The 287196-nt window shown below is 45.0% G+C and overlaps 6 protein-coding genes and 1 long non-coding RNA gene across 17 annotated transcripts; 6 read left to right on the plus strand and 1 right to left on the minus strand.

Annotated features, from left to right (window-relative positions):
• The first annotated feature begins 17780 nt into the window (after nt 1–17780).
• LOC149306485 (proteasome assembly chaperone 3-like) lies at nt 17781–20104 on the plus strand. Of its 2 annotated transcripts, XM_089539549.1 has the most exons (3): nt 17781–17837; nt 18595–18819; nt 19645–20104. In XM_089539549.1, the coding sequence occupies exons 2-3, from the start codon at nt 18604–18606 to the stop codon at nt 19795–19797; spliced, it is 369 nt and encodes a 122-aa protein (XP_089395675.1). In that variant the 5' UTR covers nt 17781–17837; nt 18595–18603; the 3' UTR covers nt 19798–20104. The 2 variants fall into 2 exon arrangements, with proteins under 2 accessions (XP_089395675.1, XP_089395674.1); XM_089539548.1 differs by lacking the exon at nt 17781–17837 and having other exon boundaries at nt 17859–18819.
• Nucleotides 20105–23528: 3424 nt separating this feature from the next.
• On the plus strand, nt 23529–39089 carry LOC149306486 (transmembrane protein 184A-like). The gene is made up of 10 exons (XM_089539540.1): nt 23529–23612; nt 24841–24876; nt 32857–33120; nt 34090–34255; nt 34920–35010; nt 35197–35272; nt 35766–35857; nt 36305–36474; nt 36669–36866; nt 37694–39089. The coding sequence occupies exons 3-10, from the start codon at nt 32857–32859 to the stop codon at nt 37942–37944; spliced, it is 1308 nt and encodes a 435-aa protein (XP_089395666.1). The 5' UTR covers nt 23529–23612; nt 24841–24876; the 3' UTR covers nt 37945–39089.
• Nucleotides 39090–39552: 463 nt separating this feature from the next.
• LOC149306487 (transcription factor MafK) lies at nt 39553–51644 on the minus strand. Of its 6 annotated transcripts, XM_089539544.1 has the most exons (4): nt 51567–51644; nt 47656–47735; nt 45338–45815; nt 39553–39731 (listed from the first exon to the last, which is right to left on the minus strand). In XM_089539544.1, the coding sequence occupies exons 1-3, from the start codon at nt 51634–51636 to the stop codon at nt 45381–45383; spliced, it is 585 nt and encodes a 194-aa protein (XP_089395670.1). In that variant the 5' UTR covers nt 51637–51644; the 3' UTR covers nt 39553–39731; nt 45338–45380. The 6 variants fall into 6 exon arrangements, with proteins under 6 accessions (XP_089395670.1, XP_089395667.1, XP_089395672.1 ...); XM_089539541.1 differs by lacking the exon at nt 39553–39731 and having other exon boundaries at nt 39733–45815; XM_089539546.1 differs by lacking the exons at nt 39553–39731; nt 51567–51644 and adding an exon at nt 49847–50077 and having other exon boundaries at nt 39733–45815.
• Nucleotides 51645–51649: 5 nt separating this feature from the next.
• On the plus strand, nt 51650–53980 carry LOC149306488 (uncharacterized). The gene is made up of 2 exons (XR_016282434.1): nt 51650–51740; nt 53699–53980. It is a non-coding gene; the product is annotated as an uncharacterized LOC149306488 (long non-coding RNA).
• A 253-nt stretch (nt 53981–54233) lies between these two features.
• LOC149306489 (lysosomal alpha-glucosidase-like) lies at nt 54234–78051 on the plus strand. 3 transcript variants are annotated; one of them, XM_089539677.1, is made up of 20 exons: nt 54234–54304; nt 59496–60015; nt 61507–61652; nt 62516–62681; nt 63759–63855; nt 66552–66671; nt 66919–67037; nt 67144–67275; nt 67690–67800; nt 68174–68287; nt 68802–68886; nt 69263–69380; nt 70028–70161; nt 70272–70423; nt 70822–70970; nt 72446–72587; nt 73029–73127; nt 73698–73862; nt 74063–74209; nt 74979–78051. In XM_089539677.1, the coding sequence occupies exons 2-20, from the start codon at nt 59506–59508 to the stop codon at nt 75039–75041; spliced, it is 2769 nt and encodes a 922-aa protein (XP_089395803.1). In that variant the 5' UTR covers nt 54234–54304; nt 59496–59505; the 3' UTR covers nt 75042–78051. The 3 variants fall into 3 exon arrangements, with proteins under 3 accessions (XP_089395803.1, XP_089395804.1, XP_089395805.1); XM_089539678.1 differs by lacking the exon at nt 54234–54304 and adding an exon at nt 57725–57796; XM_089539679.1 differs by lacking the exon at nt 54234–54304 and adding an exon at nt 58073–58134.
• Nucleotides 78052–79265: 1214 nt separating this feature from the next.
• Nucleotides 79266–115575, plus strand: LOC149306490 (integrator complex subunit 1-like). 2 transcript variants are annotated; one of them, XM_089540049.1, is made up of 47 exons: nt 79266–79459; nt 87452–87742; nt 88051–88247; nt 88631–88768; nt 88992–89151; nt 89677–89782; nt 90311–90497; nt 91313–91458; nt 91664–91805; nt 92040–92216; nt 92902–93010; nt 93188–93308; nt 93773–93850; nt 94038–94195; nt 94465–94561; nt 94762–94853; nt 95271–95331; nt 95859–96056; nt 96286–96415; nt 96706–96885; nt 97163–97312; nt 97563–97739; nt 97891–97995; nt 99142–99309; nt 99503–99614; nt 101406–101567; nt 102476–102622; nt 102989–103087; nt 103474–103598; nt 104181–104435; nt 104711–104870; nt 105178–105318; nt 106148–106328; nt 106431–106554; nt 106715–106845; nt 107775–107862; nt 108177–108403; nt 108499–108628; nt 109042–109175; nt 109429–109621; nt 110244–110371; nt 110810–110922; nt 111797–111910; nt 112125–112195; nt 112289–112380; nt 112742–112851; nt 114830–115575. In XM_089540049.1, the coding sequence occupies exons 1-47, from the start codon at nt 79402–79404 to the stop codon at nt 114943–114945; spliced, it is 6579 nt and encodes a 2192-aa protein (XP_089396175.1). In that variant the 5' UTR covers nt 79266–79401; the 3' UTR covers nt 114946–115575. The 2 variants fall into 2 exon arrangements, with proteins under 2 accessions (XP_089396175.1, XP_089396176.1); XM_089540050.1 differs by having other exon boundaries at nt 99142–99297.
• Nucleotides 115576–125558: 9983 nt separating this feature from the next.
• On the plus strand, nt 125559–144301 carry MICALL2 (MICAL like 2). 2 transcript variants are annotated; one of them, XM_089540599.1, is made up of 18 exons: nt 125559–126058; nt 126359–126546; nt 130892–130940; nt 132669–132810; nt 134234–134412; nt 134724–134848; nt 135438–136157; nt 136770–137035; nt 137228–137300; nt 137565–137695; nt 138366–138518; nt 139424–139488; nt 140014–140137; nt 142190–142280; nt 142788–142861; nt 143267–143381; nt 143507–143553; nt 143852–144301. In XM_089540599.1, the coding sequence occupies exons 2-18, from the start codon at nt 126404–126406 to the stop codon at nt 143929–143931; spliced, it is 2577 nt and encodes an 858-aa protein (XP_089396725.1). In that variant the 5' UTR covers nt 125559–126058; nt 126359–126403; the 3' UTR covers nt 143932–144301. The 2 variants fall into 2 exon arrangements, with proteins under 2 accessions (XP_089396725.1, XP_089396727.1); XM_089540601.1 differs by lacking the exons at nt 125559–126058; nt 126359–126546 and adding an exon at nt 128459–128494.
• The last annotated feature ends 142895 nt before the right edge of the window (nt 144302–287196 follow it).

Raw genomic sequence — 287196 nt, forward strand, 5'->3', positions numbered from 1 at the left:
GTAAAACCTAGCTTGGAATTGCTGTCCCACTGACATCAGTATTACCAAACACCACAAGGAACCACTCCAGCATCTGGGATTTGTGACTTTTTCAGAGGAAAACACCCTATTTTTCAGCTGCAATGGCTCACCACACATTTCATGCATGCAAAAAGTTGTGAATTCCTCAATAACAGACACAATGACCCCAAGCACAGCCTTGTAATAGCCGGAGACCCACCTCTAAAGCATTGTTTAAGGACATTCAAAGAGGAAGCGTGCTGGTCCAAAGCCTTCCCTGGTGGCAACTCTGAATTAATTTCATCTCCATCCTACTGTCTTCCCAAAGTCTCTGAGCGGATTACTCTAAATATTAAAATTTTTGCATTTTGAAATTAAGAAGAAACAAAGGGAGACATTGTCTCTCCCCTGCTGGCATTCTTCCTGGGTGGGAAGGGGTGCCATTTTGCCAGACGATTTTCTTCCTCAAGGGAAAGCTGAACACTCTTCTCTTTGCCTTTGAAGGAGGAGGGCAAGGAACAACAGCAGGAAAGGTTTCATTCTGGAAGTAGAGCTTGGTGAAAAGTTCCTTTTGGGGGGAGTAATATGCCCAGCATCCCCAGAATCTGAGGGATTCTGGGAGTGGCATGGCCAGAAAAAAGGTACTTATTGGTCTCATTTGGTTCAAGTGTCTCTGCAGAGGTCACCAGGGCTGGATGGAGATCCTAAACTCAGGATGGAGAAACTCAGATCTTGGGACCCCAACCCAGCCCTCCCAAAATCCCAATCTGGTTCTACAGAGTTCCTCGAAATGATTTCCCAGTTTATGCATTTCCTTCCACTCTGGAGACCAGGGTTCAAATCCCAGCTCAGCCATGGAAACCTACTGGGCAACCTTGGGCAAGTCGCACTCTCTCAGCCTCAGGGGAAGGCAATGCCAAACCCCCTTCTGATCAAACCTTGCCAAGAAAACCCCATGATAGGGTCGCCGTAGGGTCCCCATAAGTCGGAAAGGACTTGAGGCCCTCAGTAACAACCCGAACCAAAGAGAAGACTCAAAGGCAATTTCAACTTGAAGGCTAATGAATTTTCAATCAAATTTTCAACTTGAAGGTTAATAAATTTGCAAACCTCCATTGACATTTCCATTGCTACCACCCACCCTAATAATGTACTTTTGTCACCCCCAACAAGCGAAGGCCCTTAAATTATTATTTCACTGCAGTTTATGGGCACCTCTCACCATCGCCCCAATCCCTTGCTGATCTGACTATTAAACTCTGCTTTTTCAATCTTATTTAAATTGATTTCCCCCCTCCTTTTTATTCTAGGCCCATTATCTCTAGCCTTATCAGTTCCTAATTAAGGAGAACAATTTCTCCCTCTCCTCATTTGCACATTCTTTTATGAGCTTTTATCTCCGGATTGTATCCCCTTTAGCCTTCTCCTCCTCCTCTTCGTCGTCTTCTTTTTTCTTCCTACTAGCAAGTATTCGGATTCTCATAATCTTCCCTTTAGTAATTCTTCTTGGCTCCCTACCTCTGTTCCCTTCTTCTCCCTTACATCCCTTGCAAACTGCTTTGAGCAATCAGCAAAAGATGCAATCTCCTGGGTTTCAGATGTGCGTCAAAATAATTGTACGTCTCTCCAATTGTGCTCCATGTTGACTCAACGGTTCCTTTCCTGAACATGTTCAGCTCATTCATTGCCTTCGTCATCTTCCTCATTTATTACATTATTGTGCTGAATAGATGGAGTATTAGAGGGTTGATTGCAAAGGGAGAATAGGAAATGGTTGTCTGGATCATAGGAGCTTTGGAGAGTCATTTTTGGATGACAGCTCCCAAAATCCTCCCAGCCTGCATGGCTAAAGGATAGATTGACTCGGGACACATCTACACAAGTGATTCCCAAACTTTGGTCCTCCAAATGTTTTAGGTTTCAACTCCTAGAAGCCCCAACCAGCTTGACCAATCCTCAGGACATCTGGAGCTGAAGCCCAAAACATCTGGAGAACCAAAGTTTGGGAGCCACTGATAGAAATAGTGCAGTTGGACACCATTTTAAGTGCTGGATGCCATCCTACGGACCTGTAGTTCTAAAGGTCTTCAGCCTTCTCTTCCAAAGAGAGCTGGGGCCTCACAAAACTCCAGAACTCAGGATTCTGGGTTAAAGCAGTGTCAAACTACATTATTTATATGGTGTAGATGCACCCTAGGAGACTCTGACACCACTTTAATTGCTATGGATCCATGCCATGGAATTCTGGGGTTTGTTGTTTTGCGAAGCATTTTGCCTTCCCTGTCAGAGCGCTTCGACCAAACCACAGATTCTAGGATGCCATAGCCATGAGCCTTCGAAGTTAAAGTGGGATCAAAATAGATTATTTCTGCAGCGTGGCAGCAGACTGTGCTTGTGTCCCTTTTCTTTGGATGCCTGAACTAAATGCTAGCAACTAAATTTACTAAAGGTTCTACATAGGTTTTACGTTTCTCCACTGCTAGACATTTGGAGGCTGGAGGAAAATGCCATTGGGGAGGCAGAATTTTTATTTTGGGGAGGGTGAATGTTATCATGTCCTTATAGTTACTCCAAGGAAGGAAGGAAGGAAGGAAGGAAGGAAGGCTGGCACTCAGACAAGTTTGCTATTGGGGTGAATAATGTACCATGGCATTCTTGTGACCTTTATTTAGCTCTTTGATTCTTCAAAAGGAAAAGGAAAAAAAGAGGCTTATCTCTTCCCAAGTCACAAAGCCGGGGTCTAAAAGGATGAAGTGTGGAAAAGAGATGAAGGCGGCACGCTCTGTGTTCAAACTTCCCACCCAGCCACCTACCCTCAAAAGCACCCCACCCAGATTGGCGAAGCGCACCTTTCAACGGCGAAGCACATTTATCACCCCGTGCCCAGGACAGCTTAACGCTATTAATTAGGTTTTCCAAAAGAAAGGATCCTTTTCGCTTGGGCTAGGTGGACACAGCTAAGCCGGCCTGGGAAAGATGGATAAGCCTCATTAGAGAGAGTCTGGCAGTGAGGCTGATAAGCCAAGGCCTGCTTTTCGGAGGACGAAAGATCCGGGAAGAATGGGGGCCCAAGAGAAAAGTGGATTTCTTCGCAGGCGGAACATAACTCTGTGTCCCCACCATGGAGGTGACTTGCTTCACATCCAGTGTATTTCACTGCTGTCAACATTTGCTAAGCCAGCCCCACTGTGTTTTAGGCCAGAGTTTGGGAAGTTTAGTTTGGGGAACTACAGAACCCAGAACTCTCCATCTAGCCAAGTTAAATGAGCATCAAGGCCTCCCAGAGCCTGGAAAGTTGCCGATGTTTTGTAGTTGAAAGCATGTGGCCAAACAACAATGGAGTGTGGTCAGGATGGGAACAGTTATGAATAAGGAACCCACAAAGTAGGAGTCGATGCAGCAGTTTGCTTTTGCCTGAGCCTCCTGGGATAAGCAGGATTTGCCTCATCTTCCTTCCCACTGAGAAATCAACTGAATGCAAACTACTTTTGCCTTCTGAATTCAGTTTACAGGGATGGAAGAATATAGCCCACCCTGGTTAGAGATTCTTTAAGCTCACTGCAAGAAGATGGAGGCCATCAATGGGCTTCTCAGTGCCCATTGCTACCATTCAAATCCAGCCCCTGCAGAAGTGGAGAGAAGGATCATTAAAGTCCCCATGCCCCCCCCCCCGACACCTTTGAGAAAGAGAAAGAGAGAAAAGGAAAAGAAAGAGAAAGAGAAAAGGAAATCGATTGGGAAAGTTTAGACTCAAATCCCTTACTGATGAGTTTAAATCCGCAGCACATTCCAATTCTCTTGCCGTCAATAACCGGGTCAAGAAATCACATCCATCACTCATGTTTGATTCTGCCGACTCGGACACCTTCCCAACTACGTGGCCATTCTTCATCACTTACCGGCCACCGCGGGGCTGTTTATCATCCACTTCTGATTCTCAAGAGGAATATTCTTGATGGGGGTCTGCAGTTTAACTAGGGCAAGTCTACGGTTGCATTTATAAAACATGGAGCATATGACACAAGACATTCAACCAGAGAGAAAGAACACTTTTTAAGAGACATTGGGTGCCCATTAGGTTGACAGAGTGAAAACTGGACTTTAAGGACTTTTTCACATGGAGGAATGTATCACCGTCCCAAAAAAAGAAGAAATGGGGAGGGGGGCAATCCAAAAATGCAAGAAATTACGTTGTAGCTTATCACACGCACAGAAGAACATAGTGTCCATCCGAAAAAGAAAGCAGGGCACATGTGAATGAACATATCACATGAGAATGTACCCACTGGCTTCTTGATTTCGAATTAGCGTGTTTGCGTATGCGCAAGGAGGACAGGAACCCATGGCCAACAGTAATCCCATGGCCGAATTGGAGATGCATTTCATACTAATGCAAATGCGAATTCACAGTGGGAAAGGATTTATAAATTCAATATTTTTCTGAATTCAGCTATTCCTGGGATGTCTCACGATTGTGTTTGGATTGCCTTCCGTTTGCGTGTGATGTCGTTTTAACATCTTTTGTGAAATTACCTGAAATACCTTGGATGACCCCGGATTACCCTTTGGTTAACCTTTCAATTTTCCCCATGTGATAAAGTACTATGATTTCATGATTCTAATCCATTAAGGTCATTTTGAATTCCGATCCTGTCCTCTGGGGTATTAGCTACCCTTCTTATTTTAGTGTCATCTGCAAATTTGATAAGCATGCCCTCTATTCCTTCACTCAAGTCATTGATAAAGATGTGGAATAACACTGGGCCCAGAACAGAATCCTGTCGCATCCCATTGGTCACTTCTCTCCAAGATGAAGAGGAGCCATTGCCCCTTTGGGTTTGGTCAGTCACCAGTTGCACATCCACCTAACATTCACATTATCTACCCTACATTTTACTAGCTTTTTTGCAAGGATATCATGGGGGTTGGAGAGCTTCAGTGTGCCCTTTGGTCTTATTCATTTCAAGACTAAATTTCCAAGTCTATGACACAGGTATGCACCATGGTTTCAGGTGTCCTAAATTGCCCTAAAGCATCCAAAAGCTGGCCATTGTGAGAGGTGGGAGGGCCGGATTCGATCGGCAATTTGTCTGAGCCAGCAGAGCTTTTCCGATGGAGAGGGGACTCTTTTAATAACCTGGACAAGTCACTCATAGATTCAGCTCACCGTTTCTTAAGAAATCCCTGGATCTCCAAAGTGCAAATGTATTACAACATAATCTGAAATCAGAATGGGGCTTGTTCCATCCTTGGGCACAGTGGCGATTAAGAAATAATCATGCTACGAATGTATATGAAGAGTGGGTCTTTTGTGCAACTAACCAAGGCTCCCCCTAATATCCACAATTGCTTGGAGACCCCCGAACAAGCCTCCATTCAATTGCCTGGTTTGCATACTCTATATATTGATATTGCACCATATTGTGATTCATCTACCAAGTGTTGTAGATGAATCTAATGATCTGGGGCTTAGCTTTGGGAAACAGGACAATGTAACTTTCGTCAACTTGACCATATTGGGATGTTGCTTGGCCACACATGTCCCAAGCTGCATCCACATTGCAGAAGTAATCGACTTTGACACCACTTTAATTCCCATGGTTCCATCCTCTGGAATCCTGGGGTTTGTAGTTTTGTTGTGGCACCAGAGCTGTCTGAGAGAAAAGGCTAAATCTCTCACCAATCCACAAATCCCAAAACTCCATAGCTTGGAGCCACGGTAGTTAAAGCATTGTCAAACTGGATTATTTCTGCCGTGCGGATCCAGCCCTCATGTGTGTAATGTTGACAAGTATTGGGATTTTGAGAAATGCAAGGAAAAATTAGACTGATTGCCTTTCACATCCCTAATCTCTCCCTTGTTTCGCATAGTTCTCCCTGCATACCACCAATTCTCCTTTCCCTCTCTGGTCTGTATTGAGCTAAACAGCACCGGCTTCATTTCCTCCGCCTCCACCTTTCCTTCTCTTTCCATATTAAAAATAGGTTGATGTCATTTTTATTTAATCAAAGTGTTCATTAAAAGAGAATCAAAGTACGAGGGGGGGGGGAAGGAAGGAAAGGAGTCTCTGGGGATACAGAGTACAAAGTCAATCTGAGAAAATAACCCATTGGAGAGAGATGCTCACTGTTTCCCAATAAAAAAGTGTAGGTTTCTCCATGGAAATGTTAGGTGAATATCTCCTTCTCCTATCTCATCCTCTCTGGAGTTGCATGGCACATAACAGAGGCAAACTCCAAACCCATTTAATGTGCTTCGGTGTTGTGTTTTCCCTCTCCTTGCCCACTAAACTGCAATAATTTCACTTCCCAACACGCCAACGGATGCATTTGGCATCTCCTTTCTCTATCAGCTGGAAGGAAGATAGAGAATTTTAATATTCTTTTGGTGTTGCTATTGAGATCCCCGAGTCCCAAATCACTTCCCTCTTGTGATGGAAGCTGGCAAGTTTCTACAATCCTGCAGCTCTCCCTTCAACCCGTCTAATGGCTTTCTTCCCACCGTTGAAAGGCAGGCATCAACTTTCTAGTCCTCAGTGTACGAAAGAGAGGACAGGGGAGAACAGAAGGGAACGTGCCCTTGGAGGTAAATTATAATCTCATTTACAATCTTTTCTGAGTGATACCCAAAGCCTGAGCAGGTACAGAACTTTAGGACTTCCCTTTTTGGGGGGACTTCAAGTCGCAGAGTTCAGTGTGGCATTGGTTGTGCCACTGCGAGCAAAGGATGGTAGGCAAATTAGGCATATTAATTACATTATACATTTGCCATGGGTTGCATTATGGCAAACCATAAGTGAAAAGGAAGGGATTCCCTGTAGTTAGAAAAAGGCTCTTTGTTGTTGCTGTGTGCCTTCAAGTCATTTCCAACTTATAGCATCTGGGGAAGTGAAAACAGGGATGTCACTAGGGGTGTGCATTGATGCGGACCTCACCGGGCGACATCTCAAGGGGGTTGAACACCAAGTGGGGTGGTCGCTCACTGTCTGTCCCCCCAAAAACCCAACTGCCCCCCTCTGCCAGGCAAGGTAGCCCAGGAGAAACAACATGAGTTGGGGTGCCACCAACCTTGGTGATGCCACTGAGCCCAAAGGAACAGGATTGGCCCCCAGACTAAGACTAAGACATGGTTGTATGTATATTTTCTCCCAAAAATGGGTGCATGGGTTTGGATGCATGGACTAGCCTCTCAGTGGCCTCCCATCAACTGCCCCTCAATTGCCCCTGCTTAGTTTGTAATAAAAATGCATTTTTATTGTGGATGGGAGGGTTTATGGGTTGTGATGTTTTACTGTATTTTAATGTCGTTTTACTATTGTTAGCTGCTTTGATCTGCTTTGCAGATTTGCAACTGGTTGACAGACCAAACCCAGAGGGGCAATGGCTCCTCTTCATCTTGGAGAGAAGTGACCAATGGGATGCAACAGGTTTCTGTTCTGGACTCAGTGTTATTCCACATCTTTATCAATGCCTTGAATGAAGAAATAGGAAAGGGAGCTAATATCCCAGAGGACAGGTGGGATATAAATAAATTATTATTATTATTATTATTATTATTATTATTATTCTCACCCAAATCTATCCCAAGCCTTAGAAATGTCTTGGAAAGAGGCCTTTTTCCCCCCTCTTACCAGCTTTGGAAGGTGCAAAATGGTTTGCTTCCCTAGGGCAATGAGAACCAGGCAGATTTCTTTCTCTCTGCCTTTGCCACTCTCTCTCTCCCATCTTTGTTGCTGTTGTCGTTTTTCACTTCAGAGGTTTCTCCGAGCGCCGCTTGGTTCCCAGTGTGCCGGGTGAGGCATCTCTATCTCAGCCACCACCGCGAAGATCAGGGGAGGCTGCTCTGACAGCCTGATAAGCATATTATGAGCCAACAGTCAATGGCTCGACAGCGCTTTAATCTTGCCTCGCCTCCCCTCCTTCGATGTGTCCACATCTGTGAGATTTCCAGAGACTTCAAATGCCATGATGGATGGTCCCTTTTTCTTTTCTTTTCTTCTTCTTGGTACCAAATAAACATGTCTCTCATACTAAGTAGCTCCTCAATGAGCAAAGCATGCAAAGGAAAAGCTCAGACCTCCTCGGAAGAATGTAATGAAGGGCTTTCGCTTGTAATGTAATGTAATAAAGGGCTATCGTGTCAGGACCCAGTCGAGCCATCAAAACACTTTCCTTCCCACCACTGGACCAAACAGCACTCAAATTAGGATCTGTAGTTTTTGGCCATGCGCCAAGTTCTCCAAGCTCCCTGCTCAGATTTTGAAATGGCAGTTTTCAAGTTTGCATTTTTCACTTCAGATGAATCCTAGAATCCTAGAGTTGGAAGGGGCCTCCTAGATCCAAACTGTTCGTCCAGTTGTTTTGGACTTCAACTCCCAGAAGCCTCATGCAGCTTGGCCAACAGTTAGGAATTCTGGGAGCTAAAGCCCAAAACTATCTGGAGGACCAAAATTTGGGAACCCATTCCTTAGGCTATTGAAACCAGTCTCCCACTCAGTGCAAGGTCTTCTTCTAAAGCTGGCAAGTGTCCTTTTAAAAATAGCCAGAGAAAGAGTCACCTCACTCTAGGGGTACATCTACACTGTATAAATAATGCAGTTTGACACCACTTTAACTGCTGCAGCTCCATTCTACAGAATCTTGGCATTTGTAGTTTGCGTCAGGCATCATCACTCTTTGGCAGAGAAGGCTAAAGACCTTGCAAAACTAAAAATCCCAGCTGCTCCCAGCAGGAACAATAAACCCATTCTAGCATTTTCTTCTCCAGTTTTCTTTGGAGTCTTGGTCCAAAAATGGAACTTTCTCAGGAACTAAACCGGACTAGCAAATCCATTCCCAGAATCCAAAATGGTGCACTAGTTTGTTAACACTTTTTTGGTAATGTCACCCCTGATTTTCATGCCAGGTAACTGATTACTTCCAAGGAGGCAACCAGGAGGGAAATGTTCACGGCCCATTTCTGCAAAGAAGGATTGTTTGCGGTGCAACATGAACTGTGACGACGAAAAGCCTTGTGGCATCCTTCACAGAGAATCAGCGACATGCCTGAAAAGAAGACAACTTAATTAATGAATCTGCCTCTTGATGCCACAGGTTATGAGCTGGATTTCCTCCTGTTCCAGTGACACCTGGAGGTGGTCTGTGTCGGAGGTGGAAAAATAGCATTTCCAGGTCGGTTGGGAATACTAGTAAAGGCAAAAATCCTTGCTTTCAAAGAGAGCTCAGCAAAGGTTTCTTGTTTTGCAATGATAGCTCCCAGAATCCCACAAGTTACATGGCCCTGCTGGCTGTGGGGCCCTGGAAATTGTAACCTGAAAAAGGAACTTTGCCAAGCACATTTTAAAACCTAAACATTTTGGTGGGTCAAGAAAAAAGGATCGTAAGGAAGAGCGTTTTCTGGTTCCAGAAAATTGGTCCAGATGTTGTAAGTCCAAGGCCAGATTTTCTTAGGAAGGAGAATTTTTTTAGACTTGGGTTCCATCTCCAAGATATCTCACTATGTATTTGCAAATATTCCAAAATCTGAATCGCTATGAAATCTAAAATGGATGGCCTCTAGCAGAGGAGTTCTTTGTTGTTGTTGTTGTGTGCCTTCAAGTTGTTTCCGACTTACGGAGACCCTAAGGTGCTTTCAAGTCATTTTCGATTTATGGTGATCCTAAGGCAAAGCCATCATGAGGTTTTCTTGGCAAGGTTTGTTCAGAGAAGGCTTGCCATCGACTTCTCTTGAGGCTGAGAGCATGTGACTTGCCCAAAGTCACCCAGTGGGATTCATGGCCACACTGGGAATTGAAACCTGGTCTCAAGAGTCATAGTCCAATGCTCAAACCATTAGGCCACACTGGCTCCTCTAGGTCCCTCACTAAGCCACAAATCCAAGGATTTCCTCTTAGATGAAGCCATGATAACCGAAGAGGCATGACTCCCTTCTACTTGTATAGTGGAGAAACCCCTTTATTGTTGTAGCCCCCCAAAAAAGAAATCTTTCCAACCTCTTCATCTGTGTCCATCAACTGTTTTCACTGGTTCTCCCTCCAAGAGGGTGCATGTGTGAATGCAATTTTGCTAGCATTGAACGTGCAAACGCTTGCTTTGTCGAGCCAGAATGAGACGTGGGTTTGGCCAAGAATCAGAAAATCCATTCCATTCCTCTTGTTTGCAAACCGGTGGCTTGGCTCAACCAGAGCAGAGTGGAAAGGTCTACTGGCACCTGGAAGGAAGCACCCATGTGGCGAGGAAAAGCATATTTCACGGTGTGCAACCGTGACAATGTTGCTCAGTTGATCTGTGTGTTTGTGTGCATGTGTGTGTATGTGTATTTGTGTTTTATTCCCTGAAGGAGATCAAGATGTGCGAGGGACCATTCCTCACGCCTTGAAAAGTTAATGACTGATCCTCGGCCCCGGTTTACAATTTAATTGAAAAATAGCAGGCAGGAACAGGTACGATGATGAATGCCATCATTAATCATCGAGACGCGGCGCGGTAGCACCACCCGGGGTCTGTGATAATGCTCAGCGGTGCCATCGAACCAGCCAATAAACCCAGATGCGGTGTGGATTTATAAGGAAGGGAGGCAGGGAAGGGCCAGATTTCCGGGAGGGAAGGCAGAGAGGATCAAGATGCAGAGCGGTTGCGCTCTTCCAATGACAATTCCACCTGGAATGACTTTTAATTGCTTCCTTGAAGCCACTGGGAATAATGATTATGTGTGTAGGGGTTTCTGACTCATGGCAGTCCTTATCCCCTATCATGGGGTTTTCTTGGCATGATTTGTTCAGAGGAGGTTTGCCATTGCCTTGACCTGAGGCTGAGAGAGTGGGATTGGCCCAAGGTGGATTTTAGCTGGGAATCGAACCCTGGTCTCCAGAGTGGTAGCCCACCATTCAAACCACTACGTCATACTGGTTCCACACAGTTATACTGCAATGGGGAGAGGCTCTGAATCCTCTGTTAGGGAGCTCTAGTCTGCTATAGCACTCAGGTTCTCTAGCCAAGAACTGAAAAGCCTGGCTCACAGGCCTCCACATCTGCATCATCTAATGGGTCACTTTGGACTGTTACAAACTGCCAAAATAAAGCTGCTTCGGGTCTCTTTGGAGATATGCTATTTAAATGATGCATGGGTCCGGAGGTCGAGCCAAAGCCACACTCCATTCCTAAGCACTGGAGTGCAGCTTTGGTGCAGCTTCCGGATTCTTAGGATGCATGCATCATTTAAACAGCATACCTCCAAAGAGACCTGAAGCAGCTTTATTTTGGCAGTCTGTAACAGGCCTTTGTTTCTCTTAGCAAGAACAAACCAGAGCTTCACACATTACTTTGTATGGACTATGTCTCCCAAAAATCCTCAACCAACATGCCACTGAATATATTGCTTCTTATAATCCAAACAAGTAACCTTCCCAAGCTTTATAACTATTCACAAATCACCTTTCCCCAAACTGGTGGCATTCAGAATATAATCCCTATCAACCCCGGTGGTCAGGGATAATAGATGCCATAGGTCCAAACACACACTGCAGAAATAATCCAATTTGAAACTGCTTTAACTGCCCTGGCTCAGTGCTAGGGAATCCTGGGAATTGTAGTTTATTGTGGCACCAGAGCTCTCTGACAGAGAAGGCTAAATATCTCATAAGACTACATTTCCCAGAATTACTTAGCATTAAGCCAGTGGTATCAAACTGGATTACTTCTGCAGTGTGTTTTGGGCTATAGTCATGGTTGAAAGCATGGGTTCTGGGATTTGTAGTTTAAAAGGGATCCCCCCACAAACTCTGGAATTAAGCCTCCCCCTTTCATTCACAAACCAGTCTCCCCCAATGTAGTATGATATGGACTACAACCTCTATCATCCTCACACCAGCACAGCCAACGGTCAATGATGACGGAATTTAGTAATCCAAAATATCTGGAGGGTGCTAGGTAGGGAAAACCGCAAAGCACATGGATGGGTTGTAATATGCTTCCCCAAAAGAACAGCAACGCAGAGGTGGAAAGGTGATGCGCCGAGGGGCGGAGGGTGGGAGAGACAATCTGGATGAAGTCTGCATCAGGCTAATGAAGCCGTCTCATATAACTTGTAACAAGAACCTCTCATATCTGTGGTGACACTTAGCAAAACCGGGCATGAATAAATAACCCGAGCCCAATTGAATTAACCTCTGGCGGAGCGATGGAACTCGGCAAATTATCTCCAGCTCTGAACAAGATTAGAAAAGGCCTGGAAGGAGAAGGAACTTAATTTAGCTGGTCTCATGTGAACCTAAATCCAGAAGTGCAGCTAACATTTTTAATAATAATTATAACAACAACAACAACACAGTCAGCCCTCTATATCTGCAGCTTTGGCTTTTGCGGATTTGATTATTCGTGGATTTGAGTAACACGTTCTCTCTAGGAATCGCTAGGTCCTCCAGTGCAACTCCACCAGAGGTTGACCATAGAGTTGTGATGAGGGAGTTAGAGATTCCTAGAGAAAACACTTCTCTAGGTATTTATAGGTCCTCCAACGCAATTCTATGGTCAACGTCCGGTGAGTGTCAACCATAGAGTTGCACTGGAGGACCTAGAGCAGCGATTCCCAAACTTTGGTGCTCCTGGTGTTTTGGAGTTCACCTCCCAGAAGCCCAGCCAACTTGACCAACAATCAGGAATTCTGGGAGCTGAGGTTCAAAACATCTGGAGGACCAAAATTTGGGAGCCACTGACCTACAGATTGCTAGACAGGTGTTTTTTCAGGTTAAAAAAATCAGTTTGCAGTTTTCCCATTTTCATGGAGGTCCTGTGCCCCTAACCTCAGCATTTGTGGAGGGCCCATTATAACACCACAATCAATGTTGCCGTAACACCAGATGATGTTGCAATTGCTTCATTAGTATTACGTATTAGACTAACTCAAGTTCAGCTGTGCTGAAGTTACAGTGTTGGACTAGGACTTGGGAATGTCATGTCCTACCTGGAGCAGGCCTCCTTGGATGAAGTAGGGGAAGAGGAGAGTCAGGATGATAGGTCCCAGTTGGAGATGGAGAACTTGGGAGCTGAAGGAGTCCTGGTCCATCCCAGACAACAGCTGTGGATCAAAAGGAGGTATGATGTAAGTTAAAGAGCAAAAGATCAGGCAACGCTCTGCTCGAAGTTAGCTCTATTGCTGCAGAACAAGTTACCAAAACCTCCATGCAATCCTGTCCAAGCTTTTCTGGCCTCCTGGCTCTCTGACCTTTGGGATATACTTTTGGGCGACTCTTTCCAGCATCTGAGATGGCTCCTTCCTGACTCCATCTTGTGAGAGATGGGATTGGAGACAGAAAAGAGCCATCTCAAGCATTTTGGAGGAAAGGTATGCCCTGATGATCGGTGACCCCAATGTCAGCGGGGCAGTCAATCCTCTCCAGGCTTTATTCCAAGTGCCAAAGCAGCTATCCAAGATAATGTGACTATCTGGGGGGAAATAGGATCAATCCCCATGGGGAACACCTTTAAATGTCATATTAAAATCCAAAGTGGATTTCCAGCCTTCATCTACTATTGATAAACAAATCATCATCACCAGAAGCAGCAACAAAAGTGCTCAATCAAAAAAGTTGGCTTCCCAGCCAAGTCCAAGCTACTAGTTTCCAAGACCTCTTGTAAAGAGGATCTGCAAAACAAAACCAGTTACAGCCTGGATGATGGCTATTATGAGTCATATTCCAGCTGCTTGGAACAGTCTGTTTCCTATTAATGCTCATTGTCCCCCGTCAATGACGAGATCCAAACCCAAAGCTTAACAGGCAAGAGGCCTTTCCATCCCAGAACAGCATGACTCACAACAAAACAGTGTTGTTGTTTTCCCTCCTCCCTTCTGGATTTCCTCTTTGGAGTAAGTATAGCAACCTTACTTCTCTCCCTTTAATTACCATCACTCCATCCCACTCCTTAGTAAGCCAAGATTAAAACTTTTCTGAGGCACAAGTTGCTTTCTGCTTGGGCAATCTTTCACCATCATCCACATTTCTTCCTCCTAGGCTTGAGCCCTTGGGGGCAGAAGGCCAGAGACCTGCTATAAATCAATGTGTGTGTGTGTGTGTGTGTGTGTGTATTTCTACTGCCAACAAAAGCAACAGTGGAAACGATAAAACACGGTGCATGGAAGTAATAACCTGTAAACTAATAAACTGACCGGCTGCATTGATAGCACAATTCTCCCACAAGCACCAATTGTTAATGGCCATTCAGAAGCCTGAAGCATAGGGTTTTCTACAGGAGGAGGAAATATTTCCACCGCACAAGAGATCCCCGGAGGTGCACTTGATTTGGCTCCTTGCAAAACCACAGCCGGAATCGATCACTGGAAATGACCTCCACCTTCCCTTCAAGCTCATCCAGCTCCCATGGAACCAGCCTGGGATGTTACAGTGCCTTTTCTTTCTTAAAGAAGAAGGAACATCAATGTGTGGGTGGCAGATGCAAATCATCCCCAACAGATAATGGAGGAAGGTTCCTCGGTGGAAGTGTGCCAGTCATCGCACAGCATGGCATCCCCATGCGCACTCCTCCGACCGGAAGATGTTTATGAGGAGCAATGGAGGAGCTTCAGGTCTGCAAGGTTTTATTCGTTATAAAAACAAGATCACAAAAGGAAAACCAGACAAGGAGGAAAGAAGAAGCCGAGGAGCAGAGAAAGCAAAAACTCCACCACTGGTTCTTGGAACCCAATGCATCTGAGGAAGTAGGCTGAAGTCTACAAAAGCTCATGCTACCAACTGATTTCTTTCTAATAGTTGTAGAGAGATCTTGTAGCAGCTTTGAGACCAAATGAAAGAAATAAATCGTCAGCATGAGCTTTCACAGACTAAAGTCTACTTCCAAACGCATCTGAGCAAGTAGATTTGAGTCTGGGAAAGCTCATGTTGCCAACTTCTTTCTTTCAGTCAGTCTCAAAGGTGCTACAAGATCTCTCTACAACTGATTCTACAGACTGACATGGCTATATCTTTGATAGTTTCAGAGGAGCCACAAGTTCTCTTTACGTACTGGTTCTTGAAGTTACGGCTCTTCCGATTCACCCGTTGGGATGCCAACATCCCAAGGAGAATCTCAGAATAGTAGAGCATGCCCTCTAACAGTCCCAATGCGGCAGGGACAATCCGGATTCATTCTATGTCATCCCACTTTCTCACATGGTTTTAAAATGTCCTAGTTTCTCCTCCCAGTTTTGTCCTTTATCCTCATCTTACTTCGACTGCAGCAAACTGAGTTCCAAGTGCGAAAGGAGTTTGCACTCAGTGAATTCAGAGATGGGAGAGGAGAGGGAGAAGTGGAATCTTGCCCTTCCAAGGAGGCTCAGGCCAAGCAAACTGCTGACACCTCTCCTAGTCGGTGTGCTTTTCCTCAGTGATAGCAATTATCATCTTGTGTGAAGTCAAAGGCTTTCATGGCTGGCATCCATAGTTTTTTGTGGGTTTTTCAGGCTATGTGGCCATGTTCTGGAAGAGTTTATTCCTGATGTTTCACCAGCATCTGTGGCTGGCAACTTCAGAGAAGATGCTTGCGAAATGTCAGGAAGAAACTCTTCTAGAACATGGCCACATAGCCCCAAAAACCCACAAAGAACTAATTATGATCTTGACCACACTCTGATGTTCTTGACCACATGCATCCCAACTTTCATCTATAAAATGTTGGAGCATATTGTATAACCAGAAGCTACTTGATGGCTATCCATCCATCTCCCTCAATCATAGGCTTCACTTTCTAGACCTTTTAGCACCCTCTTCTGGAGACATTCCAGTTTGCAGACAAGCTTCTTAAATGGTGGTGTCCATAAAGCCAGTGTGGCCTAGTGGTTTGAGTGCTGGACTCTGGAGTCCAGGGTTTGATTCCCAGCTCAGCCATAGTAACCTCACCTGGTGACTTTGGGCAAGGCACACTGTCTCAGCCTAAGAAGAAGGCAATGGCAAGCCTCCTCTGAACAAACCTTGCCAAGAAAACTGCACGACAGCCCACTCTCTTCCATGCCAGCGTTCTCTGAAGATGCCACTGCCACAGATGCTGGGGAAATGTCAGGAATAAACTCTTCTAGAACATGGCCACATAGCCCCAAAAACCCACAAAAAAAATATGGATGCCGGCCTTAAAAGCCTTCGACTTCGCATTGCATTGAAAGCAGTTTGTTCCTCCATCTCTCCTGCTGCTCCCCTCCCCTCTCCTTAGGGATCTGAGTTTTCATATATATACATATATACATACACACACACACACACGCCAAACTGACACCCCTTGTTTGTCATCCACACATCCTATAAAATCCTGAAGGTTAGCAATGATGTGAACGGACACAGCCAGGCCCTTTCTGGGCTGGAGAATAAAATGATCTTTAGAGGAGGCCAGTGCTTGGTCCTTTATTGCTCTCTCTATATATGTATATGTGTGTGGTTGTTAAGTTCACAAGGGAGCTGTTTATTGACAGTTGCTGCCATTAGCTATGATGAGCATTTAAATCTCTGGGAAGCATAAGCAGAGATGGAAAGGCAAAGGCAGCCTGTGTGTTTGCCATGTTCTTTGGCAGCAGGAAAGAGAGTGATAAGGAACCAAGCTTTCTATCATTCATTCCTTTAGAGAGAAAGGAATACAGTTATTCAGGGAGCATTTTTTCAGTGGAACTCTGCTGCCCTCTGGTGGAAGTGAAGGGCATGGCTTTCTTCTTCCAGGACCATAGAGACATGGATCATAGAGTTGGAAGGGACCCCAAGGGCCATCCAGTCCAACCCCATGCAGCCATGCACCCAAGGTGCCGCAACCAACTACACTTCCCAAAAATGCATAGCACTGAGCCGTGGCAGTTAAAGTGGTGTCAAACCAGATTGTTTCTGTTGTGTGGATGCAGCTCCATTGGGTACTGAGCGGTGGCAGTTCAAGCGGTGTCAAACTGGATTTTTTTCTGACTGTGTACACACACTATAATGTGTGTGTCTGTGTGCATATATATATATAGTAGCCTTAAGGCTGCAATTCAACAGGCAGAGTTCAGACCCCCCCCCCTTAAAGATGTGTAGGCTAGGGAGATATATGTACAATATCACGCAATATATAGATAGATATAATATGTGTGTGTGTGTGTGTGTGTATATATATATATTGTGTGTGTGTGTGTGTGTACGTACATATGGACACATATACAATGTACAATATAGATAGATACGACATTGTGTGGGTATATAGTTTATATTGCACATATAAATATACAATATACATACATTATAAGCAAATATATATGTATATATACACAATATATATAGATACAGTATTATGTGGTTTATATTGTGTGTATATACACACACACACAAACAATATACATATAATATAAGCAAATATATATATATATATACATACAGTATAAACGAAATATAAAATAGATATATAGATATATACACACAACACACACATATATACACACAATACATGTTTGTGTGTATATGTATACACACACACACACACACATATATATATATATACTGTATAGATACAATATACAATTAAACAAAGTATGTATATAGTAAGACACTAGTAAATAAAATAATAAAACAGCAAGAATGGTAGTTACATAAAAGTGAAATCAAGTGGAAGTATGCCATGACAAACCCTCTTTCCCACCTTACGATAAGTTTTGGTTCACTGAGGTAAAAGAGTGGCTGAGGAGGCATTCTGCACATGCTCAGAGGGCTCCTCCTCGCCCCTCCCCCCCTCCCAGGGTCCCTCCCCCTCCCAGGCTGTAGCTCCGCCCAGGCGAAGGTCACGTGACGCAAAGCGGATGCAAAAGCGGATGCACAAGGGGGCAAAGCCGGAGCCTGGAGGTGAGTCAGGGATGAGGATGATGGCCTTTGCATTGCATTGCCTCGCCTCCCGGGGCCCCTCCTTGCAAAGTGGGGCTTGCAACTTAGAGCCTTTGCACCAGGCCGCCCTCCATTCCTGGGGGACCTTTTCCAATTCTACCCCCTTTTCCCCCTTTCCAACATTTGCACCCCCATTGCACCCCCCCATTTTGCCTGCAACGACTTCAAAGCAGACCCCCCCCTTTTTCTTTGCAAGGAATTGCAATTGCCATTTTGCAAAAATGGCAATGCCTTGCAGAACCTCCGCAAAGCGAGGTCTGGCTGGAAAGGAGGAGGAGGAGGAGGAGGGGAAACCTCTGCCATCTTTGCTGCTTCCGTTTTGCAAGGAAGCCGGGTCTTTAAAGGGACAGGCTGCAATTCAACAGGCAGAGTGCAGACACACGCCCCTTAAAGATCTGTAGGCTTGGGAGAAATAAAGTCCAGTGCACTGCAAAGTTGCTTGATTTGGATGCTTTCTGCTCAAAACAGAAGCTGCAAACACTATGTTCCACCTCACTATAAGTTTTGGTTCACTGAGAAAAATAATGGATGGGGAGGCTTTCTGTACATGCTCAGAGGGCTCCTCACCCCTCCAAGGTTGGAGCTCCATCCAGGCGAAGGACACATGACGCAAAGCAGAAGACTCAATACTGTGGCATTCTGGGAACTGTAATTTGGGGAGTGGGCATTTTGCCTTCTGGGGGGACTTCTCTCTTGCATGTTAATGTTCTTTTTAAAGCTCTCTGCCATGGCTGCCAAGCCCCTCCTGGCTTCGAAGCAGGCTGAAGAGGTGATCCGGGGCGTCCCGACGCAGGTGGTGTGCACCGATTTTGGGAACACGGTCCTGGTGGTGGTGACCCAGTACGGCAAGATGGGGACCTTCGTCTCCGTCGAGCCCAACGTGGTGGCAGACAACGTCAGCAGCCCTTTGCTCACCACCAAAGTCCTCCTTGGCAAAGATGAGGTACTGCTCCCCTGACTCATTCACACTACCTTTTAAACCGGATCGCAATTTGGTTTGAACTGGTTCAAATGGCCCTGGTTGCCATTTAAATTGAATTTGGCAAGGAGGGCCATGCGCTAGACCCATTTAACCCACGCCTTTTTGACGCTTATGTTTCCCTCGTCTTTTTGGATAAATCGATTCTGCGCAAGTGTGAACCAGATGCGGATCAGAATCGATTTAAATTTGCCCTTTGGCCGGCTGGAGCGGGTCCATTTTGAATCGATTCATTCATGAATGTGAACCACAAGTGGGTTATTTTACGGGGGGGGGGGGGGGGGGGGGAATGCGATCCGGGAAAATGTAGTGGCATCCACACTCCGCTGTCAATTTGATCCATTGATTCGGATCACACACTGCATTTTTTGCAAGTGGGAATGAGGCCCAGGGAGAATCTGGGTTAAATCTTTGTCATTCACATGCATTTCGAACGCATCCGATTAAACTGCCAAAACCCCCACTTAACCTGGAATAACCGATCTCCGGATTTTTCCCTGGGTTTTTCCAAAAAAGATTCGGATTCTCAGCTGGGCGAATACCTGATGCGAATAGACCCAGGATAAAACTCTGCATGCCTTGAATGCCTTTCAAAAACCTTTGCGTAGTTGACTCCATCTTTATTTGAGCGCTGGCATATGCATGAGCAACTGAACTCGCAGAGATGCAGCTCTGTATTGGGAGCAGCAACCCCAGAAAGTGTGGGGGCTAAGTTGTAGGGAAGATTGCCCCCATTGCTTTGTTGTAGGGATACCTCTCCCTAAAGCAAACTCTCTGTTTGCCTTTCAGCCTCTCATCCACATTTGTGCCAAACATCTCGTGACCTCGGTGTCTCAAGAAGCCGGGAATAAGCCCGTTCTCTTAGCCATGGCTTTGAAGGATAAAAGCATGGAGGGGGTCCGAATGCTCCAGGAGATGATCCGCCAATGTCGAGTGTGGTGAGGCTCTTAAGCCTCCATAGAAGACTTGATCCCTCCTGGATTAGACCTGTCTGGAGCAGGCATTGGCCTTGTCAGCCGGCCCCAGCGCTTGGACTTATCTTTGCCACGGAGGCAGATTTTTCTTTTTTGCTTTCCCCTTGTATTATTATTATTATTATTATTATTATTATTATTGATTTTTTTTTTAAATGAGATGTTAGCACTTGAAAACATCTGGGTAAAATTTGGATATCACAGGTTTTGACTTCCTAATAATGTCAATCCATTATTGGCAGACCGTGATGCAATAAACCACTTTGCAAAATCTCCATTCCAAACCTCAAGAGTTGTCATTGTTTCTGATTAAAACATGGAAGCTGGGTATTTATTTTTTATGCCATTAATTTGTATCTCACCTTTTCTCCTTGTACAGGATCCTGAAGAAAGGAGCTCAGCCGAGAATCAGCGTTGCAATGCCATGGCTGTTGCATTTTATTTCAGACTCGTGGGTAAAATGCTATTCCATTCTATGGATTCTTGGGATTTGTAGTTTTGCCACGTCTTTAATCCTTCTCTGCCAGAGTGAGCTGGTGCCTCCCATAACTACAAATCCCTGGATTCTGTAGGACGGAGCCATGGCGGTTAAAGTGGTATTGGACTGCATTATTTCAATGGTGTAGATGCACCCTCATACTCCAAAAGACAGTGACCAGAATCCAGTCTCACAGTCTACGTTACACAGCTCTACATTAGTATACTTAGAGAGTCAGTGTGATGTAGTGGTTTGAGTGTCAGCCAGTGACTCTGGAGACCAGGGTTCGATTTCCCGCTCAGCCATCAAACCCTTGGACAAGTCACACTCTCTCAGGGGAAGGCCACGGCAAACCTCTGAACACATCTTGCCCAGAAAAACCCATGATAGGTTTGCCATAAGTTGGAAGGAACACAACAACAACAACAAATACTTCATTGAAGGCTGTTTGTTCCCATCTGTTTCTCTTGTTGCATCAGCTCCTATACATTTCTCGGGTATCTTCTCCGAAATTGGAAGAGTACTCATAAAGCAGCCAATAAACCCATTCTACTACACTTCAAAATTTAATTTTTTAAAATATAAACACTATTCTGCAAAAATCAATAACAACATATTTTCCCCGTTTATCTTTTCCTCTCGCCAGCTTAACAGCGAATGTTAAAATCCATCAAGTGGTACACTGCATTGATGTGGTATTTAATATCCCAATCCTGGCAATGTATCATTGTTTCATTTAATACTATTATATTGTGCATTTGTGGTATTACCCCCCCCCCCTCTTTTTTACCTCTTTATTTCCCAATATGGGTGGAAATATATCAAATGCTATTAATGGTTCCATCTCTCTGGTTAGCCCTAAAATGAAAAATATATGTTAATTCAAAATTTCTAATAACAGCCCAGCCTTTTATTTCCTTAACATTTCAAAGAAGGGAATTGTCTCCCTGTTTGTTTCTTTGTTGCTTTCTGCCACTTATGACCTACCCTCCCTCCTAGGAACTTAAAGGTTTCCCCTCTTCCTTTTATTACCTTCACAACAACCCTGCAAGGTAGGTTAAAATACCATTGCTGCGTTTTAAGGCTAAGAGATGGTAGCTTGCATAAGTTCACTCTGGGGGTGTCCAGGACTAAGTGGAGATTTGAACTTGATCCACAACACCATGTTGGATCCAAAAAGTATTATTTTTCTTGGCAAGGTTTATTCTGAGGAGCCTTTTCTCTGAGTATGACTTGCCCAAGGTCCCTTCCACAGTAGGTTTCCATAGCTAAGTGGGGATTCGAACTGTGGTCTCGCAGATTCATAATGCAATACTCAAACCACTGCTTTGGATTTCAACTTATAGCAACCCTATCCTAGGTTTTTCTTGACTATTCTTTCAGAGGAGGCTTACAATGGCTTTGTTCTAATAAATGAGTACAGTAACATCCAAAATCCACAAAACAGTGATACCTTTAGTGGGCCACCCAAAATGCACAAAGTACCCAATGCAAGCTTTCGAAGCTCCACTGGCTTCTCCATTAGGAAAAGGTGTTGAGAAATCAAACAAGAAAAAAATCAATAAAAATGAATGTGACTTACACAAAGACACCAATGGCTTTCCATGTCTGAGCAGGGATTTGAACCTTGGTCTCCTGGAGTCCCAGTCCAACACTCAAACCACTACTATGCCATGCTTGGTCTTACCTGTCCGCGACTTGGATTGAACCCAGTTGGGTTTCCATCTTTGCGTCTGGCAGTTTCGGAATTAGTTTTCTCTAGCTAAGATTAAAGTTTATCGTTTGCTTGGGAAATCTATCAGTCATCCTTTATGGTGTCAGATATGTCTCCTTGGCCACCGCCTCCTAAGATGGCAGAGGGACCAAAAAATTTGGCAGCTCCTTTTAGGCAGCTGCTGCCTCCAGATGCAGTCAATTAAAGCGGTGTTTTATAGCACCTTTGTAAGTTACAAATTGGACAAGTGATTGCCAGGGAGAAATTATTGGGTACCTAAGTGCCCATCACGGCTCCTGGCTGCCTCATAATTTACAGGGAGACGGGCGTGAGACATAAAGCGGGAACATCGATCTGACAGTTGCTGCAAAACAATCTATCACCTGCTTGGGTCTTTGGATGGGAAGAATGGTAATGAACCTCAAAGGCGGAGAAGAAACACTGAACTCATCAAACAATCGGGCACAAAGGAGGCGGGGGACTCCTGTGTCCAGAAAGAAGCAACCAAGGGGATATAAAGGTCTGGAAACCAAGCTTTATGAGGAACGACTCTGCATCTGCACTGCAAAAGTAATCCAGGTTGACCCCACTTTAACTGCCATGGTTCAGTGCTATGGAATGCTGGGAACTGGAGTTTATTGTGGTAATGGTAAGGCTGACGGAGAAGGCTAAATGTCTCCCAAAACTACAGTTCCATAGCATTGAGCCATGGCAGCTAAAGCAGTGTCAACCTGGATTGTTTCTGCAGTGTGGAAAGAGTAAAGTGACATGATAGCTATTTTTAAATACCTGAAGGAATGTCATGTAAAGGATGATCCAAAAAAAATATCAGAAATCCAAAACACATCTGGTCCTAAGCAATTTGGAGAAGGGAGACTCAACCTGTACAGCGGTCCCTTGGTATTTGCTGGAGTTTGGTTCCAGGACCCCCTGTAGATGACAAAATCCGTGGAGATTTAAATCCTACTAAATCCCATGGCCCAGTAAAATGGTGCCTCTTGTATAAAGGGGCAAAATCAGGGTTCGCTGTTTTGGGAATTTATCTATTTTTAAAAATATTTTGAAGCCATGCCTGCTGGAATCTACGGATAAAAAAATCCATGTAGACCTGAGGCCCATTCACTCCCAAGGCCCAGTAAAATGGTTTCCCTTGTGCCAAAGGGCAAAATCAAGGTTTGCTTTTTGGGAATGCATCTATTTGGGATGCATCTATCTTTACAATATTTTCAAAGCATACTGTGGATTACAAACAACCCATAGAAATGAAGGGCTTGGCTGTAGCCTGGCTTTCATGGACATCCATGAAAAGGGTGCCACCTTTTGCTGTTTGGAGACCTTTGCCAAGGGTGCCCCCAGGCCTTTGGGCAGCAGGGCTTTGGAAAGAGGGTACCTGCTCTTTCCCTGGGCATGGGGCACCCAAGGCAAGAAAGCCAGCCCAGGAGGAGGAGGAGGCGAAGGAGGAGTCTCTGGAGGAAAGGAGGCCAGGTGGAGGTGCGGCCGAGGGAGGGCTCTCTTGGGCCAGGAAGGAGCCTTTCCTCCTCCATTGCGCCCTTGGAGCCCCTGCCTCTCCATCCCTGCGCTCCGGCTCCAGGTGAGTCTTGAAGGTTTAGGGCCATCGGTGGACACGATCCGAGGGCAGGGGAGCCAGGGCTGATGCCAAACAAGAGTTCTGCCAGCTGGCCAGGGAGAGAAAGCAGGAAAAGAGGACAGGGAAGGCTCAATAGCTCACAAAGTCTCCTGCTTTGGTGCGCAAACTTTGCGCTTTTACGCACAGAGTGGAGCATCATTCTTTCCTTGGCAAGCTTTCCAAACCAACAGGTCCCTTTCCCAGGGTTTGGGTTTTTTTGTTTTTTTTTTGGGGGGGGGGTAGTAATCAAAAGTTTCTAGCATGGCACCCAGGATCCAAGGGCATGGGTGGAAAGGTTGGAAATTGAAAAGCAGGGAAAGGATGGAAGGGTCCACACTTTGAGATCCCGGCCCCCCCAGCTTTCCCTAATCCAAAAATATACTAAAACAAATGACAGTACTTGCCCATAGGGAAACCATACTTGCCCATAGGAGATCTTGACCATAGGGAATAATTGGAGAATATTTGCCCACAGAGGAAAGCATACTGGCCCATAGGAAACCATGGGGAATACTTGCCCATAGAGAAACCATACTTGCCCATTGGAAATCATTGGAGAATACTTGTCCATAGGAAATCACCAGGGAATGCTTGCTATGGGCAACTATTCCCAAAGATTTCCTATGGGCATGTATTCTCCAATGATTCCATCATCATCATCATCATCATCATCATCATCATCATCATCATCATCATCATCATCATCATCTTTATATTATTATTATTATTATTATTATTATTATTATTATTATTATTATTCCCTATGGGCAAGTATGGTTTCCCTATAGGCAAGTACTGTAATTTCTTTTAGTACATCCCCAAATCTTTATGGCTTCAACTGAAATGCACAAAATAGAGTACATGTGACAAGCTTTCTTCTTTCCTTCCTTCATTTCTCCCCCGCCCCCAGATTTTGTTTAATTCAAGACCCCCATTTCCAGAATAGAAGATAAGACTAGCAGTTTGGGTTGCTAGATACACAGAGCAAGCCCAGTTGTTCTGTTTAACTTCTCCTAATGTATATACTCCCCAGAAGAAATGAACTTTTCAATGTCTCAGTTTTGGAAGAGTTTGAGTGTGTGTTTTAGTGTGTGTTTTATTTAAACCATTGCATAAGTACCTGTTACTTGTAATCTATTTTTGGGTGCATGGTGAAAACAAAATATAAAAGCTACTCTTACTCCCTTTTCAGTGTCGTAATGTGAGCAGAACCTGGAAATCAGGAAAGGTAAACACCTTACTTTTTATCTTATAAGTGTTGCACTTCTGGTGGTTTAATGAGTTTAGCATGTTTACTTCATATTGTTAACCCTTCTGGGTTGCTTGCAAGAAGAGCAAGTCTGTTCCTGTCAAGAACCAGCTTTTTAAAACACCAAAACAAACACACTATGGTTGGGATTCCTTTGGTTAGCCCTCACTAGAGCAGACCCATTGAATCAGTTGTTGAGTCAACACATGGGTAAACCCCACTGACACAATGCTTCTACTCTAGTCAATACCATCAGTAGGATTTAGGCCACAATTTCCTCATCACATTGTTGTTTGTCTGCCTTTGAACTGGTTTTGATGTATGGTGAACCTATCATGCGGTTTTCTTGGCAAGATTTGGCTTTGCCATTGCCTTCCTCTGAGGCTGAGACTATGTGATTTGTGATCATTTGTTGAAGACCAACCAATGAGTTTCCATGGCTGAGCAGGGATTCGAACCCTGGTCTCCAGAGTCGTAGTCCAATGCTCAATGATTTAAATAAACCATCTGTTTTATGTAGATCTCCCTGATCTACAATCAGCAAATGTGGCTCAGGTAGGCAAGGAGCTCATTTAGACTGTGCTCAATGCTTTTTTTAAAGTGCCAGTTTTAATAATATCTTTTGCGCACAGAAGCTACGCTGAAGTAGAAGGGAAACTCATTAAATAAATATATGTTAACCACCCTACTTGTAACTGATTAATTCGCAGATGGTTTAAAAATGAGGAATATGTTCTCAAGAAGCAGGTGCTATTTTGAGATGCGCGCCAATAAAAGATAAAGATTCTTCCGAATTAGAAAAGGCAGGCAAATTCCGTTTATTCCCTGGAGAAGAAATTCAACATTGTCTGAATCAGGAGAGATATGGAAGATGCTCTGAGGATCACCGGAGAGTGTTTCCGGGCTGAATCGAAAAAGAAAATTACATGCGCCTCAGGCCATAATTCGAAATGTGCTTACCTGAAAGTAAGGCCCATGGGAAATGGTAGGATTTCCTTCTGAGTAAACATGCTTGGGATCTTGCTGTTAAGTCTTATTGCTGGAGTGAGACTTGAATCAAAATGCATATGACTGAGGTTTAATTTTCCATGGCTTTCGTGGCACTCGAGTCCAAAGGCAATAGTACTGCAATGCTAAGTAAGCATACTTTTGACAAAGCTGTATTGATTTTACATAGACTTCTTTATGAAAATCTGCTAGGAGCTCTGAAACATGGGTTTGATTCCTACAGATTGATACCTGACATTGTGCAATCAGCCCTCCATATCCACGGATTTATCATCCACAGATTCAGGCATCCATGGCTTGAAAATATTTTTAAAATATATAGATTCCACAAACCAAAGCTTGATTTTGCCATTTTATACAAGGAAGACCATTTTCCTATGCCATTGTTTTTAGTTGGACTTGAGCATCCATGGATTTTGATATCTATGGAGGGTCCTGAAATGAAACCACAGTGTTACCAAGGGCCCAATATAGTCTAATTGTAACGTAGAAAGGGATCACTTTACTCTCTTGGCACGCTATGGCTCTCTATTATACACAGAGTTGCCATAAATCAAATCAACATCACTGCAAGGGATCAGACCTGTTTGGGGAGGTCCATTAAAGTTCATAGTGAAACCCAGAGCAGATCCATCTTTCCAAGCAACTACTGATGGAGATCCAACCCAAAGGTGCTATCTCGAATCAGAGCACTTATTTTCCAGCTGGGTTCTTGCTACCCATTGATAGTGTCACTCTTCAGTGACACCATCTCCTTTCACCTACATATTCACGGGATCTCTTGTAAATAAGTAAAGCATGCATGCCGACCGGAGACACTCCCTAAACTCTTGTTTGCTTTGAGCTAAGGCAGAATAAGTGGCAGAGAACTTACAGCTTCTCCAGCTTAGATAGATTGGCTCATACTACTAACCCTTTCCTCTCTTTCTTGTTTTGTAAGAGCCAGAATGGTCCAGTGGTTTGAGTGTTGGAGTATGACTCTGGAGATCAGGGTTCGAACCCCCGCTCAGCCATGGGAACCCACTGGGTGACATAGGGCAAGTCATACTCTCTCAGCCTCAGAGGATGGCAGTGACAAACCTCCCCTGAAGAATTGTGCCAAGGAAACCCCATGATTTGTTCACCTTAGTATCACTGTAAGTCAAAAACGACTTGAAGGTACACAACAATAACAACACACAAAGGACTGCTTTAAGCTGAAGCAGACTTGTGTTTTTAAGGGTTTTACAAACCCACTGGGGTTTCAGAGGTTTACAAACCTTGGGCAATTCACACATTCTCAGCCGCAGAGGATGGCAAGTTGCGACCCCCCCCCCCCGAAGAAACTTGCCAAGAAAACCCTATGATAGGTTTGCCTTAGGGCCACCATGTGTCAGAAACAACTTCAGGGCACACAACAACAACAAAGTTGCTTTAAGTTGAAACAGACTTGTGTTTTTAAGAGGTTTACAAACCCACTGGGTGATCTTGGGCAAGTCACACTCTCTCAGCCTCATGGGAAGGCAATGGAGTCGACTCGAGGGCAGTTAAAAACAACAATAAGAGGGATATAACCTAGGTTTCGCACTGAAAAGCCTGGATGTTGGCTAGACTATTTGCCCCAGATTCAGATTGGGCCCTGCATTGTCCAGATTCCTTGTCAAGAAGACAAGGGTGGCTGGTTTATTTGGCCCATGCAAACAGGTCCTAAGCTGCTGTTTGCAACACAGTAGGTTTACACACAACAATGCAGGTCTTAGGGGATAAGGTGATCCGTAGTCCTAGATTACTGCAGTAGCAGAGGCAGAACACTAAGGAACATCTTCCTGCTTGGCCAGTTTTTGCACCTTGGAATGTAGAAGAAGTTTCATTTTTCACCTTTGGGAGTTGCAACAGTACATAATTATAAAACCGCAGGCTGTCGTGTTTCCGTCATGTGTTTGGAAAGCAATGCAAAAAGTGACAAGTCATAAGCCTAGAGAGTAAACTCACTTTTGTGGAGCCCACATAGGCTGCTGCCACATTGCAGAATTAATGACACTGCTTTAACGGTCCCAGCTCCATCGTATGGATAGAAACCAAAGGGATATAAACTAGGCGTACACATTTCCGGCATCCTCCCTATTTTCTTTTCGACAATAAGGAAAGACTTTTCTATTTCAACAGGCATTTGATGTGTGATTGTATGAGGTCCGTCTCTCCTAAACAACATGCTGAATCTTGCCAATGGTTGTGCAGGTGTATGTGCATTTGCATGCATGGGTGTGTTTAATAGTGCGTGCTTTAATCTGGTTTTAAATTTGTTGATGGTTCGATCTTTATTTAACTTCTGTATTTTGTACATTTTTAACTATGTGCTTTTTAATTTGTTGTATGCCACTTTGAGTCCTGAATTGGGGAGGGGGGACCAGGATAGAAATTAATATAAATACATGCATACCTACGTACCAAGGCACAAGTCGCAATAAGTTGGAAACGACTTGAAGACACAACAAACCACAAAGAAATAAAGAGCGGCATTCAACCATGTGCAAAAAGTGGTACAGCCGGCTCCAAAGCCGGTTTGACCCACTTTGCCTGCTATTTGGATGATAAGCCCTTGGTATTCAACATCAACCTGGAACTTAACAACAATATACATTGTACCTATTATGTGGATGCAGTACCTATTTTCTCCTTGCCAGTAGCCATTAATGGCCCATAGCGCCTCCTTTCTGGAGCTCTTTTTGCCAATATCCCCCGTAATGTGTTCCTTTTAATCCCCCTTTTCCTTATCATGGGGTTTTCTTGGGAAGATTTGTTCAGAGGAGGTTTGCATTGCCTGAGGCTGAGAGGATGCGACTTGCCCAAGGGTCACCCAATGGGTCTCAAAGTCGAGCAAGGGATCTAACCCTGGTCTCCTAGCTTGGCTGTTTTTCTGCATTGATAATTTTTGCCACCTTGACCACATGCTGTTTTTGCTTGGCCGCATGTGTCCTGGTTTTAATCGGTGAAATGTTGGGGAGCGGTATGCTGTTGGGCTTCCCACAGGCAACTGATTGACCATTATGAAAACAGACTGCTGGACTTTGGTCGAATCCAACAGGGCTCTTCTTATAATCTTAGAAGAATATTTATTTCCCCAATAGGCTCAGGCAAAAGCAAACTGCTGCAGCCTCTCTTAGCTTGCGTCTTCTTCCACATTCATAACCTTGGCCACACTTCGATGTCGCTTGGCCAAACATGGCCCGGTTTTCCTCTGGGAGACCTTGGAGGGCATGCGACCACTACATGCTCCCTCCGAAAGCCGAGGCAGGGTGCCTCTCCCACATCGCTCCGAGGCACAGTCACAAAGCAAACAAGGAAGGGAACAGCCAAGGCTAGCAAAGGCACCATTGTCCTGTCTCGTTTCCTTTCCCATGGTGCCACTGCCGACCCGGTGAGATCTTTGCAGGCTGGTTAATATTTACATGATGCTGTGGGTCGTGCCTTGGTGTACCAGGTTGGTGCCAAGGGCTGTTTCCTTTGCCAGCTCCCTGTTGGCTACAGATGAGCTTGTGTTGACTAATTTGGGCGCAGAATTGTCCAGGGAACCTGGTGGTCAGCTGCTGCCTTGGTTCTCTTGGCTTCTTCTCTATCTGATGTGTCTCTTCCCTACATGTACATGTTGAGGGGCTGCTTTTCAATGGGACCCCCCCCCCCCCCGCCCAGCTCTCCAGCAGCCATGGGTCTCCCTTTCTGAGTTGTGAACTTCTTTCTGTACACTGTGCTTCCCTCGCTCTGGGCAAAGAGAGGAGTATTTTTAGATCCTGGTGTATTCCTTAGCTTCACGCTTCTGACACGCTCTTTCTGCAAAGCTGAACCCTTTGGGGTGAGTACCGTATGTATAAGCTGATCTTGTGTATAAGTCGAGGGCAGGTTTTGGGGCAAACATTATGGATTTTGAAATGTCCCACTGGATAAGTCGAGGGTAAAACCTAGGGGCATATTCCAGAGACCATAACGTTTTGGGTTCACCCTAAAAGTTGGATGGATGAGAGAGTAGAGGAGGGTCAGTGCTTTCTATGTGTGTTTGCCATGGAGAAAGGGGAAAAGGCTCCTCTGAGGACCAGAGAGGAATGGGGAAAATTAGATCCTTTTGGTAGAAATAGTGTGCTAGCAAATGTCTCTTGCTTAACCTTGCAACTGGTAAGTGGCTGTTTTAAATACTCCATCCCTGGAAGGATTTTGGACTCCCAAATTCAAAGAAAAGCAACCAAATTATATTTTTTCCAAGTTCTGGGGACGACAGAAATCTTCCTGTTATGGCTGCGGGCTTTGATCAATTTAACTGGGGAATTAATAACCCAATAGGTTCATTGACATAAGAAGTGAAATTTAAATTAATAGGGCAAAAGGTTAAAAGGTGTTCATTTGGGTTAGAGCTATATATTAACCAAGGGGTGTCCAATAGTGTTAAAAATAGCGTTTCTTCTTCTTCTGAGAACAAGCAGGAGCTTTTGTTGATCAAGTGATTTCTTCTATCATCAAAAAGGCACCTAAATTGAGGGTATAGTAATGAGCAAATTTGACTAAGTATCAGCCTTGATTAAATCAATTAAGGGTTGCAAGGAGGCCTATGCAATCAGCTAATGAATGGATGAGATACTTTAATGATTCTGTAAATCCTTTAAAGGCTGGATGCTTTCATTATTATCAGGGCTGACACCTTGACGCAATTAATTGGCTGAACGAGTTGCTTTTTATTAAAAGACATTATCATCAGGCAACTTTTTTCATCTTTCCAGAGTTGCCCAGTTACATCTGTAAAGTGAAAAGTTACTTCTGGGGCATTCAAGCATCCTCGGATGAGAGGATCCTATCCCACCGCAAGCGTTGAAGTGTGGAGGTTGCGTTGCTTCACGTTGTTTCCGACTTAATGGCAACCCTAAATTGTGGGGTTTTCTTGACAAGAGGTGGTTTGCCATTGTCTTCTTCTGAGGCAGAGACTTGAACCCTGCTCTTCCAGAGCCCTAGTATAACACTAAAACTAGTACACCGCACTTGCTCTTGAAATATGGCTAAATTGCCAATGTGAAGGCCAAAGGCTTTCGTGGCTGGCATCCGTGGTTTTTTGTGGGGTTTGCAGACTATGTGTCCATGTTCTAGAAGAGTTTGTTCCTGATGTTTCGCTGGCATCTGTGGCTTTGGCATCTGAAGAACGTCAGGAATAAATTCTTCTAGAACATGGACACATAGCCTGACAAACCCCCAAAACTATAACTTGCCAATGTAAGGACTGTGATAGATTTAGTGCCAATAAACACCCTAAAAGGCACCAGATCCCATTTGATTTCTAAGAAGAGAAGGGTGGTAGTAGTGTAAAAGTTACCCTTAGGGATTACAGCTCCCAGAATCCCCAGCCAGCAGCAGTTTACAGAGAGGCTGCTAAAGAGGGAACTCCTTGTAATAGCTGCCTTTATTGGGAAATCCAGTGATTTCTTTTTTTCGTCCAAAAACAAACCAAGGTCCCAGAATAGATTGAATATATGTAAGGAATGAACATCTAAAGATGGAAAGCTTCAGAGGCCTCGGGGCATGTGCTCACCCTAAAAATATGAGTATATTATTAGGTTGAAGCTGAGAAGAAGATATTCAGAATATGCTGGCCTTGCCTGGCTGTTTCTGCTCTTGACAATCCTCTCTGGAGAATATGGGTTTATTTTATAACCTTTCTACCATTGGGGGACTCAAGACAACCTTTTATTGCACTGTTTGGGTAACTAGTGTGGATTTAGCAAAGGGATAGCTACACAAGTGATGGGAGAAAATACACATTGAAAGCTAATACTGCATCTGCATCTTTATGCCTTTTCAACTTATGCAACTTAAAGGCTATTTTATTTGGTGCTTGGTCTGTAGAATGCTCCTTCTGTTGAGAATAGCAAGGTGCCAGAAACCAAGATATGGAAGTGCTAACCTTTGCATGCTTTCAAGCATATATATATATATATTGATGCCACTATGAGGGCTAGAAACTGTTTTATTTATTGCATTTATATCCAGCCTTTCTCCCAAAATGGGGTGCAAGGCGGCAAGAAATGTGCTTGGGATTCAAGGTGACTTTTCCACTCAGTGCCCCATTCCACCTTACCAGAAGAGTAGAAATACAACCAGTGTTGTTTGGTTGTTAGGATTGGCTGTGTGACACATTCTGGTGTGAAGCTGAGTGTGTGAACCTTGGGCTAGGCTTCCTCACACAGGAGTTTACCTTGCAGAGATGTTCGTAAGGATAAAACCCTATCGGATCCTCTGACCTTGGGGTGAGAAGGATGCAATAAACATGGGACAAAGAAGACCGAGAAAAACCTACCATGCCCTGTTGTCATCATCCTGGATCATCACCATCACCATTCATTTATATGGTGCCATCAGGGTACATGATAAAGGACCAGCTTGGTGCAGTGGTTTGAGCGCTGGAGTAGGACACCGGGAGAACAGGGTTCGAATCCCAGCTCAGCCATAAAATCCATTGGATGACATTGTGCAAGTCACACTCTCTCAGCCTCAGGGGGAAGCAGTGGCAAACCTCTTTGGAAGAAACTTGCCAAGAAAACTGAGTGATAGAGTTCCTGTACGTTGGAAACGTCTTGCAGGCATGCAACAACCACAACAAAAACAACAGGGTACATGGTGCTTAAAAGAGTAAAAGAGCAAGAAAAAACAGCTTACTTATCCATGAAACCCACTTTGGACAAGTCACACTCTCTCAGTTTCAGGGGAAGGCAGTGGCAAACCTCCGAGCAAATCTTGCCAAGAAAACCCCAGGATAGGTTTAGGGTCGCCATAATTTGGAAACATCTTGAAGGCACAGAACAACAATTGAACCATATCAGTGTATTTCCTGATTCTTCCTGCCTGGCTCTTGTACCATTTCCTAAGCAGGTCTTTTATCTCTGCTTGTTGTACTTTGACTCCTCTCTTGCTGAGATATTCCCCTTTGCTCCTCTGCAGATGAACGATACGAACTACGTCAACCAGTCCTCTCCTCCCGTGGGAGAGACAGCGATCACCAGCATGGCTCCTAGTACCACCTTGGGGTTAGGCGTCCTTCCGCTGTTGGTGAACACTGGACACTTAGTTGTGAGTGACGGCTCCCAAATCCAGACCGAACAGAATGCCTCTCAGGATAACCAGCACCTTTTTTTGACCACGTCGACAGCCAGAGTTATCTCAGGTCTCTTTGTCTGGGCTGCGCTCTTTATCACCTTCCACCAGGTAAGTGGTGAGGGAGAATGAGGAGACAACGTCTCATGGAGCTGGGAGGAAAATGACCATTACTTAAATAACTTTGAGTATTCTGGGTTGTAGGTTAGGAATTGTATGGCCCTCCAGATTGTGCAGGGCTGCTACACACAACAACTCCAGCCCGTGTAGCTAATACAGTTAGCATCTTCCTTCTCTCGCAGACATTGTGGTGCCAGGGCTCACCCTCGGCTCTGCTAGGCTCCTGGCTAGGTTAAATGTTCTTTTCTCATAAGGAAGAATTCCCTCACTTCACCTTGATATGGGAACAATTGTGGTTAGTACTTAATACCTCACAATTAATGTGTGACTTGCCCAAGTCAGTTTCATGGCCGAGCAGGGAATCGAACCCTGGTCTCCATTGCCTGTTCTCCAGTTTGAAGCAGTGGGGGGAAACTGTAAGCCAGACTCATCCAAGCCAGTATGTTGATGACAAGTCCCATCATCCTCAGACAGCATGGCCAGTGGGACTTGTACACATCTGGAAGGCCACTGGGGAAGCCTGCTATACAACCTAAACAGGAATTTAGTTACAGAGGGGCAGGTTTATTTTTAGCCAAATCCCAGTATCACGAGACGCCTTCTTTGCTCTTGTGTTTTTTCAAAATCTGGAAGAGATGGAGTCAAAAAAGGGAACTTTTCTATAGACTATTTGCATTGCTGTTGATCTCTCTCCAATGGCAAGAGCTTATCAGGGTGGACTTTGTCCTTCCGTGTTTCCCTTGTTGGCCATTGTCTAGGTGCATGTGCTCACAGTGTTTCCTGCAAAGTAAAATGCCTTTCCCAAATCTGGGGGGTCCTGCTGCTGAGTTCATAGTTCCCATATAGATGATGTGTCTACTAGCATATCATCATTCATTACAATAAAAGCCTGACCTTTGCTGGCTTGTTTCTGTTTTTCTCATGTGTTGTCATCTCCCTTTCCCCGCCTGCTCTTGCCAGATATTCTTGCACCTGAAAAACTACACCGTCCCCAATGAGCAGCGGTACATCATCCGCATCCTCTTCATCGTCCCTATCTATGCCTTTGACTCTTGGCTCAGCCTTTTGCTGATTGGAAGCCACCAGTACTACGTTTATTTCGATTCAGTCCGCGACTGCTATGAAGGTGAGCCAGATCTTGTGCTTTGGCTTTGGGAGATAAACGGAGCATCTGCACTGTAGAAATAATGCAGTTTTGACACCACTTTGGCTGCATGCACACTGCAGAAATAATCCAGGTTGACACCGCTTTTGTTGTCATGGCTCAATGCTCTGGGATCCTGGGATTTGTAGTTTGGTGAGACATTTAGCCTTCTCTGTTATTATAGTGTAGATGCACCCCACATTTCTCAGGCTGACCTGAGAATACAGTGGAAGGTGAGAGAACGGCCATGTATACCATTTTGTGAGATGGTTAGAGGACACAAGAGACATAAATATATATTTTTAACCAAGCAACAGCCTGATGACTACTAGATCAGTATCTGCAGATAAAAATGGAGTGTAAGGAAGGGACAGGATGGAGAGGGCACACCAGGCAGGTGAGCCAGGATTTAGCTTAAAAGGATGCATGACTGCCATGCCAACTAAACTGGGAGGTTGCTATGACTTCTCCAAATACCCTTCTTGGTCTTCCTTCTCCTGCCTTTGGAGCTGCCACAGTAGAGGCTACATATTCTTGTTATTTTTGCAACACATGAGTGTCCTCCGTGGATTCCACAATTTTCAGTCGAGAGGAAAATGGTGAATTTTCCTTGTGGCCCTGAGTGATGGTTTTCTCTCTCCTGCAGCTTTTGTGATCTACAGTTTCTTGAGCCTTTGCTTCGAGTATCTTGGAGGCGAGAGCACCATCATGGCAGAGATCCGAGGGAAGCCGATTGTGTGAGTTGACCGAAATTGGTTATTGTGGCTTCACAGTCTCCATTCCCAGTCCTCCCTGTGGGCCACGCATGGCCAAGGGAACCACATGGATAATCTGGCCTTGCCCACCTCTGCTTTAGGGTTCCCCAACACAACATTTCTGGCTCTAGGTTGGCACTGATAGCTGGTAGTTTTGTTTCGTTGCAGATCTAGTTGCGTCTACGGCACATGCTGTTTGCAAGGGATGTCCTATTCTATCGGGTTCCTCAGATTTTGCAAGCAGGTGAGTAGCACTGGAGGGTAATTCTGCACATGCACATAGCAGAAAGATGCAGAACTGTAGCTGCAACTTGAGTCAAACCCCGCACCAATTGCTACAGTTGGGACTGGCAGCTGGCACAGTGGTAAAGCAGGGGATCTGGTCTGGGTTTTTCTCTAGACTTTAAAGGAGTGAGAAAAAGTGAAGCTATTTTGGGGCAGATAAACTGTGCAGCACCCTGGGCAGCTCCATTAGATTGGGAAGAGGAGGCTGCAGGAGTGGGAATCGGAGAGAAAGGTCCGCATTCATCCCTTGTACTTATTCCGCAAAGGGGAATTTCACATCAAGAAGAGTCCCACCACTTCTTCCTGACTGAGAGGCTTTGGGACACCCTGCGGCTGCTCAGTGTCACCCCTTTTAATGGGGTCACCCAGTGCGATCCGCACTCCCCCATGACGCTACTTGTCTCACTTTCCTTTACAGTGTTTCTCTTTGTTCTTGTTCAATCCCCTTCCAGGCAACACTGCAGTTCTGCATTGTGAAACCTCTCATGGCCCTCATCACCATCATCCTGCAAGCTTTTGGGAAATATAACGACGGAGATTTCAAGTGAGAAACCTACCTGCACAAAGATGCTAACAGTTTGCATTCAGCAGCTCCTCAAGGAGTATATGGCAGGGGAGGAAAACCTCTCGCCTTTGGGTCCTTGTTCTGTCCATGAGTTGTTCCTGCTCTTATTTCTAGTCAGGAAACAGGAACTATTTAAGAAGCTGTTTAAAACCCAAGGAGGCTTTGCAGTGAAAGAAACTCTTAACTGGCACCTCTGGAAGGTTTTGCGTGCCAGAAAAGAGCTCAGGTTTGCAGACTGGCAAGGTTTTGCAATGCACAGAAGGTCTCATTCGGAGATCCACACATTTTTGCACAGCATAAGAGGTTTCCATTTGCAGACCCACAAGGTTTTGCATGGTGGATGTGTTCTAATCTTTTAAATAATGGTTTATTACAAACACATTTATTTGCTTCCTGACTATGTTTTGTTTTGTCTTGTCTTCCCAGTGTCCACAGTGGCTATCTCTACATCACCATCATCTACAACTTCTCTGTCAGCCTGGCCCTCTATGCCCTCTTCCTTTTCTACTTTGCCACCATGGACTTCTTGCGTCCCTTTGAGCCCGTCCTCAAGTTCCTCACTATCAAAGCTGTGATCTTCCTCTCTTTCTGGCAAGGTGGGCTTCCTTGATTTTGATTTTGGTTTTCTTAAAAGTGGCTTCATCTCCTTTTGTCTTCCATCCAAAGACCCTTTGAACCTGGGATGCTTCAGTTCTGTGAACTGACATAAAGTCTGTGCGTGTAGATACAACCTGGGAAGATGCCACACACACCCATGGGTGATACTCTGTTATCTTTCTTCAAAAAACAGGGATGCTGTTGGCGATCCTGGAAAAATGTGGGGTGATCCCAGAGGTTCAGATCATTGATGGCAAGGCTGTGGGAGCCGGCACAGTCGCTGCTGGATACCAGAACTTTATCATATGCATCGAGATGCTCTTTGCTTCCATAGCCCTCCGGTATGCTTTCACCTGCCAGGTGTACAGGGAGAAAAAGGAAAGCGCAACAGGTAACAAAGTTTTCTGAAACTAAGGGTGGGGAAACTTTCTTGGCTTGAGGGCTGAGTTCAATTTCAGGCAGTTTGGAGAATAGGATTCATCATTCTGGATAACTCTTTTAAGTTATCCAGAACAGATTCCCAGCTCCACTGAAATGGAAGCCACATGTTGCCATTGGATGAATCATTTTGAGGACCCAGTGGTCCAAAAAATAAAGTGGGGGGGGAATAAACCAAGGCGGGGGCTACTGCAACCCTCTAGGTATTGTTGGACTGCAACTGACACCATCCTTCCCCACTGGCCATTCTTGCTAGGGCTGATGGGAGCTGCACTCTAGCAACATCTATAGGGATGTGTGTGCAGAGAAGAGAGACTACAATGATCAAACTGTGTAAAAAGAGTTGTAGCATAAGCTTTTGTAAACGTTCATAGACTGTCATACTTCCTGGGCACCAGTTCCCTCATGCATCTGAGGAAGTAGGCCAAGTCTACAAAAACCTACACTACAACATCTTTTCTTAGTCTGAAAGGTACTACGAGGTGCCTTTGCTTACTGATATTCCAGACTAACACAGCTATGACTCTGAATTCTACCCACAAGATGATCAAGAGGTAAGGAAACCAAACCTTATGGCCATCTCACAGCTTTAGTTGTCTATTCTTGCATGGCAAGGGGTTGGATTGGATAGCCCTTGTGGTCCTTTCCAGCTCAAAGACTGTATGACACACATTGTCTCTGGAATTATATGAACGCCTAACCTGTTGTTTTAAGGTCTGCTCCTTCCTTAGAAGGTCTGAGTGACGTGATTGTTCCCTTCTCATCCTTTCCTCCTCCCAGCCGCTCTTGCCCCAATGCAGAGTATCTCCAGTGGACTGAAGGAGACCATGAGTCCTCAGGATATAGTCCAAGATGCCATACATAATTTCTCCCCGGCGTACCAGCAATATACCCAGCAGTCCATGCAGGAGGCAGGGGCAAGGGGACGCGGGCAGAACGGGCACGTGGAACCCCAGGCGAATGTCCCACACGGCAGGAAGAGCAAAAACATTGAGAAAAGGGTGTTGATCTTGTCTGACGATGAGCTATAAGATGCACTTGGTGGAGGAGAACTTGGGTCTTCTAGGAAAACCTCCCTACCGCCTTCATCTTGGCAGCTGAGAGCATTGGACCAGGCTGGATGGACCCATTTGATGGAGAAGCTGTGGCATCCCTCATGGATTGAGACAGTAGGCAGCAGCCTCAAGGAGGACTGGAAACTTGAATGCCGGTTTCTCAAACACGTACAGGCCTTGCAGTTTTTTGTTCTTCACGTTAGATCTGATGCTTCTCAAGTCGCTTTATCCTGCTTTGGGAATGAGCAAATGAGGACAAACATGGTTGTTTCTTCCACTAAGGTCTCTAGGAGGTCCTATGAATTGGCTTAAAACACCTCTGTCCTCCTGCCTCATGGAGGCATTTCTTAATAGCAGTCACCTCTGAAATTGAAGATCTAAACTGGCATTTGGAATAAAGTTACTTGTAGAATAATTATGTTTAACAAGTAACTTTAAAAAAAATCAGGGCATAATGAAATTGTATTTCCAAAGTAAAGCAACAAGCGGGATAAATTCATTAATAGGAAAAATTTTCTAGTTACTTTTAAAATGTTGTCTTGAGGCCGTTTGTAGAAGAATTTTGGCAGATTTCAAGCTCTATGATAGTCACTTACCAATTCTATCCCAGTAGGTTCCTCTGAAGGATAGCCCTGGAACAAACATAATTCTAAAATTAGCACTAAACTACAAATCCCAGGATTCCATAGGCTCAGGAGCCACAGCAGTTAAAGTGGGACCAAACTGCTTAAAGATGTAGTGGAGATACACTTGAAGATCCTCACTCTCATCTGCCCAAGAGAGTGGATGGGGTCAGGATGAAAACCAATCTTTGTGAGAGGGTAATGTATTTGCCTCCATGGGTGCAAAAGGAAAGACTTTGGGCTTTTTAGAAGGTGGGTGTTGCATTCAATACCACATATGCCTGCTGAAGCTGATCTGTTATGGATCAGGAATCTTGATGCTTTAGCTAGGATGGATGATGGGAGTCGTACTGCAATAATAAGCTTTCCCAATACTAACTCAACTCTCAGGAATCTTTAGTGCTCCAGATGTTTTCAACTTGGGTACCTAGCGTCCCTTCGTTCACTGGCTAGAAAAGCTCAAAGTATTTGGAGAGGCTAAGTCAGCACCTTTATTAGGATCACTAAACTATTACAAAAGTGGAGTTTAAGTGAATTTTCCAGAACTCTTCATTAGATAAGGTTAAGCTTAAAATAAAGAGAGAGGGAAGAAGCTCAAGTCCAGAAATCTGGCCTGTTATATTGGTCATTGTGTATCTTTGCTCTAGCCTTTGCAAGTCTAGAGATCCATTGTAATGAATGGATTAAACAGCAAGCAGCCAGCTGTGCTAAAAGAGGCAAGGCTTTTTACACATGTAAATTGCACCAGAGAGTTTCAGTTTTTGCCAGAAATTTACTGAAGCATCTCTTTCTCAAGGAAGGTTTGTTTTCTTCTTTGCCCTGGACAGTGCAACTCCTCCGAAGCATGATAAATGTTCATAATGCTCTCTGCTTTGGATGCTCCCTCTTCTGTCAAGAGGAAGTGACTGCTGGGAGTCTAAGTGTAAACTTGTACATTTTGAATTATTTATAAATGCTTTTTCTAATAAAATAAAAAACCCACTGCTGTCTTGGGACTGTCAAGTTATTTTTGGAGTAGTTCCTGTAGGGAACTCATTTGATTCTAGGGCTTCCATCTTATTTCCTGAACAGATGATGCTACGGAAAGAGCATTGCGAAGGACCCGAGCTCCGAACGCACAGATCACAGACCAGGTCAGATCTGAAACCAGAAAAACGCTTTATTGGAAAGGTACAAAAAAAAGGTCATTGCAGCTTAAAATCTACAGCAATAAATTAACATTGTGTTGTTGGGGTTTTTTTTGTCAAAGGAAGGGGGAAAGGAGGTTGGACACGCACACAGTGTATACGCCTTACGGAAACAGGCACTCACATTACTTGATATATCAATAATTTATTTCGTAATAAAAAAAAGCAGCACAAAAATAAATACTGAAATGAACTGAAATTGAGTAAACCACAGAGGATAGAATGGACAAGTGATTAAAAGGAACACAAACACCAGCAAACTTCCGTTTCTTTTTAAACAGAGGGAGGGAAGCATTCAGATCTATCGCCAGCGGAAAACCCTCCAAGTCAGTGAAGCATTTGGGGAGAGGGTTGTCCTTTTCTGAGCTCTGGACATATCGTGAATCTGGCTTTCCTTTGCATTTTCTCTACTAAATAAGCCCATCCTGACTGCTTTGGGTGTTTTTCAGCATCTTCACCAGACATCCTGCACAGCAAGCCTATACGATCCAGCCTAGTTAGCTGTCAAATGTCCGCTGGCTATCCAGGACTGTTTCTAATTTGCCAGATCATCTGCCCCTTTTTGACATATTAGGAAGGAAAGCAGATACAAAAGACAGAAAGCTCAATGCCACTGAAAAGATAAAACCATGATAACCCAACCGGCAAGCCGTGTGAACTGTGTGTGCAACACAGAGCGCATTAGGGTAAAAGCATGTGCCCTCCCATAAACTACTGGATTCTAAACCTCTATTTAAAAAATTGGAATGGGGAAAGCAACATTACAGTCCACAAAAAGTGCAAAGATGAGTTTGTTGTGAGACTGACCTGACCCACAGGATACAATCCAGATGGGCTGTTCTGTTGGAAAATTAGCTAAAATGAACTGGAGTTAGGTGCAAGTTCTGCCTCGTGAAGGTCAAAGCGCATGGATCTTCTTTGCAGATAAAGCAAAATTCAGGATCCCCAGACGGGGAAACAAACCTCAAGGGCAGGGTGAGACCTGGGGAACAAGGTGGCAGCAAAATGTAGAAAGGGGCATTGTGCAGCCTGGGACCCTCATGTTACAAATGTACACTTGGTCTGGGGTGGGGTAGGAAAGAGGTGCTGCATGAACATGCACCTCAAATCCTGCACATGACAGAGGTGGTGGTTTACACACATGGGGTGCATGTGATTTCCCCTACACCAATGCTTTCTGTGTACAGTTTGAGCAAGGTTCCCTACAGCAGAAGGTACAAGTGCAAGGAAGAAAGGCGAGAAGAAGACACATTCCTTACTCAGCTTATTTCAGATTGTTTTATGGCACAGACAACTTGGCTCTTTGGGAAGTCCCCTTCTTGGGAGGACAGTACTTCAAGTGGATGCCACTGGCTTCTTCCCCCTGGCGTCAAAACATACCATCCTTCCACCAACAGCTATGTGGCCCTTTGATTCCTCTGGGGTGGCCAGAGAAAACAAAACAACTCTTCTGCTTCCCACTCCTCCCACATTTCTTGCCAGAGAAGGGTGTTTGGTGTGATTTTAAAAAAATAAGAACATTAACAATACCTCTCTCTCTCTCTCTCTCTCTCTCTCTCACGCACACACACACACACACACACCATGTAACTTACAAAAAATCTGTACGATAAAACGTATATAATTATGCATTTATTTTATATATTTTGTATCTATATATATCTATATATATCTGTATCTATAAGTGTGTCTCAAATATTTCCACATGGTCCTTAAAACTGATATCCAATATGGATTACCTACCATGACTATGGTATCAACAGCTTTAATTATGTTTTAGGCCTCTTGCTTCTGATCAAATTGCAAAGGCACACATTCCCATTTCTTTGCTGTGGAGGGAAGAGGGGACTATCCTTTACCCAACAGAAGCTACTCTCGGTTCTCAAGTTAACTGCAGAGACTAGATCTAGTTCACTCTCAAGGATGGTTCTAACCCTCATTCATCCTACCACAGCATTGGCCAAATTGTGGCACAAACCTACCCCTACACCTTTCTGCCCCAAGCAGCCTTACTAGCAATGGCAACTTCCATTGATCTCTACGTCTTCTTACCACATCCATCCAGATATGTATGGCAGTGTAAAGGAACATGGAGGCTGCACCATTGACAGCCACTGGGAAAGAAGGTAAGTGTGGTAAGGGAAAGAAGGCAGAGAGCCTCAGAAGTTGGCTTTGAACAACTACCCAGCAGTAAAGACAGCACGATACAGCTGCCAAAAGGTAAAACAGGATCTGTGTATACAAACTCCAGGGGTGAAACTCAATCTCTAACAGCCAGAAGCAGCAATTTAATGCAATTACAGTTGTCAGAGTGTCTCCCATCTGCTTTGCTTTTAAATTACTTAGCCTCACCTCTGGTCCACATATTACAAATGATGGAGGATAAAACTGCTTTAAAAATGCTGTAATTCTGCAAGGAAGTGCCCCTCAAAAATGCTATCTTTCTTTTCTCATTTCAACAGAAAGTGTCACAGAACTAACACAATAGACAAGAAAACTCTTGACTTGCACATCAATGTGACTTCAGGGTGACAAGCTAGACACTAACTGGATACAGGCTTTGGAAAACAACTCACTGCTGGGCACATGTGGAAGAGGGCCCCATAATGTCTGGACTGAGTGGGAAGACCAGTTCTTTCTTCCCTAGATGTCTCTGCTTTCATAGTCATTTCCATTCTAGCCTTCCCCAACTGAGACCCCTCCAAATGTGTGATACTGTTACTCCCATCACATGTGATGGGAATGGCAGTTTCACACATCTGGATGACTTCATGTTGACATGGCTGTTCCAGCCTTTTCTTGTCAACATGATGAAACCAACAACAATTCTACCCTATTTTGCTTTCAGGGTTTGGTGGAGACTGGTTTCTGCTTGAGAAAGAGTCATGGGGCACCAGCTGGAAGGAAGGGAAGAGATATACATTAATATCCAGACATCCTTAAACCCACACTGGCCATTCCTATGGTTTTATTATTTTTTTTGAAGCTCCAACAGTGCAAGGGTTGTAACCCCTTTTCTCTCAAGAAGCTTGCAGAGGTCCCAGGATTTCCCCAAATACATCTAAGAGCTAATATTAATAATATATAGTATCTTCCCCCATCCCTTTTCTTCCTCAGCTTTTGCTGAGGGAGTCAAAAGCAGCATAGGTAAACAGAGAACATTAAGTTGCGTTTCAGAAATTATACAAGGCCAGGGGAGAAAGGCAATACCTCTCTAAAATTGTGACTTGGTGATAAACCATCAAACAATACCCTGGGATGAATAAGCAAGAGATGCACAGGTAGCTACGCTGGTAGAAGTTGTACTGTGTACAACCATCCAACCATCACAACTTTTGAGACCTTCAGTGCTTCCCTCTTCCCAAATGCAATTTATATTGGTCCAGTTGTTCTTTCAAATTATCAAGACTAGAATACTTGTGGAAGAGAGCCACACCATTATATGCTGCAAGTTGGGAGCTGGGTATCTGAATGCTCTGTCACATAAAATACTCCTCACCTTCTAAGTTGGCCTTTTTTCTAACATGCTTATTCAAAACGTGTGTGGAAGAAGGGGCACAGTGTCCTATGTGAGGAAGCATTCAAAATATTCTCAATCCAACCCCTCAGAAGGGGTGTCCCTCAGTGCTTTGTCTGACTGGTTTTTACTCCAAGTCACAGAGTTCTCCTCTTTTATCTGCGAACCTCAAGGATTATACCTTAGACAATACAGTGCTGAAGAATAAAGATTACAAAAGAGTAAAACATGAAAAAAAATTACTCACTGAGATTACAGTAGCCACACTGGTGGGGGGATTCTGGGAAACATAATCCAAAAAGTAACTTTTCTAAGAGCTGAGAAACAAAATCCTTCTTTTGCCTCACAGGCAGATCCATCCTAAATCAACTCACACAACATCCTCCTTTTCCATTATCTGTTCTCTATTTAATCAAATTAAACCTTTGTTTTTTCCTCCTTCCTCCACTTATTGGAACAGATCTCCTGTCAGGAACTTCGACCGACAAACTCTCTTTGGCCACTTCTCTCCATCCCCAATATGGCCCCTGCCCCCCCCCAAAAAAAATTTGCTTTCTCTCTCCTCCACAAAAACACCCTTATCTGGCCCAGGCAAACTCAAGACCCATGGCCACCCATCCTTTCTCCAGCATGTAGATTCACACAGGGACATAGCCAAGGGCGGGGTTCTTGGGGTCCGGACCCCCCCCCTTCTGTTAGATAAAATGAATGGTGCGTGCTGCTGCGCCGCAACACCCAAGCCCCATTATAATGGTGGCACTTAGTCTGGACCCCCCCCCCCCTTCCCAAAATCCTGGCTACGTCCCTGATTCACAGCCTAGTCTATCCAACCTGTCCTCCAAATGCCACCTTTTCCCATGCTGCTGATCAGCTCCGATTCATTTTCTCAGAACCACAAAACACATTTGCAACCCAACTTGTACTGTCTCGAGAAATGCCAGCTTTTTACTAGGAGTATCTCCTAGAACTCACTTCCCCACTTCTGAGGCCCAGACACCACATCTGTTGAATGAGAATGCTTTCTGTTTCACTGCTCATTCAACTTCACCATCTATTGTGTTGAAGAGTGAGCTATCATGGAGCCAGAAAGATTACAAACAAGGCTATGAGTCAAACTCTCATTTGTATTTGTAGCTCACTTTCAGCATGTCTACGATTTGCACGATCTTTAGCATGCTTTGTTAGAAAATACCTTCTCACAGCACTGATGTCGACTATGACAATTCCTCTCCTATTACTTCTCCTCCTACTCAGGCCCATTAACCACTTCCCATACGCTTCTTAATCGTTTCCCATTTTAACTTCTCTGCAGCATTGTAGAACCTGGATTTTAAAAGGTGCTGTTATGGGAGTATATTGTTGGAAGAAACAAGACTACATTAAGAATAGATACCCAATTCACAAGTACAACACAGTGAAGCAACTAATGGATGATGTTTGCATTGTAGATGTTCCACTTTGCTAGGCCAGATGGCAAAGGTGGTCAGAGAGAGAGAACAATCCCATCGGCTTGTAACCCTTGTCACCCACAAGGGCTTTTCATAACTGGAGAACCAGGCCTCTAACTTTGAACATTCGGATGAACCCTCAATACAAGCTGCTTCAGAAACAAACCTTTGATCACCCACCCTGTGGTAGTTACAATGACAGCCATGATGCGACAATACTCAATTATTTTCCTGGAGGGAGGAGGATGCTGTTTTTCATCCATCCACCCATTCACTGCACCTGATGATTCTGCCAAGTTATCTATTTCTGGGTGGCCCTGTTTCATTCCAAAGCATTCCAGAGGGCATCCTGGTGTCTTCTCTCAACTGGGGAGCTGCCTAGGAGGCTCTGAGGAGTAGCTGAGCAAGACCCTTCCTGCAACCTGTCATACTTGGTATGCAATTCCTATTTCAGCCGCAAGAGGCTCACAAAACTTGAGGTGAACAGCAGAGCAGCCAGTTTAGTTTTCCCTTTGAAAAGTCCACTTTGTGGCTCTAGAAAAGACTGGCTGCTAATCTGGAAGGCAGGCTATGAAGTGGCAGGCAGGATCTCACCCTCTCTTTCCCAAAGGCTTGCAAGTTCTCCCCACCCTGGACACTAGGACGCTGCTGAAAATGGCACCGAACTGGAAGAGATTTCTGCCGACTTCACAATGGTGATGACGCTGGTGGTGGCAACTTTGGTTGGGGTGATAGGCCCCCGGGCAACCGTGCGGGCAAAGGTCTGCAGTGCTTCATACTTGGAGCGGAGGGCATCGAGCTCTAGCTTCATGCTGCTGTTCTCCCGGGCGAGTTTCTCCACCTCCTGTTGCAGCTCAACCCGTTGCCTCTCCAGCTCTTCCTTCTGAGTCACGCGCTTGATACGACAGCTGGCGGCGTAGCCCCGGTTCTTGAGCGTGCGCCGTCGCTGCTTCAGGCGGATGACCTCCTCTTTCGTCAGACCCCTCAAGTGCTGGTTCAACTCCCGCACAGACATGGACACGAGTTCATCGTCGCTGAGCACGGGGGCGTTCTCTCCTGACTCCTCCTTGACCTATGGACACCAGTGTCACAAAAGGTATTATGAGAGGTGTAAACTGCGATGTGATAGTCTTGCCATCCTATTTCGCTCTCCTTCATACGTTGGTAACTTTCAGGTACCTAGTCTACTGGGCTTTGCCTGATGAAGAGCTGCTCTTGAATACTCTCTAGCAATTCCCATTAATCACTTGTTTTGGCGCTTGCTTTTTAATCAAGACCAGCCGAGAACCAGTTTTTTGACCAGTCGTTTCACTGTAGTTTCACTGTGAAAAGTTACAGTGATTCAAAAATTGCCTAATTTATTCATAATTATTCATAATTAGCACAAGTAGCAAAAAAGCTTATGATGAATATCTCTTCCTCTCCCTGCTTTCTATGTTTGTTTGTTGTTGTTTTTAAATTACTTGACCATGATGCTGGAGTATTTGAACAATATTTCACTGGCGATTCCAAACTAACCTTTTTTTGACTGGTGAAGAGCCAGTCCTAATCCTACTGCAAGTTTACATTGGCCTGATCACACTGGAAGTAATGTCATGCTTTCATAGGTCTATTACTTGGCCATTTTACTTTCCAAAGCAGTGTTAGGCCACCTGAGGGATCGGAAATAGTGGAGTGGTCTGTTCCTTCCTCTCCAGAAGTTACATCAAACTCAGGATGTTATACCGAAGGGACCTCCCATGTCTTTTTTCCCCAAGCAAAGGAAAGGGAAATGCTTCAAATGATTATGCAGGGAAATTTTGACCGTATCAGGACATTCAGGAAATCTGTTATCAGACCTGAACTATGAAACCGTTTTACATAGAATCAGACTGTAAGTCCACAAAGACAGAGCTGATTGCTTCAATTGTCACTTCTCATGTATATGAGTCAGAGGAACATCCACACTACAACCTCAAATACTTTTAATTAAAGATGCAGGGGTTTAACCTGGGAGTTTCTGCATGCCAGAAATGTTCTCTATCCATCACACTATGAATCTTGTTCAGTGAAGGTAATACAAATTTTCCTACAAGATTGAATATACTTTATAAAACTGTAGCTTAGTTGAAGTCTCCAGATAGAATGCTTTCCCAATCTATCTTCAAGTCATAAATGTTTTAGTGTAATTTAATTTATTTGGTTTAAATGATTTTTGAAAGTGCCAAACTATTTTCTGAAGACAAAGAGCAGCAAAACACACCAGTTCCTCCATACAAGATGTTAGAAGAATGCCAAAGAAGGGGATATGTCAGAAAAACTACTGCTATGAGAACAGAGCGTTTTAACAGAGAGCATTTTTTAAAAAGGCAGTTCATACATCACCTCCAAGTCTGTCTAATCCAGCCTTGTATTTAAGAATGAGTCCAGTAGCTGGAAGTAACCAGGAAACCCATGGAGGTAAATGATTGGACAGGTTGGCAGGTGAGTGGCTATTCACTCCTCCAGCGGAGTAGGAGTAAGATTTTCCTCTTCTTCACCAGCCACTGCTAGATGCTACTGCTTTTTCACCAGCCTGAGAAGTCATCCTCCATTCATTTGCCTAATCCTTTACTCTATTTATGGTACTTGTGCAGCCAAAGCACCGCCACCCGCAGAGCAGAGAAAGATTATCAGTATACTGCTGATGTTTGCAGAAGTACAACCCTTCCCCATAACCAAATCTAAAGGTAGTAGTGGAAGTAGGATAAGGACTGCTTGTGCTTGGTGGGTATAGGATGCTAACTGACTGACTGATTGTGGGACAGAGAATCTAAATGAAAGGAAAATGAAATGCAGTGGCTGGCGTCCTGAACAGGAGTCCTCCACAATACAGCATTTTGTTGCAGGGTTCACTTGTTGCTCCTCAAGACATTCTAGCATTACCACCTTACCTTTAATGCTTTGTTCGGCTTTGGATTAGTCGTCATAACCTGGGCACCGTCTCCTGGACAGAACTGCTCAGAAATTGCAACTGCAGGGGGAAAGATGAAATGAGAGGCAACAAGTTAAGCCTATCACACAGATTTAGAAAAACAGTCCAGCAAAGACATTAAAATAGTACATTCTCCCAATCTGCATACTCCATTTACACTCAAAGATCATCACTTATCCTTTCTACTTAAAGCCATTTAACTTCATCCATCCTTTTCTTTTTCTTTCCCTCAATTCTTTCCCCATCCTTTTAAATGTGCATTCATTGCTGGGATCTCATAATTGCCAACCACTCAGTCCAAAAATGAGTAAGCAGAGATTCCAGCATAGTTTAGGACACGGTGACCTCAAGATATGTTGGATTACAACTTCCCCCACCTCCAGCCTGCAGAACAGTATGTGGAGCCTGTTGCTCACAGGCCAATGATTTTATCCTGGGTCCTTACCCAGGCATTCCTTGTCCTTGGTCATTTGTTCAGCTGTCCCAGACATGCCTGTTTTGGACACATTTGCCATAAACTGGAAGCAGGTATTTCAGACTGTTACTACAACAACTACTACTACCTCCTCTCCTTCATCAAAGCAAGCAGGGACAAGTAGGTCCAAGAATTTGCATGCAGATATTCATTTTCCCTTCGTCCAACTGAGCAAAAAGGTGTGTTCCATTTCTTTGTTTGCACTGGGTTGCAAATCACAGCAAATGACTGCATCTGCAAAATCCCAAATCATCTTAAGTAGTAGCAGGGCCAGTTGCTATACTCAGTGCAGAAGAAAGAAACCAGATTATACATATGAATGAATGCCTGACAAAGCTACCTCATGTTGATTCAGGCCTCTGGTTTGTCTAGCTCAGTACAGTTCATATTAAATGGCAGATTCTCTCTAAGCCTTTTAGGCAATGGTCTTGCCTCATTCCTACTACCAGTTTGTTTTAAGGAGAGCTGCCAGGGATGGAGCCCAAGTACTTACATCTGCAAAGCACATCCTCTGAACTACTGGCCTTCCCACTGAAATAACTGACCTCAAAGGAAATCTGCATGATTTTTCAGTGGTTAAGCACAGCAAATTCAGAGCGCACAAGAGGACCAGAAGCAAAACTGGTTTAACCCATACCTAGTAAAATATCAGAGGGGGAAAGAGAGAATGTAAGAAGGAGAGAAACAGTAAAAGTTGAATGTTGTTTTTTTCACATTTTCCCATATTAATACAAAGTTGCTTGGCAAGAGTCGCATCTATCAACCCTACCACCAGGGTCTTGTAAGGCAACATCATTCTACCCTATTTTACCAGTCATCCAGGCAAGCTCATTGTTCCTGGGTTTGAAAATGTCTTGAGGACAACCTCATCCCTCCACACAGACACTGATCCCAGCCCTGCTTTAACAGACAGGATCCCAATTGAGTTCCTTTCGTCAAAATATTCTGTAAACCCTGACATTCCTATCTCCCGGTATCAGCAGATGTATCTAGCTGCCTCTTTTTTCTTTTAGCTCTTGACTGTCCCCCCCCCCCCCCAAGATACATACAAGCATGATCTCAACCACTTGTACCAATTTATATAAACACCAGAAATCTGGAAATGGGGTTCTGATAAAGGCCGCCAAACAAAATTGAAGGGCAATAGCCCCCCTATTTCTTCAGCGACCCAGACAATGGTTCAAACTCTTCGGGGGGGAAAGTGAATGGATCTTGACTGTTCCGAAGCCCACCTGTAACCCACCCGTTTCAAGCAGCAATTCCTTTTACAGAAGGCCGACCGACATCACATAAATCACAAGACGAGAATGAAGGGAAAGGGGAAGAGAGGAGGGAGGATGAACAGGTTGCAAAGAAGGATGAAAGACTTTCTCACTTGGCAGGGTTTTCTCACAGCCTAAGAGACGCTCTCTTCCCTTCTGCCCAGCAATGTAGAGATGTGGCACAACAACAGTGCCTCCCCCTGTCCCCAAATCTCTCTGCTGAGGACAGCTGCCCTTCCCTCTCACCTCAGGTCCTCTTTCCCTAAAAAAATAAAGCCTACTCCCTTTCCACCGGCACAAAAGAGACAGTCTGCCTGTCTAGACTTCAGTGGAGAGCCTTCGCACCTACATCACGCACGGCGATGAGTGCGCATCACGCACTTGGAGGGGCTGTCAGAGAGCCGCGTACCTACCACCAAAGAAGAGGGCAATGCAGCTGTGACATCACAGCGCCTTCTTTCCCCTTGCCAGCCAGCCAACCAGCCAGCCAGCCTGGGCCGCACCAGAGGGCTGTCTAATGCCCAAGAAGCGTGGGATCCTAGGGCAGGCTGCGGCTCTGGACCGATGCGACGGTCAGGACTGTCTGGCTGGAGATTCTCCTCCACGTCTCTCCCTTAAGACTTCGACCATGAAGAAAGCAATATATTTATACATTTATATATCTATGTCTCCATCGTGTCACACATTCTAATCATTCATAAAAAAGGGGAGGGGGGAGGAGATACCCAGCCAAAGCATCCCAAGCATGATTCCCTTCTGATAGTTGCCATGGTGACCTTGGGAAAGTAGCCAACCCTGAGACGGTAGCCATGGAAACAAGAGAAGCCCAAAAGCAAATGACTCCCGGGGTCATTGCTGTGCAAAGACGTTGGGAGGACGGACGGAGAGTCAACAAACTCATTCATTTCAAGGCGCTCCTTTGGAGGAGGGAAGAGAAGGGGGCAAAGGGGGAGAGAGCATCGTCTGCAACGGAAGAGTGTCCTTGTCTGGGTTTCTTCTCCTTTGACTGGTGTAAAATCAACGTGAGATGAGAGAGTCAGGAGGCGGTGATGCTGGTTTTGCTTTGGAAGTCGGGGACACAAATCTCTGGTAGCCACTGGCCTCCTGGGGCCCATGGAGGTCCATCTTCACCTCCACAGGTTACTCCTCCATTGTGGCCATGCCCCTTCTTTAAAGCAACAGGCAAAAAGAACGAAGCAAAAGAAAGGCACCTCTGAAGGCATGTGGAGTTCATTCCACTTCCCAAATAAGCAGCGCCTGGGGGAGTTACTTTTTTGGGTTGCAAACTCTCGGAATCTGAATTCTGGGAGTTTGTAGTCTTATAAAACATAATTCGTCCCAAGCCCTGCTGCCAAGCGGTTACAGCTTCTGCCCAGATGTGAAGAAACAGGAGAGCTTCCTCTGAGAGTCTGGCTGACATCTCTCCTTTTTTTAAACAACTGAGGACAGAGTTGCCTATTTCTGCTTAATATTTAAAGCTTGCAGATGTGTTAAGAACGTCTTTCACGCACATGGATACTACACTTGACTGTGTCTGCTGGCTTCTATGAAAACTAGAGCAAAGAAGTGGGACAGAGAGAGCTCTCTGGAAAAACGACAGCCAAGGTGTAAAGAAAAGCAAATATATCTATATCTAGATAGATAGATATATAGCTCAATGTAATGGGACTAAGGTTGGAAGTTGATCTATATGTTCCACACAGGGCAAGTAGGAGAATTATTATTTAACTCTGCAGCACCCTCGGTTTAACTCAGCAGTTCTCTCTATGCGTGGAGGGGAGACAGAAATGGCAAGAGAAGTTTGTGAGCAAACGCAGCATCCATTTCATGTCAGGAAGCGGGCCAAGAGGGTTAAGCCAAGGGCAATATGGCAAAGAAGGGTCTGAAGAAGGAGAAGAGCCAGGCAGCACTGTGTAGATATGCCAGGAGGGAGTCTCAGGCCTCAGGACTTGCCAAGGCGGAGCCGATCTGGAAAGCAGGCAGCTTTGTGGGGCAGCTCCGGTGGTGCAAAGTCAAGCCAGAGGCGTCAAGTCAGGCGCTCAAGTCACAAGCAAGCTGCACAGCGGAGAAATAAGATAAGGCAGGGTGGGGCCCTGAAGCACTTAAGCCAGCAGCGATGGGCGGCAGCATTACCTTGGATTTGCAGAGCCCTTCCGAGGAGGCCCTCGCTCATGCCTTTCAAGCTCTCCTCTCCCACCCGCATGACTGGACTTTGGCCGGACACCTTGGACGCCTCCACGCCAGCAGCTCCCCTGCAGAAGGCAGAAATGTGAGGCCACCGGAGGAGAAGAGAAAGGAGGGGGAAAGGTGATGTGGGCCTCTCTTTCTCCAGGAACCTTTCTGGTAGTGGGAAAAGAGTCAAGGAAGCAGAGAGGAATGTGGCCTGAAGGAAGCAGGTTGCAGTTCCCCTTGTGTGTGTACACACACATACAGGGAGACAGCGAGAGCATGCCTTAGGCCATGCATCCCTTCAGTGCCATAGCTATGTAATGAGTCACCAGCTGTTTACAGAGCTGGAGAAAGCTCACATTCCCACAGAACCAGAAACACATCCACCTCCTCCTCCTCCTCCTCCTCCTCTGTCTTCTCCGCCTTCCCTCCTACCCCTTTCCAGCCCAATCCCTACAAGGCGAGGGACACACTGGAGTCTCCCCGTTCTTGGCAGAGTTGGGCCAGAAAAGGGAAGTCAAAGAAATAAAAAACCAACACCGCCAGGGAGTGGAGGGGAAAAGGCTGGCCACATCCCACCGCCAGACACAAAAAGCCTTTGATCCCGGACCAGGAAATCTTCAAAGCACTAAACCTTCCCCACCCACCGACTGATGGAAAGGCTGACTGAGCATCCTCCGAGGTGGAAGGTGCAAGATCCAGAAACAGCAAGTGCTGACATTGGAATTCTAGGGATTGTACCTTTGTGGGACACTCAGTCTTCTCTGTCAGAGAGCTCTGGTGCCCCGACTACAAATCCCAGAATTCCATAGCACTGCGCCATGGCAGTTAAGGTGGTGTCAGACTGGGTTATTTCTGCAGTGTGGATGCAGTCAAAGTTTCATTTCCCCTTAGGCAAAAGTGCACTGGAAATAGATGGGACTTCCTTGCACCCAAAACTACTCACCCACAGGTCTCCCTCTTTGCAGCTCCAAAATTTAGACCTTCAATGGCCACACTGCACATCTCCAAAAATTGCCATTCTCATTCTGTCCCTTCACGCAATGAGAATCCTGGTTGAATCAAACAGGACATGTGCAAAGGGAGGAAGCAGGCACAACAGTCCAATTGTTCCTGCTTCCCACTTCCTGAAAACTAGCCAGGATTCAGCACTCAGTCATATTTACCAACCTGGACATAGCAAGAAGCTGTGCTCGAGGACTGAATCTTGGCTTGTTTGGCTGCTCACATGAAGGGAGCTGTGAAGGGGCTATATGGAGACGCTCACCACTCAAGCCAGGTCTGCCATCTCAGCATGGCAGGCCAACACAAGCACAGCAAAATGGGTCAGCCTATTTACCTGGGGTACTCTTCTCCCTCAAAGTGTTGAAGCAAAGTTTGGTGGCCTGGCAGATGGTAGGCTGGCACACTTAGCAATTAAATGTGCATCGTTCTTTAGAAGCCCTTTTCTGGCATATATAATCTGGCACTGCGTTGAGTACCTATAAATCTGTTTGGCCATCCAGACCTCTCTCCCACGCTTGGGTCAACGTGTCAATCCACATGTGTGCTCTGATCGCAAGTGCTGGCGCTACAAACGCCAACCGTCCTCATCTCTGCTGCAACGATTGCCTCATCCTGCTTGGGAAATGGATTCAAAATTTGCCAAGGCACACTCCCTTGTCCGTGAAGAAGATAGAAAACTTCTTCAGTCTGCCCACTAGCTGCTCATACAGCATTCTGCATCTCATCTTGCAGAACTTCCTTTAGAAATAAAAACGTAGGACTTAAAAGAAGAGCTTGGAAAAGTTACATTTTGGGACCACAACTCCAAGAATACCCAAAGTTCAACCAGGGCTGTGAACTCCAAACCCAAAACCTGGATGGGGGCCAGGGACACATCGGGGGAGGAACCTGGCAAACTCTAAGTAGACTGTTTAGGTGCACAGAGTACTATACATCAGTTGGCATAACCTACAGACATATGGCATGTAAAGACTGGATAAACTAAGTCTGGCAAATTATGAAGCTCATAAAGCAAGCTCGCAATATATTTCATGCTGCCCTCGTCAACATTTCTTGCTAACTAATTTCCTTTCTTCTCTCTCCTTAAGCAGTAGCTGGGCACGGATCTACCCTCTCCATTCATATCTCTTCCTGCTCTTTATTATTTGCAAAACTCATCTCTAAAAGGCCGAGACGCCAGAGCTTTATTCAATGCATGGGACTCCTGTAGCTGTTGCCAAAAACCGAACATTTTCAAGCCCTGTCCTACTTGCCTGAAAACTTAAAAAGCAAAGAAGAGAATAGCTGGAACTGCTGACCTTACAGATTACTGCTGCTTTTGAGACTTTTTCCTTACTTCATTATTCCAGCCCATTAAATCTTTCTACAAAGCCTCTCTGAGATTAGCACATTTGTCTTGGTTGATTCAATCTGTTCCAAAAGCCTCTGTAAATAGCAAAGTCCAGGTTAAAGGAAAGGAAGAAACCTGTTTCGTCCCTTCATCCTGTGTCTCTGTAAGTACAAAACAGGGTTAACTATTCCTTGCTTGCAGCCCTGCTGAGCTTGCGTGCTGCCATTGGGCAACGCAGGCGTCGGTCACGTTTAGGAAGTGACAACGAGGGGGAAGGCTTCTCCGCAATACATCTTCATACGCGGAAGGAAGAAAACACAGCAAGCAGGCCAGCAAGCGGCACTTTTCACCAGGCAGAAGCTGCAAGGTAAATGCCTTAAATATTAAACCACAGCAGGCTGTCAGGGCTAGGCATCTGAGCAGGGCAGGGCACCTTCAAACCCAGACAGGATGCACAACTTTGGATGCTCAGAGGCTGGCAAACTCTATTTTCTGCTTCTTTACCTTTCCATGAAGCCCATCTAAAAACAATAGGCTTTGAATGGGATTCCCCCTTCCCTCAAGCTGGCAATGAAGAGAAGTCATCTGAACTCTCCTTTAACTTAAGGTTTTATTTTTGCTTGTTTGCTAATCTCAGGCCCAAAACACACTGCAAAAAATAACCCAGTTTGAGACCACTTTAATTGCCCAGGCCCAGTGCTAGGGATCCCTGGGAATTGTAGTTTATTGTGGCACTAGAGTTCTCTTGACAATGAAGCCTAAATATCTATCTAAACTACAGTTCCCAGAATTCCCTAGCAGTTAAAGCGGTCTCAAACTGGATTATTTGTGTGATGTGTTCTGGACCTCAGATTCACATGGGCCTTTCTTTTAACCAGGTCATTTTAAAAACAACAACAGCAACAACCACCACCCTCTCCCCATGCGCACTCCCTCTTAGGCCCCTTATTTTCTTTTGGGGGGAAAAAGAGGAACGCTTTTGGATAACAACAGGAAGGAACAGCTTGAAATCAAAACTGAAATGACCTTGTTTGCAGCAGGATTCCAGTTCTGCAAACTGGGAAGAGAGGGTTCCTCTAGCTGGCGATCTCTAATGTCTAGCATAGTTAGATCAGCGATTCCCAAACTTTGGTCCTTCAGCTGTTTTGGACTTCGGCTCCCAGAAGCCCCAGTCAGCTTGGCCAACAGTCAAGAATCCTGGGACTTGAAGTCCAAAACATCTGGAGGACCAAAGTTTGGGAACCACTGATATATAGCATCCTTTTTTGCAGCACTGAAATGGCACGTCTTGCGCGTGTTCGGCGCCTGCATGCGTCGGCTCAGACATATTTTAGAGGATGACTATCAGTCAATGGCTATATGTCCCTAATGGCTATCTCTTTAGGTCAGAAGCACCATGCCTTTGGGAAGAAGCAGCAAGAGAAGGCATGTTGCCTTCAAGCCTTGCTTGTAAATTTCAACATGCAGTTGATCAAACACCATGGAAAACTCAATGGATGTTGCTTGGGGATGATAAGAGCTGTAGTCCCAAGTATCTGGAAGTTGAGGAGAGCTGCCTTGTGCAATCTCTGAGAGCCCCACAGCTACGCAAGAGCCGATATTCAAGGGATAACATCCTCATTTGGGATTTCAACACTGTGCTATCAACATAGGAAGGCATCAGCAGCTAGTTGGAAGATTAGAGATTAAAACAATCTGGGGAAAGGGAGACTCCCTCTTGTTTTGCAACAGATGCCCAAAGTACTGCAACTGCCCTCCACAGATACCTGTCCTGAATCATATCTGCCTGCGATGCATGCTGCTGGGACGCATGGGGATTAGACAGATGCGCAGAGGGGCATGTGCATGTTGCAATCAAGGGTTCGAAGCGCATAAATGACTCACGAACACCTCATATCTGGAATACCTAGAAAGAGCGACTCTGCCAACTCAGTTAGTAGGGAGCAAAATACCCGCGTGGGCGAAACTCCTCGAACTCAAGGCCTACCTTTCCTAACCAGTGCCTTTCTCTGCTGCTCATTCTAGTAATAAAGAGTGAAATTTCACAGTACACTTGTCTCTCCATATTCGCTAGGATTAGGGGCACAAGACCCCCGTGAATATGGAAAAACCACAAGTAATAAAAACACCATGTTTTTACCTGAGAGGACACCTCTCTAGGGATCTCTAGGTCCTCCGGTGCAACTCTGTGATCAACGTCCGACAGACACTGACCATAGAACTGCGCTGGAGGAGCTACAAAGGCCTAGGAGAGTATCCTCTCTAGGAATCTCTAGGTCTTTTAGCGCAACTTTTAGTTTAAACTTGACCATAGAGTTGCACTGGAGGACCTAGATATTCCTAGAGAGAACATATTAATCAAATCCATGAATGGTCAAATCCACAAATATCAAAGCTGCAAATATGGAGGGATGCGTGTATATATATATATATATATATATACCCCACACAACTCCATGCTACCATTCTCTGAAGATGCCAGCCACAGTTGCAGGCGAAACATCAGGAACACCCGCATATACTCAACTATAAGTTGAACTCATGTATAAGTTGAGGGCAGGTTTAGGGGCCAAAATGAGAAGATTTTGATCTGACCCATGGATAAGTCAAGAGTAAGACTTAGGGTCATGTAAGAAAGGATCTAAAGGCTGAAGCGAGGAAAGCGATGCCAAAGAACTTACAAAACTGCAGGAGGCATAATAACTCTTTGTGTTCACACTGAAGGAAAGAGAGATGAGAGAATAGAGGAAGGATAGCGCTTCCAGGACAGATTACGCTCTTGCCTTTCACCAGGAGATGGCCTCTGTTTTTATGAGTATACACACACACACACACACACACACCTTCAGAAAGGGCTGGCATGGAAGAGAGCGGGGTGTAGATACACACACACATACACACTGTTGGTTGTGAGGTGATTTGCATGTCAATTTGTGCATTGTTCTTAGAATGAGCCAACAACTATCAGGTCGTGTGTGTATATATATAAATGTGTATGTGTGTGTATATATATATATATATATATATAAATGTGTGTGTATATGTGTGTGTATATATGTGTGTATGTATATATATATATGTGTGTGTGTGGGTGTATATATATATATATACACACACATGTCTGTGTATACATATATATGTGTGTATATATATATGTCTGTGTATACATATATATGTGTGTATATATATATGTCTGTGTATACATATATATGTGTGTATATATATATGTCTGTGTATACATATATATGTGTGTATATATATATATATGTCTGTGTATACATATATGTGTGTGTGTACATATATGTGTCTGCGTATATATATGTGTGTCTGTGTGTGTGTATGCACAAATATATACCCCCCTTTTCCATGCCAGCATTCTCTCTGGATGCCATCCACAGCTGCTGGCAAAAGGTCAGGAACAAACTCTTCTAGAACATGGCCACATAGAGCCCCCCCCCCCAAAAAAAAACTATGGAACCCTTCCAACTTCACAACATTATAGTCACGTGACCGTGACTCAGCAAACCCTTCTGGCCCCGCCCCTTGAGGACCGTGACTCAGCAAAACCCGCCACCTCCCTCCCTGGCCCCGCCCCTAGCCCCGCCCAACTAAGCCCCTCCCCTTAGCCTTCGCCTTAGTTTCCCCGACCCTTCTGCGCACGCGCAAAGAGGCTAAAGCGGCCCAAGAGAAGCCCTCCTTCCCTCAGTCCCCTGAGAGGGGTCCGGCCGTAATTCCCCTCAGTTCCCTTCGCCTCCAAACCCTCTGTTCTTACCTCAGCTCACACACACACATATATATATATATATATTTATATATATATAGTAATAGGGTCCCCGCTGCCTCCGCGGCGCTTCCTGAGGTAAAAAAGTTGAGGCGACGAAGCCGCCCAACGGCAAAGCTGAAGGGCGGTTGGGCTCGCGCATGCGCACCGCTGCCGCCGCGCGTGTCGCTGGCCAGCGACTGACTGAGAGAGAAAGTCAAGTTCTTCCTTCCCCCTCTTTTCTTTCCTTTTTTTTTTAAACCAAACAGCAACAAGCGCGAGGCGAGCTCCTCCCCCTTCTCTCCTCGGTCCACGCCCCTTTCCCCTTAACTCCGCCCCCTCTGTCCAATCAGAAATCGAAGCTGTTTCCGGGATGGGAAGAAAGGCCTCGCCTCCACTGGCCGACGTCATCAAGAGGGGGAGGGGGAGAAGGGAAAGTAAGCCACGCCCCTCCTCCTCTTCGTCGAACGTCCTCCTCCTCCGGCTCCTCCTTTGGCCACGCCCACTAAGGAGGCGGAGACTTTTCATTCATAAGGAAAAGAAAGCGCGGGAAAAAAGGCGAATGGCGGGAAAAGGGAAAAGAGAGTGTAAAACTAAAAAACAGCTGGGAAACGTCAACTTTAGGGGCTCTTTTTATCCTCAATTCATTAATAATAATAATAATAATAATAATAACCTCTTTCTTTCAGTCAGTCTCAAAGGGTGCTATGAGACCTATCTACATAATGAGCCAACAGTGCGATGCAGCAGCAAACAAGGCCAATGCGATTCTAGGCTGCATCAATGGAAGTATAGTGTCTAGATCAAGGAAAGTCATAGTGCCGCTCTATTCTGCTTTGGTCAGGCCTCGCTTGGAATAATGCTGTTGTCCAGTTCTGGGTACCATAATTCAAAAAGGATGTAGAGAAGCTGGAGCCATATGTCCAAAGGAGAGTGACCAAAATGGTGAAGGGTCTGGAAACCATGAAGCCCTATGAGGAGAGACTCAGGGAGATGGGGATGTTCAGCCTGGAGAAGAGAAGGTTAAGGAGTGATATGATAGCCCTGTTTAAGTATTTGAAGGGATTTCATATTGAGGAGGGAGCAAGCTTGTTTTCTGCTGCTCCAGAGAATAGGAGACAATGGAGCAATGGATGCAAACTGCAGAAAAAGAGGTTCCACTTCAAGATTAGGAGGAACTTCTAGACATTAAGTGCTGTTTGGCAGCATAAGACACTGCTTTGGAGACTGATGGAGTCTCCTTCTTTGGAGGCCTTTAAGCAGATAGCCATCTGTCAATGGGGATGCTTTGACTGAGAGTTCCTGCATGGCAGAATGGGGTTGGACTGGATAGTCTCTTCCAACTCTTCTATGATCCTATGCCTCTACTTTAGTTCATACAGTAAATATGATTAAGTTGCTCCCTTTTGTAATTCAGTTCAGTTCATTTTTATTACGTCCGTAGTAGACCAGCAGAGTTAAAAAGCAGACAAGGAATGAAAGAAAGGAAAAGCAAGGTAGCTGTGACTTTAGTTATTCCGAGACCATTGGTTTTATCCCATCCTGCCCTTAGGAAAGTGTCTTACAGTAAAACTAATGGAGGTAGTCTTGGTATTATTATTATTATTATTATTATTATTATTATATGTATTTGTATCCCGCTCTTTTCCCAGGACTGGGACTCACCAGTTTTTTGGGGTAACTTACCCAAAGTAACTTGGTGGTCACTAATGTCCAGATAAGATGGTTTAATCTCTTCCTAGGGTTGTGAATCCAATAACCGTTGCTCCATCGGCGTTTCTTTTCCTTCCGCATCCAGGGCACAGAAAATGAAATCCTACCAGAAGCTGACCACAGACGCCCTACAGATCCCAGACGCCGGAGAGGAGGCCGCAGACGGGAGACCCTTGTGCCACCAAAAGCTGTCCGCTTGGTGGCTGGGCGGGGGTCTCCTGATGGTGGCTGCTCTGCTCAGCGGAGTGACCGTTTGGGTCCTTGGGCAGATCTGGTGGAGCCAGCATGGGACGCCCCCCCTGGCCAAGTGCGTCTCCGTCCCGGAAGAGCGCCGTTTTGACTGCTACCCGGAGAGGGACACGGTGGTGACGCGAGAACTTTGCGAGGGCCGGGGATGCTGCTTCATTGAGAGCGACCAATCCTCAGGGGTGCCTTGGTGCTTCTACCCGCCAGACTTCCCCAGCTACGCCTTGGGGAGCATGAACCAGACAGAACTGGGGTTGGTCAGCTTTCTGACCAGGAAAGAAAAGACCTACTACCCAAAAGACATCGAGAAGCTGCGGCTCAGTGTGGATTTTGAAACGGATACCCGATTACACGTCAAGGTGAGCCAGTATCTATAAGGAGGCGAGGAATGTACGGACTGCGTCTGGCCCTCTTCGGCCGCATTCCCACTTACAAATAAATCAGTTTGCGATCTGAATCGATAATGGATTGGTTCGGCAGCGGAGTGTGGTTCGCACTACATTTGCCCCGATTGCATTTTATTGCCGCAAAATAAAATAAAATGACCCACTTGTGGTTCACATTCACGAATGGATCGATTCAAAAGTGGACCAGCTCCAGCCAACCGAAGGGCAAATTTAAATCGATTCCGATCCGCATCTGGTTCACACTTGCGCAGAATAGATTTATCCAGAAAGGCATGGAAAAAAAACAGTGTCAAAAAGACACAGGTTAAATGGATCTAGCGCATGGCCCCCGCTCTCCAAATCGCTTCAGTGATTCGGTTCAAGTGCGAACCATGGTTACTTAAACAGGTTCAAACTGATTTGCGATCTGGTTTAAAAGGTAGTGGGAATGTGAGAGACCCCTGCTCCTTAAAAATAATGTACACACATATGTAATGGAGACTCACAATCCTGGAATGCTCACGAGAATTTGAGCCCTGACACCTTGGAGATGTATTGCTTATTGCGCATCCAGCCTAGCAGCATCCTGGTGTCCAGGACTACAGTCTCCATCCTCCCCTCTGCCCCCATCCAGTTGGGCATTGTGATGTTCTGATGGGAGCTGTAGTGCCAAACACCAGGAGGCTACTGGCTTGAATAAGACTGGTATGGACAATGCAGAATGAGGTGGACCAGCAACCAACTCTGACCTGTCAAGCGACCCTTCCTTGCATTCCTAAAGTTTATAACTCCGCAGGTTGGATGCCCAAACTCAGTTCTTGGCAAGTTGTTCTTTTAAAACGTTATTTCCTGAACTGAAACCAGAAACCAGCAGTAGTTTCGCAGGAAGTTATGGCTCTGTCTGTTCCCCACTCCCACACTAATGCTTGGAAACCACCTTTTCCTCATTTTGGAAAATGTAAAGCCCACTATTAATGTAAGAAATGAGCCATCGCCCATCATGGGTTTTTTCTCCTCCCAGTAGTCTTATGTGCAACCTGAAGTGAGAGGTATATGTACCTCTTCCTTTATTAAATCAACCCTTTCCTCTTTCCTGTTTTCGTCCCCTCCGCGCACGCAAACGCATGCATTCTGCGAGATCTTTGGGCAGCCAAGACAAATGGAGATCTCAAAAACTTGCTCACAGATTGGGCTTTTCCTTGTAAAAATTATACCTGGCAGTATAATGTTGGGAATTGTTGTGATGAGCCACAAGTTGGGTTGCCAGATCTCAGGGCCTAGGTCTGAGACTCCACTTTTCATGGGTCATTTCCAGGCACAAGGACTTGACCACAAGGATACCTTATTACATGCTTTTCATTTGTTGCCATCCACGAAACCTTTTGAATGGCAGAACTCACAGCTTCTTTCCTCTCTGTTTTACTTACCCCTCTCTGTGGCTTTCCTATCAAATGCTTCTTGCAGATCACCGATGCCACAATTCCTCGGTATGAAGTTCCCCTGGAAGTGCCTCCGGTGACAAAGAGAGCGGAGCATCCCTTATACGCTGTGGAGTTCTCCAAGGAGCCCTTTGGGTTGATAGTGAAGCGGAAATCTTCAGGGACGGTGCTGTAAGGACCTCTCTTCTCCATTTATTCATTGATTTCTTTCATAAACAGCCCACTTTTCTGCACATGGAGGACCCCATGTGGCTTATGACATGAACGAAGTCATGTAAGCCATGCTTTGTTTACTGCCTCTTTGGGTGTGGGCAGGTTTTGTTTAGTTTATCTCAGACAGCACTTGGAAGGGGGCTGCATGCGCTTTGACCAAGACACTGTGCTCCTTAAATGCTAATAAAAAAGGAGGTTAGGATGACCGAGCGAACAAACACAGGGCATGTTGGCCTAAAACTAACAAATATGTTTAACTGATCGCATAGCCTCCAACATTTCATAAATGAAAACGTGTGGCCATTCAATATCATACAGTCAAGATGGCCACACATGTCCCAGTTTTCATCTGTGAAATGTTGGAGGGTATGCGATCAGTTAAACATATTTGTTAGTTTTTGTTAGCAAAAAGTTATTGATATGGAAGAACACACAAGTTAGGAGAGGCTGTACCAGTTTGCTTTTGCCTTAGCTTACTGGGAATGACAAGATTCTGTCTTTTCCTCCTGCTGAGTTGATTCAGTGCAAATTGCTTTTGTACTCAGTTTGCAGCAACTAAAGTAAGCCAAGGACAAAGGGAGGAAAGTGAGAAGAGGAGAGAAAAACTGGGACATTTTACAAGCATCTGAAAAAGTGGGATGACAGAGGATTAGTTGGGGTTGTCCTTGCCAAATTGGGACCTGTTTTTGTTTTCCCAAATGTTTTCTCATTTTTCTGCCTTCCTGTAATAAAACAATGCTTTTAGTCTATGAGGACTAAAAAACAGGCAAATAACTTGGTCTTGTCATCTAAGGCTCTTATTATCTGTTCTTCTTCTCTAGGCTGAACACGACCGTGGCTCCTTTGTTCTTTGCAGATCAGTTTCTCCAGGTTTCTACGCTCCTTCCATCTTCATACCTTTATGGTCTGGGAGAGCATCGAACCAACTTTCTACATAGCCTGCAGTGGAATACCCTGACTTTCTGGGCCAGAGATGTTCCTCCCACGGTATCTTTTTGACTATTTTCAGTCTTGCTGTGGTTTATGTTTATCCATCCATATCTGTTTTCTCCTTCTTTTCTGGTTGGAATCAAATTACACATGACTGGGGGACTCCATAAAGAGAACTACCAATGGCTTGAACCAGACTTCCCCAGCCTGGGGCCTTCCAAATGTATTGGGGACTTCAGCTTCCATAGCTGTAGGATTATAGAAGGTGAAACCCAGCACATCTAGAGGTCTCAGACTGGGTTGGAAAAATGCTAATAGAAGCAGTGGGACTGTCCAGTTCAGATCAGGACCACAGTCCTGGAAGAGGGATGTTAACCCTTTTCCACCATCGTACAGCTTCAAAATTGGAAATTCTCCCCTCCCCAAAAGTTGCTGTTTGACCAAAGTTGTTGTTATGTGCCTTCAAGTTGACTCTGACTTATGCTGACCCTAATTTAGGATTTTCTTAGCCAGAATTCTTCAGAGGAGATTTGAGATTACCTTCCTCTTAGGATGGATGTGACGTTCCCATGATCATTTAGGGCCCGTACAGACAGGTCAAAATAAAGCTGCTTCGGGTCACTTTGGAGGTATGCTGTTTAAATGCTGCATGCGTCCTAAGAGCCCGGAAGCTGCGCCAAAGCCACGCTCCAGTCCTAAGACAGGCGTGGCTTCCAGGCTCTTAGGACGCATGCATCATTTAAACAGCATACTTCCAAAGTCACCCGAAGCAGCTTTATTTTGGCCTGTCTGTACGGGGCCTTAGTGAATTTCCATAGCTGACCAGAGATTCAAATCCTGGCCTCCTAGAATCCTAGTCTTAACACTCAAAGCCCTACATTATGCAGTAATGTGTGTCATTGTTTGGCACTAAAAGAATGCTTGGAGAGGCCTGAAACTATACCTAGTTCTGGAGCAGGACATCTGGCCTTTGATATGATCCAGCAAGGCTGTCTTGCGCTTTTGCACACCAGTTTTGAATGGCTGTGGTTAACTAAATGGTGCTGACATCCATAGAGTTGGGAGATCAGTCCGAACCTATGACTGATGAGTTCATTCAGAAGCTGTCTCCTCCCCACCCCTTTTATCTTTCAGGAGACCTTCAATCTCTATGGCGTTCATCCGTTTTATCTTGTGATGGAGAAGGGGGGAGCTGCCCATGGGGTTTTCCTCTTGAACAGCAACGCAATGGGTGTGTATCTCTTCTGAGCCTTTTGCGGGTGGAGGGTTCTGAATCAGTAAAAGAATTCAGGTTAGCCTTCTCCAGTCTGGTGCCTTCCAGATGTGTTGCGACAGGTCCAGGAAAGCTCTTGTACACATTTACCTGAAAGTAAGTCGCATTGAATTCCGTGGTGCTCATTTTTGAACTGATGCATCAGATTGCGCTGTTAGTATATCATATGAAAAATGGCAAATGACCCAAGTGTTTTGACTTCAGCTTTACTCGGTAACAAAGCTGAGATTTCCACTAAAGATTTGGAAATCTAGGTAACAGTTCTAGGAACACTGAGGATGGAAAAAATAATGACACTAAATTTCCATGCAGAATTTATGTCGGCCCCCCCAAAAAAACAAACCCAAACTCTTTATATTTATTTATGTTGGTCGTAGCCCACCTTTCTTAAGTGAGCTCAAGGTGGCATATATACCTCTCCTCTTTTCCACTTTATCTTCAGAACGATTCTGTGCGGCATTTCGATTGAGATACTGACTTGGTCCAAGATCATTCTGTGAGTTTCAGGGCTCTGTGAAGCCTTCGGTTTAGATCTTCCAGGTCCTATTCCAGACCTCTAAAGGCTGCACCATGTCCTCAGTTTTCATTAAAAACTGCCTTGCCTCTCAGTGTTCATTCAGAGTCCTCACTGTGTTACTGAGGAAGCCCAAAGCCCAAGTATGAAAGTGCGCTCTCTCCCTCCTCCTCTGCCTCCCTTTCTTTCTCTCTGGGCGTTTGCTCATTTTCATAATATGCATGGTGTATAAACACTGTGGTCTCTTCACCCGTCTTTGTCAAAACTTGACTTCCTTTCTAACATCTTGCCAAGGAGGTCAAATGCAGCTTCACCTCTGTGATTTTTTTCCCTCTCCAAAAAACAGAATTCCCATGGGCATGGCTCGCCTTCTCTTCAGATAAATGTAGAGAGTTAAGATATACGCCGTCTTGATAGAGTCAATACTTCAGGAACTTGGGGTCAAGTTGTAACCGGGGAGAGCGGAGGGGAGAGATGTGGTTGCAAGGGGATCTTAATGGAGCAGAGACATCTGTTTCCTGGCACACGATAGGCTCTGTAGCAACCGCTGAGCGGTTTAACCGCACATTGCAGCTGCTGGCTCTTTGCCTCCAGGGACCAGTGGCTTTGCACCTCCAGGCTGTCTGCCTTTCCTGACCTTCCCTCTGAGGCCTGTGGCCTTTTGGCTTTGCTGAGACTGCGGAAGCGGGAGACAGAGAAGGAGGAATAGGTTGAATTCTCTGAGTCTGCTGGCAGGCAGACATCCTTCCAATTTGGCCTAAAGTCAACAAGGTTTCCACTAAGCTGATGGGGACAGGGAGGTCTTGTCCAGCGAGGGATGCAGGGACCTTAATGTGTCCTTTGGGGCTCTGAAGGGCGCTGGGTTTGCAAGCTAGGGAGGCTGCCAAATCATCTCCCTTCAGTGCCCTACTTCTTTCTTTCTCCCCCTTGCAGGGGTTACTGTGTCTCATTATCCCCAGGATCATCCAATATCAAACCGCTTGTCAAGAACTAGGAACAGGCAGCCAGTTATCTCCCAATTACTCAAGGCTCTTCTCTTGAGAAATCCTCCCAGCTCTTTCTTGGCTGGCCATGGCTAATGAATCAGCAGGGCTCTCTTAGTAGCTGAAGCTGAAATCTTTTCGGTGTATGAACGGAGGCAGTGGGCTGTGTGCTTTCCAAGTGGCATTATAAGGGTTATGTAAGAGCCCTAGTAGCTCAGTGCTTAAATGTCTCCCACTCACAATTTTGTGAGTTCAGTCCCATCCAGAGGCTCAGGCTCGACTCAGCTTTGCATCCTTCTGGGTTGCTGAAATGAGTACTCAGCTTGTTGGGGGCAATTAGCTTACACATTGTAAACTATTTAGAGAGTGCTTAAGTGCACTGATAAAGTGGTATAGAAATGTACTCATTCCTATTGCTACAAGGGTTACCAGTGTTTTGGCGCTTTTTCAAAACTCTCTCTCTCTCTCTCTCTCATGCCTTTTAAGACCAGCCATCCAGAAACGGAGCAGGCGCAGGTCGTTTTCTTTATTTCGGTGTGCTATGTGCTTTTGTGGAATTAAAACAGTGGGAAAAGTTTGACTTGGTGAATGTTTGTGTTCACTGGTTGCCATTCTGATGGCGTAGGAGCCAAGCTGCAGGGAAATGCTGGTAGCCATTGTCCAGCCTACAGGTCAGCCTCTGACCCTGAGCATTTGGAGCATTCTAGCCCAATGCTACTGAAAGTGGTGGTCCATGGTTTGGTGTCATTTGCTGACAGTCCCTGGGTAAGTGTCCAAGAAAGAAAGAAATGTTGATAGCCAGTGGGCACAAACATGTCACTGGTTCCCAACACCTAAAAAGAAAAAGATTACTGGGCTTCCACATTAGAGCTTGGGAAACACTGATCTGGTGCACTCTTAAGTTGGGCCAGATCATTAACTGGGACTGGCTATAGGGAGCATATAATTCCTTCTTGCAGCAACATCACTGGCTGCCATCTGATACTTATTGCCACCTTTCCAAGAAGACTTAGAGAAGAAAATGCTGGCAACTTTGAAAGGTACTCAGGTTTTACTGAGCCAAGGGCAGAGAAGCCCATCTTTGTGGGTAAGCCGAAAGAGTGTCATCAGAATGACTGCATTTTAACTCTTCTTTCTCCTCCTTGTTCTTTGCCCAGAGGTGGCCCTTCAGCCAGCACCTGCTCTCACCTGGAGGACCATTGGAGGAGTCCTGGATTTCTACATCTTTCTAGGACCAGACCCCAACTTGGTGGTCCAGCAATATCAGCAGGTGATTGGTGAGTATCTAAACTTCTCCAGCAACAGGCATTTCTAACAAACCATTTTTCAGAAGAACTGAGCAAGATATGAAATGGTTGGGTGTTGGGATGACTGCTCTGAAATGACTTCTTAGGGCTACAACTTTGCAAATCCCTCAGTCTGATGGGAAAAAATTCCTGATGTGAGTTTTGGGGAACTGCAGTCCAAAACCATTAGTGAGGCTAAGAAGTCCCCTGCACACAACACACTTTATTTTTGTTTCAGGCTTCCCATCCATGCCTCCTTATTGGGGTCTGGGCTTTCACCTCTGCCGCTGGGGCTACGAGACCAGCAACGCAACCTGGGAGACCGTAAAAGCCATGAGGAATTTTCAGATCCCCCAGGTAATAACAAATGTACCATTAAAAATCACTATCTATGGACTACGTGGCTCTTAGGGTCCCTTATAACTCGATGATTCTTCTCCCCCTCCTTTTTTCTTTTTTGCAGGATGCCCAGTGGAATGACATTGACTACATGGATGGCTACCGGGACTTCACCATAGACTCCCAGAAGTTTGGTGCCCTCCCACAGCTGGTGGAAGACCTTCACAAACATGGGCAATATTATGTGATGATTCTGGTAGCCTGCTTTTTATGCTCTCTCAAACTAACCTTACATTTGAGCACCGGCTTGGTGACTTCAGGATACAAAGAACCGCAGACAAGGGTGGAAAGGCATTCTGTGGAATGAGTGGGTTGAGAGGAAAGCAGAGCTTGGGGAAAATGGTTGAACTCTCATAGTACCCCCCCCAACCAGCCTGGTTAGGGATTCTGGGAATTGTGGTCCATAAAAGGAATGTTTCCAAACCCCTCTACTAATTGTTTTCCTTTGTAGGCTGCTAACTTTAATTTATTTGCAAGATTTACTTACTTACTTACTTATTTAAGCATCTGACTAAAGTACAGTGAGACAAAAAGAGCTCTGTTTCTGAATTCTTTAGATCCTGTTGAAGTCTAGAATACTGGTTTTGATCACCTCTTTGATTTCTTTCAGGACCCCGGGATCAGTAGCACTCAGCCTCCAGGCTCTTACTGGCCTTATGACGAAGGTTTGAAGCGTGGCATATTCATCAACAACACCCGAGGGGAACCTCTGATAGGGAAGGTGAGAGGACAAAAGGAGAAGTGTCTCTAAAATTTCATAAAACAGTTACACACACACACACACTGTTGAAAAATAGAGTTGAAAAACAGAAAAAGACTTAATATAAATATTAAGATGAATATTGAACACAATCATATAAATTTTGGTATAGCTAATACCTTGTCCCTTACATCAGCCTGTCCCCATCCTGTGGCTTTTCAAATGTTTTGTACTGCAACTTTCATCGTCCCCATTCACAGTAGTTGAATTCTAGCCAGTGAATTTGGATGCAACTTCTTGTGAATTTTATCCAACAGATTTGCAACACTTTTAAAAATGTTATCAGTCACATTCATTGGTTGTTGTTGTTGTTGTTTAAATCCTCTTCTACTAGGTCTGGCCTGGTCTCACCGCTTACCCTGATTTCTCTAACCCAAACACCCATCAGTGGTGGCTGGAGAATCTGGATCGTTTCCACTCCCTTGTTCCTTTTGATGGCATTTGGATCGTGAGTCTTTTACCTTTTGCTGCTTCTGAAACACAAATTGATATGAACAGAATATATTTAAAATAAGAAATAATTTGTATTACTTTAAGGCCAGCCTTTCTGACTGGTGCCCTCTAGGTAGACTGGAACCCACATTATCTGTAACCGGCATCTATTGTAATAACCACCCACCTGCGGCTTAAGGTTACAGTTCCTTGCCAGAGATGAAAGAAGTATTGAATGGGAGAGATATACAAGCAGGGGGAAAAGGGCAAAGAATATACATTATTTCGGCTGTGCATGCTTCAGTTAGGAACAAGGTGTCCAACAGGAATTGTCATGGCAGGTTTCTGGGATTTGTAGTTTGACAAGGCACCAACTACAAGACAGAATACCAGTGCTGCACACTGTTGGCTACAGAAAAGGCTTGCTATGAGTGACCAGAAGTTTGAACTGGTCTGTTTTAATCCACTGGGCCATTTTAATCTGATGTCTTTAAAACTGGCCTGTTTCAATTTGATATTTTTTACTTTAGGACATGAATGAACCGTCTGATTTCATGGATGGCTCATCAGAAGGCTGTTCTCAAGGAGAACTAGATAACCCACCGTATGTGCCTGGTAAGTAAAAAGCGTACATTAGATTTCCTGGGTTTTGAAGTGTTGGACTAGGAAAGCCTTCAACTTCACTGTTCGACTAGGACTCTGGAGACCAAAGTTGGAATTCCCATTCAGCCATGAAAGGCCTTGGGGAAGTCACACTCTCTCGGCTTCAGATGAGGTAGTGGCAAGGTCTTTCTCTGCCAAGAAAACCCTTTGATGTATTTGTCCTAGGGTCACCATAAGTCAGGGATGTCTTGAAGGCACCCAGCAACAACAAACCAGGACTAAAACTGTCTGTACTTGATTTGTAACCCCACTGACATGGAGCCAACAACAGCCACTCTACAACCATCCACCCTCCTCTTCTAACCAGCCTTTCTCTCTCTCCTATCAGCTGTATTGGGAGGCTTCCTTTCTGCCAAGACCATCTGCACCTCAGCCAGGCAAAGCATGTCTATGCACTACAACCTCCACAACCTGTATGGGCTGATGGAAGCCAAAGCCACGGCTAGGTAATTCTGTCTCCCTCCCCAATTCCTTGTGCAAGGAGACATTTGTCTGGGGTTGATCAACAGACTTCCAGAAGCAGTTTCACAAGTATAGCACGTTGATTCTGTTTTAATTCCCATGGTTGCATCCTATGGAATCTTGTGATCCTTTGGGGAGACACTAGTGCTCCTGTGGCTTAGAATTCTCTGGATTAGCATTTGAAATGTGTTCACATGCCTCCAAGTCGCCTGTCGAATTATGGCAACCCCATGCATTTTTCATAGGGTTTTCCGAGGCAAGATGGTTATGCTAAGCCCTTTCTCTGAAATAAAGCTTACAGCACCAGGTCTTCATTGGTGGTCTCTCGTCCAAGTACTAACCAGGGTTGACCCTGGTTAGCTTCCAAGATCTGACAGGATCTGGCTCATTTAGACTATTTTGGCCCCTAGAATTCTTTATACTCCTTCCTAAACTGCAAACCTAAGGAGTCCATAGAATGGAGCCATGGGAGTTAAAATAGTATCACAACTGCTGTAATTGTCTAGTGTGTTTGGGGCGGAAATTGTGTGATGGGCTTGGAGGTGCCAAAAATGGCTCTGAGTCCCACAGTGAATGTCTACCTGCTGTCTACATGTTTTTAAAAGCTGTCTCCTTTTTGTTGCTCTTCCAGCGCTCTGATCAAAATCCGAGGGAAGCGGCCCTTCATCATCTCCCGCTCAACTTTTCCAAGCCAGGGCAAATATTCAGGACATTGGCTAGGTGACAACAGGAGCAATTGGAAGGATATGGTCTGGTCCATCCCTGGTACGTACCTTGGATATCTTGCAGGAATCCATTCAAGAAGTCACCTGAGCATGAGCATCAGTTGACTGGTTTCTCTAACTTTCTTTCTCTTCTACTTAAAAACCCTTCAGGGATGCTGAGCTTCAGTCTCTTTGGGATCCCTTTGGTTGGGGCAGACATCTGTGGCTTCTCAGGCTCTACCTCTGAGGAGCTATGCACTCGCTGGACGCAGCTGGGGGCCTTCTACCCCTTTTCCCGAAACCACAACACCCAAAATGAGAAGGTAAAGCAACTGTAGAGAATGGGGAAGGACTTTTCCTTTTTCATTTCTGTATGTGTAAAGGTTTTTCACAAACATCAGAGCTCACTCCCATCTTTCCCAGGTTAGAATTTATAGGAAGATGCAGAAAGGATGCTATCTAGTTTTAAGTTTTTTAAAAAATCTGCTTTATACTCATATGATGTTTTAATATGTTTTTAGCTCATTTAAATTATCATTCTGTTTAACTTGTTGTTTCAGTGTTATTGGTAAGCCCCCCTGAGATCATTGTGGTGTGGAGCGGGTTCTAAATATCTTAACAAAGAAAGACATAGTCCAACACTTTCAGTGTATGTTGGGTGCTTAGGAAAGGTGGTCCAGGTCCTTGCCTTCTCTCAAGCTGGTCTTGTCCTCTTTGCCAGGCTCAGGATCCCCCAGCGTTTAGCCCTGCGGCACGGACCGCCATGAAGGCAGCCTTGGAAGTCCGCTACAGCCTTCTGCCATATCTCTATTCCCTTTTTCATCGGGCTCATTTGCAAGGGGACACTGTCGCTCGGCCTCTGTTTTTTGAGTAAGTAATCGGATGCACATTTGTGGCAGCTCACAGGCAAAAGTGGTGTTGTCTTAGATCCCCTCCATACAAAGAGGAGGGATCTCTGAAAGCCCTATGTTTTATTTCTGTGCAAATCAATTTCCTTTTCAAGATCCACATAACATTTTCTTCATCCTGAAGTACTTCCTGGGAACTCCTGGCATTCCCAAGGGATTTTCATTCCTACTTCCCAGGTCAATTTAAATTAACCAGCTACTTTCCGAAATGAAATGTATCTCTACTTGGCTGTCTGTTTCATTTAGCTAAAATGACCATGCCAGTAAACACAGCTATCCTTTCCAGGGATTAGTTTTGTTTCCAAACTCAAAAGCTTGACAAGTAGAAATGATTCAGTTCTCCTAAGCCTTCTACCCAGGGCTCATCCAGATGGCCTAAAAGTTCCGGTAAATGTGACAAATGCTATTCTGTTTCTGGATTTAGCATCTTGTAACGGTTCTTCCCATTGCTGCATCTAGTCATGCACAAAATAGGACTGCTGGGTAGCATCTATACTTTTTTTTCCCCCTGTCCTTCTTGCGGTTTGGGTAACTGGTGTGGTTGGAGTTTCTTCCTTCCCCATCGTCTTTTCCGTGAACTCAACACCTCCCCCTCCCATACTCCTCCCCTAATATCCATGTTCCCTGTCTCTCACATTTAATTAAAAGAAGGTTTTTGTTCCAGACCTGTTGCTAAATCACTTTCAGCTTTAGCACTATAATGGTAAACAAAAAGGGCGGAGAGGAATAGAAATGTTAAATTTAGTTAACAAAAAAGGAGGGCAAGAAGGAAAGCATCCTTGCAAAAGTCACTCCCATTCAATGTATGGGACCAGCCAGAAATATAGGAGGAAGCCGAACACAATTCAGATTGCTAGTGATGACCTATAAAGCCTTATACAGGCTATTTGAAGGACCGTATTTCTCTGTATGACCCCATTAGAGCATTAAGATCTTCTGGAAATAATAATAAAATAATAAATAAAAATTTTATTTGTATACCGCCCTTCCAACGATCAGGGCGGTGAACAACATGTTAATAACACAGTACAATTACATCATAAAACACAATAGAAATACAACACAGCATATTAAAATCAAATTAAAACCCTGTCAGCCAGCTACCACTGCCGTCGAAGGGGGAAGACTAGTTGGAGCTTGCTTCGGGGAAAGGCCCTTCTCTCTGTCCCACCACTTTCTCAGGCTTGTTTGTTGGGAACAAAGGAGAGAAAAATGTCACTAGATTTAATAAAGAATGGAACATGAGTTCATGTTAACACTGGCCCCGTGCTAAAGCTTGTTTAACATAATGTTTAATCCAGCCCTACATCCTTCTTAATGGTTTCACATGGGCCTATGACCTGTTGTCAGAGTGGGGACTTTGGTTCAGGGAGGGCATGTTCCATCTGTCAGTTTGACCTAAAGCTCTTGAGATTGTGGTACTCCTCCTCCTCCTAGGTTCCCAAATGATGTGACCACCTACTCCATAGACAAACAGTTTCTCTGGGGGCGAGGCCTGCTGGTGACGCCGGTGCTGGACCCTGGTGTGGACTGGGTGGTCGGCTACTTCCCCAAAGGCGTGTGGTATGACTACTACACGGTAAGGCTGCAATGGTCTGGCTTTTCTGCGTTATCCTATTGGTTGTCCAAACTGTGGAGACGTGATCACTTAGGACACCTATTGCTTGTTTGTGGCCCTAACATGGCTGCTAGTAACCCAAACCTTTAGATGTGTTGTGAGTAGGAAGAACATGGCTGGACTCAGAGCTTAGAACAGGATTATAATTCCCAGGATCCTCCAACAGATATACAAACTGTTGGAGTCACCAATTTCTAGTTGGGTTATGAATAGGAGGAACAGGTGGGATCAGAGTGTGGAAAAGTTACTTTGTGAGTACATCTCCCTGGGGGATGCTGGAAGCTGATAGTCCCAAAAAGTTAACTTTTCCAACCTTTGTCTATGGTACAGTGACCCATTGTTCTGAGGCTCTAAGTTCTTTGGTTAAGTTTTGATTGTTTGGCTTCTGGCTGCCTCCTGCAGGGCTCTTTGGTAAACAGCAGCGGGGAGAACCTGAAGATGGCGGCCCCTCTGGACCACATCAATGTACATGTGCGTGAAGGGACTATTCTCCCAACCCAGGTGAGACCTGTGAGCTTTATCCTCTTTGGCTCTTAAAATTATTCACACACAACTTGTGGTGGATCAGGTCCTGGGGACCCTTCTGCCACCTCTGCGGGGGAATGGAAAGGTGTCATGGAAAATGTAGGGTCTTTGGTGGTCCATAGTAAGAGTCTCCAGTGGGCAACCTCCCAAATTTTGGGACTGTAACTCCCATCAACCCTAGTCAGTATGGGCACAGATTGGGAAGCAGAAGACCTTTCGAGGACACAGTTGCTAATCCTGGAAACTCTTTCCCCTCTCGCATCACAGTCCAGTGCCATTGGTTACGTTCTCGTTTAGAAATTAAAACAAATCAGTATTGAAAACAACTTTAGTTCATTTTATTATTTGTCGTCAAGTCCTGCTTATGGTAACACTCTCCTAAGGTTTTCTTTGCAAGATTTATTTAGAGAGTTTGCCTTATTAAACTCCAGCTGATAGGCGACTTTGTTTCATGTGCTGCTCTTTGTGCTTTCTCCTTTCCTCCATGAGAATGGGGCTACCTTTGGTTGAGCCCCAAATGCACACGCTTGTCACTTTGCCTTCCAGAAACCAGGGTGCTGCACTTTAGTGAGTCGTGGGAATCCCCTGCGCCTGATTGCCGCCTTGTCACAGAATGCCAACGCCTGGGGAGATCTTTACTGGGATGATGGCGAAAGCTTGGATGCTTTCGCAAAGGGCGACTATTCGTACTTGGTGTTCAACGTCACACAGGTAGGAAGAAGAGTCATTTAGCTCTATTCCACTGGTGTATGGAGAACAGCACAGTCAGTGGCCACTGGGCGCGATGGCGACATGTTAGCTGTGACATCCGAGGGCCAATTCATACGACAGAATTATAGCAGTATTATTCCACTTTAACTGCCATGATTCTGCCTCTCCTGTTTGTGTGACTCTGCCACCCTTTTTCCTAGAACACCTTCACTTCCGCTGTGCTGCATTCCAATGTGGAAGCCACCTACATCACTGTGGACACACTGACCGTCTATGGAGTCAGAGAAGAGCCAAAGACTGTCACGGTTAACGGGAAGGAGTGGCCATTCAGCTATCTGACAAATCAGGTAACCAGATGGCAACTCAAAAGAGTGTGCCAAGTAGGTTGAAGGGACAGGGTCTTTTCTGTGCTGTCACCTAATGTGGAATGACTTCTCCCAGCCACACCAGGGAAGATTAGCAGGCCATAGTATCCAGCTTTATTGAAAGAAGGAAACACATTACTGTCTCCTACCCCTACAGACTAGAATCTGAACAAAATGAGAGCCATGAGCCACGAGCTCAAACACTCTGACAAGGTTGCCAGGTCACTACACCATTCTGGCTTTCTGTTAATTACTTTTCATTATTACAACAGGAACGTGGGGATTTCAGAAGCTGAAGTGCAAATAATGGCTGAGATCCTACATCACAGTCTGTGTTTCATAACTTTACTAATCTGTAGCTCTGTTGCAGAAATGCAACAAAACCCTGTTAGTGAATTGTGAAGATGTTTATCTGGGCAGTGGCAAGAGAGCTCCAGTGGATAATTGGGCACCTCTGACGCACATTGGGCACTTGTGTTGTGCTCCAGCATTGGGGAGCCCTTTGATGCACATCGGTGCCCGCTGTACACTGGGCCGCGTTTCACCAGTCACTCCACTGGGCATCCTTCTGTAACAGAAGCCCTTATGTTGCAATGCTACAACATTCCCTAGGTGAATATGGAAGTTGCAAAACTACTTAGTTCAGTTTTGCGCACCCATAAGACCTAAGTCCCAAGGAGAATGCCAACCAACGAAATGAAATTGTGGCCCTTCCCAGTTCCTGACTCCTCTTTTCAACTCCTTTTCATAGGTTCTCACAGTGAGCAACCTACAGCTCAACCTCAGCCAGGGATTCTCCGTTCGATGGGTGTGAGCTGGGCAGTTTCCTCCAGCCCCAGCGCGATGGTTGTACATCATGCACAGGTCAGGCTTTTGGCCTGCGCAAAACCTCTGGATGGGGTCACCGCACTCTGTGAGTCTTTGCGGCTCCATCTCTTGGCCTCAGCCTCCTCGTCTCCTCTTTGCATCTGCTTGGGAAGAGGACTTGTAGTTCTCACCTTTGCCGCTTCAGTTCTTAACACTTCCCTGCCAAGAATTTCCCACCTCGCCTCTGTGAGAGCTCTTTGCACATCGCTAGACATCCCATGCTCCACCCTGCGTGTGTTTTGTGGTTTCGTCAGGAAGGGAGCTGGTGGAAGTGTAAGATTTCTTTTTCTGGACAGGAGCCCTGCCTTGCTCTTTACTGCCGCTTCCTGTACCAAGGTTGCCTCCTTTGCTGCATGAGAAGGGGACCCTAAGCTTGCATGCCAACCCTCTCCAGTCCAGGCATTGGCATTTCCACTTTTCAAGGATCAAGGTACGACAAAGGCGGGGCAGGGAGACTCTTAGCCTAAGACCCTGGAGGGGAATTTGCCAAACAAGAGCTTGGAAAAGTTCTCCTTTTTGGATTACAACTCCCAAAATCTTGAATTAGAATGGGTTGGGACCCAGTGGTTGATACTGGCTGTGGGATTTTGGGTGTTGTAGTCCTAGAAAGTTAACTTTTCCAAACCCTGCTGCCAAAATGAATGTATAGGTATGCTGCTCTCCTACATCCTTGTCTGAGTTCTAAAGCAGAATGAGGATGACCAAAGCCAGTGATATGTCAGTCTTTTGAATAGGACTGGAACTAGCAGAGAATATAGTACTTTTGCTATAGCATTTATACCAATCCTGGGAGGCTTCATGCTGCGTGCCAATAAGTAGGGCCGACATTACACAGCGTAGCTCCCCTCCGTGCCTTTAGAGGTGTCTGACAGTCCCTGGTTACTCACTAGATCTAAGCTTCAAACCTAGTAATTTCTTGATTCTTAACAGTTCCATTCAATGCGTAAAGCAACACCTTATAAAGTACATTGAATATCAGATGACGCATTTCTCATAACCAATGGTCACACCTGCAAAATGCAATGTGATTGTGCTCAGTTAATAATGTCCATATCAGTCATGTGCCAAGGCACTGTCCAGCGCTGACCGGACCGACCGGCTGGGCTCCCACAGTGATGAAGCTTCGACCTGTGGCAACTGGTGACTTGTTTCACAGAGCATTTAAGTGATAGATGCCACTCTTAGGCGACTGAATGCACAACCTTCCCCTTGGTGTTTTGCTGTCCCAAGGGACTGCCTTGCATGAGCAGAGTCCTGCTTCAGGATCCCTCTTGATGCCACAGATGGTGGTCAGGCGTACTTTTTGTAAAGGATCTTGGAGCATGAATCTCTACTCAGACACTGCCTCATTGGGAACCCTACTTGGGCTGCCCCAGGGCATTTTGAGCCAGCCCTGAACTCACCCTCAGTCTGAATGTCTGTAGCCTACTACAGTAAGACAAATGTCAGTTGCACTATTTCCCCGCCAAACAGAACCAACCTTCCCCATAGCTGTGAGTAAAAGTTCCACTATCTTGATGCTTCTTCTCAGCAGAGTGAAGCAGGACTCCTTCTTGCTTCTAAACCCTTAGAAAAGCCATTCATATTTGGAGTAGCTCACCAGTTAAATGATTTCTTGTTTTGTTGAGTTTGCAGTTCTCTTGGTCTAAGCATCATTGAATTCAGTGGCACTTTCTTTGGAGTGGGCATCCATAAGATTCTGCTGCTTGTGTGCAAGATGGCACTCCTCCTTGGTGGATCATATGCTAGCCGGCTTGCACTTAAATAGCAAATAGTTAGCATATGATAAAAATCAATTGGACTAATTCATTGACCAAATAGCCAAGCGAAATTGGTTAAAATGAACACTCACTTTGAAATGCCCCTCTCCAAACGCCAAAACCCAGGATCCCATAAGATTTTGCTGTGGCAGTTAAAGTGGAACCATAGCGCTATCATTGCACAGTGCGAACGGTCCCAAGTTTCCTAGATCTTAGGGCCTGGCCCCTTTTCTGTTCCTAAGGGAAGAATCTCAGGGTAAGGGCATTGCTTTGGACATAAGGCTGCAACCCTAAGAGCATTTACCTGGGAGTATGTCCCATAGAACTCAGCGAGACTTAATTTTGAGTAAACAGGAAGCCAACTGAGATATATAGTTTGTGTTGACTGACTGGTTGCTATACAATCCTATTCTTGCCAGGTTCATACAGGTTTCTTTCCAAGGTATTCTTGTAGTTTAACGCAGGGCAGAGGAACCTTTGGTTCTCCATAGGTTTTGGATCACAGCTCAAACAGTCCCTTGCCATTGACTATGTTGGCTGGCGCTTCTTTGGGAGCTGAAATCCCAAAAAACTAGGGAACCCTCCTCTCGGTCTTTTAAAGCTCGCCTCCCTTGGTTTTAAGAAGCTTTTATTAAAACATGCCATATAGTACAGTGGTTCCCAAACTCTCTGGGTTTTTGGACTTCAGACTCCCAGAAGCCTTAATAGGTTTGGACAACAGTCAGGAATACTGGGATCTGAAGTCCAAAACATCCAGAGGACCAAAGTCTGGGAACTGCTGCACTAATGTCTACTAAGAAAAGAGGCAGCTGCTGAAAGCTGGAACAGTATTGTTTCTTCTCACTTGTGTACCACTTGAGATTGTGATGAAACAATAGCCAGTGTGTGTACATACCGTCCGGGAGTTTCTCTTACCTCTGACAACCCTACTTCTTTCTCCCCACGGCCGCCGACCATCCCAAGCTGCTTTGCCCATTTGCAAGAGATTACTATCGTTCTTGTGGTCACAGCTCCACAGAATATAGTAGCGGATGAGTACATACAACCTGCTGGCGCTTTTGGGCTTCTGGGGTGGCACCCTTTGGGAGAAGACGGGGAAACGGGGATCTTTGGGTTGTTTTAATGTTTTAATGCTTGATTCCGTTCCTTAATGTTTCTGTGCCAAACCAAAAAATAAAGTACAAAAGTTGAAGACGATGATGCGATGTGTCAATCAGTTACTCATTTTGTTGTTTGCCTTCAGGTCGTTTCTACAATAATAATAATGAAAATAATAATAATTTCTTTTAAATTTGTTTTAACTCGGATATAGTTTAATTGTGTTTTAAGGGGGTTGGGAACAGATGGTCGTGGGAATGTATAATTTTAATGCCGTAAGCTGCCCCGATTGCGTTTCGTAGAGGGGTGGGATATATTTTATTGATTATGATTTACAGTGACGCTAAGGCGAATGTGTCATGGGGTTTTCACAGTCAGATTTGTTCAAAGGAGGTTTGCCATTGCTGTCTTCTGAGGCTGAGAGAGTGTGACTTGTCCATGGCAAGTTTCAAGGAGGAACTGGGATTCGAACCCTGGTCTCCAGTTGTAGTCCAACACTTAAACCGCTATAGCATCCCTGAAGTTGTAGCGCTTTATAAACCTGACACAAAAGGGGAAATGGCGGGGAGAAGAAAACAAACATATTGAGTCGTTCATTCCACTGCCCATACCCCATACTTCAATTAAAATGCTCCTATCTGCTTTCTTCACATGCATAGTGATGGGCAACGCAATGCCTTGGATGATTGTAACTTCAAGTATTCGGCCGTGTATCTTTACACTTGTTTAGGATCTTGTCTGGTTCTTCCATGGCTGTTCTTCTTCTGATACATTGACCACAAGTCTCCATTCTGATCAATGTTCAATAGATAATGAGGAATCTTTATCTCAATTTCCTCATTATCTAGGTTGAAAATGTTGGACTTTACAATATAAAAGCTTCCTTAGCCATGCTCCAAATGGAGGGCATTTTTTAATTCCTCCTGGACAGGAGGTTGAAATGGAGGACATGTCCTGGAAAAAGGGGTCTGGTCACTCTGGATGGAGGACATTTTGTGAAAAGTAGGACATGCTGTGTCAAACCGCTTTATTTCTGCAGTGTGGAAGAGCTGCATCTGGCAAAGGACCCTTTTGCATCGCAGAGGCTGCGATCCCAAACCTGACCGTTAGGTGTCGCCGCAGCAACACAAAAAGCTCAGCATAATAGAATAGGCGCCTCCAACTTTCCGAAGCGGAAAGAAGCTGCAGTTCCCTCTCCGAGACTGCAGGTGGCGCCCAAGAGTCACACACCAGTCAAGTGTTTTTCTTCCGGGTGAAAAGGTGTGCACAAGGAGGGCAACTTCCGGTTCCGCTTTTTTTCACTGTGGAAAGAAACCAGCGAGGGCTCGGGCTAAGAGCTGAGGGACCGAAGCGGAGGGAAGCCGCAGAGAGGAGCTTCGGAAGGACTCGCTTCCCGTTCAACTCGGCGCCCCGCCCACTCATCCGGGAGCCACGCCCCCTCCCGGCAGGATGAACCGCCCGAAGGCCGCGGCCGCGCGCCGTCCTAGCGCCGCCGCTAAACCCTCCGGTGAGCGAGTGCGCATGCGCGAGTTTCCACTAGCTGTCATTTAGCAACAGCAAGCCCCCGATGGCTGCTGTTTCTGCACTGTAGGAATAACGCAGTTTGACACCGCTTTATCCGCCATCATCACTGGGACCTACTAAAACAAACGACGGTACTTGCCCATATAGAAACCATATTTGCCCATAGAGAATCACTGAGGAACACTTGCCCATAGGGAATCATTGGAAAATGCTTGCCCATAGCAAGTATTCCCCAATGATTTCCTATGGGCAAGTATTCTGCAGTGATTCTCTATGGACAAGTAATCCCCAATGTTTCCCTATGGGCAAGTATTCCCAATGTTTCCCTATGGGCAAGTATGGTTTCCCTATGGGCAAGTATTCGCAATACTTCCCTATGGGCAAGTATGGTTTCCCTATGGGCAAGTATTCCCAATATTTCCCTATGGTCAAGTATGGTTTCCCTATGGGCAAGTGTTCCCCAATGAATCTCTATGGGCAAGCAATCCCCAATGTTTCCCTATGGGCACGTATGGTTTCCCTATGGGCAAGTATTCCCCAATGAATCTCTATGGGCAAGCAATCCCCAATGAATCTCTATGGGCAAGCAATCCCCAATGTTTCCCTATGGGCAAGTATGGTTTCCCTATGGGCAAGTATGGTTTCCCTATGGGCAAGTATTCCCAAGGTTTCCCTATGGGCAAGTATGGTTTCCCTATGGGCAAGTATTCTCCAATGAATCTCTATGGGCATGTATTCTCCATTGTTTCCCTATGGGCACGTATTCCCCAATGATTCCCTATGGGCAAGTATGGTTTCCCTATGGGCAAGCAATCCCCAATGTTTCCCTATGGGCAAGTATGGTTTCCCTATGGGCAAGTATTCCCAATGTTTCCCTATGGGCAAGTATGGTTTCCCTATGGGCAAGTATTCCCAATATTTCCCTATGGGCAAGTATGGTTTCCCTATGGGCAAGTATTCCCCAATGAATCTCTATGGGCAAGCAATCCCCAATGTTTCCCTATGGTCAAGTATGGTTTCCCTATGGGCAAGTGTTCCCCAATGAATCTCTATGGGCAAGCAATCCCCAATGTTTCCCTATGGTCAAGTATGGTTTCCCTATGGGCAAGTATTCCCCAATGAATCTCTATGGGCAAGCAATCCCCAATGTATCCCCATGGGCACGTATGGTTTCCCTATGGGCAAGTATTCCCAATGTTTCCCTATGGGCAAGTATTCCCCAATGAATCTCTATGGGCAAGCAATCCCCAATGTTTCCCTATGGGCAAGTATGGTTTCCCTATGGGCAAGTATGGTTTCCCTATGGGCAAGTATTCCCAAGGTTTCCCTATGGGCAAGTATGGTTTCCCTATGGGCAAGTATTCTCCAATGAATCTCTATGGGCATGTATTCTCCATTGTTTCCCTATGGGCACGTATTCCCCAATGATTCCCTATGGGCAAGGATGGTTTCCCTATGGGCAAGCAATCCCCAATGTTTCCCTATGGGCAAGTATGGTTTCCCTATGGGCAAGTATTCCCAATGTTTCCCTATGGGCAAGTATGGTTTCCCTATGGGCAAGTATTCCCAATATTTCCCTATGGGCAAGTATGGTTTCCCTATGGGCAAGTATTCCCCAATGAATCTCTATGGGCAAGCAATCCCCAATGTTTCCCTATGGTCAAGTATGGTTTCCCTATGGGCAAGTGTTCCCCAATGAATCTCTATGGGCAAGCAATCCCCAATGTTTCCCTATGGTCAAGTATGGTTTCCCTATGGGCAAGTATTCCCCAATGAATCTCTATGGGCAAGCAATCCCCAATGTATCCCCATGGGCACGTATGGTTTCCCTATGGGCAAGTATTCCCCAATGAATCTCTATGGGCAAGCAATCCCCAATGTTTCCCTATGGTCAAGTATGGTTTCCCTATGGGCAAGTGTTCCCCAATGAATCTCTATGGGCAAGCAATCCCCAATGTTTCCCTATGGGCAAGTATGGTTTCCCTATGGGCAAGTATTCCCCAATGAATCTCTATGGGCAAGCAATCCCCAATGTTTCCCTATGGGCACGTATGGTTTCCCTATGGGCAAGTATTCCCCAATGAATCTCTATGGGCAAGCAATCCCCAATGTTTCCCTATGGGCACGTATGGTTTCCCTATGGGCAAGTATTCCCAATGTTTCCCTATGGGCAAGTATTCTCCAATGTTTCCCTATGGGCAAGTATGGTTTCCCTATGGGCAAGTATTCTCCAATGTTTCCCTATGGGCAATTATGGTTTCCCTATGGGCAAGTATTCCCCAATGAATCTCTATGGGCAGGCAATCCCCAATGTTTCCCTATGGGCATGTATGGTTTCCCTATGGGCAAGTATTCCCAATGTTTCCCTATGGGCAAGTATTCCCCAATGAATGTCTATGGGCAAGCAATCCCCAATGTTTCCCTATGGGCAGGTATGGTTTCCCTATGGGCAAGTATTCCCAATATTTCCCTATGGGCAAGTATTGTTTCCCTATGGGCAAGTATTCCCAATGTTTCCCTATGGGCAAGTATGGTTTCCCTATGGGCAGGTATTCCCAATATTTCCCTATGGGCAAGTATGGTTTCCCTATGGGCAAGTATTCCCCGATGAATCTCTATGAGCAAGCAATCCCCAATGTTTCCCTATGGGCAAGTATGGTTTCCCTATGGGCAAGTATTCCCCAATGAATCTCTATGGGCAAGCAATCCCCAATGTTTCCCTATGGGCAAGTATTCTTCAATGTTTCCCTATGGGCAAGTATAGTTTCCCTATGGGCAAGTATTCTCCAATGTTTCCCTATGGGCAAGTATGGTTTCCCTATGGGCAAGTATTCCCAATATTTCCCTATGGGCAAGTATGGTTTCCCTATGGGCAAGTATTCCCAATGTTTCCCTATGGGCAAGTATGGTTTCCCTATGGGCAAGTATTCCCAATATTTCCCTATGGGCAAGTATGGTTTCCCTATGGGCAAGTATTCCCCGATGAATCTCTATGGGCAAGCAATCCCCAATGTTTCCCTATGGGCAAGTATGGTTTCCCTATGGGCAAGTATTCCCCAATGAATCTCTATGGGCAAGCAATCCCCAATGTTTCCCTATGGGCAAGTATGGTTTCCCTATGGGCAAGTATTCCCCAATGAATCTTTATGGGCAAGCAATCCCCAATGTTTCCCTATGGGCAAGTATGGTTTCCCTATGGGCAAGTATTCTCCAATGTTTCCCTATGGGCAAGTATTCTCCAATGTTTCCCTATGGGCAAGTATTCTCCAATGTTTCCCTATGGGCAAGTATGGTTTCCCTATGGGCAAGTATTCCCCAATGAATCTCTATGGGCAAGCAATCCCCAATGTTTCCCTATGGGCACGTATGGTTTCCCTATGGGCAAGTATTCCCAATGTTTCCCTATGGGCAAGTATTCCCCAATGAATCTCTATGGGCAAGCAATCCCCAATGTTTCCCTATGGGCAGGTATGGTTTCCCTATGGGCAAGTATTCCCAATATTTCCCTATGGGCAAGTATGGTTTCCCTATGGGCAAGTATTCCCAATGTTTCCCTATGGGCAAGTATGGTTTCCCTATGGGCAAGTATTCCCAATATTTCCCTATGGGCAAGTATGGTTTCCCTATGGGCAAGTATTCCCCGATGAATCTCTATGGGCAAGCAATCCCCAATGTTTCCCTATGGGCAAGTATGGTTTCCCTATGGGCAAGTATTCCCCAATGAATCTCTATGGGCAAGCAATCCCCAATGTTTCCCTATGGGCAAGTATTCTTCAATGTTTCCCTATGGGCAAGTATGGTTTCCCTATGGGCAAGTATTCTCCAATGTTTCCCTATGGGCAAGTATGGTTTCCCTATGGGCAAGTATTCTCCAATGTTTCCCTATGGGCAAGTATGGTTTCCCTATGGGCAAGTATTCCCCGATGAATCTCTATGGGCAAGCAATCCCCAATGTTTCCCTATGGGCAAGTATGGTTTCCCTATGGGCAAGTATTCCCCAATGAATCTCTATGGGCAAGCAATCCCCAATGTTTCCCTATGGGCAAGTATTCTCCAATGTTTCCCTATGGGCAAGTATGGTTTCCCTATGGGCAAGTATTCTCCAATGTTTCCCTATGGGCAAGTATGGTTTCTCTATGGGCAAGTGTTCCCCAATGAATCTCTATGGGCAAGCAATCCCCAATGTTTCCCTATGGGCAAGTATGGTTTCCCTATGGGCAAGTATTCCCCAATGAATCTCTATGGGCAAGCAATCCCCAATGTTTCCCTATGGGCACGTATGGTTTCCCTATGGGCAAGTATTCTCCAATTAATCTCTATGGGCATGTATTCTCCATTGTTTCCCTATGGGCAAGTATTCCCCAATGATTCCCTATGGGCAAGTATGGTTTCCCTATGGGCAAGCAATCCCCAATGTTTTCCTATAGGCATGTATTCTCCAATGTTTCCCTATGGGCAAGTATGGTTTCCCTATGGGCAAGTATTCTCCAATGTTAATAATAATAATAATAATACATTTTATTTATAGACCGCTATTCCGCAATGATCATAGCGGTCTACAGTAAAAAATTGCAATACAATGTGACAGTTAAAGGAGGGAGAAGTCTTGTCCTTCAGGCAGTCCCTGATGTTGTTGGATCTGCCTGATCGCTCCCTCTGAGGCCATGTTTCCCTATGGGCAAGTATAGTTTCCCTATGGGCACGTATTCCCCAATGATTCCCTATGGGCAAGTATGGTTTCCCTATGGGCAAGCAATCCCCAATGTTTCCCTATAGGCATGTATTCTTCAATGTTTCCCTATGGGCATGTATTCTTCAATGTTTCCCTATGGGCAAGTATTCCCCAATGAATCTCTATGGGCAAGTATGGTTTCCCTATGGGCAAGTATTCCCAATGTTTCCCTATGGGCAAGTATGGTTTCCCTATGGGCAAGTATTCCCAATATTTCCCTATGGGCAAGTATGGTTTCCCTATGGGCAAGTATTCCCAATATTTCCCTATGGGCAAGTATGGTTTCCCTATGGGCAAGTATTCTCCAATGAATCTCTATGGGCATGTATTCTCCATTGTTTCCCTATGGGCACGTATTCCCCAATGATTCCCTATGGGCAAGTATGGTTTCCCTATGGGCAAGCAATCCCCAATGTTTCCCTATAGGCATGTATTCTTCAATGTTTCCCTATGGGCAAGTATTCCCCAATGAATCTCTATGGGCAAGCAATCCCCAATGTTTCCCTATGGGCAAGTATGGTTTCCCTATGGGCAAGTATTCCCAATGTTTCCCTATGGGCAAGTATGGTTTCCCTATGGGCAAGTATTCCCAATATTTCCCTATGGGCAAGTATGGTTTCCCTATGGGCAAGTATTCTCCAATGAATCTTTATGGGCAAGCAATCCCCAATGTTTCCCTATGGGCAAGTATGGTTTCCCTATGGGCAAGTATTCTCCAATGTTTCCCTATGGGCAAGTATTCTCCAATGTTTCCCTATGGGCAAGTATTCTCCAATGTTTCCCTATGGGCAAGTATGGTTTCCCTATGGGCAAGTATTCCCCAATGAATCTCTATGGGCAAGCAATCCCCAATGTTTCCCTATGGGCACGTATGGTTTCCCTATGGGCAAGTATTCCCAATGTTTCCCTATGGGCAAGTATTCCCCAATGAATCTCTATGGGCAAGCAATCCCCAATGTTTCCCTATGGGCAGGTATGGTTTCCCTATGGGCAAGTATTCCCAATATTTCCCTATGGGCAAGTATGGTTTCCCTATGGGCAAGTATTCCCAATGTTTCCCTATGGGCAAGTATGGTTTCCCTATGGGCAAGTATTCCCAATATTTCCCTATGGGCAAGTATGGTTTCCCTATGGGCAAGTATTCCCCGATGAATCTCTATGGGCAAGCAATCCCCAATGTTTCCCTATGGGCAAGTATGGTTTCCCTATGGGCAAGTATTCCCCAATGAATCTCTATGGGCAAGCAATCCCCAATGTTTCCCTATGGGCAAGTATTCTTCAATGTTTCCCTATGGGCAAGTATGGTTTCCCTATGGGCAAGTATTCTCCAATGTTTCCCTATGGGCAAGTATGGTTTCCCTATGGGCAAGTATTCTCCAATGTTTCCCTATGGGCAAGTATGGTTTCCCTATGGGCAAGTATTCCCCGATGAATCTCTATGGGCAAGCAATCCCCAATGTTTCCCTATGGGCAAGTATGGTTTCCCTATGGGCAAGTATTCCCCAATGAATCTCTATGGGCAAGCAATCCCCAATGTTTCCCTATGGGCAAGTATTCTCCAATGTTTCCCTATGGGCAAGTATGGTTTCCCTATGGGCAAGTATTCTCCAATGTTTCCCTATGGGCAAGTATGGTTTCTCTATGGGCAAGTGTTCCCCAATGAATCTCTATGGGCAAGCAATCCCCAATGTTTCCCTATGGGCAAGTATGGTTTCCCTATGGGCAAGTATTCCCCAATGAATCTCTATGGGCAAGCAATCCCCAATGTTTCCCTATGGGCACGTATGGTTTCCCTATGGGCAAGTATTCTCCAATTAATCTCTATGGGCATGTATTCTCCATTGTTTCCCTATGGGCAAGTATTCCCCAATGATTCCCTATGGGCAAGTATGGTTTCCCTATGGGCAAGCAATCCCCAATGTTTTCCTATAGGCATGTATTCTCCAATGTTTCCCTATGGGCAAGTATGGTTTCCCTATGGGCAAGTATTCTCCAATGTTAATAATAATAATAATAATACATTTTATTTATAGACCGCTATTCCGCAATGATCATAGCGGTCTACAGTAAAAAATTGCAATACAATGTGACAGTTAAAGGAGGGAGAAGTCTTGTCCTTCAGGCAGTCCCTGATGTTGTTGGATCTGCCTGATCGCTCCCTCTGAGGCCATGTTTCCCTATGGGCAAGTATAGTTTCCCTATGGGCACGTATTCCCCAATGATTCCCTATGGGCAAGTATGGTTTCCCTATGGGCAAGCAATCCCCAATGTTTCCCTATAGGCATGTATTCTTCAATGTTTCCCTATGGGCATGTATTCTTCAATGTTTCCCTATGGGCAAGTATTCCCCAATGAATCTCTATGGGCAAGTATGGTTTCCCTATGGGCAAGTATTCCCAATGTTTCCCTATGGGCAAGTATGGTTTCCCTATGGGCAAGTATTCCCAATATTTCCCTATGGGCAAGTATGGTTTCCCTATGGGCAAGTATTCCCAATATTTCCCTATGGGCAAGTATGGTTTCCCTATGGGCAAGTATTCTCCAATGAATCTCTATGGGCATGTATTCTCCATTGTTTCCCTATGGGCACGTATTCCCCAATGATTCCCTATGGGCAAGTATGGTTTCCCTATGGGCAAGCAATCCCCAATGTTTCCCTATAGGCATGTATTCTTCAATGTTTCCCTATGGGCAAGTATTCCCCAATGAATCTCTATGGGCAAGCAATCCCCAATGTTTCCCTATGGGCAAGTATGGTTTCCCTATGGGCAAGTATTCCCAATGTTTCCCTATGGGCAAGTATGGTTTCCCTATGGGCAAGTATTCCCAATATTTCCCTATGGGCAAGTATGGTTTCCCTATGGGCAAGTATTCTCCAATGAATCTCTATGGGCATGTATTCTCCATTGTTTCCCTATGGGCACGTATTCCCCAATGATTCCCTATGGGCAAGTATGGTTTCCCTATGGGCAAGCAATCCCCAATGTTTCCCTATAGGCATGTATTCTTCAATGTTTCCCTATGGGCAAGTATTCCCCAATGAATCTCTATGGGCAAGCAATCCCCAATGTTTCCCTATGGGCAGGTATGGTTTCCCTATGGGCAAGTATTCCCAATATTTCCCTATGGGCAAGTATGGTTTCCCTATGGGCAAGTATTCCCAATGTTTCCCTATGGGCAAGTATGGTTTCCCTATGTTTTTTTATTCCCATTTACTGATACTCACTTTGCTTCTCCTCCCAGGTCACCCGCCTCCAGGAGATTTCATCGCCTTGGGTTCGAAAGGCCAGGCCAATGAATCCAAAACGACGGCTGCACTGCTGAAGCCAGCTTCGGCGGGTTTGCCTTCTGAGCGGAAGCGGGATGCCTCGGCTTCTCTGTCAGGGGCTTCTGGGCTCACAGGGCTTTCCAAGCGCCCCAAACTCGCCGCGACGCCCCCCCTGAGTGCTTTGGGACGGCTGGCCGAGGCTGCCGTGGCCGAGAAGAGGGCCATCTCTCCTTCCATCAAGGAACCCTCGGTGATTCCCATTGAAGGTAAAGAGCGAGGAGGACTTACCCGTACATGCTCAACTAGAAGCCGAGGGCAGGTTTTGGGGCCAAAATTATGGATTTTGATATTAGAAGTAGAAATATTGGTCTTTGGTCTACCCACCCTGTCAGAGGTGGGTAGGAGTAGATCAGATCTGTTGGCAGGACTTAATGATTCAAAGCCTAGAATCGCCCAGCCAGTGAAGAATTCTGGGAATATCAGCTCCCAAAAGTAGCCCTTCCAAGCTCTAGTTCAAAGCACAGCTTTTTACCTGTTAGGAGCACCAACTGACCTGCTTTGCCTCTGCTCACAGTGGCCGCAACCATCCTGGTGGATGAAATTGAGTCTGCGGAAGCTGAAGGCAATGACGACCGCATCGAAGGGGTGTTATGTGGAGCTGTGAAGCAGCTGAAAATGAATAGAGCCAAGCCTGACACCACCCTGTACTTGAGCCTGATGTACCTGGCAAAAATGAAGCCGAACATATTTGCCACAGAAGGGGTGATTGAGGTGAGAATAGAGCTCACACAGCAGCAAGGCCCAGGTTCAATTGCTGGCGTTACCATGGAAAGTAGGAGTATTGTAAGAAGCAGAAAGGATCGGTTTCTATTTTGGAGACAGTGTCAGTCTGCTGTCAGTCAAAGCAGAGAGTATTGAGCTAAATGGATACATAGTCCGGCCTCATATAGAGAAACGATTCTTATGTTGCTAAGATTCCTGAAAGTGCTTAGCGTTCAATCCAAAAAAACTTTTTTTTTGGCTGCCAACCCCAAAAGTTCCAAAATTTGCATGAAATGGTTCTGGTTCTTAGCTTTTTGCCAGCGCTGGGTTTGATAGACAGGTTTCAGATTTCTCTGCTTGCTCTCACAGCCCTGGTGTCTTTGATTCTGCAGGCGCTCTGCAGTCTTCTCCGTCGAGACGCCTCTATCAACTTTAAAGCCAAAGGGAATAGCCTCGTCTCTGTCTTGGCTTGTAACCTTCTGATGGCAGCATACGAGGAAGACGAGAACTGGCCAGAGATTTTTGTCAAGGTATGTTGACTTGGGGAAGTAACAGACATGATGGATGATGTCAAGCCAAAGAGATGTACACTCTAAAAGGCACAACATAACAGAGAAAAAGAGCAAGGAGGGATGAGGAAAGCAAACAGTCTTTTTAGAGTTACACAGTTCCGCATCTTGTGTGGAAACAGTCCAGGGAGTGAGAGCTGCCCAATGGAGCTCTTTGCCTTGTTTGCCTTTTGCTCCCTGACAGGTGTACATAGAAGATTCTCTAGGAGAAAGGATTTGGGTGGACAGCCCACATTGCAAGACCTTTGTGGAAAACATTCAGACGGCATTCAGCACCAAGATGCCCCCGAAAAGTATTCTGTTACATGGGGAGGTTGGACGTGGCGGAGGAGACCTCAGTGCTGGTAAGGTGGTTCCTCCATGAAGCTGATGAAAGCAGAGTATTTTTTAGCATGGCAGGGGAGGGCAGGCATGCAGGCAGTCTATCGTGACTTTTCACATTTGGGGTAATAGTGATTTTGAACATCTTGTAAGATGGCTGCTCTGAGCAGCCCAGGAAATGGAAACAAAATCAGGAGGCATAATTTTATTGCAATGATTTTTAAAAATATCATATTTGATGTTTTATTTGTCTTTTAACAAATGGGTGGGTGGCGTTTAAATAAATATACCAATGTATTGATAAGCTGGAATGTGTCCAGAAGAGGATGACCAATAAGATCAAAGATCTGGAAACCAAGCCTTATGCAACAAAGACTTAGGGAACTGGGTTATTGAGCTTGGAGGACAGAGGACTGAGAGGTGACATGATAACCAGCTTTAAATATCTGAGAGGTTGTCATATAGAAGATGGAACCATGGTTTATTTTGCTGTCTGAACTCAGCCAGTGGTTTTGTGTCTTCAGTGCGTATTCTTACCCTGTATTCAGGGAACAGCCCACATCCCTCTGTGCCAGATGAGGAAGACAGCCAGAGCGAGTTGTTGATCGCTGAGGACAAGATGAGCCCTGAGCAGGAGGGACAGTTGATGCCCAGGTACAAAGGCCCTTTCTATCATTATTTGTGAGTGTACACTTACTTGTCTGGCACACTGTCACAACAGTGAGGTTCACTGCCTAGCAGATTGGTCCAATTTTACAATGCAACATGAGCAAGGAGTAGGGGGGGAAACAAAGGTTTATTTCTGCAGCAGAAATGGGTACTCGCTTTCAAAGGACAAATTTTGAAATGAGACAAAGTTTAGAGCCCACCTTATATACCCATTTTACAGGTTGCCTCTCATGTAATTATTCAGGAGGACATTAACAGCTAGTTCAAAGCACATCCTCTATGTCTGCATTCTATAAACATTCCCAAGCTGTTCCAGACATGATTCTTTGTTCAGCATGCAGATAATACATAACAGTTGTACTGTGTGAAAATTTAATCAACCGAGACTTCAGGTTTAAAGGAGTGTCCCTTTAAACAAGGAATGCAATTTATCATTGTAAATTAATGTATGTGTTAAATCCCACCTTGAAGTAAGCAGTATGCACTTACAAAAATGGCACTTCTCTGCTCTAGGTATGATGACCTGGCCGAGAGCGTGGAGGAGTATGTCCTGGACATGCTGCGGGACCAGCTCAACAGGCGCCAGCCAATGGACAATGTCTCTCGCAATCTCCTGCGTCTCCTGACCGCCACGTGTGGCTACAAGGAGATCCGCCAAATGGCAGTGCAAAGGCTTGAGATGTGGCTGCAGAACCCCAAGGTAAGGACAGAATGGCTCCTCTTGAACTTAAAAATAGGATGGATTCTACTCTCATCCAAATCCAGGACTGAAACTAGATGGGTCAGACAGGATCCCAGGAAAAATCCAGAACTTGCTGCCTTCTGATAGATTCCAGGTCTACTCAAGCACTACTCAGAGTGCAAAGCCCATTCCTGATCCTGATATCCATTATGAGCTCCTGATGAAACCAAGTGCATCCTTGCTGTTTTAAAGTCACACTGAAAGTTCTCTGATCCATTATCATTCCCATCAAAAGTCAGTTCTTCAAGCTTTAGGGGCTTACCTATAGCTTCTGTAGCAATGTATGCAGGGCCTCCCAAGTTTGACCCTGGCATTTCCATCTCAAAAAAAATCAGGTAGCTGGTGATGGAGAAGATTTCAGTGTCCCCTAGAAAACTCTGTGATAACTTTGCTGTAAGTCAAGTAAGTTACTTGAAGGCGTAAAACAACAAAAGAACATAGAAAACAGCCATCAGCCAAGGGAGCTGGCTTCAGACCAGATAGTCTGTAGTGCACTTATTTAGAGTATTTCTGTATCATGTCTCAGCACACCAGGGCAGGTCTTTCCACAGGCAGGGTGTTGCTACAGAGAAAGCCCTGCCAATGTGCACACCCAACCTAAGTTTTTTGGGGTGTTGGGATCACAACAGGGACTCTGTTGAGGATCTTGGCAGGTTCATGAGTTAGATTAATAGTCTGTTCAGAACTAAAGCAACGTCCTCTGTTTGCTTTGTCAAGAACAGCATTTGTGATTGTAGCCTTCCCTCACCCCTTCAAACGCTTTCTATCCACAGCTCACCCGGCCGGCCCAGGACCTCCTTATGTCAGTCTGCATGAACTGCAACACCCACAGCTCTGAGGATGTGGAAGTGGTCTCCAACCTGATTAAAATCCGCTTGAAGCCCAAAGTCCTTCTCAATCACTACATGTTGTGTGTCAGGTAAGTGAGCAGAAACTTGCCTGACTCTTTGAATAAGGACAGAGGCAGACAGGTTTGGCTTGCAGAAGAGACAGAGCAGAAGAAAGGAGCCACCTCTTATGGGTCTGAGGTTAGGAAAAAGCTAAATATGTATTTTTTGGACCAGACAAGCAGGAGACGTCTAGAGCTGATGCAGGTTATGATCCCAGATTTCTAACTCTTCCAGGGAACTACTGAATGCCCACCGGGACAACTTGGGTACAGTGGTCAAATCGGTGATCTTCAATGAGCTTTCAAATGCTAGAAACCCCAACAACATGCAGATTCTCTACACAGTCCTCCAGCATAGCCCAGAGCTTGCTCCCAAGGTGAGTCCATGGTTGATCCTGTGGACCAGCAATGGAAGCCAGAAAGACAAGGCTCTGCCACTGAAATTACTTCACTGGCGCATCTTGTGTGTGATCTTGGGGATCCATGCTTGTTTGAAACCTGCATTGTTCTCTCCCCAGATTTGTTACTCCTAGAATCATGACCCACCTCTTTGTTTTAAGGTTCAGTTCTGTAGAGCTTCCTCTCTTGTTCTTTTCCTCTCCACTCCCCAGTTCCTGGCAATGGTGTTCCAGGATCTGCTGACCAACAAAGATGATTACCTACGGGCGTCACGGGCCTTGCTACGGGAGATCATCAAGCAGACCAAACATGAGATCAACTTCCAGGCCTTCTGTCTCGGCCTCATGCAGGAACGGAAGGAGTCCCAGTATGTTGAGATGGAGCTCAAGGTGAGGGGATGTCTTGGTTTCTAACAGACCTTGGAGAAGTTAGCTTTTTTGGAATCCAGCTCTCACAGAATCCACCTGCCAGTTGGGTTGCTGGAGTGGATACTGGAATCTGTAGTTCAAAAGGTTTACATTTCCAAACTCTGATTCTACCTCCTACTTTGGACTGCTGGTAGGGAATATTTAGTTAAAATATCTTGCAAAGGCCTGGGTTGTTTCTTTTTGTTTTGTGTTGCTGTTGGAGAACAGGGTTCAAATTTGTGCTCAGCCACAGAAGCCATTGGGTGAACTTGGGTAAATTGTACTCTCTCAACCTCAGAGGAGGGCAAAGGCAAACTCACTCTGAAAAATCTTGCCAAGAAAAACCTGTACTACATAGGTTCACCTTAGGGTTGCCATGAGTTAGAAATGACTTGAAGGCACACAGCAACAACTGTGCAAATGCTTTTTGTCTGTCCCAGTCTTGCCTCATTCAAAACAAAAATGTTCACAGTTTTGCCACAGTCTTCACTAAAGACTTGAAGCCATCTTCTTTTATGCCTTTCTTAGACTTACACTGCCTTCCCAGCTAATGTTAATCTACAAACAGTTTAATATTAATTTCCTGTTTCTCAATATTTATTGAATATTGTAATTTCAGAGACTCTGCTAGGACACCAGTGAATGTATTACCTTCTTATTCCTCTAGGACCGGTTTGTCATCCATATAACAGACCTGCTGGCTGTCTCCATGATGCTCAGCATCACTGTCCAGGTGAAGGAAGCAGGGATTGCATGGGACAAAGGAGAGAAAAAGAGTAAGTGTTTGTGAATTCTGGGTTTCCACTGAAAATAAGTCGAGGAAGAGGGGGAAGCGTTCCACTGTATTAATTAAATTTTGCTTTTATCATAATTAATCCAAAGAAATCCTGTTTGATGAATTTGCACTGCTGGCAGTTTGTCCTTTTAATTATGATTCTTCTTCTTTTGCTCAGATCTGGAAGTACTGCGGGCCTTCCAGAACCAGATTGCTGCAATTCAACGGGATGCTGTCTGGTGGCTGCACACTGTGGTTCCCTCTATCACTAAACTGGCTCCCAAGGACTATGTCCATTGGTAGGAAATGGTGGGGTTGGTAAGGGGGTGGGAAGGTGGAGATGCCACTCTCCCCCAACCTTGCGGGTGATTTGTAGGTCAACCTGAGCCCATGCCCATGGAATGCTGAAGCTTTTGGGTTCAATCCTGGTGAGCCACTGGCAGCAACAGTGAAAATGTAGAGGGCACATTAGCCCCTAGGAGACCTTGGAGAGCTGCTCCCTCTCCCCATGGACCTGCTCCCACAAAATTAAATATTTTGCCATTTTTAGTTTTGTTTTAGTGTTTTTGGTATCTTGAGCAGTCCATGCAGCCACTGGAGAAAATTGTTCCCCCAAACCCTGCATATTTACCTCTGTGTGCTCCAGGCTCTGTGCGTATGTGATGCTGAGCTTTTCAAAGCCAAGGCCTTTGTGACTGGTGGCTCAGTTTATCTCCCACAGTACCTTCTGAGATTTCACATTCTTTCTCTTTTTTCCCAACAGCCTCCACAAAGTGCTCTTCACAGAGCAGCCGGAGACCTACTACAAATGGGACAACTGGCCGCCCGAAAGCGACCGCAAGTAAGCCCAAACCCAACTTGGACCCAGAGCCCTTTTGTCACAAAGAGAAAATCTTTAGCAGTTGGAAAGTTACCAGCCGGATTGCTAACTTGTTCATTCTCATGCGGCTTCTATTGGAAGCTTTTACAGCCTTCACCATCCCTACTGTTGTAACTCCTTCTTTCCCTGTTCTCCTCTTCTTCCCCAGCTTCTTCCTTCGCCTATGCTCTGAAGTGCCCATCCTCGAAGACACACTCATGCGCATCCTTGTGATCGGCCTGTCCCGTGATCTCCCTCTTGGCCCTGCCGATGCCATGGAGCTGGCTGACCATTTGGTGAAACGGGCGGCAGCTGTGCAGGCAGACGGTAAGCTTTGGAGTAGAAGGGGAAGTTGGCAACAGTGGTTTCATTCAGCTCATTCACACTGGTTTGTTTGGTTGTTAAACAGCTGCTATCTCCAGCATCCTCTTTCCTCTCCTCATGGCCACCCAACCGTAGTTTTGTGGCTGGACCAGATTTAGTGCTCCATAGGGGGCAGATGAAGTCTCCTGTGGAGCTAAGGAGCCTTGCTTGAATCTGCACTGTTTTCAAAAAAGAATATTTGATACATTGAGATGTCTTATGTTTTCCTTTAGACCTGGAAGTCTTGAGAGTGGAGAGGATTCAGCTGATTGATGCTGTCTTGAACCTGTGCACTTACCACCATCCGGAGAATATCCAGCTGCCTCCGGGGTAAGGTTTTCATGCCTGCAACTCTTGGCTGGAGAGAATGACAACTTTCATTTTTAATACAGAATGCTCAGAAAAACAGATATTCTGTGTCTTTCTTTTAAAGGGAGGCGTATATACAGAGTTGCAAAGTTCAGCCTGTAATTTGGTTGGAAAAATGGTTGCTGTGTCTGTTGGTATGTGATCTTCTGTTTGCTTTGAAGGTACCAGCCTCCAAACCTGGCCATCTCTACACTTTACTGGAAAGCTTGGCCCCTGTTGCTTGTCGTTGCTGCATTCAATCCTGAGAACATCGGTAAGTGTCACAACAGGGGGCATTTTTCTGTCTGCTGGTGGGAGCTGCTGAAAGTTCAATGCTGGACACCTTGGTGCAAAGTGAACTCTTGGTATCTCTGTTTTGAGGGGATTAGACTCACTTTCCAGCATCAGGCACACTCTGGGATATTTGTAAGAACAGCCTGTCTGTGTTGTTGCCCCAAATGGTGCATTAAGAAGTGGACTGTTGTGTTGCAACTCCCATCACTGATGATAGATGAAGATTGACATGCATCATGTCTTGAGAGCACCAGATTCAGGAAGGTTGTTCTAACTTCCAGGGGAGAAACAGAGCTCCTTGTAGGCCCACTTGTGCAAACTGCTGACACTTGTGCTCAATGTCTTCTCATTTTTTTCCTGTCATCCACCCCCCCCCCACCCCCCAATTGTGTCTTAGGTCTTACCGCCTGGGAGGAATACCCCACACTCAAGATGCTCATGGAAATGGTCATGACCAAGTGAGTATTCCAGTCATTCCCAGCCAAAGGAGGAGGGGCCTCGTCTACAAATGTAGAGGACAGCCAATGGATAGTATCATTTCAGGCTGTAGAGTGCAGCTATGTTCTCTGGGGTTGCATGTACACTGCAGAATTAATGCAGTTCAATACTGCTTTAACTGCTGTGGCTCAATAGAATAGCACTATAGTTTTGTGAGGTATTTAACCTTTTTGGTCAGAGAGCTATGGTGCCATAACTATAATCCCAGGATTCCATACGGTGGAGCCACGGCAATTAAAGTTGGATCAAACTACATTTGTTCTTCAGAATTAATAAATTCTGCAACAGCCTGGGTAACAGTCCCTTTAGTACCTTTGATTTCCATTGGACTGCTCCTAAGATGAGAAATGTATGGCCCTCCAGATTGTATTGAACTGGTTCCAAGTCTGTTTCCCATGTTTTTCAAGGAGCTGCTTTGTCTCAGAATCTGTCTAGTGGGAAATGAAGTTTGAACATTTAAAGCCCCCTTTCCCCCTTTTCTTCTCAGCAATTACTCCTATCCTCCCTGCACATTGACAGACGAAGAGACCCGCACGGAAATGATCAACCGTGAACTCCAGATCTCGCAGCGGGAGAAGCAAGAAATCCTGGCTTTTGAAGGCCACCTGGCAGCTGCATCCACCAAGCAGACCATCACAGAGAGCAGCAGCCTCTTGCTGTCTCAGCTCACCAGCCTGGAGCCCCAGTGAGTGGCTTCTCTCGTTGTAGAATAGAGTAGCCCAAATTCTGACAATGAGACTTGAGGCTAGGGAAATAAGACCAGAATTTTCAAAATGGGTGTGATAGAAATTGCAGGGTGGATGCTGGTCCTTTAAACTCAAGTCTCACCAGAAGGGGATAGTTAGCTATTTTAATTGCTTTGTAATGTTATTCTGATTCAAAGAGAAACAAAGCTGCTTCTTTTCCTTTGCCAGGGGCCCTCCCCGGAGGCCACCTCAGCCAGTCCTGGATCAAGTGAAAAGCCTCAACCAGTCGCTCCGCTTAGGTCACCTCTTGTGTCGCAGCAGACACCCCGACTTTCTACTCAACATCATCCAGAGACAGGTGGGCACTCCAAAGAAATGGAAGGTGCTACGGAGATGGGTATGGGAAATTTAAGAAGGCCAGACAGTTGTGTTGCTTTGCTTAATGACATCGAATAAGGTTCACTTTAAAAAAATGTGAGATTGCCAAAGGGTCCAGAGATGATTTACACACTGAAAGAACTTTGGAAATAAAAGTTATGAAATCTGATAGAGGCAAATAAGGCAGTATGAGTCCCAGTGGAGATTGAAAAAGGTTGGAGATGGTACGTAGCTTTCCCTAACCAGTTCTCCTGTCATTATCTTCCTTAGGCTTCTTCCCAGTCAATGCCATGGCTGGCAGATCTGGTTCAGTCTAGTGAAGGCTCCTTGGATGTCCTTCCAGTGCAGTGCCTCTGTGAATTCCTTCTGCATGATGCCGCTGATGAATCTGCTTCTGGTGAGGAAGAAGAAGAGGGAGAGAGTAAAGAGCAGCGGGCTAAGAAACGGCAGGTTGGTGTTCTTGGGTGTCCATTTACTCCTACCTGACCCCCAAAAGCACCCCAGAATCCCATACAAACTCCAAAATATCTGTTTGCTTCTACAGTCCTTCTCAAAATGGCGACTGAAGGTTTTACAACATCACCTAGTCATCATTTTGAGAGGTACTGCAGAAGGAAACTGAAACCAGGTATCTTGGCTTGCTGGAAGGCAGGGAAGAATTGACCCCTGGCCCTGTACAGTTGTTCACTGCTCTGCTAGAAGGACCGACAGGGTCTTGTCTCCACAGAGGCAGCAGAAGCAAAGGCAGTTGCTGGGACGCCTCCAGGATCTCCTCTTAGGACCCAAGGCTGATGAACAGACCACGTGCGAAGTGCTCGACTATTTCCTGAGGCGTCTTAGTTCCTCACAAGTCGCCTCCCGGGTGCTGGCCATGAAGGTAAGAAAGGCACCACAAAGACTGGACAGTGAACTTTCTGGAGAGCAAGGCCTATTTTAGAGGAAGATGTATTTTTCTTTATTTTGCTGCATCTGTTGTACTCACTTCGAGAAGATGCACGGACCAGGAGCAGGTCCATATGAAACCTCAATTAAAAGCTTAGGGTTTCCCCCCCTCCTTTTTTGAAGAGCAGATATTTTTTGGGGTGATGCTCAACATCCTCAGTTGTTGTTGCATTTTCTCCCCACAGGGGCTGTCCTTGGTGCTTTCGGAAGGGGGAATCCGTGACAGAGAGAAGGAGCCTCCTATGGAGGAAGACTCCGGCGACTCGGAGCTGCTGCAGGGCTACCAGTGGCTTCTGCGGGACCTCCCCAAGCTGCCCTTGTTTGACAGTGTCAGGACCACCACAGCTGTTGCTTTGCAGCAGGTAAGGAATAACCCCCTGTCCCACAAATTTGGGCTGACAGAGATAATGCAACACAAGAGTCGTCTAACCTAACCCCTTGCCAGGCTAAAATACACAACTCAGTCGCTTTCTGACATGGTTTGCTACTTAGCCTCCTGCTCTCGTATTTCAGGCCATCCACATGGAGACTGACCCACAGACCATCAGCGCTTATCTGGTGTACCTTTCCCAGCATGCGCCGATGGAGGATCAAGGGCAACACAACGACCTGGCTCTGGTGAGAAAGATGGCACATCAGGCATTGGCGGGTGTTCCTCTGGGAGTGGGGGTGTCTTTCTGCTTTTCTCACAGTCTTTCTCTGCTTCATCCTCCAGTTTTCTGTACTGAAATAAATCCACTCTTCCTCCCTGGAGGTTTTAAATCCAGAGGGATGTCTGTTAAGGTGGTGTGTTCTTCTGTCCTATAATCTGTCTTTCTGAAGATGAGAGATTTCCTACCTGGGGTTAGGGAAACCAGACAAAGCGTTTTAGAATACTCTGCTAATTATAAATCCAGTCCTGAAGTGTAAAGGCATTACATTAAACGGACATGCGACAAGCGGAGTTTTGAGATCGGTCACATCCATTTATTCCTGCAGCTCTTTTTCTTACAGCAACTGATATGTCTGTGGGAGAGAATGTTGCTATTTATTTATTTATTTATTTATTTATTTAAAGGCTGTTTATGCATTTATTTTTACATAGAGTATTTCATGTAGGATAAGGCTAGCCTCTGTTTCTGGCCCAAAAGTCTTGAGGCTCAGTGAAAGACTGTGCCTATTTATTGAGGTTCCTTTTTTTCCATTGTCATGGCTAATACTGATTTACAAACGGGAGCTGCAATAAAATTGCAGAAATAAAGCTATTTGGCACCACTTTTAACATTCATGGCTCCGTATTATGGAATTCTGAGATTTGTAGTTTGTTGTGTTACCAGAGCTCTCTGAAAGGGAAGACTATGTATCTCCTAGAACTACAAATCCCAGAATTCCATAGCATTGAGCCATGGCAATTAAACCAATATTAAACTGTTTTATTTCTGCCATCTGGCAGCAACCCTAGCCTCTGACAGTAGCCCAGCCTTGTGCTATAATATGTGATTCTAATTTTATGGTTCCTTTTTCTTCCTCTGTTCCATGTTGCTATCCCCAGAGGTATAAGGATTAGCCAGTGTGGTATAAGGTTTGGAGTGTAGAATTGGGACATGGTAGATCCAAGTTCTAGTCCATTTCTAAGCCTGGCCTTCCTCACCTTCTTGTTTTGAGGATAAAGAGGAGAGGAGCAGAGTCACACAGACCTCTTCAAAAAGTCTTTCCCCATATTGTTCCTACTCCCTGTGTCATTCATGCAGGTATAACTAGCATCTTCTTTCTCTCTCTCCTCAGGATGTGGCTCGGCTGATCGTGGAACGCTCCACCATCATGTCCCACCTCTTCTCGAAGCTCTCCTACTGTTCGGAGTCAGATGCTGTGCTGGTGGCACTACTTTCCATCTTCTCACGCTACATCAGGCGCATGCGCCTAAGCAAAGAAGGCGAGGAGGTCTACAGCTGGGTGGGAACTGCCTCTTCTTTGCCTCCCAGTATAGTTGCCCCCCTCTCCATTCACTGATTTCCCTTTTGCGGATATGATTATTTGTAAATTTGATTAATATGTTCTTCCTAGGATTCTCTGGGTCCTTAAGCATGACTTTGTGATCAGCTCTTCCATTTGTTCATTATTCCATTTTTTTCTCCCCTGTCCCTAGTCAGAGTCTCAAGATCAGGTTTTCCTCCGCTGGATAACTGGTGAAACGGCTACAATCCACATACTAGTAGTCCACGCCATGGTGATTCTGCTGACGCTTGGTCCACCTCAGGGTAAGCAGTGTTCTGCTTTTCTAATGAGCCATCAAGGCAACCGTTTTGCACAGAACTTGGAAGCTTTACAGGTTTTTACAGCTTTACAGGACACGGGGCGCGGTGTTATCAGTACGCTGATGACACTCAAATATGTTTCTCTGTGTCTCCGACTGATGCAGTGACCAGGGATGGCATCTCTCCTCTAGATGCCTGTCTGGACTCGGTAATGGGCTGGATGAGGGAAAACAGACTCAGTTTGAATCCAGAGAAAACGGAAGTGCTTGTAATAGGCTCCCCCGGCCTGGGATTGGATGTTTGTCCACCTGTCCTGAATGGGGTCACGCTCCCCTTGAAGGACACCGTTTGCAGTTTGGGGGTCCTTCTGGACTTGTCACTCCACCTTACATCTCAGGTGGATGCGACGGTCAGGAGCACCCATTATCAACTTCGGCTGATACACCAGCTGCGACCCTTCCTGGGCCGGGGGGACCTTGAAACAGTGGTAAATGCTCTGGTAACCTCTCGTTTGGATTTCTGTAATGCGCTCTACATGGGGCAACCCTTGTACCAAACTCGGAAGCTGCAACTGGTCCAGAATATGGCAGCTAGACTGGTCACTGGAGCTTCCAGGGCCAGCCATATAACACCGGTATTTAAGATCTACACTGGCTGCCTATTCGCTTCCGGGCGCAATACAAGGTGTTGGTTATTACCTATAAAGCCCTAAATGACTTGGGCCCAGGGTTCTTGGAGCGCCGTCTCTCTCCATATAATCCGCCCCGCGCTCTCAGATCGGCCGGGAAGCAACTCTTGAGAGTTCCAGACTCAAAATATGCCATGACAACGCAGAGGGCCTTCTCTATCTCAGCCCCAAAGCTCTGGAACTCGCTTCCCGGTGAGCTCCGCTCGGCCACCTCTCTTGACCAGTTCAAGAAGGAGTTAAAAACTTACCTGTTGCAACAGGCTTTTCCCTAGCTCTCCCCGATGTAGCCCTCCCCTCTCTTACTGTTTTTGTTGTAGTATTTCGAGCTAGCTAGATTTTGTAATTTGTAATTGCTACTGCAGTTTTTAATGTAGTCGGCCCTTCTTATACACGGATTTTTTATACACGGATTCAAGCATACACGGTTTAAAAATGTTCCAAAAAAGTATAAAGTTACCTTGATTTTCCATTTTTTATAAGGGACACCATTTTGCTGTGCCATTACATTTAATGGGACTTGAGCATACACGGATTTTGTTATACACGGGGGATCTTGGAACCAAACCCCAGCGTATAACAAGGGTCCACTGTAAAGTTTTTTCTGTTTTTATTGTGTCTTATATTGTATTGGTATGCTGTACTGGCATGTGTATGTAATCCGCCTTGATCATTGGAAAGGCGGGCTAGAAATAAATATTTTATTTTTATTTATTATTATTATTTTTGACTATGAGTCTCAGAATCCTCCAGCCAATAGGGCCAGTGATCCCAGGATTTTGGGTCTTATGCTCAAGAGCCAACATGACACAAAAGGAAAAGGGGATGGAAGCTGGGAGGGAATTAAGTCCAGAAGACACTGCATCCCAGTAGCCTCCCAGTATTTCCCAGGGCAGCGGCAGCTAAGATGGAAGGAGGGCCTTTCATCTATAAGTTCATATAAATCCCTATAAATCCCACCTTCCTCGCCTCAAATGAGCAATGGTGCTGGTTAAGGACAATGGGAGATGTCGTACAAAACATCTCGAGGGCACTAGGTTGAAGGCAATTTTGAATGCTGGAAATACATACAAGGCAACAGCTTAGTTTTTCTAAATGTTCTTTTAAAGCCGGGGATGGCAACTTTTACACATTACTGGACATCTGGTTTCCGGAAAAGAAGCCCCTTCCCACAGCTTTCTTGGTGGACACGTCAGAGGAGGCTCTGCTTCTCCCCGACTGGCTGAAGCTGCGCATGATCCGCTCGGAGGTGCCTCGGTTGGTGGATGCTGGTAGGTAGCTCAGCATAGTGTGGTTATGCATGTGGAACTACTACAGTATGCTAAGCCATGTAGGATTGTGGAAAGATACCCCAGTCTATGAAGTCAAAGAGATGGCAGCTGGTCCAAAGTCATGCAGAAGAAGTCTTGTGGTGTGATGACTTGAACCTGTGCCACCTCAGTCCTCTTCTGAGGAATATATGGAAACAAAGAGATTCAGATACAGTGGGCCATTCCCTCGATAGTGGCCCCATACAGACAAGCCAAAATAAAGCTGCTTCGGGTCACTTTGGAGGTATGCTGTTTAAATGATGCATGCATCCTAAGAGTCCGAAAGCTGCACCAAAGCCACAATCCAGTCCTAAGGACTGGAGCACATCTTTGGCGCAGCTCCCAGTCTCCTAGTACGCACGCATCATTTAAACAGGATACCTCCAAAGTGACCTGAAGCAGCCTTATTTTGGCCTGTCTGTATGGGGCCAGTGTTAGGCTTTTGCAGTTCTGTGCAAAGAGAGAACTGTTCTGCCACCTGGAAGTAGGGCCCCTTGGTTGTGCAAGAGGAGCATTGTATCTATGTGGTCATCCCCTCCAGGATGGCATTTTGGTATTTTATGGTCTAGCTGGTTGTGCCTAAAACCCTATTAGTTACATTTCTGAAGGCAGAGTACATGGCTATCCAGCTTTCAACACTTCATCTTCACAACACCCCTGTGAGGTAGAGCAGGGTGAGAATGTGTGACTGGCCCAAGATCACCCAGTAAGTTTCATGACTCAGGGGGATTATGCATCTCCCAAATTCCTGGTCCAGTATCCTATCCACTGCACCATGCTGTTTCAGAAAACTTAACACAAATGTTTGTTAATGGGGTGAGATGAACCAGAAGCCGGCTGGTTGTGACTCTGGGAGTGTTTTGTTCCAGCACTGCAGGACCTTGAGCCCCAGCAACTGCTCCTCTTTGTCCAGTCCTTCGGCATTCCCGTTTCCAGCATGAGTAAACTTCTGCAGTATCTGGATCAGGCCGTGTCACACGACCCTCAGACATTGGAGCAGAACATCATGGACAAGAGTAAGGATGCTCAACTTGGGAAGGATGCCTTCCGTCTCTAATGCTAGGCAAAACCTTGCAGCCACCGAGAGGCCTCTCTATTTTGTGTATTTCGATTCTGCTACATCAGAGAAGCAAAGTAAGCAGACAATGTGCTGGCTGCACCTTTTAAGGTTAACAGGGAAAAATAAATTTCTAACATAAGGCTTTGGGGGCTCCAGTTCTCTTCATCAAATGCAGCAAGTTTCAGAGATTCTGCAGGATTCCTTTATATCTTCTGGAATTCTGGAAGTTACTGTTCAAATCAAAAAGCTATGGATTCCAAGCTATGGATTCAGTATATGAACATACTTGCTGTCTCTTGCTCATGTTCATGTTCTCTTTCAGATTATATGGCTCACCTTGTGGAGGTGCAGCATGAAAGAGGAGCTACTGGTGGGCAGACTTTCCATTCCCTTCTCACCACCTCCCTGCCATCTCGCAGAGGTAAGTAAACTGGACCTTCACTCGAGGGTAGCTAACATCCAACAAACAGGAACCTACTTTTCCATGGTGGGTAAGGCAAAAGGACCCAAAATGACAGTATATTTCAGGTTGAAGTTTTTTCTGCCCTTGACTAAGGCTGAAGAAGGACGTTTCAGATTTTAGGATGGGGAAAAACTCAGAAACATTACACCAAAGCATTACATCATAGGGAAGCCCTACGTACAGCATTAGGATCCCAGGAAAGCTAACTTTAGCCCCAGGACTTGAGACTCACCACCTTGCTCGATATGTTACCTTACGGGTATGTTTCTGTGTGTGAGAAACTTTATGAGCTCCAGTGTCTTGAAGCAGGCCCCATTTACATGTCACCTCTGATTTCTCAACAGACAGTGATGATGCTCCGCGAGCCAAAAGCAGCCTTGATACTCCGCTGGGGCAGGGCAGGATCCGAGCTTTGGCCCAGATCCGAGTTCTTGGCCCAGAGGATGACTTTCCAGGCATCCTTCTCCAGGTAAAGCATTTTTATAATCTGAGAGCAGAGCAATCATAGTTTAATGGTTTAAGTGTTGCACTAGGACTCTGGGAGACCAGGATTTGACTCCACACTCCTCCATGGAAAACCAGTGGGTGACCTTAGGCAAGTCACACTCTCTCAGCCTCAGAGTTTGCAATGGCAAGCTCTCTCTTAACAAATCTTGCCAAGAAAATACTGTGATACGTTTGCTTTAGGGTTTCCATAAATCAGAAATGACTTGAAGGGACATAACAACAACAACAACAACAACTGTTATTTTTATTCCCATTTCCAGCCTTCCTGTTGGGCCTTGAGCTTTTGTCTCCATAAAATTTGCTTATTTCCTTTTTTTCTCCCCACAAATGCCAACTAACTATTCTGAAGATTGTGGAAAGCCAAGTTTGATGTTTGGGAATAAGCAAATCTAATTTCTGATCCATTGAATTCTGTGTGTATATGTCTGTGTTTGACATAGAAATTTGGTAGGTTCTTTTTGCACCAAACTGCACCTAGTCGATAGGAAATGTGATTCTTTTATTTTGCATTCTCTTTGACACTTTCTGGTCTTTCCTTGGACAGTTGTTTCAATTGACTCCAGATCCCCGGTGGCAAAATTCAAATCCGCGCCCCCTCGCCTTGGCTCTGCAGCAGGCGCTGGGACAGGAGCTGGCACAGATCCGCCAGGGAAACCCTCCAGTGCCAGGAACCGCTGTGAAGCTTTTCCAGGCAATGGCCGCTCTGCTGAACTCTCCCCATGGCGGGACACTGGTGATGGCGATGCACCGAAACCATGTCGTGTCTTGTCCGCTCATGCGCTTGCTGTGCCAGTATCAGGTGAGAACATTGGCAGCTGGTCATTGGGAGGAATCTGCTGTTTTCAAGGATGGCAAATGGAATCAAAGTAGAAACTTTCTGGGTCCCTGAAATGTGGATCCCAGATACTAATGGCCAGCATTAGGTCAGCAGATCCTTATGCCGACCATAAGGATATAGAAAAATCAACCTGTCCTCATTTCATTAAGGATCTGTGTTGCACTTTGTGTTGCACTTTCTGGCTTGTTGACCCCTCTATACATTCTGTCTGTAATCTCTGCTCCTCCCCTCTTCAGCACTGCATCCCCCAAGATGCGACCTTCTCTACACTGTTCTTCAAAGTCCTCATGCAGATGTTGCAGTGGCTTGAGAATCCAGCTGTGGAGGAGGGACCTCTTCGGACTCAGCTCAAGTCCTTTGCCGTTCAATATTCTTCCAGGCATCGGATCAATGATGGTAAGAGAGGCTCTGGACACTCAAAAACAGAAACAGAAATTTCAAAATTGGACAGGGGCTTTTCTCTGGTGATAGCAGTGGTAATGAAAATATTTCTTTCCTATTTAAGCTCAGAATGTATTTATCCATATAGCTCAATATTGTTTGCTCTGACTGGCAGTAGTTTTCTGGCAAAGGATTATCTTTTCCTATCCCTGATCTGCTTGCCCTGTGCTTCCATTCTGACTGGCCTGAGGCCTTCAACTGGGCATCTTCCGTCATGCAAAGCATATACTTAAACATTCATTTCCTCTCCTTTACATGGCAGTGCGGGGTGGCTTCTTGCACCTAGCTGAAGCTCTGGCGTTCCGTCGCGACACTGATGTGATTGGCTCCACTGTGTGTGCCATTGTCACCACCTTGAAGAGTGGCGAGAAATATAACGTGGAGCCTGAGCTGGTCAGCAAAGGTAGGCCTGTTTGCCCCTTGATGCTCCCCTAAAGCCAGTCTACATGCAGGAAACTTGTATAGAAGGGAGGAACCGTCAGACAAGGGCATCATGAGTCAGGAATATTAAAGGACACAGCTGCATCAGCCTGTTTCAATATTAGAAGACAAAAACACTAAAGCTACTTTATTTAAAACATATTTCATTCCAACAGACATTTAGAATGGTAAGTTTTCAAGGAATCCTACAGCAGCAGCAGATCTGAGATTCATTGAGAAGAAAAATGACTTGCATAAGCTTTCCTGGATACCAGTTCTATCTGATGACGTTAACAGAAATCCACGGAAGCTTATGCTACAAATGTATTTTTCTCAGTGTGTCGCAAAGGTGCCAGAAGATTCCTTTCTGTCTTTCTGAATGAAAGGAAATGTAGCTGCCTGGAGAATTCCAGAAGACCAGATGGAGACTATCAGTAGCAGATGGCTTCTGTATCTAGGCTGCAGTGAATCCACTCTGGATTTTTTCCAAGGTTTTGAAAGTGCTGGACTTTGTCTTACAAATAGATTCAACACCTTGAACAGTTCCATTAATATCAGGAATAAAATTCACATTGGATTCATCACTCCTCTGACATAGAAGCCACCTGCCAATGCTGGTTTGGAAATTCTGGCTTCTCATCATCATGCTCTTAAGAGGCTGGAGCTGTTACTTTCTTGGAAAGTTTATTTTTGTCATACCATCCAACATTTGTCATACCCTCAACACTAGTTGAGGGAGGTTCTGGTTTCTAGATCTCAACACAACCTGTTGCCTAACTCTTTTTGTCCCTCTTGCCCCCATCCCACCCTAGTCCTCAGAGGCCTGACGGAAACGCACTCGCCCTACCTGGAGGAGCTCTTGGCAGCCCTCTTCTCAGTCACCATGGAGACTTCATCCCGCTTTCCCACCACTGGGCCCATTTCTGTGGTGAGCTCCTTGCTGCTCCAGGACAAGGAAGAGCCCATTGTGAAGAAAGAAGTCGAGAGCGGCAGGTGAGCTGGGAATGGGTCTGTGGTCTCTTAGTCTCTCTCTCTCAGCAGCCCAGCTGAATGTCGTTTTTACCAACTGAACTCTGGCTTTTTTTAACCTTTTAGTATTGAAACTGCCTGTCTGGGACCTCCATCCGGCCTTTTCATTGACTGGCTGGAAATGCTGGACCCTGAAGTGATCAGCAATTGCCCAGATCTCCAACAGAAGCTGCTGTTCTCCTGGAAGAAGGTCAGAATCTGATGTTATCAGTTATGACCAATAAACCCTATACTGCTGAGGTCCAGGCCAAGGCTGGTATAAATGCGTGGAGCCCAAATATCCATCTGCATTACCTCTTCCCCATTTCTCACTCTGCCCTCCATTGTAAGCTTTCCCTTTTTCTCTCCAGGATGAAAGCTCTTCCGAGTCGGAGCTGCCCTCTTTCCGCCCATACCTTTTGGCTCTCCTGACGCACCAGTCCAGCTGGACTACCCTGCACCACTGCATTAAGATCCTGCTCTGCAAGAACCGAGAGCACCGGTGAGTTTTCCCAGACATGAGCCGTACCTTACAAATTGGGTAGTAATTGCCAATTTTGAGAAAGTGCATGTGTGTGTTGTTTCACACAGTGCATGCAAGCTCTTATTACACTTGCATTTAAATTGGCCTGTGTTCAAAGCAGGCTTGCATCAAGACATTATTTGCATGTTTCAGGGAGTGAGACAGGTAGGCATGGGAAAAGGGACTCACAATGGCGAGATCCTCATTTAGAGTCTCCTTTCCTGTCACCTGCTATTTATTTATTTAAAACATTTATATGTTGTGGTTGTGAGCTTTCAAGTTGTTTCCAACATATGGTGACTCTAGCATGGGGTTTTCTTGGCCAGATTTGTTCTGGCTTTGCCATTGCCTTCCTCTGAGAATGAGAAAGTCTGACCTGCCCATGGTCACCCACAATTTTTAACAAAATAAACAAAAGATTCATACACTCCACTCTTTACCTAAAATGGTTCTCACTGTTTATAACAAAGACAAGAATAATGGAGCTCTCACATGTGCTACTGCAAAGCCCACCACACATAGTCAGCACAGCCTGTGGTGGGATTTGCAGTCCAACAACACTGAAAGTACCATACAAATCCTATCCCTAGCTTATGCATAGCAAGGCTGTGCCTGACAATCTATACTGAAGCCATGACGTCTGTAAAAATGAAAAAGGGATGGTGAGGGAGGGAAGACACCCTTTCAGCATTTTTTCCTGCCTGGTTCCAAGAAGCAAAATAGAGCGTTAGAAGGGAGTGGGGAAAGGAGTTCAGAGAATCTGATCATTGTGAGATGGAGGCAGTCTTGACAGTTATTTTTCTGTCATCAAGTGATGAATGGCGTCCCTGGAGGAGCTGGAGGAAACCAGGAATCCCTTTCCCAATCCCTTTGGAACTGACACTCTGGCTTTCTTTGTCTTTTGACAGATTTGACCCAACGGCCTCCTTGGATTTCCTGTGGGCCTGCATTCATATCCCTCGGATTTGGCAAGGAAGGGATCAGAGGATGCCGCAGGTAACGTATTCGTCTTCCATTGTGGAATTCAAGGGAGAGGCAGGTTTAAAGGGGTGCACTTGATCTCTGGATTATTAGTTATGTCAAGGCATCTTCCAAATCCAATACAGGAGACCTAACATTGTGTCATAGAGATTAAGGGACTTTGGATGGCGGTTAGTTCTTGCCCTTTCCCCCCACTATCTGTAGATCCAGAGGTAGTGTGTCACTAAAAACACAGGTAGATAGTCTCTCTCTTCCCACACCTATTAATATCCAGAGGAGAAGCAGGACAGTTCTTCATTCTGGTTCTGCCCAACTTTGAATCATTGCAGAAGCGGCAAGAAGAGTTTGTCCTCAGGCTGAAGGCTCCAGAACTAATCAGCTTGGTGGAACTGATCCTGGCAGAGTCAGAGACTCGGAGCAAGAATCCCGAAGAAGCCTCCTGCTCCGTCACCCAGTCCCGGCTGCCGCTCTTGCTCAGTTGCTGCCATGGAGATGTAGAGAGCATTAAAAAAGTCACTGAATACCTGACAGCCTGCATCCAGCAGCGTGGGAGTAGGTGAGAGTCTCTTACTTCGAAAAAAACTTAACCACCCCCCTCCATTTTCAGGTTCTTAGAATACCCATCTCATATCATCCACCTTTTCTTTTCAGTTCTAGCTCAGTGGGAAAACATTGCCAAGACCTCCTCCTGCAAATGTACCTTCAGCTGCCAGAGCTCTTGGTCCCAGTGCCAGAAACCCTGTTGTCCAGTGAAGGGGCCACAGCCAGCAGCACTTGCAAAGTAAGAATTGGGAGGGAAAAGAATTGCAATAGCACTGTTTGTACACACACTCTGGGAATGTGTTGGGTCCTGCTATTCCTGATCTGTAGATCAAAGCACCTGTTGAGGGGCAGGTGACTCAAAGGTACAAAAGTAGAAATTGGTATCCTGGTGCCCCCCATTCTGGCTACTACCTACTATCCTTGTGAACACACGCCTCTACCACAAAATCCTTTCTTCCATAAAAAATGAGAACATAACATGCATGCTGAGTTTACTGGAGCCATAATTTCTATATTCCTTGTTCTTTCCTCTTCCTCCTTCTACAGCAAGTACTAGAAGGATGGAAGAGGTGTCCTCCAGTGTCCCTGATAAACTGGCAGCCCAGAACTCTAGCCTTCTTCTCTCACATGCTTTTATGGTTTTCTCCACAGCTCGATGGCCTGGTCCACCGGTTCATCACTCTCCTCGCCGACTCCAGCGATTCGAAGAGCAGCGGGAACCGGCTGTGGGATGCCAACATGGCATGTCGGAAGTTAGCCGTGGCTCATCCCATCCTCCTGCTCAGGTTTCTGCCCAGCTTGTTTCATTTGGGGGACTTTTCAGCTTTGAAAGCTTAGAACCACCAGAAGTGGGTGGATGGATGGATGGACAGAGAGGGATAATCCAGGATTCTCATAGAAAAGTAGAGTACATATCTTTACCCTTCTTTTCTTATACTCCTAGTATCACCACTCTGGTACTACTAGTTCTCCTGTATTTACCTGCTACAAAAGAGTCCAAGATTTACCACTGTCCTCTCCTTCTTTCTTTATTCCCAGGCACTTACCAATGATGGCGGCCTTGCTGCACGGCCGGGTCCATCTCAACTTCCAAGAGTTCCGCCAGCAGAACCATCTCACCTTCTTCATCCATGTCTTAGGCATCCTGGAACTGCTTCAGCCGCAGGTCTTCCAGAGCGAGCACCAGGGGGCACTGTGGGATTGTCTCCTCTCCTTCATTGGCTTGCTTCAGGTAAGAGACCCTTTTCAGACAGAGAACAAAATTGGGGGTTTAGGGAACTGGATGTCATGGAATCTCTGGGCTTCTGTGGCTTCACCCATACATGTAGGGCATGAGAATATGGAAAAGTTGTTGTTGTTGTGTGTCTTTAAGTCATTTCCGACTTATGACGACCCTAAGGCCATGGGGTTTTCTTGGCAAGTTTTGTTTAGAAGGGTTTTTGCTATTGCCATCCACTGAAGCTATGTGACTTGGCCAGGGTCACCCAGTGGGTTTACATGGCTGAGCTGGGATTCAAACCCGGGTCTTCAGAGTTATAGTCCAAGGCTCAAACCACTACATTACGCAGGCTCTCAAGTTACTTGTTTGGAAAACTACTTCCAAATCCTGGGAGTTGTTATCCAAAGAAGTAGCTTCGCCATCCTCTTAACCAACTCTCCTCCAATCCAGAAGCTTAATAAGGTTGATGGGCACTGAAGTCCAACACATCTGAAGGATTCTCTAACCTAGGAACCTTCAGATGTATTGGATTACAGAACCCATCATCCCTAATAAGCTTTTGGGGTTCTGGGAGGATGAGGGCACCGAGTTTGCTTCTGAAATTCCACCTGCATTTGCATTTGTTTGGCTTTAGAGCTACCGGAAATCTTCTCGCCACCTTGCCACCTTCATTTCCAAGTTTGTCCAGTTCATCCACAAGTACATCACCTCCAATGCCCAGGCAGCCATCTCATTCTTGCAAAAGCATTCAGATCCTCTCCAGTAAGTTTGTTCTCTTTTTCTTATTCTGATCCCACATGGAGGAAGGGGGGCAAGGGACAGATCTGACTATATAGAAGGGTATTGAACAGGAATCCAGGGAACAGATAACACATGATTCCCATGTTCAATAGCTTTATTAGCTACTGGCCCATTTCCAGGCACAATTCAAAGGTTATGACCGTTAAAGCCCTACATGGCTTTGGTCAAGGCTATCTGAAAAACTTTATCTCCCTCTATGAGCTTGCCTAACTTTTAAAATCTTCAGGTGCGTGTTTTCAATAGAATTGTTTATTTAACAGTTGTTAAACCTTTGGATCAAATAGGTTTTAGCTGTACTTGGTTTTAATTTCTTGTAAGCTGCCTTTCCTGTACCTGGAAAAATGGGTTGTAAATTAAACAAATAAACAAGCCTAAAATGGCTTTTCCTCTTCTCCACAGTGACCTTTCATCAGACAACAGCGACCTGGCCATGCTGAAATCTCTCCTGGCTGGTCTGAGCTTGCCCAGCAAAAATGGCATGTCAGACAGAGGGGCCGAGGATGACAAGGAGGGTGAGTTGGGTGCTTTACCCCCCAGATAAGAACAAGAACCAGTAGTTTTGCCTCTGCCCATGCCCTTTGGAAATTTGGACTGACTGTTGGATGACATGGGACTTAAGACTAGTTTTCTCTAGTGACACCATCTATGGGATTGTGGTTTTGGAAGGGGTTTGGGGCTGCATTCTTCAAAATCCATACACAAAATATTATTATTATTATCATTATCATCATTATCATTATTATTATTATTATTATTGATATTGATATTATTAAAACAAATCCATATTTTTCCCCAAAGAAGAAAGACTAACTCCTTGAGCCTTGAAGATAAGCCTTGAAGATAATCAGAATGTTCTTGGTCACCTGGAGCCAACAGGAAACGTTAGATCCACCTTTGATTTTGGATGTGTTTTGGCACACACACACCCCAAATGCTCTGGACCAGCCTTTTCCAATTTGGCATCCTTTGGATGTGTTGAACTACAATGCCCACAATCTCCTAACAAACTGAATGGGGTGGTTTGGAGAAAGGCAGAATTCCAGCTATGTTTGTATTTGCTTGTCCACAGAAATTCCTTGGGTTGGTGTGAAAGGTCTCCACACAATATAGATTTCTTTTTGTCACTACTCAGAGACAGACAGGAAGCCACATGATACCAGACTAAACATGATAGATGCTCAGGATGCCTCTGCTCAGCCTTTTCTTACCTCCACCTTACTCAATGGTCGCAGGATTCCTGCTGCAGTGTGGCAGCAGTATGGAGCAGGACAACAGCTTACTGCTTTGGCAAGTTACAGCCATAGTGGAGTTAGGAGCAAAGAGCTCAGATTCTACTTGGAGACAGACCTCCTAAGGAAAGCCTCTCTCTTTCTTTCTGGTCTTCAGATGAAACAGGAGCCGGTTCTTTGCCTCTCGTCAACATCTCCCTTTTCACTCCGCTCACCCCAGCGGAAATGTCCCCATACATGAAGAGGCTCGCCAGAGGTCAAACCGTAGAGGGTGAGTACAGATGGCTGCCATGCCACTTCTTTGGTGGGACCCCCACTACCCCCCCACCAAGATCCTATGAGTGTGTTACACACACAGCAACTCAATAATGCAAGCAAAATACTATGGAGATGTTTGTTATTTTTCAGCTACAGAGTGGGCTGAGATTTCTTTAAGGATTTGTCAACTTTTTTCTTCTGTTCCTTTATTGTCTCCCATTCCCCAGACATCTTGGAAGTGCTGAGCGACATTGATGAGATGTCCCGGCGGAGGCCGGAAATCCTGGCATTCTTTTCCGTAAGTTGGGCAGCCTCTTTTTTTGCTAGATTGCTCTTGGACTCTTAAACAGTTTTCCATTCAAGCGCCATTGTTATTTTTCTCTCCCTTCAGACTCACCTCCAAAGGCTGATGAGTTCCCCTGAAGAAACCTGCCGGAATCTGGCCTTCAGCCTTGCTCTGCGCTCTATCCAGAATAACCCCAGGTGGGAGAGGCTGAACTTTTGGGGTGGTAGAGGCAGGAGAGTTGAACCAAGGGCCTCTGATATGGCCTGGTATGGTTGGACTGCATCCTCCATCCTCGCCATGGCCGGTTAGGGCTGATGGAAGCTGCAGTCTGACAGCAGTGGGAGGGCAGTGTATTTCCGCAGGCCTACTCTAGGCACTGAGGATTCTTGTGCTCTGGCTGAAAAATAGGAAGCACTGAGGATTCATGTCTTGCTTTTGGGATTATCTGTGGGGTGTCCCGGTGAGGAAATGGGTTGATCCAATCCTGCTGGGCCCTTTTTACAACCTCAGCTCATTGGGATGCTTTCTGTTTTCCCTCTTGGTTTTGAAATCATCCAGCATTGCAGCCGATTTTCTCCCCACATTCATGTACTGCCTTGGCAGCCGTGACTTTGAGGTCGTTCAAACAGCCCTGAGGAACCTGCCTGAATATACACTCCTGTGCCAAGGTAAGGACGGAGCACTTTCCCAAAACAAATAGAACCACAGAGCCAGAATGGATCTGGTATTGGGTCCATGTAGCCTAACTCATTGTTGACACAGATAATGTGATCCCTGCCATGCAGGGCTGTTGTGAGGTAATCTTCTCCCAACCTGAGGTCCTCTAGATATATTGGGCTATGATCCCTGGGGAGTTGTAGTCCAATGCATCTAGAAGCCACCAGGCTGGGGAAGGGTGTTGTAAGCACTGCAGCACTTGGGTGAATAAAGGGTTTTGACGTGAGAAAAGGCCATTTAAATGCCAACTTCTGTACTGAATTGTTAATGCCCACTAGAGCAAATCAATGGAATCAATGGGTACTTTGTAAATCAAAACTCTTGTAAACTCCCATTGATTTCCCGGGTTGCTTAGTTTGATTTAGGTCCAAGTCTTTTAGAACAGGGGTGGACAAAGTGTGGCCCTTGTGCTGTATGTGGCCCCTGAAACCCCAGGCATGGCCCCAAGTTCAGCCCCTGAAGCCCCAGACTAAAATTTGAAAGAAAAAAAGGCCTATTTTCAAGTGATTTTATGTGCAGTAGCCCATCCCTGTTTTAGAACATACCAGCAGCAATTAAATATTCCTTAAGAGCTTGAGTGGCATATGCATTTAATTGAATAAACAAACATAAAGAATGCATTAGGTTCTACATACAGGTAGAACTAGATGCTCTGGTTTAATACAGAAGCACTGTCTCAGATGGGATAGTGCAACACGTGAACCTGTTGTTTGAAATAAATATGACCAGCATTGCCTAAGCAGGGAATTAGGAATGGTGTAGCCCTTTGGCCGAGTGGGCAAACCATATATTAAAGAAATAATAATAAGTTGCAGGCTAAATTATTGAAAAAGCTTTGCAAGACAGTGCGACTTTTGAATTCTGTCAATAGTTCAGGGCAGCCCGTTGAATGAATGGATTTTATATAAGTGTTGATTCACTGTTCTTTGGTTTATTTCAGTAGATTTGCTCTAGTTGGGACTCCCAACAGGATCAGACCACTATTTCCGGCAGTTCTCCTGTGTTGTTTCTAAAGCTGCTCTTGGTGCTAAACAAGTCCCCCCCCCCCAACCAATTTCAAAAGGACTGTCTTTATAGCTTCTCCTTCTGCTTGACTCCCCCTACCCACTCCCTGCCACCTTCCTTAGTAAAACCAGCTTTTCTGGCTCACCATATAGCATTTGGCTCTGAAAACAGGAGTGGCATTTGGTGTGCAAGTCCCAGAGCCCAGATGTCACTTTCCTTTCAAATACTTGAGGTCAGGTTTGGGATCCTTAGCCTCTGCATTCCTTCTAACAAATACTTGCTGAGCATAAGGCTGGCATGACAGACTTTGTGTGTCTGTGTTGTTCTGGTCAAATGTCAGTTGACAACCTTTTCTTTGATATCTGACAAATATTGGCTGAGATTCCCATTAGGCTGAGATGATTCTGATCTGAGTAGCAGGAGCAGCATGCCATTTTCTGGCCTCCCTGATCAGATTTCAGGGGCAAGCTGTGAATCAGCCTGCAGCGGCCACCTGGGTTCATTTTCCTTCAGTTTTGGAAAGGGGGAGAGCTTGCAGGTGTGCAGTCCAGAAACAAAACCAGATTCTCAAATAGGGAAGCAACAGAGTTCAGAAAGCTAGAGGTATCTGCATGACTCAGATGTCTGACCAGATAATGAACCCCTGAGAATACAAGCAGTCTTGTCCTCTGTGATGTTGTTTTCTGGTGGGAAGAAGAGAATGTGGGCGATGTTGCATTTTCCCTGGGGACCCAACTCTCCTCCATATGAGAAGCCAGCAAGCAACATTAGAAGTTTTATCTTGCCCAAAGATAGCAGCGGGGGGAGAGAGAGGATTCAGGATCTCTCCAGGACATACACAACAACTTTGCAGTGACTGTTCTGTGCCCATTTCTGGCTTAGACAAATTGACCTAATATTATCCTTCCTCCCACCTTTGAACAGAACATGCAGCCGTACTATTACAGAGGGCCTTCTTGGTCGGGATGTACGGACAGGTAGACACCAGTTCCCAGATTTCGGAAGCCTTGAAGATTCTGCATATGGAAGCAATGCTCTGAACAGGGCAAAGACCCATGATGCTTGATGGGACCACAGTGACTCCAAACCTGCAAGGCAGGGTATCCGAAGATACATATTCCTTTTGGAGTAGGGAAGCCTATGCTAGACATCTTCCCACTGAAGGAAGAGAAAGACATTTCGGGATAGTGTGAGTTTATCCCACACAAGGTTGTCCAATTTAGGTGAAAAGCGAAAGGTATGACAGTCCTGTTGCTGAGCATGGAACAGGATGGCTAACAGAGAACACTTCTGATTCAGGTACAGGGGTGCGGGGAGGAGACATATACATTTGGCCCTCTGTATTGGCACAGGTGCAGTGCAGATAACAGAAAACACAGGATCGCAAGTCCTATTCGTGTCAGTAGATGCCAGCGTGCGTGTGGTTGCATCAGCCTGGCTGTGTACACACACTGCTATTGACAGTAATGGGGTGGGGCCATCTGAGGATGCTCCAATCTCCAGATGGCTAGCCTGCATATATGGAGGGCCAACTGTATTTTGGTGACTTCCGAGGAGTGTGGTTTTGCTAGAGCACCCTGGTGGGACATGGGAGGGCATGTCACCCTCTCAATAGTAATGACCTAATAATTACGTTTATTACTCTTAAAAAATTAAAATCTTTTATTTCAGTTGTGCTTCCCTAATTTTATTTGATTTTCTTAATTTCCCCTTTGATTTTGATTTTATGGACTCTAGGAAGAATAACTGATGGGCTGGAGGGGGGAGAGAGATACTCATAATACAAAGATAAGTATATAGATCTCTCTCTCTCTTTCTCTCTCTGGGTCTTTATATATTTCTCTGGAAACAGAGTTGTGTGACTCATCAGTTGTTGCTGGACCGCACTTCCCATCATTCCTCACCACCAGCAATGCTGGTTAGGACTGATGGAAGATAAGGTCCAGCCATATTTGGAGGACCACATAGTTCACACTCCCTGAGCTACATTGGCACACCTTCTTACACTGTTACTCTATTAATGGCATCCCCTAGTAAACACACTTTTAAAAATACGTTCAAATACATACTTGGCAGTGTGCATGAAGAGTTCCCATATTTGGTTTTCTGTGCCCTGTATCATTGTCTAGTTGAACCTCACGCTGTCCTTTCCGTTTCCCATGATATTTGCACTTTGGAAGATATCATGTGCGTCTCTCATTTGCTACCTCTGGCTTGCAGCCTCTCTCTTCACCTTACCTTTTCAGCCTCAGGCTTCTGTCTATCATCATTATCCCAGGCTCTGGGAGTAAAGCCCCATTCAAATAAAAATAACATTTCCAATGAGGAGTTTATGCAGCTGCACCAATTGGAAATGACTTTAGGCACATAACAATAATGCGAACAGTCTATGGGCTCTCCTGTACTCAGAGCATTTTCTCTACCACTGCCATGATGTGCCAAAGCAGAATACAGTGGTATTATTACTTCCCTCGGTTTCGGAGACTATACCTTTACTGATGCAGTCTAAAATGGTATTGACTTTTTGGGGCGGGTGGCACATCGTTCTGTTGACCCACACTTTGCTTGTGGTCTGCTAAGATCCTTTTCACAGATGTTATTATTGGACTGGGCATGTTCAGGAGGGCATGGTGTTGCAGACCAAGTCCTGTCTGCTCCGGAGGGACCTGAAGTAAGAAGATGTAGCAAAGGGCGAGATACAGATGAAGTGATGGCCTGGTAGGACAAAAAAAAAAAAAAGTTTGGAAAGTCAATTAATGAAAGGTCTCCAGGAGATATTCGGTGACAATGGAATTGATGGTCCTTTGAAGAACTCACTGAGGAGACAAGAAAAATGGGAAGCCTCTCTTTTCCTCTACTTTAGATACTTCATCACAGGGTTGAGCTCTTCCTTGAGTGTGGAGAGATGCAGGGTAGAAATGGATGCTGAGCCCAAGGGCTCCTTTTATTTATGCTTCTATTTAACTTCCCTTGTTTAAAACTGGGGCTTGGCATGCAGGAAGGAAGGAAGGCACAGTTGGGATAGATGGCATGTCTGAAGGAAGGAACAGCAGTTTGGGGAGCAAATTGGTTTGAGTTTTGCTCCCCTCCAAAAGAACAGAGGAAAAGCCAATTTGATCCCGCTTTGAGAAGGGGGTTATAGTTTTCTTTGGGGTTACCATAGAAAATCTTCCACTTCTGGTGATCTTTAGCTAGTCTAAGGTGCAGGCCAAATACAAAGCAGATGCATGGGTAGAATTGGGTGGGAGCCAGCTGCATATTCTCCAACTCTCCCGATTTGGCAAGGAGAGTCCTGAATAATCCTCAGATGTTCTACTTTCCAGATGATTTTAAAATGTCCCAGTTTCTTTCGCCTCTTTCCACCTTCCTCCTTTGGTCCTCAGGATATTTCACTTGCTGCACACTGGAGTCAAGATGCAGAAGTAGTTTGCACTCGCAAATAGTGCTCTTCCCAGGAGGCTCAGGCAAAAGCAAACTGCTGCATCCTTTCCCTGTGGTGCATGTTCTTCATTATTAACTTTTGGCATTCTGACCACGCTGATGCCCAGAAGTATCCCAGCTTTCATCTGTGAAATATTGGAAGATGTGTAGCTATTGTTTGCACACACATCCACAGCTTAAAAGTAGCTTGTGGCTTGTTGTTTTTTTGTATTAACCACAATTGTGGCCCATCTTAATACACTCGCACCAGTGATTGCAGGGAAGGAGAGTGGACTTAATGCAAAATTATTGACAGGGGAAGATCTTGGAAAGGCAGAGAGTGATGGTTGTGGAGGTTTTGCTGCAGATATAGGTGGCAGGTGAGAAATTTGACCTCTTGCACTTGGAAAGCAAAATCCGACATGCTGTAAAAAGGCTAGGGCTCTGTGCATGTGTGTACTTGTGTTATTTTAGCGCTGACAACCTCCCGTCTTGTCATCACTGCTGGTTTATTACTGTATTTCATCCCTGTGCAACTCAGCCTGTTCTCTACTTTTGGATCACCCCAGCTGCACAAATCTGACAGCTTTTTCTGTTTGCAGGCCTTATAAATGCAGTTTTGCTTGGAATGGGGTGGCAGGTTGCAGCAGTCAAGAAGACGCTGAAAGCCAGCTTTTAAAGCCAAAGTAGAGCTTGGGAGTGAGAGGTGTATTTTCTAAAAAGGACTACTCTTCCCATAATGCCCCTGTCAGCATGCTGGTGGGGGATTTGGGGTTTTGTAGTCTTTAAAAAATTAACATTTCCAAGCTGTGGCTAAATGTAGGTTAGCATATATAGCAAGGTTCCATAGGAATATGGGGGATACAGAAACATGTTATAAAGGCGTTGTTGTTGTTGTGTGCCTTCAAGACTTTTCTGACCTATGGCAAAATTAAAAACTCCTGTCATGGGGTTTTCTGGAGCTGAAAGTGTGTGACTTGCCCAAGAAATAGGTTTTTTTGACCGAGTGGAGAATCGAACCTTGGTCTCCAGAGTTGTAATCCAATGCTCAAACCATTACACTACACTGGCTCTCAAGGTTATCTTTGGCAAAGAATATTCAGACGTTGTTTGCCATTGCCTTTCTCTGAAATATAGACCACATAACCTGGGGGTATCCCCTCCAAGTTCTAATCATGTTTGACCTCACTTAGCTTCCAAGATCAGGCAGGATCTGATGTTTTCAAGTCATCGAGACCAGAGTGTTCAGGCATCTCTCCAAAAACAGACAAGGATGTGGGATGAGATGGTGTTAGAGGTGTTCATTTACAATTACAGCGGTGACCCTTGCATTCTGGGTCCAAATCCAGCCGAAGGCCATACCTTCTTCCCCATGACACCAGATTTGTTGCTTTCCTGGAATTGCTTTCAAAAGTCTGAGCAGAGATTTCTTCAGCCCAGTGGAAAACAAGGAGAACAAACTGTTGGTTTTCAACCTTGCAAGTTTTAGCGGATGGCTTTAGTGGCCACGGTGGGCCCAGAATGAAATCCGAGGCTAATCACAGTGGCATTTCCCATAGCAGTTTAAGGATGATGAATCTCACACTTCTGCAATTGGGTAGCTTTAACTCCTGGCTGAACCAGCGACTGGCCAAACGCCGTTTCAGAGAAATGTTGCTATGGCTGTCCTAAGTGACTTGGGTTTGGAGGGGGGGGGGGGTTGTGCCCTGATGGAAACCAAAGATGCATCTACACTGTAGAAATAATGCAATTTGGCACCATTTTAAGTGCCATGGCTCCATCCTACAGAATCCTAGGATTTGTAGTTTGGTGAGGCACTAGCACTCTTTGGCAAAGAAGGCTTAAGACCATGTAGAACTACAAATCCTAGGATTTGATAGGATGGAGCTACAGCGTTCAAAGCGGGTGTCAAACTGCCTTGTTTCTACAGTGTAGATGAATGTTTACACATGAAGCATTGGTGAGGCTAAAAGAAAGAGCAAGGAGGTGCAACTTACTTAGAAGAGAAGCATGCACACTTTTAGAGAAGAAATCTCTAAAATATTTTCTAATAAAAAAATCTCTCGGGAGACTATAAAAGCATCCCAGGAGGTGTTGGATTTGCACACACATACACACACCAACCCCATAGAAAGAGTCACGAAGACAGCACATAATTTGGCCCCATAAAGACCTGCCCCCAAATGCATTAGTCAGCCCCAGCAACCCATTTCCAAGAAGGGCCGCATCTTCCCCCCTTAACAGCATTCGCTGGAGCTTCATTTGCGGCTGGTCATCATGAGTAATTCCCAATAAACTCCAGAGAGTAAAAGGCAGCCATTCCTGCAATCTGCAATCTCTTTATTAGTGTAAAAATAAAAAGTCATTTTATTGCTATTACGGCCTGTTTGCCATTATTTGCATAATTGTCAAATGCTAATAAGACAATTAGCAATTATAGCTTAATAATTACGCCGCAGCCATAACTGTCCTATTGTATCATAATGAAATTCTTAATTGTTGCTAGAATGGTTTTTTTTTAAAAAAACCCGGTCTCTGGTTCCAGTGTTTAGAAGCCGCAGCGGAGAAGGAAAGAAATTGGATGGCTTAGCAGACAGAAAAGTCAGGATGGAAAGGGCAGAGAGTGGCAGAATGCTGTCTGACTGTCTCTGTCTGTCTATCTATCTATCCATCCATCCATCCCAGAAGGGATATCAATTTTGGGTGGCAAAGTTATTTGGAGGTGATGTAGGGGAAAATTCAGATTGGACATACAGATTGACTCCGTAATGCAGTTGTCTGATTTTCCTACTGCCTTCCACCTGACCAAGCAATATTGTCTTTTCTAATGAGTCCTGTCTTCTCTAGATGCACCCAAAGTACGACAGCCTCAGTTTCATCATCTCGCCTTCTAGAAAGAGTTCAGGTTTGGTTTGTCTTGCAAACTGCCGTCAAATCGGCTTCGACTTATATCAACGCTGTGAATGGGAGACCGCCAAGGCACCTTGTCAAGTCTTGCAAACGCAGGTCTGTTGTGGGTTCCTTGGTGGACTCTATGCACATGCAATGCCTTCTTCTGCTTCTGCGGCCGTCTACTTTGCCAAGCATCATTCTCTTTTCTAGTGTCTTCTCCAGATCTGTCCAAAGTACGACAGTCTCACTTTAGTCATCTCAGCTTCTAGGGAGAGTTCTGGCTTGATTTGCTCTAGGACCCATTGATTTGTCTTTTTCACGATGTATATGAAACCCTTCTCCAGCACCATATTTTGGATGAATTTCTTTTCTTCCTATCCACTTCCTTCACTTTTGCAACCATACGTAGAAACTGGAAATATGATAGCACAGACCATCCTGATTTTGGTATTCGTTCCTCTACTCCAAAGGGATTAAGCGATGACAGGGATTTTCCAAGGAAAAATCCTTTAAAAAGTGGAATCAGCCTGTTAATCCCCAAAGTGCCTAAGAGTATGGGCCACTACGTAATATCCCCATTCCCATTTTCAGACCTTCGTAGCGGCTAGTTACCCATCAAGCCCCACATGACCACAGACGTCCGTGCTGAAATTAGCCTTTAAATGGGCTCCTTCCTTCACCCCTGGGGCTTCTGCAGGATGAAATTGTAAAACATCAGCCGGCCTTCCTCTCATAATATTAATTTACATCCCTCCTCGGGGCAGGAGAGGTTAATTGGTTAATATTTGCAGGGTGATTTCAAGCTACAGAGCCACTAAATACCTATTATTGTTTATTGCTAATTTGCCGTCTTCAGCTCATTGCTACAGCTTTGGTTGCTTCAGAATCCAAGAAGGAGTTCAAAGAATGGGCATTCTCGGGAAGGAAGGCAGGAATGTGTTATTGCTTTTCCTATTTGTTATTGCTGTGTATTTATTATGGGCAGAGATTCTATAACACGCTCAATGATGCGTAGCTTTAATTATCTATGAGAGCCAGCATGGTGCAGTGGTTGGAGCATTGGACCATGACTCTGGAGACCAGGGTTCGAATCCCCACTCAGCCATCGAAACCCATTGAGTGACCTTAGGCAAGTCACACTCTTTCAGCCTCAGGGGAAGCCTTCCTCTGGACAAATCTTGCCAAGAAAACTCAGTGACAGGTCCACATTTATAAATAAATAGTATATTCTTATTACATTGGAGGGATATTCCCAATTAATCCTCTGCCATCCTACTTTTTCAGCTGCTTTTAAAATGTGCCAGGTTCTCTCTCTTCTTCCCGCTTTTCCCTTTTGCTCTCATCTTACTCCAGTTGCTGCAAACTGAGTGCAGAAAGTAGTTTGCATTCAGCTAACTCAGCAAAGGAGAGGAACTTCCCAGTTGGCTCAAGCCAAAGCAATCCGCTACAACATCTCCACACTCTTACGTTCTTCCTTATTAATACTTTTTAGCATATTGACCACACTCTGATGTCACTTGGCTACAAGCTTCCCAGTTTCAATCTGTGAAATGCTGGAGAGTGTGCATATGTATGCAGGGATGGATACATAGATTCATAACCTGCCCTTCCAGTGCTTACACATTACATAAGGTGACTTACACAGAGATTAAGAGCAACGATAAAGGGTAATAACATCCCAAAAAAATAGCCAACGGATAACACAATAACAAGTTCAGCAGGTAGCAAAGACTTTGGACGAGACCAAATGAACTAACTCGAGTGGGTATGTGTGAACCTTTTACCTTTCAGATGTCTTGGACTATAGTTTCCATAATCCCTTGACATTAACCTGTGGCTTGTGGGATATAAAGTAGCGGGGACTGGTGATGCCCAAGGTACTGAATTGGGTTGCATGGTACTGCTTTATTTATACCTTTGGATATATCTTTTGGGGTTTGTCATTGCCTTTCTGAGAGAGTGTGACTTGCAGAAGACAGGATCACGCAGTGGGTTTCCATAGCTGAAGCAGGATTCGAATCCTGGTCCATTGCTCCAAACCATTTCACCACACTGGTTGTTGGAGACTGCATACTCCAAGCTAAGTCTGGCAATGGGTAAGATTTGTGGGAAGCAAATAGTGATATGACCCTGCCAGACAAAATGGCGACACTAGAAACTGCTAGAAGGCTGTTGGATGCAGAGAATTTTGTTGGCCAGACTTCTTTGGATCCCAGCTAGTGTCTTTCCTTCACTACTGAATAGTCTTTTGTTAAAAATCCATCTGGGGCCCTTCCCAACTCTGTGTCTTCGGAGCGGCCTCCAACGCGCCAATTAATTCCTAGTGTAACCTAAGTACAAACAGATGTCTATCCTGCCCTATTTCTCTCCGCTGTGTTGAGCCAATGAGGGAGAAAAGCAAAGTTTCTCCGGTGTAATATATTTCCCATCAGCGTTTGACGTCCTATTTATTATCCCGGTTGTAGAGCAACATATGCTAAACCCTTATTACAAGAGATCCCTATAAACGGCGCAAAAAGGATTAATAATGCATTTATAACACAACTTGGCTTTAGTCGTGAAATGATCTATAAATGCGTAATAAATGTTTTATCATGTTTTTGTAGCCTGTTATAAATGATGAATGGGGAGGCGGTAGATGCGGCATCAAATATTAATGCCGCATTGTTTGTGCCCTTGCGCCACTACTGTTCGGGAAGACATTAATAATCGAGTGAACGGGGACCGTTACGAGAGAGGAGGGGGGAAGTTGCGGACACAACAGAGTTGCGGCACCGCCATTTATAACGCCATCCATAATCCTTATCATAAAGTAAATACATTGTCCGGTGACCACCAATGAGACGGTGAGGAAAGCGGTGAATTATTTGTAAGAGTGGTTATATATTAATGTATATGATCCATATCGCGCCCATAGAACTGCCATCAATATATTACATGGTATGTATTATTAATCTTTCCCACCCAATTTATGGGCAGAAGCCCTGTGAAGAAAGGGAAAAGCCTTACTTCGCCTCCTTGGCTTTGCCATTGCCAGCATGTGTAAATTCCTCATGAGTCCATTGGGGTCATGCTTGATGATTCTCACCCAAATCTGTGCACTGTTGCTAAAAGCTGAGCATGTGATGTGGGAATTCCTTTGAGGGTGATTTGATCATTCATTCACACATGAGAATCATGGTCTCTTGATACCAATAAGTCAGACAGCAGTGAGCAAACGCCTGTGACTCACCTGTCCATTGATGAGATAACCTGGTAAATCTCACCCTCATGGAATGGGCTCTTCAATGGCTTTGAGCTGCACATGGGATCCACCACTGGGGACTGCACTCAAACAACCATTGGAGAGTCACAGCCCTGCTCAGTCCTGCTTTCATTTGTTTTTGTAACGCTCATTAACAGCCCTGAATGCTATTTTTTGGTGCCAATGTTCCACAAAGTGAGTGCCACCACACTATGGTCCCTGTGGGTTGGATCTCAAGAGGCATGGCACCAAATGAACTTCTCACGGAGACCTCTGGTTCTGAACAGATCACATAAGGAGAAGACAAGTCGCTTGGGTAACAAGGGTTCTTCAGCGAGATTTATTTTTAAACTAACAAAAAACCCATAAATTGTTTTGGACCAGATGTACTGAACATTTTTCATCTTTCAGGAGGTCTTGACCTGAGATTTGAATTGCCTCTGCTGACATTTAAGCACAGCTTTACTTAGCTGAGCCAAGAACAGATGCTTATATTTTGGGGAGGGGGCGGAAACAGGGAGCGTTGTTATCTGTAAAACAAGAGAACATTTCCAATGAATACGGAAGCTGAAAACAAACACGCAACCGTTATTCAGCTGCCAACAACAGCTGAAGCGGCCACATCCCCAAAAACCTTGATAATGGAATGGTTCTTTCCGCCACCCGTGTCCATTTATTTATTCATTAGATGTATAACCTCCCTTTGCTCACCTGGAATTTCATTAAAATCAAGCTCACCAAGAGGCATCTTTTTTGCAGCAAAGGAAAGCAAACAATCTTTTAAACTTCTGACATGGTTGCATTTGCTTTTAGATTTAACCGATATGTTATTGGCTAACTGATATGTTATTGTTTTAAATTTTAAATGGTTCGAGATCGATTTTATTGCACAGGCCGACCTCAGTGAACAAAGCCTCTGACAAAGGAGCTGCTTTTTACAAAGTCTTTTTTACACCTCCATTTTCCTCCTCATCCTCGGTCTAACTGGACTTTGGAAAGCATTGGCATTGGGAGAATGGCGAAGGAGGGTTGAATAGCAGCAGTGTATCTGCTGTAAACAATGCAGAAATGGTTGAGCTGAGAAAGAATGGGATTTTACTGTAGGCAATCCTACTGTATGAATGTGTGCCTGCCTACTACAGGCAGTGTAAACAGCAGCTGCCTCCAAAATCTCTGAGTATTTGCAGACTGGAAAAAAGAACAAGGAAAAGTGGATAAGCCCAAACCATCACCTCTCCTTTAAAAAAGCATCCCTCTCTCTATTTGTTGATGTTATGTGCCCTCAAGTCATTTCTGACTTATGACAACCCCAAGGTGAACCTATCATGGGATTTTCTTGGCAAGTTTCTTCAGTGGGGGTTTTGCCATGGCCATCCTCTGAGGCTTCCACTAAAACAGACTTGTGATGTTGCAATGAAGCAGGATGTCTGCAGTAAACCATGCGGAAAAGTTTGAGCTTGGAATGAATGGCAAAGGTGCGACAAGATCCCTTAGCATGAGCTTCGTGCTCCCAACTCTTTTCTTTCAGCTAGTCTCCAAGGTGCTCCAATATCCCTTTGCATGAGCAAAGGTGCTCCAAGAGCCCTTAGATTGAGCTCATGCTCCCAACTGCTTTCTTTCAGCTAGTCTGCAAGGTGTTACAGCCAGGATCCCTTTGCATGAGCAAAGGTGCCCCAAGATCCCTTAGATTGAGCTCATGCTCCCAACTGCTTTCTTTCAGCTAGTCTGCAAGGTGTTACAGCCAGGATCCCTTTGCATGAGCCTCCTGCTCCCACCTTCCTTCGTTGAGTGAGTCCCAAAGGTGCTCCAAGATCCCTTTGCTCTTCTCTCTTTCAGTTAGCCTCCAAGATGCTCCAAGATCCTTTAGCTTGAGCTCATGATGCTCCCTGCTTCTCTCTCGGAGTGGGTCCCCCAAGTGCTCCAAAAGATGCCTTTGCCCTTCTCCGTCCGGACTAGCGCTCTGGGCATCCTTCCCGCTTTCCATCGGAGGCGGAGGGCTGACTGGGACGGCCCTTTCTCCGCCCCGCTTGGGCTCCGGATCCCGGCCATTGGCTTCGCCTTGCCTCCGCCTGGGAGTTTTCCTCCTCCTTCCTCCAGATCCCTTCCGAAGCTGGGAAGAGGCGCCGGGGCCGAGGAGGGCTTCCTTGGGGGGAGGGAAGCCTGGTTGCCTCTTTGGAGAGGTCCCTTTGCGCCTTTACGCACAGAGGGGCTCCAACTTTGCGCACAGTTTTGGCCGCCTTTTTCTGGTTGATCTGAAGGCCCCCTTGGCCCGGATGGCCTCCTGGGGGGAAGGTCTCCCTCTCCTGCCCCCGAGCCCCTCTTGACCCTGGAGCTCCATCCTCGGAGAGAGAGGGAAATGGGCAGACCCCAAAGCCCCCCTCCTCCTCCTTAGCCGCCCTCCTGGGGCTCGGATGGAGTTTGCGCCTTCTGGGTCCTCCTCCTTGGAAGCCAGAAACTTGGAGCACTTGGGAAGAGGCTTGGGAAGAGAAGGACAACTTGGCCTCTGTGGACAACGGTGGACTGCGAGGACCAGCCAGCCTTTTGGGGAGACCCCCAGCTTCTTCCCTCCTGCCTTTTCCAGCAGCTCAGAGGCTTAGGTGAGAGTCTCTGTTTCTCCATATATATACTTATCCATCAGCTTCCTCACTTAACTCCTTCCAGCAGCTCAGAGGTTTGGGTGAGGGGCTTTCATTTTTCCATGCATACTCTCTCTTTCTGGTTCCCCTTCCTGATCCTCTACCTACAAACATCTCTCCATCTTCTCACTAGTGTTATTCATCAGCTTCCTCCCCTATCCCTTTCCAGAGTCCAGAGCCTGGGATGAGGGTCTTTCTCTCTCCCTGCTGTAATTCATTTTTCTTCACTGCCCTCCATCATTGTCTCCTGTTGTTATCCAGCCCCCCTCTTTGGTCGACTTCCCATTCCTCCCAAGACAAGACAAGATGTCAGCCACCAAAGCCCTCCAGCTGTGGTGTAAGCAACAGTGTGAAGGCTACAAAGACGTCAGCATCACCAACATGACCACCTCCTTCCGGGACGGCTTGGCCTTCTGTGCCATCCTTCATCGCCACAGGCCGGATCTCATGTGAGTGCCAGGTGTGACAGGGTGTACTTAGGGACTCTGGGCATGAAGAGGTTGACCAAAAGTTGTGGTGATAGCTACTACACTGGTGGGATATTGTGGTGATGACCACTGTTGTTGTTGTTGTTGTCATGTGTCTTCCAAGTCGTTTCCAACTTTCGGTGACTCTGTTATGGAGTTTCCTTGACAAGACTGGTTCAGAGGAGGTTTGCCTGAGGCTGAGAGCATGTAACTCGCCCAAGGTCAGCCTTGGTTTCATGGCTGAGCTGGGAATCGAACCATGGTTCTTAGAGTCATAGCCCAACACACAAACCTCTACATCACACTGAATTAGGACTAATTCCTGGAGGACTGAACTGTTGGTGAGAAGTAAAGCGGGGATCTCCATGTTCTAGAGCAGTATAACTTTGAAGGCTGGGTACTTCAGACATGGGGTTGTTTTAGCTGGAGATCCTGCACTGAGCAGAGGGTTGGAACTGATGGCCTCTGGGGACCCTTCCAACTCTATGATTTTCTGATTTTGATATTGCGAGGCATACAGATATATCTCAAATAAATTATCTCACAACAGCCTTGCCAGGTATGCCAGTATTGGTGGTGGCTGACACATCCCCTGAAGTTGGGGTGAAGTTGGAGCAAGAAGTGTTCAAACACCTACTATATACCCTACTGCCTTTCCCCCGATTCAATCAACCTTTCTCACTGCCATGTTCAGTTGCAGTATACCTCTGAATAGCAGGTACTGGAGGAAAACTATAGCGTTTATCACAAGGAGGAAAATTGAAAGTTTAAACGGGATTTAGCCCGTGAAAATCATGCAATTACTATTAAACTGCAATTAAGATTTTCATACACAGCAGTCATTATCCCAGGAATAACAAAGCAATAAACAGCAACAAATCATTCACGGGAATGATTTGTTGCTGTTTATTGTCTGGTTATTCCTGGGTTAATGGTGCTTTAATCTCTTTTGATTGTGACATCGTGCGAAAAACTTTATTGCAATTGCACAATTTTCGCAGGATATTCCCAAAATAATGGTACTTTAATCACAATGTTGTGTGAAAATCTTAATCGTGAATGCACAATTTTCACAGGTTAAACCCCATTTACACTTCCAGTTGTCCTCGTGTGATAAACTCCTATGTTATTCTTTTGGCTCCAAGTGAAAATGGTCTTGTTTGGCCAGGAAACGTTCTTGTTTGCCCAGGCCTTTTATGTGGTTGTCAAGTAGGTTTGTGTGTGTGCGCGTGCACACGCATGCGCCTTCAAGTTGCTTGTCAGGTTATGATGACTCCATGAATTTCCTGGGGTTTTCTTAGACATGGGTTTCCATGGCTGAGCCAGGATTCAAATCTTGCCAAGAAAACCCCATGATAGGGTTGCCATAAGTCGGAAAGGACTTGAAGGCATGCAACCACAATGCTTATATTAAAAAAAGGCCTGATTCCTTTGGAAGTGGCGAACTGTGTCAGTTCACAGGGTTTTTTTTGTACAACTTGATATGATCGAATGGACCTCCCTCCAATAAAGAAGTAAATCCCTGCTTATAGAAAGGTAGCATTTCAGGGAGAAGATAAACTTTTTCCATGACACTCAGTATCTAGCTGCAAAGTCTTGTAAGGAAGATTGAGTCTGTTGAGCTATGATGAGGTTAAGAAATGCTGGAGCCCCAACAAAGTTTCTCCACCTTTATCAGCACTAAGCCAAAGGCCTGATGCTGGTGGCCGAAGGCGGAAGGGAATGATAAGGCAGGGCTGGAAGAAAGCCGCACTGTTTGCAAATGTTCAGGCTCCTGGGCTGTTGATCCTTCCCACTCCCTGCTGCTTGCTTCATTGAAAACCGGTCACATGGAAGGAAGTGACAAGGGGACATTATGTCATGCGAGAAAAGTCTGTTGCACAGAACATCTGAGACAGTTCAACATATGCATGCATTGTGCACGCAACAGGTATCGCGTCACGACAGAGAAGTCTGGTGTGCAAAGGGAGCGATGAAGGAGTTCTTTGTTTCTGTCCTCATTTCAGAGATGGTGTGAGTGTGTTATTAGGGGACACACTGCAAGCCTGGAGGGGGGGGAATCTTTTCTAGTTTTAGACACTAAGTGAACAATACAGCATTCACTTCCTTTTGCAACTTTCAGGTGTGCTTTGGTTCTATGCTCTTGAATAGCAGGGACATACAACGGCCCTTGGATGTATATATAGATGGCCCTTGGGAGCAATTCCAATTCTACGATTGTATACATAAATTATTTTCAGTGCTGCTGCTGTTATTTCCTCCTTGTATGTTTTCCTTTTGACTTCCATTAAGCCATGGCAGTTAGAAGCGGTGTTAAACTGCTTTATCTTTGCAGTCTGGCAGCAGTCTGAGTTCAAAGTGCAAAAAAAGTTTGCACTCAGTGAAGTCATCAGGAAGAAGAAAAGTGGACAGAATATGTCCCTTCCCAGTAGGCTCAGGCAAAAGCAACCTGCTGCAGCTTTCCTTGGTTTGTCTGTTGTTCCTCTTTCATAACTTTTGCTATCTCAGGTGTTGCTTGGCTGTGCGTTTCCCAGTTAGGTTTCAGTTTGCACAGACAAGGTTGCTGTTGACGTGAAAGGCCATCCCCAGTCATAAAGGTGGCAAGGCTTAGGATAAGAAAATGAAAAGGAAAGCAAGAGCCAGGCTCCTAAATGACTTTCGGGAGGATTATTTTATGCATCTGCTGCTGACAATTTGCTTTCAAGTCTTGTTCTGGGGAAGTCCAGAGCAAAGGTCAGATGGTTTCTTGGCTCCTAGGTAGCAGCGTCTCCCTTTTGCCCATTGGAGACGTCTTGGAGAAAACATGTCCCAGCAATGCCTTACTCATTCACAGCTGACTCACACTTCCCTCAAGCCTTAGTGGAAAATGCCTCTGAGCTCATTGGGTCCAGTGCTTTCCAATGTGGACCCTCCACCCCCTCCATGGACTGTCATAGAGCATGGGACACATTACTGTTTACATTACATTACCATGTGGGTGTGTATGTGCCTTCAAGTTGCCTGTCGACTTATAGCAACTCTATGAACATCATGGGGTTTTCTTAGACAAGGAATACTCAGAGATAGTTTTGCCAGTTCCTTCCTCTGAAATATAGCCTACTGCACCCAGGATTCATTGGCGGTTTCCTGTGCAAGTCCTAACCAAGGCTGACCCTGTACGTAAAGAGATCTTGTAGCAGCCTTGAGACTAACTGAAAGGTGCTACAAGATCTCTCTATGTACCAGTTCCACAGACTAATATGGCTATATCTTTGAATTCCAGGGCTGACCCTGCTTAGCTTCCAAGATCAAATAGGATCTGGTGCCTTTAGAGCAGCGGTTTTCAACCTGTGGGTCGTGATCCCTTTGGGGGTCACTTAAGACCATCGGAAAACACATATTTCCAATGGTCTTACGAACTGAGACACTGCAATTTTATGGTTGGGGTCACCACAACATGAGGTGTCATGGCATTAGGAAGATTGAGAAGCACTGCTTTAGAGGATTGTTGTTGTTGTCGTCAACGGCCCTTGAGTCAGTCCCAACTCATGGCCATCCCATGGATAAGACATCTATTAGACCTGCTATCCTCCACTGCTCTGCTTAGGTCCTGTAAATTCATATCTTACCATAGTCTATCCATCTGGCATGTGGTCCTCCTCTCTTTCTATTACCTTCTACTTTTCCTAGCATTATTGCCTTTTCCAGCAATCCATGCCTTCTTATGATGTGGCCAAAGTACAACAGCGTCAGTCTGATCAACTTGGATTACAAGGAGAATTCAGGCTTGATCTGTTCTGGTGCCCATTTGTTTGACTGTTTGGCTGTCCATGGTATCCTCAGAACCCTTCTCCAGCATCACATATCAAATGAGTATTCTTCTTATCCTTTTGAGGATACTCTCAAACATTTCACAGATGAAAAATGGGACCTGCGTGGCCACGAACCTAGCATGGCAGAAGTGTATCTGCCCTAGAGGCTCTCAGAGCGGCTTACAATTATTATTGTTTTAATTAGACAATCTTGGTATGCAACATTTTAGGACGACTCTTGGAGAATACGATGCGTATAACTCTGTTTCCCAACTTCTTATTTGGTTCACCAGCCACACTGGTGCCTTTGAAAGGACGCCTCCACAAAGTGTTAATCCAGGAGCAGGGGCATTATGGGAGTTTTTCCAAGGAGAGGGGCATTATGGGGATTTTAATAATAGCAGCTAACAGCAGCATTAATTTCATCCTTATGGGTTTAAAGTGGAGAGAGGGAGTGAGAAAGTCTAGCGAATGAGTGACGTTGCCTGGTCCATTTCGATTGGCACAAACCCCCTTCTCTTTTTCTTCTCATTCAGAAACTTCAGCGCTCTTCACAAAGAAAATGTCTATGAAAACAACCAACTGGTAAGTAAGCTTTTTCCCCGCTTGTACTTCCTGCTCTGATATCATCGGATGCCGTATGCCTCCAGGGTGTCTCCCTGCCTGTCCCTTCCTCTGAACACACTTTGGCCCCAGATAGATTAGACCGGAACTAACAGACCGTAAATATAAACAGCGAGCGGCTGTAAAGGCAACAGACTTAATCCTTGTTAAGAATTCTGTGTGATCAGCTGTACTGGAAGGTTGCTTTTTTAAAGTCTCTTGTCTGCATTTGCCTCTGGCTGCACCCGTTTTATAGATGGGATAGCCGTTTGGTGCCATTGGGTGAACGCTTGCTCTCCATGGGCCTCCAGCCGAACTGGAGGCTGCAGCTCCCCTGACCTGCTGTTGCATAAAATAAAGGCTTGGATCAAAAATTGGTTCCCTTTTTTGGAGACATGACTGTGAAAGTGTGCTTACTGCGCTCAGTGCAGAAATAACCTTTTGCTGTCTGAGGCTGGATTCTGGAAAAACAGGTTCTGGGAGAGTTTCAGCATGGTCAATTTGAATAGAGGGAAAGCTATTGGTAAGCCATGTCTATTCCTCAGTGTTAGTGATATCAGCATTGCCTATTCACAGTACCAATGAATATGGTAGTGGTACAAAATTATCAAGGCTGAGCAATCTGGCATAAGGCCTTCATTGCAGCTTTTTTGTACTCTTTTATCCCCACAACAACCCTGTGAGGTGGGTTTTGAAGAACATTAGCAACACAGCAACATAGGAGGAGATGGACCGTTTGGACCATCTGCAAGTAGGATTTTGGCCCCTTGCAACATATGGGTGCATTGCATTCCTGGTTCTCTTCTTTTTTGTTTTGGAAACTGGATCTCACTGCCCAGTTTGCTCTTCATGTTGACTGGATTTTGGAGTGTGCGATCCCCTGGATGCTTTTGAAAGGGCTTCACTGTGCAGATGTGAGAGTGTGCGGCAGATGTTTCCAAAAGGGAACGGCATTCGGACCACCCATCGGCTCTGTGCTGACTCCAGGAAGCCAAGCGTGGGATGCGTGCCTGGAACGTGGAATAGCCCAGCCTTCCTTCCGTTGCAAAAAAGATGGCCTGCAGAATGCAGAGATTGCCTTTGCTTTGGCTGCTGAAGATTCCCTGATTGCATTCTCGTCTTGCCTTCTTCAAAGAACATTCCTGGGAGAATGTTTTGGAAAAGTAACTTTTTCAAACCCTTCCAGTCCTGCAGGAGGAAGGAGCTGCAGATGCTGAACACTTTACTTTCTAAGCATGTATAGCTTACTAAAGGGGTATGAAAATGGTTGTTTGCTTCCAACTTTGAGCACGTAGGTACATGAACCAGGAATGGGGTTAGCTTTCTGTGATACCTAAAGCTAGGATTGTGGTTACATGTGCCAAAAAAAGCCAGGATTCATACACTAGCTTTAAACCAGGTTATTTGCTTACAAATCTTGGCTTGTTGGGGTGCATTTAACCGTAGCCTCTGGTTTTGATGATATATAAAATGGTCCCCTTTTTGGTGTGTTTACCTACCTGCATGAAATGAAGAATGAATGCTTATGTTCCTTGTTCACATTTAGCCTTATTAAGCCAAGATTCCTGGCTTAACGTGACATGCAAAAGGCAAACATTGTAACACACCATTTTTTCAAACCATAGCTTTGGCTTTACATGCCAGCCATCTTATCATCTTAGTTTAAGGAAAACATACCCGATGTCATCTTATCTCCTCTGCATCCTATAGGCTTTTAAAGTAGCGGAGAGAGAGCTGGGGATCCCAGCCTTGCTGGACGCTGAAGATATGGTGGCTCTCAAAGTACCAGACAGACTGAGCATCCTTACTTACGTGTCCCAGTATTATAACTATTTCCATGGCAGGTCCCCAAGTGAGTATGGTTTTGTTTTGTTTTGTAAAAGAATCTTTGTAGTTTTGTGGCACACCAGCCAGCACTTTTTGGCAGAGAAGGCTAAAGTCCTTGTAAAACTACAAATCCCAAGATTCCAGGGATGGAGCTACAGCAGTTAAAGTGGTGTCAAACTGCATTAATTCTACAATGTCAATGCACCCCAGAAAAGGCTGATATGGTCCGCAGCTGGTCCAGAGTGTTGGAAGTTTGGAAGTTGCCTGACTATGTGATCTTGTTTTGATTCTTTCATAAGGACAAAAAGCAAATGATGTTGTTCCATGAATAGGGAATCTCATAGGGCCTCAAATGCTAGAGTCATCCGTGCTGCTTCATGTTTGAGCTCACCTGTGCCAAGGTGACTATATGGCCTGTTGCAATAATGTCCTCTTATACTAAGAATGAGGAATATAAATGGGGATTTGAGACCCCAGCATTTGCAGCAGGAGCAAAGTGGACGATTCATGCACCCGCACATGTTCTCTGTCCTGCAAAGTTTGGATCACTTGTTGAACATTTTAAGCTGTTTCTGGGACTGTTGGTATGCAACCCGCTCTGTTGCTGTTCTCCCCACTCTGGCTTTTAAAATGTTGCTCCAAAGAGCAGAATATCCAGTCTTGTGAAACTTTCTCTCTGCTCTTTGCCCTTGCATTCTTTGTTCCATCTCTCAAAAGCTGTCTCCAGAAATGCCCAAACAAAGACAAATGGGCTAGCGTTTCCTCTGAAAAAAGTTGGGATCTTTGCCAGTTTGGGTGTCTTTCCTTCGATTCCCAAGGGAACCGTTTCACCACATTGTTTAATGAAACAAACAAAGAAAGAAAGAGTCTGCAGCTAAAGACAACAGCAAAGCCCTCCTGGTTTTAATGCCCTCTGGGGTCTTCCAGAGGGATTGGGTTGCAGTTGTAACTATGGCTTGAGTATGTCTTTTTTCCAGAACCGCAGCGTGCAAAGAATGCGCCCTCTGAACTCTTGTCAATGGTGACCTCTCAGTTTTAGGACTTCACTTACAACATGTTGCTGTAAATGTCACTTTTCATGCATTGTAGACTGCTGCTGAGGGTTTTGTGGAGGGAAAGGCACCAAGATTTATGAAACAAGGAGTTAGCAATTTGACTTTGGAGACTAGCGTTCAAATCCATGTTTGGGCATGGAAACCCTCTGAGTCACACTCAATGCTATGAAATTCTGGCATTTGTAGTCTTGTGAGATATTTAGCCTTCTCTGTCAGAGAGCTCTGGTGTTACAACAAACTACAAATCCCAAAATTCCATATCATTTTACCATGGCAGTTAAAGTGTTGTCAAGCTGCGCTGATTCTGCAGTGCGGATGCAGCTCAAAGTCAGCCACACTGATCCACCTCTTTGGTTACTTCTTGCAAATGTGTATGCATTTCTTCCTCCACAGTTGGAGGGATGGCTGGGGTCAAACGCTCTCCTTCCATCTCCAGCGAGGAGCCTGCGGGGAAGAAGGTTGTTCCTGAGCCAGTATCTCCATCCCCTCCCAAGCCATCCCCAGTTCATGTGCCGTCTGAGCCGAAGACAAACCCGGCCCTGAAAGGGAAGGAAAACGCTCCAGTGGAGGCAGTAAGGAGTCGTCTTTTTTTGTTTGGTTGGGTTTTGGCCTTGCAAGTTGAAGTTAAATGTGGAAGTGGGAGGATGTCTATTGCCATTGACTCAAAATGGCAATCATTTTGAAGAATGATGGGCCAATTACACTTTTAGACCTTTAGAGGAAAGGAAGAAATCCAGCTGAGAAAAACCCCAAATGCAGAAGAGTTGATGGCCAACCAGAGAAGTCCAGCTAGTCCAGCTCTTTCATTGGGTAGACCTTCTAATAGATGCAGCAGTTTGGCTCTTACTTTCAGTACTCTTACATTGTTTCTGTTTTCCCCCAGAAAAGACGCGTCTTAGCCGAAAATGCAAACCTGCGAAGCAGCAGCTGCGCAATCTGTGGAGACCATGTCCACCTGGTCCAGCGTCTCTTGATGGATGGGAAACTTTATCACCGAAATTGCTTCAGGTATAGACCTCCAGAGAAAGACCTGGGGCATAGCCACACTGCAGAAATAAAGTGGTTTGGCACCATTTAAATTCAATGGCTCAGTGCTATGGGATTCTGGGATCAGTTGTTTTAGGAGATATTTAGCCTTCCCTTGTCAGAGTGCTCTGGTGCCCCACTGAACTACAGATCCCAGAAGTCCATAGTATTGAGCCATGGAAGTTAAAGTGATGTCAAACTGCTTGGGAAACCAAAATTTCCATAGGAGAATCCAAGAATTCCATAAGTTAGAGAATTGTTTGCTGTTGTTAACTGCCCTTGTGTTGATCTGGACTCATGGTAATCCCATGGATCTCATTTCTATGACTCTGGAGACCAGGGTTCGATTCCCTGCTCAGCCATGAAACCTACTACTAGGTGATCTTGGGCAAGTCACATACTCTCAGCCTCAGGCGAAAGCAATGGCAAACCTCCTCTGAACATATCTTGACAAGAAAACCCCATGATAAGTTGGTATTAGGGTGGCCACAAATCAGCTTGAAGGCGCACAACAACATCAGTGTGTTGAGAGGGTTAAGTTTTAATTCTTTTGTCTGCAATTTTGCCTCAGGTGCAAACAGTGCTCCAATACCCTCAAGTCTGGAAACTACAAAGTTGGGAATGATCCAGGGACTTTCATCTGTAACCAGCATGAAGAACCGACACATCTCCAGAATTCCTTGCATGTCAACACAAGGAACGTCCTTGGAGAAAATAAACCAGCCCGTCCCCCATCTACTCCATGGTTGAAAGAGGTTGAATCTAAGAAGCCAGAGCAGGAATCTCGAAAACCAAGCCAGGCTCCTCAGAGCAACGATGCTGTGAAAGCACCCGTTCAGGAACGCTCCAATTTTGAGCATCATAAATCCGTCTCAGTAGCTGCAAACCCAGGTTCGCGTTGGTCAGAAATGAATAAAGGGAATAAATCGGGTCGCTGTGAAAATACAACCGCCTCTCCTTTCTCTTCCAATTGGACACCGTCATCAGCCAAAACGCAACAAGCCCGGGAGAAGTTTTTCCAGGCCTCTCCTCTAACTGTGGATAAAACAGAACCCATTAAAAGTCGAGGCACTCCTTTAAATCCTTCTCCTCTAACTGTGGATAAAACAGAACCAATGAAAAGTCAAAGCACTCCTTTCAATCCATCTCAGGTAACTGGGAGAACATCGTTCTCTGGACCGGGGAGCAATGCAAACAGCAATGAGAAAGACCAAGCACGAAATATTCTTTTGAATGCATTACCGACACCACAGCCATCTACCAACAAACCTGCAAGTTTGGGCACCGCCAGGTAAGTACTTCATATTTCTGTTTCACCATGTTTGAACATGTGCACAGGTCTCAAACGTCTGTGCTAATAAATAAATCTGTGCCTGGATCTGTGTGCACTTTTTCTTTGCCGCAATGCATCGCAGGCCTCACAGGTGGTGGCTTGTGACTTCCAGGTCAGTAGGAGCAGTAAATCAACTCTGGGTATTAGCCCAAACTTTATAAAGGAGAACTCTGCTAGGCTTATTTTAGGGATAGATTTGGGCACCTTTGGACCAGCTCTTGTAACATTCAAACTAAAACCTGGAGCAGAGGCAATAACCCAAATATTAGATTTTCGTGGGTTTTTGGGGCTATGTGGCCATGTTCTAGAAGAGTTTATTCCTGACATTTCACCAGCATCTGTGGCTGGCATCTCTTAAGATGAACATCAGGAATAAACTCTTCTAGAACATGGCCACATACCCCGAAAAACTCACAAAAAACTATGGATGCCGACCATGAAAACTTTCGACTTCATGACCCAGATATTGCCACTGGTGTGTGGATTTTTGAACCAGGGACGTACTTGGTTGAGATACACCAAGTACTTGACACATGGCTGAGGCACTAACATCCCTTTCCCTGTCTACAGTGGCAAACCAACTCCTGCCCCTTCTGGCTTGCAGCATCTTGAGACCAAGAACCTCCCGACGGGTGAGATCTCAAGGCCTGCAGGAGTGCTCTCTGCCACGGAAAAACCACGGAGGGATCCACTGGGAACTCCACGTGGGGTTGAATCTTTGGTCCAAGATCCAGGTAACAGACCAGGAATCAGGACAGCCACCCAGATCCAAGTCAAGGTGGCCAATGGCCAAAGTGCCAACACCGGACATAAAGTGGACATTAAGGTTACTAAAGGTAAGAAGCAGCCATGGCTCTGTTGGTTGATCAAGGGTGGTCAGTTGGGGATATTTGGACCAGTTGGAGCAGGGGAGTTGGGGGCTGCACTAGACCCCTAGAGAACCTTTGAGGCCACATCCCTTGAAAAGAAATGAATTTGTTTTTTGGCCCAAAACTTTTATCCTTATTAAAAATATCTCTTGCATCTAGGTGTAAGTGCTACAGAAGAGAAATCAGAAAATCCCGCAGACTGGAGGTCGAGATTGAAACCAGTGGCCAACAAGTGAGTCTAGCTGCAGATTAGTTTTATTCAGCAAGACAGATTGAGCATCCCTGATATGAAAATCCAAAATCTGCAATGCTCCAAAATCCGAAACTTTTTGAGTGCTGACTTGATGCCACAAGTTCAGTGGCTCGGCGTCCACAAACTGCTAAAATCACCCTTTCCTTCCATTGAGGGGAAAAGCAGAAAACATTTACAGCCTTGCTGCTCCATTCTGCTTTTCTCGTCATGCAACGTTGATGAAATGTCTCCTTCTTTCTGCAGATTTTCCAGCCAAGGTGAGGCCAAGATTGCTCCGAAACCTACCGAAGTCCACAAGACAGTGATCAACATAGCCCTGAAACCTACCCAGGATGATAGAAAGCCAGTGCCCTCCCCAGCTGTTCAGGACATTGGTACGGACAGCTTGCTGAAAAGCAATTATGAACAATAAATAGCAGGAATGATAATTTTATTGTTCTTGTTGTGCGCCTTCCCGACTTATGGCAACCCTAAGGTGATGGGGCTTTCTTGGCAAGTTTCTTCAGAAGTAGAGTTATCCTTACCATCCTCTGAGGCTCAGACAGTGTGCCTTGGCTAAGGTCACCCAGTGGGTTTCATATATTGGGCTTTCCCCCTTTCAAATGTTATTACACTAGAGATTTTAGTAGGTATGTATATCCATGCAGGCATAGTGGTTTGAATGTTGGATGATGACTGGAGATCAGGTTTCAAATCCCGGCTCGGCCATGTAAAACCCAATGGGTGACCTTAGCCAAGTCACTTTCTCAGCCTCAGCGGATGTCAATGGCAAACCCCTTGTGAACAAATCTTGCCAAGAAAACCCTGTGATAGGGTTGCCATAAGTCGGAAATGACTGGAAGGCACACAACAGCAACACCCAACAAATATCCATGCATGTCTCTTTAACTTGTTTTAGCTGTTTGCTTTTATCTAGGATTGACACTGGTGGCATATCACCATATACCATTCTGTTCTCTCCAAAACGGTGTCACTCTTTGATGGCAATAAACTTTTCTTTCATAGTGTATCACACTGTTCGTTTCCATTGCTTTTCCGTTGCAGTGCCGCCATCCGATCCGACCCCAAAGAAAAAGCTTCTGGTGGCTCGTGTGGATGTTTCCAGCGGATGGCAGAAAGCCAAGCAGCAATGGGAAGATCCTTCAGCGAAGCAGACGTTGGAGGTGCCAAGCATTCCTAAAAGAGCTGTTGCACCAGGTATTCTGCATATTTTAATATTAATGTACATACCAAAAAAAAGTTTAGGAGCCACAAAATCTACAAATACAATAAGAAAGAGAAGCAATCTAATGCAAGAGTAGGGGACCTTTTGCAGATTTGGGGTCCCCATTAGACCCCAGAGGACCTTGGAGAGAGATATACCTGTCTCCATCCCCCAGTTTTGTTGGATTTCCCCCCAAAACAACAGCAAGGAATTTAAAAAAGTGCAGATCTTCACATACCTAAAGAGAGAAAATAGTTCACTCTCCATGATGGAAAGTCACCTGCATCCATTGCATAGGGATGTGCGTTTAGTCAGACTTCGACACTCCCAGATACCCCAGCTATCCTGGGCAAACCATTTTGGGGGATACTGGGAGTTGTAATCCAAAAAGAATTTTCCCCAAGGTTTGGGAAGGAGGGAATTTCACAAGCATGATGGACAATAGGAAAAAGGCCTTGCTGTTTTCCCCCCCTCTCTCTGGCCGCATCTGCACTGTAGAAATAATGCAGTTTGACACTGCTTTAGCTGCCATGGCTCAAGGGTGTGGAATCCTGGGGTTTGTAGTTTGTGGCACAAGAGCTCTCTGACTTATTATTATTATTATTATTATTTGTATTCCCCCTCTCCAAGCAGAGTGAGGCGGCTAACAATAATAATAATTATTGAGAAGGCTACAAATCTCACAAAAGTACAGATTGACAGAATTCCACAGTATTGAGCCATGGCAGTTAAAGTGGTGTCAAAATGCATTCTTTCTGCAGTGCAGATGCAGCCTCTCTCCAGTTCTTGATGACAGACTGGTTTTAATTCCAAAACAGGTCTGTATAAGAAGAACAAGAACATTGCTGGAATCAATAGTCTTAAATGATTTCTCTATTCCACTCTCTCTTCTTCCTAGTGAGACCATCCTCTCCGAGAACCTTTCAGAAGCATCCAAGCAAACCGGTGGTGTCTCCATCAAAGGTACGGCTGTGAGTAAAGTGGGATGCGTAAAGTGGGGTGGAAGGACTTGGCTGCATCTTTTGACTGGTTCAAATTGCTTGGGGCCAAAGGTAGCCCCAGATGGGGTTGGCCCTCCCTACCATATGATAGACTGAGGCACCCATCCAAGGTTGCAGGGTTGTCGTGAGTGTAAAAGGGGTAAAGGAAAAACCACCTGCTATACCCTGAAAGTAGTATTAGTATTACCAGTAGCATTAATACTACCTGTATTGCTAGTAAAACTGGTAATAATATTACTAGCAGCATTAGCACTATTTGCTCCGTTGGTACAACAGACAATTATAGTTTTACAAGACCACAGCTTTGAACGCACTTTTCTCTCTACAAAGGAAACTATGTGCAAAGGTATCTGGTAGCAACTTTGTAGTCTTACTTGTAGTATTGGTAGTACTGTCAGCATCCATATGGCTGGCAATGTTACTGCGTGCCCTGCTAATGTTAGTATTAGGTGCAATGGCCATAACATAACTTTTCGTTCATCCTTAGCTCCATCCGGACTACATCCCGGAGGAAGAGATCCAGAGAGAGGTCCGGCGGATTGAGAAAGACCTGGACAGGCTGGAGCTCAAAGGAGTAGACTTGGAGAAGCAACTTCGGGGCTGCGAAGGAGGTAAGGAGGACCATGAGGATGCGTTGGGGTCCCATTTTTCTCATTTCCTATACCTTGGATCAAACATTGATCAGAACAGAGACCACAGTCAAGAAATCAGGAATGGGGAGGGCAGCTATGAAGGATCTAGACAAGATCCTGAAGAGTAAAGCTATACAACTCAGCATTAAAATCAGAAGCATCCAAGCCATTGTTTTCCCTATGTACATATGCGAGCGCATATGTTCCAAAAAGCACACCTTGATTCTGTCATTTTATACAGAGGTCCAGTCCACACTGCAGAAATAATCCAATCTGAGACCGCTTTAACTGTCTTAGCTCAGTGCTAGGGAATCCTGGGCATTGTAGTTTATTGTAGCACTAGAGGTCTCTCGACAGCGAAGTCTAAATGCCTCACAAAACTACAGTTCCCAGAATTTCCTAGCACTGAGCCGGGAGAGTTAAAGCGGTCTCAATCTGAATTATTTCCGCAGTGTGGATGGGACCTGTGCTAGTGCTAGTTTTTCTAGTTGTGAACATGTGCTACACGCGTGAAAATCAGATTTAAAAATGAGCTGAAATTGATTTTTAAAGACACTGTTATTGAATTCCTTCAAACTCCCCCGTCACTATTAACAAATTAAAACCTCCCAATTAGCATTGATGAATTTATTCTTAAGTTTACACGTATGATCCGTTGATGCAGCTTAAAGGTACTTACAATTACTTTAATTAACACGATATCGGCTATTGATACGTAACTAGAAGGAGCGAATTGATTATGGACCTTTTGCATGGGAAGTAGTTTTCTGCCAAATTTGGACAGCAAACCTCTAGAGTGATTCCTTAAAGTTAAAAAATTGAAGGGAGGAGGAAAGTAATAAGCTGCAATTCCTCCCAGGTCCTTAATGCAAAACGTCTTTAGTGGTCTTCCCCTAAAACTACAGGTCTTTGCAATGCTGAGATGCCTAAGTACAGTGAGTACTCCACATTCGTTGGGTTTCGGGGCTCCAGACCCCATGAAAGTGGGAAAACCGCAAATAAGAAACCAGTAGGTTTTACAACCAAGAGAACACTTTCCTAGGAATCTTTGGTGCAACTCTTATGGGAATTTGACCATAGAACTGTGCTGGAGGACCTACAAATGCCTAAAGAAGTGGTTTCTCTAGGAATCCCTAGGTCCTCCAGCATTACTCTATGGTCAAATTCCAGAAGAGCTGCATTGGAGGACTTAGAGATTCCTAGAGAGAACTCCGTGAATAATCAAATCCGCCAAAGTCAAAGCCACAAATGTGGAGGGATGACTGCACTGGCATTTGCCCAACCTCCCATGGGTCATACCTTCCCCTGACGGTGTTGCCAAAGACTTCTCTCTTCACCACAATTCTTCTCAAAATGGCAGCTGGAAATGTTCCTTTTGGCTGCCATTTTGAGAAGGACTCAGAGGGAAAACACGGACATTTCAGGGTGCCAGGGAGAGGTTTACTCCTGGTTACATTTCTGCATGCTTTGGGGGACTTTGGCTGCATGCGCATGGCAGCAATAATCTGGTTCGACACCACTTTTAACTGTCCATGGCTCAATGCAATACACAACACAAATGCAAGGTACCCAATACAATTCTGGAAATAGTAATTTTAAACTGTTTTAATTATTTTAACTATGTTAACCATCATTTGATTGTCATTATTATGTTGATAGTGGAGGATTGGGGGATTGTGCAATGTTGATGTTAATTGTATTGTGTGTTTTTATGTTTTACTGTAACCCGCCTCGATCCATAGGGAGAGGCAGGATAATAATAATAATAATAATAATAATAATAATAATAATTGTTGTTGTTATTATTATTATTTGTGGCACCAGAACATAGCTACAAGAGGTCCATGGGGTTTCTGGAACCAAACCCCAATGGACACCAAGGGCCCACTGTATAACAATTTGCTTTGTGTTCAGAGGCTTTTAGGGGGGGACATTTGAGAGCCACTGGAGTGGGATTTGGGGGCCACTTATGGTCTGTGTACCCCACTTTCCCCACCCGTTCTTTAGGTTTTCTTTGGTCTTGTCTTCCAGATGATACGGAGGATGCCTTGATGGTGGAGTGGTTCAAGCTGATCCATGAAAAACAGCTCTTACTGCGGCGAGAGTCGGAGCTGATGCACAAGTGAGCAAAGCCGGAAGTCTTTCTCCCATTATCCTGGGCTTGGAAACGTTGCTGGTCGATTGGATCCGGCCACATTTTTCTGGTGGAGCCGCTATTTAGATCGTAACATGTCCGCCATACTAACAAGCCGAGCAACGATTAGCATTTCATGTTATTTTAATTCATTGCTGGGAGGGGGAATGTCAGTTGGGGGGTAGGGACAGCCATCTTTTCCAGTCATTTGGGTCGATTTTAATTTAAAACGAATGCGTTGTTTACACAGCATTAACAACAAATGTCATGAATGAGTTTTATATTATTTTGCTGGAACGGCGGATGCTTAACAAATTGATTTCCGAATTAGCGCCAATGGATTAGCTCAAATGGTTCCAAGCTGAGGCTGTAGGAAGCAATGCGACTCCCTCTAGTGGTCAGTCGTTGTACTGCATGAAAGTTGTCATGGGAGCTCTGTGTGCGAATCTCTACCCTCATTGACCTACTCTGTTTCTTCTCTTTGGAAACAACCAGGATGAATCAACAGAAGCTGGAGGAGAAGCAGTGGGCCATCGAGACGGAGCTGCGGACCCTCATGAGCAAATCCGGTGGGTCTCCCGCCTTGTCTATGGGGTGCCTTGAGGATTCTGGTTTTCTCATCATCAGTTGAGACATTTTTCAGGGAAGCAATGGCAAGACAAGGCATGTGCCCTGGCTCTTAAGCCCATTACCTTGAAGGAAAAACTGAGTCTCCACTTTAGAGCAGGCCTCCTGTTCCTGCAGACTTAACCACCGACATCTGTGTAGCAATAATAAGATGCATATGATCTTGTGCAATTTATTGTAGCCTTGTTGGAAGTAGTGGGAGCAAGTGGGATAGTAACCATGCTCAGGTTTCCACCTTGGGCTAGTCCTTCTCTGCTGTTTGAAAATCCCCCCAACCGCCAGCACCTGTTTCGAGAGAGCCTTTCCCAGAAATGACGTCTATGGTCGGCATTTCCACTCTTGTGCAGATTCTCTGAAGACGCCCAGGGAGAAAACCCGCGAAGAAGAGCTGCTCAAGCTGTACCTGGAGACCGTCGAAGACCGGAACAAAATCGTGGAAGACCTGGATGAAGACCGACTCAGGTAGGACTTTGCGGGAGGGGAAACCAAAAAGTGGTACCTAGGATCTCTTTCCCACTAGATATTATGCAAAGGGATCTTGTAGCACCTCTAAGGATCCCACTTTTTGACCCTCTTTCTTTCCTTAGGGAGCGGGAGGAAGATGAGGTATTGGCGACCATGATCCAGAAGCTTGGTAATTAATGACCCAATTAATTGCATGTGAAGATTTTAGTCTATCTTGGTAAAAAGATAATTTCAAATACAATACACACACACATAAAATAGTCTCTTATATTAACCTTCAAAACCAATAATCGACATTGCTCCCCACATGTTACAGTACTTAGATATTTTACTAGTTCGCAGTTATTTACATATTTCCCCAAACTTTCATTTTTCGTGAGACATGTCAATCTGATGATGACAATTTATTTTAAAAATTACACTTTTAAAATGATTTATCTCCCTCCTTTTTTCGTTTTCCTCCGAAGACGGTCCCCGCAGCACTCCGGAAAGTGAAAAGAAGAAAACCAAGTTTGGCTTGTTCAGAATCCTGAAAACCAAGACTTAAACCAAGAAAAAGGGACCGGATCTCAGCCCTTGCATTCCTAGAGGCTTAATGATTCATGGACAACTGGAATCGCCCTGGGGTTGGTTTGTTTAAGGAAATCACAACTCTTGTGGAGCACACAGTGGCAACACAACTTTCGGCCCACAAGGTGGCAGCTGAGCTCTCAAGAAATCTCTTTCACCCAAAGCATTGGCTGTTTCTTTTTGCAACTCAGGAAGTGTGTTGAAACCAGAACATAGTTAGTATCATGGGGTGGGAGTGTATGTCTCCGTTTTAATGACAGCAACAAAGTGTGTAAATGTGTGTATACAGTGAGCCTTGATGGACTTTTATTTTTGCACTTCTTTCTATTAAATCGAGAATGATTTAATTGGCGACTGGTTTTTAAAAATGGCTTTGTAAAAGTGGCAGGGATGAGATGGTGTTTGCTCCGCTTTTTTTGAGTTTGACCCACTTTGCTTTGGAAATGGAAGGGAGAAAGAAGCCTATTCTTGCATGGTGTGGGGTTGGAAAAGTTGATCCCTGAGGTACCCATGAATTTCATGATTGTAGATGTGGGTGAGGTGTTGTTTTGTGGCCATATGGGTCCTCTAAGCACTTTTTTGTGGCCCTCAGAATCTCCGGACTTTCCTTTCCCCAAAAGCTTGCAACTCATCTTATGTAGGCTGCAGTATTTAACATCCAAAACCACATCCTTTTAAAATGCCAGGACAACTTGAGAGTCCCTCTGCTGCTCCAGCTTCCAGTTTCTCAAGTTCAGGAAGGAAGCCAGAAACGTCTTCAAATAAAACGTCTCTTATCAGAGTCCTCAGTTTCTCTAGGTGACATTGCCCCCAGAGCTCCAGGACTAGAAAATAGGCCCTCGCTCCATCGCAGTTGGCCTCCCCTGCTTTGGATAGGCAACAACATCAATAATATATATATATGGTGTGTGTCTGTGTATATTATATGCCTTGTTCTGAAGGTTAGGCAGTTGTGGGTCTGATCCAGTCTTTAAGGGTTTTGTAGGGTGACACCACAGCTTGGAACTATGACCATTTGGGACTGTTGTGTGGCTTCAAGTCACTTCCGATTTACGGCAACCCTAAAGTGAACCAATCATGACGTTTTCTTGGCAAGATTTGTTCAGAGGGAGGTTGCTATTGCCTTCCTCTGTAGCTGATGTTATTGCTGTTTTTGAAGAAACCCCTAAAGGAATGATGTACCATTAAAGGCAGAGGAACCCTCTCCAGCTTTTGGACCAGCAACCTGCATTGGCACCTCCATCTTGTATGGTTCTCCAAGCATGTTTCTCCACTCTTGCCCAGTCTCGGCCATCATCTGGTCCTCACACCAAACAACCTTCAGCCTTGTCTTGTGCTCAAGGAAGAGACAGCCCTGTGTTATACCTCTGCAATACTTATTTGGAACCGAGGGGAGGATTATAGCTTGGGTCGGTCCGTCGGGGACTCCGGGGATCAAATCATGAAGTGAGGAGAGACCACAAAGCACGGCCTCAGAAGCTTCCATTTTGAGGGACACACCAAGGGAGACGTGTGCTAGTGTCTTCTCTGTGGTCAGCAGGCTGTGTGTCCAAGCTTCCCGCCTGGCCGGACCTGGTGTAAATATTAAGAGCTTGGCCATCTGCCCATAGTTGGTCAATGGGCTGGAACCTTCCGCAGCCTGCTCTGTCTCAGCCTCCAGCCACCCAGCTCAAGCTGTGGCTCCCCTCTGCGATGGTGGTCTGGAGGATACACAATGCAGCCATGGAGTCCGGTACGGCTATCTCTGGCTTGGCACAGGCCGCCTGGCATCTTCCTATTGGGGAACACTGAGAAGACGAGACGTAAACGGAGAAGCGTAAGCCAAGGAATCATTCCTAAACAAAGAAAGATGTGGGCACGAGGGGTTCCTGGGTGTTTGTGTGTTTTGCGTACGCAGGAAGGGGGGAAACACTTGTGGTAGTATTTTCCTAGAGTGACCTATTTTAAACATGTTTGGATTTCTGTCCATGGTCTGCCCCTGATGACGGCATTGCTGGTTTTCTGAAACGTGTTGGGCATTTTTATTAATATGTAAAGGCACTTTGAGAACATGGTTTTCTCTCCTGGCTTTGTGTCCATGATGGAAATCATGCAGTTAGTCCTCCAGATATTGTCGGACTGCATCTCCCAGCATTCTTCACCATTGGCCATGCTAGCAAGGACGGATGAGCAGGCTGCATGATTTGCAACCTGGTTTATGTATAAACATACGTGTTTGCGAGTACGTCCCATACTCACAGTGGTTTCAATCCTATTATTACCCTGACTAGTGTAGAACCATAGACTAACCATTGCCTTTCAGTTGTTTCCAACGTACGGTGACCGTAAGGTAAACCTATCATTGGTTTTTTGGGGGCTGAGAGTGTGTGACCCTCCCACTGAGGTTTGGAGAGTGTGATTTGCTTAACTTGGTGGATTTCCATGGCCAAGCAGGGATTCGAAGCCTGATCTCTTGAAATATAGTCCAATGCTCAAACCACTATGCCATGCTGGTTTGCTGGCAAATAACCAAAAATATAGGAACTGTGCTGGGATTGGAGTAAGACTTCACTTCTTGCAATATTTAGTTTCTGTTCTTCACAACCAAAAGGTCTCAGGGTCATTTTCTGGCATCTTCAGATAGGATTGGTGCAGTCTTTTGTCTGAAACCCCAGGGAAAGAGTTCTGCAAATCATTGTTGGCAACACTGAATTAGACCAATGGTTCCCAAACTTTGGTCCCCCAGATGTTTTGGAAGCTCCAGCAAGATTGGCCAAGAAGCGAGGGATTCTGGGAGTTAAAGCCCAAAACATCTGGAGGACCAAAGTTTGGGAACCACTGAGATAGACCAAGTGTTTGATTCAGCATAAGGTTCTGTTTTAATCAGACTTTGATTCGGAGTCGTATCTAACTTTATATGGAGGAGAAGGAAAGGCTGCAGATGACATCTCCAGATAGCAATGAACAGCTGCCAGTCCCAAACCCTGGAAAATTTTCCTGCTGCTACGGATAGAAATGCTATTACCGATTATTTGTTTTCCAGGTTGAAAAATGGGTTTCCTGACAGTCAGGAACCCCTTGTTGGGATGAATAACAGAGCAAGGAGACTTTGGTGCAATTTTCTTCCAATGTTCAATGTTCAAACTAGTTTCAGGGTAGTAACTCTCTGGGAAATGTACATATTTTTTGTATGCAGTACCCCACTTCCTGCAAACCTTTGTATTTCTGCATGAGAAATTGTTTTCTGTGCAGAATTATATTTTTCTGTGCAACCCCGCCATGTATTTCTGTGCAGAATAATCCCTCCAGAATACTTGGAGATGTTCAAATACTGTGAGAATACTACGCAGAACTAGGCTTTTTCCAGCACCAGTCGTGTGAAAAGTTATTCATCTTTGCATGTGTGGCCAAAATGTATTATTCATCTTTGCATGTGTGGACAAAACAGTGAAGGATTTATGACCCTAGTGTTGATCCTTTTGGCCTAGAAGAACCAATGATCTCTGACTCAGTATAAGGCCGCTTTGTACGTTCTGCGTCTTTCGCTATGATGTGTAGTTTGGCTCTAAGGCACAACACTGTGTGACTATGTATGTGTATATATTTGGCACTATGCGGTCTGTGTATTGCAAGTCAAGAAAGCATTGTGTCAGCGTCGGAAAAGCAAAAGAAGATCTCTGGGTAGACAGAAAGTCAATACTGGAAATCTATTTCTTCTCCAAACCCTGGAAAAGGTTCCTTTTTGGGACTGTGTTTGTGTGTATATGTGTCTTCAAGTTGCTTGTTGGCTTATGGTGACCCTATGAATTTCATAGGTTTTTGTATAGCCTAGGAATATCTCAGAGGTGGCGTTGCTAGTTGCTTCCTCTGAAATGTATTACAGCTCCCCAAATTGCCCCAGCGAATACTGACTTAGATGGTCTGTTTCATACAATGCAATTTATAGAATTTCAATACCACTTTTAACAGCCATGGCTGCAGTCTTGGGATCTGTAGTTTGCAAAGTCCTAGAACTGTGGTTCCCAGAATCCTCCAGATATTTCGGACTTCAGCTCCCAGAATTCCTAACTGTTGACCAAATCGGATGGTGATTCTGGGAACTGAAGTTCAAAACATCCGGAGAACTAAAGTTTGGCAACTCCTGCCCTAAATGTCTCTGGCAGAGAATTCTCAGCATCTCATGAAACTACAAATCCCTGGATGTCATAGAATGGAGTCACGACCATTAAAGTGGTATCAACATGCCAAAATTGTGTCATACGAAAGAGATGATCAAGCTGTAGACTATAAAAGTAACTTTTCCTAAACTCAAAGATGGGGTTATACCAGGAATAGCCTTGGTCTGCGATGGCAACATTTGCAGAAGCTCTAAATGAGAGAGCTGCTGATGGCAAAAGAGGCAAAACTGAGATGGCTGAGCTGGGCATCTTGTCTTGAGAAAAACCCACATCTTTTCTGAGCGGAGGACGGGGGAAGCGTCCTGGATGCATATCAAAGCCTTCACGCAAATTGTGGAAGCGCGATGGAGGTCCAGAGTGAAGAAACGATAAGACCCATATCGGGGGAATAACTTAATTAACTGGTCTTGATCAAAGAACGGCATGAATTCAATAGCCCAGTTTCGAGGGCTGAATGAGGACATTTTAAAGGAACTGCACTTGAGTGCATTATCAATTTTCCTAGCCAAGGAGCTTTGAAGTAGAATTAAGCAGGGACAAGACACTGTCCCTCCCTCCCTTTGACTGCTCAGTTGCTCGATTTCCTTTGCTGCCCCCATTTTAAAGAGATACTTGAGATCATCAGAGACCCTCTTCACTTGGAAGAGCAAACAGAACCGCAACAGCCTTTGCCTGCCTTCCCAGGGAAAGGCCACAAAAGGAAAGAGTCTCCAAAATGGTTGGTTGCTCCAACGTTCATTGCCAAAGAGGACCGTAGTCTTCCTTACAAACCTGTCCATGTTTTGAAATCTACTGGGGAGGCCCTTCTCTTGGTTCAAGGTACATCTGAGAGACAGGACCTTCTCAATGGTTGCCCCTAAACCCTGGGATTCCCTGCCCAGAAAAATTAGACTGGCACCCTTCTTACCTTCTTTCCAAAATCAAGTCAGGACATTTCTGCTTTGGCAGACCTTGGAAAATAAGAGTCCATACAAAGACACTGAGCGGTTGTTCAGACGCCTCTTTTTTAGTGTAACTATGCAAATCATTTCACTCATGTATTCGGGTTTGTTATTCACACTGTGGAACTGCATCAATGTGCATCTCTGCAAGTTCGGTTTCTCAGACATGCAAGCATTTGAATAAAGATGGAGTCAACGACGCAACTGCATTTGGAACACGTTCAAGGCATGCAGCATTTTGCCCTGGGTCTATTTGCTTTGGTTATTCACACTACCGACATGCAGATCTTTTTTTAAAACTTGAAGGGAAACCCGATATCGATAATTCTGGATGAAGTGGGTTCTTTGGCAGCCCCCCAAAAGTTCTTAATCAGGTGCATTCGGGACGCATGTGAACAATGGGGATTCAACCTGTATTCATCCTGCGTTATTTTGATAGTGTGAATAACCCCTTAGTATGCAGAGCATCCCAAGCACTCCAAACCTTGGCTTCAGTTTCAAAAACATCTAGACTGACCCCTCCGGTCCGTTCCTCTTGCAACTGTTGGCGGCACAATTTCTGAGGCCATTTTGGAGAGCAAAGGGGTAAGGGGCACCCTCCTCCCCGTCCTCCATGCCACACCATCCCCCCAGTTTTTCCTGCTACCATTCTGGAGGTGATAATATAATTCACGTCTGAAGAGTTAGTGGGTTGAAAATGAATTGGTAGAATCAATCCAGAGGGTATAAATGAATTAGCATGTAAATGAGGACACTTGCTCTACATAGTTTCATATCGCCTCCAGCTGTAAATAATTCTGGGGAAGGAATCAAATGCTACAAACAACTTCATTTTGATGCTCAGTTCCCTCCCACCCCAACCCTTCCACCCGCTTCTCCCATTTAGGAGCACCTGCAGCGACAGCGAGAGGATCCACCCTTCATTGGGTCGCAAGTTTGGCAGAGATGGCACATCTGGGGTTGAAAAAAGGAGAACCCATTCTCCCTTCCCCTCCTTCTGTGCACCTCAGTACATCCCTGATGATGCATTATTTACAGAGCCTTCCTCCTCCTCTTGCATTCCTCTTTGGCACATGTATATAATATAAACAGTGGGGGGGGGGGGAACTGATCTTTCAATACTGGGGTGATGGTTTTCTTCCAGCTTGTGAGCCAATGGAGAGAAGACTGAAAGAATGTTGCTGTTGCTGTTGCTGTTTTTGTTGTGTGCCTTCAAGTCTTTTCTGACTTAATGCAACCCCAAGACAAATCTTTGTTAGGGTCCTCATAAGTCAGAAAAATGTTGAAGGCATTTATATCAGTTGGTGAGGGATGCAATTGGTAGCCAAGTGGAGAATCTCTTTGGCCAATATAAGAAGAGAAAGCTGGGCTAGAGAGGCCTTTGGTCCATCTAATCTAAATATGGCTCTTCTTGTGTTCCCATGCTAATTGTCTCCCCGTCAGATACAACTTTCAGTAAGTTGTGAATGGGACAAAGGACAATAATCAGCATTGATCAGATCAGGGATCAAATTTTTAAGGTGGCTGTGGAGTTTCACCTGACCTCCCATGCCCACCCTGCAAGTGATCAACCAAATCACCAGCCAGTAATCTGCCCCACAAAGAAATGATGGCCAGAAATCCAGTGGTGTCTTGTGCTAGCCTAAGTTCCCCTGCGGAAGCTCTTGGACATTACTTTTGTCCAATCCACAGTACCCACATTCAGCTCAAAGTTATAGAAGTAGAGTTGGATGATGTGAAGTGCAATTGCACAGGCTGGTGCGCAGTCTCCACTGGTGTATTTGATCGCACATCTAGTTAGACATTTATGCTGTGCACCCATAAATAAATAAAATGTATGCATCTATTCAATTATGTAGTTGTGGATGGGGCTGTATATTCAGTTGTGCATTTGGTTGTGCATTCAGTGATGCATTTGGCTGTGCATTTACTTAGGCATTTAGTTGTGCATTGGGCTGTGCATTCACTTGTGCATTTAATGGTATGCAGGGCTGTATATTCAGTTGCGTGTTTGGCTCTACATTCAGTGATACATTTGGCTGTGCATTCACTTGTGCACTATGCTGTATATTCAGCTGTGCATTCACTTATGCATTCAGCTGCTCATTCAGCTTTGCATTCACCTGTGCATTCCCATATACATTCAGCTGTGCAACTGGCTGTGCAGTGTTGCCATTCAACACAGCATTCATGTAACCCAACCACAGTTAACAACCCGTGCAACCCTAGTGTGGGATCCCCACCCAAACCTGGGCAAGGCACATACTAAGCCCTGTGTGGGGCAAACCTTCTTGAATGGAGGCGCTCTGATCCTGCTAAAACTCCAGGGACACGTGAGTCCTGCTCCTCACTGGTGCTTTGAGTTCTTACTTCCCAAATCTTCACTGCCTTGCACCCTCCCTTGCCTGCAACTCTCGATTCTGACACTGATGGATGGTTGTCTCCCCTCTTTCATCAAGGCTGGAGTTTTGGGTTCCACGCAAACAAGATCTCCCAGGTGGACCGGGAGCACTGATTAAGACAGATTGAGTCCAAGCGAGTCCATTAAATTGTTAATAAAGGATATTACACCCCCTACCCTTAATCGGCAGCCACGCCAACACCTTATAAGAGTACATTAGAGCCTAATCCAATTGCGAGGCCGGCATCCGAGGCATCTCCTCCCCATCCCAAATTGAAATCATCATATCATATTCCTCCTTTCTTAAATTAAAAAGCTGGAACCTTTTAGTTTGCTCTTGTACGCTTGTGTAAAACTTAATCAGTGGCTTTAACAACCATATATATATATATATATATATATATATATATATATGAGATTGGGAGAGAATGAGACCCTTTCGGCTCTCATTTATTTACAAGGCAGAACTTCCTGGTAGGGACGATGATTCAATTTGCAGGCGGATACATCAAGCACTTAAGGATTTTGCTCAGGATTGATTGATTATTTATCGTGTTATCTTGCCTGAAGACGTCCGATATAGCTTTGCTCTTGCTATCTCTCTTTCCACCTAATGCTCTTCCTTTTAGTATCTTTCTCGCTGCCAAGTGCTCTAAGGCCTTTTTTTTTCTTGTATGCCTGTCACAAGAGGAAGGAGGAGGAGGAGGAGGGAGAGATGTCAGGGAGTCTACTCTTTTCTGTATGCAGGAATGGGCACATATTGCAAAGTCAAAGCTACAATGGCTGAAGGAAGGGAAGGAAGGCACTTCTTCCTGACTCCTTAGAAGCTGTTTAAGTACTGAAATGCAGAGTATTGGTGTGGCAATCTAAGAAAGTGTTTCCAGAACAAAACAATGCCATCATGTGCTAGAGTGCCAGGATCATTGATAAACCCGCCATGCTCTGACCACAGAACAAAGTGATACCAAGGCTTCCAAGTTTTGCGGTGGCTTTGCATAGAGAAGGTTGGGCAGCTTCCATGGAAGGACCAACATTTTGGGGCTGTTCCCAAAATGCAGTTATTTATTTGATTGATTGATTGATTGATTGATTGACTGATTGAATTTATATTGCAACTTTCTCCCAGGATGGGATCCAAGGTGGCTTTGTTGTTGTGTGCCTTCAAGTCATTTCCTACATATGGTGACCCTAAGGAGACCTTATCATGGTTTTTTGGGGGCAAGTTTCTCCAGAGGGGGTTTGCCATTGCCATCCTCTGAGGCTGAGAGAGTGTGACTTGCCCAGGTAGCTTGGGTTAGATATACCCACCCCATTCCTCATCTCTTTGCAGCTTCATGAGAAGGACTCTTCACTTGCCCAATGCTTGTAGGGTTTTTTATTTTTTGAGAATAGGGTAAAGAGAAGCCCCACCGCTATTTTCTACTCCAAGCAGCATTAAAGTGGAGAATTATATCCCTCGGAGGCTTCTTAAGCCAAAAACATGGCACTTGGGGTCCAATTCCTTTTCAGCGACAGAGCACTTGGGAGGATTCATTGGTCTCCTAGGCTGCATAATCTTCAGCCTTGGCTTGAGATCTGCTCCGGGAAACCTCCTTAGCGTTGACTCAAATGGGAAGAGACTCATGGGGTTGCAAGGAATCTCATGGGGACATCCAATCCAGTCCTGTGCCAAGGCAAGGCAAGTCATGTTTATTGGATAAAATTATAGGATCTTAGAGTTAGAAGAGGCTATAAGGGCAATCTAGTCTAACTCCACGACATTCAGGAATACCCAACGAAAGCACTGCAGAAAGATACCCATTCAATATCTATTTGGAGACCTCCAAAGATGGAAAATCCACCACCTTTCAAGGCAGTCTATTCTTAATTTTCTTTTTATAATGAAAAACAGTCTTCCTAATTTTAGCTGGATCTCTTTTCTTGCAATTTGAAGCTGTTGGTTCATGTTCTAGTCTCTAGATCACCAAAAACCGAGCTTCTTTCATCTTCAACATGACGTTCTTTCAGATATTTAAAGATGCCACCTCTCAGTCTTCTCTTCTCCAAGCTAAGCATTCCCAGCTGTCTAAGTCTAAGTTTCTTGTATGGCTTTGTTTCCAGACCTTTGATCATCTCCTTTCTCTGGACAAGTCCCAACATATCAATACTCTTCTTGAACTCCGGTGGCCAGAAATGGACAAAGTATTCCATTTGAGGTCTGACCAAAGCAGGAGAGAGTGGCACTACTACTTCTCTTGATCTGGACACTATGCTCCAGTTAATGCAGACTATGATTTGTATTGGCTTTTTGGGCTGTTGCGTCACATTGTTGGCTCATGCTTAGCTTGCGGCCTACTAAGACCCTGGGGTCCTTTTCCCATAGACTGTTTTCTTAGTGGCCAAGCTGTCTGGGGGGATTCTGGCAGCTGTCATTCTAAAAAGTAACTTGCTCACACTCTGAGCAGGGCTAGAATCAATGGGTGGTTATCGCAGAAAAGCAGATTTTTGAATACCATGATGAAGGGTTTCCAAATATGAATGACTTTGGTGGTGGAATAGGCTATTTCTGAAGATGCTGGACTTCCTTTTTGTTGGGTGGCATTTCGTCAGAGATTTTCAAGGATGCCGACTCTGAAAGATTCCCAAGTTTGAGTCGAGGGTTGGACTAGTTGACCTCCAAATTCCCTCCCAACTCTGAAATTGTATTATTTCATGGCACAACAGTGGCTTATCTCTGCTCCCAGTGCTTTTTGAGGACAAGATCGCTGTGCCCCTTTCCTTTCTGAAAGACCAAAAAATAAAAATGCAAAATGAAATCATCAATATTTATTAATTTGCTATAAGATAGGAAGGCGAGCAAAAAAGATCAATTATTCTCTAATTTCTGATTTGTTGACAGCCGCTAAAGCCCTAATCGCCAGAAACACACAGTGTTAAAAATACCTTCTGCAAAAAAAGAGTGGATTACGAGGCTTTAAGATGCTGCTCATGTGTCAGAACTGACAAAATTTGGGGAGTTAAAGAGGCGCAAGACAAAAGGCGGAAAAAATTGTTAATATGAGGCAACCATTTACGAAGTCTCGGAAGCTCATGTTTGATACCAATACTTAACAGGGGCATACATATTTATAATGGGGTTTTCAGTCCTCTAATTCCGGCTCAAGTCCATTTTCGGTTTTTACTTGCGACTGTCACGGAAAGCAGAGTTGGCAACTGTAAGGAAAACCTGTGATGGTTGTCTCTCTTTTACATATAACACAATTTTGAAAAACTGCCAGATCCCTTTGAGGCCGAGAGAGTGTGACTTGCTAAAGGTCATCTAATGGGTTTCCATAGCTGAGTGGAGATTTGAAGTGTCCCAAAGTCTTAGTCAGACCACATGGACTAGGAATATTTTGGATACGTTAAGATGTAAAGTCTCTTTCCCACCTACCCTGGTTACTCTGGCTCTGTTTTTCTTCTCTGTGATACTTTGCGAAGGTTGGCAGGGTGTGTGTATGTGTGTGTTTGTATGCGGGTGTGTTGCAAACCATATGCCCGAGCAGCGAAATGGGCAACTGACAAGCGAGCCACAAGGGTGTCGAGTGGGTGGGAAGGGAAAACTGTTCCCAAGCAAAGCTGTGGAACCAAACTGGGGGAAGTGAGACGAGGGGGAAAGACATGCCCAAGGAGAGATGCCAGTTGGTATTTTGATTTTGTACCAAAGCAATATTGTGACGGTTCTGCTCACACTTCCATCAGAGACGCTCGGAGGGTTAATGACATTGTGGGGGATCTGTACAATCTGGGAAGGAAATTTGGGTGCTGGGTGGCAGGAGAGAGAATTTGGCACAGAAGCCAAAGCAGAGATGGCTGAAGAGGAGACGGATCGCGATGGGGAAAGTGTGGCCCGTGGGGTACATGTGGTCCTTCACCCCTATTTTTGTGTTCTACCAGTCTGACAAAGTCCTGAATTCCTTGCACAAATTGCTATTTATGCCCCTATATCATGCAACAACAATTTTTCATTATGGTCCAACCAGCTCAAATGGATGACAAATAAAATAAAGGTCCCAATGATCATTAGGGAACATGGCCCATAGTCCCAATGACCATTGGGAAGCACAGCCCATAGTCCCAATGACCATTATTCCCAATGACCGTTAGAGAACACAGCCCATAGTCTCCATGACCATTAGGGAATACAAGCCCCAATGACCTTTAGGGAACACAACTCAGTCCCAATGACCATTAGGGAACACAGGTCCCAATGACCGTTAGGGAACACAGGTCCCAATGACCTTTAGGGAACACAACTCATAGTCCCAATGACCATTAGGGAACACAGGTCCCAATGACCGTTAGGGAACACAGGTTCCAATGACCTTTAGGGAACACAACTCATAGTCCCAATGACCATTAGGGAACACAGGTCCCAATGACCTTTAGGGAACACAACTCATAGTCCCAATGACCATTAGGGAACACAGGTCCCAGTGACCATTAGGGAGCACAGCCCATGAGAGAGTCAAGCCATGCAAGCAATATTGACTGCAAGTATCTGTTTCTGATATAGACATCTGCCATTCTCTGATATTGACAGCTTTGGACAAAAACCTGGCAATGATCAAGGGTTATGCTGGAGAACTTTATTCTTCCAACGTTTCTTGAACAATTGTACTAAAAATGTCCCCCTGGTTCCACATTTCAACATATTTTGTTGGGGTTGATGGGAATTGTAATCCAACAACACCAGACTGGAAAAGGCTGGTGGACAGGCTCTGGTTTTAGGGCCACAAGATGTCCAGGAGCCAATGGGGGGCATGAGGAGGGATTTTGGACCATTTTCTCCAAATTTTGTGGGGCCTTAGAGGACCCTGAGGTCTCCAAATGGGGCCATGCACAAACTAAAGTCTGCATTTTCCCCACCTCTGCTTTAATCTCAACCCAAACCCAACACCTCTCAGACCCATCCCTTTGCGATGCAGGGTGTGGATGACAGGCGATAACGATGACCCACTCACCAAAACTATGTTTACGATGGCGGTCCTCTCCTTCCAAACGACTGATGCTGCTGCTGAGCCCAGAAAGGACACTTTGCCCTCCAAACAGCAACAGCAACTTAGCCGGTATTCCCTGTCTTGGTTTCTTTGGTCTTGTCTCTTGTGTCCTGGGTCTTGTTTTCACCTTCGGTATATCTTGTAATTATGTCTTTATCTGTGTTTCATACAAAATTGGTTCGTGTCCAATTATATATCTCCTCCCCCCAAAAACAGATGCATCCTCAAATGCCTGTGTAAGCCAAATCAAAGCAGAAGGCAGAAGCATTTGGAATCCAAGTCGCTGTTGCAACAGTCCAGACTCCATCACCAAAAAGAAGTTAGGTGTTGCTGGGGATTGTGGTTATTGTTGTTGTTGATGATGTTGTTATCTCCCATCTTCTCATCCTCAGTGCAAGACTCCTGGAGACTTACAGAAGATTAAAAGAAAACACTGTTAAAAATTGGTTAAGTTAAAAAGTGATTGAAGGATCCAGCAAATTAATACATGTGAGAAACATAAACTGTGAAAAGCACAACAGCACAATAACAACACAACAGCAGCACTAATAGCAGCAGCAGCAACAATAACATTAGACGGTCTAGCAAGTCGTACAAGGCCCATCCTAACATCTCTGAGGATTCCTTGCCTAGGAAAACCCTATGAAATTCACGGGGTTGACATAAGCCGACAGGCACACAAACACATCTATAAAATATGAGCCTAAGATCTGAGATGAGAGCTAGCGTGATGCAGTTGTTTGAGCATTGGGCCATGAGTCTGCAGACCAGGGTTCGAATCCCAGCTCAGCCATGGAAACCCACTTGGTGACCTTGGGCAAATCACACTATCGCAGCTTCAGAGGATGGCAATGGCAAGCTTCCTATGAAGATGAAACCTGCCAAGAAAACCCCATGATAGGGTGGCCATAAGTCAGAAATGACTTGAAGGCACAACAACAACAACAACAACAACAAAGCTCTGAGATCCGAAGCAAAGACCTTTCTTTCAGTCCCATCATCTTCTCAAATATGGTGGCTGCTCCTAGACTTTGGAATCTCCCTTTCTAGAGATGATGGCTCCATCCTTGCTCCCTTTCTGCCAACACTTTACTTTTCCAACTGACTTTCAGAAATTGAATGCAATTGAATGTAATGATTTTTAATGGTTTCAATTCTACGGATTGCTTAATTGCTATGTATTATTAACGACAGTTAGCGACAACACCAAATATACATGTGTGTATACACACATGCATACACGCACACACACTTACATATATACATATACACACACACATATATATGTCTATGCATATAGATATAGATACAGATATAAATGTTTCTCTCTGTGTTTCTTTGTTTTTCATATCTGTTCTGGTTTTACGATTGCATGAAACTACAAACAATTGTCGGAGCTGTGGTCCTCCAAAAGAACATTCCCAAGCCACACGTCCAAAGCTCACGCCATGTTCCTCCCTGGCCAGAGATAAAGAATGTGCGCCTCGTGCGCACCGAAGGTGGCAATGCCTCAATGGTGTGCTCTGAAAGAAAGAAAGGAAAAGGGGAAAAAGCCTCCTCCATGTGCCACCTCGACGGGGAAATCCTAAGGCCGGCCGTGTGAATATTCATAAGCCATCTGTACACAGAAGTTGCGGAGCGGCTGGCTCAGCTGTTCACGCTCGGACGGGCATGCGTGGCGCACCGGCCGTTGGCTCCCGTCCAGCTCGAGGGGGGCAGAGAGGCCTGACATCTCTTCCTCCTCCTCTTCTTCTTCTTCCTCCTCTTCTTCCTCTTCCTCCTCCTCTCTTTACACTTTGGGCCTGGAGGAACCAGTTAGCAAAGGTCCCCCTTGGTGCGCCCCCTGCGTCCCCATTTGGAGACGCCACGTGGCCACGTGCGCCCACCCTCCGTCCCCCGTCAGCTGACAAAAAATAATAATAAAATAAATAAAAATATAAAATAAAAATAGGATGACTCAGCCAGCAGCTGTCGGGCAGCCTCGAATAATGACAAAAACAATTAGCAGTCCGAGCAGTAGCCTCTCCTTAATTATCTCCTCCGAGTTTAATTAACTAGCTAAATTATCAGCAGTAATGTAGGCATTAATTATGTCAAATTACAGTGTAAAAATCACTAAGTGTGGAAAATGTCAATTCAGCTACGCTCACCTGCAGGGATGAGCCAAACGGGTGTGACAGGGGTGCTGCGGAGAGACTGGCGGGGGTGAGAAAAGGAGGGAGCCTCCGTCCGTCTCCTCCTTTGCTTTTTTCACCAGTGCAGAGTGCGAATGCTACCATGGCTCTATCCAGAGGTCATAGGTCAGGAAGGGGAGGTGGGTTTGGGGGGGGTGTTTGCAACCAATGTTGGAAATGGGGAACCCCTTTCTCTCTTTTTTGGTTTCACTACCACTGAAGCATCCCCAGTGGCATGTTGTGGTCTCAAACAAGGAAAGAGGAGGGGAAAAAGACAGACAGAAAGAAAGAGAGAGAGAGAGAGAGAGAGAGAGAATGCGTGCAAGTGATGAAATATTTTTGGCTGGAGCAGAGGGAGGGAACCGAGGCGGCTCCCCGAACCAGATGGCTTGGCTGCCGAATTATTAAATTATGAATATTAATACAAATCAGACACGGAAGAGGTAATAATTTTGCTGCCCTACAGAAATAATTAACATAATTTTGATAAATTACACGATAAGAGAATCTCAAAATTGAGGTAGATTTATCTTAATTAACATCTTGGACCTGCTCCGAAAGGTAAATTGTGCTTTGGGGGATTAAGGAAGGACAAGGAAGAGGGTCCCCCCCCAACCTTGCCTCCAGGAGCTGGGACACTGAGAAGGCTTTCCCCCGAAATCTCTTAAAGCCAACGGGGAAAAAATTCAACCCAATCTACAGATTGTTTCGAGTGTCATTGAGGCCCAGGGCCAAAGCCATGGCTGCGGCTTGGGGGGTTTTTTGCCACTAGCTTGGCCAGCATCTGGTGAAATGGTAGATGGTCATTGGTGCCAAAATTTGCGGAGTTGCAGCTTGCAAAGTGAATGTACTCTCTGATGGAATGAATATTCATTATGATTTGATCCTAGGTTGAAAAAATGTACGCAAGAGTCCAGGAAGCTCCATGGGGAAGAACCATAGTTAATGGAACCATAGTTTCCAAATCAAGGGGAGTTATAGTCCCATTATATTCTGTGCTGGTCAAGGCCTCATCTGGAGCACTGCTATCCATTCTGGGTGTCTCATTTTAAGAAGAATATAGAGAGGTTGGTGCAGGTTCAGAGAAGAGCAACAACATAAAAAGAGGTATAGAGAACAAAACATACAGGGAAAGCATATCTAGGGGTAGCCATGTGGGCCATATAGTAAAGGACAATGGTGTTGCCACAGCGCAGCATTCACAGGCTTGATGCCATGACTCTGCCTTCATCGCGTCATGATGCCGTGCGCCAGGGACGTAGCCAAGGGGTGGGGGTTTCTTGGGTTCAGGACCCCTCCCCTTCCATTAGAAAAATGAATGGTGTGTGCTGCTGCACTGCCGCACCCAAGCCCCATTATAATGGTGGCACTCAGTCTGGACCCCCCCTTCCTAAAATCCTAGCTACATCCCTGCATGCGCCCTTCTAGATGGCACACAGCATCATGGTGCAACCCTGGCACTGCATCTAGATGATGCAGTGCTGAAAGGATGTCACAAAGCCGCGCCGAAAGGGTGTCACAAATGATGCCTTTTAAAGGGTGCAAAATGGAGCTGCTTTTTGCGGCTCTTTTTTGCACTCTGTGTAGGTCAGATCGGTGCTGCGGCATGCGGTTGCTGTGGCACCAATCCGGCCACTAAAGGGGTGTCTAGATGCCGCCCATCTATACAACCCCAGTTATCATCCCAGATCCCACAAAATACATGTAGCAAGCTTTCAGAGCTCCACTGGCTTCTTCATAGGCAAAGATGCTAAGGAGAGCAAAAGAAAAGGACCATGTTAATCCTAGGCCTGCATTTGGTCATGATGTTGTGGTTGTTGTCCTCAGTTCACATGGTATGGAAGGGCATTCCTCCTTCTGCCCATGTGCATACTGGGAGACTTTCTTAAAGTCCAGAAAATAAACCTTAAATTCCATTAGCCAGATTTATTTGCATGATTTATTTGTATAAAAACTTGTTTCCTACAAGAAAACAAGCCCCCAAACCATCCTGTTTTGTATGCAGAAAACACTGTTTTCTGCACAGGAAATGTGTTTCTACACAACATACACACACACACAAACCCAAACCCTATATGCTTTTCTACTCAGAATAATTCTTCCATAACATTTTGGGGCCATTTAAATAGACAGAGTATATACTGTGGAGGAATATTTGCTTTTTCCCCACAGCAGGGAGAAAACGACTGCCATTATTTCTCCCTGCATGCAAGGATGAAATAGTCAAGGATTTACATCCCAATCTCTCTGTCCTTTGAGTCATGCGTTTCCTTTTGAGGCTGCAATGCATCCAACAAAAAAAGATGCATGATTGCGCATTCCCACAAACAGTTGCTGGGTAAAAGTTATGGGCAATCTACACAACGGGGCTGTGATCCACAACTGGAAGTTACAGGAGTGCTCCAAGATGCTGAATCTTGGATCTTAGCAAGGACGCACCGTAATTCATGGTTTTGAATTGACTGGGTTGCAAGCCACTCTGGGATCTTCAGTTATAGGGCCGGATACACACATTTTAGTAAACAGCTAATAAATAAAGATGGAAGTAAAGGAACCAAGGCCTTTTTCGCCTCCTTGGGCCACGGTTCTGACTGTGAGACACTAAGGCGCAAAGGTTTTTGGCTTGTCCACACTTCCAACAGTCTGGAAACAGGCTCCATTGTGCGCAGAAGATCAGGTGGCAAAGCAGAACGCCATGAAGTGACATGTCTGGATGGCGCTGAAAGTAATGTTAAAACAAGGGGAACCCCACTGAGGAATAATTAACGTGGCTTCATTCCACCAGCTTTCCCCAGCTGGGCTCTGCCGGGGCTTGTCCTGGTTCATGCACCTCAAAAGTAGCCTACGAATGCCAGCTGCGAGGAGCCGGTTGACGTGCGGACGACGCGCAAGGTGCCCACGCGATGGAAGAAAGGAGAGATGGGGGAGAAGAAGGGAGATTATGCCCACCCACCATCATGAGTGGTGTCGCCATTACGCATTGCAAAAACCAGGATGAAGCAGTCTTTTCCAATCTGGTGCCCTCTAGATCAGTGGCCATGCTGGCTGAGATGATGGGAGTTGTAGCCCATCGTGTTTGCACAGCAGCAGGCTGGTGGTGGTTGTTGTGTGCCTTCATCGCTTCTGATTTATGGTGAGCCTAACAACCCTAGAAGTCAGGGTTCAATGCCCCACTTGTGCATAAAAACCCACTGGATAAGTTTAGGCAAGTCACACTCTCTCAGCCTCAGAGGATGGCAATGGCAAACCCCCCTATGAAGAAACATGTCAAGAAAACCTTGTGATAGGTTTGACTTAGGGTTGCCATGAATCCAAAATGACTCGGAGGCACACAGCAACAGAAAGCCGAAGAGGTGTCTGGGCAAGATTTGTCCAGAGATTTGCCATGGCCTTCCCCTGAGGCTGAGCGCATGTGACTTGCCCCAAATTAACTAAGGGCCATAGCTAGGACTCAGATTCTGGCCTAGAAATATAGGGATTGGGATGATTCTGAGCTGGCAATCCTATTTGCAATGTGTATGACTTGCAAAGCAAGCCTTCTGGGTCACAGTTTAGGAGGACTTTTGGACTGTCTGATTCCCACTCTATTGAAGATAGTGGCTGGGGGATTCTGGGAGTTGTAGTCTGAGCTATTCAGGATTCCCTTTGTCTTGCAAATGGGATTGCTGCTTCATTCAGAGGCTACTCCTGGGACGGCTGACACCTTTATCCCCAACCCAGTGTTGGTTGCTTTCACAGCATGTTTGTCGCACGCACACACACCTTTCCTTCCTCCTGTCTCTTCTTCCAGACTCATGGGTTCTCTGGTCCCCTCGTAATGCTCTAATTACTTCACAACATGCCGCACAAAGAGTTCGGGAGATGCTGCCTGGGCTGGTGCAACAAGGAATTAAAAAAAAAAACACAAAAAACCCACCACCACCGAACATTAATTTTTGGAGTTCTTTTTAATTAATTCATCAGGAATCACGCTGTGCGGGATGATTACGTTAAAGTGTTTAATTACAAATTTATATGTAATGATGCACTTTAATTACTTTGGACGGGGACATTATTATTGGGCCCTTTTCCCAAGTTTCCTGGCACCGGTGACGCGCTTCAAAACAAGAAGCGACACCAGCCACGCTGCCGCGGCTAAATTATTCACGTGGCCCTGGAAAGGATCCAGTCGTCGGTGCGACTGATGCGGGGGAAACGGTGCTTTCCGAAGTCTTCTGCCTTGGGAACGACAGCGTTGGGAGAAGCCTGCCTCAAACGTTACCAGGCACCGATAAAGTCACAATTAAAAAAACATTCGAGGATCTGGGTTTGGGGAGTCCAATGGCCCAGCAAAGCTGCATGCCATTGGAATCTCCATAAAAGATTTAAGAGACAATCGATGAAACTTTGTGCATGCCCATGCTCGCATATATATATATATATATATATATATATACAGTATTTGCTGATAAGCAGCCTTGTTCTACATCTTGGAGATGATGACTTGAAGGCACCCATTTTTACCCAGCTCTGGATTTAGGGAAGGCAGCCATCAATGTGGATAATAAATTAAAAGCATCACATGCCATTCTCCGATGTGTTGTATCTACTCCAATCTCCTTTGAATATCTGGATGGAGTCAAGGTTTGGCTGATTTGTACATCCCTATGTAAGGTATGGTTAAGGCCAGTGGTTCCCAAATTTGGACTGAATTATATGTACAAACTACAATCCACTAGCAGAGATATGAACAAAGGCCATGGCTTCATGGTGCCCTACAGATATTAATACAAAAGTCTTTGCTACTGTATACGTAATAAAGTGAATCTTTGCAGAGTTTTGAACACAAAGAAACTGATTATTGGTGAGCAAAAGAGGGTTCGGAGGGGGATTTGCCGTGGCCTTTTGTGTGGCTTTTCGCACATCCAGACAAGCTGACCCCTGTAAAGATCAGAAAGGCCTATATCGTCTTACACAACCCTTTGAAAATTTAGGACAAGGAACATTGATTTGCATCTTTCTGGATCCTATTACATGCTACCCCACTCCCGCCACTCTATAAATATACTTTATACTTGAGGCGTTAATATGTATTTCAACTGCAGAAGTGGGCTTACTGTATATACTCGAGTATAAGTCGACCTCTTGTATAAGTCGAGGGTAGGTTTTGGGGCCAAGATTATGGATCTTGATATGACCCTTGCATAAACCGAGGGTAAAACTTAGGGGCATGTAACAAGGGATGTAAAGGTTGATGCAAAGGAAAATGATGCCAAAGAACTTTCTGGCGGGCATAACTGTTTGTGCCCATCCTGAAGGCTAGATGGATGAGAGAGTAGAGGGGATCCATGCGCCTAAAATTTCTAGACTTATACATGAGTATATAGAGTATATCCAATGAAAGCTCATGTTAAACTAAAAACCAATTAGTCTTCAAGGTGCTGCCACATACTTTTCTTGTGGTGCTGCTATGTCCCTTTTATTTATCTCCCCGTCCTTTCCTCCTTTTTAAGTTACAGTAAAACCTGGCTGGCTGGGTGGGAGAGCGTAGTTGTATATAGTAATAAAGACAGGCATCTGTCGGCTTGCCTGATCGATCCCAGTAATAGCAAAACCAATGCCAGGCCTGCCGGTGCCAGATGGTGTCTGCGCACGCTGCCAGGTCCCAGCTGAACACAGCCCTGGGAGACCCTTGGAGAAGTACCCTCCACTGCAAACCCTCGCCAGGCGCAGCGGCATATGGTCGGTTTTGCCCCTACACCTGTTGGTGGGGAGGATTCACACACGACTTTGTTAAGAGAGAGAAGAGGAAGGAAAGCTTCTTGATGCCCATCTGCGGGGGGAAAGGGCCAAAAAAAGCAGCGGAGAAGAAGTTGTTCAGATGCCAAGAAGAAGGATGGCAGCGGATCGGAAGAGAAAACTGTGGACCTGAGAGAGAATGATACATAATGGCACATCTTTGAAATGGGACCCATGTCTAAACATGGGATTCATTTATATTTCATATCCAGTCGCCCTTCTTTTTTTGTGGAGGATCCGTTCCAGACCCCCTTGCAAAAATGGAATTTCACCTATATTCAAGCCCCATTGGCTTGAATATAGGCACGGGCACAAACAGGCGCATGCCTCGGGCACATGCCCCATTCATTCTCCCTCCGTTCATCCCTCGCGCATAAGCGAGGGATGTGGGTCCGAAGGCCGCGAGAACGGAGAGAGGACTGTATACCTTACACACATAGCCTCTGTATTTTGTAAGATATACAAATATCAGAGGCTAGGTGCTGATATGAGCCATGCTGGTTGGTGGATTCTGGGAACTGTTGTCCTCTCCCAAGTAACTTTTCCGAAGTTTGCTGGAATTTTCTAGCGCTGCTCTGTGTGTGTTTCTTCCTTCTGAGATGCGCATACATGCGCCTTAAGGAGGATTTGGTGAATCTGTTGGTTTCATTTTGTCCTGTCTTTGTAATGTGTGTGAATTGTAGGAGATTCTTCACAAAATTCAAAATTTTCAACCATCGTCACTGACTGAATTCCGCTTTCTCATTATGGAAAGGACCCCGGCGTACTGGCTTGTCATAGATGTATTGATTTTAATTTTTCAAAGGACCTTCTGGAAATGATAGTCTGCATATCTGGATGAATAAACTCAAAGCAGCCAACAGAGAAAGGGAAGGAAACAAGTGAACATCGTATCCCCCTCCTTCCAACTATTAAACCAAACGAAGAAGAGCAAACTCCGAAAAGACATTAAGCAGGAGGGAAACAGAAAAACCGCAGGTCAGCAAGAACCAGCCATTCTTTGCGTCTGCACACAAAAGAGAAAAATGCAATTCTCTTTTCCGTGATGCGTTTTTAAGTTTACTTTAAGTCAAATGTAAGTGTGTGTTGGTTTAATTTATGGAAATGAAATAGCCCGGCAAACAGATCTATCTTATATGACTAATTTCCCCCATCGCATTGTAATCTGCCAGCGTGAGACAGTGGGCTTCGTTTTCATGAAATATTATTCCTGGGTCCAGCTCAGTAGCAGAGACTTCTACATTTTCCTCCATTGCCACCATTGCAAAGAATTTTTGGGGTGGTGGCGGCGGAGGGAGTCTTTGGATTTGGGGATTTCACATCGTGAAGCCATAAACAACAACACCAGGAACAATAATTCACTTATGATTTTATGATAACACTTTACCAACTGTTGTGAAGTCCCAGTGTTATGGACTGATTTTCAGTGGCTCCCAGTATAAGCCAATGGCTGCCTACTAAGCTATAAGGCTCACCATAATCATGGCATCATAGACTCTTAAAGTTGGCAGGGACCACAAAGGCCATATAGTCCAATATCTTGCCATGTAGGAAGATACAACTAAAGCACTCCTGAAAGATGCCCAACCAAGCTCTGCTTAAAGATCTCCAAAGATGGAGAGTCCACCACCCTCTGAATAAATCTATTCCATTAGTAAACAGTTCTATATATTTGGAATCTCTTTTCTTGTCGTTTGAATGTATTGTTTTGTGTATTCGTTTTTGGAGCAGCGGAAAACAAGCCGGCTCCCTCTTCTGCATGACCTCCCTTCAGATAGTTAAAGATACTCCCAGGTTGAGTTTCCCTTATCTGGAATTCCAAAATCTGAACTACGGACTCCAAAATCCAAAAGTGTCCACATGGCTGGCTGAGAAAGTGACACCTTTGCTTTCCGATGGTTCACCGTACACAAACTTTGTTTCATGCAAAAAATTGTTAAAAAATATATGATGTATATGATTATTAATCTGGTCTGAGGTGTTCCAATGTGCAGTTTTGGTCATTCGCCACTAGGACACACTGCGGGAGTTGAGCACTTAGGTCAGCGCCTTTGAAATCCAGTTGGAAAACCCGGAGTGGACTCCACTGCCCCACTGACATGGAAACACTCCACTTCCCCGGCCTGTAATTTCTATCATCCTCAGCCAACAGAGCCAGTGGCCAGGCCAGCTAAGAACAATGGGAGTTTTAGTCCAGAGCAACTAGAAAACATGATGTTGGGGAAGGGGGCATTATGCGCTAGCTGTTGTTCTCAAATGGAAGTCAGGCTCTTTATGGAGGAGCATGAAGAGGCAGATGCACCAGCAGGGAGTCTCAGTTATGCAGGGTTTCAAGAACCTTCTTAGCTCCCAGCCGCAGGAAAGTAAATTTAGCTGGTACCTTCTCCCTCGCTTTCCTCCCGCATCCACGCACCCGCCCACCCACACCCCCCATTTAGCTTTCAATTAATTTTAATTCACTGAGTGTGGCTACTCTAAGGGGTAATTGCTTCTCTCCTTGGAAACTCATAAGCCCCCACCGCCCTCCTCTTAACACGCTTTAAAGAAAGAGGCCCTCGTTTGAACTCCAGGCCTGCCTCATTTCATTCCTTTCCTTTGTTGTTAATAATAATATTTAGCGTTGAAAAGAGCACTTTACATCTTCAAAGCACGTTGGCAGGCATTAAATAATGGGAAACGGTGCAGCCCCATTTTGCAGCATTGTTGGACTGGGGGGGAAGGAAGGCAGAAACAGGGAGAGGAAAGGGACAATGGAGCCAAGCTTGGCATTTGCAGGGATTTCCCAAGAGAGAGAGGAAGGAGAGTGGGTCAGAGGAGGAACTTTAGGATCTGAATTCCTGAGCAGATGCAAGTCCATGCTGAGGGATAACCTTTGCGGCCAGTCAGGGTCAGAGATTGGAAAAGTTACTTTGGTGAGTATCAAGATCATTGATTGCATACATTAAAATTGCATTCCATCCAACTGAGGAAGTAACATAGATCCAGGCTGCGGCCACATTGGAGAAATAAAGCCATTTGGTGCCATGGTGGGCCCTTGGTATCCATTGAGGTTTGGTTCCAGGACCCCGCCATGGATACCAAAATCCGTTGATGCTCAAGTCCCATTCAACACAATGCCACAGTAAAATGGCGCCCCTTATATAAAAGGACAAATTAAAGGTTTGCCTATGGAAATCTGTATATTTTTAAAGTATTTTAAAGCTATGGATGCTTGAATCTATGGATAAAGAGGACTTGCTGTACTTGAGCTTTCCATGGCTCAGTGCTATGAAACCCTGGAATTTGGAGTTTGGGAAGAACCAAAGCTCTCTGATAAGGCAGACTAAATGCCCTCTGTTAAGCTTCAGCTTACAAATGCTCTTCTCTTCTCCTTCCTATGTCCCAGTCTGGAGCAAACACAATGAAATAAATCTAAAACCGACGAAATGGTGTGAACAAATCTTGCCAGGAAGACCTCAGGATAAATTTGTGATCATAAATCACAAATGACCTGAAGGCACACGACAAGCAACAAATGCACCAAAACGTAGGGGGCATTTCATTTTTTGGACTGCAAGCTGCAAAATCCCCAACCAACCAAGCTGATAGAAAAACTGGGGAGCCGCGGTCCAAAAAATGTGAATGTCTCAAACTCTGCAAAGAGATGGCTTTGACATGGGTTTAAAGGTGGGAATCCAGGGTGGAAAATTCCAAGGCTTCCCTCCAGTGGTTAAAGATGGAATTGAACTCCCCAAAAAGAGAGAAGAAGGCATGCAAAAAGTGGGCAAATGGAGCTGGTGCAGGCATTACCTTTATGCCTTTGGACCCTCCAGAGGCTGTATGAATTACCAAGAAAGAAAGAAAGAAAGACAGGAAGGAAGGAAGGAAGGAAGGAAGGAAGGAAGGAAGGAAGGTACTTTTTATAACTGCAGGTCCCAAAATCCTTAAGCCGACGGGTCCACTTTTGTGAGTCTGAAAGTGACGCTCAAAAATTCTAATTTCTCCTAGCGCATGGAAAACCATTGGGTAATCTTGGGTAAGTCAACACACTCTCAGCCTCAGAGGAAGGTAGTGGCAGGTTCCTTCTGAACAAATCTTGCCCAAAAAGTGAAGTCAAAGGCTTTCACGGCCAGCATCCATAGTTGTTTGTGGGTTTTTCAGACTACAAGGCCGTGCTCTAGAAGAGTTTATTCCTGACGTTTCGCCAGCAGCTGTGGCTGGCACCTTCAGGAGATGCCAGCCACAGCTGCTGGTGAAACTTCAAGAATAAACTCTTCTGGAACATGGCCTCATAGCCCGAAAAACCCACAAAAAACTTGCCAAGAAAGCCCAGTGACAGGTTTGCCTTAGGGTCGCCATAAGTCGGAAAGGACTTGAAGGCACACAGCAACAACGACAACAAATTGTCCGTGCCCAAATGTCTTGCACTGAGCTGCTCTGTGTCTTTTTTCAATAACCGTTTCTTTGCAACCAACCGATTCGTCATTACAGCCAAGTGCCGGTTGGGAGGATGCATTGAGTCAATTCCTCGCCCAGTTTTCATTTTTGCACATGTCAGGCTAATAGCGATGTCTTAAAAAAGCGCAGTGACTAGGGAAGAAAGGAAGAAAGAAAAAAGGGAAAGGAAAACCTGCCTAATTAAAACCCATCCTCTGATGACAAATCAACAGGAGAGTTTCTGTAGTTTCAGATGAGAATGGCAAGAGCGCGCACCGCAGCATCTGCATTTGTGAAATTTACTAGCGTTAACTTCTCTCCTACAGGTCAATAGCTCATATTGTCAGCTCTGCAAAATTGTTCAAACATATATAATATGCTCTCAAAACATTGCTTAATTAAATTCTGGGGAACGTTGACACACAAACAACAAAAAAGGGAGAGAGAGATTAATATCAGGGATTCCTGCATCCGCTGCCGTTTACATAGATCAGAGAACTCTGGTCAGGTGTTGGGTTGGATATATATATTTTTTTTTCCCCTGGTGCAGAGAGGTTATGAGCAAGAATGGTTTGTTAATCCAGAAGTTAAATATGTGATTGAAGGGACATGGCATGTGAAGGCTGAGCATGAGGAAGAAGCACAAATGTTGCAGGGGTGAGGTGCACCGTGTTTGCAAAACATCAAAAGTAACATTTGCGGCAGGAATGGAAGTAAAAGAAGACTCATGACAAGCAACACTGAGCTTACTGGACATAGTTGTTGCCATTTTTGCCTTGCTCCAGTTAAATTCCAAGCTGAGGCTCCATCTGCACTGCAGAAATAATGCAGTTTGGCACCGCTTTAACTGCCATGGCTCCATGCTGTGAAATTATAAGATTTGGAAATGAGTTATTTAACCTTATCTGTCAGAGAGCTCTGGTGCCATGACTAAGCGCTATTATGGTGCTATACAAACATAATAATAACTAATGACAAATCCCAGGATTCCATAGCACTGAGCAATGACAGTTAAAGCGGTGCCAAACTGCATTATTTCTGCAGTGCAGATGCAGCTTTACAAATTGGCCAGTCTTAACTGGATGTCTTCAACCAGTTTGTTACCCATCAGGGAGACATTTTGTACGCTCTTTGGTCCTTTATGCCCTTGTGGCAATTGCTCTTCCATTCCAACGCCAATGAATTTGTGACTTGACGGAAAATATAATTAACCAGCGCTGGTGCGTTATTGTCTTCCCCGGCTTTTAATTGGACCAGGAATGGAGAAGTGTGAAGGCATAATCCAATTATGAAGATGAGACTTCAGGCTTTACAGGGAGGCAGGGCTGGTAGCGTTCTCTCTCTTTCTCACTTGCTGTTATTTCGGGTTGACACCTGAGTGAGAATACAACTTCTCTGGTGCTGCGCAAGATCAGGCGCAGTCTAGAGATGCTATGAATGGGGCCAGTTTGTATTGGTAGCGCAAATAGATTTGCGCAAGTAACAATGTGGCAGCAGGGGGCAGTAGAGGTAGGGACAGGTAGGTAGAGTTCTGTGAAGTGTCTTTCCCTTTTGTGTTGCGCAGCCTATTCCTTCCTTGAAGGTCAAACTAGATGAAATGTTTAGCACATACGTAGAAGCGCTGTTTCCTGAAATGCTGAAAGGTTTCTCCTTTTCCTGCTGAAAGACTTCTGTTTTTCCTGCAACGTGCTTTCTCTCACCTCCGTATCTTGCATTTTGTTGTGCTTTCTTTTCCGTTTGGTCCCTGGACAGGCTGAATTTATAAATGTGATTGCTGGGAACTACATCTGTAAGGGAAATGTGTTTTGAGAGGGAGAAACATGCTAACATCATCATATTTCTTTTTCTCGAGTACGATTTTTAACACCTTTGCCTTATGGAGCTTCGAAAGCTTGCAACGTGTATTTGGGGCATTTTGGTTGCTCAAATATAGGTATCACTTTTTTGTGGATTTTGGATGTTATTGCACTTTGCCAACACAGCTAGCCCTGAATATAGTTACTGCTGAATATAGACATGGTCACTGGCTATGCCGGTTGGGGGATTCTGGAAGCTGTGGTCCAAAACAAAGAATATTCCCAAACCCTGGTGGTCTTTGACGTTGATTTCAAGAAACTAGCTACCACAGAAAGCCAATGTTTAGGACTTGGCAAAATGGTTTCCAAACAGAGGCATTTTTGGATGTGTAAAAGAGAGCCATAGCGGTTTGAATATTTCACTATGACTTTGGCGACCAGGGTTCAATTCCCAGCCTTGGTGTCCAGAGTTGTAGTCCAATATTCAAACTACTAAACCATGCTGGCTCTCAGGGAAACCCCTACATCTTTATCAAAAGGTGAATTACCAGTCCTGGAAACCTTAAGGAACAACAATTCACTCTTTCACATTTTAGCTGGTGTTGGAAGTGGTCGAGGGCCACAGAAATGGCCTTGCAAGGCCACTCATTGCCCCAAGACCACCATTTGCCTATGCCTGAGCCTTCTTTAGTTGTCTCCATGTCTGAAGATTTTATATGCCTGTTTTTCACAGACCTTAACAGGAACGATGTTCACGAATCCCGGCATCTCGGGGACGTAGGTATGTCGCACGAAGCCAGCTCGCCGCGAGAGTACAATTATCCCTCTATATTACTGGAATGTATTAGCCACCGTTTCAGAGAGTGCTTTGTCTATATTACCACGATATATCATCGGGCCCTGCCAAAGCACTGTAAATAATTCACAAATATGCAGACAAATGGAAGGACAGTGTTCGAAAAATGCAGCTAATTTGGAGGATTATTTAAGCAGGGGCCTTTCTTCGCCTCACGCCACTCGGCGGGATCCTTTTTCCGACCGCTGCAAATTTAGGAAGGCACTTCAGAAGAGTCAAAAAGGAGGGAATGCATCACACATGTGCCAGAAGAAGAGCATGAGTAGAGAGCAAAAAGGGGGATATGTTTAACCAACGCTGACAGGTTAACAGTTTGGAAACTAGTCTCCAAGTTCTGGAGAACATTCTGCAAACCCGGATGGCTCCAAGGAGGTTTGCAACGGCACCAAAATGCCACAGAAGACTCCAAGCAACTCAAGAATGATGGAAACATGCACCCATCCAAGAAGCAAAGATAGGAAAATGGAGTCCTTCCATCTTGTTATTTTCCAAGATGCATTAGAAAGCTCCACAGCTTGGATTCCCCCCCCCCTAATCCCCCATCCCACCCCTCCTATGCAATACCCAGTCGTGTTTTTATGGGTTCCCTATCCAATGTTTCCATCTTTGCTTTATGGGTCCCGGATGCGATGGTTGCCAAGGGAGTGCCTCACCGTTACTGCGCAAGATGCATGGATCAATTAACTCAGTTGCCGGGTTTCGCTTCTGAATCAATTAAGTGGAACTGAAATTAACTAAAAATATCCTTTGCTTATTAACAGACTGAACTAATTGCAATAAAGGGCGGAGGAGGAGAGAAGGGAGCAGAGTGGGGGAGACGCCATTTAATCGCCGTCAATCTTATCGTTATCTCCAATCTTCCTCGCTTGCTAAACAAACTGGTAATTCTACAACCATCAAATCATTACGGCCGTCTTTTGATGAATTGGGCACGAAGGGTGGGCTTGGGGACTGGCCCTCTTGTCAACTCGCTTGTCCAGAAATATGGAGATCGTTTTTGTCACAAAGCAATACTTGGGTCCTGTAGGGGATAAGAGTCTGAAAGATGGTCTATGTATTGTGAATGGATGCCATAAGTCCAGTCGACCCACATGCTTCTGCATCACCTAGTTTTCCTAAGGCTGCATCCGCACTGCAGAAATAATCTGGTTTGACACCACTTTAACAAACATGGCTCAATGCTATGGAATCCTGGGCCAAGCTCTGGTGCCACAACAAACTGCCATTCCAGGAACGCCATAGCATTGAGCCTTGGCTCTTAAAGGGGTGTCCAACCTGATATTTTCTGCATTAATGGCAACTTCCATCACTCCTACCTCTGTCAACACAATTGTGATTCCTAACACTTTTAACACAATTGGGAGCCTTGGGAAATCATGGCCGCTCACCTCACTCGATGGTATAGGATCCTGGGATTTGTAGTTTCATGGGACATTCAGCCTTCTCAGGAGCCAAGACAAACTGCAGATCCCAGGATTCCATACCATGGTGCCATGGCAGTGAAAACAATGTCCAGATGCATTAATGCTGCAGTGTGGCAGCAGCCGAAGTAATGAGGAAAATACACATAGATGCACACTTAGAAAAGCAGTGCTCTTGCCCTGAGATTCCTCCTTCTCCTTCTCCTTCTCCATTTCACCTTGAGGATCACAGAAGAAGAGCTAGGCCCTGAGATCTGGGGACCCTTGTTGAACTGAAGAAAGGTTGCAAGTTGTAGACCTTGAGGAGAGGTGGGCTGGATGGAGATAGATGCTCCCTAGAGCCTTCTTCTCTACCCCATGGATTCTCTTCTTTGTTGTTGTCGTTGTGTGCCTTCAAGTTGTTTCCAACTTACGGCAACCCCAAAGAGACCCTATCATAGGGTTTTTCTTTGCCCAGCATGGCCTAGTGGTTTGAGAATTGGACCACAACGCTTGATTGCCTATGGCAGTTAAAGCCATGGCAGTTAAAGCAGTGTCAAACTGCATTAAATCTGCAGTGCAGCTTATACCATAGCAGCCGTTAAAGCAGAGCGCCAGTGTGGCATAGTGGCTGGAGCACTGGACTCTGGAGACTAGGGTTCGATCCCCAGCTTGGCCATGATGGTTGATGCTGGGCCCATCACATGCTTTCAGCCTTGGAAGAAGGCAATGACGAACCTCCTCTGAACAAAACTTGCCAAGAAGACCCCAAGACAGGTTCCCCATAGGGTCGCCATAAGTCAGAAATGACACAAAGACACACAATAGACATGCTTTTCAGAGCCCTTGCCCTCCTCTGAGGCTGAGAGAGAGTGATTTGCCCAAGGTCACCCAGTGGGTTTGCAACACAGCCGAGCTGGGATTCGAACCCTACTCTCTGGAATCATAGTCCCATGTTCAAACCGTTATCTCCTATTCATCACCGTTTTTTGGGAACGTGGCTGGAAAGGCAGGTCGAGATTGTTGCAATCCCTTTTGGAGGTGTCTCCATCTTGGCTCTGCCAACGCCGCCGACTCGCTTCCCCGCTGCTGGTTCTGATGCGCTGTGCGTGTGTGTGTGTGTGTTTTGTAATTAAGCAGTTAATTGCGCTGGAGTTCTTGATTAGCTTTGGGGGATGGTGATGTTCGAGCCGGCAGAGATGTTGTGTACAGTTCAGAATCATTTACAGAAATTGGAGCTAATTTTGCTGTCTGTGCTTATTACTGCATTAATTTAATTTGGGTTGCTTTTAGCTCATTAACACATCTAATTAATTCGTTGACATCACTATTAAGATGTCTCTTTGAAATTGGCGTCTCCAGATAATCAGGATGGAAGAGGCTGACAGATCAGGCGCGAAGCTGACTGGGAAAATGCGGAGGATGGAAGAGGGGGGAGAAGGCATATTTTACTTTATTGAAGGGGAGGAGGAGGAGGAAAGAAGGAAAAATACGGAAAGAAAGAAAGAAAAGACGCCGGCTAATGAATTTTCCATCAGGATTGCATGGTTTGTCAGAGCCGGCACAAGGCGGGGAGAGAGGGAGTTTGCAGAAGCAAGGAGACCACGCCGCAAAGGGGGCCTTTAGTGATTTAAAAATGTTATTTGTTATGAAAGGAGGCAGACTGGCACAAGGCCGATAAATATTCTTTTAGTGGATGGGCATCAATGGCACATTCCAGACTTCGTTTTTTAAATAATTGCTTCTACGGTCCCAGTTTTAGGCTGCGTGGGTGGCAGTTTTGGAAACGAATGGGGAAGGACAGCTTTGTGGCACTCTGGTTTTTCTGGAGGCAGTGGTATCTAGTGGTTAGTGGTTCCTCTGTCAATGGAGCATTGACTCAGGGCATGCTTTTAAGCCTGAAATTTAAAGGAGCTTTCCGAGGTACTTGAACTATTTAAGAGGTGACTCAGTACTTTGGAGAGGTCCTTTAAAGGCTGGATTTTAACCTATAACAGATACTCTCTGCCCTCACAGGGGATGCATCTGCACTGTAGAAATAATCCAGTTTGACACTGCTTTAATTGCCACAGCTCCATCCTATAGAATCCCGGGTTTTGTAGCTTTGGCAGTGAAGGCTAAAGACTTTGTATAGCTACTGATCCCAGGATTCCATAGGATGGAGCTACAGCACTTAAAGTGGCGTCAAATGAGCAAAATGATCCCTTGGTATGTTGCAATCATAAGGCAATATGGTTATGTCTTTTTACAGCAAAAACAAGTTGATTATTCAACTTTCATGTTATTGGTTTGATTTGATTAAACAATTATTTATTAGCATGGTGTAACGGCTTGGAGAGCCAGCATGGCATCACGATTTGAGTGTTGTACTACTACTCTGGAGATCAGGGTTCGATTCCCAGCTCATCCATAAAACCCATTGGGTGACCTTAGGCAAGTCACACTGTCTCAGCCTCAGGGGAAGGCAATGGCAAGCTTGCTCTGAAGAAATCTTGCCAAGAAAACCCCAGGATAGGTTTCCCTAAGGGTTGCCATAAATCGAAAGTGAAGGCACACAGCAACAGCAATGGCTTGAGCATTGGACTAGGATTCTGAGAGACTAGGGTTCAAATTCCTGCTTAGCCATGGGTGACATTGGGCAAGCCACACTCTCTCAGCTTCAGAGGAAAGCAATGGCAGGCCTCATTGCATCAAATTTTGCCTAGAAAACCCTGTAATAGCTTTGCTTCATTGTAAATTGGAAATGACTTAAAGGCACACAACAACAACAGCAATAACCATCCTTGGATGTTACCATGTCCCCTGTTTTCAATGTCACCTTGCAATCCTAGATGGAATAGGAGGCCTTTGTTCACAATCTCCTTTCTCCTGTTTCAGCAGTCAACACTTGCATTTTGTCAGATTGATATGCTTAAGGGCTAGAAACTTGGTGATCTTGTTTCCAAAGCAAAGAAGCCAAACTCCACACACGCTTGAGCAGAACGCGGCATTCGTTCTCTGCTCTTGGAGGCTCTCTGCCTTTGCCGAACATCATCCGGAGCTCAGGGGAAGAAAATGCATATGATTTGTCAAATAAATCCTCCTTCATGTGGATAAACTATCCACAAAGAGAAAGCAAAGCTCCTTCTTCCATCCATCACTGTTGTCTTTAGGAACTCATTGGGGATTCGATGCTTAAGATCACTCCGAAATGTCCATCACCAGGAAAAAAGAAGAAGAAGTTTGTCCCTTCTTCTTTTTTATTTAATTTCCTTCAATATTAGGAACTCCGTTCCTTCGTGCTTCATTAAACACTTTAGTTTAATAACAGATCCCCCCAAGAGATTCGAATCCAGGACTGCGTGAGCTGAGAGTAAACAGCTGCATCAATTAACCCCATCATCTCTTGGGTGTTATTAGAAGGTGAGATGCCCTCCGAAAGTGCATATGGATGCAATTAGGCTTAAAATACTTCGGTGTCAATAGTTTTCAGTTATTTGTGTTCTCGCCAATCGATCTCGCGTATGTTTTCCACATTAAGCAGCTCTTCTTACTTCGTCAATAACTTAAGTCCTGCCTTAGATTTATTAACTTTTTATTTCATTATCGGGCTCTGTAAAACTGCGAACCCTTTCCATGGACTCTTGGGGCCGAACAAGCGTCTGATTCTGCCAGGGTCCCCAAATCAAAAAGCATCTTCCATTCAGCCAAAGCCTAGGATATTGTGGAGGGGTGGGCAAACAATCACCTTTCAGATGTTATGGAACTGCACCTCCCAGCACTCTTCACCGTTGGTTATGCTGGTTAGCATGGATGAGAGTTGGAGGTCAACAATATCTGGAGAGCTGCACTTTATCCAGCCCTGATCTTTTCCAAGGTCCTCTTACAGACATGGTCAAGAGGTTGCCTCCATGATGTTGACAAGCAGGACTTAAAGGGATTTTGTTGTTGTTGTGTGCCTTCAAGTTGTTTCCCTCCATTCCTGGAACCACTCCACACCTGTTTTCTTCACAGTAGTTGTTTACACGTTTCCCTGTGGATGTTGCTGTGGTTCATCATGGATGTTGCTGGTCCATCACTGATGTTGTTGTGGTCCATCATGGATGTTGCTTTGGTCCATCATGGATGTTGCTGTGGTCCATCATGGATGTTGCTGTGGTCCATCATGGATGTTGCTTTGGTCCATCATGGATGTTGCTGTGGTCCATCATGGATGTTGCTGTGGTCCATCATGGATGTTGCTTTGGTCCATCATGGATGTTGCTGTGGTCCATCATGGATGTTGCTTTGGTCCATCATGGATGTTGCTGTGGTCCATCATGGATGTTGCTGTGGTCCATCATGGATGTTGCTGTGGTCCATCATGGATGTTGCTGTGGTCCATCATGGATGTTGCTGTGGTCCATCATGGATGTTGCTTTGGTCCATCATAGATGTTGCTGTGGTCCATCATGGATGTTGCTTTGGTCCATCATAGATGTTGCTGTGGTCCATCATGGATGTTGCTTTGGTCCATCATGGATGTTGCTGTGGTCCATCATGGATGTTGCTTTGGTCCATCATGGATGTTGCTGTGGTCCATCATGGATGTTGCTGTGGTCCATCATGGATGTTGCTGTGGTCCATCATGGATGTTGCTGTGGTCCATCATGGATGTTGCTGTGGTCCATCATGGATGTTGCTTTGGTCCATCATAGATGTTGCTGTGGTCCATCATGGATGTTGCTTTGGTCCATAATAGATGTTGCTGTGGTCCATCATGGATGTTGCTTTGGTCCATCATGGATGTTGCTGTGGTCCATCATAGATGTTGCTGTGGTCCATCATGGATGTTGCTGTGGTCCATCATGGATGTTGCTTTGGTCCATCATGGATGTTGCTTTGGTCCACCATGGATGTTGCTTTGCTGCTCCATGAATGTTGCTGTGATCCATCACCCCAGCATTTCCTCCATCAGCTCTCAGGCCAGGACAGATCATTTCCCAAGATTTACCAATCTCTGGGCCAGTTCCTCACCAGGAATGATGCTTACAGAAAGGGTTTTCCTGCTTGCAAGGCAACCGGTGCCTTGTTCTAACTTCAGGGCATGCCACCAGCAGTGGCACCAAGGAGAGAAAAACCTTTGTAACCATCATTCTGGGTGCAGAACTGGCCTGGACTTTGATAAATGGCACACCTTACCAGGTAGTGATCTGTCCTGCCTCCCTCTCACCCAAATTCAGGAGGGATCCATTGTTTACACTCTAGAAACACTGTTGTTCCTGGAAACGTTGGAGGAAAATGTGAGTTTTTAAAATTCGGTTTAAGGCGTCATACTCTGATAGGGTCGAGCATCATGTGTCCTGATCACAACAGATTTGGAGAGAAATGTTGTGCTTTGTGGGCCTTGATTGTGCCAGATTCAGAGGAGTGTTGGGGGTGTTCTGCTCTACAGCCATCGCCTCTCTAGTTGTCCCCATCCTCCTTCGCCAAGCCTAGAATTCCCGACCAAATTGAATTTACAATTTGCTTTTGGGCAATGTGTAAATTGGCACTTCATTGATTATTAATGAAGTGCTAATTGCTCACTGCAACCAATTTTTATGCAAATGCTCCGAGTGCTGTTTGCACAATCTTGCCATTGACAGTTTTTTCTGAACATTCGGGACACCTTGGCGTAAGGTTGGAAAATAAGAAAGTAGGCAGATAAGGGCTGGCAAGGGAGGGAAGAACTGAAGAGCAATGCCTCCTTGTTTTGCAGTTAGTGGCATCCCACAAATCCAGCTTTTTTTTAATATTCTGTTGCCAATTTGGCTTTTGGTGGCCCCGTTCGGAAACTAAAGGCACCCCAAAGCATAAAAAGACCAGAGTTGCTGCAGAGATTTTCTATATCATGGCTGTATTTTGCAAGGCGGAGCTGCATTACAAATGCAGGAAAGTGGGCTGATCCATGAAGACTTCAAGTTGTTTTGGACTTATGGACACCATAAGACAAAGCCATTACAGAGTTTTCTTGGCAGGATTTGTTCCGAGGGGGTTCGCCTTTGCCTTTGCCTTTCTCTGAAGCGGAGAAAGTGTGGCCATTAGGTTTCCATGGCCAAGCGGGGATTCAAATTCTGGTTTCCAGAGTTGTAGTCCAACATTCAAGCCACTCCATCACACTGGCTCCATCAGCTGATCTCTTGAAGGTTGAAAATGTTTATTATTATTATTATTATTATTATTATTATTATTATTATTATGCAAGGTTCACATGATCTTAGAGCAGACTTAGAGAACCATGCCAAGTCTATGGCTCCATTTGCACTGCAAAGATAATGCAGTTTGACATCACTTTGCCGTGGCTCCATGCTATGGCATCTTGGGAGCTGTAGTTTGTTGTGGCACCAACAACAGTGAAGGCTAAATATCTCCCAAAATGACAAATCTCGGAATTTCATAGCATTGACCAGTTAAAATGGAGTCAAACTGCTTTCTTTCTGCAAGGCAGACAAGGCCTGAATCGCAAGCCAATAGTTCTTCCAAGAGCAAAGAAAGACTACTTTGCAAGTTTCATGCCTGCAGTGGAGGAGGACATTTTGCATGAAAAAAGGAAGGTCTGGGGGTGTTAGGAATATGATCCAGAGATCATTTGCCATCTAAAGTGGATGTTATTAGTTGGTGTAATGAGATCCCCATCCTGGGAGAAGGAGGACGCCTCGGTTTTCACTCAGAACTATCCCGGCTGCCTCCTTCCCGCCTGCTCCATCCACCTTTTTGCCAAGAGATTGAATTTACCATGGGCTCGAACACATTTAAATCCATTTATTGCAAAATTACTTTTCGATAATTACATCACTTGTGCCGACTATGTTGTATAATGAAATTAGCAGGAGAGATATTAGAAGGAATATAAAATTATAGGAAATATTGAAATACCTCGGGTTTTTTGCCCCCGCCAACTCTCCTTAGCAGAGCCCATAGCTTACCAGGAAAATGATCTAGGCTTCTGGAAGGGACTGGAGAATGCACTGGGTATCGTTTCATAATGCTTTCCCTCTCCTATAAATTAATTATAACGGTTATTGCGGCCTCCCATTATTAAATTGGAATTTCCTTCCTTTTCTTCTGGCATGTTAAAAAGAAAGTTGCTACTTCTTTGGCTGGCTGGGCCTTCATGGAAGTTCCCATGACAGCAGGCCACCATACTTCTCCATTGTATTCTTTGGACAATTGCAGTGCAGCTGACTTAATGCTGTCATTGAAAATAGCTTGGAAACAGCTTGTTGCAGTTATTGTTATTTGCTATCAAATAGACTTTGTGACTCTATGAGTGAGAGACTTCCAATATCGGTGCTGCTTGAACTCCCATGACTCAATGCTATCTAATTCTGGGATTTTCACTTTTGCAAGATACTTAGCTTTCTCTCTCAGAGAGTTCTGGCACCACAACAAACTACGAATCCCAAGATTCCTTAGGAAGGAACTCCCCTTCCTCAAACAGATGTGAATTTTTGCAGAAAAGTGAAGATTGTTTAACCGGCGACGCAAATGTGCGAAAATCCACAGCAATTTGCCTAATACAATTACATCTGGACTAATCCTAAATCCGTCCATTGTGGTAGCTGGTGGCTCCCATGCCCTTTTAATGCACTCCGATTCAAACTTTACAAGGAGCTATCCAAAATGCTGGATCTTTGGGGGGTTAAGGATCCAGCACATTCAAGTTTGGGCTGGATGGATTCCCTGCCCCATAGTTATGGGAGGCACTGACCTCCATGGTTCCTAATTCCAGGCCAAAGGAAGGAAGAGGACAAAGGGAGAGGACATACATGAGTCCTTGCTCTATACCAGCAACTGCTTTCCAGAAACAACTTCAACACTAAGTCCCCTGCTAGCTCTCCTGATGTTCCGATGCTTCCTCCTGTTGTGTTGCCAAGGTGTCTATTCTGCAGGGATTTTCCAACACTCCTCTGTGTTCTTTCCTCAGCGTCTTTTGTTTATCAAAACATGTTGTAATTCAAATGTACCCCTTGGCTCCTCCTGAAGCCATGGGGGTTCCTCAACCTGTAGAGTGAGCCCTGAAGATAAACATCTGCATACCATAGGGACACCATCTCTCCCATGTTAAGGATGCTTTGCTGTAGCCATGCTGAAAGTTGCCTGATGTTAGGTTAGGCCTGGAATCCTGCTGCTTAGATAGGCATAAGTTCCCCCATGGAAATAACTGGACATATTAATCTGATGTGGAAGGTATGTTTTCAGTCCAAGGTTGTGGAAGTGGAGCTGCGCACAGGGAGGCATGGTGCATGTGGATTGCACATTGCCCAGGCAGATGCACACTGGAAATTGCACAGTACTCAGGATGCAGCTTGATGGCAAGACCATGGATAACTCCTAAAGGACTGTGAAGTTGCTCCATCAAAGTACTCCCAGAGACAGAAGGTGTTATCCCTGTTTCTGATGTTGAGCTCTTCCTTGATCACTTTATGGTGTATAATAGCCCCCTATTGAGTCAAACCCACTGGCCAGATAAGTTGGCAGTCTTGAAGTGAAGTGGCTTGGGAACGATGTAGTTGTGCGACCAGAGATAGGAACATTCAGTTCTGTGCATGACTCTGGTGAGATACCAGGGATGTCATCTGGAGCATCTTCTTGAGTCGTGAAGTAGAGCAGGGAGATGGTTAGTTGCCAAGAAAGGCTGCTAGTGGCCAGGTGAAGTCCTTTTAGCATTACTAGGGATCTCTTCACTGGTTAAGGAGACATATTCATTTTAGCCCAGGGGAGTCGCAACAGCAGTTGTACTCACACAACTGTGGGAAGATGGTCCTTACTTGTAACGTACCTCTCCATACATTCAGAGCTTAGCAAAGTTCAATTATGGCACTAAATCTTGCCGAATTCCACAACCAGAACCCCACAACCTTCAGTGGCCATGCCGGCTGGGGGGATGAGTTACTTTTCAAAAAGTAACTTATTTACATTTATTTTATATCCTGCCTTTCTCCCACAATGGGACCCATCTAAGATCTCATGCATCCAGTCTCCCTCAGCCCAGTATCCCCTGAATATTTTGAACATCAGCTCAAGGATCCTTCACTGTTGGCCATGTTAGCTGGGGCTGCTGGGAACTGGAGTGCCATACTTCTAGAAGCCTTGTAGTCACTTTGGTTTCTCTTGTAGTTTAAAAGCAATCCCATCGCTGATGGTGGGCTGGCTGGAAAGGCAACGAAAGACAAATGTACTCCCAATTCCTTCAAATTTGAGGATGATCTTCTCCCCCCCCTTTTTTTTTTTTTGGTTATATATAACACCGTACAAAATGCGATGAATGTTTCATCTTATTTTTATTAAATACCAAATTGATGACGCCTGGCACTTTATTAAAGTGTCAAAGCGAGTGTTCCGACATTCTAATTACCAATTTGAACAAGGAGGAGAGTTCTTCGGGAGATGCGCATGGCAGCGTGTGCGCGCCTGCATCTGTGTGGGTGAGTGGGGCACCGCCGTTAAGTAACACCTCTTAAACTATCATTTGCACCTAAAGGCATCTCATTAATACCCTGACCGGCCAGACAGCCTAGCTTCCACCTTCCTAACCCGGGGCGTTGACTGAAGAAACGTCTCCGGGAGGTCATCCTTTTGCTCTGGTTTCTCTTCGACGCAGTGCCTATAAAATTAATAATGACTATTCAACTTAATTGAATCCTTGATTAATGAAGATTCCTCCTGGCCCCATTTTGGCAGCTGTGCTTTGCAAAGAGCTGTTAGAGGAATGGGCTGTAGCCCTGTGCCGAACCAAAGAGCTCCTTTAACTCTTATCCTACTCCACAGGATCCACTATTAACATTATCATTTCAATTTCTGGCATCCTGTTAGCAACATTCACAGGTGTAGGTTACGCTACACATGTGCGGTGATTTTTCTGGACAATTGCAATGGTCATACCCAGTGGATGGGAGCACAAATGGAATTACTCATCTGCAACTGTTACATATTTGGTGGTGCATTAAAATGCACAGAGTAGCATGTGAACATGCATTGCTTTTGAGCATTGCATATTGGGGTTGGCAGCCATACTGTTGATCCACATACACCACACTCTGTTGGTATTTGGCATAAAAGTTCCCTATCACAACTCCACCACTGGATACTTATGCTACACTGAAGCCATGGAAGATTTTGGCCAAAGGATGGCCTCCTAGGAGTAGCATACTCATGTGTAAGTCATCCTAGGCATGCAGGGTCATCTCACAGCAGATGCCTTCAGCGAAGAACAGCAAAAGTGGAGTTGCACATATAGCGGTGTTGCATGTTGTTAGCAACATTCACAGGTGTAGGTTACGCTACACATGTGCGGTGATTTTTCTGGACAGTTGCAATGGTCATACCCAGTGGATGGGAGCATAAATGGAATTACTCATCTGCGACTGTTACATATTTGGTGGTTGACAACCTGTAGCTGGGCATTACGCATGACCATTGCACATTGTACTTGCATAATGGCACCTGGTCAATGGCCTGTGTTATGCGACCCTGCTACCCTGCATGGGTGTTGTGTAGTGCTGATGGAGCTTATCTTTGTATGCAAACATTTATGCTACAATGACCAGTGATGTTGGTTTTCAAGCTTGGTGCATCTACCCAGGACTAACCTCCATTTCATGCTACTGGATTAGTGTCTGGGTGCATAAAAATGGCAACCTGAATACATATACATACCCAATACTCACTGATACACATCCACATTCTGCAGTCATGTGTAATAGTACAATTCCATAGCACTGAGCCACGGCAGTTAAAGTGGGGTCAACCTGCATTATTTCTGCAGTGCGGATTCATATACTTGCCAAAGTGACTGTTTTAAAGCTATGTTTTAAAGCACGAGAAGAATGGCCACCCTTATGTCTCGTGGCAGAAAATTCCTTTTAAATTACTTATTGGTTGGCAAATTACTACCACGAGTGACGAAAACTCTGTGGCATAAACCTCGACTGTCAAAACCACCCACATCTTTGGGAAGAGCCATAGATTCTCTTTGTCTCTGGAGGCCCAGCGGATCACTAGAACATTTCCAAAGACATCCGAAAAGGTCTTCCAAAGAGTTTGTGGCTCACGAGATGTTTTGCTGAATTGCGGTTAGCATTATATTTGATATTAGCTCTTCCGCAGCTTGTGTTGATTCTTTATTTATTTGATTGGATTTACCACTTACCTTTGCAATTTAAAAACCCTGGCAGGGAGGGGTGGCTTTGCCCGCTCCCAATGCATGTCTATCTGGCGCTCCGCTTAAGAAACTTTGCATTTTTCATTCCGTGTAAGAAAAAAACAAACTATGCTTAATATTTAAAGCAAACTCCCCATTCCGCGCAAGCGACTTAAAAATAAACACATGTATAATGAGAAAACAATAACGGAATAGCAAATGATGAGGTTTTAATATTCTTGCAAGTGGAAGGTGGGTTTTTCTTCTCTTTTCTTCATCCACTCCTCCGCCTCCTTTTTTGGGGGATGAAAGGTGAATTCCAAGCAGCATACAAGGGATAATTCAATGAAGGAGCATTTTTATTTTCAGGTTTTAGCGACAATACAAAAAGGCGGTGTGTCAAGAAAGTTCTTAATGCCAAGGACTCTAAACAGTGTTGGTCTTTACCATTTCGTTGTGTCCTTTTCTTTCCCTTTACATCTTTATCCCCTTATATCTTTACAAAAGGATCAGCACTTTGATGTCTCTTGTTCAGCTCCAAAGTCAATATATCTGTAATTGTATCTCCATTACAATGGATTTCTCCAAAGCTTCAAACTGGTGTTGTTGCGCATGCGCCGTGGGGATGATTCTTATGAAAACACAAAATGGCTGAGAACCTACATGGATCCTATAGCTGTGATGTCATAACTATGTTTCATTTCCCAATTGTTGTTGTTGTTGTTATTGTGTGCTTTCAAGTTGTTTCCGACTCATGGTGACTCTATGGTGACCCTATCATTGGGTTTTGTGGCAATATTTGTTCAGAGGAAGTTTGGCATGGCCTTCCTCTGAAGCTGAGAGAGTGTGACTTGCCTAAGGTTACCCAATGGGTTTTATGGCTGAACAGGGGTCGAACCATGATCTCCAAAGCCCAACACTAAAACTACTATGCCACACTGATCAGACCTTCTAAAACCCATCTTAATCTGGAAGTTGTAGTCCAAGGAAGGCCACTTTTCCAAGATCTCAGGGTTGGCATTGTTACTAGACAGGAGAAAAAGATAGATAGAGCGAGAGAGACTTGGCAAACTGCTCATCGAATCATTTATTGTGATATTATTTCCCCTCTTTATCTTCCGTACCACGTTCTTGGTTTATTTATACCCCGCCGCCAATGAACCTGCCTCCCGCCTCCCCTTCCCCACCCCTGAACAACTTAAGTGTTGACAACCAGGCCTTTTCCACTCGGTTTTAATTGATATTTAATTGTGTTATTTGTTGGTTGGTTTTAATTGCTTTTGCTGTATATCTCTTCTATGTTGCTTTGTTTTAATTTGCACTTTAAGCGCTCTGGGATAAATAGGATGGAGGAAGGCCAAAACACGCCTTCCGATGCGCAAACAAGCCGACAGACAAGAGGCGTTTGGAGACAGGACTGGTTATTTTGGCTCTTTGGTCTTGCTTACTTCTCCTGTTTTCACATTGCACCCTTTTGACCATTGAGACCTCTTTAACTGCCTTGGGTCTGGCTGCATCTGCACTGGAGAATTAATCCAGTTTGACACTGCGTTAACTGCCATGGCTCAATGCTATGGAAATGTGGAGAAGCCTTGCTTCTCCTCCAGGCCTTCTCTCAACCTTTTCCCAGCACCATCTAGAAGGTTGCCCCTTCTCCCGAACATCTCCTCTCCTTGGAAAACAGTTGTCATCTCACCGCTAGCGATGGAAACTCTACTCACAGTGTAACAGTGCCTCCTCTCACATTAGTATCCCTTTTTTATCCAGAGAGAAGGCTTTGATAAATGGAGGGACTCCCATTGAAAAGACAGCCCTGTTTAAATACTTGAAGGGATGTCGAGCTGAGGAAGGGCCAAGCTTGTTTTCTGCTGCTCCAGAGATGCATGGAAAAAATGGATGCAAACTACAGGAAAAAGAGATTCCACCTCGACATTATAGGGCCTCGTTCCCACTACCTTTTAAATCGGAACATGAATCGGTTTGAACCGGTTCAAAAATCCTGGTTCTAACTTAATCCGAATCGCGGAATCCATGCTCTAGACCTATTTAACCTATGTCTTTTTGATGCTGTTTTTTCCCCGCTTCTTTTCCAATAAATCAATTCCGCGCATGTGTGAACCACAAGCGGGTTGGAATAGAATCAAATTTCCCCTTCGGCCGGCTGGAACCGAATCATTTTGAACTGATTCATTGGTGAATGGGAACCACAAGTGGGTTATTTTGGAGGAAAAAAAAAATGTGATCGGGGCAAATGTAGAGAATGCTGGCTCTTTTCCATGCCAGCATTCTCTGAAGATGCCAGCCACAGATGCTGGCAAAACATCCGGAATAAACTCTTCTGGAACATGGCCACATAGCCCGAAAAACCTACAAGAAACAATGGATGCCGGCCATGAAAACCTTCGACTTAATGGAGGGGACTATCTTTCCTGCCCCACCAGCAAAGTTGGAGATGCAGAATTTCAGCAATTGTTCCTGCCATCTGCAGCAGCCTTTCTGAGTCTGATGGATGCTGGGGTGAGGGCACATGTGTCCACAGAGAGGGCTCTGAGTGCCACTTCTGGCACGCGTGCCATAGGTTCGCCATCACTGTGCTAGACGGTTGGGAGAGAGAGAAGAACCCCTTTTCCACCCGGCCAGCAATGCCACCATACCCCACATTTTGGCACCCCTTCCCACTAGTGGCATAGGTGCAAACCCCCTTTGAGGTATCACCCTATGTAGTCTGTACTTTGCGCACACCCCTTGTGACAGCCTTGCTTTATAATATTGTTCTATAAAGACTGTAAACATCAAGAAACCCTTCCGAATTCTTCCGCAGACTCTCCGTTTCTTCATTGGCATCACCCCCTTTGTCTCTCTGGGGACCAATTACTTCCGAGTTGTAAAAGGACCGAGTTCAAGATTCATGGAAAACGCTCCTGCAGAACCTTGAACAACGCTTGCATAAATAACCCATGGCAACAAACTCTTTGAGCAACGGCAGCCATACAGAAATGTTGTGTTGTTGTTTCCCCCTTTTTCCTGAGAACCAAGAGAAAGCAGAAAAAGAGGAGGAGGGAGGCAGACAGGAGCAAAATATTTACACCACTTTCTTTCCCTTCCTGCCAACTTTTGAATGTTGCCAAGAATGTCATTTTGAAAAGGAAGGGGAAAATATGTTTTTAAAAAGTCTTCATTATGTTCAGAGTTTTGGAACAATCCCAAATGGATGGCCTTTGGTCCCTCAAACATCTCTACTTATTAAATGTACATGGAAAATATTTTTTTCCCTTTCTCTTTCTTTTCTTTTCTTTTGTATTTACAGGGCCAAGGACTATACTAGCAAATTGTTGTGGTTTTTTTGCAACATAATAGTCAATGTTAACACCGGGAAAATGTGTCTTTGAATGTACTATTGGCTGTTGGCATTAAATGGGAATCATGCCTCTGCCTTCCTCAAGATTTGACTCCCGCAGTGCTGAGACGGAGCATCGTTTTTCAAACATTTGAAAGGTTGGTTTGCTCTTTATAACCTCAGCAACTCACTAAATTGTTGGCTAGAGTGATCTGGGAAATGTAAACTGGCATCCTGTTCATGGCATAGACATGCGTAGTTCCTGCAATGCATGCGGACTGAATTATTTGTCTTCATGCAACAGATCTGCTCTGCCACAGTGGAACCTTTTGCATGGGCCTTGCAGTTGTGCATTTCCCAATGCACCTGTGCATTACAATTGCACACTGTACATTGCTGTTGCGCATTATGCAGTTGTGCATTGTGCATTGTGCAGGTTCACAACCCAGCCATTGACATGTGTTGTTATAATGTTGCTATTCTGCATGGGGCTTGCACAGTAGTACTAGCATAACGCATCTCCGCATGCGGATATTTATTCTAAACATGTAACTATACTATAATGTTACAACAGTTTAGCACCACTTTATCTATGATAGCTTCATGCTGTGGAGTCCTGGAATTTGTCACTCTTAGATTTCTCTGTGAGAGATTTCTATTGTAGCCCTTCTCAGCTCTAGACTATCTAGATCAGTGGTTTCCAAACTTTGGTCCTCTGGATATTTTGGACTTCATCTCCCAGAACTCCTGATTGTTGGCCAAACTGGCTAGGGCTTCTGGGAGTTGAAGTCCAAAACCACCTGGAGGACCAAAGTTTGGGAAACACTGGTCTAGAAGCTTTAGACTTATAAACACTGAATCCCTGACTATTGATTATGTTGGCCGGGGGTTATCAGAGATGAAGTCCAAAATGGCTGGACCAAAGGCTGAACACTACTTCAACAGTCTATTCTACTAAATGATAGTAGAGCTGCCTAACATGGAGTTCAAAGTTCCTCACCAAACAACAAATCCCAGGATTTTGTAGGATAGACCATCAGATGCATCGTCTGTGATGCATCGTCTCTCACTTTGCCACTGAGGTATTGAGATAAAGCATGCTCTGAATGTGTGGTACATAGATATGCCCAGTCAGCTCATTTCCCTACACTGACACTCGCACACAGCTAAACATTTTTGACATCCTTTATCCATAACCCTGATAGGTTAGGATCACTCTAGGAAAGGTAAGGGATCCCTAATCAATATTCCCTCTCCCCCCCAAAAAAACCTGTTCAGAAGTAGAGAAAATAAATGGAAAAGAGTATGTTTTGGAGGGGATGAATATTAACACATTCAATAAATCTGATGGGATGTATGTTTCGGATGCCAATTCCCAGAACCCCCAGCCATTACAGGGGACACTGGGACCTGAAGTTGAAAAAGTAAATTTCCTATAGTCTGATTTCAAGTATCCCAAAGTCTGAGTTTTACCATGAAATTAGAAAGATGTGAACTTTCTGTAGAGCCATGTGCCGAGTTTATATTGCTTTAAAGGAAAGAAAGCAATCCACCTGATCTTTGTATACGTTGTTGTTGTTGTTGTTGTTGTTGTGTCCTTAATGCTGTTTAGTAGTATTCATGTTAGCATTATTGATCAGCAAGATCAGGCCTTCAAGTAACTTCTACAGGCGTCTCTGATATTCTTAGCTTGTCTGTGACGCATCGTCTCTCACTTTGCCACAGAGATATTGAGATAAAGCATGCTCTGAATGTTCAAGGATATAATTCTACCGTTCAAGTCAGATTGCCGGCTGAAACTCTACAATCGCTCTTATTGGAAGGAAGAGGAGAAGATACAAAATTCATCATAATACGATACATGACGCGAAGATTAATGTAATCTTGATGGACATGTCCAGCATGACACCAATTGTTAGAACTTCAGATTAATCTCTTCTTTTTATCAGGTTTCAGGGTTGTTGTTATTTGCTGTCAAGTTGACTTCAACATATCGCAACACTATGAACGAGAGACCTCCAAGTCATTCTGTTATCAAAAGCCATGCGCAGGTCTTGCAAACTCAGGCCAACCATTGCGTCTTCCTTGGTGGAGACTATGCTCTTGCAATGGGATCTTCCTCTACTGCATTCCATCTTTCCAAGCACTATTGTCCTTTGTAATGAGTTGTGTCTTCTTGCAAACTTTAACGTTTTATAAATTGCTCATTTGTGATTGTCGTTTGTCTACATGCATATAATCCATACAAGAGGGGAAAGTACATACAAAAATTCACCTTAGGATATTATCACAGCATCTGTTGAAGGATCTTGTGGTCCATCAATTCTGTTTAGAGAAGGGAACTCGTTTTAGAGAGCCAGGGAACTCCAGTGCTTCACCAAACGACAAACCCAAGGATTCCATAGGACACAACCATGGCAGTTAACATGGAATAATAGCACTGTAATTGTGCAATATGAATGGACTCTAGGTTTGAATCCCTGCTCAGTTGTGAAAAACCATTGGGTGACTTGGGCAACACATAGCTTCTCATCCTCAGAGGAAATAAATGGCAAAGCTCCTTTGACAAAATCAAGGCAAGATAATATTGTTTTTAGAGTCACTGTGGAATAGTACTTTGAGTGTTTAGCATTTACATTTCTATACCACTAAATAGTGAACTCTCTAAGAGCTTTACAGTCTATAAGCCAATTGCCCCTAACATAGCTGGGTACCCATTTTACGAAAGGATGGGAGGCTGAGTCAACCTTAGAGCCCTGGGATCGAACTCAACACCTTATGGCTACAGTACCAGCTTTTAACCACTGCATCACCAGGACGTCTTAACTAGGAGATCAAGATCTGAATTCCTGATCAACCATGGAAGCCACTGGAGGAACTTGAGCAAGACACACTCTCCCAGCCCAAGACGGCAACAATGGCAAACCTCCTCTGAAAAGTCAATCTTGCTAAGAAAACCCTCGGGGGGGGGGGGGGTCGCCATAAATCAGAGTTGACACGAAAATCCATAACAACAACAACAGCAAGGTTGGACTAGGTGTCCTTTGTGGTCCCTTCCTACTCTATGGTTCCTCGAAGATGATCGTTCTTCTCATAGCCACCAGGTGGAAGACTTCTGCTGCTGCGCTCTCCCCTCCGTTCCTCCTCTTCTGCCTAACAAGCCGCTCTGCCTGAACTCGGGATTTTTGTTCTCTTTTCATCACTCTCTGCAGGCCAGCTGCGCCTGTCAACACCTTCTTATAGCATGTAATTCATCGCTCAGAGTGACAGCTGGGGCCATGGGCTCGGGACCAGTTTTCCCCCTGCCATCGGCGACACCCAGATATGGTGACCGTCCTAAATAAAAGGGCTCCCCTCCTTCCTCCTTCCCCTCTCATCCTTTTGCACCTGAGGCCGAAAAGAGGATCTCCAAAGGATTGTCCTGGAACAAAACCAGTTATCTCTCCTTGCCTTGCTCTCTCTCACTCTCTTTCTCTTATACACACATGTGTTCCCTCTGGGCACATTTTATTAGTAAGCCTCCAAAGTCTTCTGCCACAGTCATGCTCTCTTTCTTGTTTATTTATTTCCACCAAAGCGGACCCTGGAGCAAAGGGGGGCCGAAAGCATCACACTCGCGCACACAATGCGAACGGATCACAATGAAAAGGGAGAACTGCTCGATACCTATTCTGTTTCCCCCCAAAAGAGACCTGGTTGCATCCATGCGGCAGCAGAGACCTTTGCCAGAGATCTGGATTGCAAATCAAGACTGATACTGAGTTCGCAGGGAACCAACTAGCTAACCTAAACAAGTTTAATCTGCAAGGGAGGATAAACTGCATCCCAAAATACTGAAGGAACTTGCTGATGTACTCCTTTCTGAGAAATCTTGGAGAACTAGTGAGTTGCCAAAGGACTGGGAAAGGGCAAAGATTGTCCCTGACTTTAAAAAAGTAAGGTCCAGGAAATTACATACCAGTCACCCTGAACTCAAGGTTATACAGAAGTCTGTTTACAAGGATCTTGATGACAATCAAGTGATCAGTAGAAACCAGGATGGGTTTGTCAAGAACGAATCCAGCCAAGCTAATCTTATAGCTTTCTTTTGGTTGGGTCATTAGTTTAGTAGATGGTGGGAATGCTGTGGATGTCATTTTACCCAAATTTCAGGGAGGCATTTGATTTGGTCTCCCATAATGCTTTGATTAGCAAACTGATCAAACGTGGAATAGATGGGGACACCGTCAGGATGGGAAAAGAGTCATCATCAATGGCCGTGCTTCAGATTGGAAGGTCGAGCATTGTGGCCTCTCTTAGCTTTTGTGTTGTTCCTGATTCATCACTTTTGCCATCTTGACCACATAGACTGGCTACAGATGCCCAAGGTTTTGTCTATGAAATGTCAGAAGGCGTAAGACCCCATATTGCCATTTAGCTCCGGCAGCAAATGCTCTGAGACCCGAGTCCTCCTTCCCTGTTTGTGGAGGAGAATGCCCCAAGCACTAATAGGGTGTCCTATTAGCAAGAAAGACATACCTTTATAGTGTTTTCCTTTACACTGCTTCCTTTTACCTTTATACCACTTTCTGTCTTTTGCATGGAGTCACAAGATTACATACAACTAATGGCGGCTCATATCTTTCATCTCACTGGGAGTAGTGAACCCACTCTGGGTTTTAATTTGACTTTTAAGGTCATTATCCAAGGCATTGCATCTGTTTTTTTTTAAAGGAATAGGATTCAGGTCCCTGGACAACTCTTTTAATGTTCAGACTAAAACCCAAAGTGGATTCAACACTGGTGTGGCACCGGTCACCGCAGCATGGAGATTTGGGCTCGGTTTCTAAATTCAAACCAAGTCCCTCTCTCGATCCCATCCCCAGCAGCATTACATTTCAGACTCATCATTTCTTTTCCTCTTTAAGATTTAGCACATATTTCGTTATAAACTCCCCCCGTTTCCAATATTTAACAAGGACCTGCTGCTGCGGCTGTAATTTTGTTAGCACAGATCTTGGGTTTCTTTTACAAATGGGAACCTTCCTCCCTTCCCGTAATTTATTTCATATTTCCTCCATTCCTCTTCCTCGTTTATAATTCTTCTTTATTTTATTACTCCGCATAATTTCCCTTTAGGATTTGTGATGAAATAAATCCCAACACCTTTGTCTCTCCGTTTTTCTAACATCCAGGGAAGAATGTGACTAGGTTCATGCGTGCGCTTACATTTTTAATGTGTGTAAGGGTATGTATGTGTATATGTACATGCATATGTATATGTGTGAGTGATATATATATATATATATATATATATATATATATATATATATAAAACACATATACATATGCATGTACATATACACATACATATAATTACACACACATATTTGATGTTGTTGTGTGCCTTCAAGTTGTTTCCGACTCATAGTGAACCTATCATGGGGTTTTCTTGCCAAGTTTCTTTGGAAATAGTTTGCCATTGCCTTCCTCTGAGCATGTGTCTTTCCCAAATTCACCCAGTGAGTGTCATGGCGAACAGGGAATCAATTCCTGGTCTCCATAGTTATGGTGCAGCACTCAAACCACTACACCATGCTGTCCCTGGAGCTAAACATGAGTCAATAGTGTGATGTATAGCCAAAAATGCCAATCCAAACCTGGGCTGCATCAACAAGAATATAGTGTCCAGATGGAGGAAGAAGTAGTGCCACTGTTGGGATATAGCAACTTCGCATGCTAAGACTTTCTAGCAATACATATCGATGGTTTGCATGTTAAGACTTTCTAGTAATGCATGTCAATGGTAGTTTTATTGCTTACTAACAACCCCCCTCCTCACTTCCCCTCCTCATTTTCCTGTTTACCATGAGGACACCTAATTTCCTTTGTCTTGGGTGAAGAAGCAGCAGAGATGAGACTCCATTACTAAACTTGCTTACTAACTAATCAGCATGCCTATGCCTGGAGCTGAAAAGGGGCTGAGAGAGCATCTTTCTTAAGATGCATGGAGACTACCTTTTCTACCTCATTTTTCTTGCAACATGAAGCTAGACCTGTGTATCTCTTCATACACATGATTTAGTAAGTAAACTTATTTTCTTTTCCACTTTTAACCAAGTGAGTGTGTGTTTTTATTGGGGACACGTGGCTGGGAGAGGAGTGAGCTAGATAAAGTTTTATTCCTGCTTGCCCCATCATCATCATTTTTCTGCTGAGTAAGCTTTGCTAGTGAGATTAAACAGTCTTGCTTACTTTCTGAGTTTCTAACGATCCTCAAGGAAGAACTACATTTCCCAACAGCCACTCTATTCTATTTTGTTCAGACCTCTCCAGGAATACTGCATCCACGTCTGGGCACCAGATTTCAAGAAGGATTTCCAAAAGCTTGCTCACTGCTGGAGCTTCATATTTACAGTCAATCATGGCCCAGCTTGACCTCCTGCAAACCTATTTTCACAGCCTGGCAGTGCCCTGACCAAAGTGTTTCTGGGGTGCTGGAATATTGTGTCCAGTCCTGGGCACCAGAGTTCAAGAAGGATATTTACAAACTGGAGTGTGTCATCCAGAGAAAGGGAAGCAAAATGAGCAAAGGTCTGGAAACCAAGCCTTATGAGGAATGACTGAGGGAGTTTGGTATGTTTAGCTTGGAGATCTAAGGGTCTTAGAAGACCCCAACATGAGCCAACAATATGATGCAGCAGCCAAAAAAAGCCAATGCAATCCTAGACTGCATCAACAGGGCATAGTATTCAGATAGTAGTGCCACTCTCTCCTGCTTTGGTCAGACCTCACCTGGAATACTTTGTCCATCTCTGGGCACCAGAATTCAAAAGGATATTAACAAACTGGAACGTGTCCATAGAAAGGTGGCCAAGATGATCGAAGATCTGGAAACCAAGCCTTAGGTGGAACGACTGAGGGAGCTGGAGATGTTTTCCTTGAAGAAGAGAAGACCAACATGATATCCATCTTTAAATACTTTGGTAGGAAAGTCATGTAGAAGATGGAGCAAGCTTATTTTTCTGCTGCTCCAGAGAATGGAATACGAACCAGTGGATTCAAATGGTAAGGAAAGAGATTCAACCTAAATATTGGGAAGACTTTTTTGAATTGTTTAACAGTGGAACAGATTTTCTCAGAAGGTGGTGGACACTCCATCTTTGAAGGTCCTTAAACAGAGGTTGGATGAGCATCTTTCAGGAGTGTTTCAATTGTGTTTTCCTACATGGCAGGGTGTTGTACTTGACTGTTCTTGTAGTCTCTTCCAACTCTTAAGCTTCTATGATGCCAAGCTTCCAGATTTGAGTCTCTCCATCTCCAAGTAGGGCTAGGAAAGCACTGTTAGTCAATGCAAACTCCATTGTGATTCAATATAAGACAGTACCCTGTGTGTCTTTCTCATTTCCCCAGGACTCCCTCGAAACAGTGCAGTGACTTTGGGAAAAAGACTGTGATCTCAAGAGAGTTGTTCGAAGGACGGAAGGAAAAACGTTTGAAGACTGGAGTGTTCCCAGAACAGTGATGGTTTTATGTTCTCCCCTCCGCTCCCTTCACTCTACCTAAAGGAGGCTCATAGGGCTTTCAGGCCATTAATAGACAGGAGCCCATTCCGTACCATGATATGCGTCCCCTTGGAAAACTCAAGGAGACAGCCGTAAAGCTGCAAATTGTTATTCCGAGTTGATAAATGTTGACTGAGGTTGCTATGTTTTCAAAGGTGTCTTGGGAAGGGGGGCACTTTGACTTTACTATGTAAGGTAAGGAGATGGCCCTTTAAAAATAAACCTAACCCACCAGAGAATGGTCAGAGAGGAGATGAACCCTTCCCAAATAAAAATAAAAATATGTCCAACCAAGCTATTTTAGAAATCAGATCTTTTCTAAAGAGGACAATAGGAAATCATCTCCAGATTGTACATAGGCTTCAATAAACCCAGGACTGAACAAGAGACAATATGATAGTTCCACTAAAGTTTGGACACCACAGTACTATAAGAACAACTAGGCACTATAGATCTTGGAGTACAAGAGGTGCTCCAGCCTTGGTGTCCTTCCTAATTTCTCCTAGGCTGGATCCACACGGCAGAAATAATCCAGTTTGGCATTGCTTTAATTGCCATGGCAATGGGATCCTAGGATTTGTAGTTTGGTGGGGCACCAGAGCTCTCTGGCAGAGAAGCTTAAATATCTCATGAAACCACAAGTCCCAGAATGCCATAGTATGGAGCCGTGGCAGTTAAATGAGTGTCGACCTGGATTATTTCTGCAATGCAGATGCAACTCTAGGAAGAATGCAACACAACACACAGCATCACAACCTCACATTCTTCAAGTCGATGTTCCATTATTGCAGCCTGAAAAACTTGGGTAAATGTGTGCCTTTCCTCTTCTCAACAACAGCAAGGCTGGCAATTTATTCATTTTTTAAAACAACAAATCTTTATAAATGTTGAAAAATCCTTTGCAGGAGAACTTGGATGTTAATGCCAACTTGAGATTTGGAAGATGCGTTTTGGACGCTCCTTTCCCCGCCCTCCTCTCTCTTCCTTGACAACGTTGTTTATGGTTTGTGAGTTTTCCTCCCCCTTATTTGCCTTGGCTCGGCTGCTGTCTGTTTTATGATGTTTTAATTATTGCTGTTTATTTATTGTAATCATATTTTAATTGTTTGTGTAAGCGCCTTGAGTGCCTTGGCAGGGGGGGCAGATTATCAATTAAGTTATTATTAAAAAGTTATTACCATGTGTACCTACTCCAAGCCGTGACTCTCCAGTGCCAGGAAAGGAGTTTCTTCCTCTTCGGTCTCATTCGTAGCTCATTGCTACTTTCTAATGGCAGCTCTTGGCTTTCTTGATGGAGGAATGATGAATCCACTCTGGGATCTAGTCTGAAATTCAAAGGAGATCTCTAAGGTACTGGTAACAGCGGCAACTGATGGCTTCCCTGTCAGTAGTTAGCGTGTGAAAGTTAGCATGCAAATAGGGATGGAACGACAACACACAGGTCATCAGGTCACAGTCTTTCCTCCAATATGTTAGCAGCCTGGAGTGGTAAATCTACTCCAAGCTTGAGTTTGGAGTTGGCCAGGGCACTATAATAGCCCCCAATAGGTTCAGCACCTTGCACAACACTCATACAGTTTAGATCAGTGGTTCTCAGACTTCTTACCATTGGAGTTTATCAAACGGGAGGAATTTCTCTTAAATTCGAATGAAAAGAAAGTGGGGCCAGAACGCATTCACTTAAAGTCACTAGTTTGGCGCAATTACGTGAATGCGCATTGCATTCGAACTGGCTTCCCATTGCCTGAAAATAGCATGCCATTGCCTGAATTTGCATGTGGCAGTCTATCACGCAATAACATTAAACCCCATGATTGTGTTGAGATTGCCATTGGATTATACTTCCAATTTCCATTGTCTGATAAACTCCTACATGGAAGAAGTCATCCCCCCCTGCACTTGACATAGTATGTTAATAAAAATATTTTGTTTCATGTGCATATTTTCATTTGCACATTCATGTATGCAGCCAGCCCCCCACATTTGCAGATTTGGTTTTTCACAAATTTAGTTGGAGAGAGACTAGGGAGATAAGAGTGTTTAATGCAAGACAGCTGGTGATATGGAGCACCTAACCTTCTTGGAGGTCCTAAAGACCATGAAGGCATCAGACCTTGTCTGATATCGGAAACTGGGCAGGTTCAACCTTGGTTAGTGCTTGGATGGGAGACCACCAACAAATACCAGCTGCTGTGGGCTGTTCTTTGGCTAAAAAACCCCTACAAAATTCATGGGACTGCCATAAATCAACAGGTGACTCGAAGGCACACATACACACACATAACCCACTTATTGAACTTTTAACTGGATGGGGCAGTGCAATGGGTGTGCTGTTTCTTAATACATAATAGGTTTTAATGAGCTTTTTACTGTTTGACACTAATGTTTTAAGTGGATTGTTGTTCAGTGCATTTTAAATTTTTGTCTTAGAGTTTCAAGCTACCTTGCTTTTCCATGTACAGTGTGAGCTAGTTTGGGTCCCATATGAGAGAAAAGCGGCATAAAAAGTAAATAAATGAATACACTGGGCATATTCTCCTTGGGGACTGCAACTCCCAGAATCCCCCTGGCAGCATGACCATACTGGCTGGGGGATGCTGGGCAGTGTAGTCACCAAAGGAGGAACTTTCCTGAGTTCTGATTTAACAGGTGGAATAAAAGAAATAGCAGAACGAAGGAAGCATGGAAGCTTAGAAAGGATCTGAAGGAGAAATGGGGACCATCAGCCAAGCGATTTCAAGACCAATGTAGCCTTGTCCATTTCTCTCTCTCTCTCTCTCTCTCTCTCTCTCTTTCTCTCTCTCTCTCTCTTTCTTTCTCTCCGCTTCCGTCCAGTGTCCTCCAGGGATGAGGTTTAGTTGTTGGCTTTGGGATTTTCCAATATAAAGTGTCATCTTCTGTTCAATATCATTGCATCAACGACCTCCAGAGATTCGGTCCAGAGGTACTCTCCTCACTGCTCTCTGGGGAAATATCAGAAGAGCCTCAGGCAGAAGAAAGAGAGAGAGAGAGAAAGAGAGAGAGAAGCAGGTGGTGTGTGCAGTAGGAAATTTCCTTGGTTGTTTTTATCTGACCAAGGAGGAGGGAAATGGGGGCAGATGAGGCCAAAAAGACATTGAGGGGAACCAGTCTAGATGATGCTAGAGCTGGCAGAGATGGCATAGGCAAACATGTATTCTTCCATACAAACGTTCCCGTGTTTTGAGATCTTCTGGGGAGGCCCTTCTTTCTGTCCCATCATCTTCACATCTGGTGGGAACATCAGAGACAGGGCCTTCTCAAACTCCTTTCTAGTGACTTTGTAGCACCACTTTTGTGGCAGAAGGTGGGCATGGCTCCGGTCTCACTTCTTTCCCCCAATAAGCCAGGGCCCTTCCTGTGCACGCGGGCACAGCCTGGTATTGACAGGGTTAAAGAGGGTCTGTCCTCGGTGGCATGCAATTTATGATCCTCCGAATCCGTTTTTAATTATTTTTTGCTGTGACAGAGGTGGAAATATCCAACTTCAAATGGCTGGCTTTATTGATATGCTGCTATTTGTGCCTCTGTGGAGGAACAATCCTGTAAAAGCAATAAATTAGAAAACCCTTTTTCTCATTAGAGAGATAGAGAGACAGATGGGGGGAGAGGAGTGAGGAGGGAGTCTCTCTTTCTCCTCCCCTCCCCAAGAGAGAAGTTATGTTTTCCAGGCTCTCAAAAGAGCCACCTCCGCTTCTCTGTCACGGTGCCACAACGGCAAATGCCACGTCGGAGGTGGGCAGTGAATCCGCTCCAGATTTTAGTCTAATCTTGAAAAGTGCCATCCAAAATGCTGAACCTGTTTGGATTCAGTGCCACGGATTGTGCTTTTCAAGTTCAGACTCCAGTCCGGAGTGGATTCAAGCTCTCATTTGCAGCCCTGGAAGAGTTTTCCCAGAACAGGAGCTCTGGTTTTGCAGACTGGGGTGGTTTAACATGGAGCAGGAGCAATGGTTTGCAGACTGGAATAGATTTGCATGGAGCAGGAACTCTGGCTTGCAGACTGTTGAATTTTCACGTCTGAAATAAGTAGTACCCAGCAAATTCATACAAATTACATCCATATTGCTTTGACTCCATCCTCTGCCCGTGGCTCCACATACATATAGAATGAAACTCCTGACACCCCATCCTTTGCTTTTTTAAGAAAAGAAGTGCCCACCCTTGCTTTGTACCAGTGATTCCCAACATTTGGGCCTCCAAATGTTTTAGACTCCAGTGCCCAGAATCCCTGACAGTTGGCTGTCCTGACTCCTGGGAACTAAGTCTAAAACATCTGGAGACACAAAGGTTGAGAACCACTGCTTTATACCTTCATTGCTGAGCTAGAGACCAGCCCTGAGTGCAAGAAGTGATTCCAATATCTACAATATCTCTACAGAGATAGTCTTCCCTGCACCATGGCAATGCATGGGATGGAACAATGCATGGGTTCTTGGCTCCATCCTGATTCCACTAGGTATATATGCATTCTTAACAACACAAAAATCACAATGCAGTACAACAATGAGCAACGAGTCTTTGATTTCTTAGTTTGGAAGCCACTGTTAATTTCCAAGGTTTACAATAGTAGCAGTTGTCTTATTAAAGCCTGAGATCCAACAGTGCTCTTTTCCTGGATTCTGCCTCTTCCCCTAGAATTAGCAACCCTCCCCTTCCAATGGAATCAGATTACAAATTGCAAGAAAAAGAGATTCCACCTAAACATTATAAAGAGCATTTTTTATTTACTGTAAGCTTTGCTCAATGGTGTCTCAGAGGGAGATGGAGTCTCTGTCTTTGGAGGTCTTTAAACAGAGATGGGATGGGCATATTTCAGGATTGCTTTGGTTATGGATTCCTCCTTGGCAGCGGGTTGGATTAGATGGCCTTTGTAGCCCCTTCCAACTCTAACTTTCTATGATTCTGCAGTTCCTCAACCAATCTGAACATCTTCTCTGGATCATAGGAGGTTTGCTTGATGCCATGGGAGGCTGCAGTAGGAAGAGGTGGATCTTCAGTAATCTTATGTGGAATACCAAAGCACACCATTTGGTTGGGGCCCAAATCTGCCCAAATCTGTACAGGCTGAGAGAGTTTTCCACTCCAGATGTGATGGCCTGAACTAGGGGAAAAGAAGACCCTGGCATGGCACATTCCCTCTTCGGGTTTTCAAACAGGACCAGCCTGTTAGATTTTTGATAGCAAAACTCCAAAGGTAGCAGAATATTGATACTGCCAGGAATCCTCAACGCAGCCATCTTCAGGTCCCAAAGAGACGCACGCCAGACGCAATGTAGCGCAAGCAAGATCCTCAGTGGCTAGTGAAACTAAAAGTTTAAAAGTCCTGCTGCCTTGTTGCAGGGCATAATATGAAACCATCAATCTCCTCACGCCTCATAAGGGCCCCAGGACTGCCGTGAAACTAAAGTGTTTCTAGTTATCCGAATATGGATTTGCTCCTGGCAATTCTGGTAGCCAGGGAGGTGATGCCTTATCCATTTATATGGCAAGATCAGAGCAATCCCCCGCTTGCCACAAGAGCCTAACACAGAGCTTTCCCCCTCTCTATCCCCTCCCTCCTCAGTCCTGTCTTACTTCCAGTTTCAAAAGATTCCCCACTCTTGGCTCCAAGCTGAAATGAAGCCCTTGCAATATGCATCCCTGTTACATAAGTTGCATTGCATCGGCAGCTTAATGCAGAGATTTTCTCTGTGTCCCAACCCTTTAAAATGGTTAGGATTGTTCTAACCAAACTGGGGCAGCCGGTGTGTATGGAATCATATTATTCATCCCAATTAGAGTAGACCCATTGAGCCATGTGTTGACTCACTAATCGACAATTGAATCCAGGGGCCTGCATTATTTGAGACTAAGGAGTAAGATTCAAGGCAATAGTCATACTCCGTGAATTCACTGCATCCAATGGGTAGGATGGCCATAAATCCAAACCCAAAGCCAAGGTGGGCTTCTTTTGCAATGCTGAGGCCACATCACACATTTTCCAGGGAGAGGTCATCCTCACGCTGGCCAGGTCAGGTCAAATCAGGTCAGGTCAGGTCATGAAAGTCTGGCTGTGAATTTCCTATCCTCTTCTCCATTCATAGTTTGGACGGCCACCCTCCCTCTCCTGGGATGCCTTCAGGAAACCATCCCAATGTGCGCAGCTGCTCATTTCCCCCTTTTACCCCCTTCACCAACCTCCCTTTCCTATCTATCCCCTGGACTCTGGTGCCATTGCTTCCCTGCTCTTTATTTGAGTTTTCTCCTTGGCTCTCCCTCTCGTCTGCCGCCGTTGTGGGCCAGCTCGGCCTGTTTAAATTGGAAATTATTTGCATTACCGACTGTAAATAATAGATGAGAGCAAGGGAGCGGAGTGGAGACCGTGTCCCTTCCATGAAGTCCTCCTCCCTTTAATTAGTGCGAAACAACCTGGTGTGAATGTGAGTTGTCTTGATGCTGGTAATTAAAATGGAAACTACTGGAGGAAAAAAAGAAGGAGGAGGAGGAGGAGGTGGGGGGGGGAGAGAGGTTACTCTGCCCATATATATACACACACATACACACATACCTACAGACCCACTCAGTAGTAAAGAGTGATAATGAAGGTGTGAATTCCCCAAGGAAAGAGGAGCAGCTGCCATGATGGGTGAACTTATACCAGACGAAAATGCAAGGCCAATTAGAGGTGGGTGCGTCAACGCCGGGCATCAGAGATAAGTTGGCACCTTGGGAATGCGTGGCAGGAAAGGAACTGGGTAGCATGCCCAGAATAAAAATCAGAGGAGGACAACCTTCTTTTCTAGACTGGGAAGTCCAAAGCCAGCCAGCATGTGCCTGGATTGTTGTTCCAGAGCCTTGTGACTTGGCACAAGGATTGCCCCACAAGCACAGTTCAGTAGTAGAGCTGCTGCTTCTCCATATGCAGAAGGTGCCAGACTTGATCTCTCACATCTCCAAGTTTCCTTTCTTTTTAAATCTCAGAAAGCTCGAGACAAACCTCTTCCTTGAAGCCATGGGCTGTTCCTGGCAGTCAGAGTATAGAATCGCTGGACTGGAAGAGGCCACAAGGGCCACCTAGTTCAACCCCCTGGCATTGCAGGAATGCCCAGTGAAAGCACTCCTGAGAGATGGTCATCCAACCTCAGTCTGAGGACCTCCAAAGAAGGAGACTCCACCGCCCTCCGTTGCAATCTGTTTCATTGCTGAGCAGCTCTCCCCATCAAGAGGCTCTTCCAAAAATCTAAGTGGTATCGCTTTTGTAGATTTTTGTGGGGTTTTTGTTCTATGTGGCCATGTTCTAGAAGAGTTTATTTCTGATGTTTCACCAGTATCTGAAGATGCCAGCCACAGATGCTGGCGAAACATCATTAATAAACTCTTCTAGGACATGGCCACATTGCCTGAAAAACCCACTAAAAACTATGGATGCCGACCATGAAAATTTTTGACTTCATATTGATATCTCTTTTCTTGTAATTTGAATTCAGTGGCCCCTGCTCTGGTCTCTTGAGAAGCAGAAAACAAGATCGCTCCACCTTCCCCATAGCATCGCTTCAGATATTTAATGCTGGCTATCATGTCCCCGCCGAGTCTTCTCTTCTCCAAGTTAAACATCCCCAGCTCCTTAAGTCGTTCTTCATAAGGCTTGGTATCCAGACCTTTCCCCATCTTGGGCTACATCTGCACTGCAGAATTAACACAGTTTGACACTGCTTTAACTGACATGGCTCAATGCTATGACGTTCTGGATTTGTCATTTTGGGAGGTAGTTAGTCTTCTCTGTCAGAGAGTTTCGGTGCCAAAACGAATGGCAAATCCCATGGTGGTTAAAGTGGTGCTAAACCGGATTAATTCTGCAGTGTGGCAGCAGCCTTGGTTCCCTCCTTTGGACAGGCTTCTGCACAATGGCAGGTGAAAGTCACCAGCTCCCGTTGCTTCTGAAGGCACAATGTCCGTCCTTGTTCTGCAAAATATGGGGGTGATGGGGTCTTTTGAGGCTATTAAAATACAAGACTGGCTGAAGCCACATGAGCCATTTTATAGACGAGAAGCTTGATTTTATTTAAAATGAAATTAAGCCTAAAATGCCATCCTAAATTTTCAAACAGATACATTCTTCTCCATTACATTATCATAGCCTTGCGCTTATTGCTTTTTTTTGAAGGGGGAAAAAACACAAAGGACCATCTTAAACCTTAGAAACAGAGGATGCTGGAAAAGTAATTTGATGTCAGGCAAACTTGTAACTAATTTAATATTTACCCAATAACAAGGACTTCATCTTCTTTTTTAAATAAGAGAAACCCTTACCTTTTCCGGGAGCCGCAGGTAACACTGTCAATTCATAATTGTGCCAATCCCTTATTATCTTCGGCTTTAATAAATAATTTACCTAAATTATTAAAATGAAAATTTCAACATTATTAAAAATTAACCAGGTTAAATGAGCAAACAATAAATACGCCAGCCTTGTCCTGCGTGACAGGGGTCTGCTGGCTTTATTGCCTTTTTCTTTCTCTCTCTCCTCCAGAGCAGATAATATGTTTTTCCTGCCTCCCTTTGTGCGTCTCATGTTCCTTGACTTGGAAGTCAGCTTTAGAAGCCACCGATGACCCATAACAGTTACACCCGTGTCCTCCTGGACATAGTTGCCTAAGAAGGAAAGTATTTCCTCCTCCCTTCTCAAATCCTCTTTCCCCCCTCCTGGATCCAGTTACAACAAGCTTATTTGCAGCTCCAGTCTAGGGCTGCATCCGTACTGCAGAAGTAATCCAGTTTGACACCACTATAACTGCCAAGGCTCAGTACTATGGGATTCTGTCGTCTGTTATGGCACCAGAGCTCTCTAACAGAGAAGGTGAAATGTCTCACCAAACTACAATTCCTATAATTCCATAGCATTGAGTCTTGGCAGTTAAAGGGATGTCAGACTGGGTTATTTCTGCAGTGCTGATGCAGCCTAGGTAAATAAACACCCTGAGTCTGAGTGCTGGGTTTGAAATTGGTTTTTCCATTGAGTAGGCAATAGCATCTTATGTCCTAAGCCACCAAGATGTGGTTTCCATTGTAAAACTGGCAAGTTGGGTTCTGTTACTCAAGAGTGCCAGCAAGGCTGTAGTACTGACCTCCCTGGTCATTTCATCTGCTGACCTCCAAGAGTATAAAAGGTCTGGATTGAGTTTTAGTTGAGCTCCAGACCTTGTCAGAGAAGTTGACTAATGGTAGGTTGACAAGTAGTCACTTGGAGCTATCTTTGGAGTTGCACCTTCTTTCTTTCCCTTGAGTTTGAATTACTGGCATGCACATGGTTTGTTATTGTTGTTGTTAGCATTAGCATTAGCTGCCTTCAAGTTAACCTCGACTCATGGCAACCCTATGAATGAGACCTCTAGGCCCCGTTGTCCTCTCTGCTTAAGTCTTGTAGATTCAGGCTTGTGACCTCCCTGACTGAGTCCATCCATCTGGCATGTGGGCTTCCTTTCTTTCTACATCACCTTTCCTAGAATCATTGCCTTTTCCAATGATCCATGGCTTCTCACGATGTGGACAAAGTACGACAGCCTCCACATGGTACTGGCACTCACAGTTGGCACAACAGGTTGGTGTCCTCAAAGTTTTGCAAAATTTGGTTGCTCTGAGATAATGTGTGCTCTGAACAAATAGAGAAAGAACTAGGAAACCAAATGGGTGAATTAGAGCAAAGGCTTAGCTGAAGAGGGCCAATCAAGACACATGTTTTTAAAGGGTTGTTATTGCTGTTGTTGTATGCCCTCAAAGTTATTTCTGACTTATGGCGATCCTAAGACAAAGCTATCATAGGGTTTTCTTGGCAAGTTTCTTCAGAGGGGGTTTGCCATTGCCATCCTTTTAGGGTCGCCATAAGTGACTTGCCTGAGGTCACCTAGTACGTTTTCATGACTGAGCCAGGATTTGAACCCTGGTCACCAGAGCTGTAGTCCAACACTCAAACCACTACATCACCCTGGCTCAATACAGTGGGCCCTTCCCTTACATGAGGGATCCATTCTAGATCCTCCCGTATAAGGGGAAATCCGCGTATGCTCATGCCCCATTGCAAACAATGAGGCGCACGCTCACAGTGTGCCATTTAATTGTTTCGTGCGGCTTCAGCGTAAGCTCAAAGCTGCAAATAGTGCACCTATATATAGTGCACTATACACACACACACACACACACACACACACACACACACACACACCAGACAACAAAGTAAATTATTTTTGCTTGATAAAAGGGTCCGATTTGTCCCTATAGAAAGGAATAGCAGGTTTGCCATCTGTTTACAATGGTGGCCTGCCTTCCTTCCTTCCTTCCTTCCTTCCTTCCTTCCTTCCCACTACCTCCATTTCTTAACCCATCTGTCTCCTCCCCTTCCATCCTTCCTTCCCCCCTTGCATTCCAATTAGCCTTCCCTCCTCAGCGCAACGTATGTGACATTATTGGAGATGTGGCAAATTTCTTTACAATTAAATAGTTACAATAAGTACCCAACCTCCCCTAGTGTCATGCACGCACCCTCCTAGCCCCAGATTGTGGATTCCCCTCCATCCCTTGATCTTTGCACACTCCTCCCATTCCGATATCAATAGGATATGGATCCGTGCGCGCGGGTGGTCCCCGCAGAGCGCTGCATCTGCTGGTACTTCAGAATACAAACAGCTTCTATTCATACAAAATTCATTAAAACATGCTGGTCTTGAAGGGATGCGACTTTGTCATCTCTAATTGAAAGATCTGATTTCAATGGCACTTTATCTTCCTTGCTGCACCTCTTTCCAGACTCTCTCTATGTGAGAAAGAGAGAGAATTAATGCGTGTGCAATTTTACCATTATTTCAAAAGTACCTGCCTGTCGGCAGCATCCATGCACACGCATAATGTTATCTTAGAGCCAACATTAAAAAATGAATGGAACAAGGGGCAGAATGCTGTTGGTTCGTCTCGGTTAAAAGTAGATTCATTGACACAGTTGTTGAATGGTGAGTCCCATAGACAAATCCCATTGATTCAATGGGTCTACCATAGCGTTGGCCATTAATTTGTCAAGAGATTGTTGGAGGATTGTGTTACCTTCAGTTAGTGACATTTGTTCCTGTTGTGTGCCTTCAAGTTGTTTTTGACTTGTGGCAACTCTAAGGTAAGGAAAATTCACACATGGATGACTGGCAGAGAAAATAGCATATGCTACCCAGGAATTGATATTTCTGCATTGAAATATTATTTAACACTCAGAAAAAAAGGTGGTTTGCTATGCACCAAATGCTGTTTTCTGCAGACAACAACCGTGGTGCGAATTTTGCACAGAACGAGTCCCACATTGGAAATGGCCTTCGGGAAAATTGCAGCGGGGAAAAATCTTGCCAGAATTACTCACTGCTACCTTGGAGAAGAAACTTTAGGGAAGAGTTACATCTGAGTTTACCAGTTGATGAACAGCAAAAGTCTTCATTCTCTGCAACTTGGGCATCACCCAAAACTTTTCCATTCCTGAAACGTAAACTCCCAAAGCAGTGCCATTGTGATAAAAGGTACAAAATAAGACTGAAGGGCCCAGAAAAGAGGCTCAAAGAAGGAAGGAAGGGACGTTTTGTTCTGCCATGACTGCCAACTCTGCCATCCTTCCCGCTCCCGAAGCTTGGGGACCTCAATGAGTATTGATTCCTCTGTCAACGTGGCATGTTCCCCGCGTGGCACGGCCGGGACTGGTATCTGAATTGCTCAGTGCTTGAACCCCAATTAAGCTGCTAATGGGGGTCGGCAGCTCCTTTCAAACCCAGTTGGGGAAGAGGAGCCTTAATGCAGGAATTACACAAATTGATATTGTCGATAGCATGGATTCGACCCAACAAGGACTCAACAAGGTTCTCGGTGCTCTCTATTAGGGAAGGGCTAATTTAAGCCAGGAGCCGAGGGAATGAGAGAGAGAAAACGGAGAAAGAGAGCAAGAGACCGAGTTTATTGATGATTTGCTGGGAGAGTTCTTTTCTCAGAAATAAAAAAATTGTTCTATTCCTTTTTTTAAAGGAAGCTTTGGAAGTGACAAACCTTAGCGCCCTGTCGCCCAAATTAACTATACAATTATAGCAACATGTCACATCTAGTTGTGTCGGCAGCTAGACTAGGCATTTAGGAGTCTGGTTGTAAGCAGCGGAGAGAAGGCAGCAAAATCAGTACGTATAGAAAAGTTTCCTGGATTAGTTGACAACATTGGTTTTCAAGGGCCTGGTCTTGCGCAGTCAGACCTTGGCTGTATCCGCACTATGTAGTTAAAGTGCTTTGATGCCACTTTAACTGCCATGGCACCATCCTAGGAATTCCTGGGATTTGGAGTTTAGCGAAGGGCATTTAAAATTCCCTGCTAGAGAGCATCTCTACTACTGTAGTTCAGTACAGTGCCTTTAGTGATTCCCCATCTTTGGTCCTCCAGGTGTTTTGGACTTCATCTCCCAGAAGCCCCAGCCAGCTTTAGCCAATGCTCAGGAATTCTGGGAGCTAGAGTTCAAGATATCTGGAACGTTGGGGAATCACTGTTTTAGGGTATGTAGGCCCTTAAATAAGGGGCACCTGGCAGCATGGTGTAGTGGTTTGAGCTGGAGCATATCACCCACTAGGTAACCTTAGTTACCTAGTCACACTCTCTCAACCTCAGAGGATGGCAATGGCAAGCCCTTTCTGAATAAACTTGCCAAGAAACCCCATGATAGAGTTGGATTAGGGTTGGCATCAGTCAAAAATGCCTTGGAGGCACATAACAACAAGAAACAACGGAAGCACATACGGTGGGTGAAATGCTGAAGACCCCTTTCTCCCCTACAAAAATCATCTATGTAAGACCAAGTGCACTGTCCAAATAATAACTGAGGAGGATGGAAAGGAAGCTAAGGAAGGAAGGGTCAACAACTTGACCCCAAAGTTTGCATCATGAAGTTTGCTGGTTGTCCCCCTTCCCTTATTTTTGCAATTCAGCAAGGGGTTAGTTCTGTCCCAGGCAGTCAATCTTGTTCCCCGTCTTGTCTTCTCAGGTCTTCATCACTTGGCTGGACTTCTCCGTTCCTTCATCTCCCTTCCAACCCCCCTTACCTTTTGATACCTCGTTCTCTTTCCAGGTTGTCACCCAAGACACTTGGTGACCCCACAACAGGGACTTACCCAAGGGAACCAAAGGATGGGAACTCCTTTCCGGGGTCCGTGTGAAAGGTGGAAACATGGCCCATTAAGGACGGTTAGTGATGGAAGTTGTGTCTAGGCAAGTGGATGGGTGGGTATGTGGTTGTGTTGTGTGTTGGCAGCGGGAGGGGGGGGCAATGAGATGGAGGGGACTTCCTGATTGATTATTAGGGGCTGTCAACATTTCAGCCAAGTGGAAAACTTGGAGGTTGGAAGGAGTAAGCAATCCATGAAAAATCCCCTCTTCCTTTTCCTGTCAGTGGCCGGGTGGCGTGTCCAGATCAAAGGCCCTTGTCACCTTTCCAGGCCAAGGTTGGGCAATTTATGAGACACCGGGGGCACCAGCCCATTAATGGCCATGGAAATTCATTTCAGGGCTGGCCAGAGGTGTCAAGTTTCCCTTCTTCCTCCCTTCCCTACATTTACCTAATTGCTCTTTCTTCCCCACCTTTCTCATGCCAGAAATGATCAGGTTCTGGCATTCATTGGGACAGCCGGACGTGGCAATGCTGCCAGTAAGGAAAATGGGACCAATGTCTTTGGTTCGGTCCTGAGGACCATGCTAGCTATGTGATTCCAGGTCCCAAAAGTGTCTGAAAATCTGGACCCAATCTTCCTTTTCCCACTTGTTTTGTGTCTTCAAGACTTATGGCAACCCTAAGATCGCTGGGTTTTCTCGGCAAGATTTCTCCAGAGCAGGTTTGCCCGTGCCTTCCTCCGTGGCTGAGAAAGTGTGACTCACCAAGCTCACCTAGTAAGTTACAATAGTTCTGAGATGATTTGAACCCTGTTCTTCCCAAGTTCTAGGCCAACCTTCAAACCCCAACTAAATGGCAAAAACGAAACCAGTGTGAATTTTGCACAGAATAAGTCAGAAGCTGCGAAGATTCACATCGGTCCAAGATTCCTCTAATCAGAGTTTCTCAGCATTCGGAACTCTTTTCTGAATGCTTTTGAATATTCTTTCCATTCCTAACTCAGAGATAGAGATGTAATTCTCAGTTAATTTTGTTCTTAAAGGCAGCAGTGAATAATCTGAGCTTATTCAATAATCTGAGGTTTCCTTTTCGGGTCCTGAGAAGAAGAGATTCATACGAAGCCTGACATGCACACTGAAGTTTTAGCTCATCCTCCGGGAAAGCCTGAGAAAAGCTGAAAATGGAAGGAGAGGCCCCTTTCCACTATGAAATGGTGATAGATTTACCAGATGAATGACTGTGAAGTGTTGTGGGGAGGGAGCAATGGGGTGCTTGTTGATTTTGCAAAGCTGCAAAAAGTGCAAAGAAATACAGAGTCCAACAACCCTCTGAGTACTCCTCCTCTACTCTTAGCCAATACTCAGAACACTACCACACTGATACTATATTATCCGTATACTAGATATGTTATCCAATCATGTATAAAACATGAGACCTATAATACTTACTATGGTTTTTGGTAATGCAGATCCTGTCCCCTCCTCTCCTTTCTGTTGCAATAATTGATTGCAAACTATTCGTGCCCTTTGAACACATTTTGCAGCAATTGAATTAAGGTGTGATTGACGGGGGAAAGTGGGAGGAAGAGAGAGAAACTGGGACACTTTAAAGGCAAAGTCTGAATGATGAACTGAACAATACAGCTCAGTTTCGAAACCGATAGATGGCCATCCAGCCTCTGCTTAAAAACCTCCAAAGAAGAAGACTCCAGAAGAAGGCTCTTTTCTTGTCACTTGAATCCATTGCTCCATTGTGTCCTATTCTCTGGAGCAGCAGAAAACAAGCTTGCTCCCTCCTCAATATGACAAACAAAAACAAACAAGCTGCATTTATATACCGCTTCATACCACCTAAGCAGTGTCTAAGCAGTTTACAACTGTAAGCTAATGACAACCCTTCAAATACTTAAACAGGCCTATTGTATCACATCTTAACCTTCTCTTCTGCAGGCTAAACATCCCCAGCTCCCTAAGTCTCTCCTCATAGGGCTTAGTGGCTTCCAGACCTTTCACCATTTTGGTTGCCCTTCACTGGACACACTCCAGCTTGTCAATGTCCTTATGGTGCCAAAGAACAACTCGGAGCTTGAATTTGTTCCATGGCTGAGATAGGCTTGGTCTACACCAACTGAAATATACTTGGTCTACATCAACTGTGGATGTCCCCAAAGGTTCTTGGGCTGCATGTAACCTCAGCTTTGTCCCTGCTTGCCAATGGTGAGGAATGCTGGGAGCTATAGTCCAGCAATATTTGCAAGGCTGAATGATGCCCTACTCTTGGGTTATATGGACCAGCCAGTGTTTTGGACGTGGGCCTTTCTCAGCCCTACCTGAAGATGGACTGGACCTTCTCCGTAACGCATGTACTCTACGACTGAGCAACAACCCTTTCTTTGTAGGAGCAATATTGCTCAACCGACGGAGACGCCGAACCTCCCTTAAGCAGAGAGATCAGCCTTATAGCAAGGAGGGAAAGAAAGAGACAAAGAAGGATGACTCTAGACACACTTGTGAAATTATTCTTCCCTTCCCAACGTGTTTGGGAGTCTTACAGTCCACGGGAGCTTAAACCACCCAATCTGTCGTTATTTGAGTTACCTTTTCTTCCCGTCTCGTTCCCTTAAAACCAGGGATCAATCTTCGGTTTTATAAGCACAGGATGATGGAACAGTTCTTACAGCTCCACAGACATGGCTTCAAGCCGAGGGGAGGGAAGAAAGCCCCACAAATGATTTCCCATTATATATTTGGCTAAGGTGCAAGAAGGGGAAAGAAAAATGAACCAATCATATAATGAATTCCCTTCCTGGGTCCCAAGACATCACGATGATTGATATTTATGGATTTTCCTTTCTTTCTTTTTTAAAGAAAAGGTACACTTATTCTTCACCGGTGGAAGCCAATGGGTGCGCTGTGTGTTCTCTAATGTTTTGGCACGGTTTTTGCGGCATCGCAACATGTTTAACAGCTAAACTCCTTCTGGAGGTAGGAGAGATATTTGCTCTGCAAACAGATCGCGGCGTCTCTATATTTTACACGTCGAGGTTTGGGTTCCATCGAAACGAAGGGATGGCAAACCGGTTTGCCTTTTCCGCTCCGCACAAATTTGATTGGTTTTAGCCATTGGCCATAGCAATAATGGAAACTGTGTGCTTCAAAAAAAGAAGAAGAAGAAGCCCTAAACAAAGAGAAACAATCCTCAAATGGGCTTAAAAACCTCTAAAACTCATATTGCGGATGGATGCCAGATGAGGTGTTTCTGCTTCGTTCCTTAAGCAAAGAAGTAATTCATACTAAGAGGGGGAACCACCAAAAGCAAAGGGCTCAGTCCTTAAGTTACCCTTTTGGCATTCAAATTTGCATGAAACTCTCCTTTAAACCGAGGTTGGATGGTCATCTACAAGGAGCGCTTTAAGGCCAGTCTGAACGGACTGGAAAGAAACAAACTCCCTTGTTTTCGTCCAGTTTTTATGATCTACATGATGCTTTCCCTATCATGAAATATTCCTGGGGAACGTACAGGATTATCCAGGACATTTTGTTCTTATTCCAGAGGCCAGTTTGAATTAAATCAGTATTTCCCAAAATGAAATAGATCTCACCGTTCTGTTTGCGTTGTATTGGGACTAGCTTAGGTGGCCTCCGCCAAGAAACATGGGCTGTTGGCACACTGCAAAATTAATGCAGTTTGATGTTGCATTAACTGTCATGGCTACATCCGATGGAATCCTGGGATCTGTAGTTTTTTGGGGCATGAAAGCTCTTTGATCGATGAGACCCAATATCTCACGAAAATACATATCCAAGTATTCCATAGCATTGAGCCAAGGCAGTTAAAGCATGTATACACATGTAATACATGTAAAACTGTATTAATTCTGCATTCCGTGTAGATGCAAAGTGACTGTTCCCAGGATAAGAATCAACAGAGTTTAAATGCAAAACCATGAATATGAATACGCCGGTAAAAGCAAAACAGAAAGAATGGAATATCTCAATGCTTCCAGAGCATTTTTTTTAACTTTCTGGATAATCTCTTAGTTGTGTATTTCTGCATGGCAGAGGGTTGGATTATATGGCCTCTGGGGTTCTTTAAATGTTTATATTCTGTCCTGTTTTGCTGTCTATTGGACTGAGAAAATGAACAACAGCAATGGCAAAAAAGGAGAAGGTAATTCCTCCGCTGCTCAAAGAAAGTCCCGACTACAGAAAACAAACCTTCTGAATCCAGGAAGGCCTGCGTCCATCTCTCCATCTTTTCAGCCCCATGTCATCATTGCGAAGCCACCGCCTCTCTTTCCAGCTGGCTTCTGGTGACTGATTTAGGAGTTTTCCTCCTTCGTCGGAGGCCGGGCTGCATTGGGTTCCTGTGTTTCTGGCTCAGTTGCAGCAGACAAAGAAGCCCAAGGTGTCTACCTGGAAAAAAAATAACATTGGCCAAGGGTCCGCTTTCTCCGGCAAAAAACAGACCTGGCAAAAGAATTTGCTGCTCACCTAGGTTTCAAAAAGGAGTCCCAGGTGCTGTGGTTTGCAGGCTTCCAAGTGTCCAGGCCCCATTGCCCTTGCTCAGCTTTCCTTCTGGGAGAGGAACCCAACTCTCCAAGGAGAGATGAGCGCTCTCTGTATCATCTTAGGTGACTCTTGAAGGAAAAGCATTCATAATGGAACAAGTAGTCTATTCAAGGCCTTCTTCTTTAAGCTCTTCTTTAATACAGTTTTATAGTGTTTTTTTCCCATTCTGGGCAGAAATGCTACCAGCCTCTTTCCCCTCATATAGAAAGTACTAGGATTGCAAACCTTGCATTGATTTATCCTTGTGGAACAAGTCGGACAGCATCCAAATAGTTCTCCCCAATGGATGCTGTCCTTAGATGACAAAAGCTGCATCTGCAACTGCACTTTCTTGCAAAATGGGGTCCAGGTATATAGTGGCCATGAAGGTAATAAGGCATCAGAACAGTGTTTCCCAAACTTCGGTCCTCCAGATGTTCTGGACTTCAGCTCCCTTTCAATGATGGGTCTGTGAAGGTCTGTGCAATTGCTCCAATTGGTCCATTGATAATCTGGCCCTGTTATTGCATGCAAAAGAATGAAAATCTTGCAGTGTTGGTGGTGAAGACTAGGGCTCAAGGGGGTTGTAATAGGGGCCTGTCCTGAAGTTGGGGTGACAAATTAAAACATGGTGGCGGTTGCCATCTTTGAATCAGCACCAGGCTTTGTAGACGGGCGGAAAGAGCAGACACGGTTGCAAGCTTGCTTGGATTGAGTAGGCAGATTTAATTAAACTGCAATTTAATTACCTACCAACATCCCTTTTTAATAAAACTCAGGAGGATTTTAATTTCTCTTCTTTTCTTTTTTTTAAAAGAGAAAAATAATGGCAGGGCCTGTCTCAAAACATTGGAGATAATGCCACCCAGTCCCAGCGGCGCAATGTACAATGCTACTTTATACACAAAGAGACAGTTGTGGCTTTCACTGCACATGTCCAAGAGGCCTGCAGTTTTGCTGATCTAGCCAGCTTCAGCCTTTCAGAAACCAGCTTGCATACCCTTCAAGTCTCTCAGTTTGTCAGAGGCAATCCCAATTAATCCTCTACCATTCCATTTTGTTCAACTGTCCCATCTTTTCTCTCTTACTGCCACTTTCCCCTGTTGTTTGTAGGTTGTTTCTGTTGCTGCAAACTGGGTTCAGCGTGCAAAAGTAGGTTGTCCGACCTCATTTTGTTCAGCAGAGAAGAGGAGGAGGTTGAATCTTGCCCTTTCCAGTAGACTCAAGCAAAAGCAAATTGCTGCAGCCTTTATTGGTTATCCAGAGCAATGGAGGTACCATCCTCCTCCATCTGCATGCCCTACATTTCCCTTTTGATTCTTCATCTGCTCACCAGCAGAACAGACCTCAATTTTTCCAAATGGCTGGCTTTTAAGGTGGGTTTCAGGGGGTCAAATGGAGGAGTGAAAGTCCAGCTGCAGTATCATGGTTACATGTTAGATGCAGAAACTCAGGTAGATACATACACTTTTCAAGGCAATGCTCTTTCCCTGAGATGCCTCCCTATTACCCTGAAAGGAAGGACTGGGCTAAGATGCCAAATCAGGCCTGGCATGGGTGGCATCTTAGCACCAGTAAAAGGATGGCATTGTGTCCTTTTTTGTGAGAGCAAATATCTTGTGCTGGCTGGGTTGTGTGTTGGGAGGTCTTTGAATGCTCCTTTTGCACCCCTAGAATTGTTGCCTTCTTTTTAAAACAGCTCTTTGCCCAGGATGTTTTCCCTGGGACACCGTGTGAAAGTGCGCCTTCCCTTAATGAAGTGTTTACTGCTCTTGTCATTAAAAGCCACATTAAACTTGGCATCAACTTCTCCCTAATTGATGCAGAGACATGATTGCATCCTGGGAGGCTCGCCGGGGAGCCCCAGGTGAGCAGCATGAAAGAGTTGCTGCGGCTAAATGATAGGAAAAATTTTCAACACACACCCCACAATAACAAAAGACATGGGAACGGGGAACACAAAGCAGCCCATGAGAGTTTGCATCACTACGGGCGCCAACTGAGGCAAAACTCACCGTCCTGAATGCATGTCTTACACCGCGACATAGGAGCACAGTGGGACAGGACATTGGTGGCTGTGTTAATCCAAGTGGGCAAGCTAGCCATTGGTCTTTCTACACAGGAAGGGCTATAAAGGACTACCCAGGGTGAACAGATGTCCTAAGCGCAAAGGAGGACAAGGCACTGAAAAATGGAGGTCATTCTAAAAGCTAAGAACTTGAATGCAAATAGCAATTCTTGCCCAAAATGAAGGACATTTTGGAATTCCTCCCAGGCAGAAGGTTGAAATGTAGGACCGGTCCTGGAAACTATGGATGTCTGGTCACCCTGGGACTTCCTATCTGAGCTGAGCCTTTGCTGAAGCAACAGTAGGCTCTGTGAAGTGCTTTTAGGGTTTTCCTCCTTAGTATGAAGTTACACGTTCCATGGTTATAGGAAATAAATAACTCCCTTGTTTGCAAGAGCTTCACAGGCCACTAGTTTGCCTCCAGACCCAATTCCAAGAGCTGGGCTGTGACCTGTAAAGTCTTACACAGCTTAGGTCCAGACGATCTGAAAGAGTGTACAGTTTTCCCCATATCAACCTGCCCAAATTTGAAGTTCCTCATGAGAGGGCTTTCTCTAGATCCCACCACATGCATGAGAGGGCTTTCTCAGAAGCTGCTCCCAGGCTGTGGAATTCCCTTCCACATGAAACTTCTGTTTCCCAGAAACAGGAATACTACATGCAAATATTCATGGTACATAAGGGATACATAGCCATCCCAATTTCTCATTGCAATCTCACTCACTTGGTCATCCTCCTTGCACCTCAATCGGCAGCTAAACCAGCCCACCTTTGCTCAATGTAGCTGCCAGCTATTAAGGTGGGTTGCGGGGAGGATCAGAGCAGAAGATGTTACTTAGTTCTGCATTCATAACTAAGTAAGTAATGTTGGACATCGGGAAAGTTTATTAGTCAGCCTTCCATACCCATGCATTTTTGAAATCTGTGGATTCATGCATCCACGGTTTGAAGAGGGAGGAATAGAAACAAGGATCTACTGTGGTGTTGTTTGTCCCCGGAACCAGAAAGTCTCTGCGCTGGTGAAAACGGCTCTGCACTATTCCACAGTAACACCTTCTGTCCAGAGACGCCCCTCCGGGTCTGACAGGTTGACATAGCAGGTTAATAAGTGCTTTCCACTTCTTCCTAAAGGCTAATTAAATATTAATCCACATGGTGAGGTCAGCGAAAAATCACAAACAATTGGCAGAGCAAAATTCATTTAATTAATTCTCCTGTGGAGGTTTTGAAAGCATCTATTGTCCCCCGACGAACAGTGAAATCAAACCTTATTGTTAGTGGGACTTGAGAGAGAAACTCTGCAAGACACACACAAACACAGGCACACACACCCAGAGTCACGGCTTCCCTTTACTCTTTCCTTTAGCTAGTCGATTTTCTTATTGTCTTAGCCTTTGTGGTTCCTTGAGTGGAAAGGCAGGAGGAGAAGATGAAGGAGATGAAAGAGAAAAGGAGAAAGCGAAGGTGGCCATCTAAAGAAGTGGAATTTTCCTATATCACAGCAAGTTTTTTCTCCCTTTCTGAGAGCAACACATCCTTCATATTTCTTGGAGCCTTGTAAACATGGAATATGGTGGCTACTGGAAGTTTCCATGTCAGTGGGGTGACAAATCCATTCCATGTTTTCATCTGAAGCTCAGAAGAGCTATCCCAAGTGTTCATCTCCATACCCAAAATAAGTCCAGATCTGGAGTTGGCTAACCTCCCTACCAACATGGAAGCCATTAGCTGCTACTGGAGTTTATGCTCTGCATGCAGAAGATCTTAGGTGGAACCATCGTTTCCCAAAAGGAACATAAGTCATTCCATGCTGGATCAGAGTCAAGGCAAGCTTTCTCATGGACCCAAGTTTGAAACCCATCTTGAGTTCATCAGTACATATAGAGATTTTATTGTGTTTTGGAAGTGCCCACTGGATCAAACCAAAGGCCGGTCTAACCCAAGAATTTTCTTCCAGAGTGGCCATCCACTGGGATGTCCATCCGCAGGCCATGGCTCTCCACCATCTTGTGCTCTCCATCAACTGAAACACAGAGGCACTTGAATACTAAAGGTGATCCTGAATGGTAGCCAGTACTTGCCCTAAATTCTGTTTTGGGGATGGACTCCACTCCTTGATTCACAGCCCTATTAATGTGGGGAAAGGAGGTCATCCTCGCTTATTCCCTACCCATCTTATTCCCATTGTTGGTTTGTTTTTCCCTCCCTTAGTCCTCAGCTTATTTTCATTCCAGCAAACTGAATTCAAAGTGCAAAATTAGTTTGGACTCAACTCAGCAGAAAAGAGAGGAAGGGGCAGAATCTTGTCCTTCCTATGAGGCTCAGACAAAAGCAAACTGCAGCAACCTCTCCTGTCTTGTGTGATCTTGCTCATTAATAACTTTTGCCATCTCCCCTGCATGCTGAAGTTGCTTGGCCACAGCTATCTCAGTTTTCATCTGTGAAACCTTGGAAGATATATATGTGGTGCCGTTGTACATTATGTATGGCTGTGCATGAACATCGCACATGGTTGTGCATGGGTCACATGGATGTGCATACAGAATTGCATGCACCTTAGCCCCTCAATATCAGATTTCAAACATTGTGCATACATGCACATGGAGATTGCACATGGGTCACATGGATGCACATACAGAATTGCATGCACATTGGTCCCTCAGCATCAGAGTTTATGAATTATGCGGTGTTGCACAACTGCCCCATGAGTGTGAGGTGATGCTCCATTTTCTGCCATGCCAGATTTCAGTCTCCACTTTCCCTATAAGCAACGGAGATGTGTGCGAACATGAAGGAACACCACAGCAATTCAAGGAAAAACTTTGCAAGTGATGCATTTGGAAACTCATCCTTCTCCCAGCCGATAGATAGAGCGACGTATCTGCCATCACCCGGCTCCTCGCTCACACTCTTGTTGCAAGCAATCTCCGAATCAAACCCTCCGGTCCAGAGGGCAGGAGATTGGAGGAAACTTTCTCTTTGGCCGGGCGCCGGCGAGTTTCTGTGTTAATTTTTTATTTATTTGAAACTGGCACTGGAAGGGTTTTCAAAGTGAGTCTAAAGTAATTAGGCGTTCCCACTGATGGATTGCACTGAAGGGACATGTGGATTATTTATTACAAAGTCACTTGCTGGAAAGGTTAGAGGCTGAGAAGTAATTATTTTTTCCCTTTTTCTCTGCCCCTTTTTTTAAGAGTGAAGAAATCGGCAAGGGAGAGGAGCTAAAGTGCCTCTGTCGAAAACCTCTCTTTCCCCTCACCCTGCTCCATTTAAGTTATTATTTCTTTAAAATGTAGAATTATACACACATCCCTCTCAATGTTCTCATTTCTTAAGGGGAAAGTGGAGAATGAAGAATAAAGCGAGGAGGGAATTAAGGCAAACGGTGGACTTTTTCCCCCCATAAGGGAACAGCAGCATCCTTGATGTCTGGAGTGCCATCCATCCTTTTTAATGTGGCTGCCACCCAGTACCTTAAAACCAAACCAAAGGAGATTCAGACACACACACACACACACACACACACACATATAATCTGTGCCAATAAGTTAACCAAAAGCACCGCAACCCTCTCTAGCCAATGTTTGCTCTTGGTGTGCGCCTTCAAGTTGTTTCGGACTTATGCCGACCCTAAAGCAAACCTATCACAGGGTTTTCTTGACAAGATTTGTTCAGAGGAGGTTTGCCATGGAATTCCCTTGAGGCTGAGAGAGTGTGACTTTTCCAAAGTCATCCAGCAGGTTTCATGACTGAGCTGAGAACCAAACCCTGGTCTCCAAAGTTGCAGACCAACACTCAAACCACAACACCGCACTGAGTTTCATGCAAAAGCTGTTGCAAAAACTCAAACACTTGCCACTTTCATTAGCTACTGAGCTATATTAAGTCCACATGGGCTTCTTTTTTAAGCAACGTATTCTCCCATGGTGGATTGGGGAGAGTATGACAGTCAATAGAAGATACTCTTATACCAAATGACCCACTGTGTCATATCCCTCCAACTGTCCCGATTTGGCAGCAAAGTCCCAAATGATCCTCTGTCAGCTGCTTTTAAAATTTTGGAGATGTGAAACTATACATCATAGCAAGCTGTAATGAACAATTTTCAGTAGATGTTGACCACAGAGTCATATTGGAGGACCTAGAGATTCCTAGAGAGATTACCTCTCTAGGCATTTTGAGGTCATCCAGTGCAATTCTATGATCAATTTCTGCTGGAAGCATATCATAGAATCGGACTGGAAGACCTAGAAAATGCCTAGAGAAAGTGTATTTTTCCAGACATAGATAAATGAAACCACATGTATCAGTTCCGTGAATACAGAGGTTGTACTATAACTACATAGGGCCCCTTAGAAAGTCTTTGAAAGTTGCATGAACAAATCATTTAAGTCCTGGACAGTTTTAACAAGCTGTTGTCCCACTGTTTTTGTTGGGTTTTGAGGGCTATGTGGCCATGTTCTAGAAGAGTTTATAGTCTTGCCCCACTAATTGTGCTTCAGGCTTGCACACAGATCATTCCTGGAGATGAGCCCACCAAAACTGAGGAGTTCGCACCTTCTTTTCCCACCTGGAGATAATCCATGAAAATTGGAAACTCGGGGCCACATCCTGAGCTTTGGCAACCCCAGTCAGGAAGGTATAGCCTTCCCAGGCCCAGTGGCCACCAAACCCAGTCCCCAAATCTGGGATAGTTGTCCACCGCTGCTGCAAACTATCCCAAAGGCTACTACAAATGAAGCTGGAATTCCACAGCTGGGCTCCATTGACCTTAATAGGCAACAACATCAACCAAAGTAGAAGAAATACCCTCTTGAAGGACAACGGTTTGCAATCGACTTGAGCTGGAGCAAAAGCAAGGACACATCTGTCCAGTCCTGACCACAATTCAGTCTTAGAAGTTTGAACAGTGAGCTGTTCCCCGCAACTACCAATAATGGGAGATCTGAGGTCTGTAGGATTTTTCTTCCCTGCGTCTCTCTCGTTCCATCCCTCGTTCCCTCTCCGTCTCGCTCATAATCTTTGTCTATGATGGGTATTGAATCCAAAGAAGCAAAATCCCTGACCTTGAAGAAGCAGCACCAGGCAGTCAGTCTTCCTCAGATGAATATGCAAAAGCTCCAATCAGGGAAAGCCTTCACCAGGGAAGGGATAATTGCAGCTAACATGTTTAACACAGGGCCGGATCTTTAGGCTTCTAACAGCTTTTTAAAACCAAGCAAGCAAGTGCTGCTGAACCAACAAAGAGAAGCTGAGGCAGCAAACCATCAGGGCATTGCCACTCGCGTGCCGGACCCCAACTCGCTTGTCTCTCAAGGCACCCGGATGAATGCAGAAGCGAGGAGCATGTTGGGCACGGAGGCAGAAAGAAGGTCAGACACATCCGGAAAGGTTGGAGCAGGACTCAGCATTGAAGATGGTGAGGCACATGGATAAATACCCTCCAACATTTCACCGGTGAAAGCTGAGGCAAGCAACATTGGAACATAGTCAAGATGGCAAGAGTTATCAATGAGGAAGAATACACACAGGCTACCAGAAGACGCAGCAGTTTGCTTTTGCCTGAGTCTATTGGGAAGGGCAGTGTTCCAGCTGCTCTTCTCCTTCCTGATGAATTAAGTGAGTGCAAAGTACTTTTGAGATTGATTTGCAGCACCTGAAGTAAGCTGAAGGCAAATAACAACCAAGGCTGCCCAAGTTGCCAAACTTTCATGTGACGTAACTAAATTCTCTCTGTCTACACTGACTGGCAAAGCAAAAGAAACTGGAAACATCCAATGAGACTTCATGGCGAAGAGAGAGAAGGCCTCCAGTTGTAAAACATGATATTGTATTCCGGTGCCTTTTAGCGGAGACCTATTTGTACCGTCTTCTTCAGGGGCTGTTAAAAAGGAGGTGGTGGATAACGTACCTGCTGTAGTAACAAATAAAGTCCTGTTAAAATTATTGATGTATGGATATTGTTCTCCGTCCTCTTTTCCAAACAGCCCCTGAAGAATTTTGCAAAAAGGTTTCTCTGCTGGAACGCATTGAGCTATTTCTTGCTCTAAAACAGGGGTGATGGAAGAATGGTCCATTGGCCAAATGTGGCCCTTGAACCCCACTTTTTAGGCTCCTAAAATCCCTTGGAAGTCCTCCAATGGCCTCAAATGCCCCCCAAATATGGAAGTTTTGTTGAAGAGACAATTGTTTGTGTTTGCTATAAAGGCTGGATGGATGAGATAGCAGAGAAGGGTGGGCCAGTGCTTCTTTTAGGTGCTCCCAGGACAGCTCTCACCTTTTGCCGCTCCAATCAGAGGATGGGATGGCTCCTCTTTTAAAAAATAAGAGTTAATGTACAGTACTTACCTACATATACACTTGTCCCTCCATATTCACTAGGGTTAGGGGCACAAGACCCCCATGAATATGGGAAAACCACAAATAACAAAAGCACCATATTTTTACCTGAGAGGACACCTCTCTAGGAATCCCTAGGTCCTCCAGGGCAACTCTGTGGTCAATGTCCAACAGACACTGGCCATAGAACTGCTCTGGAGGAGCTACAAAGGCTTAGTATTCTCTCTAGGAATCTCTAGGTCTTTCTGTGCAACTTTTAGTTAAAGTTGACCATAGAGTTTCACTGGAGGACCTAGATATTCTTAGAGAGAACATGTTAATTAAATCCATGAATAATCAAATCCACAAATATCAAAGCCACAAATATGGAGGGATGCGTGTATACTTATATTTATTGACCCATGGATAAGTCAACCCCAGGTTTTTAGGGGTCAATTTTTTGACTAAAATTTCTAGACTTATACATGAGCACATACCATACTCTGATGTATTTGTGCACACAAATGCTGTGTCTCCCCCAAAAAAATCCAGAGAGAGAAATGGATTTTCTTTTTATTTCTTGCAACATAAAAAGTCACACACACATATCATCTCTATCGGGGAAAGTGTCCGGGAATGAGCTGTGTGTCTGGTCACACAATTTCCTCACTTGAAGACATTGCTGTTTGGCCACTAGGGGGCAGAGGAGGTTTCCCATCCAGACCATCAAGGGACGGATCTGGTTTCCAGGCTGCAAACTGGACCCTCTGCCTTGCAGAGCTTAAGGGAAGTTACTTTTCAAAACCACAACTCCCAGCATTCCCTAAGCAGCCATGGCTGAGAGTTTCTAGGAGTTAACCAATTCAATAAAATAGCTTTTCCACCCAGGCTCTGAAAATAGAGGATCGGAAAGGGCAGACTCTGTCAGAGGGGGCTAGTGGGGTCCATGGTGTATATGATGATGATGATGATGATGATGATGATGATGATGATGATGATGATGCCACTTCTCCACCAGGATCAAGGTGGTTTACAAGCAAACAAAAGTAAAAAAACATACAATATAAAATTATCCCAAAAATGGTTCCCTCCCTCCCTTAAACGTATAAAATCCCATACAATAATAATACATAACAATTAAAATATGACGATAATCATAAAATAATCAGAGATGGGAAGTGTTCAGTGTGACGGCCCGTTTTGGAGGGTGACCAAGTGAACTGTTCAGGAAAGGCCTTTCGGAAGAGGTCTGTCTTGACAGCCTTTTTAAAGGTATCTAGACTGGTGTTGTGACAGATCTCCTCCAGGTTTTACTCTGCTCCAAATTTTACTCTGAATTTTAAAGGCGCTATCTCAAGAGCTGAGCCTAACTGTCATGGAAGCCCAGCACCTTGGATAGGTTTTGAAACTTCAGGCAAAAAACCCAGAGCACATTCACTGGCCCCTTTGCACATATCGCCAGCAGGATCCCAACCAAAGAAACCCAGAGAGCAGAGGGATTGTGGGAACTCTAATTCAAAATAAAAAGTAACTTTCTCTAATTCTGCTGGTGTCCTGCACAGCCCTGGCATCATGTCTAGTTGTCATTCTCTTGTTGCAAAAGCTCCACTTGCTGCCAGGGAACATTTCAAAGAGCTGCAAGCCCTACAAGGTTTGGGTCCAGAGAGTTGGAAGGAGTGCGTCTTCCAATATTTATTATTTCTTTAAGATATTTCTATATCACCTCCAATTCTGCAAGGGCTTCTGAATGAGGCAATGAACAAATAAAAACAATTAAAATAGTGCAATGATAAAAATGGAAGCCAGTGTGGCATAGTGGTTTGAGCATTGGCCGACAACTTTGGAGTTCAGTTCCTGGCTCATTCATGGGTGACTTTGGTCAAGTCACACTCTCTGAGCTTCAGGGGAAGGCAAGGGCAAACCTCCTCTGGACAAATCCTGCCAAGAAAACCCTGTTATAGTGTCGCCTTAGGGTCACCATAAGTCGGAAATGACTTGAAGACACCCGACCACAATAATAAAGTCAATGCTTATATGTATTTCTTTGATCCAATGGCTGGGACAAACAGGTGGATCGTGCCCGTCGCCATTTGCTGGGATTTTGAGACCTTTGACTCTAGAAACCACGCATGATGTGAATCCCCTCTGGCTTGTAAAACCTGCTTCTCCTTTCTCTCCCTGACCTCACTTGCTTGAAGGGCATTCCCCCTTTCATCGCCTTTGGTCCGGCAGCCTTCCTGGAGAAGGTTATTCGTCATGATCATCATTATTATCCAAAGGAGGAGGAGGAGAAAGAGAAGAAAAGCGGTTGAGGTTTGGGCCACCCAAGTGGAACTTTCCCTTGCGCAGCCATGGCTTCTGGGATAGGTCTTCCTTGTCTTTCCTTTTTCGGCGCTTGCCTGTTGTAGGAGCCCAGGCCTAATGCCTTGCAGATGTTGAACGGAACAAAGCCACATAGCTGTCAAACAAACTAGCGCAAAGCAAACCGCATGGGCTGTGGTCACTGCTTGCTTGGTGCCCTCCATGCACGAGTTTACCCTCCCGTCAAATTAAAGAAGCTCTTGTGGGGTTGGTACAGACTGTAAAATGTGCTTTCTGCCCGAGTAAGCCCTTGGCAGGGCCTGGGATTGGACGTCTAGGAACAGAAACGTAGCCATAAACCAGGCTGACTCCCAGGAATGTGGGACGTCACTTCATATTGGTGGCCTTCTATCTTTGGTTTTCCAGATACTTTGGGATTCAGAAGCTCCAGTCAGTTTGGCCAGAGATACTGAGAGCTGAAGCTCAAAATACCTGGAGAGCCAAAGGTGGAAAACCACTGCTTTATAGCAATCCAGGCCATTCCACTATCAATCTCCATATTATCTCTCTACAACCTCAAACTCTGGCTTGCTTTATATAAATATAAATTTATATTTATATTACAGTAGAATCCAAAGGTATAGCTGTGTTAGTCTGTGAAATCAGTATCTCGTGGCACCTTTGAGACTAACTGAAAGAAAGAAGTTGGCCGCATGACATTTCGCTGACTTAAGTCTCCTTCCCCAGATGCATTTGCGGAGGCAGACTTAGGTCTACAAAAGCTTATGCTCAATACTTATACTAGCATTTTTAGCTTTTATTTTGTCATGTCCTCCATCTTTCTGGATTGTCCTACATCATGCATTGCCTTGTCCTCCTTTACGGTGATGGCATCTGGCCACCCTGAGTTCAGGGTACTGGCATGCTTTTGAGGATGGAGTACTTACATGTGTTTAGGGTCGGCTCTACATGATTTAAGGCAAAAATCACTCTTGTGAGAGAGTGTATGGTAACATGAGTCCATCAGGTACATAATTCCAAGGACAAGAGCCATCTGCCAAAACTTGGCCGTCTTTTCCTTTTCCTGAAATACCCCTGGCTCTGTTGAGCAAACTCTCTCTCTCTCTCCTCCCTTGTGACGTTGTGGTTTTGGAGTGCCTTGTCCCCTCTCGCCCTGGCCATGTGTGGAGAAAACCCACCACAGCTGCCTTGGAAAAGAGCCTCCTTTTGCATTTTTTCCTTGGGAAGATTTGCATGCGTCCTGGGAGTCCAGCCGGCCACAGTTCCAGAGGCGCGTGCTGGCAATGTTTTGCCTGGGATCTCCTGAGACTCAGGCGCAAAGCTTATGCTTACCGCCATTGCTATGTGTTGGGATTCCAGCTTCATGGAGCTCAAGGAAGCAGCTTATGGTGAGAGACTGTGTTGCTTTTTTAATGACTTGTTCTGGCCAAAGGTGAGCATGGCTCGGCACATGACGTCGCTGGCCCGCTAATAGCAAAAACAGCTTTCCTGAACAGTTTGTGAGCCAACAGAAAGGAACCTGATGGAGAAGGAGACAGATGGGAGTCAGAAGGCAAAAGGAAGAAAATTGGGAATGGGTTGGTGGCAAGAGCTGGGGATTATGGGAGATGCTAAAGCGGCCATGTCCTGTGCACATGGGCTCTCCCCTTCCCACCAATTACATGGAGAAGCAGCTGTCCATGGATTATGGTAGCTCCTGGCTTAAGACCACTTGATGACCACCATGACTGAATGGACATCTGGCTGACCATTGAGAAAAGCTAGTTTCTGGACTAAACAGATCTTGGGTCTGAGTCAGATTTTGGAATTGTTCCTTTTTGGACTACAGCTTCCATCACTCTTCGCCAGATGGTTGTCTGGGGATTTGGGGAGCTGCAGTCCAAAAAGGGGACTTAAGCAAATGGTGCCACTCTATTCGGCTTCAGTCAGGCCTTCCCTGGGAAAGTTCAGGTGTAGAAAGGATATCAACAAACCAGAATGTGTCCAGAGGAGGGTGACCAAAATGACAAAAGATGGAGAAACCAAGCTTTATGAGGAACAATAGAAGGAGATGCTTCTGTTTAGCCTGGAGAAGAAAAGATGGAGAACTGTTATGATAATAACCATCTTGAAATAGTTGACGCGTTGTCATGTAGAGGTAGAGCGAGCTTGTTTCCGGTTGCTCCAGGACTTAAACTAATAAATTCAAATTACAAGTCATGAGATTGCAACTAAACATTAGGAAGTGCTTTCTGATAGTAAGAGCTTTTTTGACAGTGGAACAAAATAGCTCAGTGTTGCTGGCTCCCATGTCAGTAGGAAAGCGGCAGTGAATCTATTCCAGGTTTTCCAGTGTGGAAACACGGTTCAGCACCGCGGAGAATTCGTTTAAGAAATGTATAGTCGGCCCTCTACATTTGCGGCTTTGACATTTGCCGATTTGATTATTCATGAGTTTGGTTAATATGTTCTTTCTAGGAATCTCTAGGTCCTTCGGTGCAACCCTATGCTCAACATCCGCCAAAAGTTGTGCTGGAAGATCTAGAGATTCCTAGAGAGAATACATCTTGAGGTATTTGTAGGTCCTCCAGTGCAATTCTATGGTCAACATCTGGCAGATATTGGCCATAGAGTTGCTCTAGAGGACCAAGAGATTCCTAGAGACAACACTTCTCTAGGTGTTTATAGATCCTCCAGGGCACATTCTATGGTCAACATCTGTCAGATATTGACTACTTCTGGAGGACCAAGAGATTCCTAGAGAGGTGTTCTCTCAGCTAAAAAAGATTCTATGGTCAATTCTATGGTCAACCTCTAGCAGATATTGACCACAGAGTTGCTCTGGAAGACCAATAGATTCCTAGAGAGGTGTTCTCTCAGCTAAAAAAGATTCTATGGTCAATTCTATGGTCAACCTCTAGCAGATATTGACCACAGAGTTGCTCTGGAAGGCCAAGAGATTCCTAGAGAGGGGTTCTATCAGCTAAAAAAGATTCTATGGTCAATTCTATGGTCAACCTCTAGCAGATATTGACCACAGAGTTGCTCTGGAAGGCCAAGAGATTCCTAGAGAGGGGTTCTATCAGCTAAAAAAGATTCTATGGTCAATTCTATGGTCAACCTCTAGCAGATATTGACCACAGAGTTGCTCTGGAAGGCCAAGAGATTCCTAGAGAGGGGTTCTATCAGCTAAAAAAGCTAGCGTTTTTCTAATTTGTGATTTTCCCACTTTCATGGGGATCTTGTGCCCCTAACTCCAGTGAATGTGGAGGGGCCACTATATACCCCACTAACCCAGAAGCCACCAGCCAATGTCCCATAGTTCAATGTATTTCAACCACAGGCCACCATCCCATTCCTCATGAGTATGTTTTTCTCTCTGAAACTGGCAGATCTACAGTGAGGAGAGGTGCCAGGCAAGTGGCAAGGGAAAGGGAGGACAGTGTCATCTTAGCACCTCATTCTGTACATAGAAAGCGTGCCGCGTCTCGTGCCCAACTCTGCTCCTCCATCTGTCCCATCCTCCCCTGCCTTCCCCGCCAGCCATGACTCCAAGTGCGCCTGTCTGTCATTTGGTTGGACCTGCCCATTCCCATCCACCGAGATTGGAAAGCGCCATTGAGATGCACCCAACGCAGCTGTTAGCTGGGCTTTGTCAGGAACCAAACACAGTAACTGTTTAACGATTTAACTGCACTAATGAATATTGGGCCAGATATTTTCAAGGCCTGTTCAGACTGATTACTTGGAGAGCTGAGTATGTCTACCAATTACCCAGGCAATTAGGCAACTAATTAAACACTTACCCTCAGCTTCATAAACAGGAGAGAGAGAGAGAGAGAGGCGGAGAGGTGGAGAGTGAAAGAGAGCTGGCTCTGTTTTCAGTGAAATATTGGCTGCCGAGAATTGCTGTTTGCAAAGTGGAGGGAAAGGGTGGACCGATAGACAGACAGACAAAGAGACGGGCAACTTGTTCTGCAAAGTGCCTCCCTCTTTGAGTGCAAAGGGTCTTTATCTTTGGAGAGACAACCAGACAACCATGTTCTAGAAGAGTTTATTCCTGACATTTCACCAGCATGTGTGGCTGGCATCTCTGAAGATGAATGTCAGGAATAAACTCTTCTAGAACATGGCTGCATAGCCTGAACCCCCCCCCCCCCCCAAAAAAAAAAAAAAAACTATGGATGCTAGCCATGAATGCCTTCGACTTCACAAAGTAAGGAAACCTTGCAAAGTTCCTGAAGACCAAATGGTTGCATTTCACACAATGCTATTGACTGTGGCGACCCATGGACAAGCTTGGCTCGGCTCAGCTTGGAATCAGCCATCACCTACAAGCCTCCTCTGTGAGCATTCAGAATGGGAGAAAAGAGGCCACCTCTTCTTCTAAGCATTCTCTCCTGGCTTGTTGTGTCCACCATTCATGCATGTATGTGCTAATGGCCATCCCTTTATATCTTTAGGGTTGCCAATTCCAACCCTGAGGTTTTCAGCCCAAAGCCTGATACATAAGGATGGCCCCTGGTGATATCTTTGAGCATGATGCCTTAAACAGCAGCCATGGTTGATCACAACAGAGAAAGAGAATATATTTTCCTGTTTGGAAATTAAGGAAGACGTCTTAGCTATAGGGGCTGTTCCTAGATCAAGGTGAAATGAGGGGAATGAGGAACTTTTAATCAAGTTAATCAAGTTTAGCTTCTAGCTAAAAGGTGGTAGCAGAGCAAAGGGAGAGCCCTGGCATCACAAGAACTGGGAAGGAAGGAAGAAAGGAAGGAAGGAAGGAAGGAAGGAAGGAAGGAAGGAAGGAAGGAGATTAAGTAAATACATAGACCCTACCCACCACCCCAGAGATTCTTTGCCGTTGCAGCAACCAGTCAATTAAGCCTTGCAAATTGTAGCAAGCTGCTGCTTTATTAAATGAGCTGGAGATTTGCAGAGATCCCTCTCCTCTTGCCTGGAGATGAGCCTACCCAAACTGGAGAATTTTCATCTTTGTCTCCCATCTGGAGATGACCCCACGAAAAACTGGAGATTCAAGCCCAGGCCCTGAGATCTGGCAACCCTATGTACCGTATTGCATTGCCTCCTGGGAACTGTAGTCTGGGCCTGGACACATGGCTCAAGGTCCCTGCCAATTCATTTCAGTGTGCGGGGCAGTCAACTGTCAGCGAAGGCGCTTTGGAGAAGATCCAAAGAAAAGACACTTGGCTGCTCCAGGATCCGATCGGATCTGACAGCGCAGTTGCACAGCTCTGTAGTACGAATGAGACACAAAGGTAGAGAAATGGGAAGACGCCCGGGTGAGAGCAATGACCTCAGGTGCTGCCATCTTGTAAGGCTGGTGGCTTGCCATCAATCAAATCCACCCTTGGGTGCTAAATACCACATGCCTTCATGACAGACCCAATAACAGGGATAATAATAATAATAATAATAATAATAATAATAATAATAATAATATTTATTTATACCCCACCTCTCCATTAAGATCGAGGCTGCTAATAACATTAAAACATTAAAATACAATAAAATACAATGTCCCAGAAACCCACCCACCCTCCATACCCAATTAATCATAATTATAAACAGTAACAATAAAACAATACCATTAGAATTATTAAAACGGACAAGACAGGGTAGTCAGTGGAGGCGACTGAGATGCTAATCCAGGAAGGCCTGTTGGAAGAGATCCGTCTCAACCGCCTTCTTAAAGCTGTCAAGATTGGTCCCCTCCAGCCGGCCATTGGGTGACTGTGTGGCAGCCAGGGCCCAATTACATCTCCTCCAACATTTTACCCATGAAAACTGGGAAACATGTAGCTAAACAACATCAGGATGTGGTCAGGATGCCAAAAGTTACCAATGAGGAAGAACACACAAGACAAAAGATGCTACGGCAGTTTGCTTTTGCCTGAGCCGACTGGGAAGGGCAAGATTCCAGCCTCTCCTCTTCTTCCCTTCCTGTTAATTCAGTCCAAACTACTTTTGCACTTTCTTTGGTTTATTTCCTGGCTGGCTTCTTTGTGACCAAAGTGTCGGAATGACTGGATTCCCCGATCACCACCATCACCAATTGATAGAGTTTCACCTCTGAGATAGTGTGGTCATTCTTCTGCATCCGCAATGGCATGGTTGCCCACTATGCAGGAATTTGTGAATCTATTTCCCCATATCTTATGCAATACAATAAAATGCTCCACTAGTTGGGGTGTGGGGCAAGGTGTGTGCCTCTCTGTGTGTTGGTCCATATTGATTGATGATGGCCGAGAAAGGAAATTTGTGTTGTGTCTGCGCACGAGAAACGACAGCCAAGGGGATGAAGCCGAAAGACCTGTTGAGGGTCCTTGGGTTCGTTCCATTAAATGAAACCCACCCACCCACCCCCAGCTTCCTTTTTCCTTTTTTGAATGCTGTCTCTGTGTGCGCCTTGTAAGAGAGAGGCTTGTTTGGAGGTATTTTCTCAGCATTTGGAAGACCTTGAACACTTGACAGTTTTCTCTTCAAATGACCCATTCCTGAGAGCGGAAAGTCTCCGCCAATAAGCCGCCCGGCCTCCATGGTAGAGATCCGGAATTTACACACCAGCCCCACTGATCCGTGGCAGCTAATGGACACTCCTGCTGCTCCCAAGAACTGGGAAATGGTTCCAGGTGACCACCAGCCCTTGCCAGAGACACAGCGTTGGGTCTCATGGGTAACCCAAAAGCACATGAGAATGAACTCAGCAATTCAGTCTGATGGATGGAGCAATCTGATTTATGTGGCTGGGTGGGGAAAGGGTGAGTTGGCTGTATGAACTTGCAGAGGACCTCTGGTTTTCAGCAAATAAATCCACTCAATTGTCTAGGCCTTCCTCTTGCAAAAAAGGCCAGGAACGTTCTTTTTAAAAAAGACTGCAATACCCAGCATCTCCTAGACAACAACTGATGCATTCTGGGGCTTGGATGCCAAAGAAGGAACTTGGTTGGTGTTCAGCTATTTCCTATCCTCCAATATTTCACAGACAAAACCTGGGACACATGTAGCCAAGCAAGATCAGAGTGTGGTCCAGATGGCAAAGGTTATTAATGAGGAAGAACACACAAGGTAGGAGCAGCTACAACAGTTTGTTTTTGCCAGAGCCAACTGAGAGCAATATTCTGTCCCCTTCCTTTCCTTGAATTTATGGCATGCAAACTACTTTTGCGCTTTGCATGAATTGAGAGGACAAAGGGGGGAAAGTGAGAAGACGCAAAAAAAAAAACTTGGACATTTGAAAGCAGCTGTAAAAGTGGGTTGACAAAGGATTAATACAGACTCTCTGCACCAAACCGGGACGGTTGGAAGGTGTGCTACATCTCCCAGAATTCTCCAGCTGGAATGGCTTTATCACAAGCCACATCAGTCCAAATTCTACGTCCCCTTCAACTTCTAAAAAAGGAAATAAGACATGTCATATATGTATTGTTTAACATAATAGGAAGTGTAGTCGGAGGGGGACAGTCCCCAATTTTTTAATGATACATTTTAAAAGGAGTATTTTGAAGGCCTTGACTTGAATCCTGTTGGTTAGTCCTAACTAGAGTCAACCCACGGAATCAATTGCGGAATCAATTGTGGAGCCAACACATAGGCAAATCCCATCAATTCCCATTGATTCCGCTTTGAATTAACAACAGGATCCAGGCTTTTATATGGAAACATGAGCACCAAGAAAACACAGTAATAGAAGTGGGTCAAATTTCATTACCTCTTCTACCACCAACAATACGCAACTCACCTTTGCTTTCTGCCTCCCCATTTTTATTTTAAAGACAGGACCTCGTTTAGGGTGGCCAGTTATTCTTTGCTGATAATGAAGAGGGGAAGATGATGCTAATTTGCATAAATATGCATATGCTAATTTTAGGCATACATAGACATTTAGACATGAGAATTTAAAGCCAGGTACTATCAGGGCTGTAGCCATGGAGGCTGTGGAGGTAGATGAAAGCATTGTAGTTTAAGCATTGGACTCTAACTGGAGACCAGGGTTCGATTCCCAGCTCAGCCATGAAACCTACTGGGCGACTTTAGATAGGTCACATACTCTCAGCCTCCTCTGAACAAATCTTGCCAAGAAAACCCCATGATGGGTTTGCCTTAGGGTCGCCATAAATCGAAAATGACTTGAAAAATGACTCACTCAGATTTATGTTATGCAACCTCAATGTAGGATCGGAGCCACCTAAACCTCAGTCGGTGGGATCTTCCACATTCCTTGAAGCTGCCTCGTTGTTTAAATGAGAAACCATCTGGAAAAGCAAAGGTTAAAACAAATGAGCTAACAAGAGCTCATGTTACTGCCCGGTTCAGGGGACCTGTGCCCCCATCGCTCCCAATTCAGGTTTCACTCGTTTCCTTCCAGAATCAACAGTCAGCTTTCAAGGCTCAAGACTTTAACTTTCCCCACAAGCAGACTGGACTTCTTGTAAACCCTTTGCAAGACAGAGGGGTCTCTATGTGTGAAGATCCATTATCCCCAAGTGGGAAAAAGGGAGGGAAAAGAGGCAACATTCCTTTTGCTAAGCCAAGGAAGATGATGATGACGATGATATTATTATTGCAATTACTATTACTGTTACCATTATCATTATTATTCCTATCTTTGCCCCATCAGTGAGACTCAAGTGAGCCATACATTATTAAAACCAGTACAGATTTAAATCATACAACAACATCTGGCATGTATATATACAGAAAGCCAGCATGGTGTAGTGTTTTGGGTGTTGGATTCAAATCCCCACTCAAGTCATGGAAACCCATTGGGTGACCATGGACAAGTCACACTCTCTCAGCTCCAGAGGATAGCAATGGCAAGCCCCCTCTGAAGAAATCCCCATGATAGGGTCGCCATAAATTGGACACGGCTTGAGGACACACAACATATAATTGGGTATGTGTTTAGTTATATATATATAGGCAATTCAAATTGATCAAAGTAAAGTCAGGGGAAACCTTTTAGGGAAGCTAGAGGAGGCTTCTGGTTCATGATATCATCATCTCAGGAGCATAAATGTCACCCCTTAAAATTTGATGAATCTGACCTTAAACCCATGGATGGACCTTCTCCAGAATAACCCAAGAATGCTGGCTTCATGCTATCTCCTCCACAATAACTTACAGATGTTGTCTTGGTGGTGCCTCCTCCATAATAACCTAAGAATGTTGGGTTAGTCATGTCTCCTTCATAACAACACAAAAAAGCTGGCTTGGTGGCATCACCTCCTTAACAACCCAGGAATGTTGGCTTGGAGGTGCCTCCTCTGCAACCATCCAAGAATGTTGGCTTGGAGGTGCCTCCTCCCTAATAACCTAAAAATGTTGGCTTAGTTACATCTCCTCCATAATAAACCAAGAATGTTGGCTTTGTGGCCTCTTGCTCCTCCTGACCTGCCTCCCAAATCTTTTCAACACCACCTTCCCCAGCGCCAAAAGTGGGATGATGCCAGTTTTTCAAAGGGAAGCAAAGGCCAAAGTTGTGGCGAGGAGGGAAACAATTTAACCCTGGCGGAGTCTGGAAAGACCCCATCATTTAAATTAAATGTAAGCATTTGCAAAGACAAAAGGGCCTCTGTCTCTGACCAGGCGGCCTAGTGACACGGCGGATATTTATGACGGTTGCAGGTAGTTTAAGAAAACAGCGGCATTCCATGCGAGGCCTGGATCCTCGGCTTAACCAGGAGCTTGCTCTGGGTACGGTTCAGTTGCTAATTAAATCTAAGTTAGACGCCCGTTCCACAGAGGCTAGATTGTAACTGTAAGAGGATGTTAATGTGGATTTTAAATATTTATTATAACTGAGGTAGGTTATAAAAACAGACATTCTTCCTTTCAACACTCTATAATGGCAGATTTAGAGGTCTGTCTTTGGGCCGTGAGTGATATTCCTGCAGCTGTCAGGGGCTGGAGGGCAATCCATCAGCCTCCCAGCCAGCAGTCCTGCTGGACAGTGAAAGATTAGAGAGCTGATTTATGGAAGTTGAGCAGAGGAGGGGAGAAATGTTGTTCTATCTGGTGTCTGGGAGCCTGGCTTTCGCACACCTGTTCCTGGCTGGGTTAGGCCTGGTAAGTGATTTTGCTCCGCCAGAGGGATCTCGTTCGCCTCTCTCCGTCCTCTTTCTCTCCTTCTCAGCAATAAACCTGGGATGTTACCCAGGCAGCTACACAAACCAGCACTGTAGGGACACCAGCTCCCAGAATCCCCATCATGACAAGAGGTTCTGGACGTTGCAATCCAAACCCACTCACAATTGGTGGAATCTTGCATGGTGCCGCCTGAGTCCCTATATTGGCGGGATATGAGATGATGATGATGATGATGATGATGATGATGATGATGTCTTTCAAAATATGTGCATGTCTCTTTCTGTACAAGACATACAGTGGGCTTTTCTCTAGTCTTTTGCAACCATAAAAACCACTCTCCTACCAGGAGAGGCCACTATAGCTGCTACTGCTTAGTTGTGGGGCTTGAAGGAAGGAGGCAACTTAAAGGAGGAAGATGTGGCTGGTCCTGATTCCAAAGAGAAAGGAAATGAAGATGAGCTCCATCTGGAAGCACACTCTTGTTTCTTTTCCCCTTGCAGCTGAGACCAGCATTTCTTACTCCATTTAGTTTCCTCCTGCTCCTGCTCCTCCTCACTAGCAAAAAAAGCAGAAACAGGCTGGATCTGCACTGCAGAAATAATCCAGTTTGACACCACTTTAACTGCCATGGCTCAATGCTAGGGAATTCTGGAAATTGTAGTTTGTTGTAGCACCAGAGCTCTCTGACAGAGAAGGTTAAATGTCTTTAACCTTAAACAGTTCCCAGAATTCCATACTATTGGGCCAAGGCAGTTAAAGTGGTGACAAACTGGAGTATTTCAGCAATGCAGATGCAGCCGCAGACCAACATAACAGCTGTTGAAATGGATGAGTACATGGAAATGAATGCGCAGAGTGTTACGTTCCACATTCCACTTGCTTGATCCTGGCTATTTTTTACCCCCAAGCTTTAATGCAGATAGAGTGAGCCCTGAATGCATTCCCCATAAAAATGAGGAAATGCATCACACACACACACATACGAAAAGGACGAAAGAAGGTGAGGATTAGCATTGCTTCTATCTTGCTAATTTATACTAACACAAATTAATAATGAGGAAAAGTATTCAAGTAGAATCGCAATGCGTCACACCACCGTGGGGGCACCTGGGATGGATGCAGCCATACAACACTGTCGTGCCATTTCAATGGTCATGGCTCCCTCCTAAAGTATCCTCAGATCTGTGGTTTGGTCAGGGAGTTTGGATTCTCTAGAGCCATAGTTCAAAGGAGTGGCTTACAACACAGAGAATCCAAAGTACCAAACTCCGAACCTCAGGACCCCGTAGTTCAAAGAGGTATCAAACTACTATAACTGTGCACTCGGTGGGCAAAGCACGGCAGCAGGCCAGAAGGGACAGCAGGAGTATTGGAGATGGTGGCAGTGGTGGGGTCTCTGCTCCCCTCCATTGTGGATTTCCAAACCCTGGCTGCTTGAGAGTTAATCTTTTATGCACAGCAGGCCGCTCTGTACGGAAGCCAGGGGTAGGAGCTCCCCCTTCCTCCGTGACCACAGCCGCCGCTGCATAATTTAGACTCTGCCAGGGAAATTCATTTTCAAAGTTGCCAGGCCCAGCTAGAGAGGATCCTTCCCACCCACTCACCCAGCCACCCCCATGCAACCAACCCTCCCTTGGTTCATTATTGCCTCTTCTGTACTCTCCCCTCCTCTTTCCCCCCCTTCTTTTCTTCTTTTGCAAAGAAGCTTGTTAATCAGCATGTCTTCTGCACATGTTTATGAGCTTTGCTCCTTGCCTTCAAAGGTTGGAGTCGGGAAGAGATGAGAGGTGGGACGGTGGGAAGAAGAGGAAGGATGGGCTTCAAAAGAAGGCCATGGGAAAGAGGGGTGAAGAGACTCAAAAGACCAATAAAGAAAGCAAAGAAGAGAAAGGACTCATACCTGTTGAAGGATCAACTCAAAACTACGCAAGCAGATCTGCGCTATGCAACTGCGGTTTGGTACAATTATCACTCTGCAAAAGTCATGCCCTCCTAATGTCCCGATTTGGCAAGGACAGTCCAAATTGACCCTCTGCCATCCCATTTTTACCGCTGCTTTTTAAAAGATCACACTTACTCCATCTTCCTCCATCTTTCTCCCATCGTCCTCAGTTTATTTCAATCACTGCAAACTCAAATGCAAAGTGCAAAAGTCATTTACACTCAGTTAATTCAAGTTGAAGAACAAAAAAGTGGGAAAGGATGTTTTTTGGCTCCTATCTAGAGATGTCACAGATTGAGTCTGAGAGTATGTCTGCATACTGCACAGTTACATCAGTTTGATACCACATTAGCTGTTATGGCTCCAACTTTGAGAATGCTGGCACTGGGTAGTTTGGTCACTTACTTCTGTGCTTGAGAAATCTAGTCTGGTGGTTTCCAGTCTTTAGTCCATCAAATGTTATCGACTTTAGCTCCCAGAATTGCCAACTGGGGCATCTTGAGGCTGAAGGCCCCTTTGCCATCTTGACCATGCTCTAATGTCGCTTGGCCACACGTGTCCCGTTTGCCATCTCTAAAAAGTTGGAGAGTGTTCTAGCATCATTACTCTCCCTATATTTTATCTTAAATGCGAGAGATACAGAATTTTCCATCTCCTTCCTTCTGCCTTTTTGTATGCAGTTCTCTCCAACATACGCATTTTTGTACACCTTTCAGGATCAGAGAACTTCATCACCAAATTTGGAGGAGTGTGAAATCCGGAAAATAATTGCATTGTGTTTTGTTTATTAGTTCAGGGGCTGCAAATGAACTCGGTTCGTACTAAAATGTGAACCGGATCGCTTTCGGAAGCATTCCTCAGGCCACTGCTGGAAACAGAATAAGAACGAAAAAACCTGATCGCTATAGAAATGATGATTATGGCCTAAATCCTGCCGCTAGTCCAATAAAGAGCAAGCCCATGAAATCCATCAGCAGTGTGATACATCAACACGTATGTAAATAAATACTTACTAAATATAGCAGGTATTTACCCACCTGTGGACCCAGATCTGCTGGAGAGGACCTCCTCTGAGTGTAGCACCAATGGGACACATTGAGGCAATCTGTCATGTGCCATTTCATGTGTCTGTACATTTTTTGGGTGGGGGGGGATTCATTTGTGTGTAAAACTTGGAGAGGTTGCGGAAGAAACAGTTGTTTTCTGCAGACAGCAATGCATTTTATGCACAATATGCATTGTGCATAAACATAACATGATTTCTTAAAATCAAGCATTTTACTCCACAATAACAAAGCAGGAATTCTCCAACGAAATTTTATTTCCAAAATTCATTTCTTAAAATAGTTTTATTCCACCCTTGATCATCTCAGGATACAATACCCAATGGATTGTAAATTGTGTAGGCCATAGAAACCCAATGGGACAAGTCACACTCCTTCTCCATCTCAAAGGCAAAAACCCTTGGTACAAATCTTGCCAAGAAAACCCCATGATAGATTCATCTTAGGATGCCATAAGTCAGAAAATGACTCCAAGACCCGCACAACGACAAACCATAAGAATGGTTTTAGAAGACTAAAAACGTAAATCAGCTCAACAGATTTATGAATTGAGATTTAAAATAGTTTTTAAACTTTTAAAACCAGACGCATGAGAGGGTTTGTGTAAAATCAAATTGGCTCCCCAAAACATTAGTGAACAACTATGTTTCCACTTAGTGCCACGGTAATAGAAACACCGATGCCAACGTGAGAAAGAAAGAAAGCAAAAATACATTCGGTTAAAGCATTAAAACGCTTGAATTTTCACTCAGGGGGAGAAAACATTTGAAAAAAGTAAAGATGTTCATCCGTATCGGATGGCATTTCAGTCATGTTTGGGTGCAATTTTGGTTTTCTACCAAAGTTTGCCAACTCAACTGTGTGGGCATCCTGTGTTTCAAGGAACCAGACTCTGAGTCTTCTGGCAATTTTGTGAATGTGGTTCTTTGGGGGAACCTTTCTAACAGATCATCCAATGTTTACAAAACCTTTTTTGTTGTTTTGAAAAGGAGGGGGGGTAGATGAAAGGATCCAGAGAAAATGCCCACTTTGACCTTCCTCAGTTTGGGTCGGCGTCCTCCTCTCTCCAGCCCAGAGATTTTCCCCTATTACTGGATCGGCTCGTGGGAACTGTTTTGCCTACATCGTAAACTACACCTGAAAGTTGTTTTTCCCACTCTGAGTGTTTAACTAAGAGTCCGCCTGCTGTTCCCGAACCCCGCTGAGCTTGGATGGCACAGGAGGAATGAGTAATTTGCCCTCTTAGCACGTTCTCCTACTACAAGGCAGGTCTCCCTCGCTTCAGGACCCCGTGTGAAATCTAGACCAAAGGGAGGGGAGATTGATTTGAATCAATCTCTAGCGCTTATGCAGAGCCCCACATTCAAATACCCCCAAGTTTTCCCCCAGAGCATCAAATCAATCCTTATTTCGCCCCCCTGCCACTCTGTATTGCCAACTAAAGACCACGTCTCTAATGGATGGAGGCAAAGAAGCTTGTTCTTGCTAACAGGTACCTATTCCAGGTTGTTAAGGCGTCAAAGAAGGAAAGAGCCAGCGAATATCCAATGTTATTAGTCACTTGTGGGCCAAAAGAATTGGGCGCCAGATGCAGATCTCAGGCCAGAGTCCTCATTCTGTTGAAAGGCACAAACCTAAGGAAGACCTAGGAAAATATCTGAGGAAGTAGACCATGGGCCTGAACAGACAGGCCAAAATAAAGCTGCTTTGGGTCACTTTGGAAGTATGCTGTTTAAATGATGCATGCGTCCGAAGAGGCCGAAAGCTGCGCCAAAGCCACAATCCAGTCCTAAAGAGTAAAGCACAGCTTTGGCGCATCTTCTGGCCTCTTAAGATACGTCTGTCATTTAAACAGTATACTTCCAAAGTGATCCGAAACAGCTTTATTCTGACCTGTCTGTTCAGGACCCAAGTCTATGAAAGCATCTGCTACAGCTAGCCTCAAAGGTGCCACAAGATCCCTTTGCGCACTAGGGCTTCTTTGCATAATGAAACTGCTGGACTCAGAGCCATAAGATGCAGTGATGGCTGCCAACTTGGATGGGTTTAAGGGGAGTGGAGGAGCGCATGGAGCATGGGGCCGTCAATGGCTACTAGTTAGGAGGGCTACCTATCCCTTTCAATAACAATATCCAATATTGACTATAAGAGATGTTTGATAGTGGAATAGACCACTTTGGAAGGTGATGGATTCTCATTCTTTGGAGGTATTTAAACAGAGATTGGATAGGTCTCTTTTGGTGCAGTTGTATTCATATGCTGCTGGTGAAATATCTGTAGGCAACCGGTTGTCACTTGTGTGAACCAAATGGAAGACCAGATTAAACTCTGGGTCTGTTTCTGCTAAGGTCCGTCTTGTCTTCTTATGTAGACAGTTACATATGGCATATGCTTGTTTTAAGTGTTATAAGCTGCCTTGAGTCCCAAACTCAGGAGGAAAGCAGGATATTGATGAGGATGAGGATGATGATAGCAATAGCACCTATATTCCTATACCACTTCGTAGTGAACTATGCACTCTCTAAGCGGTTTACAAGTGTTAGCCAATTGCCCCAACAAGCCTGGTACTCTATTATTATTATTATTATTATTATTATTATTATTATTATTATTATTGCATCCCTGACAAGTGGCCAGCTAGCTTCTTCAAAGCTTGTGGTAATAACGCAGATTATTAGGCGGTTCGTTTTGAAGGAAGAGAAATATTTGAACGCAGACATTTTTCTTCATACATAAAACATGCGCCCATTTCAACATACTAAATCACAGCGTCTGGATGCAAATTTATCCCAGAAAAGTATCTATGTGCCACTCACGAGCGCATTAATCACACAACAAATATAACCAAAGTCTCCCAACCAAATTATATATTTTGCAATTAGCGAGCAAATAAGTCTTCAGACAAAAGCTAGACTGATAGAATTCTCCCCTCCTCCTCCTCTTCTTCCGAGTCAAAATGAACGCCTTCTAATTGTCTTTCTGCAGTTCCTCTGTTCACTGATCCATTGAGTAATGATAAAAGCATTAAATTTGACGATTATGCTCAGTATTTCTGATGGGGCCGGACTGCCTGAGTGACTTGTCTCATTACGAAGCGCAGGTACAATCGCTCCTGTCTTCTGCCCAAATGGGGTGGCGTCTTATTAACGAATCGGAGCACGGTTTACTGAAACGTCTGCCCATTTTGACGGTCATTCTGGGCACTTAGCGGAATGGCACTGACTACGCTGTGATTGATCAACTGACCAACTGATTGATTTCAATGGGGACGCTCTTCCGTTAGAACAGGGATGGGCATAGGGCAACCCCTGGGTCCCATTTTTGTGCTTCCCTAAGCCCCTCCAACCATCCCTCCTAAACCCCCAGATCCTCATTGGCACCATGTTGACACCAAATCACACCTCCAAACCCATGAAAAATGTGCAAAATACCCCCATCCCTACAAGCATTCTCGAAGTCTAAACTATGCCCCACATGCTTCCATCTTCCTCCACAATTTCTCAAAATGGAAAACGGAACTGATGCAGCACCACTTCGTGCAGCCATTTTGAGATGGGCTTCAGAGGAACACCAAAATGTTTGAGTTTGCTCAAAGGGCTGGTGGGGAATTGCAAGTTCTTAGGGCGAGGAGCACTACTTTCTCCCTCCGGTAACCTTGAGAGGAGAGATACAGACCACCAAAAATGCCTCTCCATGTTGCAAACGAACAACGTCAATTTTTTTTTTGGTGGGGGGTGTCTTTATTTTTTAATGCTGATCAGTACAGAGATGTATTTAAGAGTCGAAACACATTCCTTGGGAGCTTCCAGAATGGAAAAAGCCCAGTCTGAGAGACCATAACTGGTCATATGAACAGTTGGAAGGGGACACAAATGGCCCATGGGCCATGCTTTGCCAACCCCTGTCCTCTGTAAAGCAGCATGCATGTGCAAGAGTGAAAACAACAACACAGTCAGAGTTAAGAGAACTATTCTGACATCTTCTAAGTGATCAAACCCTACATAATTTGGGTCTAGGTTACCTATGGGATCACCTCTTCCCATATAATCCGCACCATACACTCAGGTCTTCTGGGGACATTTACTACAACTGACTAGGACTAGACTGGCAACTGAGGGACATTATCGCTGCCTCCATTACTGTTTCCTAAGAAATCACAGTCAATTTTTGGGAGAAAAACATTAAGACAAATTGTAGAACAACGAGCAGATACTAAAGGAGAGAAGTAGTAAAAGTAAGAGCAAACAATAAAGTAAGGTAAGGTAAAGTAGTGAATGTTAGAGTCCAGCAAAGGATTCGCATTCAATTAGTCAACATACTAGGAAGTGCAAGCAAATTGCATTGAATATCTCTGATTTATTCCTCCAGTAGTCCATGATTTTCTCTTTGATAGACATGTCTAAATCAAAACCGGCAAAAAAATATATCTATTTACAGGTTGGGAATGAATAATAGGAATACACCGACACGCTTTGACAACGCTGGTCTCATGGTGAGTGGAAATGAACATTCAGAGGCATTTGAAATTCAAATCCCGAATGTGACTTCTGGAATGCCGTATTGGGTATTATTATTATCTTTTTAAGAATAAAAGAAGATATGTGTATGTGTTTAGCACACAGCTTCTGCAACCCTGTCTATGCGTCTCCATTTGCCGCACGGATAAATAACCGGCCGAGGTGAGCTGTGTACAACTTGTAATGTTGAGATTTATGGATCAGTGGAACAAACTGGCATCATAATACCTATAAGACAGCTATCCATGGTATTGAAGCTATTTGGAGCCTAGAGCACCTTGATAACTCTCCAATTTGGTATTATTATTGTGACTTATGGTGACCCTAATGTGCACCTATCATGGGGTTTCCTTGGCAGGTTTCTTCAGAGGGTCATTCTCAGGCTGAGAGAGTGTGACTTAGAAAGTGGATTCACTGGTCCTGACGGCATGGACCCCAAGAACCATCCAGCGAAGGAGCGCTGGTGGCACAGTGGTTAAATGCCGACACGACAGCCATTCACAACCATGAGGTTGTGAGCTCAATCCCAAGCAGGGTCCAGGGTCAACTCAGCCTTTCATCCTTCTTTAGGTCACTAAAATGACCTAAAATGGGGGCAATTGGCTTACAGATTGTAAACCGCTTAGGGAGTGCTTAAGTGCACTGGTAAGCAGTATAGAAATGTACTTGCTATTGCTATCCAATCCAGCACCATTCTGCCATGCAGGAAGATACAGTCAAAGGCTGGACCATAGTGCCAGGGCAGAAAAGTTCACCGTGCAGATTGCGCATCCGGGTCTCATGGTTTCATGCTTTTCCCTTCTCTGATGTATTGATACTTCCAATGTTTGTTTGTTTTTCCACTCCTCCGTGATGTGATGACATCTCCAGTGTTTTTTCAGTTGCTTTACAACACGGATAGGATAGAAGACGGATCCCATGGGAGGACACAACTCAGCACCTGGAATGTTCAAAGAGGCGGACTTAGGAAATGTGGCCATGGCACATGATGTTCTGATGCAGGAAACTGAGAGAGAGAGAGGCTGCATCTGCACTGCAGAAATAATGTTGTTTGAAACTGCATTAATTGCCATGGCTCAGTGCTATGGAGTCCTGGGATTTGTAGCTTGTTGTGGCACCGAGACTCTCTGATGGAGAAGGCTAAACATCTCACAAACTTGCAAAACTACAGATCCAGGATTTCACAGCACTGAGCCATGATGGTTAATGCAGTTTCAAACTGCACCATTTTGGCAGTGCAGATGCAGCCTCTCTCTCTCTCTCAGTTTCGCACATCAGAGCATCATGTGCCATAGTCAATTTTCCTAAATCTGTCTTTTTACATTTCAGATCTGAGAGTTCATCTGGTTCAAGCTTGTTTTGAATCCAAAATGGCAGCTGTGATGGGGCTCCATCCATCTCTCCATCCATCCATCCATCACTACATTAATTTATTCTTTTGCTAAAATATTTCTGCCCTGTCCTTTCTTCATGGAATCCCAGGGCATGCAATACTATACAAACAATGGAAAACACTTCCAGATGAAAACCATAAATAACCGGAGAAAGGTTTTAAAAATATTACACTTATTAAACAAAACAACAGCAAAAGCTACCATAATTTAAAAACCATGTACATGTACATTTTGAAATAAATTGATGCCCAGAGTATAAGAAAGCCATGTTTTGGTTTGGCACCAGAAAGAAACCAACTTCAGCCCCTGCTATAGACCTCCAAACTGTAACTTTTTTACAAAGTCGAGAGAACTGAACTTAAAACACATATTTAAAAACAGATTCGTAAGTTGCAATTAAATCCCTATTAAACTAACAACTAAATGAAAGTTGCTTTAAAACTTTAAAAATCAGTCTTTAAATCCATTAAAAGCATACTTTAATACTTGGAATAAGAGAATAAAAACAGCACGGCACCGTCAATCGCTCTTTTCTCGCCCGGGTCAACGTCGCAAAGCCGAAATGAATGGGCACAAACCTGTTTGGCCCTGGTCAATCCAGTTCTTTTTCAAGTATTAGATTTCATCTCCTCTTCTTCTTCTTCCTTCTCCATCCATTGAATTTCTCCTTCTGGGAAAGACTTTTAGTTCCCACTTTGCGCTCTGGTTGCACCTGGTTGCCTTTGCCCAACATCAGTAAAAAGTTGTCGACTGGCAAGGAAATCAATTGGTTCTAGAGGGGAAAGATTAAAAAGCCCGGCGGAGTCCTTTGGCCGGTGGGAATGGGCGCTCTGTGTTTACCTTTGGATTTTTCCCACCCTTGAGGTGGGCTTTCAGCAGCTTTGAGTTCATGGGATGGATCTTCAGCTGTATTTACAAACAGAAGCCCAGTTTGGGGGGGGGGGAGAGAGAGAGGTTGGCCGACTTCCACCTTTCGCAGAAGCCAAAAGCCGGTGTCCCTCCTTCTTCCCAGCAGAAAGGATGAGAAAAACAGCTGATCCGGCCTGGGCCCAGAGCGGAAAGCAACCCAGGAGTGGGTCTTCCAAGTTCTCCATCTGTTTCCTTCGGCTCTTCGCTATTCTTCTTCATATAACTGTCAGGACCTGAAGGTGGGCCTGTAATGTTTAAGTGGCAGCCGTTTCGGGGCACGAGGGTAATATTTGCAAATTATAGGAAGGCATCATGGTCAAAGGAGTAAAAGTAATAATGTTGTAGATTAAAATCCCAGAAATACACTGCTGAGTAAGGCTGAAAAGTGGAGAGGGCTTCTGTACTATTAATGGTTGGGCATTAAGTAAGTTTTGCTCATCAGACAACCAGCAAGGCTTGCTGAAATCCTCTCTTCTACACAACTATTAAAGGCATGGGAGGCCTCTCCAGTTTTGAGTCTAGCAACTCTAGATACTGAAATGAAAGAAGTATATATATATATATATATGAATATATATATATATATTTCATTTCAATATGTATATTCATTTATATATTCAACATATAATACACACACACACAAGTCTAGATTTTTACTGATTGCTTTTGTGATACCTATTTGGAGAACATTCTTCCCCTTTTCTGTTTTCTTCTTCTTCATGGTGTTAGAGGTGAACATTGACATTCTGCATTTACTTGTGTACTTGTGTACTTTGGTTGGGATTTCCCCCCCTTGGGAAGTTTCCCTCCCTCCCTCTTTGGATCTTGGATGCCAAGCAGGGTCAGCCCTGCTTAGGAATTGGATGGGAGACCGTCAACAAATACCAGCTGCTGTGGACTCCATTTCAGAGGAAGCAACTGGCAAAGCCACCTCTGAGTATTCCTTGCCCAAGAAAACCCTACGAAATCCATGGGGTTGCTATACGTCGCCATACGACTTGAAGGCACATGCAGTTTCCAAACTACTGTTCCCACAAAAGATTAATCTAGGGCCTAAATATCCCAAGTGCACCAGATCCTATTTGATCTTGGAAGCTAAGCAGGGTCAGCCTTGGTTAATCTTTGGAGGGGAGACCGCCAAGGATTACCAGGGGCTGCAGGGTCTATTTCAGATGAACGAATTGGCAACAAAACAGCTTGGAGTATTCCTTTAAAATTCATGGGGTCATCATAAGTCACCATGCGACGTAAAGGCACGTACATCTGCACATAAGATGAACCTAGGGCCTAAATACCCAGAAGGCATGAGATCCTGGAAGTGAAGCAGGGTCAGCCTTGGTTGGTACTTGGAGGGGAGACTGCCAATGAATACCTGGGTCTATTTCAGAGGAAGGAATTGGCAAAAAAACACCTTGCCTAAGGAAACCCTATGAAACTCATGAGGTTGCCATAAATGGCAGGCAACTTGAAGGCGCATGCACACAGAGGTTGAAAATGTAAATGTTGGGGGTCATGTTACGTCCTTAACAACTATAAACACAAATCCCCAGCAGTTACAAGAGCCCAAGTCCGGCTTACAATTTTGCAATTACAAAATCAATTACTGAATTCGGCGAAAAGGATGATCCCTTCTGCTTTTTGTCCATCGCAGGAGCGTTTCGATGCAGCCTCGCTCCCCCAGCTGCCCAAAATGGCACAATGGAGCACCCCTAACCGTGCCCTTGCTTTAGTTGGCATGAGAGTATGGCTTTGGGTTGGCGCAGGACTCAGCCTGGCCCCACTCCAGGGAAAGATACTGTGCCGCTAATTAAAAAACCAGGGTCTCCGGCAAATTTGGAAATCCCAGCAACCCGGCCAGCAAGAGAGGAGACGACAAGATGGTCTCCCCTCTCCAAGTAAAATAAAATAAAATGATTCTCTGTAAATCAATTTCTGTTCTAATCCATCAGCTTAATGCATTAAAGGGGACCTCTGTGGTTCCACGGAGCCATGTGCATGTGTGTGTTTCTTTGCATCGTATTTCCCTGGATGGATTGCCTATGAGAGGCCCACGAACCCGGGGGAATTGTTTAACAGTGATTCGCTGGGTCACTGTATTAGAACAGACTGGAGTCTATCAGCCAGATGGTGACTGGGAGGAGAAGAAAAAGAAGGAGTCCTGACACACTCTTTCAAAATGGATTTCACGCAAAACCTCCTGAGGGAAGCCAGTGGGAATCCGGCAATCAGATCTGCTGTGAATAAATATTACAAAATTGCCAATTAGAAAAGGGATGTTGGAGATGTTTGACTGATTTGGAAGTCTCTTTGTTCTTCCCCTCCTTGAACATCCTCATGACAGATCCCTCAATATCAGTGACTGATCACTAGGCAGCAGCCTTCAGCTGGGGTCCTTTCCCTTCGTTTGGGTGTTTTGGTTTTTCCTGGGGAAAAAGAAAGAAAGAAAGAAAGAAAGAAAAGAAAAGAAAAGAAAAGAAAAGAGGGAAATAGCATCTATACTCGACTATAAGTCTATCTCATGTATAAATCGAGGGCAGTTTTAGGGGCCAAAATGGTAGCAATCAATATTTAAATGAACTGCTTTGAACATTTGTAACTGAAATGAGGATGATGATGATGATGATGATGATGATGATGATGATGATACCTTGCTCTATAAGGACACCTCCCCCCCGAAATGGTTGGCCTGCAAATGCCATTATTTGTCATCATTCGCTGGCTAGGGATGATGGGGGATGAAGTCCAACAGCATCTATAAGGCCACATGTTGACCATCTCTGCCCTATACACTCTAAAAACCAGAGCAGGATATCCAGATTACTGCCTGGAGAGCCTAGCTGTTGTTCAGAGGATACCAGGATGCTTTCTGTCTCATTGGGATGGTGGATCCGTTCCGGGTTTTAGTCTAAACTTTAAAGGAACTGTCCAAGTTGCTGAACCCTATCCCCTTCCCCAAACAGGTGCAGGTCAAAAGCTTACTCTGGAGGTATCTCTCATTGAACAAAGGCTGGATGAGTGGCTAGACTTCCTGTCATCCCTAGGATGGATCCCATTAGTAGTATTGGGTTCCCTGCCTGTGACTTGCTCTTGTAACCCAAGACCTCGGTAGACATAAACAGACTGGTCTCTCCTCTTCCCCCTCTCCCACATTTCTTGAACCCTCCTGGTTTCAAATTCATGCTTCTCACTGAACCCAAACCAGGAATAAGCAAACATTTTCGTCAAGGAGCGGCCTCTCTCTGGCCGGCCCCTTCCCTTCCAAGGGTCGGCCATGCTTCGGCTTTTACTACTCCTAGTAACAGATGCGTGCAGCTCCATGATGTGTTTACACTGTCCTTTCATGGGCCCCTTGTTCCTCGTGGAGAAGTCAATGGTGGTTCTCAGAGAGAGATGGGTGCCAGGAGGCTGTGATACTCAGCGCGGGAGACATGTAGGTCTCCAAAGCATCTGGGCAACACCTGTGCTCCTTGTCCGAACGAGCCCTAAATTATCAGGACTGTCAAGCTGAGCTCCTGGATTCCAGGATGTTCCAACCCAGGTCCTCGCCATTACTTGGACCGTCACAATTGAGATTGGCTCAGGTCAGTGAGGTTCATGAGAACCTCTGGTTACAGAGCTTCTCGCCTTCAAGCCTCCTGGAGATCCATCCAAACAGCTCCAGTCTGACATAACTTCCATCTAGGGGTTGCGTGGCTGACCTTCGCGTGCCCCCGGTGCCACCGTCCATGCATCTATCGCACATTGGATGCTGGGAAATTTGATCCTCCCCCAAATTCAGGGAAGCTCTGAGATGGTCACAGGAGACTGCCATGGGTGGGCAACTGAGGTGGGTACAAGGAAAGGTGCACTACCTTGGGATTTCCAGGGCACCCCAAATCTGCCCTAGTGAACAAAGGGGGCATTTTGGCCAAGTTTTGACCACCTCGGGCAACTTTAGGCCTAGAAGAGGCCTTTTAAAAAACAATGCTAGAAAGTGAATTGTGAGCAAAACAGGGGCTCCAAATGCACATTCCCAGAATTCCATAGCATTGAGCTATGGCAGTGAAAACAGTGTCAAACTACATTAATTCTGCAGTGTGGATGCAACCAATGTGAGTTTTCCAACTCAGTGGGACTTGAACCTGAATCTACTAAATCCTGTTCAGACACTTTAACCACTATGCAACACAGTTGTTATGGTACAGGATGCTTTTTGTGGTGTCAAACTGGATTCTCTCTGCAATATGGATACAGCCTAAATGACCCCTCTCTCTGTCTCACTTGTCCTACCTTACAACATTGTTGTGAAGTATAAATGCTAAAACTCCAGACCAGCCAAGTGATCAGTCATCCCACTTTTTCACTTGCTTTTAAAATGTCCCGGCTTCTCTCTTTTCCTCCCACTTTCATCCTCAGCTTATTTTAGTTGCTGCAAGCAGAGTTGAAAGTAAAAACTCAATGAATCCAGCAAGAGGGAGAGAGGAAGACAGAAGGCTCAGGCAAAAGCAAACTGCTGCAACCTCTCCTAGCTTGTGTCTCCTTCCACATTAATACCTTTTGCTGTCTTGATCTCACTCTCATGTTGCTTGGCCTCACATGTCCCAGTTTTGCTCTGTGAAACATGGGAGGGTATGACACTCCTACTGTGAATCCCAGTGGCAGTTAAAGTATTATCAAACTGCTATAATTGTAGGTGAGAGCCAGTGTGGCCTAGTGGTTTGAGCAATGGGCTGTGGCTTTGGAGATTAGGGTTCGATTCCCGCTCACCCATAAAACCCACTGGATGACATTGGGCAAGTCACACACTTTCATCCTCAGAGGACGGCAAAGGCAAACTTCCTCCGAACAAATCTTGGCAAGAAAACCCTGGAATAGGTTTGCCATAGACCTGAAGGCAAACAACAACAACACAACTGTGGATTCTGGATACACTCAGAGTCTAACAATTGGATGCAGTCCTTGATCAAGTCCAGTTCATACATGATCTAGTTCATTTCCCTACATCACTGTCCTTTACGGCTTTCAAATTACAATGCTACACGCAATTGTCCTGGTCTGATAACTAAGTCAGAAATATCTCTATATTATCCTACCATGGATCATAGCCTGGTTGTGTATTATGTTGGAATACCATTGCCTAGCCGAGTCGGAAGGATGGGTCAACTTTGCAAACAACCCGATTACCCCAAACCTGATGGCGTGACCCATCATGTCCTTCCCAGTACTTAGTGAGCTATGATACCTGAGCTCCACCATCAATCTTCTGCGGTGACCCTCCATAGCCAGGGCTTTCAGTGGCTTCTCAAATTCAAGAGCTCCCTCCGGTCTCCCAAGGTCTCTCAAAGGCCAGCTCTGCATCCCTGGCGCAGATCCCTGTTAAGCCGCACTTCAGACTTCTGGGCAGATCGGTTAATCCGGCGCACCATCTCGATGGAAGGCTTCAGTAAATAAGAAATCCGGAGGACGTTAAATTGAGCTCTATGGTCATTACCTTCCCGGGGCCTCTCGAGATGGGAGGTAAAGAAGATAATGATAAAGGTCATTCATAACTTTAAACAAGAAGTCCGTTCCGTATCCCCCAGCCAAATCAGCGGCTCCTTGAAGCATCTTCATGACTCTGATCATCCTCAACGCTGACGTCTGTGAGGCCGTTTTGGAGGAAAGAGTTACGGGGGGCCGAGGCGTGGAGAGAGGAGATTTTTCATCTCTGCAAAGATGAAACCTTCCGCCTGTTTCATTAACTCAGATAATAGAACGGAGATGTTGCAAAGTCTGGATTGGTTCTAGAATTTTAGACTTGTATCTTAGGGAAATAGAGAGCAGCCTTCATGTTAGGTCAGCCCCTTGGTCCCATCTGGCCTAGTACCATTAACTTGGACAGGCAGCTACGGTTCTTGGTTTCCTGGAGATCCCTAGTGGTCTCCCATCCAATTGTTAGCTAGGCCCAACCTTGCTTAGCTTCTAAAATCAGGTGGGATTCATGTGTTCAAGGTGGAATGGTGGTTGAAACCATCACTCTTCCTGAACCAGCTTCTTCTGACCTTAACAGTTTGGGGCAAAGAGGTGTCTACCTCTATGTCATATCCTGGACTTATCCAACCTAGGCATGTTCAACTGCCTTAAAAGAGGATGAAGTCTCACACTTGACCTGAATCTTTGAAATTATTATGAATTTGTGTTCATTGTGCAGTTGGTAAAGACTTTGCATAAGTCTGACTCATGCCTTCCTAATTCAGCAAATGGGACACCAGACAAAATTTCCAGTGCCATTTAAAACAACAGTAGCAGCAACGACAGCTTTCTTCCTGTAAAATACCCACATTTCGGTCTAAAAGCAAACCTTTTCGCAAACAAAATTTTTAGCTCAGATGTCCCAAACCGTGAAAAAGTATCCCATGTCTTAATCATGTCTTAATATGAATGTTCTTATATGAATGTTCTCTTTGCTTTCATTTCTAGTGTGACACATAATTTGTTATTCGGCTTTAAAGAGCCAACCAAGATAATGACCTCTCTATCTCCAAAACAGGCGCAGCATCTTGGGCTGTTCCTTTAAAGTTAAAACTAAAAGCAGATTGGAGACATGGGAATCACCAGCTACCATTGGACAGGAGAAGCTATTGCCAGAGCTATCAAGAGATGCCAAAGATTAGCTCCAGGGCCTTCTCCATACAAAGCGAGACACATCCCTTCAATTCCCAGCCTTCTCCAAAATATGAATCTTTAGTGAGTTACACATTAGCTGTTAGCTGGAGCCAGGACTGACATTAATGCTAGTAACTCCGGCCCCAAGTAGCCCCTTCTCCAAAGATCTGATTATTTTTATATATATATATATATATATATATATATATATATATATCTGGGCTGTGGCTTTTTACGAGTTCATTCCCGAGCCAAATCAGATAAGAATAATTATCCTCTCTTGGGATATTAAACTGCACCTCACCAGGACCGGCAGCTGACAGCTGTTTTATTGGCGGAGTCGCTTGGGTCTGGAAATCAAGGATTAATTGTTCATGCGTCTTGATGTCTCCACGAATAACAGTGAAGAGGGGGCATTACTATGGAGATTTCCCGGCTAATTTTCCAAGCCCCCCCCCCCCCTTGCAGCTTCTACCACCAGTGAATAATTTTGCCGGACCGTCGTTCAAAAGTTCAATGGCCCAGCTTCAAAACCAGAGAGAGAGAGAGATCTGATACCAAACTGTGTAAAAACAAAAAGGCAGAATCCCAAACAAGAAAGTGGACGGATGAAAAGTTGCACTTCTGCAAAAAGAAAGCAGGAAAGAAAGAAACCCAAATTGATTTTGAGCTGATTGTTATGACTCCTTTTATTTTTGTTGTTGTGGTTGTATGCCTTCATGTCGTTTCTGACTTATGGAGACCCTAAGGCGAATCTGTTCCGGGGTTTTCTTGGCAAGATTTGTTCAGAGGAGGTTTGCCATTGCCTTCCTCTGAGGCTGAGAGTATGTGACTTGCCTAAGGTCACTCATTGGATTTCATGGCCAAGAAGGGAATCGAACCTTGGTCTCTGTTTATACATTGGGTGAAATTCTGAACTAGAGAGGAGGGGACTCCAAGTGAATGAGTTCAGGCAATAGGCAGATGCCATTCATTGGCATGTTTGCATAAGAAAGTCTGTTACTTTCAAAGTAGATGAAGTTTTAAAGAAGAAATGGAAATACAATGATGAAAGTTGAGATGCAGTGTGGTTTGAGGATTAAACTATAACCATAACTCTAGATACCAGGATCAAATCCCTAGTCAGGGATTTGGATAAGTCACCCACTTTCAGCCTCAGAAAACCCCATGGTATTGGCACCTTAGGGGCACCATAAGTCAGAAACTATTTGAGGGAACATAACAACAACAACAACAACAACAACAACAAGAAGTTGGGAATGAAACAGAACTTCAGAAAGTTCCTTTATTGCCATGTTGAATGCGGTATTCTGGGCATCACAGTCCAAAATGTAACTTTTCTATAGAAGGAATATTCCTGGGCCAGAAAGTAGACCGCTAGTGTGGAGTGACAATGCTAAGATATTGCTATCACTTCTTATGATGATGTTGGCGATCTCTCATTCATAGAGTCACACTAAGTCAAAGTCAATTTGACAGCAAATAAGAACAGCAATAAAGACACCAACAGAGTTTTAGCTGTTATGTTGCAACCCCATATTATATACTCCAGCTTAGTTGAAGGAGGAGTAAAAGGTCAGGTTCATTGCAAAGATGCGCACCGTCATCTGTCCCCTGCTATCCATTTATGCCAGGAGTACATTTCCATCCCTTCTCCTTGCCCATCCGCCCCCACAGGCTGTCAGGCACTTTGTTGCACATGGCGCAAATCTGCCAAGCAACCCAGGAGAATGAGGAGGACGCAACTGGCATGTCACAAAAGGTTTGCAAGGGGACTAATACAAGGGACCTGATAATTATGCGAGTGCCAGTCGAGTGTCATTTCATGGCCGGCCCAGCTCTCCGCAGTGCATGATGCTCATCAAGGCAAACATGGTAATGATGATAGATGGAGGGGAACTGGAAAGGCCCGAGATAGATCTTGCAAGGCGATTGCTGGAGCCCTCGCTATTGATTGAGCAAGCAGCACCCTCCATTAACAAGGAAGGAGACAGAAGGGTATGCGAGCGACGACACCGTGATTTAGAAGGAAATAAAATCCTGAATTCAAACCGAAAGGCATGATATTTAACTCTGGCACTGCAAGTCGGTCTCAAGAAAACTCACTCAGGGCAACTTCCCACTTGGCTGGTAGATCCCTTGGTTTTACAGTGGTCAACCACTTACACATGGGATGGCCTCCAAATGGCCAAGAGGGCAACTGCATGATATTACGAGGGCATGGTAAAGATCATGGTCTACCTTGACGTTGTGTCTTTTCATTGGCTTAGAATGTCATATTTGCAGATCGCAGCTATTCCACATAATGGGTGTGGACAGTTCGTCATCCGATGGCCAACCTTCCATTGAATAGTCTCTCCATATTAGCTGTGGTCTTTGAACAATTGATAAGCGGTCTGCTATTGGGACCATACTTGGAGCCTTGTCCACCAGGAAGAAATAGCCTCGAAAGACCTTGATGACCTCCGTACCACAATGAACTGGAAGAACAGGACTTTCTTGGGGGAAACAGCAGCAGTAACAATAATAACCACAATCTGGCCACTGTATTCCAGCACTGGTAAATTCCTGGTTAAACTATTGTAGTGGATGCTACATTGGGCTGTCCTTGAAGACAGTGCAGAAGCTGCAACTATGGCAAAACACAGCAGCAAGATTTCTGACATGAGCATCTTATAGGATGGCACTGGGTCTAAAGGGATTGGGCCAAATAAACCTCCAGTCTGAACTAATGATACTGGTGATGACATTTGATGCCCTAAATGGCTTGGGTCCACAATATTTGAAAGAGCATCTCTCCCTATATAGGCCAGCAATGAAGTCTGGTGCAGAGGCTTAGTGGGAGCAATACTGGGGCGGGAGGAGATTTTGATTGTCAGCAAGATATCAAATATTTTGGCCATTAACATCCTGTTATGCTCTTTTTAGGATCAGAAACGAAGTGAGATGCTTGCAGCATTTTCTGCCTCAAGTCCCCAAAAAAATCTTTGCTGGCTTTGGGTTCAATGCACTGTGAGTATAGCATATAATGTGTCTTGCTCATAATGCCCATGGGGTACATGGGTCTAGTGCCTGTGGAAGGCCAGCATTTGGTGGTTTGCCTCGGATGCAAAATGTCTTGGACTAGCCCTTGAAAGCCACTTGCTAGTCCAGATGCAGAGAAGAATTTGATCTGGCCAAACAGGGCTCTGAGTCTGTGGCATGTCCAGGGTTCTCAGGGGTTTCTGTGGCTGAGCAAAGATTTGAACCCTGGTCCCCCAGAGTCCTAGTCCAACAGTTAAACCACTACACCATGCTACCTCTAAAAATAAAAAAGCTTTATTCAGAGGAGATTTGCAACTGCCTTTTTCCTAGGCTGAGAGAACGTGACTTGCATAAGGTCAATGAGCAATGAGGTTTCCATGTCCAAGTGAGAATTTGAACTCTGGTCTCCCAGAGTCCTAGCCCAACACTCAGACCACTGCACCACGCTGCCTCTCAGGCTGGACCTATTCATCAACCATATGCCAACCATGGGCATTTTTTTTGCAAGTGTTAAACAATGTATGGGAGGGTTGCAATCTGTTTGAAAGATGAATCGTCACTCCTGGGGACTTTGAAAAATGGAAATTCATCCTTTGTTTTTTCATCACAAAAGAACAGTCCAGGAAGCGATGGGTGTCAAAAGGCCTAAAAGCAGTCCTAGGGGACACATTTTGCCCATCCTTGCCTTGATAGGTTTCACAACAACAACAACACTCCTATCTGACTGTGTTTCTATGAGGGTATGCAGCACAAAGGAGTGGGGGAGTGGGTCCCATTTGGCGCACTGGCTGCCGAGGGTTAGATTGGGGTCCGAAAGGCTGGGACTTAGTGTCCCGCCCCACGCCAGCCTGCCCATCATGGGGAAATAATTACAAATTTAAGCCGATTTCCAGCCCAAGGTTGACAGAGCCAGGATTAACCAAAGCATCGAGGTGGATGTGTGCTTTTTGGTGGGGGGCCGAATGAGGAGGGGAAGAAATAGGAACCTCTTCTGTCTTATGGGGTAGTGCCGATTTGAGGAAGATGGTCCAGTCAGAATTGATTTTCTTAATGCCATATATATATATATATATATATATATATGAGAAGCTGATGAAGAAGGACGATGTCATAATAATTGTCATCCTAGAGAGCATCGCTGTACAGCCATGTTCTTAGGAGATGAGTGTCACCTCAAGAATATTGTCTGTCCCCTCTCTGTTAAAGTCGAGATAAGGCTAGGATAAATCTCACCGGGCCTTCTGCCCTGTGATATTATTTCATGCCACATCACCTAATAGGTGTATTTTCACACTCCTTGCCGCTGCTGTGAGGTTCCGCAGCTCCTAGCAGGCTGACAATCTCACTATATGGAGAATGGAATAGTGACGGCTAATTGATTTTACAGCAGTACCGAAGGACAGACAATGAAACCACCATCAATTTAATCCACTATTTAATGGTTCCAATTTAGCCTCTGTAAATGCTCACTAAACTAATTTCTCTGGGTTCAGCAATCTGAAAAGCTATCATATCTCTAATCTCCTTCAATATATTCATCTGGAAAAGGGAATTTAGCCAATTCCGATGTGCGGAGATGATCTGTTAGCACAGTGTAAATGTTTATAACACGGCAATCGAGTTCGTTTATAAGGATATGAAAAGTTTTATTGGGGAGGGCGCTGGAGTGGAACCGCGGGATAATAAGCAGTTACCCAGCAGTCTCCGGGAGCCGGGGAGTAGGGCACGCATGCAGAAAAATACTCGGATTTACTTTAATCCCAAATTGTAAACTCAAATTCGGCCCGGACACGATGCACCTGGGACTTGGAGGCACAAAGGATTCGCCTCCTTCCCCCCCACCTCCAGCGGCCTGAGCTTTCCATCCAGACTGGAGTCCAAACAGTGCGCCTCTCCATCTTTCATCCTCACCCCCCCTGCTCCTTCTGCAAAGATGAATTTACTTTCTGTGCATTTGTATGCGTGAGCTTGGCCGTGTCTATGCAGTCCCTTACTGGTGCATTTACCCACGTTGTGTCAGCGTTGCACAGAATTTTAGACATACTTAGACTTTAGATATATGAACCAGCACTTTGCAGTTGCATTCTGTCGCAATCCAGTCCAGTCAAAGGTTTGCCACCTTTCTGTCTGCAGAAAGTCCTGGGTTCAAGCCTGTTCGAATGATCAGACCTCCATCAGAGAGATATTTTTCACCTTGAGAGAGGCTGCCCTGCCAGTCAGAGCAGACAGTACTGTCAACAGAGGCTGGTGGATCGGATGCCAGTGCGCCAGCCAATGCATAGAATCATAGAGTCTTAGTTGGAAGAGACCCCAGGGGCTATCTAGTTCAACCCACAGCCATGCAGGAATACACAACCAAAGCAGTCCTGAAAGATACCCCTCTGACCTATGTTTAAAAGACCTCCATAGAAGGAGAGTCCACCTCACCCTCTGAAGCAGTCTATTCCACTGTCAAACAGTTCTTACAGTAAACAAGTTCTTCCTCATTTTTAGGTGGAATCGCTTCTCTTGTCACTTGAATTGACTGGATCATATTCTAGTCTTTGAAGCAGCAGAAAACAAGCTCGTTCTACCTTCAACGTGGAATCCCTATGTCTGTTTAAATATGGCTATCTTGTCGCCTCTCCATCTTTTTTTCTCCAATGTAAACATATCCAACTCCCTCCGTTGTTCCCCATAAGGCTTGGTTTCCATATTGTTGATCATCTTGGTTGACCTTCTCTGGGCATGTTTTAGTCCAGAGATATTCTTCTTGACCTGGATAGGTTTTGGATACCCAGCCAAAAGCTAACAAAGAAAGCTGAACATCTGAGTGTCCCTGAAGTAAATATTCCAGAATTGAGGTACCACCACCACCACCACAACAACAACAACAACAACAAAGGCCATTGCTCTGGTTGATATCCAATGAGCCTGAGAAGTTGGAGGCACCTTTAGAAGAACCTCTGATGAAGATATTGTACTGAAAGCAAACTCATACAGGTCCACATGATAACAATCACAACCTTCTTAGAAGAAATCTTAAAAGCCAACAGGGTGAGTGTTTTGAGGGATGCTTCTACACTGTAGAAATAATGCAGTTTAATACAACTTTAGATGCTGTAGCACCATCTTATGGAATCCTGGGATTTGTAGTTTTGCATGGTCTTTAGCCTTCTCTGCCAAAGTATGCTGGTAATTCTGTGATTCTTAAGACTACAAATACCAGGAGTCTGTAAAATGGAGCTATGGCAGTTAAAGTGGTGTCAAACTGTGTTATTTCTACAGTGTAGATGCACCCTAGGTTTCTGGGAGATCTGGGTGCAAATCTCTGCTTTGCCATGGAAAACCATTGGGTGGCCTTGGCTAAGTCCCACTCTCTCAGCCGAAGAGAAAGACAATGGCAGGAGAGGCTACCCTCCTCTAAACAAATCATGCCCAGAAATCCCCGTGATTGGTTTGCCTTAAGGCCTCCATAAGTGCGCAACGCCATTTGAAGGCATGCAGCCATAACCAACCATCAGGTGGAGTTACACCTGCAAATGCCTCTAAGTGGTTGCCACCCATCGGCACCAAAACAAAAGATGGGAATTAACCAGCCCTTTTCAGAAAACAGAAACGGCAGAAAGGCCCCCACCGTTCCGAGTTCCACCTTCCGGCGGCAATTCTGCAAATGAGCTCCGTCTTGATGAGCGTCTCTTAATGAATCTCTCTGACGCTACCACAAGTACGCCAGCCGTGACTTGGAAGCCACAAGCTGTGACACCCAGATTGCCTTCCTCTGAGCTTGTCAGTGCAGGGAGTTAATGTCAGGGGTGCCCCGGTTGGCGAGGAGAAGGGGGAGGACGGAGAGAGTTGTCAAGAAATAATCGCCCGGCAATTGCCTCGGATAAAACTGTACAGTTCGGGGACCAAACGTCCAGGAGGACAATTAAACCAACTCAAACACATTCTTTACTGACAGCCAAACTCGGCCGTGTTGGAGTTGTAAGGTGATTTGGGTGGCGGAAGATTTTTTAAAACCCTGAAATACAGAAGCAAGGCAGACACTTAGGACAGTTTAAGTGCAAACAGTAAGGATATTGAGATGGGGGTGAGATCTTTTTGCTTTCAGGGTCCACTAAATCAGATATCGCTAGGTCAGTGTTGAGAACTCCTGAACAGAAGTAGATATCTGGGGAGGCAAAATAAAGGGCATTGCCCTTCCAGTGCAAATTCATTGCCCCACAATGAAAATTTGATCAAGTCGAACCATCTCCCAATGCTAAAGCATCCCTGATGCTTTATGGATCTCAAATGATCCATAAAGATCTCTCCAGCCTATAATAAAAACTCCCAGAGAAGAAAAGTCCACCACCTTCCAAGGCAGCATCTTTCACTGTCAAACAGCTCTTGCCGTCAAAACATTCTTCCTAACCTTTAGATGGAATATCATCTTTTTATCATTTCATTCCATCATTTGATCATTCATGTTCTCATTTCTGGAGCAGCAGAAGACAAGCTTGCTCCATCTTCTACATGCCATCCCTTCAGATAGTTCAAAATGTCTGCCATGTCATCTTTCAGTCTTCTCTAAGCTAAACATATCGAACTCCGCTCCGCTCTGGGCCCCACAACAAACTCCAACTCCCAGAAATCCCATAGCCTTGAGCCAGGGCAGTTAAAGTGGGGTCAAACTGGGTTATTTCTCCAGTGTGGATACAATCAAGATGGGGGGAAACATACCCCAAGCCCCTGATTTGGCATCGCAGAGCCTGATTGCTTGCTTTTTTCTCAAGTCAATGACAACACAAAATAGGTTTACGACAGCTCTGAGTGTGTGAGAGAGAGACTATGTGTATGTTTATACACATGCGCATACACACACACACCCGTCCTATCCATCCCCCTACCCACCCTCAAAGTAAATTATATTTAACATTCCACAGAACTTTATTGCATTCTCTGTTTGGATTTTATGAAAAAATCTGTATTTAACTTCAAGCCCTGGTAAACATCTTTGCTTATGTTGTTATGTGATTTCTGATTTGAGTATTTCGATTTAATTTCACAGTTCATATACCTTAAAGTTTTGAGTCTATAACCCCCCCCCCATCCCACCCCCTTCGCTGTTCATTCCAAGAGAGAGAGAGAGAGAGAGAGAGCAGTCAGTGGCCAGGGGCACTTCTTTCTCTTCCTCTCCTTCTGACTGCATTGCTCTTGAGAGATCTCATTTGGCTTCAAGAAAGAAGGACAACAAGGGATCCTGCTGGTGTCTTGGCCTTTTCACAAATGACAACGGGAACCCATGTGGCCAAACAAAATCAGAGCATTGTCAAGATGACAAAGTGCAAGAGGTTGCAGCAGTTTGCTTTTGCCTGATCTGTCAGGGAAGGGCAAAATTCTGCCTCCTTCCCTCCCCTCTACTGACTCAACTGAGTGCAAACTATTTTCGCTCTTTGAACTGCAATTTGCAGCAATTTAAGACAAGAAGAAAGGAGGCCAGTGGGAGGGAGAGGGAGAAACTGGGAGCTGGGGTGTTACTAGAGGGGTGCAGGGGGTGAGCACTGTACCAATTGACACTTTAGATCGGGGTGCCACCTAATGCACTGTTGGAAAGGGTCTGCCTTCTGTTGCTGTGCCTCTCCATGGGTAGACCAGGGCTCCTGGAGACTGAAGGTCCACCCACCCAGAAGACCTGGTCCACCTACCCAGTGGCAGCAAGGCCACCCAGAACACTGTTAGCATGCCACGGTGAACTCCTGGTAGCCTCTCCTGTCACCAAATGGTGCCTGGATCCCTTCAGGAGCTGCAAACCCAGCAGGTAGACCAGAAACAGCCTAGGACACAGATGGTCTGTTCGGATGTCCTGGTCCACCTCCCTGTCAGTGACAAGGAGGCCAACCTCTCTTCCTGAGGGAGCACTTGTCTGGCTGGGGAGGGTGATGCCAGGTATCCTGGGGTATAAGTTACTACATTGGGGTGACACCAACCCTACTGACACCACTGGCTGGGAGATGTTCCTTAGTAGCCCATGTAGAATTCCAGCCTTTATTTATACAGTGGGTTTTTGTTATCCGCGGGCTTGCTACTTGCGGATATGAGCTTCCGCAGATGGCAATCCCTGTTATTGTGAATTGAGGCGCATGCACATGGCCATATTGGAATTGAGGTCCCACATTTTTATTACCCACAAGAGGGGGGGGATCCAAAACAGATCCCCTATGGATACGAAGGGATGATTATATCCCAGCTTTTATCCCAAGAAGGGGACTCGAGACAGTCAGTTAAAAAGCCCAACATAGCCCCCCAGTTACTCCAGCGTAAACCACCAAGACAACTTGGCCTTTGGTTTAGCTCCCCCTTGCCTTCAGCCGCACATTGCGTCCCCAAGTCTGATATCATTTCCGCCATGCAAAAGCCGTGCCGAACGACTGATCACGTCCCTCTTATTATCCACGAATATGAAATACCCCGGACAAATTACTATTCACTTATGCAATGACCTCCCCTGCTTCTCCAGATAATGGCCATTACACTTTGGAGATCTCATCCCCAAATGCATTTCTCTTTCTCCGATGATGACCAAATCCTTTCCTCCTCTGGGCCTGCGTGGCCGGCATGCACCGTTCTGGGTCCAGGGAGACGGTCTTTCTCCAAGAGGCTAAAGATCCCCATCAATCTGATAAAAGGAAAAAACGCTGCTTATTACGATTCCTATTCCTAAATGAAATCAACACAGGCGCATTATCAGCTCGCGTTCAAAAGCCACGTCCTTCTCTTCCAGGCAAGGGCTTTTATTATTTTTGAAAAACGGAAAGAAATGGGGTGGGAGGGGAAGGTTTGGGGAGAGCATCGTGCGAAAGCCGGAAGAAATTGGCCTTCCCAAATGAACAAGCCGTGCTCTACCCTTCGCGTCGGTGCAAAATTTCCATTGACACCAATTCCACTTATTTATTGATTGATTTTTATGTGCATGGTGTCATGGCAACTGGGCTGTTATGTAAATTACACATAGCATAACATTTACATTCAAACTTCTGTCAGGAGGCTGTGCATGTGCGCGCTCACAGGCGCAAATCCCACAGCATATTATGCTGTCTAAGGAGCAGAAATAAAAATAAGATTCCAGCTTGTCATTTTATTTCAGACTCTTGCGTCGCGCCACTAGCATTCCCGAACCTAAGTCCAGCCAGATGCCTTTGGCCTATAGCTCCCTGAATGTACAAACAATGGCTGGGGCTGATGGAAGTTGCAGTCCAAAACCTCTGAAAGGCACCAGGTTGGTGGCGAGGAGGATAGTCTAACTAGTAAAGGACAACCACACTTGTAAGGGAAACTTAGGCAGGGTTCCCTATTACTCTATTACATTGTCGGACCCATTCACACGGCACATTTATAGCACTATGATTGCACTTTAACTATCATGGTTCCATCCTCTGGAATCTTGAGACTGACAGTTTAGAGGAATTCTCAGCCGGAGCACTGTCCTGCCTCCCCAAACTACAAATCCCAGGATTTCGTGACAATTAAGTGGTAAAACAGTACCACGATTCTGGTGTAAGATTGGTTGGGTGGAGCATTGAATGACAACTCTGGAGACTAAGGTTCGGTTCCCAGCTTGGACACAAAACTCACCGAGGGACGCTGGGAAAACAACACTTTCTCAGCCTCAGAGGAAAGTGACGGCAAAGCCGCTCTGACCGAACCTTGTAGGAAAACCCCATGATAGGTTGGCCTTAGGGTCTCCATAAATCAGCAATGTCCTGAAGGCAGCAAACCGATTCTGTAGTGTACATTGTCCCCAGACTGAAGCCTTTGCCGTTGTTGGTTCTCCTTCTGAAAGATGGAGAGAGAAATAGCCTATTTCCTAAGGAGCTGCCTTCGCGCTGTCTGCAAAGGGTGGTTTTTTCCTCCCCTTTCCGCAACGTTGACACCCTGATGGACGCCTTTGGTTTCCAAATGGCACTCCACTAAACAAGGTGGATGGGATCCTGTTAAGATGCCAATCTCCACTTTCCTTTCTTTTATTGGCCTGCCAAGATCTGGATGGCACAGGGGAGAAAACCCACTCTTTGCCATCCATCCTATCCTTTCCCTTTCTCTCATTCATATATATATATATATATATATTCCCTTTTCTTCCCTAAGGGGAGAACATAACTGGAGTAACCAATTACAAGAGTTTGATGTGCATAGTAATGAATTCATCAGCATTGAAACTGACACCTCGGAGGATTAGCGTCTTCTAAAAACCTTTTCTTCGAACAAGGGAAACACTTTTAATCTCCATCTTTCACTTTAGTCAAACGGACCTTGCCTTTTTTAAATAAAGGTTTGTTATTTCGGGCCCCAGGCAGATCCTTTAAAAACAAGAGGATGCACCTGAACATGGGGTGCACAAAGACTGTGTGCAACTCTCCCAAATGCTGTTTTTGTCACACATAGCCAATCTCTCCAAACTCAAGAGGAACCCCTCCAAGAAAGGAAGCCCCTTGGAAGCCTCCAAGAGAGATTATTTGTCATTTGTAAATATGTTTTTATTTCATTTCTTAACATGTTTCCATTGCAACCTCAGTCTAAAGACCTCAGGTTGGTGTACAATTTTAGGGTTGCCATAATTGTCCACTAAAACCTGGAATTACAATTAAATCAATAAAAATCATCTGTTTAAAACAGTAAAGCGAAAGACAGACAGACAGAGAGACGGAGGTTGGAGTGTTGGACTGAGAGTCTGACTGCATCTGCACTGCAGAAATAATGCACTTTGACATCACTTTAACTGCTATGGCTCAACACTATGGAATCCTAGGATTAGTAGTTTTGTGGGCTATTTAGCTGCCTCTGTCAGAGAGCTCTGTTACCACAACAAACTACAAGTCCCAGGATTCCATAGCACTGAACCATGGCAGTTAAAGCATTGCCAAAGTGCATTATTTCTACAGTGCAGATATAGCCTTGGTCTATTTCCTCCATGCATCTGAGGAAGTAGACCAAGTCTACGAAAGCTTATCCTACAACTCAGTTAGTTTCAAAGGTGCTACAATATCCCTTTGCGTACTAATATTGCAAACTAACCCGTCTACGAATTAATCTTAATTCTGAATGATGTCCTTTTTAACAGTCACCCTTTTCACACTACATAAATATAGTGCTATGATTCCACTATAGTCACTGTGACAATGGCTCAAGGAATCCTGGGATTTGCAGTGTAGGAAGCTGTATATAAAAGGGACAACCAGAAAACTCCAGGGCCTTCCTAAACTACATATCCTGGGATGACATAAGAAATTGCCATGTTATTTAAAATGGAATCACAGTGCTATAATTGTGTAGTGTGAAAGGGCCCTATATGTGCTTTATTGTATTCTCTGGCTTTTTGTAAGCTGCCTTGAGTTGCACCCTGTGAGAAAGGAAGAATATAAATAAAGGGAAGGGAGGGAGGAAGGAAGGAAGGATAGATGGATAGATGGATGGACAAACAGATAGATGGATGGATGGATGTGACACCCCCGCCCCGCCCCCCCCCGAGGGTCTCAGGGAAATAAATTTGTCCCCAAACATTTTCTAATTCCCTACTCCTTCCCTTCTGGAAGGAGGGAGTGAAAGAAAAGAAAAGAAACAAGAGAAGGTGATTGCAGAGCAGAAGACATACAAGTTCTGTCTGCTTTTCCTAACCGCAGATCAATTACAAAGTAGACAAGGCACTGTCATCTATGATTCACAATGTCAATTTCATGCTCACGGTAACCATTTAAGAAAGTGCCGCGTAGGTTTTTTACATTTGATAAGAAATCAGCTGTGTTTGTGTTTGCAAAAGGGGGGGAGGAAGACCGATCACAGAGTGTGACAGCTTCGAAAGATTGCTACGCAGCTCTGGTCGTGTTTCCGCCGTCTGTCACCAGGTCCATAAGTATTTATTTTCCAATGTTGGGGGCTTGTTTATGCCTGCGTTGTGTATGTGCGCGCGCTCCTGTGTGAGTACGCACTCTAAAGCCACTGGGATGTCGGAAATAAACTGTCAATCTCCATTTACTGGAGCTAAAGTGGAAAATACAATGATTTTTTTTTTTTTAGGTTCAATTGCCAGTTAGCAGAATATCAACTCCCCTTCAATGCGCTACCCTGCCTCTTCCATTACCTCCTTCAATAGGACATGAACATATTTGAGGATTTAACAAAGGTAGACCTATTATATATATATATATATATTCCTGCTTTGGTTTGGGGACTATACAGCTGGTGAAATAGATTTTCTCTAGGGCCAAGCCAAAACTGAAGACAAAGGATAGTTTACAAGCAATGCAAAAAACACTGGCTGGCATCAAAGTCAAAATAATGTAACTGAACCGATCATACTTTGGACTAAACTGAAACCATTGTGGTTTGGACATCTCATAAGATGACATGACCCATTGGAAAAGGCTTTGATGGTGGGGAAAGTGGTTAGGGTTAGGGTTAGAGTTAGGGTTAAAGTTAATGTGGAATCCAATGGCTATTTGCCAATGGAACACAGACTGTCTCAGAAGATGATGGCTTCTCCTTCACTGGAAATATTTAAAGAAATGTCATCAATCATCTTTCAGGGACACCAAGCTGAATCCTAGTATAGGACTAGGCCAATGTTTTGACGCAAGTTGTTGTCACCATGTGCCTTCAAGTAGTTTCCAACTTCTGGCAATCCTAAGGAGACCCTATCATGGGGGTTTCTTGGCCAAATATGTTCAGAAGGTTTTGCCTTCCTCTGAGGCCGAGAGTGTGTGGATTGCCCATGTTGACCCAATGAGTTTCAATGACTGAGCTGTGATTTGAACCCTGGTCTCCTAGAGTCCTCCTAGTCCAGCAGCCAAACCACTACGCCAAGCTGGCTCTCTTGGAAAGAAACAGTCTAACCCCCCAAATCCTGGGCTCTTTTGAGAAACACTCCTAATTAAAACCAGAATCCAGGAGACATGGAACACAATGCGGAGCCAAACAGTGAAAGCATGGAAGGTAGGAAGGTACCTGCTCTTCCCCAAAGAACTGGTTTCCTGGTGAGTTTGTTTCCAACGGTTGTGTGAATGATGTCAGGTTGAGCGGTGTAACCATAGCAAAGGTGCAGCAGGGAAGACGGTGCCTTGGCTTTCCGCATGGCATCTCCAGACGAAGCCGAATAGGGATCATCGGAACACTTAACATGACCAAATTAACCCCTGCGGACAGCCCAACACTTGTTTACGAAGTCGAGATGGAAATTTATGGTGTCGCTAGAAAAGAACTTCTCACCCGGTGTCCAGAGGAGAGGAGAGACGTAACAATATCTTCCATTTGAACGGAAGTGGGAAAGCTCTTAACGAATCAATACTGTTATTTAGTCAATAAAGCCACAAAACAAGCCCTCCAGGGGATAAACACACAGAAAATTCACTGCTGGCAAACAGACAGGCATGACACTCGCCTTTAAATATGTGCGTGGGTCTTGCAGGAGGATGGGTAAGCAAGGCGCTTGGAAGGCAATCCATCCATCTGTCCTTCCTTCCTTCCTTCCTTTTGAGTAGCCTTGGCAAATCAAATCTTTTCATTCTTTTTTTTCAGTGAGCACTTATTTCACCTCTCACTTCATTCCAGATAAAATAGTGAAGGTTGCATGGACCATTCGGAAACAAAACCAAACAATAATAATATAGTTCTTATTGCAATTTCCCAAAACAGGACAGAGCAAGCAGGGCTTCTTACACAAGTTTAAACTCTTTTAAAGTATCGGTGTTTTAATGGTAAGTAATCAAATAGGTTTTTAACCTATTAAATGATTTTGAGTTGTACATGTATGGCGGGACCTTGGTATCCGCTGGGGTTTGGTTCCTGGACGCCCCAAAATCTGTGGCTGCTCAGGTCCTGTTAAATGCAATGGCATAATAAAATAGTGTCTCTTATACAAAATGGCAATATTGAGGTTTGCTTTTAGGAATGTATATATTTGTTAAAATATTTCCAAGCCATGGATGCAGAATCCATGGATACGGAGGGCCAGCTGTATCTTGTTCAAACCTTGTTGTAACCTGACTTGAGTCCTTCACTGGGAGAAAAGTGGGGCATGAATGAATCAAATGAAAGAAAGAAATAGCAAAAGAAATCTTCATCAACAGAGGTATGTAACCAATTAATCCCAGTAGTCATATTGCTAAATGAAACTGTTTCCAACCATGGGTGAGATATATCCTTGCTCACTGACAATGGTGAGTGAGCTTGTGAACTTTGTGAGCTTGTTGTTGTTGTTGTGTGCCTTCAAGTTGTTTCCAATTTATGGGAACCTAAGGTGAACCAATCTTGGAGTTTTATGGGCCAAGAGGGAGCTTGCCTTTGCTTTCCTCTGAGGCCGAGAGTGTGTGACTTGCCCAGGAGATCTGCATGGCCAAGTGGGGACCCTGTCCTCCAGAGTCCCCTTCATCTCTTATGATTGTGTAATTCTGTTATTCCTATTCTTATTATTCTACAATTCTATGTCATCAAAATCTTCTTGGACCGGACCACTTCTGGCTGTGGGTGAGATTGCATTAATGAATGCCCTGCTTATACCTCTTTCCCGTCACAAAGAGTTTTCTGCATGCAGTAAGTGCCTTTATAGAGGGAGGGATTGAGGCAAGGGATCTCCTGCATCTGAATGGTAAAATGGGACAGTCCTTGAGTGACGTTGCCACGTGGATCTTTTCTCTGCAAACATCAGCTCCCATTCGCCTAAGGAAGTCATCCCTTCAGGCTGCAGGAATTAATTGCTGGTGGATTTGCATGTGCGAATGAGTATATGCTTGCAAAAACATGCTATGGCTTTGTCTCATTTCTCTGATACGGCGTACACAGCTCTCTGCCCGCCCCTCAATAGGGAATACATTCACCCAAATTTGAGCACCGTTCAGCACATGAAAGTTGTCTCTGGGAATGAGAAGCCGTCCCTGCCTTTGCTTGCTTCCGCTTCTCCTTCCTCCCTTCCCCCTTGTCTAATTCAAATGTATATCCCTAATTCATGGCTTATGCCTCTCTACCAGGTTCTTTCTTGGGATAAATGCGCTGCTTCCTCGAGATTACGCTGAGCAAGAAATCCACAAGCCCCAACAGTGAAACAAACCATCCTTAATCTGTTGGGAATGCCAGATGAGATTAAAAGTGAGTCCCCTTTAATCTCTTCCTACAGCTGAACCCATAAAATACAAAAATATCGAGCTCCAGTGGGTTGCGCCGGAACCGGACGCTAAGCCCTTATTGTCAAACTTAATAGGCAAAGGTGGTTGCGGGAGACACACGCTCCCAGAAATGATTCCACCAAGATGTATCCCCCCATCTTTCTCAACAAGCCATCCTTATGGTTACCAAACTGCTCCCTAACCTATCCAGCAAGAACAACAGAAATCGGTAACAGGAGCCAAAGATTGCTTTGGTTGTTGCCCTCAAACTACTATTTTCACAGTTCAGACTTTATTCTGTGCAAACCTTACACCGGTCACCTTGGCGGAAAACCGCACTGTAAACTTTTTTTTTACATAGGCTATAATGTCTGTGTGTTGAAATGGTCTTTTCTGCACAGAAAATGCTGCTTCGGATGCAGAAAATGCTATAATTGCATATATCTTGTTCTGCGCAAAATTCACACACCGTCAACTTGCATAGAAAACAGTGTTTCCTCGGCAGGAAACAGCCTTTGCTATGCAGAATACGATATTTCTACATAGAAATATTACTTTCTGCAAAGAACATGCTGTTTCCTGTGCAAAACAAGCAGGTGCAAGTTTCACATGGAATAAGTCCCAGATTGCAAACAGGCTTCGAAAACGGTGTGGTTTTTTGAAGACTTTCTCACAATGGGAAGAAAATAGCTACAATTACTCATTACTTCTTTCATAGGATGCATCAACACTGTAGAAATAATGCGGTTTGATACCACTTTAACTGCTGTGGCTCCATCCTAGAGGATCCTGGGGTTTGTGGTTTTGTGAGGCACAGCACTCTTTGGCAGAGACGGCTCAAGACCTTGTAAAACTACCAATCCCAGGATTCCAGAGGAAGGCTATACACACACACACACACACACACACACACACACTCTGATTTGGCCATTTTATATAAGGCACACCATTTTACTACACCATTGTATATAATGGGATTTGAGCATCCGTAGATTTTGGTCTCTATGGGAGGTCCTTGAACCAAACCCCAGCAGATAGTAAGAGACCAATATATATATATATATATATATATATATATATATATATATATATATATTGCAAGAAAGCAATAAGTCACAACAGAAGCCGTTTGATGGCTCTTTTCTTAATCACACTTGCTTAATAGTTTAAATTTAAATTTACAGTGTAATGGCACTTTCTAATACGGTTGTGCTGATTTTAGAGGCCATTTCAAATGAAAAGGTTGGATACTCTAAGGTTGATTTATATCTCCCTGCTTCGTTTTGTATTCTGGGAGATACTTGCTAGAGATGAAAGACAGACAGTCAAATACCTGAGAATACAAGACAGACGTTTTTGGGTGTTGCAGACTGTTAAGGTTTCAGAAGCAGATGGAGAGGATGGGGATCTCAGGATCTCCACATGCACCTGAATGCCCCATCTGCTATGGAAATGCATGTTTGGGTTGGATCCCAGGGCTTGAGATGATTCTTGCTTCCTCTGGAATTAAAGCAGAGGAAGCGGAGGAAGTATTACACCCCAAAATGGGTACTCTGAGCATATGTTTAAGCAGATGTTTGCAGGCTGCACTTAGAACCTGGCTTTAAGGAGATCAGCCGGTTCAGTTGGGCTTTTCCCAAGCCGAAAGTGCCATTGCAGGAATTAGCAAGCCGACGGAGGCATACAACAGATCATCAAGAGGATTTTGTAAACTGTGTGGAACTGAAAAAGAGTAAAGAATGTGCTTGATAGGAACAAACCGTGCCGCACACATAGACGGATGTCCTCCAGTGCTGGTTTAATACACAAGTTAAGTATGCTATGTCCTCAGATTATGTGAGTCTTCAAAATATAAGGGGGAAAGTCGTTCCCAACATACACAAACCAATGTTTTGGTGGCACTACAGGGCCTCTTAAACATGGCATAACTTGGCCTCAGCATCACCAATGTGAAACATTCTCACTCTCAACTTCCACATGTTTCTCCGACTTCCACTGTCTTCCCATTTTTGTTCTATATGCAGTTGCAAAATTTGGTGAGATGTTTTCTGGCATGGAAATTCATGTGGCAATTTGGTAACTACCTTGCAGAATTCTGTTGGGGATGTAGGCATGAGCACATCAGGCTACGCATGCGGGACCAAAAAGTCACCATTGCACAGTGGACATATTCTGTTGCTAAAGGTGGAAGGGGAGTTGCTCAGACAACATGTTCCTCTCTGCTCTATCTTTCCAAGTAGTGCATTGTGCTTTATACACTGTGGTTGCCCATCCTGTTCTTTTCATTGTGGTTTTTCATCCTATACCTTGCATTCGGGTTGTCCATCCTACACTTTGCATTGCGGTTGCATAACCTGTATTTTGCACTGTGGTTGTGCATCCTATAATTTGGACTGTGGCTGTGCATCCTGTACATTAGATTGCGGTTGTGCGTCCTATACTTTGCATTGTGGTTCTGCCTCATGTGTTGTGCATTGTTCAATGACACCTAGTCACTGACATGTGTTGCACAATGTTGTTGTCATCGCATTTCTCTGCATGTGAATATTTGCCCTACAATGAGCAGGTGTTGGATTGCAGTCTGTCAAGATAGCCTAGACCTGAACTATGTAGGGCTTTATAGATCATAACCAGCACTTTGACTTGTGCCTGGAAACAGACCAGCAGCCAGTGGGGCTGTTGCAGCCGAAGAGTTTTACAATCCTTGTTATCACAGGGATCCTGGATCTTATCATTCTGCATTACTGCTTACCCAACGCCAAGATCCTCGGAGGAAACCCAAGTTGAGATGCCACTCTCTTTACAATCGCAGGAGTAGGCAACAAAGCAAGGCCTTAACACAAATTGCTCCAGTTGTCTGTAAATCCTTTCCTCGAGAACTGATCGCCTGGGCTCCCTATGGGGAGCCCAGCGAAAACTTTTTGTTTGTTTGTCTAAGAAAGCTTTTAATCTCCCGTTAAGAGGGAAACACAAGTTGGCCTTGACTTGGGAAATTACTGTGTCTTATTATTTTTCTATTATATTTCCAGGGTGGGTGCGCTTCACTTCCTAACCCCTCCCTCTGGAACGTTTCATGTATATTGTTGTAACTGTTGGAAGCCATCCTGGTTTGCTGGCAAAGGGTGCGTGATTTTACAGTTTTAAGTAAATTTCCCTTTAGGGAACGGTGGAGCCCGCTATTTCTGACTTCTTGGGACATCTATCCATTTTTCTCTATCAGAAGTGGAGCTCAACAAGCTGCTGTTTTGGCACAGAGGTGTCAGGTTTGCTGTGATCTTTCCCCTTGTTCCTTGAGGATCAAGCAAGCTTGCAAGGTGTTGGGAGAGCGAAAGGCAGGGCCTCCCCGCACATGCCAGTCTGAAATTGCTCACACAAGCACACCAGATGCAAAAACGAAACTCTAATCGCCACACCAGATACCCAACACATGCTTGCCATTCTGCAGGCTCATCATGCCCTGGCTGTGCCATGGTGACTTTGCCACCCAACGTCTATGCCAGGCAGCTGTCGATCCAATATCTGTGCCAAACAGCTTGGCATCGCAGCCCCTAGGAACTGGCTAGCCCTCCTGCAGGGCACCCTGTGTGAAATTGCACACATGCGCAGGCACACATACACACAGAGAGAAAACCATGCATTTACCAAGCAAACCTTGCCATTACCCTGAGTTGGCCCTGAGGCAAAGATAGATACATAATTGTATTGCTTATTTATTCATTTACAGTCGCCCCTCCTAACTCGCAGATCTGAGATACGCTCCCTTGGATATATGCGGAGGGACGACCCCCTATATTTGCAATGGCGCATGTCCCTGGGCCAAGCGCACAGGGGTGTGCGCCATTCAAGCCTATGGGGCTTGAATAAGCGTGAGCCTCCATTGTTTGTGGAGGGAGGGGTCCAGAATGGATCCCCTGCAAAAACGGAGGGCAAATTGTATATTTGTTTGTAACTTGAAAAACCTATGGGTAGTTAATGGATAGATAGATAGACAGATTGATGTTTTATTTATTTATTTATTTGTATTTAATAACCTGAAAAACCTAATGAACTGATAGATGGTAGATAGATAGATAGACAGACAGACAGACAGACAGACAGTTAGACAGATATTTTATTATGTATTTATATTTGATAACCTGAAAAACTGAACAGATAGATAGATAAATATTCGTGTCAAGACTCGAATAAAGATAGAGTTAAGGATACGAATGTATTCAGAGCACATCCAAGGAATGCAGTTTTATCCCGGTTTATCTCAAGCCTCTCTGCATCAGTTATTCACACAACTGAGAATGCAAATCTTATCGGAAAACTCAGAATAAACCCTGGCGTCGATAATCCCGGGTTAAGTGGGTTTTTACCATCTTAATTGGATGCATTGAAAATGCATGTGAATAACAAAGGCCCTATTCTGATACTCAAAGTAATCCAGGATGAATCTGGGTTTAATCTCTTGTTCTCATGTATCCTGAATGTACCTGATTAATTTTTTGGGGGAGCTGCCCAAAAACCCACTTAATAGATAATAGATACTGGGTTATTCCCTAGCTTTTAAAAAAATATTCACATCATCGGCAGTGTGAATAACCGATGCGAATAGACCTGGGATAATTCAGGACAAAGCTCTGCACGCCTTGAACATGTTTTGAATGCATTCGCATCGTCAACTCCATCTTTATGTGAATGCTGGCACTTGTGAGCAACCAAACTCCCAGAGACGCACAGAGATGTGGTTCCATAGTGTGAACAACAAATATGTGAGGGAGATTATTCGCATAGATGTGCTAAAAAACAACAATGTGTGAATGACTCCATAGAAACATAAATCCATGCTTCTTCGTCATGCCCAGAATAGAGGACTTTTTGGAATTCCTCCCGAGCAGAACATTGAAATGTAGGACATCTAGAAAACGATGTCTGAATGACTCCAAAGATTCAGCAAAGATTTCACCCAGATTATTTTCGCCGTCCGAATAACCCCCAAGAGTGCTTTCATTTGGTAACGTCTTCCATTTTTCTCGCACGTCCAACATTTCGTGGTTCCCGGTCCTCCTTTGCTGTTGGGACATCTGGTCAATCCAAGTGCCTCGCCGCAACCCTTCCTTGGCCGTTGACCCATCTGCGGGCCGTATTAGAATAGCAGAAGTAATAAATGAACAGTGGAGGGGTGTGTATATATATATATATGTGTGTGTGCGTAATGATGATTAGGGACTGAAATTGGCTCAGATTTACTGTGTCACTCCGGAACGGCGGGAGGACGGCGAAAGGGGGGGGCGGCACGGCGAGGAAGAGAGAGAAGCGTTCCGAGCCGCCTAATGGATCCATCAACTCGTTTTGGCTGCTCAGTGGGCCGAGTAGGGTCAGCCGGCTTTCCGCTGGCAGCACAAAGCACTTCAATTTTGTTAGGAAATGTATCAATTTAACTGACTTGAGCAGCACACTGAAAAACCTAATGAATCTGGACTCAATTTTCCGCCACACTGCCTCTGCGAACTGTCGGAAACAATGTCTGTGGTCGGGGGTTGAAGGCTGCCTCCGATAGGCTCCGGGGCCTTGCCTAGCTCTCCGGCAGGGCGAGCCGGGGAAGGGACGCGGGCGCCCCTACCTCCCTACCATCCGGTGACAGCTCCGGACCCGGCGCTTGCCACTCTCCTAACAATGATGTCATTAAAGGTAAATTGGCCTCTATTTCAGCAGGATGATAGTGCTAATTGAGTGGGAAAATATAATACAGGGAGCTGTTGTCTGCCGTTAAAGGGAGGAGCGGGACAGATTAAATGGCCTACAATGGTGGGTGTCAGGCATGGCAGATGTTGTGTTCGGCTGATAACTGCGCTGACGTATCTCTCGCTTGTCAAGGCCCGGCGTTTTCAGGGAGACTTACGGCAAAAGGCAGCAGATGGCCGCCTGGAATGGGAATGAAGTGCTTAACCAGGCTGACTGCTGAAGGCAGCTAGTTTGTAAACAGACAAAGTCGGAGGTGTCTTATTGATCCCGCTCGCTGCCCATCAGCGCCACCTGAATGAGAGGCAGGAGGAAGAGGAAGAGGAAAGGGAAGGCTCCGAAGGGCAGGGTGGCTTCACTTCTGCCATAAGGTTAGGGCTCCTCTCTTCTGGACCACCCTGAAGGTCCACTGTGAAACTGGATGGTCCGAAATCGAAACCAGGATGAACCAAGGCCTACTTTCGGTTGATCTACATGAGAAACTTTGGCTGCATCTGCACTGAAGAAATAATACACTTTCATCAAAACATAAAATCATATAATCATATGGTTGGAAGAGACCCCAAGAGCCATCCAGTCCAATCCCATTTTACCATGCCTAGAATGAGAGAATCCTAGCATTGAAAGAGACCCCAAGGGCCATTCATTCCAACCCACTTCTGCCACACAGAAGGACACATAGAATGAGAGAATCATAGGGTCGGAAGATACCCCAAGAGACACCCAATCCAACCCCGTTCTGCCATGCAGGAATACACCATCAAAGAGGCTGAGAGAGTGTGATTTGCCCAAAGTCACTCAGTGGATTTACATGGCGGATCCAGGATTCGAACTGTAGCCTACAGAGTGATAGTACTCAAACCACTACACCACACTGTCTCAGATGTTATATGTATTATTATTAATATTGGTATTATTCTAACATTTTTTCTTATAATTTGATATACTCGTCTAATATACATTTTTCCCTTCCCTCTTTCATCTTGCTCCCATTCATCTGCCTTCCTCTCCATTCTCCTCCAGGCTTCTCTTCTTCCATCTTTTCTGCGTTAATAACCACAGCCTTGCCTTCCCTATCTTCCTTTACAGAATTCCCGCAATAATTCAGATTTTTTTAATCAAGCGTATTCCTTGCAGGACAAACTTCTGCATTTTCGACTGCTCTCATTACAAAGCCCAATTCCAAGCCTCCCCATAAGTCATCTTACGGTGCATTCAGAAAAGGAAACCAAATTGAATTTTATCACGGCTCTACTGATGTGTGGCAACATGGCTGTGGTTTTTTCTTTATTTTGAACTAGGATTTTTTTATAATGCTACTGAGTAAATTAAGAATGTAAATGATGTCTTGTCGGTTTGGGTCCAGCGGCCTGGTTGCCGCAGTGACCAACGCGATGCTCTTGGGGCTTCCACCATAAGAGTTTGTCTCCAGCATCTTTCACTTAAAGCTATACTATTCCTGTTCATGGAGGTCCCACTTAGCCATCGCAGGTGATTGCCATTCATAAACCTATCATGCATGAATTTGCCGACATTGTTGGGACGTTTTGTTTTGGACTACAACTACATACCATTTTTATATTGCATCTGTCTCGATTCCTCCTAAAATCACTCTACCTCAGCATTGTTTCCCTCCATGGGGATCTTGGCTAGTGAATATATGTCCTTCTGGATGGAGATCTCAGGTAGGGAAGAGGAAGAGGACAATCAAAGTCTAGTCAAAGCCAAAGGAAGGTCCAGTCAAACAAGGTCCAGTCAAAGCCAGAGGAAGGTGGCAGTCCCATCCTGGAAGAACAATCCAGACCATCTTATGTAGATTTTAAAGAAATGGAGCTGGATGCTGACCTACTTCATCCTTGAGAGCATCACATAAGTCATATAATACTTCAGTTGGAGGGGACCTCAAGGACTATCCAGTCCACCTCCATTCTTCCATGCAGGAAGACACCATCAAAGCCTTCCCAACAGTTGGCCATCCAGTTGGTTGGAAGCCTCCAAAGAAAGAGACTCCACCAGTCTCCAAGGCAGCATCTTCCACCATCAAGCAGCTCTTGCCATCAGGACATTCTTCCTTACCTTTAGGTGGACTCTCTTTTCCTGTGGCTTGAATCTACTGCTCCATGTCCTAGTCTCCAGAGCAGCAGCAAACAAGCTTGCTCCATCCTTGACATCCCTTCATATATTTAAACACGGCTATCACGTCACTCCTTAACTTTATCTTCTACAGGCTAAAAGTACCCAGCTCCCTAAGCCACTCCTCATTGGTCATAACATACAGTGGTCATAACGCACCATGTTCTTTGTTGCTTTCAGTTAGTGAGGAACTTAAGGAAGGCTTAACTTGATCAGATGACATGTCCATCTTCTACGTTTCTGTGCCAAACCCAGACATAATGTGTGAAAAGACCTTCAGATGCAAGGAGGGAGTGCAGGCACAGATAGAAATGGGGGTAAGGCACTCCCTGGGCACTGGGGGACTAGGTTTTTAGGAGACAGCCCAGCATTTAAAGTAATCAAGAATGATTCAAATGACAGGTTTGTGTGGTGTTTGCTAATTTACTTGAGATTCATTTCGAGGAACAGCTGGCTCCGTCCCAGCAGGAACGACGCTCGCATGCGCCCACCTGCTGCCAGGCAGACAGGCTATGGGTACAGCTGTAGTTAAAGTTCAGGAGGCTTGAGATGCCTGGCCATCGAAACCCTTTCCAACTTCTCCGAGTGACCCGTTGGTAAGTTGACCCAGCAGCATCGGGTGATACAGCTGACCAGTTTTAGCGTTTCTTGAAACTGTTGTCAACTTAGCCAAAATGGAGGCGTATTTTGAGGGAGAGCCACACGTCACAATAGGTAATGGCCATTTCAATGGTTGATTATTTGATCATTAGAATTATTTGATGATCAGCATTATTAGAAGAATGCCTTTCTTCTAATAATCGCATGTCCACTTGTATCGAGACTTGTGTGACTTATGCAACCATCTATTCCTAATTGGGTGCCAACCTATAGTTACATGGTCCTGGCACTTGAGCCCCGAAAGGTCTGGCACCATTGCACCACTAGCTAGAACTGTCTTGTTTTTTCCAGAGCTCAGCCATGGAGGTGAACATAAACCTTCAAATCGGCCCTGGTAAAGTTGCCTCCAAAGGAGCTCTGTAGATGCTGCACCTGTCTCCTCCTTCCCAATGACTTTCCACATGCCAAGGTGACTCAAGTGGCAACCTCAGCCTGGCACCTCTTTCTCCTGTGTCTGATCGGAACATCCTTTGTCAATGTTTGACATCCCCTTTGCCAGCTCCTTTTGGCCAGCCAAGGCCTGCCTCTTCCTTCCCTGTTTGTACAGTCTGCACACACCAGTGGAGACCCATGAATAATAAGAGCAGCAATAACCTTCAGATTGTTTGTGTCTGCTCCAGTGGGCACTGCATGCGGATGCTCGTTCATTTCACCGGCATCGTTGAGTTTCTTCTTTGCTTAAGGTGGCACAGCAGAAGAAGAGAGATTGGAAATACATCTCCCCACCCGCACCCACCCACGCACCCCAGCCCTTGTTCCCAGCTGCCACCTTTCGCTTCTTTTCAAGGTTTGGTGTTCATTTTACAACCCTCAGGCCCAAAAGGACACTTCTTCTCTGTCTGTTTCTCCTCTGCTTTAGTACATCTTACCCATCCAAACTTGTCCCATCCTTTGAGTATCAGGTGGCAAAAGTGCATTGCTGGTCATGGTACCATGCCATTCCTCCATCCAAGAACCAACCTATTTCTTTGGACATTCCTCTCAACTAACTTTGCCCAGGTCTGGTGGTCAGGTGGAAGATTGCATGGATCTGTATTATCACAGTCTTCCAGCAACATGACTTGTAGCTTGATGTGCTGGAGAAGGGTGATGAAGATTATCAAAGCGCTGAAAGCCAAGCTCTAGGAGAAACTAATTAGGAATTGGGGTATGTTGACTTTGGAGAAGAGTAGACTGAGAGGTGGCATGATAGCCATCTTTAAATATCTGAAGCGATGCCATGTAGAAGATGGAGCAAGTTTGGACAAGTCACATGCTCTCAGCCTCAGGAAAAGGCCTCTGAATAAATCTTGCCAGCCATAGGGTTGCCTTAGGGTCTCTATAAGTTGGAAATGACTTGAATAGCAGTAACAATAGCACCTCTATTTTTATACTGCTTCATAGTGAACTATGCATTCTCTAAACAGTTTACAAGTGTTAACCAAAGCTAACCTGGTAGCAACTTGAAGCCACACAATGTCTTCTGAAATGTCACCTCTGGCATCTTGCAGTCTCCCATCCAAGCCCTAAGCAAGGCTGACCCTGCTTAGCATCCAAGATCAGATTGAAGGCACACTCACACATGAAACAAGCAGACACTCCGGAGTCCCTTCCACCTTCTCAATAGTGTAAAGCCCCCCCAAAATAAAACCTGGCCTCCTCTGCACTGTTTGGGGCTGGCTGTATTTCACGGTCAGTGGAGCCGAAGTGGCGCGTAGAGCCGGGCCGGGCTCTGACCGAACGAGAATCCGTAATTGTTCCCATTTTGGACGTCTCCAAAGCCATTAGATCCGTGTAGTTCCCCCCATCAAGGCCTGTTTGGAGTAAATAGAGAGCGTTCCGCCAAGCGGAGAGCTCTTCTAATGGAAAAGACAGCTCCTTCTGCCCATCAGACGCAGGTCCCCATGGCATCAGGGGGGTCTTTTAGGGGGGGAAGGAAAGCAAAAGATAGGGAGGGGAAAAACGAAGAAGAAACCCAGTCGACAGCTTTGGTTCGGAAGCCCGAGGACAGGAAAAGTTAGAGATATATATTTGACAGGGTCAAGGTTGCCGCTTTTCCTTTCTCTTTCCCCAGGTCCCATAGGTGTTAGACTGAGAGACATTTAATCGAGGGAGTAGCGGTTTCATATCTATAACAAAAATCAAATAATGCAAGATGATTTACTCCCCCTAGCAACCGGGGAGCTTACCCTTAGCAACCAGCCTAGCCTCAGGCAGCGGTGTAATCAGGTTGAAAATATTTCAATTATTGTGTTGATTTTAGTGGATTTGAGAAGCGCTGTGCGGGGAGACCAGGCACATTCTACCCACGACCTGGAGAGGAAGATATTGATTTAAACAGGTGTCAGGAAGGGAAAAGTGGAGTAAATTTAAATGCAGCCAAGAGAAGGGAGGCCGCCGAATGCGGTTCAACGCGGGGGCTGACATTTTGCTCATTGCCTTGAATGAAAGTGACTCAACTGAACTAGAAATTTCACCTTGAAAATCATCTCCCATCGACACAATCAAGGGAGAGGCGTTCGCCATCTCTCTTCTTCCCGAGGCGGCGGGAGGGAAAAAAGGGGGCAGCCTTGGTAAAGGGCCCGGGAAGGTGGCAGAAAAGAGATACGGCGGAGGGGGATGCGGAGATGCCGGTCAAGGATGCTGGGGTTTGGCTGGAAGGGACCATAAAAGCATCTGGAGGAGCACCTTTTTTGTGACGGTGGGGAGATGGGTTGTGGGCGCCTTTGAAAAACACTGCCATTAGGGCTGGATTTTCAAATCAGAGCATCAGAGAGTTGGATGGCAACCCCTCAAAGGTCATCTATTCTCACCACCAACCCCAGGAAGAAACAGCTAAATCCAATGTGATTCTAGGCTGCATCAATAGTAGTATCTAGGCCAGTAGTTCTCAACCTTCCTAATGCTGCGACCCTTTAATACAGTTTGTCATGTTGTGGTGACTCCCAACCGATGGTCTCGGCTCCTAAGACCATCAAGAATATGTGTTTTCCAATGGTCATAGGCGATCCCTGTGATATGGTTGTTTGACCCCCAAAAGGGGTTGCGACGCACAGGTTGAGAACCACTGGTCTAGACTGAGGGAAGTCATAGCCCCACTCTATTCTACCTGGAATAATGTGTTCAGTTCTGGGCACCACAGTTCAAAAAGGATATTGAGAAGCTGGAGCATGTCCAAAGGAAGGTGACCAAAACGGTGAAGGTTCTGGAAACCATGAAGCCCTATGAGGAGTGATTTCAGGAGCTGGGGATGTTCAGCCTGAAGAAGAGAAGGTTAAGAGGTGATATGATAGCCCTGTTTAAATATTTGAAGCGATGTCCTTGAGGAGCCAGGTGATCCCATAGCGCCAACTGGCTGCTGGCATTTAGTAGAAACCTTCTCAGATCTGCTACCTTGCCTATTTTTCTCTGCATGTGCCCAAACATCACCAGAACCCACTGATCTTGGAAGCTCAGCCCTGGTTGGAAGACTTGTATGGAAGACTGCCAGTGTCTTCCGGGTGCTGTAGACTATATTTCAGAGGAAGGAACTGGGTGGAAAAAACACCTCTGGGTATTCCTTGCCTAAGAAAACCCTATGAAAATTCATGGAGTCCCCATAAATCGACCAGCAACTTGAAGACACAGAGACAGAGACACGTGCCGATGAGTACTGGATGCCGAATTAGGAGAATGCCTTCTGTTTGTGCACATATTTGCATCGACATTAATAATGAGCCGAAAGGCTGGGGCCAATCTGCATATTTTAGCGTAGGCAGGAGCCCTCTCCTATTAACATAATTTGCATTTAAATCTGGTGGAAACTAGGACACAGTTGGTGGGCAAGTTGCTGTCGTGATCTGAGGACATTGTACACTATTTCAAGGGGGAGTACAATGTGCTGCCAGCTCCCATGAGCCACAAAATAAGTGATCTGGATGAGGGCACCACTTTGGAGCAAAAGCTACGTCGATACCATTGCCGCAAAATGATGGAGGACATCTTGCTAGCATAGGAATAGCAAGGGTGAATCCTGAAGCTGCCTCTCACAGATGCCTAGAAAAGTCGTAATGCAAAGCTGGTGAGCAAATGCATGGTTGGACATGAATGTGTCTTGTTATATAGTTGGGTGAAATGTCCGCAGGGTGCTGAGCAAATAACCCTGGAGTGGAGGCAACTTATAGCAGCGGGGAAATTGGACAGCAAATAGTAAGCTGTTGGGTCATAATGATCAAGTGGTTACAAGGTAGTCATACTAAATAGATCTCAGGTGAATAGGTAGCAGAGTTATAAGTCTTTGGGTAGCTCCAAAGTAGCACCAATGTAGCAATGCTCGGGTCTTTTCACACTAACACTCACATCAGCCCTGACCTCTGGCCATGCTAAATAGGGAGGGTGGGAGTTGTAGTATGAAATATCTCCAGGGACCTAGATCCCACATCAGCACAGAGTTGAAAGGGACCCTTTGTAATGGGGAGAAAATGGAAGAAACAATATTCACCCGGTGGCAGCTCGCATCTCAGTGAGGCAATGCATCCATTCCTGATTTTAAGGAATTGTCCAAAGAACTGAAGCTTTGTGATGGGATAGGAAACACATTGGATAACTCCTTTTGTGTGGTTTGGGAACCTATCCCTATTCCTTCCATTGGTAATTCTTCCACTGATACTATATTTTCTCTTAAAGAAGTAACATGCAACAACACATACCCCTTACTAGCTGCAGTGTACCTGTCCTCTGCACCTGGAGTGCATTATCATCAGAGTGCTTAGTGCTGTGACAGTTTTATATACCATGCTGCCTATCAACCTCTGGGTTGAAGAGGACCTCTGGATCGCTCATTCATACGCACTCCCTGCTTTGTGCGTGCACCGATGCGCAGCGCTTCGGCGTGTGGCCATGACAGTTTGTATACAAAGCACTTATCACCTGCTTTCCAGTACAATAAGCAAATAGTCTATGGTGTAAGGATGACCCCAGGAGTGGTGCAGACTTGATGGGATCGATAGGGGAGGAAAAATAAATGTCACAACCACTCGAGGGCCCGGTTCCTTCCTTTGTCACGGCGGCCTCACCTGTCAACTCGCGTCTCTGTGACGGCATGACCCAGGGTCTTCTGGGCGTAATTATTATTGAGGGAGAAAGAGGGTGGCGTACCTCCCTTTAGCGTTAGAAACGGGCAACTTTGATTGCTTTCGGTCACCCAGGGTTGCCAGAGTGAAAACTGGACAGGGCTCCTGTGCGCCTTTAATGTTTGTGTAGAAGAGAGGATGTCAGCAGGTGTTGCGCATCATGCTGCCAGGTATCAGGCAACACCTGCCGAAATTCCCTCTCCTCCACAATTGTTAAAGGAAAAAGAGCCTTCTCTTTTTTGAATCTGGCAAGCCTAATAGGTTGTATGACTGGCAACTCTACAGTCACCCCGTGTATTGGAACTAGAGAGTAGTGACAACATGGTTTTGAGATAAAATGTTCCACACATTGGGGACTGAAGAGCCAATCTGGCTTCAAAAGATTGATGGATGGATTGATTTCATATCCCACCTTTCTCCCGGGTGGAACCCAAGGTAGTTCACAACATGAACCAAAACAAAGTCCATGGATTCAAATCTAATCACAGCACTGTGCCATGGCAGTTCAAGTGGTGCCAAACTGCATTACTTTTGCAGTGCAAATGCAGTCAATGTCTCCCCAGCTAACCTACTTGCCAGGGTTTGCTGGATCAGGGAATATCATATCGTCCCGAGTTCTTTGGAAGAAAGATGAATTAAAATTGAGCACATTAATAGTGGCTGAAAGTCTGCAACAGAGGTTATGATGCATAAATTTACAATGGCATTGTTAAGTCTCTGACGTGATACACAACCTTTTGAGCAAGTTGTGACAGTGCACTGCACGTGGTTGAAGGCTCTACTTGAGGTTGTTCAGGACTTGTCCCTGGGGAAGAACAGAGCTTGGGAAACTTCATCACATTTTACCGCAACCTCCAGAACACTCTGCCATCCAAGATCTTGGAAATCATTTTCCCAAAAGGGAACTTTTCCAAGCTCCAAGGAAGACCAGATTACGCAGAGGACATCTCTCCATCAGGGCTGTTGCAGCTGGAAGATAGTGCATTGGATTAGATGACTTTGAAATCCCCTTCCAATTCTAAAATGCCAGCACTCTATGCTTCCAATTTTTTGGAAGGCCTCCTTCTTTCCTTTCCCCTCCAAGCTGAGTACATCAGCATGGGGCATAGTCACAAAACCAGGAATAGCCCTGAAGGCAAGGGAATGCAAGTCACTGGAAGCTGTCACATACATATCTGAGTCTCTTAAGAATCTGCAGCCTCAGTCAACCTGTCCCCTGCCTCCATTTTCTTATCATCAGCGGCAATTCTTCCCTTACTTATCCAATGACCAAGGTAAATCACTTCACTTTCTCCATCGCCCCCTCTCCACCTTCTCTCCCTCTCTTCTCTCTTCTCTCTCTCCCTCTTTGCTGACAGTTCACACATCTTTGGGTTCAATTTCAAAAGTGGCATTTTAGAGCTTATCGCTCGCCATTTATAAATGGGAATATCACTTCTCGTTCAAAAGACCGGGCTCGTTTCAATACCCTCTCCAAGGAAGAAGAACGCCATGTGATCTTCCAAGAGTTAAGGGCTGTGTATTATCTTCAAAGAGGGGAGGGTATTACTCTGCGCTGCGATGACTCTTGTCCCGAATAATCAACTCTCTCCTTGACTTCAGAGTCAAACGTATCTGTTCTTGCTGGGGAAGGACTGGGAGGGGAGGGATCATTCAAAAACGCAGGGGAGTCTGCCACTGAAACATCACCCCAAAAGAAAGTGGGGGAATGGCATCACCCAAATGGATGGCACAAGAGAATGCCATTTCGCATCAGATCTGCACAGGCCTTGCATGGATAGGGGTGACACTGAAAATAACTGCTATGATTTAACCCCCCCCCCAAAAAAAAAATCCATCTTAACACAGTGGCAAAGTTGTGACCAGATGACCTATGTGCCTGTTGCTCAGGCTACTGTCCAATGACTACTAACTGTGGATGATTGGAAACTGCAAAGCAACTGGACTCTGAGGATATCATGGACAACCAAAAAGATGAACAAATAGATCCTTGAATGAATCAAGTCTGAATTCTCCCTGAAAGCCAAGAGGATCAAACTGAGACTGTCATACTTTGGCCACATTATAAGAAGGCAGGACTCATTGGGAAAGGCAATAATGCTAGGGCAGTAGAAAAAGAGGAAGGCCTTATGCCTGATGGACTCAGTCAGAGAGGTATGAATTTAGAAGACCTGAGCTGAGCAGTGGAGGGCAGGGAGAATTGGAGATGTCTCCTCTATAAGGTTGCCATGAGTTAACAACAACAACAACAACAACCTCCTTGAACTGCAGCCTTCCATGAACAAACCCTGTGCTACCACATTCCCATAGAGCTTCGGTGCCCTCCTGCAAGTCCTCTCACACGCCACTCCATTTCCAAAAGGATTGCTGCCAGAGGGAAGACAAGTGTCACATCCAAATCCTTCGCTGCATGAAAAAAGCCACCCAGTTCTTTGGATCCCGGCCCTCGGCAAGCCACCATTTGGGCACAGCAGCCCATATCAAAAACTAACAGCCTGCAACTGCGGTCTGTTTCAAGTCGGCGAAGTTTCACCTTTGTGCAGCCAGATCCTTCTGCCAAAATGTAAACCAATACTCTCTGACGGTTAATTAGAAACATCCCTCGACAGGGTTGCATGGATCCCCATCATCCACGGGGGACGATTTAACCTGAACCTGGGGCACATGGAGGGCCAGCCGGCACCTTTCCAGGGGCTTAGGATCAAAACAATGGCTCCATGGTGATCGCAGCGCTTTGGCCTTCCAGCCCTTGACTTGTGCCCTTTCTCTGTCTCCATCTCGCTCTCATTTCATGGTCAGTTTTCTTCTACAGCTGCCGAGGCTTGGCACAGAGGTGCTTTCGCTTTGTGCCTGAAATAGCTGCCAGCCGCTTGGCTCAGGCTCCCAAGTTCTATTTTCTTTTGCAAACTTCCCAACCATGCATTAAGACAGAAATTCATTTCTCATTATCCAGCTCCCAAGCCCTGAAAAAATAACATAAAACAGAGAGAGAGCCGCCGTCGTGCCAGTTCTTACAACCTCTTCTTAAATGCCTTTCTTCGCTTGACCACATGCCCCCCCCAGACCTCTCTGGGTGTTTTTTTTTTTAATCCTTTATTTGCTGAAAATCTGGTTTTTTGGAACACAAACACTTTTCGGAGTGCAAATGGAGCATTCAGACTTAGAAAAATGTTTGCACAGCGTTCGTTTTCTTCATGGGGTGGGTCAATTTCAAAAGTGGCTTGGTCTGCTTGGAGGCCAATCACAACATCTTCCTGGCTTTGGAAAAGAAAGGTAAAGAGGGATGGCTTTCTCATCTCACCCACATTTGAGCCTTGTCCTCAAAAAGGATTTAATTTCTGCCATAATTCTTCACTCCTTCCTACTTCTTCTTCCTCTTCTTTTCTCCCCCTCCTTCTTTCCCCTTCTTTTTCTCCTCCTCCTCCCCTCCTCCTCTTCCTCCTCCTCTTCCTTCTCCTCTCCTCCTCTTTTCATTGTCCTTCTCCTCCTTTCTCCTCTTTCTGCTTCTTCCTTCTCCTCTTCCACCTTCATCTTCAACTTCTCTTTCTCTCTTCATCTTCCACCTCCTCCTTTGCCCTTCTTCTTCCTCTTCCTCTTCCGCCTCTTCCTTCTTCCTCCTCTCCTCTTAATCTTCCTGCTCCCCTTCTCCTTCACCTTCCTTCTCTTCCTTCCTCCACCTCCTCCTCTCCCTTCTCTCCTGCTTCTCCTTCTTCTTTTCCTTTCCACCTCTTCTCCTCCTGCTCCTTCATTTGCTCCTTCTTTTTTTCTTGTTGGTTAAAGAGCAGGTTTTAAATGTTTTTAATAAATAAGTTAATAATCAATCAACCAATCAATCAATTTGTTGGGCCATAGGTCTCTTATCTACATACAACATGCTGGCCAATTCTCTGGCTGGAAGAAAACAAGGCAGTGGGTTGGACTTGGTTAAAGTGTGTTTCGTTCACTACCTTGGACAGCTCACAACATCAAGCAAACAGCAAGTCCTGGCTCTCATTCAGTATAGGACATTTCCCCTTTTCTTAATACAATCCAGATCAGATCGGATATTATAACGTTCATAACAGTGCCATTATTTCTGTGTTCTTTCTTCGTTTGCTCATCCATCTGACACAGCGGTGGATTTTCTTGCCACCTTGCCTTGCAATTCAACTACAGATTCTGTTTTATAAGGCATGCCCTGGAGCAGATCATAAAACGAAACTATGCACTCCAGCCTTGATAGGCTTTAATCTTTTGATCAATTTAAATATCTAAAGGAATAACTTTGCTGCTTTTTAGCCCATGACATTTCTTAATCCAAATCATAGAGCTTCCTTGACATTTGGCCTCCCAGGAAATAGAGAATTTCATGGAGTGGCTTGCAAGCAATCAGTGCTTACCTGGGATATTCCTACCAACGTTGGAACCAAACCAACCGATGCAGCAGAAAGAAAGGGAAGAATCTGTATTGTTAGACTGTATTTTCCTATATGAACTTCAAGATCTTTGAAGGGCAGGCTTTGTCCCAGTCCCGTCAGCATCATGGGCAAGAAGGGGGTTGCCTTTGCTTTCTTCTGAGGCTGAGAGAATGTGACTAGCCCAGGGTCACCCAGTGGGTTTCCAAAGCCAAGTGAGGATTCAAACCCTGGTTCTGCAGAGCCCTAACCCAGCACCCAAACCTCTACATTGTGCTGACTCTCTAGTGAAACCTTAGGATGACCATATCATAGGGTTTTCTGGGCAGGATATCTTCAGAGGCAGTCTGCCACTACCTTCCTTTAAGGCTAAAAGACTTGAAGTTGCCCAAAAGGCATTCACTGGGTTTCCATGTCCAAGTAGGCATTCAAACCCTTGTCTTCAAGCGTCTAATCCAGTGCTCAGGCCAGTGCATCACCTTGGCTCTTCTTTCAATGGTAGAGCACATGTTGTGTATGAAAGGTCACTCACTTTGAAGCCAACCAAGTCCAAGTCATGCTGGAGAAGGCTTTTCACTGAAACCACTACAGAGCAGACAATACTGAGCTGGATAGACCACCAGTCAGATTTATTATAAGGCCATCTTCTCTTGCGCTTTGTAGGTGGATGTTCTGGAGCTCACCAAAACTATGTTTGGATAGGTTTTCCCCCTGGGATGTAGTCTGGGGATCACTAAGCAAGGATAACAAGGCGTGCATGCGAAATCCAGTTATACATCCGTACTCCGGCTTTATATCTGGAGTGTGCACAGAACGCGCTTGTAACTCTCCTTTTTAGCTCAGCTACATAGAGCGCTCCATCTGTTAAGCTTCTTTCCTTGGCAGAAATGGAGAGGCGGGAGAACCCAAACGGGGGGGAGGCGGCCGCTTCTCCGCTTTTGCAATCTCCTTATTCTACAGCACGCAACAGGCGAGTCAAACATCTGGAGCAGTTGTGTTGCCCATGCCCCTGAAGGAAGCTGCAAACTCTGCTGGCTAGCCAATCTCTAAATATCTGCTGCGTGATCTTTCCTTGATCTAACTTGCTGCGGATGCTTTATCGTCAACCTTGAGAAGTACTGAGAGCACATCTGAACTCCTACTTGGTACAAGTCATATCCTGAGTTGTGTAGCTTTTGCATTTCTACCTGCTGGGTTTTGCAGCAAGGAAACAGCCCTTGCCAATGAAGGTGCTTCAAAAGTACTCCACCGAATGCTTGTTTTGCCTTCCCTTTCTCTTACATGGTAAGAAATTCAGGATAGCTGGTACAGCGTGTGATTCTTTAGGAGGCCATTGTGACCATCTGTTTATTTACCAATTCTGAATAGATATTTGCAGGGGTGCCGAAATGAGCAGGCGGCTGGTGCGAAATTCAGAGGAATGCTCATTCATACGTTCCTCCATTTCATTTAAGGATCACACCCTTCGCCTAGGACTATGGAACTATGGAAAAGCTTTTGCATCATTAAAAACAATAAAGGAATAGGATCGGTACAGTTTTTCAATGCAGTACAATTAGAGAGGTCCAGTAAAGAGATAAAGAAATAATCTAACTGCCATGGCTCATGGAATCCTGGGAATTGTAGTTTGTTGTGGCACCAGAGCCTCTCTGATAGAGAAGGCTAAGTGTCTCCCAAGACTACAGTTCCTAGAATCCCATAGCATTGAGTCAAGGCAGTTAAACTGGGGTTGAACTGGATTATTTCTGCGGTGCAGATGTAGCCTTAGCTACACAACTGTAACTAAGTAGGCTAGGGTTGCAAAAAAGCACCTTGGACAACTCTTTTATAGCCTAGGTTAAAACCTGGGGTGAATTAATACACAACGCATACACAAAGCTTTGTACACAACCAGACTACTTTGTGTTGTCTCAGCACTCGACGGCTCTTCGTTCCTTAAAGATGCATCTGGTTTGAAAACTGTTCTCAAACCAAACAGCAGGCCTTCTTCTTTTTTCCTCCTCCTTCCGTCGGAAGCGTTTCTCGAATAAGCCCTAAGTGATTGCGGCTTATATTTTTTACTACCTTCCCGTAAAAATATTTTAACTTGTTTGTTAAAATATTTAAGCAATGCCTTGACAGTTCACCAGATGTTGAAAAGTAGTCGAAAAGAACAGCAGTCGGGTTTAATAAACGCGGGGACGCCTACTGCTTGCGATCTGCTCGGAAGACAATTTGAGAGCCTGCTTTGTTTGCCATCGCATATGTTAGCCCACATGTTCGTAGCCAAAAATAAATCCCTGGCAATTCTATTTTCCCTCCCTTGCTAATGTTTAGTGTTTTCTTCCTTGCTAATTTTTAGGTGGAATCGCTTTTCCTGGTGTTTGGTGCCACTGCTCTGCATCCTCATCTCTGGAGCAGCAGAAAAGAAGTTTGCTCCATCCTCAATGTGACATCTCTTCAAATATATGAATACTCTGAACTGGCATCATTTCATCTGGGTTTGCCAACCATAGGGAAGGGATAGAAATTCCTCCTCCAACCTCTAGAATAGTGGTCCCCAAACTGTGTCCTTTAAGCTATGTTGGGATTGTGGGAGCTGAAGTCCAAAACCCCTTAAAGAGCACCATTTGGGAACCACTGCTCTAGAACTTCAATTCTGCTGCTCCAAAGAGATCCCTTCCTTTCACCCATAACACCTAAGGACTAGAAAGTTCCCTTTTCAAACAAACAAATGCATAGGCCTCTTTAGGAACCCAAACTCTGCTTTCCTTTCTGTGTTTGCATGGAGTTGCAGCATAAATCCAGTGCTGCAGCACCTCCAGGCCAAGAGGGACTCAGTCGCCTTCTCCCCGCCTGCCCTCTGTGTGTTGTGTAGCTTGGATTTGCAAAAGCCAAGATAAATCCCTTTTAATTTAGGAAAACTTCCAAAGTGGGAATCCGTCTTGAGAGACAGAGCAACGGTTCGGCGATATCTTTGATGTTCCGCCCGTGGAACTCCTCAATTTACAAAGGACAATCACTTTGGAGCTTTAGTGTCTCTGAATCAACTGTCTGTCCAGAGACACAATAGGAGAGGAAGGGAAAGCGAAGGAACGCACAGACGCCAAAGCTCAGTAACAAGGGAAGACAAACTGTCAGCAGCACCATGAATATTAACAGCCACGCTTTAAAAAGATTTCCTATTCTTTTCTTT

Source organism: Sceloporus occidentalis, unplaced genomic scaffold (genome assembly GCF_023333645.1).
Source record: "Sceloporus occidentalis isolate IW3139 unplaced genomic scaffold, rSceOcc1.0.p SCAF_10, whole genome shotgun sequence".
Classification (NCBI taxonomy): Eukaryota; Metazoa; Chordata; class Lepidosauria; order Squamata; family Phrynosomatidae; genus Sceloporus; species Sceloporus occidentalis.

What these genes read in the sequence shown, in the direction of transcription:
- LOC149306487 (XM_089539544.1), bottom strand. Translation starts at nt 51,636, where the DNA reads ATGCGGGTGGGAGAGGAGAGCTTGAAAGGCATGAGCGAGGGCCTCCTC. An exon ending in AAGGGCTCTGCAAATCCAAG is followed by an intron (nt 47,736 to 51,566) that starts GTAATGCTGCCG and finishes TTCCCCCTGCAG; the next exon opens with TTGCAATTTCTGAGCAGTTC. An exon ending in AGCCGAACAAAGCATTAAAG is followed by an intron (nt 45,816 to 47,655) that starts GTAAGGTGGTAA and finishes TGGTGTCCATAG; the next exon opens with GTCAAGGAGGAGTCAGGAGA.
- LOC149306486 (XM_089539540.1), top strand. Translation starts at nt 32,857, where the DNA reads ATGAACGATACGAACTACGTCAACCAGTCCTCTCCTCCCGTGGGAGAG. An exon ending in AGTCCGCGACTGCTATGAAG is followed by an intron (nt 34,256 to 34,919) that starts GTGAGCCAGATC and finishes TCTCTCCTGCAG; the next exon opens with CTTTTGTGATCTACAGTTTC. An exon ending in TATAACGACGGAGATTTCAA is followed by an intron (nt 35,858 to 36,304) that starts GTGAGAAACCTA and finishes TTGTCTTCCCAG; the next exon opens with TGTCCACAGTGGCTATCTCT.
- LOC149306489 (XM_089539677.1), top strand. Translation starts at nt 59,506, where the DNA reads ATGAAATCCTACCAGAAGCTGACCACAGACGCCCTACAGATCCCAGAC. An exon ending in AATATTATGTGATGATTCTG is followed by an intron (nt 67,276 to 67,689) that starts GTAGCCTGCTTT and finishes GATTTCTTTCAG; the next exon opens with GACCCCGGGATCAGTAGCAC. An exon ending in TCAGCTATCTGACAAATCAG is followed by an intron (nt 74,210 to 74,978) that starts GTAACCAGATGG and finishes TCCTTTTCATAG; the next exon opens with GTTCTCACAGTGAGCAACCT.
- MICALL2 (XM_089540599.1), top strand. Translation starts at nt 126,404, where the DNA reads ATGTCAGCCACCAAAGCCCTCCAGCTGTGGTGTAAGCAACAGTGTGAA. An exon ending in TATCACCGAAATTGCTTCAG is followed by an intron (nt 134,849 to 135,437) that starts GTATAGACCTCC and finishes ATTTTGCCTCAG; the next exon opens with GTGCAAACAGTGCTCCAATA. An exon ending in GACCCTCATGAGCAAATCCG is followed by an intron (nt 142,862 to 143,266) that starts GTGGGTCTCCCG and finishes ACTCTTGTGCAG; the next exon opens with ATTCTCTGAAGACGCCCAGG.
- LOC149306490 (XM_089540049.1), top strand. Translation starts at nt 79,402, where the DNA reads ATGAACCGCCCGAAGGCCGCGGCCGCGCGCCGTCCTAGCGCCGCCGCT. An exon ending in CCGCCCGAAAGCGACCGCAA is followed by an intron (nt 93,851 to 94,037) that starts GTAAGCCCAAAC and finishes CTTCTTCCCCAG; the next exon opens with CTTCTTCCTTCGCCTATGCT. An exon ending in GGGATCAGAGGATGCCGCAG is followed by an intron (nt 107,863 to 108,176) that starts GTAACGTATTCG and finishes GAATCATTGCAG; the next exon opens with AAGCGGCAAGAAGAGTTTGT.
- LOC149306485 (XM_089539548.1), top strand. Translation starts at nt 18,574, where the DNA reads ATGTTAATGTTCTTTTTAAAGCTCTCTGCCATGGCTGCCAAGCCCCTC. An exon ending in TCCTCCTTGGCAAAGATGAG is followed by an intron (nt 18,820 to 19,644) that starts GTACTGCTCCCC and finishes TTTGCCTTTCAG; the next exon opens with CCTCTCATCCACATTTGTGC.